General features: G+C 38.5%; 1 protein-coding gene across 14 annotated transcripts; it reads left to right on the top strand.

The window, feature by feature from the left end:
- The first annotated feature begins 6438 nt into the window (after positions 1 to 6438).
- Positions 6439 to 232341, top strand: RBMS1 (RNA binding motif single stranded interacting protein 1). 14 transcript variants are annotated; one of them, XM_058300786.2, is made up of 15 exons: positions 6439 to 7036; positions 133892 to 134067; positions 185223 to 185281; positions 190112 to 190203; positions 200369 to 200526; positions 201396 to 201475; positions 218818 to 218933; positions 219835 to 219884; positions 220013 to 220106; positions 222547 to 222594; positions 223478 to 223528; positions 226372 to 226482; positions 227548 to 227628; positions 228765 to 228849; positions 229691 to 230044. In XM_058300786.2, the coding sequence occupies exons 1-14, from the start codon at positions 6962 to 6964 to the stop codon at positions 228840 to 228842; spliced, it is 1269 nt and encodes a 422-aa protein (XP_058156769.1). In that variant the 5' UTR covers positions 6439 to 6961; the 3' UTR covers positions 228843 to 228849; positions 229691 to 230044. The 14 variants fall into 14 exon arrangements, with proteins under 14 accessions (XP_058156769.1, XP_058156772.1, XP_058156777.1 ...); XM_058300789.2 differs by having other exon boundaries at positions 6478 to 7036; positions 218818 to 218924; positions 229691 to 232341; XM_058300791.2 differs by having other exon boundaries at positions 6480 to 7036; positions 133895 to 134067; positions 218818 to 218924.
- The last annotated feature ends 10573 nt before the right edge of the window (positions 232342 to 242914 follow it).

Consider the following 242914-nt stretch of genomic DNA (forward strand, 5'->3'; position numbering starts at 1 on the left):
AGGTGAAGTGAAAGGAGATAAAATATGCTGTACACAGATGGATCATGGGAAGCCAGAGCTGGCTGGAGTTGTGTAACAATACGGTGATGGTCGGTAGAAGCAGGTTGGAGGAGGAAAGAACAACAAGTCAAAATGTAAAAATAGTGGAAGGAAATTAATCTGGAAAGAGGGGAAGTGGCCTGGTAACAAAGGGAGTTGTGAGCTGTGGCGAGAAATGTGAACTAAGCACTGCTTCTCAAACTCTGGGAGGGGGTACATTCTGAGAAATTTTTAATTTTGCATTTCATTTTGGTGAAAAAAATTTAAAGGCATATTACCAGTTACAAAGATAATTTTCCTTAGCATTGACATACAGAAATATTTTAGTTTCTGAATTCAGAGTTCTACAAAACCAGAGAAACATCAGACTTGAAGATTTATACATAAACTTTCCTGAAGATTATAGGAATCTTTCATGAATTCCCAATTCATGAAAAAAAAAGCTAATCATACAATATAACCACTCGTTTCCTTTTCATCTACGTTCTTATTTGTTTAACCCTCTAAGTACTCTATAAAATATATGTCATAGCAAAAACTCTGTTGGCTTTCTGTTTAAGTGTTCAGTAGTTCAGTAAGTGTCTTTTAGACAGCGTCTAGTTGCCTTGTATGGAAGCAGGGTGCTCACCAATCAGTAATTCTGCAGGTTCTGCAGGAAGTTATTCTCATGAATCTAAATCTATTTCCAGTTCACCAATGCCCAGGCACAGCAGTTTTCTGTGTCAAAATTTTATCCTTCCATTATTTCAATATTCCCAGACAGATGTACACAGGCATTAAACAACATTCATTTGTTTCATTCACTTCTGATTAACTTTAATTAAATATGTGTATCTTTGGTTATAAGAGAGTCAAATTAGAGATCTTGGGACAGGACAGCTCCTGCCTCAAGGTCTTTAATTTCCTACTTCCTCTGTAGGGACTCAACCTCACTGTGGCAGATTGATTTATATATCCCAGAAAAACATGTTCTTAACCTTAATCCTGTTCCTGTGGATGTGAATCCATTGTAAATAGAACCTTTTGAAGATGTTATTTTTAGTTAAGGTGTGGCCAACTAAATCAGGATGGGTCTTAAACCTATTACTGGAAGTATTACAAAAGAGTCATGGGGAAGAGCTGGCAGCTGGAAGTCAGTGGAACCTGGAAGAGAAAGGAGAGGCCATCACCATGTGATGGGAAAGCCAAGGAAGTCATAATGCTACCAACCCTGGGAGGAGGAAGCAAGCCTTTCAGCGTCTGAAACCGTGAGATAATATATTCCCAGTGTTTAAGCCAACCGATCATGGGCTATTTGTCAAAGCAGCTGGAAAACTAAGGCCTCAGCTTTCACCCCACACAATGTTCTTATGGCTGTCATGTTCTCATTCATTATGTCTCCTCCAAGAGTTTTCCCCTGATCACTCTATGTAAAATTCCTACCCCTAAGCCCCACAAGGTTACGCTCCTTCCATTATCTTGTTGCTTTCTTCACAAGACATTCTCACCCTTTATCATTGTTCTGTCTCTCTCGCACTAGATCATAAGCTTCATGGAGACAGACACCTTGTCTTCTGTGTCCCTGGTCCTGCACATGAAGGGTATTTCTTAAATGTTAGTGAAGGCATGAATGTAAAACCTCTCTTGGAGAGGTTTAATGCTCTCCTAAAGGCCAGTGGTTTATGCTCTCCCAAAGGCCATCTTGACATACATTTCATTTAGAATCTTTCATGAGTTCCTTCCCCAAAGCATGACAAATATGCAAAATGCCTTTTTAAGGATTTGTTATTATTTTTAAGTTAGTTTTTAAAGCACAAACTGACCTGGGGTTCTTAGAGAAATGACTGATACAGGTCTGGGTTTGAAATGTACAACAAGAGCCTGGGACATCTTATCATGCTAGAAAGCAAAGAAGCTATCAAAACACTACGGAGCGGGGCGAGGGGGTTGTGGATATAGCTCAGGTTGTTGAACACCTGCTTCCCATCCATGTCTGAGGTCCTGAGTTCATTTGCTGGTACCTAAAAAAAATTTTTTTAAGTATTGGAATCAGGAAAAAAAGACACAGGAGCCAACAAGAAAGGTTACCACTGGTCAAAGATGAGGCAATTTGAGCATCAACAAGAATACATAACTGCTATAAACTGAAACAGATAAAATAAATAAAAATCCGTGAGTTCAGATATTCCTTAAAGATTATTAGGTTTCCAGTTTTCTATGGTACCAATGCATTCTGGAAATTGGGAAATGGGGCACATTGTCATGCCTTTCCTATGCTAATGGTATATTAAAGGTTAAGCAAAGAGTTGAAGAGAAAAAGTTCTTCATTATGCATCTCTTGATGTGATGTGCATCTCCTCACATCCATGTATTTAGCACCACTTTGAAGTATTCTTTGCCCAAAAAAGTGAACCGGCATCTAAACTAGCCTCTAGAGGTTGCAATCAGCCATGTGGGGATCTATAGGATGAGTGGCTTGGTTTCTTTAACAAATAAATATCAATTTAAAAAGTGGGTTGGGGAACAGTTACATATTTTAAAATGGCTTAAAAAACTTATTAGCCAATTTCAGAGAATGGACACTGTTTCATCCTGATTCAAACAAACCAACTACAAAAAGCTACTTTGACACAATCATTGAAAAATGAACAAGAACTGGTTATTAGCTGATATTAACAAATTACTGTTAATTTTTTAGGTGTGATAATGGTATTGTGGTTATGTTTTTAAAAGGCTCTTATTTGTTAGAGATGCATACTAAAATAGTTATAGGTAAAATGATACTATTTTTGGGGTTTGATTTAAAATACTCCAGGAAAATAAAAAGTGCATGTGTGTGTGTGTGGTGTGTATGTGTATAACAAGAATGGCAAAATGATGATAAGTGTTGAAACAGAGGGGTCATTATTCTATTCTCACTGCTATTGTGTTAGAAAATTATCAAAACAAGTTTAAAAAGCTGGTTTTTGTTTAAACGTGTTTTATTGTAAAATAAACATACAAAAGAGTCTTTGATACACTTAAAGTATTGAAATATATTCCTGTGTATTAATAACCCAGAGCAAAACATATTAATAGAAATCTCTTGGGATCCCTCCCTGATCAATTCATCTTCTTCCTCAGAAATAATCACTACTCTGAATTTGTGTTATTATTCCTTTGTTTCCCTTTCCGGTGTTTACTCCTCATATACCTATTCTTTTTCTTCTTTTTAATTTGAGGAGTTGTGAGTTAACAAAACAATCATGCATACCGTACAAGATTTTCATACATCACCTCACCAGCAACACCTTACATTGTTGTGACACATTTGCTACAGATGATGAAAGAACATCATCATAATATTGGTTATCTATAGTCCATAGCTTTTATTTGGTGTATTTTCCCACAAACCATTCTATTATTAACACCATATATTAGTATTGTATATTTGTTATAGTTTATGAGAGGACGTTCTTATGGTTGTACTGTTAACCACAGTCCATCATTCACCAGGGGGTTCACTGTGCTATAGGGTCCCCTGCTTTTTACAATCCAGCCAAAGCATATACTCTGGCTTTCAGTTTCATCAGAGCTGTGCTGTCATCAGTTCAGTCCATTTCAGAACGTTTTCATTACTCCAAAGGAAAACTTCCATCCCCTCTTTTACCACCCCATTATTGACCCTTAGCATTGACATAGTACCTTCTTTGTCATTGCTGTAAAAGCAATACAATATTACTGTTAACTATAGTCTATATGTTACATTAGTTATATTTTACCTCCATGGGTCTCCCATATTCTTAATTATTCTTAATACCTTGTAATAGAAGAATGTTATTATATTTGTACTAAAATACTGCTTTTTTTTTTTTGGTTTTTGAATTCCATACAAATTGAATCATGTTTTATGTATTCTGTTGACTTGCTTCTTTTGTTCGACATCAGCATGGAACTGATTCAAGTTGATGCTCTTAACGATTGTTTATTCATTTCATTCCTGCAAAGTGTTCTATGGCATGCATATACCACAATTTTTTATCCATTCTACGGTTGATAGACATTTAGTTTCAGTGTATTATGAACAATGCTGCTATAAACATTCCTGTACATTTCTCTTAGTGCACTTACAGAAGAGTTTCTCTAGGGTATATACCTACAAGTTGAAGTACTGAGTCATAGTATACATTCAAATACAACTGGATAATGCCAAACTGTTTTCTTAAGTGGTGACTGTACCAATTTACTCTTCCTCCAGGAAGCAATGTTTTCAAGATTTCCCCCTCAGAGTTTCACCTACTCTTAATATTTTCAGAGTTCTTAATTTCTGCCAATCAGGTGAGTGTGAGCTGGTTTCTTATTATTTTAATTTTCATTTCTCTTATTACTCATGAGTATTAGCATCTTTTAATATGTGCTCAGGTATTTGTGCTTCTTCCTCTGTGAAATGCCCATTTGTTTCTTTCACTCATTTTCTAACAGTTTCTCTTTTTCTTAACGATTCCAAGGACTTTTTGATATATTCTCCATATTAATCTGTTGTGCAGTTATATGTATTATAGAAAACTATTTTGTGGCCTGTTTTTTCACTCTATATAATTCTTCAATGAATTAATTTTCTTAATTTTAATGTCAAAATTATCAATCTTGTACTTTAGATAATCTGATTTAAAAAATCTTCCCCTACTGTGAGGTCATAAAGATATTCCCCTATATTTTCTTCTAAAAGCTTATAGGTTTGTTTTTCACTTTAGGTCTTCAATTTGTATAAAATGTGTTTGTGTTTTTCCTTTTAGTATGATGTGAGTCAGTGTTCCAATTTTTTTAAAAAATGTGGATAGCCAATTGATCCATAATCATTTAAAGAACAGCTCAGTTTTTCTCCACTGCTTTGTACTACCAACTCAGTCATAAATCAAGTTTCTACATATGTGTAGGTCTGCTAATGGGCTCTCTAAAACAGTATGAATTTTCATCATCCAGAGAAACCAGTAAATAAAACAGTTTGTGGTAATTTCACTTCTCACCTAGAACTTCTGAGATAGTTCTCAATTTATTTTTCTTCCTTCAGTCCTCCAAACCATCATTCCTAGTCCTCCTCACTTCCTAAAACACAAGTTAATTCATGTCAGTTCTCTACTAAAAAACATTAAAGGTTCCCACAATATAAGGAACTGTTCTGTCTGTCATCCATCCGTCTGGCATGATTTGTCCCCTGGCACATCTAAAATGTTCTCATATGAACTTACTTTGTTTTGGCAAACATGAATGACCTAGATGTTTGTCTGAATCATATAAAGACAATATGGGTTTTGGTTCACTATTTCATTGTTTTAAAGTATCATACTAAACCTTTAAAAATGTAATCATGTAAAAACATAACTAACAAAATAAGGCATTTGATTTGTTTGATTTACCTTGTTCTAAGAAAACAGACTCAGAAAACCCATATGACAAAAGAAAGTAATCAGTGTCTGTTTAACAACAAATGAATGCTATCACATTTTATTAGATGTGCAAGGACCTCAATTTGGGGATGCTTTCTTACATATTCTATTTGTACATTTTGGTTTTATCTCCTTTTGAGTTAGAATATAAGTTTTCTGCAGGAAGCTTCAGGGACCAATTAATTCCATGAAATTATATCCAGTTATGTAGTGAACTGAAACACTGCTCGTCTGGGGCTGTCTAGATCTGCGACAATTAGGAGATGGAAAGAGGCAGAAAAAGAGAGATTGATTTTCTATGTCACTGAAGCACACTGCAACAATATGCCAGCATGACTTTCAAAATGGCCTTAAAATATTCCAAACTCAGGGAGTTTCCTTGCTCCTGAGTGGGAGTTGACAGACTGTCTGGCAGTATTAGAAAGAAGCAAAGAAAAGCTGATGTCTACATTGTGTCCTCTAATAATAACATTCTGCCTCTTTGCGGCATCTCCCCCTTAGAAAGATTCGTCTGTTTGTTGGGAATGTGTGTGCGCTTTGCTTCCCCTTACGCAGGGGCATGATTTCACCTCTCACATCTGGGAAAACCAAACCGAAGGACACTAACTAACCCTCCCAAGGTCACCTAGAAAATTAGTATTGGGGCCTGGGGGTTGAGGCGGCGGGGCGGAACCCAGGTGTCCTAACTACACAGCTTTGTGGTTGTGCACTAAATCATTTTCCTTTCCTTGCGAAAAAAAAATCCTTTGGGCAGGGGAAGTGAGAGATTAATCAGATTTCCTCCTCTTTCCGCTTACGGACAGAAAAACTCATGAAAGCAAAAGAGGTGTCCACTCTGCAGTTCTTAAGCTCGGTCCCAAAAAAGCGCACACTTCCCCCACCACCACCCCACCCTCGACACAAAGCGATCTGAGCTCCCAGGGCGGAAGCCTGTCCAACCGCGAGCCGGGGAGGTGAGGAGTGGTTAAAACTCAGCCTTCACCTCCAGCCGGTCCCGGGCTCGGCGGCGCCCAAGCCCCGCCCCGCCGCCCTTCCCCCAAGGCCTCAGCTCGCCAGCCCCTCTCCCCTCTCCCCTCGGGCTCACCCACCCCAGATGCCGCCTGGCACCGAGCGCAGCCGCCGCAGCAGCACTTTCCACTTGTATTGATCACCTCCCAGCCCCGCTCAGCCTGCTTGCCCGAGCGGAGGCGGCCAGCGCGCCAGCCCTTTGCAGCCCCGGAGCATTCGGGCCCCGGGAGGAAACTCCTTGGGAGCGCGCTGTCCGGGGTGCCCTCTGCATTCTGCAGTGTCTTTCTCTCTGCCTGGGAGGAGGAGGAGGAGGAGTGAGGAGGAGGAGGAGGAGGAGGAGGAGAAGGAGGAGGACGTCTGGTTCGGGTTGGGAGGTGGAGCAGCGGCAGCAGCAGCAGGCGCCGCCGCCGAGGCAGCCGCCGCCGCCGGAAAGGGAGAGGCAGGAGAGATCGAGACTTGGAAACCCCAAAGTGTCCGCGACCCTGCACGGCAGGCTCCCGTCCAGCTTCATGGGCAAAGTGTGGAAACAGCAGATGTACCCTCAGTACGCCACCTACTACTACCCCCAGTATCTTCAAGCGAAGGTAAAGGCGCTGGGAGGAGGGGGTGGGAAGCCGGATTGGGGGCGCGGGCGCAGCGAGCCCCGGAGCCTCGGCCAGGCGCCCTGCGCGCTGCGCTGCTGCCGCCACCCGCCGAGTCGGAGGGAGGTTGCTAAGTATAGCTCGGCCTGGGCAGAGTCCGGCTGCGCGCCGTGCGGCGGCTCCTCGCGGAGCGGAGTGCGGGGATCCGGTTACGGCGAGCCGCCCGGGGAGAGACTAGACAGGAAAGAGCCGCCAGCCCCTTCCTGGCCGGGGAGGCGGGGAGGGTCGCGGAGCCGAGCGGCGCCCTTCGCCGAGCGCTGGCTGGTGGGTCGCTGACTCCTGGCGCCCGCGGCAGGGTCGGCTGGCGGCGCGGATTTCCGACACTCCCCAGGGCCTAACCCAGCAAGCAGGAACTCCTGGTTTTCCTCTAAGTGGCGTGGAGCCTGCTGCCCCCGCCAGGGATGCCCCTCAACCCCTCGCGCGCGCGAAGGCTGGGGCACCAGAGGGGACGGGATGTTTTCCTCCCCGCCCCTGGCCCTGCGCGCCCGCCCCTCGCCTCTGATCTTTGTGCGGTGTGGCACTTAACCTGGTTACTGATTTCTACTTTTACGCTGGTGTTTTGGGTAGAAAAGTGGCCAAAGTTCACTCAGCGTTCATTGATGTCCCTTTAATGTTCTCTGTAGCTTTTGCAAAGGAGGGACAATGGACAGATTTCAGTGCAGAGAAGTGACTTTGTATTTACTTAAACACACACACATATACACAACACACCTTAAATGTTTACCACAGATCGATTTCCAATGGTGATTTCTCAAAAGTGGCCTTGTCACTCTCTTAGGTAGCATAACTGTAGCTGATGACATGTAGCTATACAAATTACTGCTGCCTTCTAGGGACCGTGGGTACTTTATTAGTGGACCTCTCTTATTTTTAAAATAAGAATTCGATGTCTCCTGAACTAAAAAAAAAAGATGAGTCTATAAAGAGTGGGGGTTTTACTGCTTTGGAAGCTTTGACACCTTGGGAGAGCAGAAGTTGGATGCACCAACCATCTCCAGCAGTTAGCATCTCCTTCCACAACTCCAGGGTGCCCTTCTAGATCACAAAAGGATTGTATGGATGGAGAGTCTGAACTTTTTTGGGGGAAGCTCATCATGCCTTGGTCTGGTACAAAGAATCTCTGGGTCAACCTCGATAAGCTTTTCTTCCTTAGAATGTGTCTGGCCCATATTGATATATACCTACGACATAGCTCTGTATTCATCTATGTAAAAAGGACAGTTGTCAGTATCCATCCAGATCAGAAATTTTCTGGCATTTGACGGCCTTATTTTCACACACACCTCTGTTCTCATTATACTTTGTGTGGCTCCAAAGCAGCAAGGTGGTAACAGCAAAGATCATTCTTCATTTCTGTGTAATTCTCACGTATTTGTTTTCGGGGAATTGAAGGACATGCTAGTTTTTGTGAGATACATTGTAAATATTTGTTGTTTAAAAATTTTTTTTGTGGTGTAATAAAGGTGTCATATATGTTTAATGCACTAGTTTAAATTATGCAACATGGCGTACCTAAGGGACAGCCCATTCAACACTTAACTATATGAATAATAAATATATACACTCAGGTGGAGAATTAAAAAATATTTCTACAGGCACATTTACCTTAGTGATTTTTATGTACCATTAGTAAGTTAGAAACCAACTACATAACATTTAATATAGCTAATGCAGTGCCACTTGGCTTTTTTTGCCCCGTAAATAATTGAAGAGAGAGACAAACAGCTAGAGCCTGCTGTAGTAATTAGGGTCGGATCCCGAAAGCTTTAGGGCCCATTTTCTGAAAGAGTGCTTCCTGCATAAAGTATTTAATATTGATTAGTGTTACAGTAAATGGCATTCTCAAAGCATATCTTGCTGTTCTACTGTGAAATCTGAAATACCATTACTCCGAATCCCTTTGTTTCAGGAGAAAGGTGCACCCACTCATTTGACCTACATAACATGGTGTTAAAGTTTGGTAATTAAATCTGAATTCCCTATTGTAAAAGTGTCTTGATTGGATCTCAGAGAGGGGCATCTCCTAAAAATGTAAAGTGACTAGATGCAGGTTTTTAGGTAAACACAGTTTGGACGGCAAACCGCCCCCTCCCCTTTTTTCTCCCTCAAGTACCTGTTGGTTTCATAGTAGTGGTGTGAGTCATTAAAAAAATAAAGACTTGGTTTGATTTGCAGTTAGTTTAAAAACTAGTGTTACCTACTCTGCGTAAAGAGTTAATCAACTCTCAGAATCTGTTGTGTACAGCAGTGACCCTCGCCTGTGCGTACGTGTGCCTGTGTGTGCGTCCGCACATGCGCCTGCACGCGTCTTTTAATCCTCCTGAAATATGGAATAGAAAACATCAATCTGTTTAAAGTACAGTGGTCTGTTTGCAAGTCAGGGTTGTTTTAAAACTTCTGTTTGGGAACTGTTAAAAACCGAGCAATGGCATAGTTGTTTTTAAAATGATGTTTAAATTAAACTTGTGATCAAGAGAGATGATGTGATTGTTTTAAAGTGAGAAGGATTAAATGGATATGATTTCTTTTCTTCAGAAGGAAGAGATGATACCAATTAAAATGGTACTTGAAAATGAGTTTTGCTACTATACTTTATAAAGTTAACTTGTCAGATTATTCTTCTTGTGTTAATGATCCAATCAGAGTCTCTTTTGGCAACTTTACTTTGCAATTTTCCCCTAAGAACATAGTTACTTCTGTATTTTATTAACAAACAGTAACATCTAAGAACTGTGACTATTCTGATGTGCATTGACAGAAAGAGAAAGTCATTAGAAAAAGCAGTAAATCTGCATTAAATGCTACGTAGATTTGAGGGTGTTATGGAAGGGCAGTACACCCATGGGTATGAAGGAGATGATGTAATTTTCATAATATCTGAAGTGTAGAGTAACATAAATTTCAAGTAACATGATTTTACAAGCCTCTTGGTTTTTCTGTATTTCTTGTTCAGGGTGGTCTTATCACAGCAGGTTCTCTTTATCATCTGACACATTCATTCTGAGATGTAGTTTGATGTAACTTTGTAATCATAAGCAAAGATTGTTCTGAAAAATTTTTGAATTTTTAAAATGAATCATGCTGTATTACGAAAAATTAAATTTGGTATCCACTTTTCAGCTACATAGAAATAATTCTGATAATTAAAATATTTTAATTAAATATTTGCATATACATATTTTCAGCCAATATCTGTATTAATATCACATATTGTAAAGGCAGCCCTTGAATTCATGTTCTGCTTATTTCAGAGATACTACAATATACACTACTGCCAATGCATATATGCAAATATTTATGTGGATTGAAATACTTATTCTATTTCTTTTGAAGAAAGGTAAATACAAAATTATTTACATGATGAGTTAGCTAGCTAGTTTGAGACATTTGTAATCCTTATTCACAAATTTATCAAGTATATTTTCTATGAAATATACCATATTGTAAGCTTGATTTTTAAATTTTTATGTGTACAGCAATATTGTTTTCTACATTGTTTTGTTTTAAAGCCATTTTTGTATACGTTTATGTTAAAGAACATAGCTGAATCTAGCTTCAACAGCTGAAAAATAATGAGTGATTATAATTCGAGATTCCATTAATAAAGGTTACTAAAACAAGATGGTTTCCCTGAATCGGATTTTGGCATGTAATAACATTTCGTTTAATTCCTTAACTCTAGTTTAGTGGTTGCTAAGTGAATATTGAGTCAAACAATCTGTTTCTCCAGGGATCAGGGGGCAAAAATTTGATATGTGAAACAACTGAGTATAATAATGTAGACTGGAATTACAAAGATGTACTATTAAGAAATGGTTGCTTTGTATCTTAAGAAGTAACTTCATTTATGAGGTGAATAAAGTTTTCTTATAAATAGTAATATAATATTGCAATATTTTACATTGATTAAAAAACCTTATTTTTTCAGGTAAGTGGGATATTGTGGCTATCTAGAAGTGTTGTTGGAAGACTCAAGGTCATGAAAATGTTAAAATTAAGATGCATTATAATGCAATATTGTAGCACCCTTCCTTTTGGATAGCTATTTCTTTTGAATTTCCCATCAAGTACTTTTTAAAAATTATTATTATATTAGGAGCCAAATCTCATGCAACTAGAGGGGAAGAGGAAAAGAAAACTGAAAAAGTAACTAGGTATGCCTTAAATGTATGGCAATTTTGGCTTTGAATATAAATTCAAATGTGGGCAATATCCATGTAATAGACTTTCAAGGAAAAATTTTAAAAACTTTACTGATAAATTTCTCTAACTTTATATTTTGCTTAATGGTTTATTGAAACTTTAAAATTACTCCAACTTAATGGATATTGAAATGTTAAATTATGGTTCTTTTTGTTAAAGGCAAAGGGATCTTTCCTTTTCTTTTCACTAAAGTAGGAGTTGCCAGAAAAGAAAATAGTTTTGTTTTGTTTTTTTCCTATATCTGCTTAACCAATAAAAAGCATGTGAGGAAGATCTAGAATGGAGGGATAAATACTTGGTGAAAAATGACATGAACACTTAAAAATCACTTAATCTGTTTAAGGGTGAGGAATTTCTTGTCTTGGTTTTCCTTGGATGTGGGGTTAACTAAAGTTTGTTTTTTTTCCAAGCATGGTATCCTTATCCCACTGAAAGTGTGTCTTCAAAGGATATCAGCACCTCCCTAGTTCATTGTTTGATTTTAAGAACAGTAGGTGCTAAATAAATGCTTGGTAGTGTACTATTGTTATTCAGAATAAATTCTTATAAAGGTTTTTTTTCAGACTGGAAATCCACAAATACAATAATGTAGCGTAATTTTCTAATGAGATCTCAATATGGTTTGATTTGTGTTTTGATTTATTTTGTTTCTAAAATGAAAACTTTCAAATATTTTATGAACTGAGAAGGATAAATCATGTATCAGTTGGTCAGTATGTCATTTATGGAATAAAAAGTGTCTTTTCTTGCAATGTTTTTTTTTTTTTAAATGATGGGTGCCAGAGAAAAATCTTATACTATTATATTGGGGGTAAAATGCCAACCTTGTTGAATTTGGTGACTCAGTCTGTCTTTGTCTCTTATCAGCTGCCCCCACCATCACAACCCAAACATTTCCCTGCTGAATTTTTGAGAAAATCACCTTTTCAGTGTATTTCAGACTTGGTAAAGACATTTATTCACTGAATGGATAGTAACTAAAATATAAACTAGGATTGGAGTGTTTAGGGTTATAGTTATCTCTTACTAACTTTTGCATAAGCCTAAATATGACATTTAACCATCTAGCCTTTAAATTGGGAGAATATAGTTATTTTCCCATTCACTGGGATATTGTAGGAATAATCAGGAATATATCAAGTGCTCTTAAGTGGAAGCACTTTATTCAATGTAAACTTGCCTATTGTAAAGAAAGTGCAGTAATGGTAGGTCAATGACTTAAATTCAGTACCATAATGTTGAGTATGAAATCAAGCCATACATTAAAAGTATGAACAGTGAACTTGAGGATTTTACATGGAATAAAATGAAATAATTCTGGTTTCTCTGCTGTATCATTTAAATCAATAAATAATAAGACCTGATGGAACTTGTCTGTGTCTTCATAAAACGCAACACTTGGATGACACAGACATTTATGATACTGAGCAAAATGTCTTCTTGGAACCATGTGTCAAGCACCCACACAAATTTGATAGTGGAAACTAAACATTTGATAATAGAAACTAAACATTTCTTAAGATGATACTTATAAAGGGAAAAGTGTAAAGGGGACGTTGACAGCTCAGCTAACAACAAACTGAACATGGATCTTCTATAATGTAATTCATTCTTTTCCTTAATTCCATCTAGTCTCCTTAACAAAAGTCTATGAATATTTTATTTTTTCAAACGAGTACTGACTAGAAAATAAACGTGTCCAAGATGATAAGGAAGACAAAAAGAAGAGGACAAGAAATTAACAACTAGACCTCCTAGGGGAGAAAAACTAATGTCTTTTAGCTCATTCTTAATTCTTAAATGGATATATTTTGTTATTTTTAGAGGATGGATAATACTCTTCTGAATGATGAATATGAAAAGCTAGATTGTAAAAGAGAGATTAGTTGCTGAAATGAAGAGTTAACTTGCTTATAAATCCAGGAGTGTAGTGGATGGTTTCCTACACTGACTGTAACATCTGTGCTCTGGAATTAGGTTAAGGTTTACGCTGATAGCTTGTTGGAAAAATGCTGAGGCTCATGAAGGGCTAAAACATTAGCCAATTGATCATATTTACAGAGTGACTGCAGTACACACTTGTCTGCACTTGACATTGGGAAAGCTTAGGAGGTGAAATATCTGGTCTCTGTTCTCTAGCACCTCACAAACTATCATGGAAGACAGAATAGACACAATGCAAGAAATAAACAAAGAATATTTACCCAACAGTAAAATCTGGAAGGCAGCAAAACAATCAAGAGTCCAAATGTCATAGAAAGCACTATGATAAATTTGGGATTAGAAACTTTGCTATGCATTTTGTGAGAAAAAGTGAAGAGCTTAAAAGCTATAATAAACATAGAAAGAAATTGATTTTTAGATAAGTCAGCAAAAATTTCTTGATTTGATAATCACCATTTGGGGGCATTTTTCCTGCTCTATAATCCTCATATGAGTACTTAACATTTTTTAAGAATAAAATTATTTTTTGTATTTTATGTTAACTCCCTCCCCTCAAATTGTCATATTGAATTACCTTTCTTTACAGTATTATTTTTCCAGTTATAGGCTATAAAATGTCATTAAGCTAACCTATTAGGATTATGACAGGCTGATAATATAATCCTTAAATGATGACGTAGTGGTTGTGCAGAAATGTTCCTTTTGTGGTTTTGAATCACTTGAAATGATGTTTATTTCTCCTAACTCATTTGCCTTGTTTACAGAAAAGGGGAAAATAAGTTTGGGGTTTTGTTAAACTGATAATTAGATCATTGTTTTCCTATAACCTACACATTGGAAATTTTTCTATTGTGAGCTGGCATTTCTTCAGAAAATAACAGATTTTATTATTTATTATTACTCTTATTAATTTATTATTCCTGATCCTTCATGGATAGAGCTACTTTTTCTTTTTATCTATTATGAACTTCTGCAAATGGAACCAAGTCCTTCAGGAGTCATAATTGTCCCCTTACTTGGCCTCAGGGTGGGACATGGAATCCATCCCCGTGGCTGCCCATTGAGCAACATGTGCTATGAATTTGGGCTGTTGGGTCCCAGATAAACAGTTATTTCAGGGAAAGGGTTTGGGCAGTGCACCTGGATCATTTCATAGATGTCATAAATAATTTTTACTGAGTTTGAAGAAAAAAACACATTATCTTCCCACCTCTCCTAGTGTGCAGGCTCGTTGCATATGAAATACTTGTTTCGGTTTTTTTCTAAGTTCAAAAATTTAATACACTGAATGAGCAGAATTGGTTAGATACATTGTGGAATACCATGCTCTTGAGTTTCTTGGAGGAAAAAAAATCAAAGTTGCCAAAAATGAATTTTAGATTATAAGCTTATATTTAGTCTATACTTGAGCTTCTCAGATGACACTATACTATTTCCCCTGTTTAACACTTTTTAAAATTGTGATTTTAAGAGTTGTAATTGGGAGTATATTTATACTGGAGAAATTCTAAACCCTTCCTTTCCTGTAGAATTACAACTAAATATTTTCATAGTTTATATAATGAAGTTGCAGATAAAATACTTAGTCATAAGGAAAACTAAACTTTTATTACAGAATTATAATACCATTCACTTTACCTTTGCCTTCTCAACAACAATTTGGATTCATCACAAAACAACCTTTTGACAAATGCAGACATTTATAAAAAGGAAAGTTTGCCAGTTCTTATTTTTAAGTTATTAACTAAAATACTCCCAAGGTGCTCTTTGCCTCTGATAAGTCACAGCTCTGATGAATTTCATTGTTTTTAAAGTGGAAGTCCAAAAAAAAGTTTCCTAAACTCAGTCCCTTCTTAGGTTTCATTCCATATGATCATTTGAATACTTTTATGGGGGGAAAAAAAAACATTGAAAGATTTAACTACTGGAGAAACTTTTATAGCAAAGATTCTATAACCTGGCAGATGATAGTTTTCTAGGGTTCTAGATGATTTGATTCATGACTGGGAATACCTTAACCTAAATGTGCATTGTAGTTTCTGTTCCAAAAAGTTCACTTGTCAGTTGGCTATTTAGAACTTGAAACTCATTTCATACGTAAATTGTTATCCTTAGTGATAGTGCCCCAGGCAAATTCATTTAAATCTGTACTAGTAGCCCATTCTATAAACCACAGATAGATGTTTCTTGTGAAAAGTACCGTAGAAAAAAATCCTGGTGCTGGAGCATGTTTCTCAGGGAAGGTGAGGGCATTTAGAGTTAAAATTTCAGGAATCCATCTCTTTCCTTTTTAAGGGTGTGGGAAGGTTCTCCTTCCTCACTTGAGGGGCCATGAGAAAATAGGGGAACCCTGCAGTCCTTCAACAGGACTTTAAGCCCCAAGAGAACTGGGGAAAGGATTTCAAGATGGGAGGCGCAGCCTGTGAAGGACTAGTGGGTGAGGCATTTGCAAAGTCCGGAGTTGGTGCTGGAGCTTCCCACTGGTGTAAGGCCCTGGGAGGCTGTCTCAGTTCTTGAAGAGCTCCCAATTCACCAGATTTCTTTTTCTCTGCTGGCCTCAGAGATAATATTGTGTTCTGTTTCCCCCTAAAAACAACAACAACAAAAATTGAAAGTAGTTAGAGGGTTTCTAGTACTGCTTCTCTAACCTTGGCTCACCACTGCCTAGATTGTTCCAGCCTCACAGCTTATCCTTGCTTCTCTCTAGACCTGAATCCAGCAAGTGGCTATTGAGGCTGGTAACAGGAAGAAAACAGAGAAAAAAACCAGGAGACTGCCCGGTTCCATCACCCTTGTCCTGATCCAACTATGGTTCTTAACTCTTAGGGGAACCCCACACCTTGTGAATCTGATGAAGGCATATACTCCCAAGGACTTCAAACTCTTGCCTGGAATTCAGCCTGTGAGGTACAGGTTGAGAATCCTACCCCAAAGGAAGACAAAGGCTAGAACCACTCTTTGTTTAAGAGGCCAGTTCAGACACAGGATCCCTAGGATTGTAGCTCAACAATCTTGGGGGAAGTGTTAGACAAGGCTCAAGGGTGGGGTAGAGTCCATGGCAGAGTAACCAGCGAAGGTTTGAACCATCTCAGGGTATGTTCCCCTTCTCCCTTTTGATCCCCCTCTTTCTCTTAGCTTTTCTTGCTGCATACTAAGAGTTGTGCCACTCTGGATTGACTTCTTACCAGCAACAGCTGTGTGTGCTACTGGTGGCTCCACTACTACATGTAAACTACTCCCACTGGACCTGCCCAAATCAGGGACCAAGTGTGTCTCATTTCATTTGGCTAAAAAATATTTACTACCTCTTAATGCTACAGATTATGATTAAGACTTTGCTAAAGTACAGTTAACCCTTTGAATCAGATTCTCTCATCTGATAACTTACCCAATTTTATATGGAAATTTTTAGGAGTATTTATAATACCTTGAATAAAATTGTATATAGTTAGCAGAAAAGAAAGTATTTTGATGAAAAATCTGTACTCCTAAGGATATTGAAACTTGAATAGGTCAATGGTAAGCTTTTTACCGTTTTTTTTCTTAACCCATACTATAGTTTAAAACCACATATAACCATTTCTTCTATTTCTTGAATCTTTTACTAAACATTTCTTTAAATAATAATCATACAATCACACAAGGGTTCTTTTTTAATTTGCAAAAGTCTAAAAAAGTTGTGTTTTTACTTGGTGATAGTTTCTCAGCTTTTACTTTTAATAGCTGAAGCCTCTTAATGTTAATTTTGATTGCTTTACAAAGATTAGATTATATCTTAACATACAGCCCAAATGGGATTTAACATGACAGTGGGTGATATCTGGTGTTCTTTACAACCTCTCTCTCTCTGTCACAAAATTCAAATTCGTGTTTCAGTGGTACAAGATGTTCTTCAGTGCACGTCCTCTGAGCCTTCAAAATTTGATTTGACTGTGTGGTCTGACGATAGCATGTTCAGATAAGGATGCTGTGATAGTAATCTGTGTGTCTGGTCCCTAATGAACATCTGCTTTCTAGGGCACCACAGCAGCACCTTTCTTTGTTTCCTTTTTCTTTGACTCTTTGATTTGAATCTTGTTGAACCCTGCAAATGGGGTCATTTTTGTTTGCTTTTCAATATGCAAATACTCAGGAGCTCCCTTTTTTGGGGAAAGCCAGAGTTTTACATATGAATGAACTGAGAATTTAAAAGCAGACTGTAGGAGGTGCACAGCTATAGTTCTTTTGACAATTCAGCCATCTCATACTAGGACAATCTAGTTAAGATGCTATAGATGGAACGACCTCATCAATTTAATTAAATTCAGCAGTTACTGAGCAGGCATGGTGTTGGGCCCTGGGAGATGCAAGTATGAATGAGACTTAATTCTTGCCCTCATGGAGCACAATGGGATGATTTTATTTATTTGTTTAGTTAAAAGAAAATATTGAGAAATATTGACATAGAACAGAACAACATACAGTATAGTGCAGCAGATCATACAGACACAGATTGATACATTAATGTAACAGCCACCCAGGTCAAGATAAAACATTTTCAGTACCTAGAAAGTGCCCTCATGTCTTTTTCCAGTTTGTATCCCTAAAGGTAAACTACTAGCCTAATGTCAGTCGGTTTTGTCTGTTCTTGTGAAGTGTCTTTCAAGTTTTCTTCTTTTAAAAAATGACAGCCTTATTGAGCTTTAGTTCACATTCCTTACAATTCACCCTTTTCCTCACCTTAAAATTGGGTTGTTGTCTTTTTTTATTCATTTGTAGGAGTTCTTCAATATATTCTCGACGTGAATCAGCTGGATAGATCTGTGAGAAATTATTCTCCCAATCTACAGTTTTCCCTTTCACTGTGCTGTTAGTGCCTGAATACATAGACGTTCTTAATTTTGAGTCCAATTTACAATCTTTATGATCATTGCTTTTTGTATCTGTTTAGGAAATCTTTGCTTACTTTATTTTCATGAAGCTATTTTTCCTATGTTTTCTTCTAGAAGCGTTATTGTTCTACCTTTCACATTTAGGTCTGCACTCCATGCCTAATTAATTTTTGTGTTTGATGTAGATGGGATCTAGATTAATTTTCCCCCCATATGGATATCTAATTGATCCAGCACCATTTATTGGAAAGACATTTTCTCCCTTTGAATTTCAGTGTTATCTTTGTTGTAAATCAGGTGACCGTATTTGCCTGGTTCTTTCTCTGAACTCTGCTCTGTTCCATGTGGATTCTAGGGGCCAGCACCACACTGTCTTAATTACTGTAGCAACGCAGCAAGTCTATATTCTTTTCAAGGTGTACGTAACTATTCTTCATCCTTAGTATTTCCTTATAAATTTTAGAATCAGGTTTTCCATTTCCACACATAAAAAAGAAATCTGCTAGGACTTTTATTGGACTGATGTTAAATCTACACATCAATTCAAGAAGAATGAGTCTTCCAAACTCTTATATCTGGTATATATATTATTTGTGAACTTACCATTTTTAAATAATTAATAATAAAGTAGAATGGAAAATTGTTATCAGTTAAGTGCTTGTTTCTTAAATACACACAATGTATTTAAGATCTGTAGTATGATATTTGGCATTGACCCTACACTAAGAAGATAGTTTTTTGAAGAAGGAGAGAAAGTATTTATTATAAGAGATCAAAGTTAATTTTGGAAGTAGCTTACCACTGAAACTTGCCATTTAACAATAGATTACACTCCTGATTTTTCATGAATTATCTCAAAATATAACCATGCTTCTCTTTTATACTCTTCATTTTCTTTTTGAGGTTTTGTTTATTGGATATAACTCCCATCACTGTCTTATAGATTTATAAATATGATACTAAATTGAAAATCTGTTTTATTTGGAGAGTTTTCTGACATCACATGAGATTTTTCGATACCTTCCCAAAATGGAATATTATGAAAACAAAACCGTGAATTGCTGCTTAGACACTAACTTCTAAGCAATAGAACATGCTGCTCTGTGGGCCTCGGCGCCTTCAAACTCTTTTCTTAGATGTTCTAAAAATCTTACCTGTTTTTTCATGCTGTATGTTTAAAGTTCAAGCTTGGATCATTGTCATATTTAGCCAACCAACCACAACTACATTGAACTTTCAAAGTTTATTAGTTCTGTGTAGGTTAGCCTAGGCTGAGTAGATGACTTCTGAAGGTTATTTTTAATTCTAAATTTTATGATTCTGTGAATTTATAATATCCAAGGATTGCAGCATGTTAGAACTGAAAGAAACTTTAGGATTATCTGGTCCAAGTCATTCATTTTACTGATAAGGACAGCTACCCAGAGAGAAGAGACAGACAGAGTCCCAGACAGGCAGAGGGAAGGGGGGGGGGAGGGGAAAGGGGCAGGGGGGGCTGGAGATGGTGAGGGCAGGGGCCTGACCTCTCTCGTCAGACCAGTGCCAGTGTCAGTGCCATCCATGGTCTGAAGAGGAAGAAAGGAGAAGGGAGGCCACACTAATACTTCAACTGCTTTCTAAGAAATTTACCACAGAGGTTGGACAGGGGTGAGTGGGGGCAGTGACAGCAGCTGGTGTCTGAACAGGAATCAGTAGGGGTCCCACTGTCCAAGATCATCTCTGCAGCCAGGGCCTCTGGGTGCCCCTCTGCCAGCATGGCCGCTTCTCCTGGATTACCAGATCAAGGCACCAAGCTTGACTCTGCTTTGATCTCATGTTTCTAACCCCTTGCAGATTAGGTGGATAGCCCCAGCTGGACCCTGCTCATTCTCCTTGGCTCTTGGCCTATGTATGACCTTGATTGGTTTCCAGATTCTTCATTTACCACATTTCTAAGGGTTCTTTGTTTTTATAGCCCTGAGACTGAGGCCAAAACCTATCACTCTTTCAGCATGCCAGGAGCTTTCCCACACTGGCAGGGTAGACGCCAGACTACTTCACTCTTGCTAATCTTTCTCTATCCTGCCATTGCTATTTACTTTGGTGTAGTACATCTAGTCACCAAGTAAGGTTCAGATTAAATGCCTACTTTATTTGCTGAAGCCAGTAATCTTGTTCACCATTCAGAGGGAATCCACTCCTTCCTAATGCCAAGCACACCAGACTGTTGGGTGATAGCGCTTTTTTCGTGAGATATTTAACACAGTTGGCAGCATTCAGCACTCATCACACAATTAGGCTTCAGGAGCTCTGTTTTGATCAATTATGGGGACAACCTTGGAAAACAAAATGCACAGTAGGTGTCATTAAGAAGCCCATTGTTCCATTTGGGCACAGCTTGTCCCTCATGCTGTTTGGATCATATACTCATTAAGTCCACCAGCTGAAAATGTTATCACTGGATTTTACCTTGTATTAGGGAAATCAAATACAGGAAAAGTTGGAATATCTTGAACAAATAAGAGGGAGTGAAGGTTCCACAGTTTACAAACACATTCACCAGTAAAGATGCCTCCTTAATTTATTTACATACACATTATTATAGGTCACTAACTCTTTGACAGAAGGTATAATTTAAAGTCATCAGGAACCATGGCCTATTCAAGACTAATTAGATACTAAGAAAAATGGTTTGTGAAATAATTTTTCTTATTTGGAAAAGATGAGTTTATTTTATTATGCTTGATTTATACCCAATTTCTCAGGAACGCATTATTGAATAAAGCAAGGTGCAAGTGTGGCTAGCTGTGCTTTTTGTTTTTTCCCTCACTATTGCAAGGATCCTAAAAACTGATTGGTTCAAATAATTTTTTTTCCTTCTATTAGTGTGTGTAACTGGTGAACCCTGGAAGCCTTGGGATACTCAGAAGAAATGTCACAAAGGCTGTGGGGAATTTAAAACTGTGTTGGGCCCTTCTATTATCTGTTAGAAAACCAAGTTGCTTGAGGACCATTAGCAGTCCACAAGTGTCATAGTCAAAGAAGTTTCCAGAGAAAGAATGAGGAGAGACATGTCTTTGTCGATAGTTTAGGGTGTCTTTTCCATAGAGCAACTGACTACTTGGGCTAGAAGGTTCTCTCGGATGGGATTGAAAGGGTCATCTTGGACATATTGAGCCAAAACATCTTGCCATTAATAATGGCCATGCCTAAATAAATTACTTCTAATCCCTTGTATTTAGATTTCCTTTGCTTATTTAATATTCAACAATGAAAGATGGGCATGCTTGACATCCTAAAAGTCATGTACAAATTTGTTTAAGCTAAAAATGTACATATTCACCCAGAGTGATTTAAAGTCTAAAAGGAAAGTTAGGATTCAGATAAACAGATGAGGAATTATTCCTAGAAATAGAGGGAATTTCCTTTCTGATGCAAGTTTACTTTCTAAACTAAATGTATGTGGTTTTAGAACTTTTAATCTAAGTTTCTCAATATATCATGGAGTTTTAGAACACAGTTTATTCATATATTTAAGAATATGCAGGCAAACTGAGGCAGATGTGTCTAATTCTGTGTGGTTGTGTACTCACCCTTGGGCAGCCTATAAAATCTAATTTATAGGACTTTTAAAAAAATGGAGACAGTAGAGTTTGCTAATTTGATTTTTCTTATTATTATGGTTTTAACTTTCACTAAGTGGCCTTTAATTTAGACTGTACTGTATAATAAATTTACATTAAATGTAAGGGGGGAAAGACTGAGAAAGTCAGAAAACATTAGGAAAGAAAAAGTATGATATGAAGTAATATGTGTATTTAGTAATAGTTTTGTATAGCATTTAGTTAACAGTAATTTATGTACATGTGGGTCTTCTTTACAAAAGTGTAAGATCCTTAAAGATAAGAAATACATCTTGCTCATTTTTGTGCCTATTAAAATGCTTTGCATTGTAGTAGGTACTTAAAACATGTTTATTAAATTGAACCCATTTCTTTTGTTTACTAACAGAAAGAGAAATATGTGACGCAGTCAGAATTCTTTAGGGATGAAATGCTTCTGCTTAAAATATATACATGATTAGGGTAAAAATGAGTTTCTAGTCTGAACTGTGCAAGCAGTTTTCTCAGTGTCTGGCTTTAACTATTAGACTTGATCATAGTCATAGTGTCTTATTTGTGCCAGAAAGGCAGATCACTACTCTGAAGCAGAGTTTACTATTTCACATAAGCACTTAGTATTAGTCAGGTTCTCCAGAGAAGCAGAACCGACAAGATATATATGTAAATATGAGGAGATTTGTTATAGGAATTGACTCATATAACCATGGGAATTGGTAAGTCTGAATTCCATAGTCCAGGCCTCAAGTTGGGAACTCCAATGAAGGTGACGAAATCCCTGGGAGAAACTGACTGGCAGAGGTAGAGAAATTCTTCATTTGGGCTGTTGAAGTCCTCAGTTCTCCCTTTAAGGCCTTCAACTGATTGGATGAGACTTCTCTGACTGCTGAAGGCTAACTCCTTCCTTGATTGTAGATGTATTCAGCCATAGATGCAATCAAGTGACTAATGATTTAAATCCAAGAAACACTGTCACAGTAACAATCAGGCCAGTGCTTGCTTGACCAAACAACTGGATGCCATACCTTGATATGAAAATTGACTTGACATATGAAATTACCATCACATACTTCATGAAGCAAGATACAAAATATGTGATGACTATCCTACTTTAATATGGCAAATATAATATGTATAGACACATTTTCATCAAAATAAAAATTTCTATTATAATTTTAAAAAGAACATACGGATGGGGCATTATTATTGAAACACAATTAAATTAAAACAAAACAAAATGAAATAAAAGGCTACATTTCTAGAAATGACATTTCTTAGAAATAGCTGGAGGTCTCCAAGGGCCTAGAACTGAGTCTGGCACGTAGTATGTAATCGTGTCACTCTGGGTGCAAACAGGACATACATGGCATGTTAACCCTGATATTTAAGGAGTGTTTAATAAACAGGAGTACTTACAAATGTGTGGATGAGAGTGAGGAAAACCATAAAGGGCTATTGCCATACTCTGAGACCAGCCAAAGGAGGGGCTCTTTACTATGCAGAGTCTAAGGGAAAACGGATGGTAGCTGTTACCAGAACCTGGAGGGGTAGCTGGGGGGAGAGGATGGCCTGACAGGAGCAGAGACCATCAGTTGAGGACTGAGGCCGACCCATGCTGACCAGACATCCCTTCAGTCTCCACCTGCTCTTCAGTCTCTTGCAAGTGCTTCCAATTAGAGCCAACAGGGAGCAGGAGAGAGGAGGAGCCCACCGATGCAGTGCATATGGGTCAACCTCCCAGGGAACAGGGTAAGGTGCTGAAGGTGGAGAAGCAAATGCAAGGACAGGAAATAAGTAAATACTTGTGCAGTCAGTGAATGGCTGCTCACTACTTTTCTTAGCCGGCGGGTTTTTTTCTCCTTTCAATGAATATTTCTGCTTATTGCCTTCTAAGAATCCATTATTATTACACAAATGAATGAGATAAGCATTGTTTAGTGAATGTCTACTAGGTGAAAAGCATTGTAACAGGTATGTTTCTATTAACAGTGGACAATTTTCTATGAAAATTTTCTGTTGGTGGAGTTGTACCTTGCTTTATATGGTAGGTAGATTCTAGAAGCAAACCAATGAAAGTACTGATGTTAAATACTTTGGGGTGAGATTATCAAGCAATCAAAAGCACTTCATTTCAAGTGAACTTGCAAAGCTTGCTTTTTAAAGCAATCCTGTAGTGCCATGCTGCCCAGTAGAAGTTCCTGTGATGATGGAACTGTTTTAAATCTGCACTGTGTGATCCTGTGATGACTGGCTCCATGAGGCTATTAAGCACTACAAATGAGGCTAGTGCAACTGAGGAGCTGAATTTTTTTTTCTTTATTTTCTTTTAAATGTTACATTCAAAAAATATGAGGTCCCCATATACCCCCCACCTCCCCACACCTCTCCTCCCACATCAACAACCTCTTCCATCATTGTGACACATTCACTGCACCTGATGTATACATTTTGGAGCACTGCTGCACCACATGGACAGTGGTCTACATTGTAGTCTACACTCTCCCCCAGTCCACCCAGTGGGCCATGGCAGGACACACCATGTCCAGCATCTGTCCCTGCAGCACCACCCAGGACAACTCCAAATCCTGAAAACGCCCCACACATCATATCTCTTCTTCCCTCTCCCAGCCATCAGCAGCTACTGAAGGAGCTGAATTTTTAACTTTCAGCCACTCAGGGCTAGTGGTTCTCATATTGGACATTGCAGAGATAGCAAATTAAGTAAATATTCACTCTCTGATTTAATTTTATATGAATCCATATTGAAGTAAGAAGTTAGATCTTATTTGTTCAGATTGCTGACTTTTATATATATATATATATATATATATGAATAGGAATAAGGAAATAGAAACTGAAGATACTGGGTCAAAAATTTATGTAAGGATATATAACTCTATAGAAACCCTGTAAGTTATTAGTGGCCAGCATTTCCAGGGAAGACAGATCAAAGGCAACTAAGGTAGAGCAAGGTTCTTAGGATTTGGCTAATAAAAACAAAGCAAAAAATACAACATACCTTTTATGCTATGTTTTATGATGGCCACTATGAATGTGGGTGTGCAGGTAACTGTTCAAGTCCTTGCTTTCAATTATTTTGGATATATACCTAGAAGTGAGATTGCCAGGTCATATGGTAATTCTATATTTAACTTTCTGAGGAACTGCCAAACTGTCTTCCACAGTGCCTGCACCATTTTACATTCCCACCAACAAGGAATGAGTGTTCTGTTTCTCCATATTCTTTCCAACACTTGTAATTTTCCATTTTTTAAAGTGTAGCCATTCTCATGAGTATGAAGTGGTATCTCATTGTGGTTGTGATTTGCATTTCCCTAGTGGCTAATGATAATGATGTTGAGCATCATTTCATGTGCTTTTTGACCATTTGTATATCTTCTTTAGAGAAATATCTATTCAGATCTTTTGCCCATTTTTAAATTGGATTGTTAGTGTTTTTGTTGTTGAGTTGTAGGAATTTATTATATGTTTTGAATAGTGAACCCTTATCAGATATGTGAGACTGTGCTTTTAAGTAGAAACAAGTTATAAGTTTCACTATGACAAATTTTTTAAATGATTCTTGCTGTTCATACTCAAGAATGCTTTTTAATCCTTATTATTGAGAAGTGATGTTTCCAGTTTTGTGCAGAATTTTTTTTCTTTTCCAAAAAGAGCAGCAACAACAACATTGGGAAATTTATAGACAAGGTTTTGTTGACTTTGGTGAGAAAACATGTTAAAACCTATCAAATGGCATTTTTAAAAAATTTCTCTCCCGTTCCCCCCATTGTCTGCTCTCTGTGTCCATTCACTCTGTGTTTTTCTGTGTCTGCTTGCATTCTTGTCAGTGGCACCAGGAATCAGGGTTTCTTTTTGTTGTGTCTTCTTGCTGTGTCACCTCTCTGTGTGTGCCGTGCCACTCCTGGGCAGGTTGCGCTTTTTTCACGCTGGGCGCACTCCTTAGGCCCCCTACCTGGGGGACACCTCTGCATGGCACGTTACTCCTTACACACATCAGCACTGTGTGTGGGCCAGCTCACCACATGGGTCAGGAGGCCCTCAGTTTGAACCCTGGACCTCCCATGTGGTAGGTGGATTCTCTATCAGTTGAGCCAAATCTGCTTCCCTCAAATGGCATTTTAACATGACGTTATGTTAGCAGAGCTGAGCAACATGCAAAAATAACTCGTTAAAAGTAACTTTTAACATGAAAATGCCACTTAAAATAGGAAGATAGTCATTTTTCTTCTTTCTTTTCACCTTTGGAGGGGTTTTCTCTGAAACCCAACTAACGCTAAAGACCCATGATACTGTAGTGAAAGACTGTGATTGTAATGTATGGACTATACCACATTTTCTGACTCATCTTCCTTTAGTATTTTTCAAGATTGTATTATAACATTCAGTTTTAAGCTTCTTTGCTTTTGTTCATTGGTGTTCTTGAGAAAATAAGACAATCAAGTTTTTAACTTACTTTTACCTGTGATAAAATATATAATTAACTCATAATGTTTATGAAAATATAAAAGATAAACCAGATTTCTCCCACAGTATGGGTGCTTCTTACTTACCCATTGCCATAGTAACCAGGTAAACACTACTGGAATCCAGGAGGCATCAGAAAAGTTTCTCACATAAATTGAGATGAAAATTCTCTGTGGAACCTTTAGAACATTATGCTAATTGAATAGGAGAAAGAAAGATTCAGGTAATGCAAGAGAAGGGGTCAAACTTCATTTCGATATGGAAAGAGTTGAGGGGGTAGAAAACTGTGTTGCTGAGAGAAAGAGTTTTCAGAGCAGACTGTTCTTGTATTTTATAACAATTATGTGCAGCTATAGCTTTGAATAAATTTTGCTGCCCTGCTGAGATTTCCTTTTTTACAAATCCTGGAGCAATTATAAGATGGAAGTCTGGAATGTATAAACAATGGCCTTTGAACAGTAAATGACCCTTATTCTTAGAAAACTCAAGGGTAGGAATGTACTACATTTTGTCCTACGGTTCTCTGCCTCTCCTTCCTTCTTAATCACTGCTCGAGAAATACTGTCTACTTCAATTTTACAAAAATATGGACTTTTGCATAAAAATACTCGAATTATAAATTCCATCAAATTTTGACAAAATCTCTGTTGCTAGAGCATAATAACCCTGTACTTAATAGCTTTTCAATATAGCTATTGATGATATATTTTATTATAATCTATTATATTTCTAACCTTAACACAGCAGTCGGTAATGAATACTTTTTTGTATAGGCCTGGAAACAAACCATTAAACCAAGTCGGTGTTCAAGGGGGAAAAAATGAAACCCTTAAAAGAACGTAGCGTTAGGCCGGGTTTCCAAATGTCAGCTTGTTTTATGTGACAAAGCAGTCTGTACTAATTATGGCAAACATTATATAAGATCTTAAAGAGAACTTAACTGTCACATGGAGTTAGCTGTAAAAAGCCTGAACTTCATTATTTTCCAGAACTTACAGACCTTATACAATATTTACAGTACGGTTTGGAGAGTTGCCTAGCATTGGAATATATACAATTAAACAACATAGTTGAACTGCCCTTTCATGTCAGCACTGCTAAAAGACCTCCATTATATTCACATGATAGTCATTCTTGGAACTCTTAACATAAACAGGAATAGAGATCATTCATTTGTAATTCTAAGTGCATGCGGATTTTATTTTTTTTCAAATCACTCTCATGGAAACTAAAGATAGCAATATTAAGGGATCACTGAATGAGAATTATTTCTTTGTCAAAGAATGTAATACTTTCATTTTGTTTGTAACTGAGTCTAAATACTCAGCTCTTTGGACTTTTATTTAAGCTTATGTAAATAAGGGAGTGTGTGTTTAAATTTATTACAAAGTGAATTTTATTTGTTTGAAAATAAGTTTACACTAGAATTTAATACAAAATACATATCCTGGTTCCTTCTTTCAGACATTTTCTAATGCAAAGAGGCAATAGATTATTATAGATTAAAACAAAATAAAAGTGGACAGGCTAAATTTTAAATTCACGTGATGTTTTGTTAAAGTTAGATTAGGCTAACTTAATAACCATAGGTAGACCAAAAGGTCCAATCCTTCAGCATTGATGGCAACAATAAGAGAGAAAGATACACAAGGGAAGCTTTTTTGTTTGAGAGAAATGGAAATATTTAAGAGACTGCTTTATACTTCTGTCCTTTAGAAATATAAAAAATATTTTTAAGTTCACTTATTTTTGTGTTGTTCCTGTAGTATTTCTTTCTTCTATCACTGCCCCAGGGATGTTTGTCTTCATAACTCTGAAAGTTACTTATTTGACACCCAAGGAAAGCATTGCTATATTGATAGAAAAAGGCATGGCTCAGTACTGGGAGGAAGATTTGAGCTCAATTTAGGTCACTGGAACCAGTAAGGCCAGCTGTTTTTATCTCCATTTTCTAGTCTGTTGTCTGAAATTGGGGAATTGGTTATGTATGTTTCTAGAAAACTTTGAACTACTTGGCAGAAAGTTGACCTGTAACATGACAAATAAATAAGTTAAAAATAAAAATAACTAGTTTGGCAATCTGATGTATGAAATATTTGCTGCTTGATATTTGAATGACTTAAGTGTTATAGTACCTCAAAAATTACAAAGTCATTTGAAATATAATTTTTCAATCAACTTGTGGTTGAGAGACCTCAATACAAGAAAACTATGTCCTTCTGTTCTTTACTTTTACTTAGGTTATAAATCCTTTTCTCTACTTTTCAAAATACCTAGTGGGCCTCCACTAACTAATATAAACAGAATATATGAAAGGTTATATTGAGTCAGACCAAAGCATTTCCCGATTTTGTCTCTTCTTTTGGAAATAGGGGAGGGACCTTTTAGAGGATTTACTAGTTGTTGGCTGCAAGAGGTCAACCAAGCACACGAAATACCCCACAACTAACTAGTGGATCAATAATTTGTGAGTGTGACTAAGTCATTGTTGGACCTGTTGAAGTGTTTAAGACACTGACAGCAATGAGATCTACAAACATTTGTGAAGTGGTATTGGCATTTTTTACCTTGAAAACACATATTTAAAATGTTTTTCTCTATTCTTAATTTTATAAATTTTAAAAATATCTCCTTTAAATTCTTATTTTTCAGTTTGAAGAATTTTAATTTTAAAATTTATACTTTCATGGAAATCTCTCCGTTCATTGAATCATTTTAGTAGTTCTCCACTTGACGTTTTTGAAGAGCCATTATGGAAACTTCATAGTATGATCAGTTTAGATGCAATTAAAATTGGTACACAGTGATATTATGTTTTTGGTCATATTTCCAAGAAATAAAATTTCTTTCCATTCCCAGAATTTATTGCTCTTTTGGATTATAGTTCATGTTGTTTTGCTACCTGTCCTAGTTTGCTAAAGGCTGTTAAGGCAATATACCAGAAATGGATTGGCTTTTGCAATGGGAAATTATTAACTTACAAGCTTACAGTTCTGAGGCTGAGAAAAATGTCCAAATCAAGGCATCATCAGGTGATGCTCTCTCCCTGAAGACCAGCTGTGGGTGATCCTGGACTCTTCTGTCACAGCCTGCTGCTCTCTGCCTTCTCCTCCCACTCCATTGCTTTCAGCTTTTGACTGCTCCAACTGTGGCTTTCTGTCTCAACTTTGTGTGTTCCTCTCTGAGCTCCTGTGACTTTTTCTCTCTTTGTGTATCTCCATATTCATCCAATTTCTAAAGGACTCTAGTAAGAGGGTTAAGACACCACCACCACCACCACCACCACCACCACCACCACCACCACCACCACCACCACCACCACCACCTGGGGGAAGCGGACTTGGCCCAATGGATAGGGCATCCGCCTACCACATGGGAGGTCCATGGTTCAAACCCCGGGCCTCCATGACCCATGTGGAGCTGGCCCATGCGCAGTGCTGATGCATGCAAGGAGGGCCCTGCCATGCAGGGGTGCCCCCCACGTAGGGAGCCCCACGAGCAAGGAGTGCGCCCGATAAGGAGAGACGCCCAAAGAGAAAGAAAGTGCAGCCTGCCCAGGAATGGTGCCGCACACACAGAGAGCTGATACAACAAGATGATGCAACAAAAAGAAACACAGATTCCCAGTGCTGCTGATAAGGATAGAAGCAGTCACAAAAGAACGCGTAGCAAATGGACACAGAGAGAAGACAACTGGGTGGGGGTTAGGGGAGAGAAATAAATAAAAAAAATAAATCTTTAAAAAAAAAGACCCCACCTGGGTCAAGCCTTACTGAAGTTATCAAAGGCCCTTAACTAAAGTAATTTAGTCCAAAGGACCCACATATAGTAGATTTACACCCACAGGAATATATTAGCTTTAAGGACATGATCTTTTCTGGGGTCCATGAAAGCCTCAAATTACCACTACCCAAATACTGTTCCACTTGTAACTGATAGTTTAGTGGGCTATGTTGGTCTTACCCTTGTGGATTTTGAAGATCTGCTACTTTTTTTACTTTCTTTCCCACAACTCATTCCCATCAAATCAGAATGTCAACATGAAAAAAGGACAGAGTGTTATATGCAGATTTGGAGATTTTATTATAAACTTCTTTCAAATCCTATATGAAAATATGAAATAAATCTAGGCATGGGTCCAGGAGAGGCCATTTTAGAATTTAAGCCCAAGAATGATGTCTTGATTCTTACATTGGTTTCCTGTTAAATTTCTTCCCATGATAGCATTTGTTACACCAATACCTCTTTAATACCTGCTCTTTAACTAGGCATATGGGAGATTCAAAGGTGAGAAGATGTAAGTCCACTCTCAGAGAGAGTGAACCTCAGTACCACCTACTAGGGAAATACCCCTGGATAGTAACACCCTCAGATAGGGACTTCACAGATGAGGCAACATGTATCCTTAGCCTTGAATTGGTTTAAAATGCATGATTGGCATTGGTGGGAAGGCAGGAGCAACATAGGCTTCCGGTGTTTGGAGTGGAGGAGAGAAGCAATGTGGATACAATCTGGCTTCTGTGTGGGAAGACTAGGCAAGTGGAAAGTTCCTGTTTATCCTGTGGACAATGGAGAGCCATTAAAAGTTTTAAGTTGGGGAATGACAATATTTCAGGGAGATTAACCAGGCAGATGCATGAAGAATGGGTAGGAGGCAAGGTAATCTCTAAGTATAATAATGCTTTGTATGTATTTTAAAAATTTATTGAGTACCTTTTCAAACATTTCTTGAAAACTTCCAGCTGAGGTACTGTCAATAATCTTTCAAATGAAATTAGTTCAACAAAACTCTTTGCACTAGTGATCACAAAATTACCTAAATATAAAAGGAAATGTGCCTGTGATGTCTATGAAAGCTATCTAGCCAAATTGAGTCTTCATTTTTTCATTAATTTGAATTTGTAATCCCACTTTGTAAGACTGAAGTACTATGTAAATCTTTTCTGCACAGCTGTGGGGATGTTTTTGGCAGGTATAGGCCATGATATAATTAGAATTCATTAATATTAAGATAAATTGTTATTAACAACAGTAACAACAATAATGATTACAGCTAACATTTATTAATAAATATTTACTAGGTGACAGGCACTGTTCCAAGGATTTTATATGTAGGCAAATCACTATTGTTAAATATGATAGTCAAGGATGAATTTATCTTATGTTAGAATAAATAATAGAAAAAAAGAAAGAAAATGATAAATTGATGTGGTTGATAAATAGAAGAAATCTTATATGCAAATATTGTCTCTTTTCATATGATCAGGAAAATACCTCTGTAATAGGCCCTGTGGTAAATGAATGTTACTGTTTTATGCTGACCATTGAAAAAGTCTATAATATATTAATAGTTAATTAACATATGCCAGAAAGTAAAAATAAATTGGGTTTACAGAATAATATCTGGGGAGTGTGATGTGGAGCTATTCCAAACTGAACACCAGCTTGACTTCGTTTTTCTTTTAGATGTACACCCGCACAACAGCCTCGTGTAATTAAAAATATATCTGCACTTTCATTGTCTTGACTCTGGAGCATCACACTAAATGAAAATCACAGGTGTCTGTGCTGGGCTCCAGTACTGCCAATATAGGCCTAGAATCTTTTATTAAGAATCTTTCTTACTCTTCCTTTCAGAAATGTATAGCCTACCTACTTTTCATTGCTTCATCTACTCACTATGCTATCTGCTTTTTTTCTCTTTAACTTTATTTTTAAAATCTGTTAAATTGCTTGTGGAGTTACATTGAAATCTGTTAATTAATACTAACAGAAATCTGTTATTTATTGAAATGTGTTAATTCCTTGTGGAGTTACATTCCAGAATGTATATCTCTCGTAATTATATTTGATGTTTTATGACCGCTCTCTCAGTGCTTCCCCAGAATAATTTGTGAACTGTGTTCAAGACTTGGTGACTTGTGTGAAGTTTAGTGTTAGGGTACCAATAAGGTCTTGAAGGAAGACAGAAGGCCAGATATAAATGCTGAGATTAGTGACTGAATAAAATGGTCTGCGGGAAAGAGGGTATGGAGGCAGAGAATCGCCAAGGTGGGCAATTAGAAACCTGTGGAGAGTGACTCTGGTGGACGCTTGTCCAACTGTGAAGAAGAGAACCTACTAGAGAAACGGTGAGTTATGGTCCTGCTGTCCTGAGGTGCCCACCGGGGGCCTAGGTGTTCAGAAAACTTGCTTGGAATCAAGGCCGTGGTGACAGCAAGAACCAAGGGGATGGGAAACAGTCCCAAGCAAGAAACTCTGCGTCCTTTGTGTTCAGCGAAGCAGTCAGAACAGACTCTGGTTTGAGTTACGGCTGAAACTGGGGGTGAACTTGGAAAAGAGACCGAACATACCATGAAAGAATGCTCTAATATGAAAATATGAGCCAAGCCACCTGGAATTTGATAGCGTGTACCTGTAATATGTCTAATCTGTGTGCAGTTTATTTCCCGAGATTGTCTTTGTGTTTGCTTGTAAACAGTTACCTAGTCAATCCTGTTGTATACTTGAAATGACTTTCTGAATATGTGGTGCTGAAGTACCAGGATGAGGATATTGCAGGAAAAGAACAAAGGCACAAACCAAGTGTTTGTATTCCTTCAGGTAATGGCAATAGAACATTTCCCCAGAAGTGGCCTCAGAGACCTTTTGTTTAGGGATCCTCTGGGCTTGAGATTTGCCATATGCATATGAATAATCCTCACACAGGTAACTCTACCATGATTAAGGTCAGAACCTATGCTAACAACTATATTTTTAATTAGAGAAATTGTAAGTTTACAGAAAAATCATGCATAAAATACAAGGTAATAGATCTTTTTTTTTTTTCATTGAGCTAGTATTAAGCAACCTCTTTTCTTGTAAGGGTTCAAATCTGTCCTGACCAAAAAATTAGATGTTCACTTTTCAAAGCTGAATTAATGAATAAAAGTTGCTTTATTGATGCCTTACATTATAACTTTATTTTCAAAGCCATATGATCAAAATTACATGCTATATATAAAAGTTATTTTGAAGAAAAGCTAATCAAAGTAATCAGACAGGTGGCTTTTATGGTTTTTGCTGAAACTGAAGGAATGAAAATAAGTTTATTTCCTTAAAGCTCACTTTTTATTGGCAAAGGCCCAGAAGAAGAGAGAAGAAAAAAAATATATCACCTGAGAATTTTATGGTATCACCTTATTCATCTGAGAGAGCAGCTACTGCATTTCTTTAATTTTGATTCACTTGCATTTTCACACTTCAACAAACCTGAAATCAGGGTGAATCTTATGGCTGATGGCTTGTGTAAGGGTACCTCCAGCTTGGATGGAAGTCAAGCTCTTCCTGAGGGGTACAGAGATTTGTGTTTACTTGTGCCAGCTACCTGAGGGCACTACTAATCTGAGGCTACTTCAAATCAAATTCTCAGTTTGAGATGTTTTGGACCACATGAGTTCTGTGGAGACAGTACCAGCCTGTAGTTCAAATTCTCAGGGGAGAGATTTTTTTTCCTTCTCTTTACCCAATCAGAAAGCTGAAACACTCTTGCTGTCAGGATGTTGGATTTATTTTCCATAGGCCCTTCTCCAGAGAATATGACCTTTGGAATCTCTGCTTTCTATAGAATTCCTCATTTCAGAGCATTTTTTATTTCTTAGTTGTGACAGTTTGAAGCCTTTGTGGACCCCAGAAAATCTCACCCTTAGGGTTAATCCATTCCTGTGCATGTAAACTTATAGTGGGTGGGAACTTTTGTTTAAATTAATTCATTTAAGGGCCTTTGATTAGATGGCATGACCCAGGGTGGGTCTTAATCCTCTAACTGGCATCCCTTTTAAACTGAGGAATAAAAAGCTGCAGAAGTAGAAAAAGGCTGCAGAGACAGAGAAGCTGAGAGAGATGGCCCCAGGAGCCAGAAGCTGAAATCAATGGGACACAGAAGATGATAGGAAGCCACTTCAGCTAGAAGGGGAGGGGAGAGATAAGCAGATGCTGCCATGTGCCTGATCATCCGCAGCTGCAGCGCAGGGAGAAAGGAACTCCTGATGATGCAGTCTCAGAACTGTAAGCATTCAACCTAATAAATCCCCACTGTAAAAGCCAACCTATTTCTGGGATATTGGTCCCAGCAGCTTTTAGCAAATTAATAATAGTGTATCTTACTATTGGTAGCATTTAGATTTAATGAAATACAGTACATGTTAGGGTTGCAGTTATCCAGCTGATCCATGATTATAAAAGCCTGGACAGAGGGTCTGCTGGTTAGTTGCCAGTAAGCAGAAGGTTCATTTTGTGTAGAAGATGGTCCTGGTTGCACTCATGGATTCAAGGTTACAAGTTGTCTGGATGACAAAGTCTAAGCCGGTGTTATATCCAATAACCCTATTTGTGGTTTGGGAGGCAAAGTGACACTGTATTTACTGTCATCACAATTCCTTACACTGCCTTGCCTGAGGTTCACTTTGAAATGGCACTCTAGTGATGAGATCAAGAATCAAGTGGTATTTAATCAAAAGCCCTGAATCATCTCAATGACTCTCACCACTCTTTCTTTGCCTTTATGTCTAGGCTTCTACTTTGCAAGCTAACTGGCTCACTGAATCTCTTTTCTTTCCTTCACAGCAACTATTCCTCTCCCGTCCTTTAGATATTGCAAGTACAGGTTAGAATGCCCTCCCAATTTATACTCTACTCATTAAAAAGCAGTGTGACTCTCTTTCATGAGTGCTGTCCACATTTTCTTAAAACTTCTGTCCCTGGACGAATTTTATCTTCTTTTGGAAGAGAGATAGGAGGTAGAGAATGAACATTTATTACCTACTATTGTCAGGCACTTTATTAAATTGTTTAATTTAATCCTCACACCAAACTTAGCAGATACTTATTGTTATCCCCATTTCACTTACGTGGAGACTGGGTTTGCTGAAGTAAAGCCCACCTGCTGGCTTACACAGCTGGTGAGGGGCGGAACAGGATTTGGAACGGCCTCTAGCCGACTTCAAACATTAAGCTGGTGAATTCTACCTCCCTGTTCACCTGAGGGCAGAGCTTTGCCTAGATTTGGTTTATTTGCTTGCTTGTTTTATTTTTTCAGTTTCTTTTAGGCTATCCTAAGTGATTTATTTAAAAATAGGTAGAACTCTTGATTAAAAGCCTATGCTGCATCTGACTACATTGTAGGTTATGGGCTTCTGGAACTTCATATCTGGCCTATACTTTTGTTTTGTTTTGGGTATGTGTGTGTTGTATACATGTTAACTTTTGGTTACGATGTTAATAATTGAGAAATTAGTATTTTTATATCTGACAAAAACAAAAGCTGAGGCTCTCACTATTCAAATTCTCAAATTTGAAATTCTTAAAATTAGGCTAGTTTGGTGTCTCATTTTCACATGGATGTCTATAATTAGAGTTTTTCTGCTTTAACTAGAATTTGGCAAAGCATCAGTTGAAAACAAACAATTTTTTTTTTTAGTTACATCTAATTATATTCTGACATTTTGTTATATTCTGAGGAATCACTAGAATATATCACTCCTTTATAACTTGAGAAAATTTAATGTTTTAAAAGAAAATGGTTTTAGAAGCTTTTGTTTGTATACTTATGAGTGACAGATATTATAATGTTACTCTCTTGGGTTGCTAATAAAATGCTATAAAATAAAATAAAATGTTATGAAAGTATAATACATACACACACACCATAGGATAATATATAAATTCATTTTAAGCTAACAAAATCTTTTCTACTAAGTGTTAGAAATAGATAGGGAGCTTTTGTGAAAGTTTAATATCATTTTTAATTCCTGAAGATTGAAATTCTTGTACACATACCTGTAGCCTTATCAAACCCTTATTTGTTTACCTGGCCTCTTATTCCCATTTGCTTGATCAGACCAAGTCTAGGCTTGGGCTATTGAAGGAACCTTTTAATCTGATGGGCTCTACTGGAGTCTTGATGGTTGATGACTACTCTGAAGAGAAAGTGTTACAGAGAAGAAAGAATTCAGCCCCAGAGTCTTCAGTCTTGGCTCCTCAGCCAAGCTTGCTTTGATGTTTCCACATTGGGATTTTTCATTCCTCATGAGGTCACAATCTGGTTTGTCTCTGATTTTTTCCCTCATCCTTAGACCTGGTCCCTTTTTGAAAGTAAGTGCTAACCAGGGTAGCCTGACTGCATCCTGAAGGCTAACAGGTGGTGACTGAAAAAGTGGCACGTTTCATCTTGATCAAATTAAAAAACTGAATGAAAAAAGTGGGATTGATTTGGGCAGGAGCAATGATGTTGGACTTAGCCAACCAAAGTCTTAATTGGGGCCTGATTTACTCGGTCTAGTTGGCAATGTGTAATTATTGGGCAAAGACTGAATATAGTGGCCTTAGAGAAAAACAGGACTGACTTTTAGTCTTGCATTTCTACATAATTGAGTCATAAGATGTTAGAAGTGCTGTTGTAGAGAGTATGCCAAATTCAAGTTTCACCATATCACATACTGTTGTCATTTGTAGTGACAGGTTGACCAATTAATTTGTCTCTTTGGAAAACCTTCAAAGAAAGATCAGCTTATTTGATTTTTTGTCATTATGATTGTTTGTTTGATAATAACTCACTCTGGAAGCTTTTCAGAACTCACATGCTTAGATGCCCTTTTAAAAACTCTTGGCATGAAGATAGTTAAAGGTAAATATTGACAATTATATTTTTGGAACTATAATAGCATGCTATTCCATAAATAAGCATGTTGCAGTTACTCTTGGGCAATTTCAAACCTCACGGAAATTATTCCTTACGATACACAAAACCCACATTGCTGAATATGACAGGATTCCCTGATAGGAGTTAATCTTTTTTGTGTGGATCTCTCAAGGCAAGGATCTTTTCTTTATATTTCATATCTTAGAATTAATGGCACACTCAACAAATATTTGTTGAATGCATGAGGAAATGGACAATTGAATGAATTTAAGAAAATGCGTGACCTTTAAATGAAAAGGATTCAAAACTGCACTATTTTTTAAATAAGCTTAACATTCAGAAAGCTACAGAGAATAATATAGAAGAAACCCATATATCCACTTTAAAACATCATCAGATATCATGTCTGCCACATATGCTTTGCCTCCTTTTTACTTTTAAATAAAAGAAATAAAATATTACCTAACCTCCTTCCTCAGAGGGACCTCTCCACATGTATTTTGAGGGTTCTCTTTATGTCCATCTTTTTTACTTTTCCTACATTAATGTATATCTGTAAAACAATATGTAGTACTGTATTATTTTGTGTTTTAAAATTTACATTTATATTATACTCTATCTTTGTACAATTTTGTCCAAAAGTATGTTTTTGAGAAATGTGCTGATTATGGATTTATTTAATTTGTATTTTACTTAATCACTTTATGGTTTATAAATATACCATAGTCTGTTTATCATTTTCCTTTTTGATGTGTATTAGGTTGTTGCAGGTTTTTACACTGCCACAAAAGTGTTGCCAATAATACCCCTTTACAGGCCTCTTTGTGAGCCCATGTGGGTGCTTCTCTGAGGGCTGGGTATGGAATTAGAGTAGGTGGTAGTGGATGTATTTCCCCAGCATGCAGGAGAGTATCTTTCCTCCATATTCCTTCAAAGGAATATTGCTGGTAAAATAGAGCGGTTTTTAAAAAATTCTTGGTAGATGGCTGTATTAGCCAAAGGGATGCTGATGCAAAATACCAGAAATTGGTTGGTTTTTATAAAGGGTATTTATTTGGGGTAGGGGCTTATGGATACCAGGCCATAAAGCATAAGTTACTTTCCTCACTAAAGTCTATTTCCACATGTTGGAGCAAGATGGCTGCTGACGTCTGCGAGGGTTCAGGCTTCTTGTGTTCCTCTGGGCTCAGCTCCTGTTTTCTCCACAAGGTCAGCTGTAGACTCTGAGGTTCTCTAGGTTTTGCCTGTCTCCACAAGGTCAGCTATAGACTATCAGGCATACAGCTCTGTCTCTTTCCCTGGGGCTCCAGCTTCAGTCTTCTGTATCAAACTCCAACATCAAAACTCCAACATTAAAAGCCCTTCAACTCTGTCCTTTGCCATGCCTTTTATCTGTGAGTCCCCACCCACCAAAGGGTGAGGACTCACTGCCCTACTGGCACAAGAGGTTTACATAATTACTTAATCAAGTAAACCTATGAATCCAAAAGTCTGATATGCCCAGAGGAAAGATCAGTTTACAAACATCATCCAATATTTCCTTTTGGAATTCATCAATAATATCAAACTGCTACAATGGCTTAACGGCTATTTAAGTTTTACACAATTCAAATTCCTTTCATAACCTTGGAGAAGAAAGGAAGGCAAAATAAGTAAGACACATGTGAATGCCAAAAAAAGAGAGAAATAGCTGTGTAATAAAATATGAAGGATTAAATTAAAAACCATTTGTTACCCTCCATTGAGGTGGCAAGTTAGGGGAATCATGGGTGGTTGCTGTTGAATTACAGAGGAGAGCTCATTATGAAAGGGGTGGTGGCTGAACCTCCTGTTACGGATTGAATCATGGCCCCAAAAATGACATGTCTGAGGCTCAACCCCTGGTCCTGTGGATGTAAACTTATTTGTAAATAAGATGAGGCCAAACTAAATTAGGTAGGGCACACCTTAATGTGATATACCTGGAGCCCTTATAAACACAGGAAATTTGGATGCAATCAGTAGGGACAGGTCACTGTGTGGTACAGGCAGAAAATGAATTATGGATTGCCAGTAAGCCACCACCAGTGTGTTGTAGACTTCAGAGAAAGTGAAGTGTGCTGATACTTTGATTTGGATTTCTAGCCTCCAAATTGTTAGACAATAAATTCCTGTTAAAGCCTACCGCAGACTGTGGTATTTGTTATATCATACTTGGTAAACCAAGACACCTCCCTATCACAATCCCAATAGAAAAGACTACGTATAATCATTTTTTCAGCTTTAAATACTTAATCTGTATTGGCCTGAACTGATGCTTTTTGAGAGGTATATTATGTAATGAAAGGAGATAACTGTTAAAGGGTCTGGATTAAATAGTTTAAGTGAATAAAAATCAGCTTTACAATTATTGGATTAACCATACTGACCTCTCTGGACCTCTTTTTCTTTCTGGAACAGATTTATCATCTCTTTTATTTGGAAAAAACTGTTAGCAGAAATGAAACCCTATTTTTTTCAGGGAGGAAAAAAAAGTATTATCACTCATTTTATGAATTTATTTTTTCCTCTTCTCCTGACCCTGGTTTCCATTTTCTTCTCAGTTCTGTAGGAAGAGTCCATTTTCTTCATTCTTTTCCTTTAATGTATAAACAGCAAGTCTTGATCAGCCTTTTTAACTTCAGATCTCTTCCATTTATCTTGGGTTTTCATTCTTTAACTGAAATGACCATCTAAATCTAGCAAATGGCCATGGCTCATATACTGTTCCTTATCTTTTGCCCAAATTCTCTATTCCTCTTGCCAAATATTATTATTGAGGAGAGTATCATTTCTATTTATCATATTAGAATCTCAAAACTCCTATAGTTTCAGAGTTTTCTTCCATTTTTCTTCTCATAAAAAAAATTCATTAGCCCCTTCCTTTCCTCTCCTAATCTGACCAGTGTGATATGTTAAGTTATCAAAATCTCTCTGAAGGTTGGAAGTTCTCATCAGGTTGCTGTGTAAAATCTCTGGGTCAAAGTCATATGTAGGAACTGAACGCAGGGATCATGTCCTTGTTATTTCACTCTAGTACTTAGTGTATTTGTAAACTCAGTAAATATTTTTAAGCACAACTCTTGAGTGCTTACTTGTCAGTTATCTGTGATAAATGGCTCAAAGCAGGTTGGTTTTCCTCACAACAATATACTTTCAGGCCACTTGCATACCCTCCCCAAATGAATCAGATTCACACCCAAGTTTGGGTCCCACTAGGCTAAGTAGAAGAGCTTGGAAAGTAAATTGGTGGGGGGGAGAGCATATACTACAACCCCTAGCTAAAAACAATCATAATAACACTTGTTTTATCAGCTTTTTCTGGATCATCTGCTCCACCATTTGCTTTCCATTGTTATAGAAAACTGAATGTTGATTGAAATTATGTAATAAAAAAGATGATAATGATGATTCCCTTCAGTTGCCTATGAGAAAAATGAATTCTTTTACATCTACACAAATGGTCTCATAGCTAATGCCTAAAAGAAAATAAGCAGCAGATTGTGTGGGAAATGTACCGCTCACTCCTTTCTCCAGTCCTCTTTCTGTTATATTCCACTGGAAATTTGTATTTGTGAAGAATTCCTGAATCATCTGCTATAGTCAAATACTTGTGTGAGCCTCATGGAGTGTGAGGTAGTAGACACAGAGGTTCCAACCCGGGGAGGAAGGCGGTGAGGGTAGTGAGGGCTACGGCCAGGGGTGAGTCTTCACAGCCTCCGGAGCTCTGAGCACACACGGCAGCCCCACAGCCGCCATGAAGCCGCATCCGCCATGGCTGCTCTTCCAGAAGTGATGAAGGTGCAGGCCCTGGCCTTCCTATGCCCACTGTGCTGACTTTACCAAAAAAGCAGCAGCAGCAGCAGCGGACAGGAAGTCATGCCCTGCCCCTCGGCTTAGCTGGAGTGAGTACGTTCTCTAGCCGCCAACAAGGCCATAGCCAGCCTGCCTTGTTCTGAAGTTTGCAATGCTACCATTTGTACTTTATTCTTTTCATCGAAGCTTTACCCCTGGTTAAAATCACCCTTTCTAATATTAAGCTTCGTTGCTTATTTAACTTATTGTAATAGGCTGGATAAGGAGCAGAGAGAAGAGGGTGCAGAATGCCTTTAGGGGAGCCCCAGCAAGGTCCTGGGAAGGAGGGGCGAGGTGGACTAACTCCACAGGAGGCCCAGGGATTCGGGAGAAAGTACGCCTCCTCCCTCTGCAGCTCACATATCCACTCATTGTGGTTTTTATACTAGTGAAGTCAGAATAAATTGAGTCAAGGGCAACATTGAAGGGGAACAGAACAGCCAAAGTAGAAAACGTCCTTTAAAAACCCACAGGCTCTCTGATGGGCATGTGGTGGAAGAAGGGAGGGGGCACTGTTTGCAGCAGCAGCTCCAGAGTCTGTCCCCTATAACTGCTGTCAGCCCCGACTGTAGCTACACCCCAGCAGTCCCATGCCTGTCTTGTAGAGCTGTTGCCAGGATTAAACATATTCAGGTTTGCATTGGCCCTGGTTCCAGGTACACATGTGGCCACTGCTGATTCCTTTAGCCACCATGACATGCTGAGCGACGAAGGCTCTCAGATCTGGCCACCACCACCTTTCCTTCTGCTGTTCTGACTCGGCGCCTTGCAGGGTCATTGAGATGCCTCCCCAAATTTATGACCAGACACAGGCCCTTCGCTTGGTTGCCTTGCTGCAGGGAAGGATGGAAAGGGTGGAGAAAGGGGGTCCATCACCTGCTGCGGGGAGAGATGACCTTCTCTGGGCCCAGAAATTCGTTTTAACTAATCTACAAGGTAAATGGATTTAACTGTGTGTTAGATTGTAATTAAGAATTCTCTCCCAATTTATGATGCTGGTGTCGGTAGAGGCATAAATTCTCCCATGGCTCAGCAAGCTTAGGCTTGAAGTAAAGTGGTGTTTAGAGGAAGTTCCTCTCTCCGAATATATGCTTTTGTGGACGTTGGCTTCAATCAATATTGACAAGCTGACTCTTAGAAAGAAGATACGTGCATTAGACCTTAGCTCATCTGCCCAGTAAGTTTGTTGCTATGTTTGGAGTGTTAATGTCGTGCACTATTCTGAAACTTTACTTTCCAAATAATGAGTAAGTAAAATAAATTATTTCTTAGGAAGTTTGGTCATAAAATGCCCTTTGATCACCTCAGGTAAGGGGATTAACTATATGACATGTAAACTAATATATGATTTTGATCAACAGTTAATGAAGATAAATAACTGAAAGAAAGAGAATATTTCTCAATGTGTTTAAAATACATTCGAAAACATTTTAAATATGGAAATGTAATGCTTATGTTCATTTGTACTTCTGTTTGAAAATTTTAAAGATCTGCATATGCATCACTTTCCATTATTTGAAATAGGTCATTAAGAATTGTGGATTTAAAGTTACCCCAAAATATATTTAATCTTTTAAGAATTTATCTGTTAAAAAGATCACAGAAGATCAAGTGAAAGCATTTTTGATATGTCTTGCAAGCAGAATACAGTACTTTGTGTTGTGTTCTCTTTATTTTTCTAAGATGAAATGCCATGTACTTGAAAATCTTACCAGTGTCTTTTCTAAGGGAGACAAAACTTTGTAACTCTCTCTCATGGGAGGGCAATAAGAAAGAGCAGATGCTAATGGGAGATGGGCAGAAACATGCCAATGTTACAAAGGAGACAAAGAAAGCTTGAATCTACAAGAATGGAAACCATCTAAAGTACCATAGGCACTCAGTTAACAAGATTGTTTATAATATACATGCAGACAAATCCAGGCCAACAATCTCCAAATGTAATTACATCATAAAAATGATTAGACCACAAGATAGGTATTAAGTCTTATCTCCAAAATAATATTTTGATCTTATAAGGAGGTATTTTACCTGATGCAGTTAGCATTTGCTTGGGTGCTTCTGATTTGTGGGGGGAAAAAAAAAGTCCTAGCAGCACATAAAAGTTTTGTGAGTCTAACAGAAATGCAAACCGAGGTCTGCCACATCCAGTGAGCCATTTCTCTACAACTCTGTGCACTTAGTTTGCATTATTATTGGCTTTGTTTAAAGACATCTCTGGAGATTTCTTTCAGTCTGTGTGTTTTGAGACCCAAGAGCCCAAAATGTGACCAAAAGTTCCCAGGCTAAAGAATTTTTAAGGACGGGAAGCGGACATGGCCCAGTGGATAGGGCATCCGCCTACCATATGGGAGGTCCGTGGTTCAAACCCTGGGCCTCCTTGACCCATGTGGAGCTGGCCCATGCGCAGTGCTGATGTGTGCAAGGAGTGCCGTGCCACTCGGGTGTCGCCCGCGTAGGGGAGCACCATGCGCAAAGAGTATGCCCCGTAAGGAGAGCTGCCCAGCGCGAAAGAAAGTGCAGCCTGCCCAAGAATGGCACCGTACACACGGAGAGCTGACACAACAAGATGACGCAACAAAAAGAAACACAGATTCCCATGCCGCTGATAAGGATAGAAGTGGTCACAGAACAACACACAGCGAATGGACACAGAGAGCCCACAACTGGGAGTGGGGAGGGGGAGAGAAATAAAAATAATAATAATAATAAATCTTTAAAAAAAAGAATTTTTAAGGATGTGGTTGCCAAATGAAGACCTTGCCTCTCTGGGTAAAGACTTCAGTAACAATTTAATATGAGGATATTGGAAGAACTTGGTTCATAATGTAATTTCACTTTTGAAACAACTTCTATGGAAAATGTCTTGGTCCTCTTTTTAAAATACCAACAATTCTAATGATCATTGTAAATAAATGAAAGTACGTGTTCATTACTAAACCTAAGTAAATAACGGTACTAAATTGTATGCTATAAAAAGAGTCACTTCTATCCCTGCCATCTAGGATAATATATAGCACAGATTATCCGTAGTACAGAGTTTCTACTTAATAAATACTGGTTAAATAAATAGATGAATTTGGATAACCAGGCTGAAATAGAATTAAGTCTAAATAAGAGAGACAAATGGGTGTCTGAATAAGGTGATCAGAGTAAAGATTGAGTGTAATGATATGTAAAAATTGATGTTAGCAATATTTTTATTCTAAAAGATATTTAATTTTATGTCAGAAAAACCTGTATTCCCTTGCATAGTTTTTGTACTCTTATGCAATAATCTGCCTCTAAAGTGATGAGCTGTGCTCAAGAGTGCCAGGAAGTCACTGAGGAAATCACATGGTTTGTAAAAGTGTGACATCTATGCTGGCACCGATTCAGGCAGCTGATCAGTATGTTGTGTGCTGCCTGTTTAACACATTCTGTCTTCAATATGGATTCATGATATTGTTTAATACTTGACATAAATTAAAACCATGAAGCAAATTGTAGCTATTTCTTGTGGCCATTAGTACTGCAAGAAAAAATTTTTTTTACACATTTGTGGCAATGAAGTTTAGGAATCAGAAATACACGCCTTCAAATCTCAGTGCTGCTATTACTAACTATGAGATAATATGCTAATATTTCTAAAATCACTTTACCCATTTATAAATGAGGACACTACTACTAACTACAGGATTGTCAGTCTTCTCAACCTCCGTTAAGTTACACATGGTCCCATGGATCTGGCAAGCTGAGTTTTGCTGGAAAGGAAGTCTAAGTATGTTGGGGCTTGGCACAATATCGCTACTATTAATGTTGATGAAATAGCCCGACAGAGAACAAATACAGGTCAGAGTAGACCTTATAACAATGTGTTGAATTAAACTGATTGTAATTCAGGAGGCAGTGGATGGGGCAAGAGGAGGTTGGCAAAGCAGCCAAAGGGAGGGGAAGGAGGGATGACTGCTAGAGCACAGTGTCCTGACAGGGACAAGGAGAGGGCTGATAGCCTGGCAGTGAGGGAATAGACAGTCAAAATATACATTTTTTAAAAAAATTTAAAAACAGGAACAACTCAAAGTGCCTTCAGCTTCCATTTTGGTGTAGAAACAATTTGTCCCATGTAGCTAGTAGCTCTTGAGTTTGCTACTAAGGCAGAACATGATAGCTAATGTTTAAATTATGCTCAATATATTGTGAATTATGAAGAGATATTTAAATTATGTTCAGGATATTTGTTTAATTAAAGAAGGAAAATCTAAAATGTGTCTTAGTAAACTTTCCATTCAAAGATTGAAAAAAAATTTCTCCTGTATTTTATTTAAGCATCAGTTATTCAGATACAAAAACCCAATAAAATATTTACTGTAATTCATTTGCAAAAGCTTCAGTCAGACAGAGCTGGCCTCATCTTCACATTCTAGTTTTGATAATATTGGATTTAGAAGTAGTTTCCTCATTTTGCAATTGGAGATACTACTACTACTACTCATAGAGTTGTTAACAGCTTTAAATCAGATAATGCATGAAAAGCCTTCAGCAAAGTCTGAAGCACATAGTGTGTGCTCAATAAATGTTAGCTTTTATTATTTGTGTAAATACTATCAGTGTTATGATGACTATTTTACCTTATTAAGATTTCTTTCTGAAACTACCAAACTCCCCTCCTTTTTTTTTTACATTACCTATAGGTTTTTGTTCTCAGTATCTGGTTTTTTATATTCGTTAAAAAGCTTCCAAAAGTGATGAACACACAACTATGTGATTATACCAAATACCATGTATTGTATACTTTGGATGAATTGCATGCTTTTTTAGTATGTATCAATAAAGTTGCTTTGTTTTTTAAAGAGAGCTTCCAAAAGTACCCTATTACATTGTGTATGATGATTATAATTTTTTTCTGCTCTTGCCCTTCTCTTACCTTGGCTGGATGTTGCTATTTCCTTGGTGTTCTCTCCCTGCATGTTCATAGTTCTCCTTCCTGAGCTCTTAGTAGCATCCATGCAACGTTGCTGCTTGGCAGCTACAGACCATGGGGTGCGTGCAGTGTGCAAGTGTGTTTCTGTTAGTCTTTTTTCAGCGTGCCACTATATTTCTCTTCCTTCTTTCCTTTTGCCCTTTCTGGTTGTAACATTTCTTTTGGTTTAACAAAGTGTCACAAGAACATTCTAAAAATGATACTGTGCTTTATCTCCTATTTGTGACATAATTGTACCTTGAGTGAATTTGTTCTTAACAGAGAGGATTGTGACATTTCTAAACAAACAAAAATAACGCTCCTTACAATTTTTTATATGCTGTCTGTAAAGCATCATCTTAGGTAGAAAAGGCCAAGTTTTCAACTAAAGTTAAAATGAGAAATTTGCATTTCAGTCAAGATCAGATGTTAGCTTTTACCTTGAGCATAGCTTTAAACACTGTGGAATGATATCGCTGACTAAACATTTGATGGTACGTAAAATGTGGCATTATGTGAACCAGGAACTATGTTGTAATTTTGTATACCTGAAGTATATTATTCAGAGAAATGAGAGCTACAAGCAGGTTTTGATTTAACTTTTGAATATGAACAGAGACAAATATTTGAATGATGAATATAATATTTGACTGATGGATGTTTAAATAACTATTGTCCTTAATGTACTGAAAAGCCAAATAAGCAGAGAATATTTCCATCTTATTAGTAATTCTACCTGAAAGGAATTTTAATTCCTCATTTCAGAGTGGTATTTTAAAAACGTAAATCTACCCCTGTCCAACGCCAACCCCCTGCCCTCTACTATAACCTGACACCTTCAGTGGCTCACAGGTGCCCTTAGGAGAAAGTGCCATCTTGCTCACAGAATCTGCCCACCTCAGGTTCCAGGCACACTGGCTATTCTTCATTTTTATCAAACCCTCCATGCTCCCTCCTGCCTCAGGGCCTTCTGGAGTATTTCCCCTCTTTTGGAGTGCTCTTTCTTCCATTCTTTACATGATTAATTTTTCCTCAACTTTCCCTTCTTATTGACAATTCTACTTCCTTAGTGAGGCCTTCCCTGGCCCCCCAATTTAAATTGGGAACTCAAAGTTGCTGTCTTTCATGCTCTTCTTTTCTTTCCCCTGTGGCACTTACCACAATTTGTAGTTATACTTATTTGTATGTTTCTTTAGCGGCTTTATCATCTATCTCACAAGTAGAGTGTAAGCCCCATGAAGACAAGAGCTCTGCTGTTTGTTTGTTTTTTTCACCATTGCCAACCTAGTGCCAAGCACAGTGCCTGGCAAGTAGAGAGCTCTCAATAACTGTCTGTTTAATTAATAGAGACTCATGTAAATTGCAAGAGAAGAATAAATAATGAGAATGGTGTGCATGCATTGTCTTTACATATTTTTTATGTCTAGTTTGCTTTAAACATTCCACCTCTTGTGAGGTTTCCTTAAGAAACCATTATGGGATTAGTTTAATTTAAGTAGCAACAATACATTTATTGAGATATGAGCTGGATACTGTGCCATGCCAACTTTAATTAGATATAGCTTCTGCTTTGATGGAACTCATAATGTAAGCAGAGAGAGAAACATTTATCTAACTGTGGAGGGGAGTGTGATGAGTACTATACAAAATGTGAGCTCTAAGGAGTTTCCAGAGAGGTGGATAGGATCAGAGAAACTGTCATAGAGGAGATGACGTTGCAAATCAGTGAATTTGAAAGGAGGAGTATATTTTTTCTATATGGAGAAGGTTGGAAGACTGTTCTTGGCAGAAAAAATAAAATAGGGAAGGTGAAAAGGAGCATCAAAGTATATGCTACAAAGAAAAAGTATATGGAAATTCATGAGAAGTTCTATGTGGCTGGAATAGGGTGTGGAGAAAGGTAAGTAATGGAGGGGAGTGCCAGGACCCTGGAAAGATAGGCAGGGTTGAGGCCCTAGAGCAGTTGAGGGATTGAGTATTGTTTTGAAGGCTCTGGGAGGCCATGAAATGTTTGAAGCAGGTGACTGAGAGCAGATCTGTGTTTTAGAAACATAATCCTGAGGTTCTCTATGTGGTCCCTTTAGAGAGAGCTGTTTCAGTGGAGTGGTGGCTGTGAGTTCCTGAGCAAATGAAACATAAGTGGATAAAACAAAAATCAGAACTTTTGGAATAAAAACCAAACTGAGAAGAAGTTACGTTGTTATGGGAAGGGAAGTAAAGAAGGGACTTCTTTTAAAAATCTCTTTTTTTTTTTTTTAAGTTATGAAAATAATACATGCTTAATAGTAAGAATTTTAAAAATACAGACTTTCATAAAAGAGAAAATAAGGGTTACAACATGGTAACTGGAAGGGAAAGCCAGAGTCAAGAGAAGATGTTCTAAGGCTGGTTGCGATGAGAATGAGACCTTTTGGAAAGAATTCAGAAGATCTTTCCTATGGCAATCCCTTAGTATAGTTGTTGTTATTTTTTTTTCCAGACTAATTCTATCCATTTAAAGGGGTTACAGTCTTTTGGGTCAGGTCATTTTCCTTTGCCTGGAATAGTTCCTCGTGCTGCTCCTCCTTCCTTCCTTTTCCCTACTAACTTTTATTCCTTATTCAGATCAGTAAAATAGTAATAATAAATATCATAATTATAACAATAATTGTGGAAACATTATCACTTATCATAGGCTATTCACTGTGGTTAGTGCTTTTATTTGTATGTAATTGTAATCCTCTCAAGAGTCTTAGATGGTAAGGTACTGTTATAACCCATTCTACAAATGAAGGCACTAAGGCATTGCAAGGTTGAATATCTTGAGCAAGTGTAAATGTCACTGCTTCTGACTTCCTCAGTTCCGGAAGCCTCTCCTGACTGCCCTACACCCCTGATTAAGTCAGGCACCCCTGCAGTATGATCTCATAGATCCTAATTTCTCCTGGGAGACTTCTAAAAAATCACTTTAGTATTTATTTGATTAAAGTCAATCTTCCCTACTAGAATATAAGCCCCTTGAGGACAGTTTCTGTGCATTTCTTGTTCCCTCCTGTCCCTTTAATGCTTAGCTTTGTGATTATGCGGCACATAGTAGGGTGCTCAATTTACCAACCATATTGACACGCATGCTTCCCACTGTTAGAGGAAAGGTCTGTGTAAGCCTGTTGTGCACTGACTGATAAAAGCACCCACACTGCAAGGGAATTCTTAGTAGCTGGGATCCATGACAGCCCTAAGGCTTGAGATGAAGACTCAGGATTTCCTGGAGTTTGGAAGGCTTCAGATCAAATCTTACCTCTCTCTTCTTCGTTTCCTCTCAGTTCTTTTAATTTCATGGAGATTTTTCATAACTATTCTGATTGTCTGGGCCTTTTAACTGGATCACATTCCCGTGCTACTCTAGGTAGCAGGTAATTCAGGCCTGCCATGGTTGATATTCATATTTTCTACACTGTTTTAAGAGGTTCAAGTTCACTTTTATTTAGGCTCTATCCATCTGATTTTCATTGAATTTATAAGTGTTTATAATTTGAAACAAAATTAAATGATTTTTCAGGGTAATGCTATAGTAAAAGTTTCATTTTTATATTTTGTCCAATGGATTGAATTTAAGTGGATTTGAAAGTTACTAATAAATAACACTGAGGTTACTTTACCACAAAATAAAAGATAAATCACTGAGATAGTTAAAAGTGGAGGTTGCACTGTACATTCTAAAGCAAATGCTGTTTGGGATTAGTTTTAGACCCAAAGCCGCTTGTTCTGTTGATCAAAGAAGATGTAAACTGTGAAGGCACTGAAAGGTGATCACTCTCATTATAGTACTAATCGTGGGAATTTTAGGGCACAAGAACAAATATCTGAAGAGTAAATATTTAATTTTGCTTAATGGAAACAAAAAGATTTAAGAATCTTGATAAAAAATGTCAAAGAAGAAGCATATTATGAATTTGTTTTCTAGTTTTAGACATTTAACAGTTTTTAAAAAAACAATAATAAAGCATCACTGCAGGTCAACATGAATTTCAAGGCACTATTTTAGGAAATACTTCAGTCTTTATCTTTGTCCTCTTGTATATTTATAGGCCAGAAGAGGAAGACAACCTTCTTGCCTTTTCCACTTTTTAGTGATTATACCTCAATTTGTACTGAATTAACCCAAAGGAAGAAGGCATTCTTTCTGCATCTGCAGAAGAAACCACTACTGTTAAAAGCCAAGTTAATGGTAATCAATTGCAAGTGGCTAAGTGATTTCCATTTTACTTATTTAAAATTTAATACAACTTAAAAAACAATTCTTAGCCCTAAACATTATTATTATTATTTTTTAGAAGTTACCAGGGCTTGAACCTGGGACCTCATACATGTGGAGCAGGCACTCAACCATTGAATTATACCCATTCCATGACCCTAAACATTATTAAAGCTACTATTATAAAAAGCATATAAGAATAGACAGTATTTTTAAATGATATGAAGGTAATTGTAAACCATAGTAAAATGAACACATTGTGAGCATTTCTTGGCTGGTCCTTTTATCAAATATTGCTACATTTGGCATGAAATTAAAGTTAATATAGGCTGTGACCTGATTAAAGTAATTACAAAACACTTTCTGGTGTTTTACATGAATTCATTCAACAGACACTTTCTTAGAATGGTGATGTGCTAGGACCATACCTAGTGCTAAGGATTCAGAAATGGTTAAGACCTAGTCCCTGCATTTGGAGAGCTCATTGTCCACAGTCCAGGGGGAAAGGGTGTGGCTTAATCGTCTCTAAATTGTCAAGGACATCATCCAATCCATTATAAGCCACTGTTGCCTCTCTTAATCCCTATTGCTCAAAGGAGTCATGTTCCAGTAAAATATCTTGATCTTCGGGTCCTCAAGTGCCATTTCACCAAACTAGTTAAGAATAGATGGAGGGGCAAAACCAGAGTCATTCATTAAGCTGTTCATGCACAAGAATAAACTGATATTTGTGCTGGCGATAAAAAGATGCAAGCAGCATTGCTGTCCTCACGGAGCTTACAGATCAATTTGTAGAACAGTAAGTCGACATATGTAATTTCATCGTCTAGTGCAGCGAGCACAATGAGGTTGGTAAGCCTAAAGTTTCATGGAGAACAAAGGAGAGTCATCCAGGGACAGTGCAGTGAGTTCAACAGCTCTGCTTCATTTTCTTCCTGGAGCTACATTTCCAAGCTCTTTTACAGTAAGACCGGAGTTCTGTGACTGAGTTTTGGCCAGTGGAATGTGGGCAGAAGTGATGCAGAACACATCTTGGCCTGACCATAAAATTCCCTGCACACTATTTCACGCTTTCTCTTCCCTTTGTGAGGTGACATTGGAGGCCAGCCATAGAAGATGGTTGCATTATCCGACAGAAGGAACTTGAGTCCTTGAAGGATTGTGTGCAGCATCTATAAATACTGCCTCCTTGCCCCCTCCAACAAGACTAGACTGTAATGTCAATGAGAAATAAATTTTCCTTCTGTTAGGCCCCTAAGATTTGGAGGTTATTTCTTATAGCAGTTAGTCTTTACTAAGTAAGATGCTCTTCTATGCACTCTCGTGATGCCTACTCTGAGTAGTATTAGCGCAAGAAGGGTGTAACAGTGTTCTAGGAAGAGAGCAGCATATTATGGGAGGGAGAGAGCTTGGAACTTTCAGGAAACAAGGAGTAGTGTGGTATGGCCAAGGTACAGCAGGGGTGGTGGGCGGTATTTAGAGATGGGACTTGAGAAAAAAAGCTAATGCCAGGACATGGAATATTTTATGGGCCAAGTAAGGGAGGAAAACCATGTAGTTCTGTGGGGAAAGCTGTCCAAAGGATGGAATATTGAACGTTGGTGTTCCAGCAATAAACACTAGGAGGTAACTTGGTTCTGGGAAGTGGTCTAACAGTAGAAACACTTGCTCATAATAGAGATAATTTTTAATAGTGGGCATGGCCAATGGGTTTTCTCACATACATGTTTTGTAATTGTAGACCCCTCCATTAAGGCTAATTCTTAAAGCGTGAGAAAAGTGGCAGAGCTGGTAATATTAGCCTAAAGAAGAAATTTTACCTTCAAGTATCAGAAGGGATATCAGTGGGTAGAAGAGGGGTTTTACTTGACCAGGTGGTCCCAAAGGGTAAGTTGAGACAAAGAACTAAAAGGGTAGGGAGATTTGGGCTCAACATAATGAAGAACTTTCTGTCATGATTGTCTAAAAAACAATTGGTCTGTTCTGGAGGCATCAGCAGTGAATTACATGAACAGAAAGGGTCAGGTAGACTGATTTCTCGACTTGGAGGTATTGTCCTGAAGGTGGTTCAAGTATTGGATTTAGAGCTGGGACTTGATAAATTTGGGGATCTTTATTAACAGACTCATGTTCTTTTGTACTTATCTGAAATTTAAAAGGTTATGAAGGCTAACTTTCCTTAAATCCACCCTAGTTTCAAGGTCAGGGAAATGTGAAAGATAGAAGAACTTCCAAAAAGTGAAGACAATGCTTGCAAAAATGTCTTTACCCAGAGGTAACCATTTGACATTTAACACATTTTGTTGATGCATTTAGTCCAGTTTACGTGGCTAAATGACCTTGCAGTGATACAAGTGAATGGCATCTCCAAGAGATATAAAACCCAACAACAAGCAGTGGGGTGAATGAAAAAGGCAGATTCTATAGTCCTCTGAGATATTGGGGAAGGAAATTTTACCTTAGTTCCCTTGCTTATCAAAACCAGATAGCTTGGCAGCAGACTTGGCCCAGTGGTTAGGGCGTCCGTCTACTACATGGGAGGTCCGGTGAACCCCGGACCTCCTCGACCCGTGTGGAGCTGGCCCATGCGCGGTGCTGATGCGCGCAAGGAGTGCCTTGCTACCCAGGGGTGTCCCCGGCGTAGGGGAGCCCCACGCGCAAGCAGTACGCCTGTGAGGAGAGCTGCTCAGCGCGAAAGAGAGTGCAGACTGCCCAGGAATGGCGCCGCCCACACTTCCCATGCGTTGACAACAACAGAAGCGGACAAAGAAACAAGATGCAGCAAAATAGACACAGAGAACAGACAACCGGGGGAGGGGGGGAATTAAATAAATAAATAAATATTAAAAAAAAAAAAGCCAGATAGCTCATCTGTTCCCCTGAAACTGACGAGTTTTTCTCATCACTGCCTCTGAACTGATGGGTGGGGATTGGTGTTGCTTACTAAATGTGCATTGTAGCAAGACCCAACATTATTTAGAATACCATTAAGATCCAAACACATTATGACTACTAAAAAGGACTTCTCTTACACATGAATTATTCAAATAGCTTCTTAATAACTGCATTGATTTCCACAGTTAAAAGCAGATCAGATTGTGGAGTCTGCTCAATACCACTTAAATGTTTATAGATGTTAGAGTTGACAAAGACCTTTTAGACACTGATAATTCCTTTCACTAGATTGGAATGCTAGAGATTTAGCATTGCTAGTATTGCTCGGTGATTAGTTTTAATAAATCAGAAGCACTATAACAGCAACCATTTAAGGTCTTCATTCCTATTCCATTTTACTACCAGAGTCTTTGCCTGAAAATCTAGTTATGCTAAAAAATCTGACCAGAAACTTTTACATTTATATTGATCAGAAGCTTTTATGTTTTTTTTTCAAAGATCAATGCAGTAAGCATGCCTTAACCTGCATGTATTGATGCATGTATTTTAACATATCTATGAATATTTATGATGATAAAATCCAATGAGATTTCAGTTTCTCAGTTGCTTCTAGTACTCTATGGGGGATGGAGCAAGTTTAATAGTCTGAAAAGAAATTATAGATGAAACAAATTATATTTTTTTGTTCTTTTTCATTTTCCCCTTATTTAGAATTTTCTGGGGAAAAGTGATCTCTGTAGATAGTTCAGTATAATGGTTAAAAGCATGGGCCCTGGAATCAGATTGCCTGAGTTTGAATGTGACCAGCAGCAAGTTAAGTACTCTCAGCTTCTCAGTTTTCTGTAAACTAGGGACAAAGTCATTATTTGATTGCTTTATTGTGGTGATGAAATGAATTAAGACACGCTGAGTACTGAGAACAGTGTATGGCATTTACTAAGCCTCAATAAATGTGATTTATTATTATTAAATATTTAACTAGATATTTATGCCTTTAACCAACACGTCTGTAACTTTAAATCTGTGGTCTCCAAGTATATCATATGTACATAGGAAATGATTACTGGCAGCAGAAATTAACAGTATACTTTGAAGGTCCCACCCACCTCCCAAATGTGATACATGCTTAAATTTGAGAATAGAGTGCATTTTATTTTATAAAATTGTTATAAAGCAGTTGCCTCCATCAGCATTGATCTGGTCACATCTTACTCCCAAACAGTCTCCAAACTGGAGGACTCAGGACCCCCTTCTGTCTATCACCTAAAGATTTCTGGATGACATTGTACACAGTCTACCAAACAGTGAGGGCAGAGTAACTTTCCTAACAATGGAAAAAGGAATTCTCCACTTTTTCCACTTACCCCTTATACACACACACAAACAAACACATACACATGTACAGTTGCCCTTATACACACACACAAACACACACATACACGTGTACATGTTTCCTACATGTACAGTTAAAAAAAATAGAACACATGGTTGCATACCTTATTGCTGTAGAAATCAAGGTACTTCATCCGTAATAAAAATTCAGTAATCTTTGGTCTCTATCCATAGGGAGCGCAGGGTCCAAGATATCCCCGTTTAGTTAGTGACTTGGAAAGCTAAATAGAAAGCAGATGGTAACTTACCCGTGGCTTTTTAGGTAGAGCACACTAGCCTAAATCATCAGCCAATGTTCTATTTCCTGTGTTAAACTGAGCACTCAATAGAAGTTGAATTGAATTAAAAGGATGAGGAAAATGTATTTAATTGATTCTCAAATAATAAATTATTTTTCATGATCTGTGATACATACCATTGGGCTGCCTTTAGTCCTTCCTGCCTCTTTCTAAGTCTAGAGAAAGAGCTATATTTTCTTTCAGTGTAAATCAAGATCATTTCTATTTGACCAACCAAAAAAAGAGAAGCAAAAAAAGAACTGCCCACAAATTCTCTTAATCCCATTCCTAGCAAGCAGTTGTCCTTTCCTGCCTTCTGAATTTACACTGTATTATTTAGATCCATTGCTTGCCTCCCTATTCCATTTTGAATACATGAACAAGTCATGGATATCTTATACGTACAAACAACTCATTCTAAATAGTTGTACTTATGAGTCAAATTATATGACTTTCACTGAAATTAGAACGCTAAGAGTCTTTTTATATGTGTTTCTGCTTTAAAAAATATTAAAGTGAAATATTTATGTAGCCCAAAGTCTCTAGTTTTTCTAGGATAGACAGTTTAAGTGCTCTGTTTTTGCAGTCAATACTTCTCAGTGTAGCATTGATGTGGAGAAGGTGGCCACGGTAGTTGCTGAGGGCAGGGAGAGGGAAGAAGAGATGTGATGTGGGGGCATTTTCAGGACTTGGAGTTGTCCTAAATGATATTGCAGGGACAGATGCTGGATGTTATATATTCTGCCATAACCCACAGAAAGTACTGGGGGAGAGTGTAAACTACAATGTAAACTATAATCGGTACAGTGCAGCAGTGCTCCAAAATGTATTCACCAAATACAATGAATGTGCCACAATGATGAAAGAAGTTGTTGATGAGGGAGGAGTGGGGGGGGAGGGGAGATGTGGGGTATATGGGAACCTCTTTTTTTTTATTGTAACAGTTTTTGTAATCTATGTATCTTCAAAAAAAAAAAACAATTAAAAAAAGAAAAACTTCTCAGTGTCAGGGTGGCCACTTCTACTACTAACCTGAATGCAGTAGAAAGTAAAACAAGTCATGGTGTGGGCATGTATAGTTTACATGTAAACAATTTTGTTTTTTAAACTATATTTCAAATATTCTGGGATTCTACTACTTCTCAAACTATGGGCAAATATAGTTTCAAGAAATGGTTTCCCTGGGAAAATACCACCATGGTAAAAAAAATAGTTTGAACTGGATCATATATCCAAATGTAACTCAGTACCATGAATTTTCCAGAGGAAAACATAGAAGGATGCCTTTATGACCTCAGAGTAGACAAAGATTTCTTGGACATGACACAAAAGCACAAGGCATAAACTAAAATAATTGATAAATAGGACATCAAAATTAAACATTTCTGCTCACCAAAAGATAACTTTAATAAGATGAGTAGACAAGTACCACCTGGGAAAATACTTATAACATGTATATCTGACAGAGAATTCAAATCCAGAATACATAAAGGGTACCTGCAAATCTATGATAAAAAAGATGAACAAACCAACAAAGATTGGTACGTCATTAAAGACAATATATGAATAACCAGTAAGGTCAAAAAGGGTGTTCAACATCATTAGACTTCAGGGAAATGCAAATTAAAGCCACAACAAGATGCCATTTCACATCCAGTAGAATAGCTAAAATAAAAAAGACTGCCAGCACCCAAAATAGGAAGAATGGGAAGCACCTGAAATTCTTAACCATTGCTGGGAAGGTAAAATGACCTAGCCACATTGGAGAACTGTCAGCAGTTTCTTATAAACTTAAACATACATTTATCATATGACCCATTAGTTCCACTCTTAGGTAATTACCAACAAGAAATGAAAACGTAGTTCTACTAAAAGACTTGTGTAAGAATGTTTACAGCAGCCTTATTCATAAAAGCCAAAAACCTTAAACATTCCAAATGCCCATTAGTAAGAGAATCAATAAAGAAATCCACTTATAATGGTAGAATAGTACTCAGCAGTAAAAAGGAACAAACTGCTGATTCATGCAACAACATTGGTGAATCTCAATGAAAGAAACCCGTGGCAAAAAAAGGTCCATAATGTATCAATCCATCTATTTTATATCAAATAGAGGCAAAACTAATTTATGGTGATAGAAGACAGTACAGGAAAGGGGCATGAGGAAACTTTCTTAGGGATGGTAATATTCTGTGTCTTGTTTTGAATAATTCTTACACAATTGTATACAATCAAACTCATGAACTGAAATTTAAGTCTGTGTATTTTGGGCTATGTTAACTATATCTCAAGTTTTAAATAAAAGATAAAAATAAACTGTTCTCTGTACCTACCCCTAAACTGATTGCAGACTGTTGAATAATACATCTGGGAGCCTAGAGGATGTGAGAAAATGTTACATGTGATATTTCTTGGAACAAGCTGATGACACCTATAATAGGCACAAATATGTTTGTGCTATGAGAACCCCTTACCAGACTCTTGGAGAGGAGGACCTGCAGTCAACACCCTTGTAAGAAAATAGAGGGAAGCGGACTTGGCCCAATGGATAGGGCATCCGCCTACCACATGGGAGGTCTGCAGTTCAAACCCCGGGCCTCCTGGACCCATGTGCAACTGGCCCATGTGCAGTGCTGATGCACGCAGGGAGTGCCATGCCATGCAGGGGTGTATCTCGCGTAGGGGAGCCCCACACGTAGGGGAGGGTGTGTGCCCCTTTCATGCAGGGGTGTATCCCGCATAGGGGAGCCCCACGCGTAGGGGAGGGTGTGTGCCCCTTAAAAGAAGAGCCACCCAGCGTGAAAGAAAGTGCAGCCTGCCCAAGAATGGCGTCGCACACATGGAGAGCTGACGCAACAAGATGACACAACAGAAGGAAACACAGATTCCCAGTGCCGCTGATAAGGATAGAAGCAGTCACAGAAGAACAAACAGTGAATGGACACAGAGAGCAGACAACTGGAGGGGGAAGGGGAGAGAAATAAATAAATAAATAAATCTTTTTAAAAAAGGGAAATGGAAAGAGGAAGCTTGGTTTCTGTACCAGAAGATTTAGGGACATCACTGAAGAGGCCATTTGGAGAAGGCAAAATATGGAGATACTTCTGGGAATACTTCTGGTGTTCCTCAGCTTGCAAGATGCCTGCCTGGAAGGTCAGTAAGTGGCCACATGTTGGAGATACAGCTGAGGCAGAGTTTGGAAGCTAGTGACCCTAGGTTGGTTGGATGGAAGTGTCAGAATTGTTTGGACCTGCTTTCTTGAGGTCAGGGTTGATGGATATTATCTCTGGCACGGGGTGGAGAATGTGGTCAGGCTTCCTGGTGGAGAGAATCCTTTACATTCACAGTTATCTGAAAGCACTGCTCTAAAGATTGCCTTTCCCCTGCGTAAACAATGGACTTTATAGATAATAGCTTGATTGCCCTATGGAGTCTCTTTTAATGATCTCAGAGGGCATTCTTGAAGTCCAAATATTTTCAGTGCTGCTGAATATCAGAAGGAACATAATGGAGAGTGAGAGGGGCGTTAACATCAAAATGACTTCCAGCAGTGGTAGGAACAGCAGGAGCCTAAGGCACTTCTTACTTCTTGTAAAGTCCTGTCAAAAATCTCAGCCAACATACATGAACACGGAAGTAAAAGTGGTATGAACAGGGTGATTCTCCTGCATTTTTGGAGTCAGGCTCTTATAAACTGTGCCAGAAAATGTTACATGTATATCCTTAATGCCTAAAATGGGGAGGATCGAAAATGGCTATACTTGGAACTTGGTTTTAAAAAAACTGACATTTACACTTCAGTCCTTTTTAATAATCAGTAATTGGACTTAGAGGGGATCTCTTTTCACAAGACTTGCATGCTACTTTATTGGAATTGTAGTCGGTGCTGGGTTTAAGATATATGTAGGGGATTCGAATCTCTGGACTGATAATATGACACCCAGGCCCAGAGCCTCAACAGACTTCAGCTCCTACACTTTGATTTATTGGACTTACTCCACTCAGCTAACATGGAGTTGAAGAAGGTCAACCACCACAACATGGAGCCTAGAGTGTCTACAACTGGAAGCGGGAGGAGTGCATCCAGTACCCATATGGAATCTAAGCCCTCACTTGACATAGATGTGCAATGGACACAACCAATCCAATGTCCACAGAGAAAATGTGGAATGGGTGTGGGAACGGTAGCCATGGTGGCTGCTGGGTGTGGGGAACAGGAGGAAGAGATGAGATGTGGAGGCGTTTTCGGGACGTGGAGTTGTCCTGGATAGTGCTTCACGGACAATTACAGGACATTATAGATCCCTCCAGGGCCCACTGGATGGAACGTGAGAGAGTCTGGGCTATGATGTGGACCATTGACTATGGGGTGCAGTGATGCTCAGAGATGAACTTACCAGGTGCAATGGATGTGTCATGATGATGGGAGAGAGTGTTGCTGTGGGGGGAGTGGGGGGCGGGGGCGGTGGGGTTGAATGGGACCTCATATTTTTCATAATGTAATTTAAATAAATAAATAAATAAATAATTAAAAAAAAAATAATCAGTGCCTCTGATTTTTCCTGAATGACAGCAATGTGCATTGCATATGATATGGGCCATTCCTTTGTACCTGTATCCTTCACAGTTTGGGTATTTCCCATGTCACACGTTCTAAAGATGTAAAATTTTTTGTACAGTTTCCATGAAACCCTTAGGAAGCAATGGGAAGTTGACTTAGAAAGAATCATCATATTCGTAGACTGCCTTTGTTCATTTTGTTATAGACATTACAAGATTCATTTGTCAGCCACAAAAATGGTCATATTTCAACATCTGATACTCCTGCACATACTGATGGAAAGATGAAGATTCTGTGTAGTGAATACCTGATTGGAGTGCTGGTATTTCTGACAGAACTGATAATTCTTCAGATTGAGTGAGGCATTCGGTAGATTCTGCTTAATGGATAATATATCACTTTCTTGTGGATTATGTACCATCCTTGCTAATTGTGCTAAACTGAGAGACACTGCAGGAAAAATGACAATGTCTATGCTTTGCACCTCTCCCTCCCCCAGAGAACCTTTGGGAGGACTCAGGTGAGAGTCACAAATGTATAGATAAAAAACTGAGATGATGGTGGTGGAGATAAGAGATGTCGCTAAGGGTAACCATCAAGCTCTGGGTTGATGGCCTTTAGAACATATTAGTAGTTGTCATTTTGCTATCCTATTTTTATATAAGATTTTTTCCCTTTAATGTCACTCTTTCAGGGTTCAATATAAATGTACCGGGACCTCTAAAATAGGTTTTAACTTGAGAGTATCCCCTTTTAAAATTTTGGACTTGTCTAACTACTCATTTTGTTTTTTTTTTTCCCCATAGTATTCTTATTTATATTATCTAATAAAGATTTTTTTCCCCCACAATCATTTTGCTGCAGGAAAATTAAACAGTCTCCTCCCCAGGCCAACAAAATTAATGTGTAAACTTAGCACTTATCTGCTTCTTTTTTATAATGATTTAAAATTCTTATGCCATCAGGAATTAAGTATTCATGGCCAAAAAGAAAAGAAAAGAGAAGAACTAGAGATAAATGTGGGTATAAGGGGCTCGGGAGCGGTGGTAATGAGATTCTAAGATATACTCCAGAGACGAACAGCCAGGCTGCTTCTTTCAGTTTTATAGGTCTATCTGGTTATTTTTCTCCATTTTCCTTCAAATTTCAGGTTAAAGGTTTTAGCTGATGAGTTTCTTGCTAAACACACTCTTTCTAAACAATGCAGAATATATGCTATTCTTTTCCAGTACCTCATTACTCTGTTAGCTCCCTTTTTATTTCATTTTATTTTCAGTCGGTGGTGGCAATACGAGTGAGACCAGCGTGGTAGGGGACCTCAAGGGTGAGCTTTCAGTGTGGGTGTGCCTTTTCCATGGCAGTAATACCCTCAGATCTATTTGTGTTCAGCCATATTTGAGCTTGAGTGAAAATGGACAACCGAAACTTCCAAGTTCCTTCTTTTATTCAGTACAAAAATTACAAGTAGCAAATTGGGCAGTAGAGTTTTGGAATAGATAACGTAGATCATCCCCAAACGTCATGGCTTAAAACAATAATAATTTATTATTTCCCATGGTTTTGGGGCTCAGAAATTTGGAGGGGTTTGGTTGCTGCACATGTTGTCACCTGGGTGGGTCATTCAACTGTATTCATCTGGGTTTGCTCACTTAGCTGCATTCAGTTGGCAGCTTGGATGAGCTGGAAAACTATAAAGGCTTTGCTGCCATAGCTAAGAGAAGCTAAGTAGCTTCTCTCCATGTGGGTAACTTGGGCTTTCTCAAAGGACAGTCGTCTCAGGATGGTGGCCGGCTTCTAAGAGGGAAGGTGGAAGCTGGCAGGCATAGCATCAGTCAACATTTTCTTTTTCAGGTACCGGGGCCGAAGATTGAACCTGGGACCTTGTATGTGGAAAGCTGGCGCTCAGCCCACTGAGCCACACAGCTCCCCTGAATTGGTCTTCTCATTTGTTTGCTTGCTGTTTGTTTTTTGTTGTTGTTGTTTTTAGGAGGCACCAGGGACCAAACCTGGGACCTCCATGTGGGAAGCAGGCACTCAACTGCTTCAGCCCCATATCCTCTCCCTGCCACCACATTTTTTAAAAATTGAAGTATATCATTCATGCATGAACACACAAACAATAAGTATATAGTAAAGATTGCAGACTTATAAAGTAAACATACATAACATCACACAGGGGTCTCATACATCATCCCTCCACCAACTCTTTGCAATGGTGTGAAACATTTGGTACAAACTATGCAAGAGCATTGTGAAAATATTTCTACCATCTATAGTCCTTATCTTACATTTGGTGTATTTTTCCCCCAACCCATACTATTTTTTAAAATATATTTTTGTTACAGATTTTGTGAACTTGCAAAACAATCATACAGATGTGTAGATTTCCCATACAACTCCACACCCTGGTGGAACATTTGTTACAGATTTATGAGATAATATAATCAGACTAGTACCACCAATCATGGTCCAGAGCATACATTTTGCACACTTTTTCCATACACCTCCGTTATCAACTCAGTATAGCTTGGCATTAATGCAAGAATATTATAGTATTGCTGTTAACCACAGTCTATAGATCACACCAGTTGTAGTTTTCCCATGTTTCTCCGTATTCCTATCACCCTGCAATAGTGATGTACATCTACTCTAGCTCACAGAAGAACTCTCTTGTGTTTGTACCCTTAACCACAATTCTCAACTGCCTCTGGGTTCACTGTGTTATTCAGTCCCTAGATTATTCTTTAGCTTTCTTTCTATTGACATTTACTTCCCCAGACTACCTTTTTCAGTCACAATCCCATTTATAAACCCATTGTTACTCACTATAATGTGTTACTATCAATTCTATCCATCTCCACACTTTCACAGTCAAGTTCATTAAAACATCTATGTACATTAAGCATCCATAGTTCTTCTCAAACTTCCTCTTATCTCCTTATTACCTGTACTCTAGGTTCTAATTCCATTCCATGTGTTTATTATTTGTATTTAGTTGATATTAATGAGACCATGCAATATTTGTCCTTTTGTGTCTGGCTTACTCACTTAGTATGTCTTCAAGACTCATCCATGTTATCACATATGTCCCAATTTCATTTCTTCTTATTGCAGCATAGTATTCCATTGTACTTATATACCACATTTTGTTTATCCATTCATTGGTGGATGGATACTTGGGTTGTTTGCATCTTTTGACAATTGTGAACAATGCCGCTGTGAACATTGGTATGCAGATGTCTGTTCGTGTCATAGTTTTTAGTTCTTCTGGATATATTCCTAGTAGAGGAATTGCTAGATTATATGGCAGTTCTATATTTAGCTTCCTGAGGAACTGCCAAACTGTCTTCCACAGAGGCTGCACCATTTTACATTCCCACCAACAGTGAAAGAGTGTTCCTATTTCTCCACATCTTCTCCAGCACTTATTGTTGTCTGTTTTTTAAGTAATGGCCATTCTATGTGGTGTTAGAGGATATCTCATTGTTGTTTTAATTTGCATTTCCTTAATAGCTAGTTATATGGAACATTTTTTCATGTGCTTTTTGGCCATTTGTATTTCCTCTTTGGAGAAATGTCTATTTAAATCTTTTGCCCATTTTAAAATTGGATTGCTTGCTCTTTTATTGCTGAGTTGTATGATTTCTTTATATAGAATGGAAATCAAACCCTTATTGGATAAGTGGTTTCCAAATACTTTCTCCCATTGACTGGGCTGCCTTTTCACCTTCTTGAGGAAGTCCTTTGAATCACAGAAATGTTAAAGCTTGAGAAAGTCCCATTTATCCATGTTTTCTTTTGTTGCTCATGCTTTTGGTGTAAGGTTTAAGAATCCATCACCTACCACCAGGTCTTGAAGATGTTTCCCTACATTTTCTTCTAAGAGCTTTATTGTACTTCCTTTTATATTTAGGTCTTTGATCCATTTTGAGTTAATTTTTGTATAAGGTGTGAGGTAGGGGTTTTCTTTCTTTCTTTTGGCTATGGATATCCAGTTCTTCCAACACCATTTGTTGAATAAACTGTTCTGCCCCAACTGAGAGGGCTTGACAGGCTTGTCAAAAATCACTTGGCAGTAGATGTGAGGGTCTGTTTCTGAACCATCAATTCGGTTCCATTGGTCTATGTTTCTATCTTTATGCCAATAACATGCTGTTTTTACCACTGCAACTAGATAATATGATTTAAAGTCTGAAAGTGAGAGTCCTCGAACTTCACTTTTCATTTTTAAGATGTTTCTGGCTATTTGGGGCCTCTTACACTTCCAGATAAATTTGATAATTGTGTTTTCCATTTGCTTAAAAAATGCTGGTGGAATTTTTATTGTGATTGCATTGAATCTGTACATCAATTTGGGTAGAATTGACATCTTAATGATATTTAGTCTTCCAATCCATGAGCATAGAATGTTTTCCCAATTATTTAGGTCTTTTTTTATTTCTTTAGCAGTGCATTATGCTTTTCTGAGTACAAGTGCTTTGCATCCCTGGTTAAGTTTATTCCTAAGTATTTGATTCTTTTAGTTGCTATTGTAAATGAATTTTTTTCCCTGACTTCCTCCTCAGATTGTGCATTATTAGTGTATAGAAACACCACTGATTTTTGTGTATTGATCTTGTATCCTGACACTCTATTGAAATAATTTATTACCTCTAGCAGCTTTGTTGTAGATTTTTTGGGATTTTCTAGATATACAATCATATCATCTGCAAATAGTGAAAGTTTTAATTCTTCCTTTCCAATTTGGATGCCTTTTATTTCTTTTTCTTGCCTGATGGCTCTAGCTATAACCTCTAGCACTATATTAAACAACTGTGGTGACAGTGGGCATCCTTGTCTTGTCCCTGATCTCAATGGGAAAGCTTTTGGTTTTTCACCATTGAGTACAATTTTAGCTATGGGTTTTTCATACATGGCCTTTATCATGTTGAGAAAATTTCCTTCAATTCCTATTTTTTGTAGTATTTTTATCAAGAAAGGATGCTGTATTTTGTCAAATGCCTTTTCTGTGTCAAGTGATAAGATCATGTGATTTTTATTTTTTGATTTATTAATGTGGTGTATTATGCTGATTGATTTTCTTGTGTTGAACCAGCCTTGCATGCCTGGTATAAAGCCCACTTGATCATGATGGATAATTCTTTTAATGTGTTCTTCAATCCGATTAGCAAGTGTTCTATTGAGGGTTTTTGCATCTGTATTCATTCGATAAATGGGTCTGTAATTTTCCTTTTTTTGTAATATCTTTGTCTGGCTTTGGTATTAGGGTGATATTGCCTTCATAGAATGTGTTTGGTAGCGTTCCTTCTTGTTGAATTTTTTGGAAGAGCTTGACTAAGACTGGTATTAAATCTTCTTTGAATGCTTGGTAGAACTCACCTGTGAAACTGTCTGGTCCTGGGTTTTTCATTTTGGGGAGCTGTTTGATAACTGTTTCAATTTCTTTACTTGTGATTGATTTGTTGAGGTTTTCTATTTCTTCTAGTGTCAGTGTAGGTTGTTTGTACATTCCTAGGAATTTTTCCATTTCCTCTACATTGTGTATTATTTTAGCATAAAGTTGTTCTTAGGATCCTCTTAGGATCTTCCTTATTTCTGTGGGGTCAGTAGTAAGGTTCCCTTTTTCATTTTTTATTTCATTTATTTGCATCTTCTCCCTTTTTTTCTTAGTCAGTCTAGCTAAGGGTTTGTTGATTTTGTTAACTAACTTTTGGTTTTGTTAATTTTCTCTATTGCTTTTCGTTCTCAATTTCATTTATTTCTGCTCTGATCTTTGTTATTTAATTCCTTCTACTTGCTTTAGGATTAGCTTGCTGTTCTTTTTCTAGTTCCTCCAGCTGTGTAGTTAAGTCATTGATTTTAGCTCTTTCCTCCTTTTAATGTAAGCATTTAGTGCCATAAATTTTCCTCTCAACACTGCCTTCGCAGCCTCCCTTAGGTTCTGATATGTTGTATTCTCATTGCCATTCATCTCAAGATATTTATTGATTTCTCTTGAAATTTCTTCTTTGATCCACTGATTATTTAAGTGTGTAGTTTAATCTCCATATATATGTGTGTGTGAATTTTCCCTTTATTTGCCAGTTGTTGATTTCCAGCTTTACTCCATTATGATCAGAGAAAGTGCTTTGTATAATTTTATTTTGTTGAATTTATTGAGATCTGTTTTGTGTCCCAACATATGGTCTATCCTGGAAAGATCCATGAGCACTTGAAAAGAATGTATATCCTGCTGTTTTGGGGTGCAGTGTTCTGTATATGTCTATTAGGTTTAGTCCATTTATCGTATTATTCAAGTTCTCTGTTTCTTTATTGATTTTCTGCCCAGATGTTCTAGCCAATGCTGAGAGTGGTGTATTTAAGTCTCCAACTATTACTGTAGAGATGTCTATTTCTCCCTTCAGTTTTACCAGTGTTTGTCTCATGTATCTTGGGGCAACCTGGTTAGGTGCATATATATTTATGATTGTAATTTCTTCCTGGTGAATCATCCCTTTTATTAATATGTAATGTCCTTCCTTGTCTCCAGTAAAAGTTTTGCTTTTAAAGTCTGTATCCTCTGATATAACTACCCCAGCTTTTTTTTTTTTGCATGCTTGGAATATCTTTTTCCAACCTTTCATTTTCAATTCATTGGTATTCTTGAGTCTAAGGCGAGTCTCTTGCAGACAACATATAGATGGCTTATATTTTCTTATCCATTCTGCCAGTCTGTGTCTTTTGATTGGGGAGTTTAATCCATTAACGTTCAGTGTTATTACTGTAAAGGCAGTTCATATTTCATCCATTTTGATCTTTGCATTTTGTCTGTCATTTTATATTTGACACTTTCAGTTACTGTTACTGATACAGTTGTCATTTCTAGACTCTCTTCCAGGCCTCTTTCTCCTGTCTTTTCTTTTCAGGTTGTAACACTTCCTTTAGTATTTCTTGCAAAGCTGGTCTTTTTGTTATAAATTCTCTCAGTTTCTGTTTATCTGTAACTATTCTAATTTCACCCTCATTTTTAAAAGATAATCTTGCTGGGTATAAAATCCTTGGCTGGCAGTTTTTCTCCTGCAGTATCTTAAATATATCTTACCACTACCTTCTTGCCTCCGTGGTTTCTGATGAGAAATCAGCATTTAATCTTATTGGGTATCCCTTATATGTTATGCATTGCTTTTCTCTTGCTGCTCTCAGAATTCTCTCTGACATTTGACATTCTGATTAGTATGTGTCTCAAAGTTGGTCTGTTTGGATTTATTTGGATGGGAGTGTGTTATGCTTCTTGGACGGGGATATCTATGTCCTTCACTAGGGTTGGGAAATTTTCCGTTATTTCTTCAAATATTCTTTCTGCCCCTTTTCCCTCTCTTCTCTTTCTGGGACACCCATGACACATGTTTGCGTGTCTCTTGCTGTCATTTATTTCCCTGAGACCCTGTTCAATTTTTTCCATTCTTTTCTTCATCTGTTCTTTTGTTTGTTCACTTTCGGAGGCCATGTCTCAAGCTCACCAATCCATTCTTCTTCCTCAAATCTGCTGTTACATGCCTGCAGTGTATTTTTAATTTTATTTATTACACCTTTTATTCCCATTATGTCTGCTATTTTTCTATGTATGCTTTCAAAATCTTCTTTTGTGCTCATCCAGTGCCTTCTTAATATCCTTAATCTCTTTAGCCATCTCATTGAATTTATTAAGGAGATTTGTTTGAACATCTAAGATTAGTTGTCTCATCTCCTTTATGTCATCTGCAGGCTTATCTTGTTCCTTTAATTGGGCCATCTCTTCCTGTTTCTTCGCATGGATTGTAATTTTTTGTTGGTGTTTCCGCATCTGGCTTGTTAGATGTATTTATTCTGGATGCAGTTTCTCCCTTTAGTTTAGGGATTTCTTATCTTTTCTCCCTTGCTGGTTATGTAGTAGGAGCCAAGGATGTAGTTGGTGTGGTCAGGTATGGAGGCTGAAGCTGCCCACGTTGCCCAGGAATTGATGAAGTTTTCTCCAACCTTTCTCCTCTGTCAAGGGTAGGGACAGAGCTGTGGCCATGTATAATAATCCCAGTTGGACACAAGACTGTCTGTACTCACCCGGAGACACTGATGAAGCTTCACACCCCTTCCTCCCCTACCTTAGGCAGGGATGGAGCTATAGTTTTGGTCAGCAATCTATGCTGCATGGGTCCAAAATGACCACAGTTGCTTAGGTAAACTGATGTATCACTAGACCCTCTCCCTACCTGGAGTGGGAAAGGACCCCCTGGAGTGCCCAGCAATCTAATCTCTGTGGGCCAGATATGCCTGCAGTTGCCCTGAGAGGCTTAGGGAGTACTGTCCCTTCTGCCCTTTAGGGGGTAGGAACAGAACCACAAATGCTCAATAGTTAGTCCTGTAGGCCAAAAGTACCCACTGTTGCCCAGAGAGGCTAAGGAAGCACCAGCTCCCTCCTATCCTATTGAGTGGTAGCGGTGGTTCTACGGGTGCTCAACAGTCCAGTCCCTTTAGGCCAAGAATACCTGCCATTGCCTGGAGAGGTTGAGGAAACGCCAGCCCCCTTCTGTCCTCTTAAGGCATGGGATTAGATCCACAGGCACCCGACAGTTCAGTCCCTGTTGGCTGAAAGTACCCACTATTGTCCAAAGAGGCTGTGGAGACACCAAAACCCTCCTATCCTATTGGGGATGGGGGTGGATTCATAGGCATCCAATCGTCCATTCCATGCAGGCTGAAGGTCTGCTGTTGCCCAAAAAGGCTGTGGAAGGATCAGCCCCCTTCTTTCCTACTGGAGGGTGAAGGTGCATCCAGAAGTACCCACCAGACCAGGCTGTGTGGGCCAAAAGCACCTGCAGTTACCCAAAGAGGCTGGGAAAACACAGTCAATCTCTTGTCCTATTGGGGATGGAGGTGGAGCCACAGGTGCCCAACAGTCAGACTTGTCCAGCCCAAAACTGTTGCCCAGAGAGGTTGAGGCAACACCAGCCCCCTCCTATCCTGTGGGGGGAAAGAGGTGGAGATGGGCTCAAAGGCAATCAACAAATCTGTGTGGGCCGAAAACTCCTGCCATTGCCCAGAAAGGCCGAGGATACCCAGCTCCTCTTCTATTCTCTTGGGATGTGAGGAAGCAGCCCCAGGTGTCTGACTATTCAGCCTCTGCCAGCAGAGAGCACTTGTACTTCCCTGGAGAACCTGGTGCAGGTCCGCCAGCTTCCTCTCTGCTGGAGGTGGGGCTGGAGCCTAGGCTAGGGCTGCAGTCTGATCTTGGTGGAAAGAAGCCCGTCCCTAACTTCACTGGATTTCAGTCAGTCCAGATCTCCCTCATGCTCAGAGGGTGGGGTCAAAATATCAGCTACCGGACTCTTTCCCTCTTGGAGAGGCTCAGACCCTAGCTGGCTCTAGGATTATACTTTAGCCAGCTGAGTCCACTAATCAGTAGCTGAGGTCACTGGACATCTGTTTCTTCCTTCATCATTTATGGGAAATAAGCTTCCAGCTCCAGCCACAGAATAGCTCCTGAGGCGGCTTGTGCCCCTAGAGTAGGATGGGCACCAGCCTCTGTGGCATGGCTTACAGCCTCTCAGAGAAGTGGTACAGGTTCCCCCAGCTTCCTCCCTGCTGGAGGTGGGACTGGGGTTTAGGCTAGACCTGCAATCCAACCTGGGTGGAAAGAAGCCGGTCCTGACAAGCACTGTGATTTTCAGTCAGTGCCACCTCCCCTCCTGCCCAGGGCAGAGTCAGAAAGGCGGCCACCAGCTTCCCTCTGACCTGGACAGAATTCTAGTTGTTCCTAGGATTCTACTTCAGCCCGCTGAATCCACTAATCATTACCTGAAGTTGGTGCCACACCGTGTTTTCCTCCCGTTTTTATTGGGGAAGATGGAACTTCAGCTCCAACCACAGAATAGCTCCCAAGGCAGCTTGCATGCCACAAGCACTGACCTCCACAGCGTGGAGTGCTCTACTCACAATTCCTCTGTGCAGATGGGCAGTCTCCTCCTTCCACACTGTCAAGGATGTTGCAGGATACTCTTCTAGTCTCCTGGGTCTTCCAAAAGGTGCTTTAGGTAGCTCTGGGTGACCACCAACCACCCTGTTTCAGGAGCTGACTTCAGGAGCTCCTTACTCGGATGCCATCTTGGCTCCACACCCCCTCTACCACATTTTAATGGTCAGAGCAAATTACCATGCCAACCCAGATTCAAGATGAGAGGGGATATATTACATGACTACTGTAAATAAAAGGAATAATTTGTATGTAGCCTATCTCAGAAAATGGGATACTTCAGTGAATTAAAGTATTCAGGTCCACACGTAAGATATGATTATTGGGTGATAAAAGAAGTGTTGAGATGCCAAAAAAGTGAGATATAATCTAATTAAATATAAATTTGTATATATATAGGTGTATATAGAAAGAGGTATATCAATATAGACATGTGTTTATACATATATGTCTATATCCCATTCCAAGGGGCTCACTACCTCATTACAAGGTATTTTCAGTAATGTGTTTAATTTAGCAATGGTGATCATTTAAAACAAATTCACCCATTTCCAGAGGAAGTTAGCAAGACCTAACTCATTTCAGTTGGTTCTGCTGGTTCTGTAGCACGTTTGGGTCAGCTGAACTGCCCTGGTGTAAGTGTCAATCTCTTTAAAATGTTTAATTCCCTGGAGAAAGTGGGTAGCTTGAAATAGTAACCACAATACTCAGGATTGGGCTTGTCCTTTCTGACCTGGCATTCTAGCATTTCTTGCCTCCTTGACAGTATTTTTAGTTAATTGTTATCAAAGCTCCTGTACATGACCTTTTTAACAAAATTTTTAGAAGATCATCTGATAACCTAGCAGTTTCTAGACTCCTGGTGACCATAAATAATTGCCACATTTAACTTATCGTGTACAGTTTTCTTCTTCATTTATAAGAGATTCTGTTAATTATGGGCCTGCACTGTCTAATATGGTACCACAAGCTACAGGTAGCTATTTAAATTTGTTTGAATTAATTAAAATAAAAAATGCAGTTCCTTAGTCATGCTAGCCACATTTCAAGTGCTCAGTAGTCACATATGGCCAGTAGCCACCATAGTGGACCATGCAGATATAGAACATTCTCATCATACAGAAATCCAAGGAGCAATACTATTGTAAACTATTTTCTAACTGCATGTTACTCTTTTCTCTCCTGCTATCTCCCTCAAAGTCTCCTTTTTTTTTCATGCTTGTTTGTTTTGGATGAGCAGGGAAAAAAGGAAGTCAAACTCATATTCTATATGCCTATTTTTCAGTAGTGTCGATGAACAAGGTGGTAATGGAATGGATGGAAACTTCTGGCTAGAGTAAGATTTTTAAAATATCTTTCAATTTAATTTATAACTATTGCCAAAAGCAGTGGTTGGAGAGGTGGGGGTTTTTTTTGTTTGTTTTGGTCTGTTTTGTTTGAGGTACCCATGACTGGGGATTGAACCTGGGACCTCCTGTGTGGGAAGCCGGCACTCAACCACTGAGTCACATCAGCTTTCCTGATATGGTTTTATCATTTGTTTTTGTTTGTGGTTTGTTTTCTTATTTTTTTCAGGAGGCACTGGGAAGTGAACCTGGGGCCTCCTATGCGGGTGCCACATCCGCTCCCATGAGGTAGTTTTTAAATGGACACTTCTTACAAACTTATGACTATACTTTCCTATTGTTATTTCATTATTTCTAAGAATTTCATTTTATGAAAAGCTCTACTGCTACAAAGAAAAATTAGGGCACAATAAATATATCTAAAAAAGTCATTTGAAGTAATACGTGTTCTTTTCTTAGTTTAAGTAAAGTTTCTGATCAAAGATATGCTAAGATCTTGATATATGCCAATTAAAATATTGACTTTAAACAAAGCGGTCATAAAAAATGTGAGATTAAAATGACTGGGAGCTGAGTCCCTATCACATAACCCTAAGTAAAGGAGGGTTGCACAATGCCGTACTTAAGAAGTCCAGTGCGGTTGCACAGACATGTTCCTGGATATTCTAAACTGCTTTTACATTAAAGTGCTTTGTGTTGAGAGATTGGTATTTAAATATACTTGGGAATTAACATTCACTTTTTTTTTTAAAGGTTTATTTATTTATTTATTTAATCCCCCCCTCCCCTGGTTGTCTGTTCTCTGTGTCTATTTGCTGCATCTTGTTTCTTTGTCCGCTTCTGTCATCGGCATGGGAAGTGTGGGCGGTGCCATTCCTGGGCAGGCTGCACTTTCTTTCGCGCTGGGCGGCTCTCCTTACTTTTGATGAATAGTTGCTAAAAAGCCTTAAGATAGCACCATGGAAATACAGCATAAAAAAGAATAGTTCCAAAGCCAAATCAAATTTCTTCAGATCGTATCAGAAAAAAATTTGTGTAAACTGCAGGGCTTACCAAACATGTCTTCTATAATGGAAGCCTACTTTTCACCTGAACATTGAAATAATTTGTGCAAGCTCAGGAAACAAAATTGCACCTTAATGTTACTTGATGTTTGCTACACGGATTCAATTTCAGTAATTTTAATTGTGAAACTAAAACTGAAGTTTTGTTGCTGAAAACTTGAACTTTGCAAAAAGACTTGTGTTAAGCATATTTTCATATCAAAACCAGTGTGAGTAATTGCTCACTTAGTATCTGCCTAGTTATCAAGGAGCCACAAACCTCAGAAGGGAAGAGTAGCTATAGCTCATCTCATTGGATTTCCTACATGATAAGAATTGCATGAGGATTAGGCAACAAGGGTGATTTCCCAAGTTTAGTTCTGCTTTGTTCTGGATGGTTGGCCAGCCTACTTAGCATTCTGTCCAGGATTCCAAACCATTAAATGAAACATTTGTCATCAGTATTTCCCAGTCACCATATCATGACACATCAGTGTGTCACAAACATCTCCCTGAACTGTTGCAGCAAGCCTAGCATTTCCTGAAGTTCTGGCTTCTTCCCTGACACCTTGCCACCAGTTACTCCTGCCTGCATGGTCTATACTCTCTCTACCCCAAGCAATTTACATTCTTGATATCTGGATTTGACTAAAGACTTTTCTTGGACAGGTTTGGTTTGCAGTTCCTAAATGAGTTCCTCCATAGCTGCTATTGCTGCAAAGAGGCAAGTCAGTCTTTTACAAATAGGCCTAACAATACATCATTAAAGTGCCATTTCTTTGAGTTAAATATTGCCAGTGCACTGTTCAATCACTGTTTTTTCTATTTCCTGGAGGTTGGAAGGCATTTGGGACATCAGGTGGAAAGGAAGAGTAAAGAGAAAAGTGTGTATAGGGATGACAAATGCTTGTGAACTTTACTCTTTCTAGTGGGCCAGCAAAATGTACCTGTCTAACTCTTGCCTATTCTTACAAGTGCTTTAAGATCCTCCTGTACATGGCTTTCCTAGAGTCACCATTTGGAATCAATCTCCTTCTTCCTGTTCTCCCACTGTATATTATCTAGATCTCTGTCATAGAACTGATCAGAGTCTGCCTTGCCACTTTGCCATTTCTTGTTGAAACTGTCAGATTCTTCTTTGTATCCCCCGAAGGACCTAAAATATAAATAAATAGACAAAAACATATTTACAAGATGAATATGATAGATGCATATCCAATAAATAGCACTGACCATCTACCTTATTCTAATATTAGGCACTGGGGATGAAATAATGAATAAAATAAATACAACCTGTTATGGATTGAATCATGTCCCTGACAAAGACATCTTTAAGGCCTAATCCTTGATCCTGTGGTTGTGAATCCAGTTGTAAAGAGGATATTTGAGGGTGTTATTAAGATGTAGTTAAGGGAAGTGGACTTGGCCCAATGGATAGAGCGTCCGCCTACCACAAGGGAGGTCCGCAGTTCAAACCCGGGCCTCCTTGACCCTGTTGGAGCTGGCCCACACGCAGTGCTGATGTGCACAAGGAGTGCCGTGCCACACAGGGGTGTCCCCCGCGTAGGGGAGCCCCATGATTAAGGAGTGCGCCCCGTTAGGAGAGCTGCCCAACGCAAAAGAAAGTGCAGCCTGCCCAAGAATGGCACCGCTCACACAGAGAGCTGACACAACAAGATGACACACCAAAAAGAAACACAGATTCCAGGTGCCACTGATAAGGATAGAAGCGGTCACAGAAGAACACACAGCAAATGGACACAGAGAGCAGACAACTGGGGCAGGGGGTTGGGAAGGGAAGAGAGAAAAAAAAAGATGTAGTTAAGGGTGGGCCTTAATCCAATGACTGGAGTTCTTATGAGTGCAGGAAATTGGGACAAGTAGTGGTAGGAGACAGAGGGGGAGAGACAGCCAGGTGACAGAGGCAGAGGTTGTATTACGGATTGCTGGTGGCCACCACTGGAACACGCTATACCCCAGAGAATGCATGGTCTTGATTTTGTACTTCTAGCCTCCAAAACTGAGAAAATTTAGATTTAAGTCTAAATTTAAGTTTAAATTGCACCAGTCTGCACAGTTTGTTAAAGCAGCCGTGGTAATCTAAGAAACAACCCCTTCTCTCAAGGAGCATTCATAATGAAACAGAGAGGATAGATATTAAATAATCTAAATTATAGAAACAGAGATATTCAGTATGCTGTAAATAAGACAATGTAACAGGAGGACCTAGCCTCCTCCGCAGAGGAAGGGGGAAGTTTTTCTGGTAGAAGTGGTTTAAATGAAGGCTTGACCGATTAGTTAAGTGTTACTCCACAAAGAAGTAGAAGAAAAGCCTTCTATGCAGAGGGAATAGCATGTGTGAAGCATGTTGCTGGATTGGTTGGTTGCCTGGGGAGTATAAAGAGCCGAAAAACCAGATTCCCTGGAGCTTAGTGGGTTGAGGAAGAGAAGGGTGCAAGGTGGTGCTGGAGAAGCAGGTAGAGTGAAATCTTGTCAGATGGTGTGGGCCGTGTGAAGGATTTGGGTCTTTAGCCTACAAGCAAGAAGCAGCCATTAAAAGACGTGAAGTAGAAGATGCTTCATCTACATCCATTCCATTAAATGCTAACAGTCTTCCAGTAGAAGTCAGGCTTCCACCTGCAATTTACATTTGCACTCATTGTTTTCATTGCACTGCAACTGTTGGAGGAAGATGTGGCAAGTTTTATACAGGTAGTCAAAGCCTATTTTCCAAAGGATTGTGAGATACACCTCCTCAGAAGAGAAACTGACTAACAGGTTGAAGGACTACCAGATCCAGGAATTTTACATTTTGAATTCTATTCTGTCTTATACTAGGACCACTCAGTCCATTCTGCAAACCTTGCTAATTTATTTTTGGACTGTTGCCTAGGTGAACACCAGTCCACTAGAATTTTAAAACCATCCTCCTTGCCACACACACACACACACACACACACACACACACAATACTCCCCAAGACCCCTTACTTCTCAATAGAAAGAAAAAAGAGGAAGCTGATGGCTGCCTCTTGCTGGAGATGTGTGTCCATATCAATCCTATGCAATCTCACAGGTAAAACTGGGAGGGTGAAAGAGAGGATGGAGACCAAAAGGCAAAGAACCTGTTGTTAGGCACCCAATCATTATTTTATTAAACTGGAACTGAAAAAAAACTGAGAGTTGTAAAATTTGTGAATAGGTGAGAACAAGCAAGGCAATAGTTTTTAAGGGTCTTTTTCAAATTTAAAAATCTAGTTTATAATGTTGCTTAAAGATGTCAAGGCTTTGTGCATAGATCTTTTTTTTTTTTAAGATTTATTTTATTTATTTCCTCTCCCCCCCCCGCCCCCAATTATGCTCTCTTGTGTCCATTTGCTGTGTGTTCTTCTGTGTCCGCTTGCATTCTTGGAGGCACCGGGAGTCTGTGTCTCTTTTTGTTGTGTCATCTTGCTGCTTCAGCTCTCTGTTTGCATGGCACCATTCCTGGGTAGGCTGCACTTTTTTCACATGGGGCAGCTCTCTTTGTGGGGTGCACTCCCTGCATGTGGGGCTCCTTACATGGGGGACACCCCTGGGTGGCAAGGCACTCCTTGTGCACAGCAGCACTGCACATGGGCCAGGAGGTCCCTGGGTTTGAACCCTGGACCTCCTATATGGTAGGCAGATGCTCTATCAGTTGAGCTACATCCACTTCCCTAGATCTTTTAAGTGATTAATGTTATTTTATACATCAAAACAAAATTGGAGGTGTGCAGAAGTAAAGAGGTATAGGACCGAAAGTTATTTTTGCATTTTGAAACCTAGGAATAGTGGAAATGCATGTAATAATTTAGACTAACCAGTTCTTACTAAAGAAGAGCACTTACAAAAAATTTAGTCAGTACTTGATTATTTGGTAATCACTACTATATAAGATACAAAATAGAAAAAATAGGAGATACCTTATTTACTAGTGAGAAACTCTAAGTGTAAACTTTGTATTTGCTTTCAGGCACTCTCTGATCTTGGACAAGGTATTTAGCTTCTGACCCAGCTTCCCACTGCCTAATATGCTACCTGGAGATGGTGGATTTGAAAGAGCTTTTCAAAACTATGAAGCACTCATAAAAATGTATTTACTAGTATTATTTTTTCATTTATCAATTGCTGAGTAACAAACCACCTGAAAGATTAAAACAATGACTGAAAATTACTTCTCCTAATTCTGTCGGTTGGCTGGGATCAGCTGGGTGGATCTTCTGCTGCATGCAGCTTTGGCCTGCTCACTCATGCAGGAGCACGCAGTTGGGAGCTTGGCTGGGCAGGGCATGTCCGAGATGGCCTCGCTCAGATGCCTCACAGTAGTCTGGCTGTTGCCTGTGGTGCCTCTGTTCCCCTCCATATGGCTTCTCAGCCCGGTGCCTCGTAAAGAAGATGAGCGGACAGGTAGATACAATGAGCAGAGATGAGCAGACACAGCGAGCAGACAACCGAGGGAACTGTGGGTAGGGGGGAAGATTCCATCCCAATGAATAAGCATTTCGAACCTAACTCTCACCGATACTGCTTACAGAAATTAAAATATTTTAAACTGTTTTAAATGCAAATGTACTGTACATAATGACTACGAAGTATATTCACAGTATTTATTCTAATTAAAGGGCAAAATGTATCCTTAAAAAACAAATTCCTATTTTGGTTTAATTGTTTGGTAAAAGGGAAGCGTACCACAATCCTACTTTTGTTGTTGTTTCAGAAGTTAAATTCATTCTACATGTTTATTGATACAAAAGGAATTTTGAACTCCCTCTAGTGGTAAAAGGTTTCTTTCTTTAACTAGCTAGCTTGATATAAGATGGCTGACTTAAGTATAACAGAAAACAGTTTCAAAAATGACTGGTTCTTGGTACAGTGTCCACTTTCTCTTGTGTAAGTTACAATGGGCTCTTTCATCTTATATGAGAATTGTTCACCTTCTTAAGAAACAGTGATCATATTCTATGGGGGAAAAATGAAAGGAGACTTTAGGATAACTTAAAAATTAGAGCTGTCCCCTTCAATCAAGGCCTAAAATCAAAATGATCTAATACTTTGACAATTAAAATATCTTGGTCACTGACTAATAAGTAAATTGAACTGATAATAGAAAAACTGCTATTATACACTTTGTAAATTAAGTATTCCTATCCCCACCCTGTTGCCAAAGAGAGTTAATAATGTTCATTTCTTACTGTTAAATATCTATTTACAGACAAATTTATTCTGATTCTTTTTAAAAGGACAATTTTTTGGCAATGTTATGTCTGAAAAAAAATTATTCTTACAAAATATTGTTTTCCCAACTATTTACCAACGCTTATCCAAGTTACTTGTATATTCTAGTTGATTGACACCCTCACCAGTCTCTGCTCTTAACCCCAAAGGTAGGAAAATGGCCAGGTATGGTAAAAATCCATAGATTCTTTCCTTTTAAGTCTCTAGAAAGAAAGTGGATATACTGATTATCAAAATAATTCCTAGAGATTTCATTTTTGTTTGGGAGTAAACCAGTAAGATCTCACTAAAACTATTAGACCATCCAATTAACAGACTTTCTTTCTTTCCAATACCTCTTTTTTGTTCGACATTTATAACTGAGGATGTCTCTCTTGTGGTCTCGATTACATCCGGTGTTTTCAGCTGGCAGCATTTCCTCTCATGAGGCCCAGTATTATTTGCCAGGGTACGTTTCTATTAAAGAGAGAAAATCAAGGTGTATTAGAGATTGAAATTTTAAAAATAATTGCATGTGAGTACAACTTTCATTTTTGAAACTAAAAGCAGGGTCCTAATTTGTTATAAAACATACTGGTGATGTGGCTATTAAAACTATATATATATATATATATGCTACAAGAGTGCATGGAAAGTCTTATAGCCATCCTGGATGTTTTTTCTTGAACATTTATAAAAACTGAATTTAACTAATAAACTGAGAGCAAAGGTTCCTTTCCGGCTTCAGTTGCACCGTTTCTGAATAATGAAAGTAAATTTGCAATTCTTAAGATGGAGTTTTCTTCCAGTGTTTTTGGAACAGTGGTCTGTAGTAACAGCTGTATTCAATCTTGAGTAAAAAGTCACTTCCTGAAGAGAATGAAATTCAGCTTCACATGCAAACTTGCCTGGAACCTAATCCTGTGGGGCGAGTCTAATATGTGATTATGAAACTACACACAGGCATCCTGCTGAGGTGATTTCTTGTAAATAGTACACAATAGAAACTGTTAATATCCGTGCTTTTTAACTGATGGTTTAATATTCTAAAAGCGTTACTTATTTATACACATAACTGTCTTAATTTTCAAATATTGTCTTCTTTGGTATTTTAAAAATATAATTTTCCTTATGGATCACACTTTTTCACCAAACAAAACAGTGAATGAGTATTTCATTTTGTTTTCCATTATAGGTTATCAAACTGAAGAAGATTAAAAGTCTAACACATTGAACCAGAATTAACAAACATACACAAGAAAAAATTCCAACCTTTTTAATCTGTAGGATTCGAAACCATTTCCAGCTTTACTTCGGGAACAAAGAAGGAGCTGGGTTTTTTTTTTTTCATTCCTTGACCAAATCACTAAGTTGCCTTGAAAATCTTTGTTTATAATGTCTTCTTGCATTCTTTTCCTCTTGACATGCTCCCCTCCCTCCAGCAGTGAGATACTAATTAAAGAGAGGCCGCTGTGACCCTCGGTTGTTTAGAAGTCAGGGGAATAAGGTGGCGGCAAAAATCTGGACAGGAAGTGCTCATTCCTAAAATATAGCAGTCCTTAAGATTGTCTTATCAAAAATCTGTTGGCTTCTAATAGCAACAAAAGTGCCTTCTTTGATTTAAAACATAGACACTCAATACCAACATAAAATCTCTAAGACTTGCTTCAACAACATGTCCTATAAACACTTTTAATAAGAATTTGCAATAAATAACATCAAATCTTATATGTCGAGTCATAGTTTATTTTAGAGACATTGATTTATTTCCACATTAAAGACATTTTCAGTTTGATGAAGGATAGTTTAAATGGTATGGTTTGATGGGGCATATATCTTGCCATTCATTTTAAAGTATTTTAGACAACTAAGATGGTCTCTGAGGGGTGGTTTGTTTTTTTCTTTGGTGTTTTTTTTTTTTTTGCTTGGGTTTTGTTTGTTTTGTGTTTGGCTAGAAGCAACACTTTAATTTGAATGATAAGTTATTGATGCGCCTGCTGATCAGGTAGATGCAAATACTGTAATTTTTAAAAGTAATAAATAATTTGAAAGAAATGAAAGTAATTGAATACTTTGCTGTAAATAAACAGGTGGTGCTGGCTGACAGCAAATTTCCCTCTTGAAATGACTTGCAATTAATTGGTACTAAGTCCAAAGAAGCAGTTTCTTACAACTTTTGTTAGTATCTGTTTTATTTTTTTAAAAAGATATATTTTATTTATTTCTCCCTCAACCCCCCACTCATTTGTGCTTGCTGTCTGCTCTCTGTGTTCGCTGTGTGCTATGTGGGCTCATCTTCTTTTTTTAGGAGGCACCAGGAACCAATCCCAGGACCTCCCATGTGGGAGGGAGGTGCCCAGTCTGAGCCACATCTGCTCTAGCCACATCCACTGTCTGCTTGTTGTGTCTCTCATTGTGTCTCCTTGTTGCATCATCGTGGTGTGTCAACTTGCTGTCTTGCTTGTCTTCTTTAGTAGACAGAAACTGACCCTGTGACCTCCTATGTGGTAAGTGGGCACCCAACTGCTTGAGCCACATTTGTTTTCCAAGTTTTTGTTTTAGAAAGATGCTCTTGATTGCAGCAAATAGCAACTTATTACTGTTTCCATTAAGTAATGGAGGTGGGATATTTAGAATATATAACGAAATAAGAATGTCAGTCGTGAAACCCGACGTCATTGGACCAGGCCACAGGATTGCCTGGAACCACAGTGGACAGGGCGGGCATAGTGAACAACAGGATGGTTGTTCTCAGTCCAAGGCACAAATTCAAGAGCAGGACTTTTTAAAATTTTCTCTCTAGAACTTCCTCCATTTCTGTAACTTGCTCTTTGTTAGGCTGGTTTTGAGTCTGGCTGCTTTGCTTTTTGTCACCTTCTGGTCTCTCCTTCCTCTACTCCTGTCTCAATGCTGTTGAAAATCACTGCCCCATGAGTCATTATTCCAAGTAGGAATCCTCTGTCTCATTATTTGTTTTCTCCTATTTTTGCTTCTTCATATCCCCTCAGCTACCTCATGGCTTCCCTCTCCATGCACAGGACCCAGTGGTTAGATTATAGGCAGCTCTCTGTAAATATTGATGAATGAATAGATACAGAACATTGTTAGGGATTAAAAAAGTGTTTTACCTTCACTTTTAATCAACCATTAAAGGAGCTAATAAGATGATAACTAAAAGGTAGCAAGAAGAGAAAAGATATTATGAAAATTTAAAACCTAATTATCTCTGTTAAAAAATAATTGACTATTAAAGTAGCAGGAAATTTGTTTGCAGAGGTACTGTAAAGTGTATACCTTTAAGCTTGAAACTCCATTCTTTAAGAGATAGTGCTTTTATAACATTCTCACTTTATGCTGTCTCATGTAAGCGGCTATACTCTCGGGTAGAGATGATGCTTTAACTTCAGAGTCTAAAAAGTGAAGCAGGCATTCTGTGGGCCATACTCTACTTGGGAGGCTTTTGGTCTCTAGCAATGGTCTGAAGACTTCTTTTCTTTGTCCTTCAGATCTTAATCTTAATTGCTCGCCTGTGAATAGGTGATCAATTCCTGTTTATCTTAAAGGCAACCATTCTTTTTATCCTGTTTTATTCTTCCTTGTTGCTGCTCATCTTTTAGATTTTGGCTGCTCAAAGAAAAATAGAGATTCTCACCAGGAAAAAGTTCCCAATCCCAATTCTTCATTGTCCTTTGCAGGCTTTTTTTCTTAAATATAATGAACTCTGAAGTTCATTCTCTAAAATCTTACTAATTTCTGCCTTTTGTATAGTAACTTATGTGTGAATAGTTCATAGACATGATAAAAACCTAATGTGTAATTTTTCTATTCATTCATATGTTTTCAACTAAAACTTAAGTTGAAGAAGAGACTGAAAAGCAGTTTAAAATTCAGTTGTCAGCTTCCTCTCTTAGAGCCCAAATGCCCAAAAGTTGCCAGTTAATGAGGCTTTTATTCTCCCTGCACTTTGGAAATGATCAGCATTCCCAGATGCATTGGAGAGTATTATTACTCATTAGAGCAAAAGTGCTCCTTGGATTCTGAAGGCTTTATGGGTGAAAACAAAACAAAACAAAACATATAATAAATGCACTTATGAGGATGAAGAAAATTTTCTGTTTAATTTTAAGAATGTGTACCTTTTTCCTTGGACTTATAAGTCCATAAATTTAAAATTAAAACTGCTTTTGTTTATAGAGTAGTTGCAACTGTGCGGAAGACACTGAGCTAGGTCCCTTGCCCTTGACAAGCTTACGCCCCAATGAAATGAACAGATAGCCATGATACAATCCTAGTGGCTCTAGTGGGGTGCCTAAGATACCAGTGGTGACATCAGAGAGAGAACAGTGAATCCTGACCCAGCGGAAACAGGGGCTCAAAAAAACTGAACCCCAGGTAAAAAGCCAGGACTGGCGCTACAGGCCTGGGACTCCTTTGTTCAACTGTGATTACTAACGCACTGCCAGTGAGTCAGGTTATAATTGGAAAAGAATCTAGAGCCAAAGGGGAAAAGAGAGCAAAAGAGGGCAACCAAATGAATAGACTTCCAGGAATTTCATGACAGTGAGTGGCTGAAGTTGTTACAGAATTAAATCATTTTGGATGGGACTGAGAGGCAGTTGTGGGCCAGTAGTGGAGGCAGAAGCCAGATTACAATGGTCCGTGGCTAGGATGGGAAGTGAAGGAGGACAAAGTTCCACTGATGAATGGTTGTTTAAGAACCCTGGCAGTGAAGGAGAGAAGAATAAAATAGGGAAGTAACTTAAGGAGCAAGGAAATCATTTCTCTTTTTTAGGACACAGAAGACTTGAGCAAGTTGGTTTACTGGGGGAAAAGGCCATTGCATCTGCTATTCCTATTCCTAAAAGGAAAATATATTAATATATTACTTTTATAATAGGAAAAAAAAACATTATTAAAAACAAAGAAAAACCAAGAAAGGAAGGAGGGAAGGAGGGTGGAAGGAAGGAGGGAACGAGGGACGGAGGGAGGAAGGGGGAACCAATATGGATGTTGAAATTTCCCATGTTGAATGGGTTGGGCAAGGCAGGGAGTAATAGGGAAATCCATTTGAAATGAAGGATACAAATGGAAACGTATGTGACGCAAAGAACTAGGAACATCTCTACTAGGAAAGAGAAGGAGACCAAGAAGATACGTGACAATATAGATAGACACTGGAGAAAGAATGATGGGAAGTTCTTATAAATTATGTCAAATCATCTCTACCTATCATTTGGCAGTGAAGATAGAATTGAGAATTTGAGGGGGAAAAATAAAAGGTTTTGAACTAATTTTGTGTGGAATGGGATATGAAGTCACTTGGAAATAATTAAAATGAATGTTGGACAGCATTGAAGGGCTAACTATAGTAGAGTGAGTTTTTGTGAATCCAGTGATTTGCCCAGGCAATTTTCAGCAATTCAAGAACAGGAATAGAAAAATCTAATGGTCAAAAATGCTCAAGAATGGGAAGTTAAAAGACAGGATTGAAAGGATATAAATACTGGGTACTAAAAATAACAGACATGGGTTGACTGTTGTTGAGATTTAGATTTATTGGGAGTAAGTGAATGTGTATGTGGCAGTGGAATGGGGGCATGATAGAAAGACCTGATATGCCAGGGGACTGGGAGCCTAAAGAGAATGAAGGGGAAGCTTTGATTTCCTTATGTGAAAATGAGAACAATAGTGGTGGTATGAGGATTAATGAAATAATGCCTGTAACAATACTTGTAACAGTGTCTGGCACATATACATGATCAAAAATTATTACCTAATACTATTATTTTTATTAAAGGAGATAGAAGAATGGGAATTTCAGGACCTGCTGACATGGTTATGATATCAGTTATTGAAGTAAATTGGATGTATAAGTTTCTTAAAGTGGAGTTCAAGAACCTTTAAGACTGGGGCTTCAGATGAAATGATAATATCGCCCATCTAAAGCTTTTAGCTATGTGCTCGATTTATCTGAAGAAGTTGGGCATGTGCTGAAGACAAGTAATGATGATAATCATCATTACAGTTCAGCAATCTGAAGTGTCTTATTTGTTACTCTCAAAACTCTATAAGGAAGGTATTGCTGGCTTTTCCTTTTTCATAGTTAGAGAGTAGATGTAAGTGAAGATTGCTGAGCTAGAAGGTGATGGAATTGCCTTTCTAACATGGTTGTTTTTATTGAAAGTCCATGCTTTGTACACTACTCCATGTTGTAAATGGCGCTGGCAATCTGTAGGTGATAGAACCAGATGGAGTGGATTTCAAAGTCTGTGTTGTTTTGCATTAAAGAGGAACAAGGAAGAGGCAGATGCCTTTCCTGATCTTGGTGTGGGATGACAGCAGAATCAACCACTGGAGTTTCAAGGAAAGCTGTTTCATTAGGGGAAAGTAATTCTCAGTTGCTATAAACATTGGTACCAGGTTGAATTTTAATTAATATGTGATCACCTGAGAAAACATTTAATCATTTCCAAACCTTCATGTACCAGACATACATACACATATACATAAATACATATACATATACACCATATATATACTGTGTGTGTGGGTGTGTACACCATATATACACTGTGTGTGTGTGTGTGTGTGTGTGTATAAAGAGAGCGTACAGAAGTGCTGAAGTTCATGCTATTGAATAAATAACCTTTTCTGGGTGTATTAGTTTGTGAGGCGGCTATGACAAATTCCACAAAGTGGGTTAGCTTAAATGACAAGCATTTATTGGCTTACAGTTTTGAGGTTGGAAGAAGTCTGAAATCAAGATATTAGCAAAGCTTGCTTTCTCCCGAAGTCTTTAGCATTCCAGAGCCCTTAGTATTCTGGTGCTGGCTGCCCACATCCTTGAGATTCCTTAGTTTGTATCTCTGCCTCCCATCACATGGCAATGTCCTCTCCTTTCCTCTATTCTTCAGGTTTCTGCTGACTTCCAGCTTCTTCCAGCATGGTCATCTCCAACTTTCAGCTTCCAGCTTCTAGTTTCTTCTATTTATAAGGCCTCCCTCATTCAATTAGGCCACATCTTAACTAAAAATAGCATCCTTAAGAGGTCCTATTTACAATGGGTTTACACCCATAGGAATGTGGATTAAGATTAAGATTATGTCTATGTTGAAGTACATAATTCAGTCTACCATACTGGGTTCATCTAGTAACTTACAGGTTTGTTCCTTATGATAATATAAAATCATTGTTTCATAAGGTAAGATATGTATGTGTGTGTTATCATCTCTGGCTAAGAATCGTGTGGAAGTGAGCCACAGTACGCAGTAACCATCACATATGCTGGAGCAGAAAATAGGCTGCTAACTACTGATTTATAGTGAAGCCAGATCGAGAAGTACTTGCCGAGCTCTCACAGGATGCCTTTCCATATTGTAAATAATGGAAAGGACATGGTAAATCTTGGCCATGGTTTCATCAGTAGAGGAATTTATAATGTAAAGACACTAAGTTGGCCTATTTTAGACATTAATACAGTCTTTAGATAATATAACAAGAGGTCCTGGAAAATAGATGAGTAGGAAAACTCCTAGGAGGAGGGCCATAAGCTATGATTTCAACAGAGTAAACAGGGAGAGATGGATGTGGTTTGGCTGATGGAAAAACAGGCTGTTTCTGGCAAAACTCAGAGCCAGAAATGAGTGAGTTCATGAGCGGCTAAGATTTAAGTAGTAGCTGAAATAGAAGTAAAAGGGGTAAGGAAATTAGAAAGCGGAGTGTTTACAAATGATCTTCAAAAATTTGCATGTGATGTGGAAGTTCTAGGAAGTAGAATGATTCGGTCAAAGAGGTAATAAAAATTTATTTTGGAAGCAAGGGAACACAAAAATTTGGAATAAATAAGGAACAGTCAGAAGGGGAAACAGAGGTTCCAGCAGTTCTGGCTTGAGGAAATTAATGGATAAAAGGTAAGGAGAAAACAGTCGGTAAAAACCATAGAGATGTTGCTAAGTTAGAAATAGTGCATTTTCGCTGTCAAGTTTTGAAATTGCTTGAATCCCATCTGTTTAAATCATTTGGATTTATAGCATTTTCTGATGGATTCACTATTGTTTGTACTAACAAGACTGTGGTCTCATATCTGGACTTTTTAAACAGGATTTTTCTCTCTCTTTTTTCTTTTCTTAGGAGAGGTTCATGGAAAAAAGGATTCAATGGGTAAATAGAGATGTTCTTTCTTTTTTTTTTTTTTAAAGATTTACTTTATTTTTTATTTCTCCCCACCCTCTCATTATTTGCATCTGCTGTGTCCATTCGTTGTGGGAATAGAGATGTTCTTTAAAAGAAAGTTATGATCAGCTCTGCAGTTACTTTCTAGGTGTTGTAACAGCAAGAAGCATTTTGCCTTAGCTGTCTAGAATCCTCTGCGAGTCAACTTCACAAGGCTTTTAGTATACTGATCTGATTAGAAAATACATTAATGATGGAAACTTTCAAAATACACTACAGTAGAAAGAAAAACTTCAATTATCAACAACTTGACATTCTTGTTTGCTGATAAAAATTTTAAGTGTTATGTGATTAAGTGAAACAAACCAAATGAGTTTCGATTATGAGACTTTGCATACCTACTTTTAAAATTTTGCTAATCATCAAAAATTTAAATTATTATTTTTTAAGTATAGGATGCAGAAAGACATAGAAATTGGGGGGGGGGGGGTGGCGGTTAGGGAGACAGTGGACCTGTGATTTGTAATATTTCCAAGCCCTATATACATAATGATGCTCATGGTAAATAGCTTAATGGAATTCTAAGACTTCTTAAAAGACCCTCTAAAATAGAAAATATTTTCAAATCTCTGAAGATATCATGGATTACAGAACCTTGAATGACATTCCACAACAGTGAGGAAGTTTGGCAAATTAAGTGGAATTCATAATTTTCCATTGAGTAATCAGATGTCTCCAAATACCAGGCTCATTTTAGATTTATTGAATAATAACATCTGCTTAAGATTTTCACAGATTTTGGAGATATCATGTATTCATTCACTCATACATTCATCAGACCAATATTTGAGTGCCTACTGTGTGCCAGGCCCTAAGTTGGGGGCTTGGGCTGTATCAGGGGTTTACATGTTAATAATTCCTTTGTGACAATTTTAAATATAAGGTCAATTATAATTATCTCATAATAAGGTAAACATTATAAATAAATGAAATCATAGATAATCCCCAAACTTTACTTTTACCAGCTGTCTTAATTTCCTAGGGCTGCCATTACAAATTGCCACAAACTTGGTGGCTTAAAACAACAGAAATTAATTCTCCACTCTTCTGGTGGTTAGAAGTCTGAAATCTCAACTGATTTTAGGAAAGAATCCTTCCTATCTCTTCCTAGCTTCTGGTGGTGGCTGGCAAGCCTTGGTCTTCGATGGCTCGTAACTGCAGTCCTCCAGGCTCTGATTGGTCTTCACATGGTCTTTTCCCCATTGGTCATGTTGAATTAAGGGCCCATCCTCCTCCAGTATGACCTCATCTTAACTTCACAATTACATGTGGAATGACCCTGTTTTGAAATAAGGTCACATTCTGAGGTACTGGGGGTTAAAACTTGAAGATATCTTTATGGTGGACACAATTCAACCCATAATTCCAACCTATAGTCTGTAAATAAATTGACTGATTTGTTTCATTTTTTAAATTTTTGAACTTTTAATTTGTGACTTGTAAATACTTCCAAACATACAGAGCAGTTAAAAAAATAACACACACGCCATACAGAGAATTCCAACTACAGAGAATTCCCCTACCACAAACACTCAGATCTTCTCAGATTTTTTCCTTATCATTCTATCTATTTATTTACCCAACTCTCTGTTTATCAATCTATTTTCTGAACACATTTGAATGAAAGTTATATACATCATGTTCCTTGAACTTTTAATATTGCCATGTACATTTCCTAAAAATAAGATATTCACTTACATTACCCCTCAAGTGCAATAATCAAGTTCAAGAAATTTACATTGATATAAAGCTTCAAGTCTATTTCCAATTGTTTTCATATGTTCCAATAATATTGCTTTGAGCCTTTCTTTCCTAGATCCTATTCATGACCATGCTTCTCATTTCATTGCCATTGTCTCTTCAGTTTCTTGCTCTTTTTTTTTTTTAATTGTATGAACATATATACATATATACAACTTAAACATTCCCTTTTTAACCACTCCCATTGTGGCAGATTGAACTGTGTACCCCAGTTTGGACATGTTCTTGGTCTTGGTTCACAACCTGGTGATTGTGGATCCATTATAAATGAGATCTCTTCAAGTCGTTTTCTCACTTACGGTGTGGCCAAACTGAATCAGGTTGGGCTTTAATCTGGATTAATGTTTTCAAATTATGTTACTACTAGCAAATTTCAAGCACTAATTGCAAGAAGCATGCATGGAAAACCACAGACTTAGGTTCATCTCCATTTAACCTGTTTTATTATGTCTATCTACTGAATGCATAAAGCAGTACAGGTATAATATGGTGATTGTGGCAAGGGGGCTGAGGAGGGTGCAAGCAGCTCAGCTCTGTTCCTTCATGATGGATTCCTTTGGGAGACGGGAGTAAAGTTTCTCATTCTGACCTCTGAAGACCATGCCCACTAGTTTTAAGACCCACTGTCAGATCTCCTCAGAAAAAACTGAGTATGTGAGTCATTTACTTGTAACCCCTTAGTAGCTCTGTGTTCTTAGGAAGGTTAAAAATGAGTGTTTCAAAAAATATATTTCTACGGCCTAGGCTCCAAATAAAAGGAACGTGTGCATGAATTTGCATGCAGTGTGTTCATGCACCCATATGCCTTATTTTATAGATTCTAAGATGTATCTTTTTCACATTTCAACATCTCTGAAATTAGGATGCATCTTATGATTGATGATATCTTTATGATAATAATTATTATCTTTTTTTTTTCAAGTGCTGACATCTCAGGAATTGTCAAGCATCTTACAATCACTGGCTTCTTAGATGACATCAAAAACAGTTTACATCCAAATATCAGTGATCTCAGAGAGATGAATAGAATGCTTCTTTTTCACCCAAAAATCAAAGCAAGATTTATTCTGACAATAACAGTTAAGACCAAGAAAAACCATTTGGTCATAAATTCCCATTTTCTTAACTGGTCCTATACAGCCCACAGAGGCATAATGCAGTATTTATTACTACCTTTCTCATGATCCCAACCTATTTAAAGATTATCATGAAAATTCACTATGTTTAGTATAATCTGTAAAGCATATTAATTAACATTAAAAACATTTTTAATATGGTAACATAGAATACAAAAGTTCCCATTTTAATAATTTTTAAGCATGTAATTCAATCATATTAAGTACATCCACAATGTTGTGTCACCTTCACCACTACCCATTACAAAATGCTTTTATCACCCCAAATAGAAACTCTGTATCCATTAAGCAATAACTTTCCACTAACTGCCCCACCTCACCGGTAACTTCTAATCTATTTACTCTCTCTATGAATTTGCTTTTTCTATGTATAAGTGGAATCATACAATATTTGTCCTTTTGTGTCTGGCTTATTTCACTTGACATAATGATTTCAAGGTTTATACATATTGCAGCATGTATCATTCTTTTAAGATTTGATCACTATAGTTAATTTTTTCTTTATTTTTAAAGGAGCTTTAGATTACATAAATGTTATTGAAAATATAGGCGATTCCCATTTATTCTACCCTTCCCCCTCCCACACTTTCCCCCATTAACAACATCTTTCATTAGTGTGATACATTTCTTAAAATTATGAACACATACTAAAGCACTGCTACTAAGTGTGGTCTATAGTTTACATTTTGTTTTACACTTTGCACTACGAATTTTTATTGGTTTTGACAAAATGTGTAATGGCCTGTATCTGTCATTGGAGTGACGTGCAGGACAATTCAAATGTCCCCAAAGTATCCCATGTTACACTTATTCATCCCTCTCTCTCCCCTCAGGACCTCTGGTGGCCACTGCCTTTATATCAGTGTTAACAAGATCTCCCATTGCTAGAATAATCATAAATCTACTTAAGTCCATAGTTGCATTCCCCCTTATATTTTTTCATTTCTCTATCTTGAAGCTTTCGGATGGTGATTTCCAATGTGCTTCTGATTGAGAGGGGGCTTAGATCCCATGAGGCAGATGGTTGGAATTGTCTTCCTTATTATGGGTAACACTCTATTTCTTGGGATGGATGTTGTCCATCCTTTTGTTACTTGTCCTAGTTGAGTCCAATGAACTGGAGAGTAGGTGTTGGCTGCAACTCTGCTGAGATTCAGGGCTCACCCGGCATATGAAGAGCTGGAAGATTTAAGTCTCTAGGATATATATTTAATGGGTATAATGTTAATTATAGGTTCAAATAAAATGGACAGAGGAACCATGTGTAGAAAAATTGTAAATGAGTGTATTTCTGAAACATTGGGGGAGATGGGTTACCATATACTCCAAGGTAAGGTCCACTGATGGGGTGCCAATTTCCTGGGGTTGTCTGCCCTCTCTATAGTGTCTGGATATCCCTAGAACTGTGAGGAGCAACTCTACTTAAGGCACTGTTTATTGTAGCAGTCAGTGAGATCCTCCTGAAATGTACATAAGCATAACCTCCGGAATGACCTCCCGACTCACTCTGATGTCTTTTAGCCATAAAAACTCATTTGCATGTAATATTTCCCCCTTTTGGTCTAGGTCGTTCTTCAAATGCTTCATTAGTTGGTGCTTGGCATTAATCCCTCAGTGTCATGGAGGCTCTCCCCGGGAGTCATGTCCCATGTCAAAGGGAAGACAGTGAATTTATATGCTGAGTTTGGCTTAGAAAGTGGCCACACTTGAGCAACAATAAGGCCCTCAGGATGCAATATATATTATCAGGCCAAGATTTGATTTCACAAGGACAAGGTTCATAAGTCCAAGCATCAATAATCAAGGGCTTGGTGCATTGATCTGCCCTCCTCTGTTAGGAACTGCCCATGTACTACAGAGATTCTCGCCACTCTATGAGAGAATGTAACAGGACTCCTCAGGATGGGACCTGAGCATTCCTTTGGTTATTCTTTGGGTCACCACCCACTGAGACAATACCCCATGACCACATGAACACACTCAATTTCGTAGAGGCATGCCCCAGGTGCATCCCCCCACACACATTCTGCCCTGCCCCCCCCAATCACTCCGGAACAGTGACCCTCCCCTACCACAGCTGCAACCTCTCTGCAACCCAAAGCCAACCAACCAAATAATGATATAATGCCAACAAAAATAAACAATAATATAATGAAATAATATTGTGACTTTCATTACCATAAGATCTGTTATCTTTTATGTATATTGATAATTTCTTCTGTAAGTTCCCTCAGTGTCTTATTATTTTCACTTTATTTTCCAAGAATCTTTAGGTTACAGAAAAATCACATAGAAAATACAGGGGATTGCCCCTCTCCCCCCACATCCTTTCCTACCAATAAAATCCTACATGAGTACGATTCTTTTATCGAAGCATTGCTGCTAACCATGGTCCATGGTTTACATTATGGTTTACCTTTTGCATTGTATAATTTTACAGGTTCTGACAAAATGAATAATTGCCTCTGTCCATCATTGCAAGATCATGCAGAACCACTCAAATGCCCAAAGGTGCCCTATATTCCACCCATTACTCCCTTCCCCTTCCCCTCAGAACCTATGTTTCAGTTTTTGAAGGATAAGATTCATAATTACATGGACTAATATTGAGGGCTTGGCATACTGGTCTGTTGTTTTTTTTTTTTATTAGGTGCTGCCTGTGTACTCAAGATGTTCTTGCCCCTCTATTTGAGCACATAGCAGGACTCCCCAGGATGGGAATTTAATATTTTCTTGTATATTGCATGGGTCTCCACCCACTGAGATAATACCCTATGCCAAGATGAACACGTTTATATTCCATAGAAGCATGTCCCAGGTGCATCCTTCCCCACATATCCCCCAACCAGCAATGCCCTGCACCATTGACCCTCCCTGCCATATTTGCCAAAAAAAAGAAGCATTCCCACCATTGTAGTTTCAACTAGGCCTACAAATCTCCAGAGTTCACCTGTTCCTTCCTCCAGTCCTACCCTCAGTTCCATGAATAGTCCATCCCAACCCCCCATTCCTGCTCACCCTCACATTCCTATGCTGTTGACCCCATTCATCACCACCCTCTACTGCCAAACCACCCTCTTTTACCTTATCACAGGTTTTGCCTGTATTGAACATTGACTCATCCCACACCACTCCCTTTCTGTCACCTGATAATCTATCCTCTAGACTCTAGGTCTGTGAGTCTGCTCAATAGGCTTACATTATATCAGTGAGAAGATCATGCAATATTTGTCCTTTAGTGAATGGCTTACTATATTTCTTACACTTAGCTCTTTTTAACTTTATTCATGTTATTTGACAAGAGTGTGAAAATCATTATTTCTCCCATTTGTGTTAAGAAATCTAGCTACCTCATCCACTCATGCCTCCAGTAAAATCTACTATGTGCAGGACATTGGGTTAAGTAAATCAGCAATTTACAGACTGTTTAGGCAATTCTTATTGTTAAGTCTCAAGAAAAGATGACTTAGCCCTACTTAAGAAAAAAGGAGATATTTTCGTTTCCTAGGTAGCTCAAAGCAGATACCATGAAATGGGCTGGCTTTAAACAAATGGAATTTATTAGCTTAGAGTTTGACACTGTGAGAATGTCCAAATAAAGGCATAATCAAGGTAATGCTTTCTTCCCAAAGACCAACTAGTGATCCATGGCTCCTCTGTAAGGCACATGGTGGCATCTGCTGGTCTCTCCCTTCTTTTCTTTTCTTTTCCTTTTTTTTCAAAGATTTATTTATTCTATTTTCCAACCCCCCACCCCCACCCTGGTTGCCTGCTCTCTGTGTCCATTCATTGTGTGTTCTTCTGTGACCGCTTCTATCCTTGTCAGCGGCACAGTAATCTGTGTTTCTTTTTGTTGCATCATCTTGTTGTGTCAGCTCTCTGTGTGTGCGGCGCCATTCCTGGGCAGGCTGCACTTTCTTTCACACTGTGCGACTCTCCTTACAGGGCACACTTCTTGCACATACGGGGGACACCCCTGTGTGGCAGGGCACTCCTTGCGTACATCAGCACTGCGCATGGGCCAGCTGCACATGGGTCAAGGAGGTCTGGAGTTTGAACCGGGGACCTCCCATGTGGTAGGCGGATGCCCTATCCAGGACGCCCTATCCATTGGGCCAAGTCTGCTTCCCTCCCTTCTTTTCTAAATTCTGTTGATTTCAGCTTCTTGATCCCCTGGTACCCGCCCTCTCTATCTCCCTTTGCTCCCCACCCCCCACCCTGCCTTCATTCTGTTTATAAAGGACTCAAGTAAGAGGATTAAGACCCACCCTCAATGAGGTGGGTCAGACCTTAACTGAAGTAGCCTTGTCAAAAGATCCTACTTAAAATAGGTCCACACCCACAGGAATGGATTAAATTTAAAAACATGTCTTTCTGGGGGTACATACAGCTTCAAACCATTACGTTAGGGCAGTATAAATAGAAGCAAAAGCTCTATTCAATATACAGACGACATAGATTCTACACCTGGGGTAGAACTGTGACGGATAGGTTCAGATTTGATGATTAGAATGAATTTATTATTGGTCAAAGTGTCCAAAGAGAGGCAGTGGCATTCATTCGATTGTTGAAATATGTATTGAGTGATTGTTATGTCAGGAACAGACACCTTTAATGATTCTTTACTACCCTGAAAGTCTGTATTTCCAGGCTCAAGTTACCTCAGCCTATCTCACCAGTTTAAAAAAAAGAAAAGAAAAAGAAAAGCAGGGGTGGGATGGAGCTGGCCCTGTTCCATCTCTGAGACTATAATGAGAAAATAGAGTAAAGCATTCTGTCTTTTTCTGAAAATTTTTACAAACACTTCCCCTTCCCCCATAACCTCTCATCTGCTTTCTTTCTCTGTGAGTCTGCTATTTATAGTTATCCCTTATAAGTGATATCATACAACTTTTGTCTTTGTGGATCTTGTTTATTTCACTGAGCATAATGTATTCAAGGTTTTTCCATACTGTAGCATGCCTCATAACTTCATTTTTTCTTATGACTGAATAATATTCCATTGTTTATGTACCACATTTCTTTATTCATTCGTTGATGGAAATTTGAGTTGTTTCCAACTTTTGAATATAGTGAATAATGCTGCTATAAACATCTGTTTGTGACCTTGTTTTCACTTTCTTTGGTGTATACCTAGAGATGGGATTGCCAGGTCAAATGGTAATTCTATATTTAACTTTTGAGGAGCCACCATAGTGCTTTCCGTAGTACCTGCACAATTTTACATTCCCACCAAGTGTAAAGGTTTCTTTATATATTCATTATGTCTGTGTGTATGAACACAAATATGTATTTCATCTGTCGGTAATATATCCTCAGAAGCTATCTACACTGTAGTTCTTCCCTCTGGCACTTTCCCCAATGTAATCATCCTTTGGCTGAAACGTCATATCTGCCACTAGAGAAAATATTAGATTGGGAGGTGAAAGGAGGGTGGTTCTGGGAGTATCTGTTTAATATGGTGTTAGCCCTGAGAGTGTTCTTTATAGTTTGGAATTAGGAATTGCTGATGTCATGGTCAGTCATATTGTCATGACAACTTCAGAATTTCTTGATTTGCCTTCTCTTCGCTTGGGGAGTATCAATTTGCCACAGGTCTGTCGTCAGTTCTCCCCATGTGTTAAGTGTATAAGATAACCTAGAACTAGTCATTCTTAAAGACATTTAGGGTGGGGAAATTTCCATAAGCTCCTTATGTAGCCCTTTCCAGTATTTTTAACTATATATTGTAATGTTGGAAAGTTTGCCCTCATATTCAACTGAATGAAATTCAGGTGTAATTCTGTATCTTTAACTGAACTTTTATATTTATAATCCAGTGGAGAATGAAAAAATTTTCAGCATCCTCATTAAATATCCCATCCTCCTCTTCTTCAGGTGAAATAGACCTAATTTAATGGCAATCGTAAGAGATGAAGGGAGTAGAAACAATTTTACTGTTTTTCTTCTGTGTTTTGAATTGCTTTGAAACTCAACTTGGGCTGTGGTACAGAGACACTGGTTGTGCCCCAGACATTTAGGAATGTCTCACAATGACCTTACAGGAGGGGTTTGTATGTCCCAGTTACAGTTTGCTGTGTACCATCAAAGTTGTCGTTCCTGCAATTGCTGGTCCTCACAGAAAGGAGATGGTCAGCCCAGGTTCTAATTTTGTTTTACATGATTTAAAGATTTTTTTTTTCTCTTTACTTTCTACAAGTACTGTAGATACCCTTTCTGTACTTTCTGTCTCTTCTCAGGTCATAAAACATGATGTGGATATGATTAGTTATTTTCATAATGCAACTCCTTCCTCACCTATTCAGCTCTTATTCCTTTACCCATAATTGTTCATTCAGATACAGTAGATTATTATGTTGACTCCCCTCTTTAGATAAGCTGTAATTTCAAAGATTACTTGGTATTAACTTCCTTTCATAATGTTAAAGTTTTGCTATAATTCATGGGAAATACTTTTTAGTGTTGAGAATTTTCTTGATTTATTCTAAAAATAAACACATTTTCTTACAGGCTTGTCATAGGCATGGAGAGTAACAGCTCCAATACTAGATTTCCTCACTCAAATGATATAGCGGATTGAGGCATCCATCCAGGTAATTCAGGAAAACAGCAACCCACAACAAATGAAAAATGGAGCTCTCCTTTATTTTGTTATGGATTTTGATCCCTGGATCCAAATTCATTGTCATACAGAACAAAACAATCTTGAATTTTTAATTTATATGGTCTATTTTCTCCCCATATTTTGTGTACTGGATAAAATAAGGACCCATTTACCTAATTTTTTGTTATAGAAAACTTAGGAAAATAAATTTAACTTATAGAGAACCCTTATCCCAAACATTCGTAGTGAGCTTTGAATTTTATTAACTATTTAGCAAGCGCAGGGCAATAACTAATTTATCAACAGATTATATCACAAAGCTTTTTTGTGCATAAATTATGTTTGAAATTTGGAGGATATTTCCCCATAGAAGGAAATGTCCTGAATAGTGATTAGGACTTAGTGACCCACAGGTATCTGTGAATCCCTTAATGAAGCCAATCTCTAACATGTCTGCTGCTTTTTAATGGAAAATATGTTCTCAGTTCCAGTTTAGGATTTTGGGAATACCTTTCCCCTAATCACCATACCAGCTCCCAAAAGATAATTCTCTCTGCCTCTCTTCCAGCTTTATCCCATCAACTGTCAGGGGAAATAAAACTCGTTACAGGAGAGAAGGTGCACCTTAGCAGCCATCAGTTAAATGAGATTTAGGAGTTAGTTTGGGGCCAGAATATATGTCTGAGCCCTTACTTTCATGGCAGGCATAGTGCTTTACATGTTTTGTCATATTTAGTCTCACATAAGCTCCTTAAATATCTCATTCCAATATTCTTAGCTATATATTCTAATTTTGGAAAGTTTACCTTTATGTTTACTAGAACAGAAATTCGGTGTATTTTCATATCCCTTTATACACGTGCAAACTGAGGTTTTAAGAGAAGGTTGAGTGACTTGCTCAGTGTTGCTCAGGAGTAAAGGGTGAGGCCGATGGGCAGACCCAGGAACTCTGATGCCCAAGCTTGGGCTCTTATTTACCAGGCAGATTTCTCCTTGTGGGTTTGGATTTGATCCTTAGCTAATAGTCATAACAACCTTGGTATTACTGGAGGTGGAGGACTTTGGAGTCAGAGAGATCTGAGTTCAAATCCTACCTCCAGTATGTATTAGACCTATGACCTTGGGCAAGTTACTTAAACCTTTGGGCCTTGGTTTGTTTTTCAGTAAAATAGGGATAATCATTAGAGACTCACAGGGTTTTTTGTGAGGAATGTACTTAGAAAATGCCTGGCATATAGTAGTTACTCAATACATGACAGCTATTATTATTTATTAGTCCATGCAGAGAAGCAGCAATAGAGCAAAACCTATTTTTTTTTTCTTTTCACCAGGATAGCTATAAGAATCATCAGAATATAGCTTCTGATAACAGTCATCAGAATATGGCTGTTTATGTGGTTCTATATACCATCTAGGATTATAGCTATAGTTTTATTTTATTATACTGGTTTCATTTTTATATACACGCAATTTTATATGTGTCTAGGGAGCCTTTAAAGTCTAGAATAAAAATTGCAGATTTTTAAAAAAACAAAATAGTAAATAATAAAAAGCATTTCTGCTACTTTAGACATAGGGTACTTTATCAACTCTTATTTTATATCAGAAAGAACAGAAATTTAAAGAATCTGCTGATCCATCTTTTTTCTTCTTTTTTTTCCAGTTTTGCCAGGAGCCAAAGGTTTTGTGAGCATTTAAACAGACTCTCAAATATAATGGTTTTTCAGTGTGAACTGCTTACACTAACGAATACTGTATGGTTATATTTTATTCACTATAAGTTGTCATTTGAAATGACATTGACTGAATTTTTACTCTTAATTCCTTTCTCTTTTTAATTTGAGAGAAAACAAAATGGTGCTTGAAATGTTTTAGAAGTGATGCAGGGGTAGAACCTGCTATCAGTCTATTCTTTCCTTGATACAGGAATTCTACTCTTATCTCACTGTGGACATCTTCTCTGCCTCCATTTCTTTCTTTTTTTTTTTTAAAAGATTTATTTATTTTCCCCCCTTCCCCTCCTCCCGCCCTGCTGTTTTTGTTGTCTATGTTGTCCTCTCTTCTCATTTTCTCTCCTCTAGGATTCACCAGGATTCGATCCTGGAGATCTCTGATGGGGAGAGTGTTTCCCTGTCAATTGTACCACCTCAGTTCCTGGTTTCTGCTGCACTTCACCTTGACTCTCCTCTTATCTCTCTTTTGATGCATCATCATCTTGCTGCATGACTCACCTGCACGGGCACTGGCTCACCATGGAGACACACTTTCTCTTCTTTTTCACCATGAGACCCCAGGGATCGGACCCAGGTCCTCCCATATGGTAGGCTATCACTTGAGCCACATCTACTTCCCCATTTCTTTCTTTCAAAGCTTAGCTTATCTCCATGCTTTCTTTTAGTAATTCATCCAAAGACTCTCTCTCTTCTGTGCTCAGTAAGTGTGTGCATTGGCTAGGGCTCCCCCAGGCTCTTGATCCCATCTCATTTGCTCCCTTCAGGGAGTTTCCTCAATTAGCCTGTGATGGTTTCAGCAGTGATTACCCTTTCTTGAACAATGTCCATCTCTAGTTTTGTTTTTCTGGTCTTCTGCACAATGCTTCTTTCTGAATGTCCCTCAAACAAAACATTTATACAGCTGAGCATGCCACACCCATGTTATATCCTGTATGGAGCTTTCCCTCCCCTGGATTCCCAAGGCACATAATTGTCTAGACCACTTGCCTGGCACTTATCACTTAATACTTGCCTTATTAGTGTCCAGCAACTCAGGTACTGTCTGGGTGACAATATACCCAGAAATTGGAACATAATTTGTAAGATTTCTTGAGATGCAGAATTATAGAGTTGAAGGAACTCAAGACCAAATCTTTTAACACTAGATAGTTCTAGGTTTTTACCCTAGCTTGCTAATTACTAACTCCTGGGGAGGTCAGCCAGCCCTACTTAAATCTTTTTGCTCTCATCTGTGAGTTGAATCTAATAACTCTTCCCACCTCATGGGCTTGTGAAACGAAATGAGATGTGAAAGATATAAAAATGAACATCTCCTTCTGAAATTGTTTCTATGGGGCAAATGTCTCCTAAATTCATATTTTCATTTTTGAAATTCAGCTATACAACTTTTATCATTTGCCGATGGTACCCTTATGTATAAACCTTATCTCACCTACTACATTGCACACTTCTGGAACGTACTGATGGTTACATCCTTATTATTCTTATTCATATACTCCCATTGACTTACAGAATGTGATCTCCTGTATTGCTCATAGTCTTTCCATTCATTCAGAAATGGCCTTGGTCCAAGACATAACTTCTTTAAAGGAAACTGGACAAAAATGTGGGAGACAAATGTCACTGCACCTAGGCTACTGAAACAGACCTTTTACCAGACTTTTTTTTAACCTCTTAAAACCTAGTCCATGGTGTAAACAACTGTAGATAGAATATTCATTTAACCATTCGACTAACAATCATTGAAAAGTGACCTTTTTACCTAAATTTGCTCTTTTTGCTTGTCTTTGATTCCCACTACACCCTTGCTACTGTTCTTTGATGGTCAGACAAACTTACTGAGTTTAAATCCACAAATCGCCACTATAAAGCCTTGAAAAATAACAGCAGCTGCCATTTATTAAGTTTGGCACTTTTGTTGGTGTACCGTACATATACTTAAAACAATCTTGTCAGGAGTTTGGGACCCAGAGAGGTTAAGTAACTTGCCCAAAGCCATGTGGCTAATAAGTGGGAAGCTGAAATTTGGAGCTAGATCTGTTTGATTCTAATTTTTTCTAATGTTCTTTGAATTGCAAATTCAAGATTCACTTACACTGTCTGATGAAGAGGCAGGGGTTCTCTTACTTATACACATGGAGGGGCTGTTGTAAGTCTTCACAACCAAAGCAGCTCTAGGACCTGCTACTCGCTCCGTCATCTCATGGGCTAAGTGCTCACCCATTCCTGGCATGTGCTCTGCTCTCTTCTTGCTGCCAGGCAGCTTCCTGTTTACTCATCGTTTCTGCTTCCTCATAACCTTGGCTTGCATATGGTTTTGGCTTGCTGTGGCCTCAATGCTACCCCCTGATACTCTTTTTCAGTGTCTGTCCGTTTCCTAACTAGTTCAACTTCTTTGAGTATTCTGAATCAGATTCCCAGGGATCAGAATCTGATTGACCCTGCTCATTTCTACAGTCTGTCATGCCATAGGTCATTGGCCCTTCTGTGGATTGGCTGTTCTTGGGTCCGGTTCTCACAGCTTTACCCACTAGTTGAGGTGATGAAAGAGGATGTTGTAGGGTAGTCCATACAGCAAGGACTCTGTTTCCCCTTTGGAGAGGATGGCAAACCTTAAGATAGGTTCCAAAGTTCTTATTCTTACCATGATAAATTGAAGTTTCTCTGGAATGTTTCTTTACTTTCTCAATCTTAAAATATATATATTTCAACGGTCAATAAACTTTTCCAGATGAATCATACCAGGAGCCATCCCTGTTATCACTCTTAAAATTACTAAGCATTTGTGAGTATCTGTAATTGATTATATATATTACATGTTTTCATTTCTGTTTTTCTTATATTGAGATCATTTGGGATTTAGTGACTTATAGTATGTCTTATATTCTTTGACGGTAGAAGGTCTTTGTTCTTCTTTCTTTACAATGCTTTATTTAGTTAAGAATTACTTAGCACCTACCTAAGTGTGGAACTTTTGAACACAGGGTGGTGGGCATTGTTTTAAAAAATATGTGCCTTGTGTTCTCTCATATTATGTAATACACCATTATACACTGTCACCTACATTTTGATTTTTAGATACCCTTTTTAGCCTTAAAATGGAATGCCCATTTCTTTTTAAATTCTAATTTAATTTTTATCACTTAAAAAAAACAACACTTTTCTTGCCCCTATGAAACTATTGCAGAATATCTAATCATGCCTTGGCATCCTGGAATAGCACAAAATCTGAAGTATCATGACCTCAGAATAGAGCCATAGAAAAATGAATCTATACTGTTCTTTTGTGGTTTAGATTGTGGTTTCCTAAGAGACCAGTCATGACAACTGAGGTTGTACATGGAATTTTTCTGATAGATGACAGGTCTGAACTGCTGGGGTCTTGGGCAGAAAGATCTCAGGAAAAAGGACTCATGACTTGAACAGTTCTAACTAAAACCTTATATTTTAATGCCAATGCTTGATAACTGGCAGTAGAGGATCCTGTTGAGTGGAGACAGCAAAGGGGCAGCCAAATTAATGGGTGTGTATAGTAGGAAATGGTTCAAACATATATATTAAAATACAACTGAGTATTAGTAGTAAGGTGTTTGATATTAAGTCACCTTGAAAGACAGGTATTTTACTGTGACTTTTACCTAGCAAGTTCTTACTTGCTGATTGTGGGCCTAGTACTATGCCTAGAATAAGTTTTGTTTTTTTTTTTACGATAGGAATTTGGAAATATGTGTACTTTGTTTATATAGTAGTTTTTAATGGGTGAGACTTGCTAATTCTCATCACTTTTACTGGAGCATGTTGGGAGCACCTTGGAGAATGGAGGCAGCTTAAGTCACCAGAAGGCTGTTTAAGATGGATATTTTTTAGTTTGTTGCTGCTGGAAAAGCCCTTAAGTGCCCATAGCTTTGCCAGATGACTCGATTTCCATAGAGGACACTTCGTTTTCCTTATGGTAGCCAGTTATTCAGTGCATTCACTTAGACAAGTTGGGAATTTTCATTATCATGGTTGATGGCCCTTTCCAGGAAGATGTCCGAGTGAAGAGTGCAAGGGAGAACTTTGTAATTTTTGCCGTGGTGATACTATTCTGTAATACTCACTGTGGAACCGGCTAACTTGAAAGACGGGTAGCCTGGCCCGGAGCTTATCCAGGGCTGGCTGGCTTCTCTCTGTCGCGCTTGCTGTAGAGGCCTCTGCACTGCACAGGGGCTGGGCTTTCCGGGCTAGATAGGTCAAAGGGAAGGAGATTCAAAAAAGGGTCAGTCTGATGACTGGTATTAGATCATTTCATGCCGGAAAACAAAGGATATTACCTCTCCTTTGTCCCTTCTTTGTCGCATTTTGTGTCCCTTGAATAAAACACATACATATGGTAGCATAACACTATTACACATTTCAGGAAGGAAAGAAGGCTGACCAAACCGATGGCTTTCAATGATTTTCACTGTCCAACTGATATTGTCATCTTGAGGGAAAGCTAAGCTCTAACATATGAATGAAGCGCAAAACTTTACCATTCGTATTTGGGGTGTGGGAGTGGAGACCTGATTTTCTCTGCGTTTTAGCATGTGAAGAGGGGAAACAGCTTTGACGGCGGGCTGGTTTGTTCGTTGAAGTAGGAGTGATTGCCCGCACCTTTACTGGGAGAGGGCAGGGATGGAGAGGGGCTGGGAAGAAAGAAAGGGAAGGGAAGAGAGAACCTGGGGGTCAGTTCACGCCCTACCCTGGTGCCAGAGTGATCTTCGAGAAACAATGCTTTTAAAAGCGACTTGGAGCAGGGGTGCTTAGGAAAGAGTCGAGGGGAAAAAAAGAAAAGAAGGGGGGTGGCGACTCTAAGGAATGTGCGGCATGCGGGGAGCCAGACCCAACCATTGCACCAGAGCAGGGGCGCCGGCGGCTCCCCCGGCCCCGCGGCCCCAGCCCGGGCCCGGAGCCCGGGAGCGAGCGCGCGGGGGCCGGGCCGGGCCGGCGGGGCTGCGGGCGCGGCGCCCGGCCCGCGGGCGGGGAGGCGCGGGTGGGCCTGGGCGCGGCGCGAGGCGGTGCGCCGCCGCCTCCCCGCCCCCGGCCGGCGCGCTCTCGGGGCGGTGGTTGAGGCCGCGGTAGGTGGGGACGCGGCGGCGCTGCTCGTCCGCTGCCGCCCGGAGAGTCAGCGGCGCCGCCAGCTCCGCGCGCGAACTCTCGTCCATGGCACGCAGGGCGGCGGCCGTCCGAGCTCCCCGAGTCTCGCCCGCCGCCGGAGCGGGGGCGCCGCGCGCCGCGCCGCACTTTTAGGCGAGTCCGGAGGTCGAGAGCGGACGAGTCAGCCCGGAGCTGCAGCCCCCGCCGGCCGCCGCCGCGCGGCGAGAGGGAGTTCCCAGAGCGGCCGCGGCCCCAGCCGGCCCCCTCCCTGCACCCTCCCCCGCGCGCCCAGGCTGCCCCGAGCCCGCGTCCGCCGCCCGCGCCCGCGCCCGCCGCGATGATCTTCCCCAGCAGCAGCGGCAACCCCGGGGGCAGCGGCAACTGCAGGACGCCCTATCGCAAGCAGGTGAGGCGGCGGCGAGGCCGCGGGGAGGCCGGGCTCGGCCGGCGAGCCCCGCTGGACCAAGGGCGGCCGCGCTCGGCCGGGCACCGCGCTCCTGCTCGGGGACCGGCCTGGGCGTTGACCTTGTTTCCGAAGGAGGCGGCCGGCGGGGACGGCTCGGGCCGGTGACCTTTGCGGAGGAGATGCCTTCGCGCCCGCCGGCGGCCGGGCCGGGTGGGACGTGGAGGAAGAGGAAGGGGAAGGGGCGGAGAGGCAGCGCGAGCTGAAGCGCGCGGGGCCGGGGGCTTCGCCCAGCCCTGCAACAAGTTTTTTTGTTTGTTTGTTTGTTTTTTGTTTGTTTGTTTCGTAAACCTTTGTGTGCGGAAGCATACGCTAAGAAGTCGTAACATTCGTTTGCAGCCTTTATTTGGAACGTCCAAAAACCTGCCTGATTCATAAGAAACCCGGAAGACCAATTAGTTTTTGTGTGTGCGCGCATTCCCCCCCCCAACACACACTTATTTTTTTAAAAAACCAAAAACAAAACAGGAACTTCTGTCACTTTCTCAAGGTTTTCAGTTTTCAGAAGCGCAGGGAAATCCTGTGACATCCTAGTTGCAGATGTACTTGGATAAGCCTGAGTCATACACATGCCTTTTCCTATTTTAATACCGTTTCATACTTTTTTTTTTTTTTTTTAAAGATTGAACTCCAAAGGCACTTTAGTGGTTGGATCAAAATCCCCTGACTGGAAAAGGAGTGGAGCTGTGATCTTATAGTTAACGGCCTTTTGTTTTTCAGCTTTGTTTGTAAAAGAAGGTTACTGAAGCCATGTTGTGATAAATCTCACCGGTCCTTTCAGCAGCAGCAATAACAAAACCTAGCCTTAAATTATGTAAAAAATGTGCAAGTCTGTTGAGAAAAGGTTAAACTGATTTAGAGGTCAGTGGCAAGATGCTTGTTGAGAAAACAAAAACACTATTGCAGGTATTTTTCCTCCATAATAAATCTCTTGTCTTACATACTTAGCTACTGAGACAAATCAATTAAGTTATTATCCCAATACTGAGGCAAGACAACTGTATCTATCCTTCCAAGGAGACAGGGGTTCTGGTAAAATCATGAGGGATGACAGTGATGCGTGGTGGCTTTCCTATAGGCGTTCACAGGATTATTGATTATGTTTAGTCCTTTTTGTTCTCAAAGTCATTGTTTTTGGATGTTCTAGTATAACGATATCTAAAAGTAGGGTAAATTTTGTCAAACAGTGGCATTGTCAAAAGTATGGTTTTCTAAAGCTGGTATTTGGTTCTTTTACATATTAATTTCCCCTTTGAAAGGTATTATTAAAAGAATCCTCTTCTGTGTGCCCTTCTGCAGGCAAAAATTTGATGGAGAAGTCAGTGAAACTTTTCCTGGGTTAAGAAAAGCCCCTTCCTCTAATAAAAAAAGCAAACAAAGTCTCCATTTGTGACTTGGCTGAACAATATGCTTCTGAATCAAGATTCGGAAGGAGGCATCTTCAAACCTGCTTCACGTAGTTTCATTTTAAATAAATGCCCTCGAATCCTGCACACTTATCAACTTCATAAATGAAGCCAATTTACAATAAATGTTCCTCTCCCATTCCCTCCTCCCTCACCCACTTCACTCTACCTGAAAAGATGGCTAATTATGTAAGGGCCTTGTGTATTCATTTATTTGTTGTCAGAACCCTGCGGGGTGTTAGCTTTTAAATGGGGAGAAAGCTCTGAGGGCGAGGCCTTTAGCTGTGAGGGACTGGAGGTTTTGTATATGGAGGGGGGACAGCCTGCTGGTCTGGAGCACGCTGATAAGATGCTCTTCTTTTCACTGGGCTCTCCTTAGATTCAAAGACTAAAAAGGCTGACTGAATCAGAAAAACAAACAGACTTTCTTTTTTTCTATGGGCAAAGAAAGAAATGAATGTGTAGGCATTATACAGACACAAGACCCCGGGTACCAGTGGTATTTGAGTCAAAGGTTTCTTTTGTTAGTATTAGCCATTCACTAGGAAAGCACACTTACAGCGCGGGGACCTGGTTACCAGGAGTGACTTTGTGATCTCATCCTGGCTTAGCCTAAACGGGAAGTCTAATTAATGCTTTTTAGAAGATATTATGATGTTTCGCTTGCACAGTTCATATTAGTTGGTACATTTCAATGAAAGAAAATGCTCGTTTAAGGTGCATAATGCAGTTGGATTTAAATCTAGAAATACTTAATTTGTACAGTTGTTAACACTATTTTGAATAATTTTACCTTGAGTTAAAAAATTGAATGTAAGGAATACTTGACAGTCACCTATGGGAAGAAAAAATAGTAGGGGTCAGAATCACACTTATACACATTTATATTATACACATTGAGCACTTTCTTATCTGCTGGTTGCTGTTCTGTGGACTACAGGTGGATTAAATAATTTAACATCTTGACAGCCCCATGACATAGGTAAATTAAAATCTCCATTTTACAGTTAGGAAAACTGAGATGAGGCCCAGATAGATTAATTTGCCCAAAGTCTGTAAAACTAGTGTGCAGAGGCAGGTTTTGAACCCAGGAAATCTCATTCTTGAAACCACCACCCTAACAGCCTTGCTTACCTGCACACCTAAATAGAAACGCATCTAGAGCCTTCTGGTGTGAAAGTCCAGCTTAGGGATTCCTCCCACCTTTTTTGTGGGGGGTGTGGGGGATTGTGAGATAGAAGGTGGAGGCTGAGGTAAATGGATTATATGGATGGTGGATTTGTCATATTTGAAAGCAGCAATGCTGTGAAAAAGTATTGCTTTACTGAGAATAATTGTACAGTTTCTTAAAACTTTATACCTGTTACTTATAAGGAGTCAGCTGGTTTCAGGTAAAGCCAAGGTGGGCAGTGGTCCTCTTCCTTCTGCCCCCATGCAGGGTAGAGAGGGCATCAGAGAGCAACAATCTCTGTGTCAGGTCTGGGATAAACAGGATTTTCCTGCATCACAGGCCTGGGAGTGCATTAGAAACACACCTGCTTGGCCCAGGTCAAAGTGAGGCACTCCTAAGTGGAATGGTAACCCAGTGGGCGGCATCTAGATAGAGAAAGAGTGTTAGTTCAAGGTTCAGTGAGAAATGTGTACATCCTAGGACTGTTGACTGTGACTTTGAAATACATGGTATTTGTTATGCACATTAAGTCTGATTATATGAAAACTATATCCCTTAAACCAAAGTGAAAGCCGTTTATCAGGATTTTTGTAGTAGTTAAAATATTTGTGTGTCTTAGGAAAAAAAGTGCCTTCTACTGAAAAGCTGTTAAGGGTAGACAATTTAAAATTTCTGTTTTCCCTTTGTGTTACATTTCTTGGATTCTTTTATTCGCTACTTCTCTCTTAATGTTACTTCCATTTTGGAACTACATTCTTGAGGTGGTTGAAGCATTTATTCCGTATACTTTGATTTTTACAGATTGTGGCGTGTGGCAAGCCATTTTGCTAAGTAAAATGTTGTCCTGATTTAGAATGAGATGTGGAGTAGGGGAGTGTAAGAATTACTGTTTGCCTGTGTTTGTGTGTATGTATGGTGTGTATGTCTAATGTACACACACATATCTATGTATCTATTTTTTTCTTTACAAATGTTCTTGCCATATAATAACTAGCTGTACTTGTTAAATGTTAACTTTTGATGAATGAAGTACTTATCTCCCCAGTTTAAGTAGATTTATATAGTTTGCTGCTTTCTTGAAGATTAACTGGGTGTAGCTGCACGTGAGGAATTCACTAGTGATTCAGTGTTTGGCTTTGTTTAGAGGATGACATACAAGGCTGTTGATTAATCCTCTTCAGGAAGTTTCTGTTCATAGCAATTTATGTGCAGTAGATTGGGTTTTTAAAGTTTGAACATTAAAGTTGTGCATGTAAGATATGTAAATGAACACAATCTGTGACAGTCACAATTTGATGACTTCTAAAAGAAGGTAAACATTTTCAGGCCACTAAGATACGAGGTTTAGGTGAAAGTAGCGAAAAATTAGATTTGTATGTATGAGTAAGACCTTGTCTGCTTCTTTATTATGCTAGCTCTGTGTATTTGTGATGATGCCATAGTATTTATGAGTCAAGGTGACTGTGTTTAAGTGTCTATCCATAGCCGTTTGAAAACTACAGAACTCTCCATCAGTGGTCACTCACTTTTCTGCCAGGTGCCCCTTTTCGCTTCTCACTGCAGTTTCCCTAGTTCGTTTCAGGTTCTTAGCACATTCCTAAGTTGTTGCCCCTCTCCCACCCTTTTAGAGGCTCCAGTCAATTGGGCTCACCAGGTACTCGTAATACTTTTATTTTCAAACCCTTTCGTCATGGTGGAGTGAGTGAGTCTGTACTGTTCAAATTTCTGAGACTGAATTTCCAAGCCATTCTGCCAATAAAGAAATACTTAAGGATATATTTGATCTTTCCCTCCAAACCCCCCTCAATTATATTCTTCACAGTATCCTATAAAGACAAGGGTCTGGAATTTTGAGACGGTGAAATTAATTGGGCTTGTTGTTGAAACGTAGGTCTCTGGAGTCAAGGGCTGTATCTGCTATTAGGCAAAGGAGAAGGAAGGAAGCTTGGTCAAGAACGGCTGTAACCTCACTGCCCTTCCCTTTTACTTGACCTCCCAAAGACATAAGGCACACAGAGGGTCCCAGATTTCAGCTTTGGAAATCGTAGCTCTGTAGTTTATTAGTGATTTTTGTTTGTTTCAACAAGGCCTTTACTTTGGGGTTGTCAGAGCACATATAGTATGCCAAGTTAAATTTAATTTCAGATCAACAATGTATGATTTTTTAGTGTAAGTATGTCCCAAATATTACATGGTGGTATATACTTTTATTTTTTTATCCAAGGGGAACCCAGTGCATTTTTTAACACTGATTTTTAAAAATCCTAATTATAGAACAGATTATTCCTACTTTTGCCACTTATAATTTTGCTTGCATATTCCTTGATCCCTGATAATAATTACAGATTTCACATCTTACCTTCTTAAACCAGTCAGTCCTGCTTTCTCCTGCACTCAACCTAAATTCAGAGACCCTAGCTTAAGTCCTGACTCTACCACTTGAAAGGTTTTTCCTTGAACCCCTCTAAGCCTCAGTTTCTGTAAAGATAATAATAATGCCTGCTTCACAGGGTTGTGGTTAATCCTCCTAAGGTGTTATTATTATTAATGTCCCCACAGAGCAAGCTACAGCAGATGGTCCTGGGGGACACTCTGTGGTCCTGGAAGACCTTGACAGTCTCCCAAGACTGGGCGGTGTTTACAACCCTAAGAATGGACTATGTTTAGAAAGTGTGTGAGGGGGAAGGGTAGCCTCAAAAAACACATGAAGGTGGATAATGAGATTCTTAGTCACATTAGAAGGAAGAAGTAGAAAAGCACATCTTACCATATTTTAAAACAATTGTTTCTGTATTATGTTCTTGGTAGAAGAGTTTGCCTTCTTTTGGGGGAAAGAAAAGCCTTTCAAACCTCTAGTCTTTATTTTATGCAAATAAATGATTGGGAAAGGGGGAAAAAGCACTTATCTATCACTCCTATTGATGAAGTTATTTGCTTGAAAACTGATTTGTTTATGTGCATGATTAGTTCCTGAATTCTTTCCTTTGTCTTATTTTTATTTTTGTTTCTCAAAGATTCAGTCTTTGCATTACTCAGAAAGTAGACACCCCCTCCCTTTTTTTTTTTTTTTTGACTGCTGTACGTTTTCTGGGAGTGTTGTTTTTAAATTTGCATCTGTACAGAATGCTCTGCTTAACACATTTCCAGAATCTTGGTAAACTTTAAAATAGTGAGGAAGGAAGAAGGCTTTTCCTGGAGGTAGGGCAAGGCAAAAAAAAATTGAGCAGAGTAAAAGTCTAGATTAAAAGAATGAATCAGTGTATAGTTATTGTTATTTAACAGTTATTAAGTGACAACAACAACAAAATTTGGAGTTACACAGTGTGGTACCCTAGTAAATAGAAATCTGTGTTGGCTCCACTCTATCCATTTGAACTTATGGATTTTCAGAATAATGTAATGCAAACTAGGGAAGATTGTATTTGTATTTCTTAATTGTGCACACAATATGGTCTCAAAATTGGTTAAAAAGGACAAGAAACAATGCCAAAATATTATTTTAATAAGTAGGGTTTTCTCTGTTGGTAGGTAGAATCATTAGTAACTTTGTGTGTGTGTGTGTGATTATATACATTTTTTTCTATGTTCCAGTCTCCTTTTTCTCCTTTGGAAATCAAGAAAATATAGAAAAATTACATTTTTAATGTCTAAAATTGTTGTGAACGTCCAAAGAATTCATGTTGTTGAGAATTTTTTAAAGTAGCATGTAGTACTACTTGTTTTTATGCCTGAGCTTTGAGGCTTGGTCCTCTCCTATTCTTTATGAATTCCTATTCCAATTTTTACTTACAAATTTGATTTTTAATAATTTAATACTTTCCTAGTTTATAAATACTTTAAATAGGCCTTCTGCTCTTTTTAAAAACATTTTTATGGGCGTAATTTATCTGTATGAATAAGTAAGAGAAAAGTAGTTATAGGTATGAAATTTCATATTCTAGATTCTTTTTCAGGAGAGTAGTAGCTATTCTAAATATTGAAAAGTTACCACTCTTGTCTCTGTTTTCATTTGACTTATTAGCTGCATCTAAATATAACCATTTTGTGGACTTTTAATTTCCTGTTAAATGTGAAAATCCAAGACTGTTTTGCTACCTATGTCAAAATGCCTTGGATCTATTTTATTATGAATACTCATGATTTTCTTCATCACATACTTCCTTTTTAGTTTGCAGCTTTTGAAAGGGCAGTTAAATGGACGGTGTGGCTTCCTTCTCAGTTCTTTAATTTATTAATGGAACAGTGAGAGTTTCTGTAGGAAGTATACAGTACAGGTAATGTAAGCGTTTTAGGAGGCGTTGTTAGTATCTAACCCATGAGGGTTTTCAGGGTATCAGGGGAGTTTTAGTTGTACACAGTGGAGGCTGCAAGGCTTTCAGAGTAAGGGAGGAGAGGAGCTGAAGGAGGAAGGAAGAGAACTGAAGGCCAGTGAGAGTCAGAGAAGGAAAGCAGCATTACCATGTTAGGTTCTTACTCTACCTGTTGATGCATCACTTTACACACTCATTAAAGGCTTATTGATTTGGTACTGTGTAGATTGGGTAACAAGTATATATATATATATATATATATATATATATATATATATATATGTGAGGGAAAGTATGGGAGCAGTTACCTAGCTGTTAAAATAGCTGAGAGGTGGTGAGGACCCAAAATAAGGCCATTAAAATATGGACAGCAGGAGTGATTTGAATACATGAACCCCCAAAATTGCGCGCAAACTGTTGATGTGTTGGCTGTTTCCTTGAGAGTGGTTCATAGCTTTTATCCATTTGTCAGAGGAGTCTGTGTCCTCCAAAAGATTTTGTGACTGTATGTGGAAGAAGAGAGGAAGAAGGAGGAGTTGAAGATGATGCCAAAAATTCTAACTTGGGAGGCAGTTGCATCAGGGAAGATGACATTTCAGGCTTAGGGAAAGCTACAGAAAAGATTTGAAGGTAGAAAAGTATGGTCTTTATTAGGGAAATAGTAAGTAATTCAGGTTAGCTGGACCACAGAGTAGAGGTTGCAGGGCAGAGGGAGATAGGATCAGATGTTTGATAACATGGGTGAGAGGAGAGTCTGAATTTAGAAGGTATTTTTGCAGGTGAAATAAAGATGTAAAATGGGGTCATGGCAGTGTGACTGTATTAAATGGAATGGATTCAAGATATTTTGCAGAAAGAATTGACAGGATTTGGCTGGTGACTGACCGGGTGTGGGAGAGAAGTCCTTGGGAAGGTGAAGTCTTCAGTGAAGGGGAAGTGAAAAGCTGCTGCAGCCTTGCTTGCTCCGGGCTCAGTGATGGCAAAGAACCTAGCCTTTCTCTTACATGAGTTTTCAGGCAGAAGTTAGTACTTGCCATTTTTTTGGATCTTAAAATATCAAGAGGGAGGCTAAGTTCTACTGACATTTTTATCTGTACACCAGGAAGCCAAGTGTCCTGCAGTGCTCAGGAAAGTCTCTCATATGGGAGCACTGTCCATCCTAAGGCTAGAAGCACCCCCAGTGAGAGACACAGTAATAACTCTGATTCCAGGAGATGGTTGGATGTTTCTTTATTGTTCCCTTCAGGTTGCCTTTTGGTCAGTATAGCACTTGCCATACAAGGGTGCATGGAATTTCATATTTTTCCAAGATCTTCATATTCTTTTGAATGGATTGCATATATGACAGATCTCTTATATCATCTATAATAGTATTACTAAGTAGATTTATTATGTAAAAAATTTCCTACCACAACAGGAATATGAAAGATGGACAGAGAGGCTGGTGATGTGGTAAGCGTATTTAACTCTACCCCAATTAGTGAGTTTCTGGGGAAAGGTGGTGAGTTTGGTTTTGTCATTTTAATTTGCCCACAACGATCTGTCTTCCCTTATTACAGGTGAAAATTTTTAGCAAACAGAAGTATAGAACCACAGCTCTAGGGAAGACGCTCAGAACTTCCTCAGACACTAAATAAGGGAAGCACTGGTACTAGATTAAAGCACTCCAGGGAGAGAATGTGTCAATAAAAGAGAACTGACCGAAATTTGGGAGGACAGATTCTGTGCTGGAAAGGAGGATGAGCTTTTGACAAAGAAGGGGAAAGAAATGACCAAAGGTTGGGATAATCCAGAGAATGTCACAGAAGCCAAGGAATAACAGTGTTTCAAGAAGAGAGGTGCTTAGCTGTGTTCAGTGTTGCCAAGAGGTCAAAGAAGACAAAGGTGGAGGAAAGGCTATGGCAGATACCTATTAGGTCTCTGAGAACCTTTGTAAGAGAAGGCTCAATAGAGTAAAGTGTGTAATGGGGAAGGGCGTGTGGGTTGAGGCTGGTGGAAAACACATTGCAAAGGTTTTAAAGAGTGAATAAGTGAAGAGGATGTGGCATTAGGAAAATCAGATGCCAAGAGGAAGGAGACTTCCTTCAGAAATTTGAGAGAGTAACAGCCTTTGAGGCGAGATTATTTTAGTATCTGACTCTGGTTGTAGGTAGATTGTAGGTCGAGTAAGGTGATAGAAAAAAGGGAATAGCAGGAAATGTCTCTCTTTTTTTTCCCAATGAAAGTAAAGCAGGATTAGCTTTACAGGAAAGGGATCTCCTCAGACAGTTTCCTGTCAGTGAGATTAAAGGAGAAGATGGGTTATGCTAGAGATAGTGAAGAATAAGTGGGAAAACCAGGAAAGCTCAGCCTTTTGAAAGTTTATATTTCAATAAAGAGGCAAGGTCATCTGTTAGGATTTAAAAGAAAAAAAAAAGAAGGGAACCTAGGGAGTGTGACAAAAGATGTGGAAAAATTGTTTTTGGGAATTTGAAGAGCATTCAAATAAGATGAGTAAAAGGATGACCAAGCCCAGGGGAATTCCAGTGGTCTGAGCCAGCAAGAGTTTTGGCCCTTCTGTAGGAATAAATGGGGGAAACAATCTAGATAATGGGTTTATATAGGGCAACTTGGCATTGGTAAAGTCAGTATGGGGTGAAGTTCAGAGAAAACAATTCTAGGCTTCATTGAAAGCATTGCTAGGAAGGTTAACCAGAAAAATAATGAGCATTGAGGAGAGGCAAGGGCAAAAGTCCTCAGTAGAGAAAAGGCTCCAGGTAAGCTGTAAAACAGACTGTGGTCAGGGAGGAAATTCAGAGGTCTTAATCTTGGAGGTGGAGGAGTTTAAGGAGGCCTGGGTTATACTACTTACCTCATAGGATGGTTGGGGAGATGAAATGAGATAATGTATATGTGTCTGGCACACAGTAAGTGTGCAGGTGTTTATAATTAAGATGTGGTTCTTGTAATATATACCTTCCTTCATGTAATAGATAACTGCTATATTATTTGTGTAAATCAAGTCATATTTCAAATAGACTTCAACCATCCTTGAATCACAAACCAAAAAGATATATATATTATATATATATATTTTTTTCTGAACCACAAGCCAAACTTAAGTTAAAAAAAAAAACTCTCAAACTGTTTCAAAACATGACAGGTTACTTGAAAAAAAAAAAGTGTATTGTAACTCCATCACTTGTTAGTTCTGTAACTGAAAATATTTATTAAACTCTTAGAATCTTACTTTGCTTAGCATAGGGATAATAGTTCATGTTATTGGGATGATTTGATGAAGTCATATCTGCGACAGCACTTGAGACAGTACCTCTGCTTTCCTCCTTTACTTGGAGGTGTCACCTAACAAGTCCCTTTGCACAAAGGAGGATATTGCAAGATGGGTCAAGGGGAGCCTGCAACTGTAATGGTAGAAGATTGTGATCATTCCATTCATTAGCAGAAAATATATTGTGATGAGAAAGAGCTACAAGAGAAAATCTTATAGAGTCAGTTTGCAAATGATTTTAATATCCATCCTTGACATCCAAGTCAAATGAGTTAATGTAAGATAAAGTACTTTTTGACATTTAAACCCTATAAAGATGTTATTACCATTTCTGAAATGGATGCCCTAAAATGTTATGTGAACATTTTGCTTCTTTCTGTATCTGATTTTAAATTCATGAGGTTTATTGTTTAAAGCTGCTTTTCCCAAATTGTGTTTCATAAGATCCTTGGGTTCTGTTAAATGTTGAACGTGTTCCAGGAATGAAAACATTCAGTGTTCAAAAAAATTTGGGAAACACTACCAACTATATAGTATTGTCTTGAAGAATAACTGTGTATATTAGCCTAAAAAAGTCTGAGAAGTCATGCAGAAAAGACATTTGTCCAACTTTATGTATTTCATTGTTGCCTAGAACTTTTTGGTCATGGAACCACTTAGTCCTAGAATATTTTGTATATCCATTGATAGGGCTCCAGAATTTTCCTGTGAGTTTTGTTATTTTTAACCATTCTTTGAACAGAGTAGACCCTTAGAATGCTACGTTGCATATTATTCTCAGACAAAATGAATATCATTTCTTTTGTTTTCAATTCCTCTTAAAGTTTATTTTCTTATCTAGTCTATTGCTTCTTAAAGCATTTATGAAATCAACATAACTGACTCGAAATCAATCTGTTTTAAAATATCAGTGACCTAGAAAACCCACATGTTCCAATTATTTAATGACTATTCTTTTGCTTTCACATTTGTTTTGTCTTATTCATGCAATTGGCTGTGGGTAGATGAATTTACATATTTCTTAGTTCTTTCATGCCTGACTTATTTGCAGCATGCAAGATCTACTGGTTTCTAGGTGTAAGTTCCTGTATAGAAGAAACCACAGTTAAGACTTTACAAACTCTTATGTGAAGGCTTCTCTGCAACACACTGCTTTGTAATCTTAAAAATCTGAGTGGAAATTTTATTGCCCTTTGTTGTAAGTAAGATATTTTAGACATCAATTGCTCACTGCCATTTCTCTATTTATTTTAAGGTTTTTAGTTGCCTATTCTAAATAATAATGGATTCATTTCTATAGTTATAGTTGTGGTAGACAGAACTGGTGTCTACAGCGTGAAAATTTACCCTGAATGAATCCTATGATTTGACATTTGTGTTTTAGATGAAGTGATTTGAAGGAATGTCCATTGTATGATTTATTATCTAAAAAAAAAAGAAAAAAAAAAGAGCTTAGAATATTAATGCCAATAGGACCTTAGAGCAGCTTTTCCAAGTACTCATTTTAGTGATGAGGATGTTTCAACATCACGCAGCTTATTTGTAACAAAGCCAGGACTGGAACCAATGTAGATCCTTACTGCCAATGCAGTTTGGACCTTTTCACACAATTAAGTTTGGATTATCATTTGTTCAATCAATGTTTTCAGAGTCCATTATGGATCCAGCACTATTTTAGGCCCTGAAAGTGAATAACAAATCAATAATGGTAATCTTAACCATGCAGTCTAACAGGGGTGATGGAGCAGGTATATAAATAACTATAAAGTGTAGAAATTAATGAATGCCCTAAGAGATGCAGCTAAATGTGTATATAAGAAGTGCATAGTAAGAACATATCTTACCTGTAGGTATCATTCTCTGATTGACCTGAATTTAAACTGTTTTATTTCCAGATAGCAATCAGATTCTCAATTGGCTACCCAATTTCAGCATTGTGTTGTTTTTCACTGTAGTTACCCTTTAATTGCCTGTATTAAGCTGCTTATTAGAGTACTAAAGCAGAATCTAGAAAAGAAAGTATGTCTTCCACATTCTTGGCATGAATTCATTGCTAAATTTGCTTTTAGTTTTTTAAAAGGGATGCAGAAAAACTAGAGAGTATCAAGACAAATTCAAAATAAAAAGATACTCTTTCAGTTTTTAGGAGGCTCTTCTTCATTTCTTTGTTCTCTAGTCAAATGTGTGAAGTAGAATTAGAATTGAGAATTTGTTGCGATTGTTGATAATCAAGGGAAACAATCAATATAGGGATTACATAGGATTTGCTCATACATTTCATTTCTTGTGAAGGTCCAAATTGTAAATATTTTAGGCTTTGCAGGTTATAAGATGTCTCACAGTTTTTCAGCACTGTCTCTGTGAAAGCTATCATAAAGGAATGGCATGGCTGTGTTCCAATAAAACTTTATTTACAAAAACAAGGGGCAGGCAGGATTTGGCCTGTGGTCAACAGATTGCAGATCTCTGATCTATAGACCCCTTCTTTGTCTGTTGGCTCTTTCATGAAAAGTTGCACAGAAGGAATGAAAGAAAATGAAGCTCAAATCAGATAATAATGGTACTTATTAGCACCATCAGCATAGGGTAGGTACAGTATCAAACTAAGTAAATGGAGGTCTGATTTATAGCTTTGGTCAAGATGATTATTTTGATTCTATTTAGGGAGGCAAACTTTAAGTATCCATGTCATCAATACTATCTTCATTGTCTTTTACATTGAATTTCTGAGACTTGGTCATAATTCTAAGGTGGTGAGGCAGAGAAACATGTGAAGTAGTAATAGCTTCCTGAGAGCAAAATATTAATTTTTTTTCTTAAAAAATAATTTTTGGCTAAAGTTGTATTCTACCAGTTATTTATCACAAAACCTAGTCCAAGCAAGCTTTTGATGCACCTGGTACCAGGCATATTCATTTCAGGCAAAACTCATCAACTGGGCATCTTTGTGCACCTAAAATAAAACCAAGTTTCATGACTCACTAGTGGTCACATAAAAGAAGTGTCACACGGGTGGCCCTGTTGTGCATAATGTATAAGGAAATGTGTTTCCTTGCCATTGTTTTCAACTTGTAGGATAAAGGATATTTCTTCCCTGAAATAGTTTAAAAGTATGAATGGCTATGTGAGTGGTCACTTTGGACCTTCAAGGCTGCTCCTTCCCCTGTTGTCATTCCAGCCAGATGTTCTTTCCTTACTTCCTAATGTCTGTTTTCCCTTCCTTTCTTCCAGACATTTATTAGGTTATCACAAGTGGTCATAGAACTTTATTCCACCATCTTCAAGCTCACATTCCTCTTTAAGTCAAAGTTCAAGATCTCTCTTTTTCTGGAAGATGATCTCTGATTTCCCTTTTTCTTCTGTTCCTACTATTACATTATAACAATTCTGATGTGGTGGTTTCTCTCTTACCTCTGTAGGGGTGTGTGTGGGTGGAGTGGAGAAGCAGTAACGCCCTTTGGATTCAGAAGGTGATGCCTTGCACCATGGCCCATCAAGGCATCAGATTATCTCTGGAGAGTGAGTTTGTGTAGTTATTAGGTAAGCAGTTCATAACCTGGAGGTTCTTGTAAGAATGTGAAGTATTAAAGCTTAAGTATCTTGAGTCTTATGCAAGAATTTAAAAGATGTGTAGTTTTTTTAGGGATCCCTTACTTTTGTTATTATCAGCCTACTTTTTTTTTCAACTTTTCCCCCTTGTTTGAGGAATACTCAAAAAAAGATGAGGACACATCTCAGATGGCACAGATTTTTTTAAAAAACATGAAAGCTAAATTGGGCATTTCTCTTTATAAAAGGAGTCTTCATTATATATAATTTTTGCTTAATTGCTAAGTTCTTTAGCCTTTTGTTTGGATGTGAGTGTTTCTTATTACCACCTAGATTGTTTAATATCTTTGAGCACTAGAACTTACGTTTCTTTGTAGCATAGTATTTATGCATTACGTGTATATTTAGGGCACAGTATTTGCTATTCTCCCAGATTTTCTTTACAATCTTATTTCCTTACTGCATTTAAAACATGGACTTGATCATGCATTAATAGAATGTTTCAAAAAACATCTAGTCTGTGAAGTTAGGCATGCTTATCAGTCATTATTTCAGCAAGAATTTATCAGTGACTATCAGGTACTGTGTCAGGCAATACATTTAAAGGCACGGTACCCTTTCTGCCCAAAATGAGGGTGTTAGGTTTACAAAAGCAGCCACTTCCTGAATTTTTTTTGCCACTAACAGTCATATAAATTAAATCTGTGATTGGGACGGTTTATAAAATGTACATATATGGAATTAACTCCATCATTAAATACAAGTTGAAAGAACTTGTCTTGTAACTCCATAGGAGGGGTACTTTGGAAGACCTCTCTCTGGGAGAATCATCCAAGCATTCAAGTTTATATTTGTACCCAGGGACGTTCATAGCGTTATTAACTTAGAGCTGGACGTTGAACTCCATGTCACTTAGTGGGAAACTGCAAGAGGCTCTCGCTTCTGAGGGGAGGATTGGTTAGAAGCATCAGATCAGCCTAGAAATTGCTTGGATCAGCTGATGCCAAAGAGGATCTGGAGGGTGTGGTCCTTAAAACCTGCAGCTTAGAGGTCTTTTCCTGCTGGCAAGTAAAAGGATCTGCTGTGCTTTGGAAGAGTTGAAAGATAGCCCCTCTGGGGAGCAAGGGGGAGACAGTGTTGGCGTCGCGTGGCACAGACCCCAGAGCATTGTGGTGTAAGTGGGTGAGGGGCCCCAAGTGCTGGAAAGACGCACCTCAGCAGTATAAACCATGCAGTAGACTTTCCAGGGTCTCTGGATTTCTACCCTTTATATTAGCATTTCCTAAAGTGTGACCATCTGCTCCAGACTCTCCTGGGGTGCTTATAAAATTGTAAATGATCAGGCCCCACCTCCACAGACATACTTAAACTCCACCGGGTGAGGCCCTGGAATATGCATTTTAAGGTGATTGAGGTGATTGAGAAGCACACTACAGTTACCAGCTGTTGGATGAAGTATTCCTGCAACAGTGGTTGCCCTTCCTGTGTGAAGATAAGAATGAACTGTCTTGTAAAGCAGTGATCTTTTAAGTCCAGGAGTGATGCAGGCTGCGAATGTAAATAGGTGCCAAGTAAAGAATGACAAATTTATAAGTAACTGAGTCAAAACTAAGCTGCCAGTAAACCTCAGGGCTCAGGTGGAATTTTTTGAAACCCAGTTTCAGGAAAAGCCTTTTCTTTTCTTTTTCTTTTTCAATAGTTTCTCCCTTGTGTTTTGTTTTTTTTTTTAAGTTAGTGCCTGGGATGTTTGGGGGTTGGGGGATGGAGATCCTTGGCTAGCTCTTTGCCTTTCTGTTGGGAGGACTTGGCAAGGAAGGGAGATTCCTGAGCGTCTCAGGGCACAAATGCGGTGAGTATGTGAGTGAATGCCCATTTTCTTTTCTTCATTTGCCCCCTTTCCTCCCCTTGCCTGCTGTTTATACGGGGTGGACCAGCTTGCTGTTGGCTGCAGAGAAAGGCTCCATTGCTATTGCAGAGAACCTCAGGGTCCAGGAGGCAGGCGAAGACGGTGGTGCTGCGCCTCTCCCGCTTTCCCACACTCTGCCTCTGCTTGCTTAGCCGCATTCTGCCACAATAACGTTCACTGTTAATTTTCAGAAACAACATTCATGATTAAAAGCTTTTGCTAAAATTTAGAGATTTACCCCATTCTTAATCATTTCTTCTAAGGAGGAGTACAAAAAGAAGCATTGATAAGACAAAGAGAATACTCAGCCTTTCCCCCATCATTACGTAACCCCCAGCCCTACCTAGTGCAGCTAATGATGATACTTTAAAATTTTTAGCCTCTCTCTACTAACACCATATATAGATCTAATGGATAGCTATAGGGGAAAAAGAGCAGGGAAAATTAAGGGGCAGGGGCAGTCTTAGAATTCAGTAAATCAGATAGTGAATGTTCTTTGATAAAATTTGCTCAAAACAGGAACTTGTACACCATGCCTCTTAATTCTTCAGATGATACTTAGCTGGGAGGAATGGTGATTAACTTTCAAAAAGATACTGGCATGCTGGAAAACAGGCCCAAGTTAACAGTAAAACTATGTGTAATAGGGGTAAATAATCATAAAATCTTGCAGTTAAGTGAAAAATAATGTGAGAAATCTAATATGACTAGGTGTATGAAAAGACCTGGGTGGCTGATTTCACCATAAATGGCTGTTAGCTAACAAAATAATTTGCTTAGCTGCTTAGACCATTAGTATAGTGTTATCTCCATTAATGAAATTATAATATCTAGGTTGCTAAATGAAGTCATCCTACTGCATGGATAAAAGTGCATCTCTAAATTGAAACTTTTGAAATCAGAACACATTTCTCACAGAAATATTGTATTTGGCATTTTGGTTCCCAGGTTTTCCTATTGAAATGTTTTTAATGGTGGTTAGATTCCCAGGTTAGCACAGAAACCCATAGTTGTCTTTTTCTTTTTTTTTTAATTTTTAATTAACTTTATTTCAAATTCACAAAAATAAAAGAACAGAAAAAGGCAGCTCAACAAGTTATGGGAACATTACTCCTAAAAAGTTCTTTTTCAGGCACTTTTATCTTATAATAGTTTTCTAATGGAATTTTAGAACTGAATTGTGCCAGCTTGGGTTCTGAGTTCCCTTGTGCATTTGGTACATTAGATAGAGGAAGAGAATACCTTTCCCACTTCTAATAATCATACTGAAAAGTATAAATTGGATGTCATTTGTTGCTTTCTCCTCTCTCTCCATAACGCTCTCCTGAGTTGTCATTTATATCAGGCTGCCCAGAGATCCCAGTTGTGACAGTACTTTGTCCTTCCTCCCCCTCCCATTACATTCTCAGCCTTTCTTTCCAGTAAATACAAGTCCACATCCCCTTCCTGCTGCTCATGTCAGCTATGCTAGGTGATGACAATTTCACCACATCATGGTCTGCAAGTTTGGGGATTTTAAAAATGGGTCCCAACCCAAACACATCTCTAATTGGAATTTCAAGAGGTAAAACTAACCCAAGTGAAAAAGTCTGGAGACTATGAGATGTTTAAACTGGCCAGACTTTCCAAGGAACCTTGCCTGGAAAATTGGACCCACTAGGTTTATTTGCCTTTTGCATTTTTGAACCCACAATTTTTTTTTCTAGTTGCATGCAAACTAGCCTCAAAGTAGAAGAAGGGATATTGGGAAGCTACTTATATGTATAGGTCAGTTTTAAGATTAGAGCTGGTGTTGCCTGTACTAGGTGCACCAGATTTAGAGGGTGACCTTGAGGAAGTGTAGCTAATGGTAGTTGAGCACTTCTTCCAAGGTTAGCATTTTACTGAGGGCTCTACCATGATAAGCTTGTGTAATATTCACAACTCTATGAGCTAGACTAGATGGTATCATCCTTCTCATTTTGCAGATGAGGAAATGAGGTTTGACATGATTAAATAACCCCAGGCATAGTGGTAGCATCTAAACTCAAGCTGTCCAACTTCTAAATATATTCTTTTAACTCTAATTTCCATACTGCCTCCCTTCAGCCAAAAAAGTTGTTTATTGTTTTGTTTGTTTTGAGGTTTGGAGGAGTATAGTTATTAAATATCTAAATTTGTGTAAAAGAAGGGAAAACTAAATTCATTATATGTTGTAGCAATTACAAATATTTTAGAAATAAATTGGGGCATCTGCTGTCTTATAATGATGCCTTGCTTATGCCCAATCTCTGTGCTATAGAGAGCATTCTTTCTTTGGATACAAAACTGGAGAAGAGGACCCTTAATTTTCTTTCTGGATCTAAAGATGATTAAAGAATGAACTGGTATAACTAGCTTAGTGCAGGGGTTTTTAACGTTTTTTGTTCCACAGATCCCTTTGCCTGTCAGGTGAAAACCATGGACCCCTTACTAAGTCCACACTATACTGTGTATTATTTAAAATATATTTCACACCTGCACCAACATGTCCCCACAAGAGTAATGCTTTTTCGATTTTCAGTTCAAGCTTACAGACCTCTTGTTACCAAACCCTGACTTAGTGGATGATTATGTAAAATCATTTTCTATACATAAGTATGGTTAGGAGGGTCAAAATCTGCCTTTACAGAAAGCCACTTTCTACTTTCTCTCCATTTTTATTTCATCTTTAACTTTGATACACCTTACTGTACCCATTCAGTGTGGCAGTTACTAAAGAGATGAGGCCCATCTCAAGGAGTCATGTTTTTAAAAGTCATGCTGAGCTCAGGGAGGGGTTGTGATTCTCTGTAAAGAATTTTATCAAACTACTCAGGTGACTACATTAAGAAGTTAGTCCTACAGATAACTCTATCTTACACTTCTCTAAGGTTAAAAATCAATTAAAAGAATTAGAGTGAAGGTATCATTTTTCAATTGAAAGTCTAATAAAGCGAATCCTGGCAGAAATTGAGTAACAACTGCCTGACCAGATGTGGCCATTACCAAAGATGGGCCATCCCAAAGTGATTATGTCTTCTTGAAAGTTTATAGTAATTCTGATTAATCTGTTTTGAAAAGACAGATATTCACATAACCTGTGTATTCAAAGGCAATAAGATTAAGATTATTAGGATGCATTTTTTTTCTAAATTATCATTCTCACTATCAATCATAATGTGCCTAGTGTCCCTGGGGTTTGGAAGTCTAAACTAGGAATTTTAAAAGTCCACCTGTCATAGAGTTGGTAGATTGTTCCCCAAGATGCTTCAGTCTGGAGAGGAAAGATACTAAATTTCCAGTGAAAGGATAGGTCCAGTATCAGGTAGGAAAATGATAGGATTAGTGCATCCCCCCCCCCCATCAAACTCTCTTCTAAGAAACTTCATCAGCACCACCACCTAACAATTGCCAGCGCAGCTTAGCTCCTTATACCCTGGAGCTGTTTGGCATAGGACGTTTTATTAATCATCACAACAGTTACATGGCTTCTCACATATGTCAGTCTATGTTCTGTCACCAGAAACCTAAAGCTTTCTGTCCACTCTTTCTGCTGTAGGATGGAATTATTAGGCAAGATACGGCCCCATGTCTTCAAGGGGCTTATGGTCCATTGGGGGAGACTTGTTATTTAATTCACATGTGGATATATCATATTACAAACTGTTAAACTTTTGTGGAGATTAAAATATATATTGAGAAGATGTGCAGGAAAGAGATTTGCCAGAAATGGTTACTAGCAATATTTTTTTTCATAGTAAAAGCTGTGCTGTTGGTTGTTGGAGTAAGGAATGACCTGTCATTTAGTTTCACTGTTTTGCATCCAGTTTCATGAGTCAGATTTTTTGGATATGTTTTGTTGATGGGAGTTAGGAATATTCTCAGTAACTATGACATAGGTATACTGTTGGTAGCAAAGGCCAGTTTTTCTTTAAGTCTTAGAGCAATTGTGTATCAAGTCATGTTCCCAGTACAGTGAAACTTAATGACATTCTCCTCCTCCCTTATACCCATTTTCTCTTTCACTTAGTTCTTGAAGACCTTTTTTCATGTCCATACTGCCACCTCCTCAGCGATCTTAGAAAAATCACTTATCTTCTGTTTTCTTCTCTGTAAAATTGTGATAGTCAGACCTACCTTATTGTGATTAAATGAAATAATGTTTGCAAAACACTTTAGCATGGAGCCAAAAACATAACAAATAATAATGTTCGCTTTTTAGTATTATGAACAACACTCAATTCTCTAGAAAAAAATGTTTTCAATTAAGTTTTCAAGGGTTAAAATGGGTTTCCCCCTTGCTATTTGCTTATTTTTAAAGGCTGCTAGATTGCTTTCCATGTAAGGAAAAAATGAACTATTATAAGATCCAACTAAAATGGGTAAACAGCTCCTCCATTAAGGTAAAACCATTGTTCCTGGCCAGCTGCTATTTCTGGGACGATAGCTGCTTGCAAGGATTTGCACATCAGCTATTATTACAAGGTAAGATGAATTTTGCAGTAAAGGAGAATGGAGATGCATTTCTGGGGAGAGCAGAATGAGATGGCCTGTCCAAGATTTCATGGATATATTCTGGCCCCAGTTTTTACAGTTTACATATTGCCTTTTAAAAATGTATCCAGGCAGGATTAAACTGTCCTTTAGATTTGTATCTTCTCAATTTGTTTGGTGATGGATGTTCTTCGAAAAGTAGGATGGTGATTGAATTTGAGCAACTCTTGTGGAACTGGGAGCAGCTCCTGGATTATAGGGAAGAGCAGAATGGCTATTAGAATCTTCTCTGTCATGAGGATAGAGATGGACTTCTCCAACATCCTATCCTCAGTGTAGAAAAGGAAGCCTGTTTGCTCCTTCCTGGAGTGGACACTTTTGTGCCTGGTTCTGATCTTTAAAAAAGAAACACCACCATTCTTCTTAGTTCATTCTTTTACACTGTGTTTTGATTTTCAAACTGGGCAGAGTACTTTTTTGAGATTAAATCTGTTCCAGGATGTAGAGGAAGTGTTGTCCAAGACTTGAATTTTAGAAATTTGTGATTTTGCCTGTATGAAGAAATAGAAATGTAAAAGCTGCTTGTGATCCTTTCCCCCAACTTTTCTTTTTTAGCAGAGTGATTTGATAATTTTAGGGAGGTGTTGAGGTTTCTCTGAGGTGGCTTTCTCATAACTTAATTCTGAGATCCTGGTGCAGTTGCCTGGCTTCACCTAACCCGACACTCCTGTCTGCTCTGTCCAGCAGGGGTCTACTGTGGTGTTTGGGCTCTGGCCCCCTTTCCTGTGCTGGAAATGCTCACTGGCTGCTTTGGATGAGGTGGGGGTGGACGCAGAGAATTGGTCCACCTTCAAGGTCGTTGAAAGTGGTGTTTCCTGAAACCAGTGTCTTAAGCTGCTTAGGTTTGTTTTTCTTCATAAATATGTTATATTGTGGTAAGTGGAGAGGCATGGTGTTATTTTCTTGTTGGGTACATTTTAGAAGGGCAAAGTTACATGAAACCCACTTTAGGTACTAGTCACTAATACATTAGGTTTACCTAGGATAGTAATTGACAGTGAAAAGATCATATACTTGATTGGATACAACAAGGGTAAATGATAGTTTATTCTTTGATATTGTAATGACACTAAATATAATGAGAGCAAAGGAGGATGAGGAAAATTCCAGTGTAATAGCTAAGCATTTTTCTAGCCCACTGACCCTGCACCCACTCCCCCAAACACACAGAGGTTCTAGGTCTCCATTCTAGAGAGCCGTGACTTTATATTCTGGGTTCCTTGGAAAAGAAGCTCCCTTTAATAAAAGTAGTACTCTGCATGTTTAGAAGATGAAACTGATCCTTTGTGATTAACGTTAGCAACAGAAAATAAAAAGGTATTCGGTAAGATTAATATCTTCACTTTTTTTCTTGTTAAGTAATGACTCCCGGCTTTAAAGAAAGAGAATTATAAGATTACAAGGGGGAAAAAAATTGCACCTGGTTTCCATGGATATTAAAGCCTTTTCCCTGTTAACTGCTTACCACTGAGTGAAGTACTTCTTCAACTTATCTATTTCAGAAAAGGTGAAAAGGGAAATGAACCTTGCCAGCATTTAGTTTGGTTAGCTTCCAATGTGTCTAGGTGTTCCAGGGTTGACATAGTCACTACTAGGAGTGACTGGACAGTAGTGCAAGAGCTGGCTCCACAAAAGGGAGGAAAATATCAGGACTATTTTAGCGGCATATATTCAGTCTAAATATGCAGTGTCGATAAGAGGAAATCTGGCATGTAAGAAAGTTTGTCCCCATAACAATATACTCATGAGCTGCTGGGAGCAGGGTTCACATTAACTTTGTTTCTGAAGGAAAACCTTATCTCAGAAAATTAATAGGAGTGTGTCCATTGCAAAGCTTTAAGATAAAAGCAAACACTAGCGTGTGTGAAAGGAAAAGTCTTACAGTTCTCTCCATTTCATCTGTAAGGACCCTGAGAGGTGGAAGTCACTTGTTTTAAGTGTGAATTTGTGACACATACAGGGAGACCTGACCATGGGCCAGCAATTTCTAGTGATTCGCCTTAGTCAGGGTTTGTAATTTAAACCTATGTAATTGCCAGTTGACCCTGAATGTACTTCTCTGACAGAAAGGCAACAAATTATGATTAATCCATTTGATTTTATATCTTCATAGATAGTACAAATAATGATAATGTGTGCTATTCACAGATTTTTAATGTGGAAATGGATAGCATTCACAAACTTTTTTTTTTTTTTCAGAGTTTTGAATTGTAATTTAATAGGTTGTATGCATTTCTCTTATTTTTTTAAGCAAGAAATCGGATTTCTAGCATATTGGAGTTTTTGGTGTTTTTTTAAAAGTTTTTATTGTAGTAACAAATATATGATTAAAAATTTCCCATTTTAACCCCTGAACAATTCGTTGCTATTAATTAACTTTCACAATCTTGTGCTACCATCACCAATATCCCTTACCCTGTCTTTTTCATCACCTCAAACAGAAACTACACCCATTAAGCAATAACTCTCCCCTGACCCTCACAGCCCCTTCCCCCATGGTTTTTTCATGGCCATCATGTAAGCCATGATGATAGTGGATGAAATACGAGTTGGGCAAAATATGTAGGTTTTATATGATGCCTTAACAGCTGTTAGACTTGCTTATCAATTTTTGTCATTTTAAAAGCATATTAAGAGGGGAGCGGATGTAGCTCAAGTGGTTGAGTGCCTCTTTTCCCTGTATGAGGTCCTGGATTTAATCTCTGGTAACTTTTGAAAATAAAAAGCATATTAAGAAAACTTGGCATATACTTTCTTTACATCTTTGTATGCTGTAAGAAAACAGTGATGGGAATGAGAGCTACTTCTGCCCCTAGTTAGCTGTGTGACTCTGGAGATATATATGGTTTAACCTCTCTGGGCCTCAGGTTTCCTACAAAGTGAGGGATTGGGTTATATCAGCGTTTCCCAACATTTTAAAAGCCAGGCTCCTTTGTTAAAAATAAAAACATGGCCACCACCTCCATTCCTCACTCTGCAGGCTCTCAAGAGTCTGTGATACTTCTGGTTTAGAATGGCTGGATTGTATGATCTTTGATGTCCCTCCCAGTGCTAACATTTTATAAAATTGGAAGTCAGAAGAATAAAAGGTTTTTTTGTTTCATTTTGTAAGTAGATGCACCTTCCTCCCTCTTAAAGCTGGCAGGAGGTCCTCTTAAATTCATCCTCTCAAACCAACCTAGAGTCCTGCATTGAGTCCTGACTTGTGCCAGGACATCATCTAGAAGCTAGTTAGCAATGCACAATCTTAAGACCCAACCCCTCAGGCTGAGTCAGGATCTGCATTTTAACAGTGCCAGTTATTTACAAAGTTAAAGGAAAAAATAGTCGCTGCCCATGGCAATAACTCAGAGACAACCATTCACTCCACTGCTTAAGCCCTTGGAGTGATTCTTTTCTCTCTCTCTCTCTCACACACACAGTTTACATACAGGAACATGTGCAGAGATACATAGTAAGAGAGCTTTTCTACACTATAGCACTCTATTTAATTATGGTGTATTCGATGTAATATGCTAGATCTTACCATGTGAAACAAACAGATGTAACCATAAAGTTTTGAGTTGTATTAACTCAAAAGTTTTTCCTGTTTATATTTTATTTTGACTGTATACAAATCACAACACTATTGGATAAGATGGTCTCATTTTAAAAATATATATTTTAGGGAGATTTCAAATCCTTTTTTTGGTTTCCTGAAAATACACATAATACTATTGTTCTCTGGGGGCCAATTTATGAAATCCATAATCTACAGACCCATTTGCATGTCCCTCTACCTCTGAAGAAAAATTAAATAAATCAGTTGGGGTTTTTTGGGTAAGCTTACTTAATTTTTTTCAATGTAATGTTTAGTTGCCTTTATAATGTTTTCAGTAAATATTTAACGGGCTGAAAGCATACTTTAAAATACTGAGGACTTTGCAATCTCAGCAATAATTCTTCACTTAAAAGATGTACTAGAGGATACAAAGAGTACTGGACATAGACTTTAAAAAAGCAGCTGGAAGGAAGTTCTGGCCCTGGAATCTTAACTCCATTGGGGGTGTGGCAGGAAATTCAGAGCATTACAGAGGTGTTATGAACTGTCATGATAAAAGTAATGTTTCACTTCCCTTAGGAAGTTTTCTTTTTTCAATGTATTATGAGCAAAAAGGAAAAGAAGAGTTTGTCCTTGTCCAATTGACAAACTTCCATGTTGAGGAAGACAACTGGTCTTGCTCTGAATATTCCCCATGAAGGGCTCAGAAGAAGAAAAGCTCCCTCTGTACACCTCCATTCAGAATCCAGAAGAGTAATTAATTGCACACCTGAAGCTGGGCAGAGGTTTATGTTTACTCTGTTCTGATAGCTCATTGTTTGGGGCTGTAATTTGAGTTTTCTTTAAGGTAGTTTTGAAACTATTACATGGTCCCTTTATATATAAGAGATTGGATAGAATGCAAGATGCAACTTTTTGTATTTATTTCGGGTTGAAACAAAGATGCCAGGCTACTTAGCTAACATGAAATCCTAGGTCTAAGTTAATAAGGCAATTTCAGCGATAATATTTTCACTTTAAGGACAGTCTGGTTTGGAAGAACTCAGAATAATGTCATTTTTTAGGCTTAGTTGTACTTTTAGTATAGCTTTATTTATTTCTAATATTTTTCATGATCATCTGTTACCAAATAGGAAATCAGTGCATGGCCTAAGTGGTATAGGAATATAGATAACATTGTATGTGATTTCTGCAAACAAACTTAAAAATCCTCTAGTCTCATCTGCTCGTTTCACCCATGAGAAACTGAGCTTCCTGGAGATGATGTTCCAGTTACTGGCCAAGGCCGGACACGAATGCAGATATTCTGATTTTTCCATCCAGTGATACTTCTTTTACTTCATACCTTCTTTTCATGGGAGGCAGGGGTGAAAGGGGGAAATTTCCCTAGTTTTACTTTCCCCACAAGCCATTTCTCTCATTTCTTACTGGCTTTAAATTGTCCTTTCTCCCTGTGATTCTCTTGCTGTGCAGGTAAGGCATCACATCCACATTCTACTCACTTTTAGGGTCTTATTATCTTTCTAGTTTTCCCCAACCTCAACAAATATGCCCAAGCCAACCAGATGGTCATTTCACTGGCTTTCAAGAATGAACAGTTCCTATCTCGGTTGATTCTTTTCTTTTTCTCTCTCTTTTCCCAGGATTTCCATGCCTTTTATTGTTTTAAGACTTTCCATGAATATTAAGCTCACTTGGCCATCCCACCTCTGGGAAGCCTTCCTCGGCCTCTCTTCTTTGTACTTCATCATCTCCCCTCCCTGATCCTCTATTTTTAGAGACCTTACCACAGGATTCTAAGTAATACAATGAAGAGTAGACACGGCTAGGAGCCCACTGTTAAAAGCTTTTCCTTCCTAATAAATGTGTTCTCTGGGAAGGAAGTTTTGAAACCATTGCCTTAGACCTTTCACTTTCTTGACCTTCCAGTTTTGTGACGAATAACTTACCAATATAAAACCTCCCTTCTGGTACTTCATGTTGGATTTTAACTCTTTCCGCCCCATGTAAATGCTCTTACAAACACTAGAAAGAACAATAGCACAAGAACCCTGGTGTGTTTCCTGTCCTAGAGTGAGTTAGTGGGCAGCTTGGGCCTCCCTGAGGTCCTTAGAAGAACCTTTGGAGAGAACAGAAAAGTGCAGGAGCACAGAGCCAGACCCGGGAAAGGTATTTGGATGTAAGGAGTCTTAGTTTCTTGATGGACCTTGAAGGAATAATTTGACCTGAGAGAGTACATATTGAATCTTAGGTTATTTTCTACCATGGATTATCAACACTGCTTGCCCTCCATTCTTACATCTTCACTACCACTACCACTAAAAAGCTTGTCCAAGCTGTTTAAATTTATGAGGACTTTTCTCCTTAGTTGCTTTTCACTTCTGCAGCATGATCGCCAAGGGTTCTTTCAGTTATGTTGTACTCAACAAATATTTATCATCTCAATTCAAGTCTTGACTTAATTGTATTTATTTATCTGAAGTCTAAAAAGCGATGTTTTATTCATGACTTAGGTAAAGCAATTTCATTATGAAGGTTGCAGTTTTACATGCAAGAATCAACTTTGATAAATATCTTGGAGAATTGGGCTAATTGTGAAGTCTATTCGGAATTTTTATTTTTAGATTTTATTTGATGAGCAACTATAAATGGATCTCTCTCTTTTGGCAGGCTTAATCCAACAAAAAATATTGGATAATCTACTGCTTACTTTCACACTCTTAGAGGCTGCAAAGTTTGTTTCTGAACAAGAAACAGTGAAGATGTGAGAACCATTTTTACCAACTAATTAGCTCTGTGATTGGAAGCTTTGATATCCTTGCATCAAATGGAGTTAATTGACACTTGCCCTCATTCATGCAGTATGGATAAGTGAAAATCTGTATGGGAGAAAGGGTACTATTTTTCTTCATTTAATAGGTGTTTTTATTCTGTAACATGCTGGCCAAAGGCATTTCTTTCTGGCCAGTTTCACGCTTACCAATTTCTTCTTCACTTCTCTCACCTTCAACTTCTCAGCTTCGTGTGCTTTCCTAGCTCCCTGCCCCACAGCTTCTCTTTCCCAGCCACCTTTCCCAACCTTCTCTTCAGCCACTCGGATGGCTAAAAGGAAACAAAACATCTTCACAGTGGTATGATTGGCCTGTGTAGGTGTTTTCCCCCCTCCTGTTTGACCATTCATTTTAAATTGTTAAATTCCTTTCACATCTAGAAGGCTTAGGAGGAGGACCAAATATAGTATACAATGTCTTTATATAGTACTCAGTTCATGCCAGCTTTGAATTATACGATTTCCAGGTGGAAATAATGTTCCCTCACTTCTCTGTGCTTTCAGGAAATAGTTGATGTGTTAAACCTCCCTTCTCTTGGGGGGTGGTAGTGTGTGTTTGTGTGTGCATGCCTGGGTGTGTGTGTAACCTTCTTAAGCTACAAGGATGATAGCCTTAAAGAAGACTTGAGGGAAATAAAAATAGAGCAGGTCCAAGGTTTCCTTTCCCTTTATAATTATTAGAATTCTTAGGGAAGTTGCTGAGTAAATGGAGGGGAGAAGAGGGGACAGCTTTAGCTGTAAAAGATTGGTCAGAACATGATTTAGTCTGTTGGAACTAGGAAGGAAATGAGGGACTAGAATTTATAACAATAGGTCTTTTTAAAATTGTCTTTGCAGAATAGCAATTCTACAGCAAGGTACATGATTACTAATACATTTGCTTCTTTTGTAAAGGACCCTTAGTCCTTGCATTTAGACTTGCATTTATCTAGAAGAGACTCCTTGGTGTGGAGGTGGAAGGTGAAGCGATGGGATTGGAAAATAGAATTAGCCTGTGTGCCATGCTGGGTGGTTATTGTTTATCTTGCTTTTTAATGTAAGAGGCCCGGTACCCCGAGTGCTGGTGAGCATCTTCCTGCTTGGTGCATACAGAAGTCTGGTAATACAACCACCCAAGTGTTCACCACTGATGTTCTCCGTTTTGGCATGCAAATTAAACCCAGCTAAATGTTATGGAAGCTAATTAGGTTATTTTCTCAGCCCTTGGATATATAGAATGTAGCTTCTTTACCTGACCTAAAGCCTGAAATTAGATCAGAGAAGGCCAAGACAGACCTTGCTGTTGAGGGAGTGGGCGGACCCCTAACTGCTGTCATTTGCCACTGTTTCCTGATTAGATTGGATGTAAAATAGCCATGAGTTTCACCTGTGTGTATATGGGGACAGCTGTCTTTTCAGATTTCAAGGCAGTTTAGGGATTTTGAGAGGCAAAATACAAAAGGCCAACCAAAGATGAAAATGTAGTTTGGTAAAATAATGTTCCTTTGTAAGCTTTTAAAATTTGTGTTTTCTTTTTTGTGCTCTTGCAGCACATAGTCTAACTACAAAGTGTAGTTGTTTTGAATTTATCGGGGTTCTGAAGTTACACTTAAAAACTTGTCATTTGCATTTCTTCTTAAGAGTAAGGGTTTAATTCTTTTGTTTTAAATCATGCCTACCTAAAATGCTGACTCTAATGGTTAAACCATAATATGCTGTAGTATTCAAAAGTTGTATGTAGAATTCATTCTTTAGTGAGATAAAGTAGAATTTAAAAACCAACATTGTGTGTGTGTTTTAACAAGTAGAAGCTATGTGCCTATTAAATTAACTTTGTTGCCTTTATTTTCTTCAAAAACAAGCATATCCACCAATAGTATTAAGTATCACATTTCAGAGAGGCTTGATTTCAATAATTAAGTTGCAAAAAGATGGGGACAGAAAAAATGAAAAACTCAAATAGGTTATTTAGGGGTGTTTCGGAGTGCCATTTAAAATATTGCCAAGGGCCCTCCCTGGCTGTGTTGTCCAGCAGACCTGGGTTCAAATTTTAACACTACCACCTTCCAAATGGGTGACATTGCACATTACGTAGCTTCTCTTGAGAACAATAATGTACCTGCCTAGTTGAAATTAAGAAAAATAATGCATATAAAACATTCGGCCTGGGGTGGGGTACATAGTAAACAAGTGATATGTGATAGCGATTATGCCTCTTACTATTAAAATTATTATTAACCCATTACAAATACTTAGGAGTAAAAATATTTATTGTATTTGAATTTTCTTTTCTGAATATGTGTTAAGTCTTCATTAGGTTTAGTTTCAGTGAGTTTTAAAAACTTAGCCTTTAAGATTTTCTGCCGCAGAAAATAAAAAATTGACAACCTAGAAGATTTCAGTGCTTAAGGTACTTTTCTCGGTCTTCAACTAGTTCTGAGAAATAGTTGCTCTTGAATAAAATTGGATTTGCACCTTGTCCTGTTTGGTTCACCAGAGGCCAGTAGCCCTCCTAAGGTATATTCAGGAACCTCCTTCTCCCACCTGAAATTGTAACTCTAGGCGATTCCCTCCCCCATAAGCAGATAGAGGTGAATGGTGGATGGGCAGGGCTGTATCTCCTCCGCACTGACTTACCAGAGGGAGGAATGAGACTAATAGATGTGGAAGACTGTCAAACATATTAAATCAGCTGTGTGATTTCTGGAATGTACATCATAGTTCTACTTCTGTCAAAAATAAATATATAAAAACCTGATTTCACTTCCAAATACTGTCTAGATTAACCACACCTTCAAATGTTTCTTTTAATTATACCGGTCCACACCCTGCACACCCCTTTCTGCCTCAGGCAAAAGCAGAATTAGATCTGATCCAGACCGGGAATGCAGCGGTTAAAGTGTCTGCTGGTTCCCTCGCCTCCTATCTGTGTAATCCCACCGAGAGCTAGGGAGGACCACAGCTCCTTCCAGACGTCCTTAGGCTCCAGGTCTTAACCCAGGTGACCAGGTTTCATCCCCAACAGCTGCACTGAACCTACTGGCTCCTGCTGTGAGTAATGGTGTGGCTTGTATTAGATGCGGTTTCTTGGCCATTAATCAAAAGCAATTTAAGAGAAAATTCAGTCTCTTCTCTAGAGCAGGGATTCTTAACTTTTTTGCTCCACGAACCCCTTTGCCAGTCAGGTGAAAATCACAGACCCCTTACTAAGTCCTCACTATACTGTGTATTATTTAATAAATATATCACACCCGCACCTACACGTCCCCACAAGAATGTCATTGTTTTTTTTTTAATTTAAATTCAAGCTCATTTACCTCTTATTAACAACCTCTTTTTACAGCTAAGAGTTCCCTGTGTAAATCAAAGACTTGGGACAGGAGGCAAGTGAGTGTGCTAAGGCTTTGTTCTTAACTGATGTGAGAAATAGAAGAGGGCTGGGTAATTGCGGTAGCCACAGGCAGTTGAATCGAGGGACTTTTGGAGAAGTAACAAGAGCCTTGTGTGGCGTAGCTGGGGGTCTATGGCGCCACCTGTGGCAGAGAAGGGGCATGGCTTAGTCTGAGTTTTACCTGTGGAAAGTGGAATCTTGAGCCCTTAGGAAAAAACCGTGAATGTGGAAGAAACAATAGGAGTTCAACTGCTCATTAAGGGCATAAATCAAGTAGGTTAATATATACTGTGATTGCACACAGGTTTTATTCTTAGGTTAAACAGTACCGATGTTCCCCTTTCAAGGTTAGCCTTCGGCAAATAACACCTATACCTTAATAGTTGTTAATCCTTCTTGCTTCTCTCCCTGTAAAAGTGAATCTGTCCAGATGAAGCTGAATTTAGACTTGGACGATATCTTAGTGAGGACCCTGGACAGTGGGAACAAGAATGTGTAACGTATAGGACCGGAGGAAATGACTGTACATGTAGATTAATAAGGATCCCAGAGAGTTGGGAGACTGTGTACTTAGGATGCTTACGGCAGAAACTTGTTGCAGAGCCAGGAATTCATAGTGGATGGTTGGCAAGGCAAACAGGGCTATATTTATTGTAAGGGGTCTGCTTTTTGTAACTCCCCAAAGTGGAATTTAATTGCCCTACATATGCCTAATTTCTTGTGTTTGGTAGTAAAAGTCAAACTATAAGATTTCAAATTTTTGTTGAGTGTAGTGAATAATTTTATATTTCAAACAAAGTTTCTCAATATAAGTGATGCCCTTGGGTTAATGTATCTATTATTTAGTAGTATTTAGGCAGCGAAAAAATGTCTGTGGCTAGTGTGAAATTGCTGACCTTTTTTTGCTTTGAGGATACATAGAGTTTGGTTCACTGTCATCTCAAGCTGAACCGTTTAACTTCCTCAGAAGTCATGTGTGTGGCATAGGGTCAGAGAACTGTGGTTTCTTTTGGTTGGCTAACAGAATTCTCTGGTATGAGTACAATTTCAGACTGTCTTCCTAGGTGGCTGCTGACTGTAAAACCACACTAAGTCCTCCACTGCAAGCTTTATGAAAGTTGTGTTGGTTGCTGTGAGGCCCGGGACAGTATCCAACTACTACACCATTCTCACGGGGGTTAAATTTCACAGGGTTAGCCAGAGCGAAAGGCAGTTTGCCTCTGAATCTGATCCAGATGTCCCAGTGAAGCTGTGTGCCTGTCATAGAACTAGGTGGAGTCTTCCCTTGTTTGAGGATCTTGACTGAACTCTTAACTTTCATATACTTGAAGAGTAATCTTTTTTTTTGAAGAGTCATCTGAAAAAATTCTTAGCAACTTTAACTCAATGTTTTTAGAATTTGAAAGCCTTTCGAAAAGTCTAGTGATTTCTAAATTATTTTAAAATGATGTTATATAACTTCATACAAGTTAATTTTGAGTCTTAGTACATGTGTCCCTCTAAAACTTTAGTCATATTTAAGGTTGCATATAGATATTTTCTACTGAGTAAAATGCTATCATTTTATATTTCAAATCAATTTTATTGATACATATGAATAAAACATATAGTCCATCCAAAGTATATGATCAATGGTATTTGGTATAGTCAAATAGTTGTACATTCATCACTTCAATCATCATTATTAGAGCATTTTCATTATCCCAATAATCAAAAAACAACAAACAAAAAAGCTTACCCTTTAATAATCACCTCTTAATCTCTCTGTGCTTCCCCTGATATACATAGCTGCTATTCTGTTTCTGTCTTTCTAATTTATTTGTATTTATGTTTAGTATAGGTGGAGTCAAACAATATGACAATATGTAGTCCTTTTTGTCTTTCATTTAGTATATTTCCTTTTTTTTTTTATCCTTAATGGAAAATTACTAATATATCACTATACACTATTATCCATATTTTCCTTTGGTTGTATTTTTGCCTCATATTAACATCTTGTAAACATTTTAAAGGAAGGGTTTTTAAAAATTAATTTATTTTTATTAGAGAAATTGAAGGTTGACAAAAAAGTGATGCATGAAATACATAAACTACAGTGTTCCCATGTAAAAGGATGAGTCAGATCTTTTTTAGGGTATAAGTTTAAATTTGTGAATCAGAGTGGCTTCGGTTAAGATGGTCTCTCTCTGAATCCCGGGCACTCGTGCTTGGGAGACCAGTCGGCCAGTGCCTGGTGCCGGCTGCCTGTGTGGGCTCTGACGCCGGGTCTTTGCCTTCCAGCAGCCCCTGGTCCCGGCGCACCCCATGGCCCCTCCCAGCCCCAGCACCACCAGCAGCAACAACAACAGCAGCAGCAGCAGCAACTCAGGGTGGGACCAGCTGAGTAAAACGAACCTCTACATCCGAGGCCTGCCCCCCAACACCACGGACCAGGACCTGGTGAAGCTGTGCCAGCCGTGAGTACCCACTCTCGCTTTTTGCTGTTGAAATTTCTTTGATCGTATTATGGAGTGCCATAAGTTTTGTAATACGAGTGGTTCAGGACAAGACACCCTTCACTATTCCAATAACAGTATTGATGTCAGCTGAATGCCTACATAAAATAGAGTGTCTTCTCTAGACAGTTTATTGGTGGATGAGAAGTGAAAAGTGAATTTTTAAAAACTTATGTCTCTGTCTACCTTTCTGCCTTCTCCATTACAACTCCTGGAGGGCAGAAATGATGTCTTACTTACCTTGGCATCTTTTTGGGACTCGGCAGACTTCCTTCCTATAATAAGGGCTTAATAAAGAGTTAATCTTGAGTAAGTGAATCTATTAAAAAAAAAAAACAACTTATGCTTAGATCTTTTTCAGGAGTGCTCATTTTCTGTGGAAGCACCTCATTTGGCCCACTACCCCTACCAAAAGACATTTTAGCTGTCATTCATCAGAAAGGTGAACTTCTAACCCTATCTTACAAGCACGTGAAACTCTTAGTTCTAGCTGGGACTTACCAGTTTGTTTAAATCAACTCCTGTAGTTTTATGGTCCAACTTGTTCAGCCTTGTTCTTCTGGGAGTAGGAACTCACTTGTACATTTTCTGATTCTTGTGAGACAAATGTGTAAATGTGCATAGGGTTCCCAAATAAATTTGTATTATATGATAATGTCATGAATAGAGTATAAATATGCTGCTTTCTACCATTACATTAACTTACTAAGAAGGCACTAATATAAACTAAAGAGCCAGAAGCTCTGTACAGTGCAAAGATCATTGTGTAAAAAAAGACAAAAGCATCTAATTACAATGAGCCTTAAAAGCCTACAAATACATAGCAGTTTTTATTTCTCCTAAGCCAATAATAGTCCCTTACAAAAGGAATTTTACGTAACTATAGAAAACTTCTCAAGAATTCTTCCCGTTCCATGAAAAATATTCCCATTTCAGAACATCTGAGTGATAGCATCTCGTTTCTCTTGTCCTAGGTAGATTTCAGATTCATTACTTCTTGTTTAAGAAATTTTTTTTTTTTTTCAAAACTAACCTGGGCAATATTTCCATACTGGAATTTAAGTAACGTCTGACCTTCCGTAAGGAGGAGGTGGTGGTGGTGGTTTGCTTTTTTTATTTTCAGAGACAAGAGTGGAATGGTAGGTGATGGCTTTAACCCAGCAGGACCTCGTACATGGGAAGCAGGTACTCAACAACTGAGCTGCATCCACTCCCCTGGGGCATCGTTTTTGCTCACCCTTCTTGGACTTCAACTTCAGTCCTTGGCTTCCAGGGCAGTGAGATAATGTTCTGCCTCTGGATTGCATGAGACCAAGTCCAGCTCTTGGGGTTTGTCACCCTGACTGGAGGCAGAGGGAACTTTGCCAAGGGTGCCCTGCCCTATTGCAACTGCTATCTTGTCTGCTGCTGGCCTTCACTGGCATCTTCTTATGCTTTTGCAGCGTAATTACAGGTAGATAGAGCGCCACAAAGTCTAAGGTGCTAAAGATAGAACTTTGTAGAAAACAAAAGAATGAAGCTAACCTTCAAATTCTTGAGGTATATGAGAAGGCTTGAGGATTTCAAAAGACAAATTACTTCTCAGCTGGTTTTGGAGTATATAAGGTGGGTTTTAACATCAAGAAGACAGTGAGATAACCATAAAAGAAGAGTAATACCGTATTATGGATATATACAGTAAATATGTACTTGAAAATTGAGCCAAAAAATTTTTTTTATTGAGTCAAATCATATTCCAAATGGAGTAGAAAAACCTTTTATCATTTCATCTAGAAACTCATCTCTTCCTTGTTGTCTGTTTGATGTATGTGATCTTCTTAACGCATGTAAACATCATTCTCTTTGCTATTATCAATGGCAGCAATAACTGTTTGCAACCCACACTCTCTCCTGTCATTTGCAAAAAAGACTCTTGCAAAATTCCAGGTTTGATATTTAACTTTGATGATAGTTTTCTTGATGTATGTTATACAGAGGCAAGGCATAACAGTAATAGAGATCTCTATCTTGACATCTGTTAGAAGCTTTATTCTGTTTAACATAGAGCATCTAATAAATACCAGATTTGACTTGCTGAATTTTGTGTCTTAGAATGTAGAAAGAGCAAAAAAGGACATTTTTCTTCTGGACTTATTTCCAATGAAAAGTAACTCGTTGAAAGTAACAAGAACTCCTCCTAGAGTTGAAAAATCCAGTGGATATAATCAGAGATTTTAGAATAGTGTAGGTATCAGAAACTTCTCAAGGAAGATAGATGAAAATCCATAGCTCTTGTAAAGAAGAAAAGTTTTAGAAATAAAAATTTAACATTTTAATTACAAATTTACCTGATGAGGACTAATTGGGGGAGGGGACAACAATTAAAACAAATAATTTGGCTTTCTTGGGGGCTTGAATATTTTAGCAGGTCATCTAACCCAAAGATGAGAAAAGATATCCAAGAATGTTTATAATAGTAGCCCAGTGCTGTGCAAACAATGCATGAAATCCAAAGGCAAGAATGACGTGAAGATTGTGAAAACTGGAGAAGAAAACAAAAAATACTTTTAAAGCTATTTGTAGAATAGAATAAACAGATGCTATAATGTTAAGAAATGACAATAGAACTGTAAGCAAGATAACCCTATCAATATGCCCCTATGGAATCATAGCCCACTTTTAATTAGAGGTGGAGTGGGCATCACCATTCTGGAATCCTCAGGATGGGGAATGAATGATGGACTAGAGTAGGCATACTGTGGTTCTCGTATAGACTATTGTGATTCTAGCAATGGAAGAACTTTTAACATTGATATGGTTCTGAGGGCAGGGAGAGGGAAAAACAGGTGTAATATGGGGACATTTTCAGGACTTGGGAATTGTTCTGAATGACATTGCAGTGAGAGATACAAGTCATTATATATCTTGTCATAACTTAAAAAATTGTGTGGGAGAGAATGTAAACTGCAATGTAAACTAGAAACCATGCTTAGTGGCGATGCTCCAAAATGTGTTACATTAATTGTAACAAATGTACCGCACTAATGAAGGATGTTGTTAATGTGGGAAAATGTGGGAAGAGGAGGGAGCAGGGCTTATAGGAATCCCCCATATTTTTAATGTAACATGTATGTAATCTAAGTATCTTTTAAAAAAAAAAAAAAAGTATATGTATTTTTAAAAAGCCACAGTCCCCCCACCATGAGTTTCTTAAAGTTTATAATCTTCTTGAATTATATGTACTATATTGTAACAATTTATAAAACTCTAATTACAGAAATCATAATTTTAAATAAATTTATTTGCATATTTTTTAAAAAGCAGATGTTATGTTGAAAAAGAGATGATGGTGACAGAGCAGCCCCACCCACTCATGGCACTGGCAAGGCGAAATCAAGCATGGTTAAGAGGAAAGGGGGCAGGTGCCGTAAGAGGTTCAGAGAGCAGCCAGTTCAGGTTACTGAGAGACACCAGTGAAAAGGACCAGGCCAGAGTGGTGACAGTGGTAATGGTGAGGTGGTGTGGCTTGAAAGTAGATACGTTTTCTAGAAGCATTTAATGAAAGAAGTTGACCAGCTCTAGGTAATTTCTAAATTGTGAAAGGTGTATGGGAAATCTTCTCTGGACATCACAACTACTCCAGGCTACTGCAGCTTTGTTCCCTGTTTTTAAAAGGTTATCTGTTCAATGAGTACATCAGTGCAATTAAAAAGCAGGTTTAGGTAATAAAATGATCTGGGTAATAGAATGATTCATCTTTTACCCCTTGTATTAGTCAGCCAAAGGGGTGCTGACACAAAATACCAGAAATTGGTTGGTTTTTATAAAGGGTGTTTATTTACCAGGCCATATGGCATAAGCTACTTCCCTCACCAAAGTCTATTTCCACATGTTGGAGCAGGATGGCTGCCACCATCTGCGAGGGTTCAGGCTTCATGGGTTCCTCTGGGCTCAGCTACTCTGTTCTCTTCACAAGGTCAGCTGTAGACTATCCAGTGAACGGCTCTCTCCCCCCCTCCCTGGGGCTCCGCTTCAGCATCAAACTCCAACATCAAAACTCCCAACAGTAAAAGCCCTCAACTCTGTCCTTTGCCATCCCTTTTGTTATTTCTTTAACACCCTACTGGCCCAAGAGGTTTACATGATTACTTAATCAAGCAAACCTCTGAATCCAATATAATATAATATGCCCAGAGGAAAAGATCCATTTACAAACATAATCCAATATTTCTTTTTGGAATTCATCAATAAGATCAAACTGCTACACCCCTTGACTTTCACACATTCTTAATTCTTTCCCTTCCCTAAACTCAAGTCCAACAGATAATTCATTTTGACTGAACTACCATCTTATTTTTCTCTTTCGTACTTCTCAGGCAAACCTCTAGAGAAATGAGTTGAAGGCGCTCATTGCTTCTGTTTTCTTGCCACCATACCCTTTGCATCTTGCCTTCAAGTTCTCACCTGAAACTGCACTGGCATCTTCCGGCTCACTTGTTTTCTGTAGCTCCCTACCCCGGCCCCTGCTGTTGTCCATGCTTCCTCCTCAACTCTTGGCCTTTTTGGTTTTGTTTTCTTGGCAAGTTCCTCTGTAGCCTTGTCCCTCTTCAAAATAACACTTTTCCAACATTTCCTCTCCTAAACTTGAAGCTTTGGAGCAATCTTTGACTATGCCTTCCCCCTAGTTACAATGTCCTGTAAATTCTTTGGCCCTTTCTCTTCTTTCTCACTGCCAGAGGAATTAGGTGGTTCTTCCTTCCTCCCCACAATGTAACAAATGAGAACTGTTTGCTCATGCTGCTGCCTCACCTCAGATGCCCCCACCTCCCCTCCTTTATTCTGCTGGGCCAAGTTCTCCCTCCTTCATGCCTGGAGCCTACTAATAAATCTAATTTCTTTTTAAATGCCTCACTTCCTCACAGTTAGCATCTTATTTCCATTACAGTTCTGTTCTCTCAGTGTCTACTATACTATAACGCTGAGAGCATATCTTTACAGATATGTCACCTAGATGATAAAATACTGTGTTCAGGACTGCTAGCTTTTGGTACCCCAGCTTAGCTATCAGATTGCAAGGCAGGTATCAAAATGTCAATTAAATGTCTTTAAATTGGATCAAATAATGCTTATATCTTAGGATTATTGTCAGAATTAAATCAAAGAATTTAAAGTACTGTCCACTGTTTGGAAATGCCATTGTCACTGAACAGATATTAATCTTTTCTATTCCTTTTATTTCTCAATATCCTAACTACTAGAATAAGTTTAAATTGTATCTACTCCTACCTTTAAAAATAAGGAGAAAAACACCAGATTCTGATCTTGAAAGTTGGGAAAGGCAGGAACGTGGCGTATGTTAATATAAAAACCTCCAACTTCCTCTCATTGAGGCATTTTATTTTCTTTTTAGTTCTTGCAGAAGATTATTTTCAGCCTTATCCGATTCACCACTAATTATTCCCTGTCATAATAATTGCTGCATGTAAAATCTTCCATTGTGTCAATTTTTTTTTTTAAGATTTGAAAACAGCATTTATGTGCAACTTTTTACTCTAAGGTCGTCTTCCTGGTCTTTGTGGGAGCAAATGTGTGAGTTTCTGTTGGGCAATGTCAGGCAGGTAGCTTAGAGGTTACTGTGGAACTGACATCATATGAAAATGTCCAGATAAGTCAAATATATCAACAACTTATTTAAAGGAAAACACAGTCTATTGATTTTGAAACAAAATGAGATATTTCTACTAACTATCCTGCCTTCTACAACCCTTCTCAGTCCTAAATCAGTCCTTGCCAAAGCAGCATTTTTCCTTTCATTCAATCAATTTCTAAATGGTTTCAAAGCATGTGGGTAAACATGATTTTAATATAAATGTGTAATTAAATTTAGCTTACAATATTGTAACCTGTTACTAATTAAAGGAAATATTTTTGAAAGATAATTGGTTTCCCTGGTTGTAATACCCAATATATTTTCATTTCCTGCCCCTTTGTTTTCTGTTCTCTGCAAATTTTCCTTATGTTCTTGCATACAATACAAATCTTAGAAATTTGAAACAAAAACAAGATAGGTCAATAGAGGTAAACCTAAACGTAATTTTAGGCAGAATACCGTAAATGTTATATAATCAGTGCGGTGTTCTGGGAGAGGTCAGAGGAAGATGTCCTGAACCCTGATGTGAGGGGATTGGGGTAGGTTTCAGGAAGGAGAGAAGATCTCAGCCTTAAAGGACAAGGACGAGTTCATGGGGGAGGGAAATTATATTGTCCCGCAGGCCTCTTCAAGAGCCCAGGAAGTACTAGAGTGCTTGGGTTTTGAAGGACAGTTGGGGCTTAGCTGGCATTCAGCAGTTGTTAGCCAGAGCTGCTGGTGGCCAGAGTAGAGGAAAATGAGGCTGGAAGTGCAGGTTGGGGGCATATAGGATCTTGAATAATAAGTTAAAAAATTAAGAGTTTCTACTTAACGGTAAAGAATTCGGCCCTTTGGGATGGAAGAGTGGCATATTTCTGTCATTTTGTTTGTTTGTTTTACCTCTGAGTTGGTAATTCTGAAAAGGCTAGGAAGGTTGGCTTGGACCCAGGGCAGTGGTAGGAAATATGAAGGAGAGAGGCTGCAGGACTCTAGGATGTCTCTGAGATAGAGAGGATTTAGAGTATAATTAGACTCAGGATAAAAGAAACTAAAAAATGACTAAGATTTTAGCTCTAACTAAAGGGAAAACTTGAGTTTAGTTAACTGAGATAGGGAGCACAGAAGAGGTGCCAGCCCTCTGTATAGTTCTGTAGACTCTAAACTCTAGCCTTTCCTTCTGTTCCCCAAGGGAGGCCCTGCTTTCATTCAAGTCATCTACATCTAAGACAATGAACTGAATGTTTTTCTGAAACCACTGGTTTATTTGTTGAACATTGATTTTAAAAGAATATTTTAAATTCTGATTTTCAAAAAAATGAGGGCCAGCTATCATGAAAATGGACACATTAAAACAACTATATTGTCACTATATACATCTCCTTTCTTCTTTGTCATTCCAAATTTCACAAGCAGTCTATCTCTATCCAGGAATAATGGATCTTTTTTATTCAGAAGGATTAGGCTATTTTTAGGGAAGAATGAAATGCAAAGGTATTCTCGTAAAATGAATGTTGTTTTTAATGCTTAGTCAACTTTACCCTCATATGACATTACCTGAAATTTACTCTAAGAGTAACAATGGGCCTGCCAGACCCAGTGTTCTGAAATCCCTAGGTAAATATAATAATCCTTTGGAATTTATAGAAACTACATGAAATGGGAGGGACCTTAAATACAAAATAGAACGATGGTTCTGTGATGAAGTCAGAAAATCATTCCATCCGTAAGGAACCCGGTCTGATTTTTAAATTGAAGAGGTTTGGAACCAAGTGACAAAAGATCATTCATATATATACTCAGTTTTATACAGATGTCCAAATCCAAGAATCCTGAATGCACCATTAGTATTTCCATTTATTTTAGAGAAGTTTCACATATGTTCCATGCAGGAATATTCAGATAGCTATACTAAACAGGCATAAAAGACATAGACCAAAGGTTTGATTGCCTGTATTCAGCATCATTCTAAAGTGAGGCGCCCGAGTCTTATAAACCCAAAGCTTTTGATGTAGGGTTAAATTAGAAGCTAATGTAAGGAGATGGTCTTGCTTTCAGGCAGGGGTTCTTAACCAGGCATCTGTCAGCTTGAATTGAAATTCAAAAATCATTCTTGTGGGGATGTGTTGGTGCAAGTGTGATATGTTTATTAAATAATACACAGTATAGTGTGGACTTAGTAAGGGGTCCATGGTTTTCACTTGACCGGCAAAGGGGTCCATGGAACAAAAAGGTTAAGAACCCCTGCTTTAAGGTATAATTTACTCCTCAAATGTTGTCTTTCAGACAAATTGTTAAGACTTTTGTTGGTGGTGATGGGCATAGTAATGGTAATTGTGGCATTAGTTTAACTCACAGGCACCAGTGAGGAAAGTTTGACATTGTTTTTCTCTTTGGTATCCGATATATTGCAAATAATGTAGAATTGAGCGTGTTGAGTTGTATTGTATTCCAAGTTTTTTAAATTATATTTTATAAGGGTACTGAAAACTACACAGTGAATTTTTATTTCTCGTATTTCCTAGAACAACGTGGGAAATAAACATAGACAGAAAGGTACAAATGTGGTAGAAAATTTGTTTTCTCATTAAGTGTCTGCCTTTAAAAAAAATAGTCTACTAAATGCTGTGGTTTTAAAAATCTTCACATGAAGTTAAGATGATGAGTTTTTAATATCAAGTTAATCATAGAAAATGCATGCCATTTTTGTTTCTAATACTTTACATAGCTTTTAACCCATTTCCATGCTTTATTTATGTTATAAAAAATTGAATTCCTTGTAAGTTCCAAGTGTGTCAGTCTATAAAGTAGCTAATTTTTACCCGCTTAAGAATCCTTATTGATTGCTCCAGAAGATTCACAATACCTAAAATACTAATAGTAGTATTTCCTGGGACTAGGCTTGCTCCTGTTAATTGCTAGGAAAGAACCAAATTAGAGCTCCATTAAATAAATAACACACTGAGGGCTTAGCTCAAGGAACATGGGCTTTTTGCTGAAGAGTGTTATCTACAACATGAAGTTTTCAGACTCTCTCATCCTTTATAAAAGGCATGCCAATCTACTAAGTCAACATATTGAGTCACTAACTAATTTCCTAACTCTCTTCATGGACAATATTCCTGTAAGAGTCCATAAAGTTAAAGGGTTTAACACATGATGAATTGGAGTCTGAGTAAATGTAAAATCATTGTGATTATTTTTTTCTGAAGGTAGAAGTCAGAGCAGATTTGAGAGTTTAGTTGCAATAGTGTGTTTAACTGAACTATTTACCCCATTCACGTCCTAGATTAGCCATATAGAGTAATTTTTTTGCTCATTTCAGCTGCTTCATTTCCCTTAGTATAAAAGAATTCTAGCACTTCAGGAAATAATTCGGACACAATAGATATTTGACATACCTAAGTATAGTCTGAAGACTTTTGGAAATTCCAAAATTCACAAAGAATATTTTTAGCATAAAAAGTAAATCCCCCATGAAATACCTACTTACAACAGAAAACCATCTCTTTTTGGACCTTTCTTTAATTTCTCTGCAATTTTGTCATTAGAGCTTTCAGGATTTTTGGGTTGGTTTTTTGTTGTTGTTGTTGAAAGGGATGACAGTTTCCTTAAACTAACAAACTAAGGCAATATTTAATCTCTTCTTAAACTTGCTGCATGCCCAGTCAGAGCAAAACCTTAGTGAGCTGTGGACCTGGATGACTGGCTGTGCTCCTGCACTGGCTACAGGGCCTTGCCTAAGCATGGCACAACTCATATACATGCCTCAGATAAATAAACAATTTTACACCAAGGTTAAATTAGAAAATGTGGCTATACAGGTCATAGACTTTCAGTATTGTTTCTGAGTAATTGAAACTTCAAATGTTAAGTTTATTATTGTAAGTACCTAACCATCTACATGCATTTGACTCTTTCCATATTTAGGCAGAAAATCTCAGTTATATCCATTTTCTAATTTATCCTTGTTTAAAAATTGCTAGTAAGCATGAATTTTTAGAGACTTAGAGACTTCGCCTACCCTCATCAAGTGGCTTTTTCTTTAGGATTTCTTTTTGTTATCTCTAGGCACACTGAAAAGCCATTCTCCATATTGCCCAAGCTATTGGCAGACCAAGTTTGATTTTAGCCTTAGAAGAAGTTAATTGGGAAGCCAGCACTGAAAATCATAAGCATGACCACAATTTAAAAAAAAATCATCCTGTCCTTCTCTGTGAATGCTGATGGAAATGACTTTATGTCCATTTAGTGTTCCTTTATATGAACCTTGCATTTCTATAGCAGCAGCCTTTTAGGGGGCAGTGGGGAGGGATTATAAACGGTTACATAACTGTGAAGGTAATGCCATCAGGAATAAAAGCCTCTAATCTTTATTTTGCAATTGGCTTTATTTAGAATTTCTTTATTGGGTTACCATAAATCTTAGAAATTTACAAGCTCTTCCTTTGCATTTTCCCATCTTGATTTCATAATAAATGTGAAAAAAATCCTGTGTTAAATGTAAAGCACCTAAGTATTACTAGTAGCAGCTGACGTTTGTCAAATGCTCACTAAGTGCCAGTGACTGTGCCAAGTTATGTAATCCTTAGAACAACTTTATGAGCAGTACTATTATCCCCATTTTAAAGATGATGTTGAGATAGGTTTCTTTTTCTCATTGCTGAAGAATGATACAGGTAGTCTTGGTGGAGCAGGGCCTTGAGCGCTGACAGTCCAGGCTCTGAATCATTGTACTTTACTTCCTCCCCTCCCCAAATGTACACTACCAGTTCAAGAGCCTTGTCCTCTCCTCACCAGCACCCATGTTCCTCAGTTCGCTGCAAGCTACAAAAAGACCAGATATTTAGTCGTGAAAGGTTTAACAAGATTTTGTGATGAACTCTTCCCTTAAATCCACTAGAATATCTACCAGAATAAAAAACTCAGAAGAAAAGAGGAGAAACTCATCTTTCCTGATATCTAACAAAGTAATCCCTTTTAATGTAGCTGATTACATGAAACTCAGCTCCTGGTTACCTGCTTGACATACAACACCACAGAGAAAGTATGTAATTTGTAATTTGCTTGATGCCTGAGAAGGTTAATGCACATACAAAAATAAACTTACTTTTAGGGATTGCTGCCTAACAATTCCTAAAACATCACTTTAGAAAATAATGGGCATATAGTAGCACTGTAATTTTATTATGAGTATAAATCTAATTAAAAGTGGTAAGCCACTTTAGGGGAGAAATGAAACAAGTGAAAGTGAGTGGTGAGTCCTTTCTTTAACTAATTTAACAAATATTTATCAAGCACCATGCTAGTGAATAGGGTAGATACTCTGCTAAGATATATTTCCTGCCCTTAAGGTGGTTCTTGTCTTGAAAAGACAAGAAAATGAACTTCACAGTGATACAGACCAGAATGAACCTCTTTCCTGTGAGAAGTATAAAGCGCTACAGAGATTAAAAAAGAGGGAGTGAGCACATATGACTAGGGCATTAGGAAAAGCTTGGCACTGAATGAGTGTCCAGGGTGGGGTGAACAGCCCAAGCCCAGCACTGAAGAACTAGCTTGGCAGCCTGCTTTGTCTGTTACTTGTTGGGCATACTGCAGAGCCTCTTGAAAGCCAGAGGACGGGGTGTGATTTACTGGGAAGGCAGGGGATAGAGATTGCCTCAGGATTTGTTCTTGATGGAATGTGAAGTAAGGCATGGGTCCAAGGAGAAATATGATTCAAGGATGAGTGTAACATTTTAAGTCTAGAAACTGGAAGTTTGGTGGTATCGTTAACAGAAATGTGAATCAGAAGGAAGAGCTTATTTTTTCCCTTGTCTGGGAATTCTCATCCACTCTCAGGGGAAACTTTTCATATTGAGTATATGTTTGCTTTATGAGTTTGTATGCTTTTGGTGTGGCTATTAAATGGAAAGAAGTACCGCATCAATTCCAGACTGGTAAATTTTAAATGCAGTAGAAAACTCATGATTAAACGTATTTATTTGTCCGTTGAAATAGATCTATTCATTTGTTATTCGTGGACCATTAGAAACTTTGTCTTTATGGCTGACAGTGATAAGATCTATATATTCCTACGATGCTTAATTATTTTCTTACATTTTTGTAATTCACTTTGGGAAGTTTAAACTTGGAAAAAAGCTGCTCTTGGTTTACTAAACAAAGAAAGGTCTGCACCCTGCAATTCCTTGATTAGGATCATTTGGCTTCAGACTGGAGACTTTTGAGAAGGGATGCCTGAAAGAGCCATAGGACTCAGTGGGAGAACGGGACGATGAGTTTCCCTTAATGTGGGACATCTAGAGTTAGTGAGGGAGTAGATGCACAACATCCTGACCAAGTTCATGTCTCTGCTGTGGAGCGTGGCCTCCGTCTCTGCCTGGCTTTCCATGCACTTGCTCACTGGCCATGCCTGGGTCCAAGTTTGAACTTGTCTAAATTATGTGGCCAAGACTTCTTGTCTTCCTCATTTATTCTTAATGCCATAGCATCTTACTAAGTACTGAACTTAGTAACTTTTTTTGAGCATCAACTTTTACATGCATAATTTTTTATTTCCAGCTTTACAAAGGCCACTTTTCTATAACATAAGGACTGTTAATTTAAAGATAAAACAAAGGAGGCAGTCCTGTGTGATCCTAGAAACAGATTGGGCCTACCAGCCTTTTTGGACAGAAGAACATCCTTCCAATCATTTTTCCAAAACAATTCCTCTTCATCCCAAAAACCAGACCATAAATTATGAAAATATTATTACTGCCTTTTAGTATAAGGCATAGCTTTCTCTCCAATTCTTAATCTCCTGAAATGGTCCTATGTATTCTACCTAGCTGTGGCAAGGTAATATTTTGCTTCTTAGACTTTTTGTATCATCCCTTTATTCATTGTCCTTCATTGTTTAAGTTTGATACCATTCAGTTTTCTGTTAAAATCCATACCCATTTTATTTGTCTAAGTTTTTTGAAGTGAAAGAATGAGGGCATTTATTTAATTTAAAACTTTATACTGTTTACATCTCTGTCTGAATCATAGACCTTTTTATCTCTTCTAGTCCAGTGGTTCTTAACCAGGAGTGCTCACCAGAATTAAAATTTGCATGCTCAAGGCCCTTCTTCAGCAGATTCTGTGCCAGAATATTCAGAGGAGATACATGGAGAGAGGTGGACAGTGTAACACACAATTATATTGCAGAGTACAGGCTCTGGAGCCTTCCAACTGGCTCTGCCACTTGCTTGGTCAAATTTCTCAATCACTCTATGCCCCAGTTTCCTCACCTTCAAAATCAGGATAATAGTACCTGTAACATAGGGTTTTTGTGGGAACTAAATGAGTTTATACCTGTAAAGTGCTCAGAACACACTTTGGCACATATTAATGTTAGCTTCTATCATTATGTTCTTTAAAATCTCCTTTACCCAGGAGATTGTGACATTGGGTCCCAGTTAAGAGCTTCTGATTTAGTTCTTTCATGTTACAATTAAGAGAGTTAAGTGATTTTCTCTGAGTCTCATGGAACAAGGATGTAGCAGGCCTGGGGTTGCAACCCATGTCTCTTGACTTTGAATCTAGAACTCAAATGCCACATTGCTTCCTCCCTCAATTAAAAATAACTAGTTCTCGCCATTATCATATTCCATTTTTCTGGATTCCATTGGAAAGAGGAATTTCTGGGGCAGTTCTTTGTTAATAATTCTGTCTCTCTCCACTTCTGCTCCCTCTCTGGGCCTCCTCTGTCTCAATGGTAAGGCAGCCATCTATTGAAGTACGCACCTGTCTTTATTTGCCTCTTAACTTTTCATAAGAGGATATAAGTCTGCCCTCAGCTCTGTTCTTAATATGGGTAGGAAATATCTTGCCAAAGAACTTAACTTTGTCCTTTGTACCAGCTCTTGTCAACTGTTGTAAAAAATCAGATTTATGAAGAATTGCTTAGAGGATTTGCAGCTCTATTGTTCATCCCAGAGCTTCCCAATGTTGTCATGGCACACAGAGAAAAGGATGATACTTGTACAGCATCTTGGGTAAGTAGATGAGGATGCTTATTGCTGGAAGTGAAAGGCCCCACCCAGTTTTGCAGGGCTAAGGGGATTGTTACCTCCTCAAAGCTCTAACAGAACTGCCCCCAGCAAGGAGTTTTTCAAAGTTTTTTAGTCGAAAAGACTAAATGAATATATTAAATGAAATATTAAACAGAACTACATATGCAGTAGATTAAGAGTATATTTTTTAAATATATATTTTATATGTACAAATATACAACATTTATAAAACTTATCAGGAAAAATAGTGAGGCATTTTTGATGAACTCAGACGTTTGAGACTAGGGATTCTGGACAAGAGTTGCAGAACAATATCAGTGACCTAATGTATCTCATTTATTTTTGTGTTTCATTTTGGTTGTACATTACTAAGAAAATCCTTATTCATACCCATAAATGATTGAAAAAGGTAACAATTCTCTAACAGCTCATTTTTTCTTAGGGTCCTTTTGAGATAAATCGATCTAGAAACTGGAAAAAACAGGGTTCTTTTTGTTTCAAGGTTGAATCCCTAATAATGCAGTTGTTCCCGTTCTTCCTAATAGCTGTAAAAGTCAGACCAGTAGCACCTAAAAACCCAGTCAGTTTCAATCTTATGAGGCCACTTTGTCTTGATTCAACATGGTAGGCAGTTATTTATTACTGTACAACTGACTACCAGATTATGGGGAGGGTATATACTGACTAGTCGTAGCCACTCTTGGCTGGGCATTTGTTTGAACATGGTACCTATGTGGGTCTTTGTCCGATTTTATGTGAATGGGCATGTATAGACTTGAATTTCTAAAAGAATACCAAGGCAGAACTATAACTTTCCTTATCAATGACTCATTTATAAGAAGTTCAGATGTGCATAACAAGCTGGCAGGAGACACAGTCCAGGGTCTGCACTTGAAGTGAATTAATCTGGAGGTGGTCATCTGTGTGTTAAAATTGGAAGTGCCATCTATTTGCCTGCACTTACTCTTTATTATTAGTTTTTGCACTTAAAACCTAAGAAATAAATTCATATGGAAAATTGGCGGGATCCCTGAATCACCACATCAGAGCCCAATTTCAAAACCACTGTTCAGGGATGGAGCAAAGACATCAGTGAGCCTTGGTCTTGAACTATATTGCTTTTTGCCCTTGTAGAATTCCAAACCTACACCTAGGTCCTTGGGCACTAGATAGTCAGCCTGGTATTGCACACAGGGTTGGGATGTGATCCTCACAAGGACCCACAGGAAAATGCTCCCTCTACCCTTAAAGGCAGGAAAACCAGAACTTCTCCTGAACCCTGAACTTGCCTTACCCTAATGAGTGCTCAATTCCAGAACTGTTGTATTTTCTTATTTTTACCACTAAGAAATTCTGAGTCAAATTTGCATCGAACATTGGTGGCTCCACAGGACCTCACTTTCTGGTTCCCTTATCTTTGTAATAACTCTATTCCTGGGTTCTCTTTCTCACTCTATCCTTATTTCCCTTCACCTTGAACTCCATATCTATTTCTGTGTTGTGGTGGTGTGTGTATTTTTGCCAGCAGCCTCAAACTTTTTTTGTGAAGAGGTATAAATAAATGTTTCTCATGTTCTCTATTTGACTACCCCTTTTAAAGCCACAGTAGAAGGAAAATTGCTTGGTTATCTTCTCTTGCCAGTTTGTAGAGCAGTCATATTCTTGTCAAAGTGGTTCACTTGGAATGCTTATAATTTTGGATATCTAATGGCATTTCATAGGAAAGGGAAATCTGTCCCTTCTCTTAGTGGCCCTATAAAGAAATAAGGGGATGCACAACAGTTCACTGAACGGTCATACATTAAAATCAGCAAATATTCAATAATCAAGATTTCTGGCATCTTTTAACATGATTGGATATAAGATCATTCTCACTTAAAATTCACTTTGGCCTTGAATTCACTTTCCTGCTTTTTAATGTTTGCAGACAGGACACATTTTAGTAACTTTCCTGGATATGTGTTCAGGCTACAGAAGTTTGTTCTGCTCAAGTTTTGGTTGCTCAGTAGATCACAGTTTAAAATTACCGGTTTCTGGTTTATAAACTCTTGTGAGCTATACCTGCTTTATTTTCTACTATGAGTTCCTTTGATAAATTCTCAGACTTGAACATGAAGGAACATTCTTCCAGAGACAGTTCATCATTCCATAGTCATTAGTTTCCTTCCCTTTTCTTCCCTACTTGCCTTTCTTTTTGGGTGTCTGTTCTGACAGCACCCACCTTTACTGGGCTTGCATAGACAGCAGTGATATTGGCTGTGAATTTCAGTCTTGGGGAGATAGTTTTTAGTTGTTTATATGGTTAGTCTCTACCTCTTAATACATAGATTTAATGGAGTTTTTTGGTTTGTGTGTTTTTTACGCTGATCCTGGTGGACCGAGGGCTCTTTCATGGATCCCACCTACTAACAAATGTCAGGAGCAGAAGAATTTTACTACTGTACTAAAAGGAAATGAGGAGCTGAGACCTCCTAAATGATCTCAGACTGTGGCAAATTAGGCAGCACTTCATTCTTCACTTATATGGCTGTTATTTCATAAACCTCTCCACAGCATGATCTTAGGAGAGCTCCTGACACACTGAGGTAGTTTCAGGGCGTGTCACAATCCAAGCATGTCTTTTCATGTTATGGGCAAATATGAGCCATAGAGATAAGCATCTTTGGGTACATGCCTAAAGTCTCTGTACTCTGCTGCTTCCCAGATCTGCACAAAATGTTCAGTAGACCCAGTTTCTACAAGACGGGTAAACTCAAGTGGACTGGCTTACGGACCCAAAATGGCTTTTTCCCTCTATGAACCACTCATAAGCCTTAAGATGCCTCTAAGACCCCCTTTTCCAATTATTTTTTTGCCCTTACCTCCCCTTACTCTTCTCCACCACTTCACTCCAGCCATAGTGGACTCCTTGTTATTTCTCAAAACCACCAAACTTGCATCTGCCTTCTAGCCCCTGTTTTGGCTTTACTCCTCTGCCTACAAATTCTCCCTACTCATTCCCTCTGCTCCCTCAAGATTTTGCCCACATGTCACCGTTTCAATGAGCTTACCTTGGCCACACTTTAAAACATTGTAATGCCTCCTCTTTAACTTGGCATTCCCAATTTCCCTATTTTTGTGCTATGTAATTGCCATAATGCGCACAACCCTCTAACATAGTATGCTATTTTTTTAGGAGGTACCAGGAACCTTATACACGGGAAGCGCACGCTCAACCACTGAGCTATATCTGCTCCACTATAATTTTATTTATTATAGATAAATACCACTAAATATTTTTGAATGAATTAGTAAAAATGCCTCTTTATATGACATAAAAGGAAGGTAGAGGTATGACCCCAAATCCCTAATAATAGAGGCATTTTTCCTTGATGGCCAAACTCCAGGCCTATTCCTGAGATACATGCTTGTCATCACCTCTCACTCACTCTCACACTTGCACTTGCACACACTTGCTGAGATGAGCAAATAAAATATCAGTGAATTTGGATTGTTCAGTGCTGGAAATAGCCATAGTGAAAATGAAAGCTTTAGAGTTTGTCGTAAGGACTAATCTTACTTTATGGTGCTTTTTTCCTCTTTCTTCCCCCTTTATCCTGCTTTTCACATCTATTTTATCTTATGTGTATTTTTGTAACACATCAAATAATTTTTGTAATAAGGCATGCTGCAAATAAATCTATGAAGTCCCCAGCTCCTCATTGACAACATCAGAAATTAGACCAGAGATCAGGAATAAACAAGTAAGTGTCTTTGCACTGCTTCATTTCCTCTCCTTTGGCAGAATTGCCAATAAATATATGCGAGCGCTCTTTCCTGCTGGACCTGGCTGAGCCTCAGAGTCCTTCCCTACACAACACAGCCCCTACTACCAGCTCATCAGAGTCGACAAGTGAGAGGAAAGCTATTTGGAACCCTTGGTGGGTTCCTTCCAGCTATGTGGTCCAAGGAAGGTCTTTCTAGGGACCTGGAACCTTATATGCTTCAGAATTTTGGGTATTAAATATTCCTGCTTAAAATCTATTAATATACCAGGGCTTGTATCTCTTAAGTAATCAGCAAGTGGGTTATCTCCCAGTGTAGTGGAAGTATAGATAAGAGTCTTACCTTACATATATTATATGAATTTTCAGTTTTTGAAGCAATAGGAAACAATGGAAATACATTTTCCTGTCATGATTCATGATACACTTAAAACTTGCCACATCTCAGAGTCATCGTTAATACCAGTTGCACTGAACTAAGCCTGTGCTTAAGAGCTGCCTGTGCTTTCTTGTCGATCAGGTACTTGATCTCCAGGTCATTTCCTCTGTTTGATCAGTGCTGGTTGATAGTCGTTAGGCAGGCTCTTCAGGCTCAACCACCAATGAGAAGTCAGGCACTTGAAACAATTTACTTTCGTCATTTGTCAGTAAGCCATTTCTTTCCTGCTTCATTTTCCTTTATCCTGCCTTCTTTATCATTGATCTTTACCTTTATCTTGTAGGATATGCATTTTTATCAGGTACCCTATATCCTTTCTGGAACTGGGTAGTCTATATATATATGCATATACACACTCACACATATATCCACATACACATGCTTATATGTTTGAATGTATAGATAAATAAATGTCATTTAATCTTGTAAGAAAAATACTGAAAAAATTGGAACTCTTTTTTATTCTTCCAGTGAAGAGCATATTTTGAATGAAAGAGATTTTGAAATGACTTGTGGGGAACATTTGGATTGTCAAATGCATAAACCTGTTTTAAAAAACATACCCAATATTGGTTTTGTGTAGATGTATATAATGGTTCCCTTTCTCAATACACTTTAAAAAATTTATTTTGAAATAATTTGCAACCAACAGGACAGCTGAAAAAATAATACAAACCCTATAAAGAGAACTTCAACACCACCACCCCCAACTCCCAAGACACTCAGATCCACCAAACTCAACACCCTGCCGTCCTTGCTGTACCATTCCATCCATCCATCCCTCTCTCCTTCTCTCCTCCCTCTGAACATTCAAGAGCAGACTGCACACATCATAATCCCTGAACATACAGTGCTTCCATGTACATTTCCCATGAAGAACACTCACTTATGCAATCACCCTAAGTGCAGCCACCAGGTTCGTGAAATTCAACACCAATCTGGTCTACATTTTACATTCCGTTCTCTTCCTATGTCCCACTAACGTACTTTTGAGTCCCCTCTTCCCTATCCCTAGATCCGATCCATTATCATTATATATTGCATTCAATTGCCATTCTCTCTCTAGTTTATCCCTTTCCCTCTTCTTTCAGCTGTAAAAACATATATACAACGTAAATATTCCCATCCCAAACTTTCCTCTCTTCGCAAACACGCTCCACACTCATCCTGCATTGACTCCGCATTGCTGCCTAACCCCACCCCTGGCAACCATAACGTCATTCTCTGTCTCCACAAACCTGCATTTTCTCCAGCATTTTCCCCATGGCTACCATCTTATTAACCTTGATACCAACCCATCCTCAATAGCACACACACTGTGTTCCTATACCCTTCCCTCGTGCCACCTCTGTACAGTCCCGTCACCAACTACATACCCATACATCATGAGTCCAAAACCATTCACTTAACATCACATTCTATGCACTTGCCTTCCATATCTTGTGGGAAGTAGAAAGTAGGGTTACAAATGAAAAATACAGGGAGGCAGTTGTAGCTCAGTGGTTGAGTGCCTGCTTCCCATGTATGAGGTCCCAGGTTCAATCCCCGGTACTTCCTAAAAATATAAAATAATTATAAATAAAAACTGCAAAATACAATAGCACTGGCATTCCTATTTAGCCATGTTATTATCTTTACCAAAGATCTTTATTTCCCCGTATGTCAATTGTTCAGAGTCCTTTCCTTTTAACCTACAGAGTCCCCCAGTCCTTGTTCATCTTGGAATGTCCCAATCCCTCTCTCACTTTTGAAAGACAATTTTGCTAGATATAGAATTTTTGGTTGATGGTTTTTGGCCCCCAGCACTTTAAATATATCCTCCCACTGCCTTCTTGCCTCCATCATTTCCAGTGCTAAATTGGTGCTCAGTGAGGCACCCTTGCAAGGGCTTCTCTCTTACAGCCTCAGAACTTTCTCTTCATCCCTGGCACTCAGCAGCTTGATTATAACGTGGTGCAGTGTGGCTCTGTCTAGGTCCATATGGCTGGAATTCGCTGAGCATCTTGAATGTGCATATGCATGCCTTCTGTTAAATTTAGGAATTTTTTCAGCCATATTTCTTTGAATATTCTCTCTGCCCCCTTTTTTCCCTCCTGGTATTCCTCCAATGTGTATATTGGTTTATTTGATGATATCCCACAGGTTCCAAAGGCCCTGTTTACTTTTCTTCATCCTTTGCTCTTTCTGCTCCTTAGGCTGGATACATTAAATCATGTTATCTTCAAGTTCACTTATTCTTTCTTCTGTTGGTGCCAATCACAGGTGAACCCCTCTAGGGAATTTTAATTTTCTTTTAGCATGGTCTCCAGCTCTGTTTGGTTTCTTTTCATAATTTCCATCTTTGTTGGTATTGTCTTTATGTTCATCTATCATTTTCCTGATTTCCTTTTTTAGTTCTTTATTTTCCTTGAATTCCTTGGGCATGTTTAGAACCATTTTTTAAAAAAGATTTTGTCTGGAATGTCCCATTGATGACCCTCATGGGTTGTTTACTCATGCTTAAATCTTCTCCTTTGCCTGGGCCATCACTTCCTATTCCTTTGTATGTTTTTTTAACATTTTGGAATCTGAGCATTTTGGTATTTTACAGTGTTATCGCTGGAATTTAGACCCTGAAGTATCTGTTCCTAAAGCTTGTATCCAGCTAGTGTTATGACAGAGCTTTCCTTAAGTGCCAGGAACTAACTGAAAAAACAAGAAAAAAAGAAAATACCTTTCCCACCTTTGCAGATTGGCCTGTGCATATGCTCTCCTTCAGGGCTTATCCATACAGTGAGTTTAGAGAATAGCTCCAGGCTAATACGCAGGGTCATCCCTAGTCCTTTCTGGGCATGCATCTTGTTTTAGGCATGTGTGAGTGGCCTTGGGAATCTCCCCATTTACACAGTTCTGAATATTCCCTCTTCCCTAGGATACAGTTTCCTCAGTCCCCAGCACTGCACTGTATGTTCTACAGCCAGCAATTCCTTGCCCCAGGCATCCACTTGTCTGCTGTCCCACAGCATTCTGTAGGAGTACTCTGAGCTGTGAAACAAGTCCCTCAGGCCATCACAGTTTGGGCCAGGCATACCAAGCTCCCAGTATGTGCTGAGGGTTACTCTGCTCCCTCTGGAGCCAGGACCAGGGATCCACCACACTGGGATTTAGACCGCCGCCGTGCCAAGCTGGTGAGGGGTGGGCGATGGACCAGCCAGGGCACCATGAGATCTTACCACTTTTAAGTAGCCTTTTTCTTGATTTGGCTCTTACCTATGACTGCAGTCAATTAACTGTTCTTCTGAAGCTTTAAGAAAGACATTCTGGCAGTTCTTGCTGGTTGTTCAAAGCTTCTGGGTAGGGTTTGGAACCTTGAAGCATCTCACTCCACCATCTTGGGGGCAGTTCTCTCACTGCTTTTTAAGTGCATTAGATAGCATTTTTCAGTGGGGTCACAGTTAGGAAAGTTCCTTTAAGGTTATTACCTTAGAGATAATGACTGTGCAGGCTACTATTCTCTTTCATAATCATTAAAGCTCAGAAATACTACCCTGACCCATTCTCTACACTGGAACAGTATCTTAACTGGTTACTGTTTATTTTGGCCTTCTTTCTCAATAATGAAGTCTAAATTAGGATTGAGATTGTAAATGTGAAATAATCCTTGTATATTAGAGATAATAATTCTTTGTTTTTGTATTTTGCAATTAATTATTTTCTGATCTTCTATTTAGTTCCATTGTCCTAGCTATCTGTTCTCTTAGCACCTTAGTATATTGTATCTTTCTTAGTATCATGTTTATTGTTTTATTGATCTTTTTTTTTTTTAAAGATTTATTTATTTAATTCCCCCCCCTCCCCCCACCGTTGTCTGTTCTCTATGTCTATTTGCTGCGTCTTGTTTCTTTGTCCCCTTCTGTTGTCGTCAGCGGCACGGGAAGTGTGGACGGCGCCATTCCTGGGCAGGCTGCACTTTCTTTCATGCTGGGCGGCTCTCCTTACGGGTGCACTCCTTGCACGTGGGGCTCCCCTACGCGGGGGACACCCCTGCGTGGCAGGGCACTCCTTGTGGGCATCAGCACTGCGCATGGGCCAGCTCCACATGGGTCAAGGAGGCCCGGGGTTTGAACCGCGGACCTCCCATGTGGTAGACGGACGCCCTAACCACTGGGTCAAGTCCGTTTCCCGTGTTTTATTGATCTTGATATCCAATAGTTTAGTATCTTTTTAAGTAGAAATTAGTAAAATAAAAATTTCAGAGGAGCACATCCCTAGTTTATCTCTTGTATAGGAAAGGCTGCACGTATAATAGGAGTCTGCAGTATGCAGGAGAGATTAGGTTTTAGAATCTGAGCGTTTTAATCCCTGTGTTACTGCTTACAAGTTTACTTTACTGACTGTTGTGAGGATTATGTGAAGTAATTAGGAATTTTGTAATTAGAATATCAGAAATTGGTTAATTTTATTGATTTCATCATGAGTTTTTAGAATGGTAACATTCAGGTTTATAAACTGAAAATGGTGATTACAATGGTAATAATTGTTTCCTTAATTCCAAGTTGCTCAGATTCCTAATTAATTATTTTTACATCTTTAATCTGGTACCAATAAAATATAATAAACAACATCTTTAAAAATGTGCATGGCATTTGGCCAACAAAGGATAGGGTAGGATAGGAGGATATATATATAGTTTTAAAATATACTGGACATTGGCAAGTCATACAATATTGGTTTAAATGTCAGTCTAGTTTTAGTCAGTATTCAGTTTTTAAGTTCAGTTTTTTATAGGTCATGTTCTTGAACTTTGAAAAATGCATTATATAAAGAATTTGCTGAAGTAATAGTATATCTGAAAATTGAAATAGTAATACTGTGGTCTCATCTTTTGGATGAATTATTTTTAGGTTTTAGAAAGGGGTTTCTGTGTAATTGTTCTCCTAATGGCAAAGCAACTACTGTAGAGTCTTAATTTTACTACCACAGACGCCTCACAGAAAGCCATCTTATATCATCCTTACTTGAATTTTTCTGGTCGATAATTAAATTTTATTCCAGGTGACTCACAGCAGAGGTCAGAACTTCCTATAATGGCAATAATGCACATTAATGACTGTGTGGTAGGTAGTAACATGATCCCTAATTAGAACTAGTAATCCGATAGGTTTAATAATGAAACAAGGAGAGCCTGTTCAACTCGTTCCATTTCCATATGCAGACCCGGGCATAGCCACTGCTATGATTTAGCTATAGTAAGATGACAAAAAGCGACCTAATGCTACAATACTAAGTAAAGTCAGTCAGTCACTTTAATGTGGATTTAATGTTTTAAAATTTTTTTTTTCATGTATGCTGGAAAAGAATTTCTGAAATGCTGAACTGCCATTTTTGAAGGTACAAATAAACACTGATTTTGCTTTTAGGAATGTTCCTTAGCAATCTAGTTGTGTTTAGCCTAAAGTTCTGGGAAGATAAGAATTCCTAACCTATGAGAACTGGCACCTTGTCGCTGGTTGGCTCTGAAGTGGGCAGTTTTATCCCAGCTGGCAGTAGCTGTCTTCCTACCTGGTCTTAATGCGCTCCTGCCGGGGAACATAGTTTGAGTGAGTCATGAAGCCTCCAGGACTTCCTCTGTGCTACGGAAGCTTCTCAGTCTTACTCCACTTCTTGGTGTAATTACTTTTTCATATATCAGTTGAAGGTCCTAGTTTGGGTGGGGGATTGTGATGGCAATGTGAAATTTTTTTAAAAGAAGGGGGTGTTGATTTTCCCTTCTGTAGTGATACCTTGATTTATTAGTTGAATGCCTCTTAACCCTTAAAGTTTCTGATATGAGCAAATCATGTGGATGCTGTTTCAGGGTGGAATGAGTTGTCCTCTTAAAAATATGTTCTGTTTCTGCTGTAATGCTGATTTAAAAATATTAAGAGGAGACTATACCATGTGAACATTTAATTAAGCAGCTGGCACTAGTAACACAATGGCTTTTGAAAAACCATATCTTGGGTTGGGTTTTCTTACTTTTACATCTTTCAGTTAACATAAGGGACATTGGTGATCTCTATTTAGATGTTTAAAACGCATATTCCATAGGAGCAGATCTCTCAGAAGATAATCCTATGCCAAGCTTAATAGAAGCAATTTTCTTCTAGAAGAAAGGATCAGATACTGAAGATAAAGTTCTGTAAATGATGATAATTGATAATAAAACAGCTGCTCAAAACTCAGGGCATCTTATTTAGCCATTTGAAAAACAAGTCATTGTCACTTGATTTCACAGGCCATTTTACCAGCTTTTAAGATCAAACTTAAAGATTGTGAAATGAAATTTATTTGTCATTGCCAGATAAAACAAATGGCCTAAGAAAGGTCTCACTAGGTTTACTGAACTATTTTTTTGAACACTATGTTTTTTACTGAGTTTGCTCAGTATTATAAGTGGGCTATATTATGGGTTTTAATTAAGTTGTAATTGTTTGAAAACATATAGCTATATTGAAGGTAAAAGTTCAACTTTAAATCTTGCTCTCATTTATCTATTCAAATATTTATTGCATAATTTGGAATGGAAGGTAAATTGAGATATGGGATAAAATTATTTGGATATTTCCATGTAACTTGCTGGTTCCATTTAAAACAAAACAGATGGCAGCACAAATCAACAGCCCTCTCCCTACCCTATTTTGTGATACTCATTTTACATATCCTGAGGAACAGGGAAAATGTTCTCAGGTATTGTCTAATTGGCTTGCCTTTTCTTGACATAGTGTAACTAGATTTATGGTTCTCCCCCCCAGTTCTGATTTTTTTCTGGAGCTTTATTTAACTCTTCCCACCTCACAGTGAAGATGGGGTTCCCCTGCCCCCCTTTTTTGTTCTCACTGAAGAAGAGAGGCTATCAAGAGGAAGACTTTTTGTTATTGACAGTTTTCATAGAATCAGCCTGAGTATCAGGATTCAAGAGCTGGGACTTGGGACTCCTTTTCCTACTGAGCAGGAGTGAGCCAGGCAGAGGGGATGAAGATGTTAGTGAAAGGATGTTTAGCACCATATAATTTGTAGTATCATAAAATGGGAAACAACTTCAGTGTTCAGAAATGGTTAATGAATTTATAGTTGTCCATTAAGATATCTCAATTATTATACATAATATTTTTGAAGAATATCTGTTGGTATGAAAAAATTATCAATACAAATATGCAAATAATTTTTCCAGTTTTCATAGGAGCACCTGCTAATTTTATAATGAGGAAAAATGAATGTTTCCCAAACAGCAAGAAATGATATGAAAGACTGAAAATACACATTGGGGATCATCATTCAAGGCCTGATTGTTTGTGTATGGTTTGGTGGGGAAGATTGATTCTAAAAATTTCATTAAATCTGGCTTAGATCTTTTTGGGGGAGGGAGGATGGTGATAATGGCTTACCTGTCTTTTGTAACTTGTGCATCATAAAGTTTTGATTATCTGCATATCTTCATTGATTTGCACCTGCTCTAGGTCATTCCCAAGTGTTGTTGACTCCTCACACTCTCAAGCCTCCTGTAATTTCTTTCATTGTTCCTTCGAGGTCTTTCTTTGCTCCTTTTCCCCAGTATACCCTAGGCTCAGCCTGGTATGCTTCTGCTATTACTAGATTACTCTTTGGGGAACCGAAAGCCAGTGTTGGGCCTCCTGGGTGTATGTTTTGAGAATTTCTTCCTTCTTATGTATTTACCTTAAGAGCATAAGCCCATAGATGTCTCTTTTTAATTAGAGACGTTTTCAGGTAATCTTCTCATCTGCTATATTAAATACTTTGACTAATAGTCCTTAGAATTTATTTGGTATTGATTTCAATAATATGTTGCAGCAAAGGAAGCAGTATGTTTTAATGTTTTCTCTCAGGAGTAATATATTCTTATGAAAATATATATGTACAAAAATATAAAGAAGCTAAAAATAAAAAATAAGCCCTTTGCTAAAGGGCCCCTCTCAACAGTATATTAGATGACACTTGAACTGTATATTTAGCTAAAATGGTTCATTAAGGTTTAAACAACCAGTTTCCATGTGTGTATCTAGGAGAGAGACAGAGAAAGTCGGGAAGGGGAGGATGAGTTCAGATGCTAAGTAGTACAGGCTTTTTAGGATAGGAACGTGAGTTAACCCAGCACTCTGAATTGTGGGAGTATTGGGAACATTTGATGAGCACCAGTGATGGTCCAGACATCACCCATGCAAGGATAAAATAAATGCCTTCAAAATGTATTTCTGTGCAATAAGGAAAAAACCTTGTAAACTAAGAACTAGTCTTTTATTAACTGTACCTTATTATAGTGTACTTGAGTCACAAAGGATACTTCTTTATATATATATATATATTTTAAATTGCATCATGCATGCCCATATGTGTAAAGATGTATGCATATACCAGGCACAGACATATATTCATTTTGGACACTTTACTAAGATCCTTATTTTAGGGCAGTCCACAATGTATAATAAATACACTGTTGTATTTCAGTTCCTGGCACTGTTGCAAAAATTAACTTAAAAATGCTGTTCGCAGAACTTTGAGATCACCACAAATAATTTTAGAGTGGCAACATAGTTTTGACACCTGTTTGTTTCCAGCTACATCTGAAACACAGGAAAAATGAGTAAGAAACTATTGTTGCCATAAATTTCAAAGGAATAAGATTACAAAATATTTGTTTTCCTGGAATTATTATATTGAATATCATTAAAAAATAATTTGGTCATGACTTTCGAATTTATGCTGAGATTTTGATGTTATTCATAATGAAACTTGTTTCAGTAGAACAGATGAGCTGTTCCATGTGAAGAAAATGGAAATTATAACTATCTACTTTGGATAACATAGCCCAGAATTTTCCTCTAGAGTCTGTACAGCTGGTATCTTGGCTTTTTCTGTAACAGCTCCTCCCCCTAGAGTTGAGGGGAAAGGGCTTTGATTTGGTGCAGGCATGCCTGGTTCAAATCCTAGTTCTTGTAATAGCCAAATGGTCATGGGCAAGTTGCTTTTCCTTTCTTGCCTCAGTGATCTCAGTCATAAAGTGGAGATTATAATGCCTGTTATGAGGATTAACTGAAATTGCATGTGGAACATTCCTAGGACAGCGTCTGGCATACAGTAGGGCATGGAACAAATACTGCTTCCTTCCTTCCTTTCCCTCGCCTTCCCTCCTCAAGCTATCCAGTGGTTTTCAGAATTCCGCTGTGCTCATGCTGTTGTCTCAGCCTTCTGGCCACTGTCTTTTCTATTCTTTTCACAGTTTAATTCTTTTTAAATTAAAAATTGATTCAGTCAGCATTTATTGAACACCTTTATGTGAAAGGCATTATGATAGATAGCATAGAGCATAAAAATGAATAAGGCATGCTTCATATCCTTAACAAGATTAGAATATATATGAGGGTATATGTGTGCATGTGTTTTTATTATATATATATCTGGTTTGGTTGGGAGATGAGTTGGGCTTGAAGGCACTGTGCATTTTCATTTAGAACCTAATTAGATAGACAGTGGAATGTACCATAACTTTTTTTACAGAACACATTTAAAATTAAATTGAGTGTTCGATTGTATATTCTGTTGTAGTCAAGTTAGTACACCAAAAGAAGAATGAAAACATATGTGATCAACAACCTCCAGCTTTCACAAGTTATATCATTGGATGAAGTCTCATGCATTTTAAATTTACCTTATAAAGATTTGTGGGAAATATTTTCTCTATTAAATTCCACATGCATTTATTCAAATACTAAGAATTTCCTTAGGTTTTGAAATTTTAATTGCCAGCTTACATGATAATAGCACTTTTACTTTTTAAAAATCTGGATTTCTGTTAGTTCCTCTTTACTTTTCCATAAGGAGAGCTGTCACTGTTTTGTGTTATAAGAATGGCATTCTTGGTACTGATAATGCCTGCAAGGAAATCTGTAATCTACATATTAAGCTCATTGCTGTCTTCAGGCTTGCTTACCATGTCTGCTACTGCATGCCAGCCAGGAAATTTTCCCAGGACCCGCATCTATAGTTGGGAAAATTGTCACCTGCACAAAAATACCTGACCAGGGGATGAGTGGGGCTGAAATCCATCTTACACCAGGTCACCAAGTCCTCTGCCAGAGGGGTTGCCTCCTCCCATAGCGGGTACCAGCTATTGAACACTTGAAATGTGGCTGGTCCAAACTTGAGATGTGCTGAAAATGTAAAAGACACACTACATTTTAAATTTTTAGTGCAAATAATGTAAAAGAACTCATTATTTTTGCATTGATTACTTGTTGAAATAATATTTTGAATATATTTACAAAATATTACTGAGATTAATTTCATCTATTTCCTTTTAGTTTTTAATGCGGTTGCTAGAAAATGTTAAATTACATATGTGGCTAACGTTTGTGGCTTGCATTCTATTTCTGTTGGACAGTGCTGGTCTAGATAGTTCAAGAGAAAAGAAAGGGGAAAGTGTGTATATGTCTTCACAACCTGTATTTCCCAAGATGCAGTATCTTGTTCCCTCTTTCATGGAGGCATGCCTTGTCTCTCGACTGAAACTAAGCTACTCAAGGACATAACAATGTCATCGATTACATGACTTTGCTATCCTGTGGCTGTGCCACAGTTTGCTGCTCAGTATTTAAATTGTTTACAACTTTTCTAAATAGTCTTGGAAGCACAGTCTTTGTTCACATTCTTAATAATTTCCTTAGGAGAGATGACTTTTGCGCTTTTGCTTCAAATCACCAAATTGCCTTCCAGGTGTGACCAGTTTGCTCATACCAGAGTTGTATGAGATTGCCTGCTTTGCCATTTTCTCTGCAGCCCCAGGGATTTTCATATTTTTGTTGTTCTCATCTCTGCCAATTTGATGCATAGTTTGTGGTATCTCTATTAGAAAGGGGAAAATAACTAAATTTTATACACTGACATGAGCTGCTCAGTGTAAAATTACAGGAAGGAATGATGTAGGACAGCTTCTCCTGACCCACTTTGGATTAGAGGTTTGAATTAATTTGTAGTCAATGCAGAAATACATCAGGCTCAGTGGCCATTCCAAATTGCATTTTTAATGAATGTCTGATCCTCTTTGCCACTATAAAGACCACAAGAAATACATAATTAACAATGCATGGAAAATCTGGCAGGGTGAATCTTGTGGAAACCAATCCATAGATGTGCCCTAGAAACAAAAGGGAACCCAGAACAGGTAACATTGCATGTAGTTTTACGGGTACATAATGAAGATCCTGGGGAAAAGAGTCCTTCTCGACTGGGAAGTGTTTAATTGGCATGGCTACCTGGAATACAGTTACATCAGGATTGCGAGTCCAATTAGCAGAGAGTTGATGAAAATCTGTTCTGTGCTTTCTGAACTTGAGAGAAACAAATGAAAAGAAACCCTTGAACACACTTAAGCATTCCTTCTTTTTATTTAGAAAGAGTAGGGGCTGGTTTATGTCAAAAAATTGATTGCCACTGTTGTCTCCTGCAACGTTAACATTTTTCACGCGCACAATTTGAACAGTTCTTGGGAGGTTGCTCTCCTGTAATTGTCATGCCTCAGGTTTGCTCTGTGGTTGTAACAATAAGAGAGGATCAGCCATTTGATGAATTGGCTGCTCTTAGATATTGTTTTACCACTTCTCCATCCCCCTTTTGCTCATGTTCTGAGTAGAACTTCATGGTATTGCACATCAAGTTATACCTTTGTGGTTTTTTTCCACCTGGCTCATTAGTTTGGTGCTAAAATAAATAATTTTTAAAAATTGCCTTCCCTAGATGATGTCTTATTCTCTCTTCCCCCTTTCAGGTGATGGATAGGCCATATGCCATTTCTCTCTCCAGAAACCATTTATCTCTTTGCTAAACTTAAGTGTGCTATCCATATTCTTTAGGTTCTAGACATTTCTTCCTCTTTCTCTCTTCTGCAAGCTGGGGTGGAATAGATTTTAGTCCTTATTACTTTGCTTTTGTTATGTGATTAGCTGACAGACTTTGGCCCTTTTCTCTAGATATCTTTTTTTCCCCCTTTTAAGGGTAAAGTCTACACATTAGTTTAGTGTTTGGCTCAAAGATTATAGTTTTGGGGGGCTTTTTTCCCCCCAAATTGTCTTGTCTTTACTTATATTAGTATGAATTTAAAACCTGTGTTCTAAACTTAGCCTAAAGGGGTACATTTTGGGTTTCAGTGTTTTAGTTTAATTTCCCCAAAGGAGGTTGTGTTGCGTTTTCCTTGGCTTTACGCACTCTTCCTGGCCCAAGGCCGAACTTGGCTCCAGTAATGATCTCTTTATTTTTAAGCAATTTCCTAATACACATTGTCACAGAACATGGCTACCCAATGCCTTCAGGAGGAACCTGGCTCAGAATCATTCTTTTTACTGAGGAACTACCAGATAACCTGGTTTTCTTTTCTGCTTTTCCCCTACTGCATTTCAGTAGAAAGATAAGTCATTCACCTCTCAGCCTTAATTTCTTCTTTGTCGAGTAGGACTACTATACTTCTTTCTCATGTTGTCATGAGGCCTTCAGGGAGATCCCTGTGTGTGAAACCCCTTATAAAATGTCAAATATGTCACTAGTTTTAAAAATTTATCATAGAGTTCAAGTACTTCTCATAACTTGTTTCCTGGTTCTTACCCTAACTACTCAACAGTCACCATTAACCTACTAGAAAAACAGACTCTCCATTTGTTAGATCATCCACTCATTTGAAATTATTTTGAGGCCTGATAGTGCTTAGACACTGTGCTGGGCAATTTCATCTGCTCTGGGGTGGTGGCCCGGGGTGGGCATGAGAGCTAGTGACAAGGGCCTGGGCACAGGAAGGCAGCTCCCAGAGTTAGGGGCACTGCAATGTATGTCACTTTTACTTTCATTCTTCTGCTCTTGCAATATCAGGTCTTCCAACCCTTCCTACGTAATGCCCTGTCACAAAAATGGAAAACTTTAGGTACTGTAGACTAAAGCTTTATGGGTAGTAATGAAGGATTCCTCATTGACTAGGATGCAAATCTGTAAAGAATTCAGTTCCTCAAGTAATCATTGTCAGAAAGCATGTACAGTATGGGCATCTCCTTACACATAGCAAAATAGGTGTTATAACCCTCAAGTTGTTAACTGTTTAAAATGAATGCATTTTATACCTTTGGTTTTTTTTTTTTTAACTTTATTTTTTAGAGAAGCTTTAGGTTTACATTAACAGAAAAATTACACTGAAAGTATAGGGAATGCCTGTATAACCGCCCTTCCCTCTCCTCTGTTTCTTTAAGGTTTGTCATTCGGGGTTCATACTCCAGCGATACATGGTTTCAATTCTGAAGTATTTGTCAGTTTTAGAGAGATTGGTTTATTACTATCTCTTGAAGTTCCCTTGCAGCTTCTCTGTGATTCTCCATGATTGTCTCTTGTTACTGTTTTTTGTTTGTTTGTTTTACCCAGGAATGAGAAGGAGATTTAATTTTTCATATACTGGACCTGAACGTGCTTGTTTCTGCCCACCACCCATGCTCTCCTTCACTGGCAGGCGGTTCCTGTCTTGTTGGCGTGCTCAGTGAGGTGCGCACTTTGGGAAGGGCTTGGAGTCCTCTGGGTCTAGGAAGGGAACTGCCGCTTAAGGCCCTTCCCTGCTGTCCCTTCTGAGTTAGGGTGTTTGTGAGAGGAAAGAAGCAGGGGCTTGGAGCAATTAGTGCACCCGGTGTAAACCTGGGTGTTAAGGGGGCAATTATCACCTTCCACCGGAGTGTGGTTTGGAGCAAGCACTGACCTGCGGAAAGGTCCCAAGCCTGCTTGGTGGGGGCCATCCCAGGTCAAAGAAAAACAAATATTTAGATAAGCTGAGCTCTGAGCAGTTAAGTAGTGGGTTACTTAATTTTTATTTAGGACTTTATTTTTTATTTTGCCTGTGTTGTAAATCAGATAACCATATGCCTTACCAAGAATAGGAATTAGTGTTGGTACAGTCGTATTCTAGATTATATGCAATAAGTGTTTTCACATAAGCATAGGAGAGAGAATCCTGTCATATTCCTGCTTTTCAGTCCCATTTCAACCCCCACCCCCAAAAAACAAATAGAAGCCCACCAATCCCTTCCTCCTCTCTCCCCCTCCCCGTCATCACCAAGCAGTGCCTGAGATGGAGTCTGAGAAGAGTGAATTCACCTCCACCTCAGTTACCTAGACCTTGAACACCGCTTTTAGCCAGAGATGCTGCACTTACCTGAAAAGAGCTGTGTTAGTTCTGCATTAGGTAATGAAACTTTCTGGTTACTCTCTTTGACAGCTTACAGTCAGTGATTTTCCAGTATCACTAGGATCCTCTCCTTGCAGGTTCTAAGGGGTCCTTCAAAGTATCTATAAAATACTGCATGTACATATAGGACCCATTTTGCCCCAACTGTTTAAGCATTCAAGATGAAGTAAGCCCCGCACAAAGCAGGAAAGGAAGCAAAGCAGGAAGTCAGGGATCCTGCTAATTCAGCAGGCCAGTTAAACAGGAAGTAAGGAGGCATCATTGACGATAACCATTTCCACTTGAGCTAAATCTTGGCATGAACTAGAGGGAGTAAAACTAACCATAACCCACCCCCTTGTTGTCTGATTATTATGTGGATTTTTGTTCGGGAAATGGTGAATCCATTTACAATTTTACAGAATTTTAGTGGGCTATTTTTGTTTCAGTGTGCAACTTGAAATTCAAATAAATTGAATGCTTTGAAATATGGTTTTTTAAAAGATGCCTTTGTCATTATTCTTTTAATCATTCTGTATTATAATCATAATTCTTGACAATCTTACTGATTGAGTTTAGTCCCCTTTTCAAAGCAGGGATACCAAAACACCCCCATCCACCAACCCATTATATATTGGTGGTTACTGAGATTTTTTTTTAATTACTATTTTATGGACCAGTAACTCTAAGCACACATAATTAGGATTAGGGGTCCAGTATAAGAGTTATTGTCTTTCAGCAAAAAGGTCACTATTGAAACAACCACCATCTTTCACCACTGTTTCATAAAAAGAAGGCCATTTTAAATCAGAAAATGTAGGAGATACCTAATCTTAGAATAAATTTTGTTGTTTTTTTTTTTTTCTTTTGACCAACTCACTGTGCTTATTTTTCTGTTTACCAGCATCTACCTGGTGATCTCCTCCCAGATTAGTTTTTGTGCAACTTGCTCTGCAGCAGCAGCCCTGACCCAGGCAGCTGCCTTGCCTCTGCCTGCACACGCCTAGTGGTGATAGACCCTCCACTTCAGTCAATAGAAGGGCCTCCTTTATAGTCTTCTCTTTGCCGGGTAAGCATCCAAGGGGGCCCTCAGCTGTTCCTTCACAGGAAGCAATTTCTAGACCTTTGTCTCTGGTGCCCTCTGTCTCTTCTGAGAGAGGTCAAAAGACTAACAGGAGTGTACTATCTCTGTTAGAGGAGAGGCTGAGGACAGATGCCCTCTTGTCATAAGCACTACAGGAAAGCAGTCTGTCATTGTTCCTTTATTCTCCTCCTCCTTCTTCTGAATTTTGAATATTAATTTTTTGCCAGCCACTCTGTTGCGGTCTACTATGCAAAGAGGAAAACAAACAGTTCCAGGGCTCATGTCTAATGGGGAGGGCAGCATGCAGTATTGCAGCAGTGTGATGACTGCGGCTCAGAGGGTACTGCGTGGGCTGCTTGCAGAGGCAGCACTTAGCTTGGCTGGGGAAGGTCAAGAGAGGCGTGCTGCTGGAGAGCGCCATTAACCTGAGTGTTGCAGGGTGACTGAATTTCCCACATGAAATAACATCTTAAAGGGCAGGAAATGAAGGTGGAGCAGGACAGGCACAGGGGCTTACATAGGGATATAAACAGAAGCTGGATCCCGAGTGGCTGTGGGGGAATGGTGAGCAAAGAAACCCATAGCCTCAAGTAGAATTTTTTTCTATGATCAGGGTCATATATTTTTCTCAAGGAAGCCCAAGTTTGTTTAAACATTCAGGAAACTTAAACTTGTACCTGATTTTTAAAAAAACAAGTATTTTCATGTGCATAAGCCAAAGCTTTCCTTGCCTTTGTGCAGTTGCATTTACCCCCCTTGGAATCTAAATACATGACTTATTTTTCCCTAAGTATTGTTGTGTTGACTCTGGTCAAGTATTCATTCTAATCTGCTGAAATAATTTTGAATTATTTAGTTCTGACATCTTATATTAACTGTCCCTCCTAGCTTTGGGACATTGACATATCATGCCATCACTGACTGATTTATGTCATTATTTAGAACATTGCTTTGGGGGGTTGTTGTGGTTGTTGTTCTTTTAAAGCTGGGCAAGAACAAAGCCCTGTATGGCGCATCGCTAGAGACTTCCCTCCATGTTGACTGTGACAGTTGGCACTTTTTCAACACATCCAAACAAAATTTCATATTCCCAGATTTCTTCATCTAGTCCAAAGAAGATAATGGTTTTTACTTAGCTCAAATCAAAATATACTACATATCACTCCTAAGCGACCCATCTTCCCACCCCCACCCATCAAGAGAGAATGAATGTTTAATAGTGCTTGACTTGCTTTTTTTTAAGATTTATTTATTTTATTTAATTCCCCTCCCCTCCCCCGGTTGTCTGTTTTCTGTGTCTTTTTGCTGCATCTTGTTTCTTTGTCCGCTTCTGTTGTCGTCAGCGGCACGGGAAGTGTGGGCGGCGCCATTCCTCGGCAGGCTGCTCCCTCCTTCGCCCTTGGCGGCTCGCCTTATGGGTGCACTCCTTGCGCGTGGGGCTCCCCTACGCGGGGGACACCCCTGTGTGGCACGGCACTCCTTGCGCGCATCAGCACTACGCATGGGCCAGCTCCACGCAGGTCAAGGAGGCCCGGGGCTTGAACCGCGGACCTCCCATGTGGTAGACGGACGCCCTAACCACTGGGCCAAAGTCCGTTTCCCTTGACTTGCTTTTAAGGGCTTTAGGTCACTCTTGTTTTCTCAAGTCTCTCTAACCTTCTCCAGTCTGTAATTTTACTTCTTATCAGCATTAGCCTTACCTGTCTTTAGTTTTTAGAATATAGTTTTGTTTTCTTTTGTTTCTTTTAAGAAATCGGAAAGGCACTTTGCTAGCCCATTAGCATATATCCTTATAGAGGATTTCTCACAACAACTGGGATTGGAAAATGCATACTGACTAGGTCATGGAAATAAGAAGCCCTTTAACCTTCAGCACTGTACACAGACAGCCTCACTTGCAAAGGAGAATCAGTAGAACATCTTTTGGAAAATACACTATATTTAAGCTATACTGGGAGTGAGGTATATTAATTTTGTTTGGGATATGGTAATTGTGTGAAACTGGTGGTAATTTACAGTATTCTCATTAGTTAACATTCTTTTGTTATTAAAGATAACCCCTCTGATTTTCTTAAATTTTAGGATTCCAAATTTTGGGAGCCCTTGGAATGATTCCTCATCTTTATCTATAATATATAAGGACAGTCTTGTTCAGAGGCAAAGCAGTAAAGACATCCATGTAGGAGCCTTATTTATCCTTTTCCATCAGAGTTGCAACCATTGTCACGAGTGACGTTTGAGCTAAATATCTAAGTTTAGAAATGTCAAATGTGCTGACAGGCTGCATTAGCATTTCCTTGCTTATACTTTTGCAGTCCATGTGTTTTTGCTAGTGATACTTTTATATAATGTCCCCAGATTTCTTAGAGCTGAAGTGAGTAAGATAGATAGCATTTTCTTTTTGTTTGTTCTTCAGACTGGTTTTTCAAGGTCAGGAGGGCGGTCAGGGTCTATTACTTAAGAACAGAATGGGTTGCATTTGGAAATTAGTGTGGTTGTACATGTTTAGTATCAGAGCCAGCATAGGGTTCAAAGAAATGTCCAGTATGACTCCTACCCTTTTACCTTATGTCAGAACCAAGAGAAATGTCTAAGTAATTTTGCTCACTCTCTTTAATAATTTCAGATAACTTTTTGTTTTGCTTCAAAGAGCAAGTTTACTTTCCTTCTTTTGTCAGTGTTCTTGTTTTGAATGAAGCCATCATTTCTGGCTTTCAGTGGTAGCGTTTAATGCATTCAGTTTCTACAGACTGTGACACAGTTGTTTGGTATATTGTATGTGTGTGATTTCCAGTTGTGATGCGCGAAAAGAGGCAAAAAATGTAGATACTTGAAAAGCAATATGTAAACAAAATCCTCCTGGATTTTTGTTATTTCTCCCCCACGCTTTTAGAGTTTTCTTTTTGGTACTAATTTCTAATTCTATATTAAATTCCTGAATTGGCTTGCTTTCCTCATATACCTTTATAAACTAAATTGGGATAAGATACAAGGCTGTGTCCGTTTTCCAAGGTTAAATGTCATATTTCCCTTCACCCTGCCACTGTCAATCTGCCCTAACTCCTACACCAAACCCTTTAAGGGGAAATTTTTTAACAATCTGTGTGTTGATATTTTACTCATTCAATTAATATATTGTTAAGTGCTTACAACATGCAATGAACTGTGCAGAAAAGTAACCATAAAAATGATATGTCTATGATTTCTCAACATTTTACAACATTCATATTGCTCCGTTCATTCATTGCGTTTTGCAACTTCATTGATGTTAAGTGAGGAGGTTATCTATCTTAGAGCTTGTGAGTGATAAGAACTAGCAGTACCCTATTTGGAGAGGGATGGGAGAAAAAGATAACCTTTGTCACTGAAGGCCTGTTATGTGTCCAGCACTGTGCCAACCTCTTCCCAACGATCCTGTGAAGATGTTACCATACCAACTTTAAGGTGAGGAGACTAAGTTGTAGAGCTAGTCATGGGTACGACTGACACTTAAAGACAAGTCTTCCTGGTTGCACTTTCTATGTCCTTTCCATTATCATATTATCTTTCTTAGGATACAGAAAAGTAAAGTGCTATATCAATATGAAAGTGAGATTATCAAAGCAAAGGAAATACATTACAGGTTTTGGTAGTGGGGGAGGAAAATTTAAGAAATAATCAGTCATTGGCACTTCATAAATTCCATTCGGAAACCTAAGGGCACTTGCTATCATCAGATTGCCTTTGTTTTAAATGGTAGATATCAATCAGTGTTTGAGACTTTTAGGGATTCAGTTTTATGACAGTCTACATTTTATTTGGAAAATTCTGGATTGCATTTTCAGAATGCATTATTTTCCATTGATGTGTTAGTACTTGTGAGCATTAGTTTGGATATGGCCCCCTCTGACTACCTCCCTGAATGCTGCAGTGCAGTGACTTGTGGCAAAAATACCATCATAAGAGAATGTAGATGACCTGTTGTATACTATGTGCTCTTAAAAGTCCATGAAATATTATAAAACTACTTTACTTTGCTTGTAGATCATAATGGACTTTATACTACACTATAATAGCATATCTGTGTAATAAATCAGTGCTTTATAATGTGCTTTTTATTTAGAAGAGAAGTTTTTCATAGAATATGGCAAAAATATATCTCAGCTATTTTTAATGAGACAGTTTTAATGTTCCTACTATATGAATTATTTAGTTCAAGCTGTACATGCAATTAACAGACAGCATCAATTGTTACTCGTATTTAGTGTTTAGAATAGAAAAGCCAGTTTCACCCAGGAATACTGTAAAGGCAAATAGCAGGAATGTTTATAAATTTAGCAAGAAAAGGTGATCAGTCCCAAAATCTGGGTGCAAACTACCACTTTCACATGTATTCTCAAAGGGTTAGAATTTCAATGCTGTGAGCATTCAGGTGTGTAGATACATGTGCTTTTTCTTGAAAAAAGTGCTGCTTTGTCCCCAAACTTCTGTAATTTATTCTCATCAGCCCATATACTAGAAAAGGGTTAGACCACTTGAAGATGTTACAAGTGTCTGCTAAATCATCTTTAATCTGCAAGCTCTCAGTCTAAGACTGGAATTGGAACTCATTCTCCTCTTCTGGACGTTCGACGAAAGTTTAACTGATGCTTCATTTTCTCCATCTTTGAATTCACAGAGAGAAAAGCCAGTGCCATTCCCATAATACAGATACCGTTTCTTTCTCCTAGATGTCACATTGAGCATGTAAGGCTAGTTCATAGTCTTTTGTCTTACATCTCTCTTGCCTTTTAGAACCTTTCCATCTGTCTGCTAACACTCCTCATCCCCTTGTTTTAATTTGTTGAGCACGACTGTTAATGCTTGAGTATAAAGTGCAAAAATAATGTGTGGCATCGCCTGTGCTACTTCTGGGTATAAGACTTTCATTATCTTATTAAAATGTTGCTTTCCTTCGTTTTGCAAAACCTTGAGCCACATTCTGATCCTGAACTTTTTTCCCTGAAACTGTAGGCCCTCTAGGCCTATGTGGACATAGCTTTCATTACACCATGCATTTGTAGTAGACAGACTGCAGAGCCCACCAGAATTTTTGCTTTCCTGGAAGTCTTCCTCGCTAACTTGGCCTTCCTTCTAGTTGATGCCCCTTTTTCTTAGCATTCATCATACAAAGTGTCCTTCATTTTTAGTAATTTTTTATTCTTAAAAATTCCTTATATCCCCTAACAGATTGTCCCTTTGATGGTGGCAGTAATAAACATCTTAAAATTTTTTATTGACCTTGTTTGGTGAAGGACATACGATAGACATGGTGTGCATAAAATAAGAGCATCTGAGCTCTTATTTCTTGACTGTATTAATCTTTCCTGTGATCCATTCACTTTCAGGACATACTGTAAAAATGCTGTGCATATTTGTGGGTTGATTTCTTCAACTGATCTCTTATTTTTGACTGTTGTAATTTTTCCTGTGATCCATTCACTTTCAGCACCAGATTTTAGTTGTTGCTGAACTTTAGATCTGCAGTAGTTCTCCCTCCCAAGCATTCTCCTCCTTCAAAATGACTAAACCCAACTGCATAAGATGTAGCTTCCAGTTCTACCCTGTGTACCTGGAATCATGTATTCTCAGAGGCATGCTCAGCCATACAACAGAAGTGGAAGAGTTAAAAACAAATGGAATGAAATATTGAATATTTTCTATACTTTCAATATTTTTACATCTTTTTCTTTTTTTTTTTTTACAGATTTGGAATCACTTTTATTTATTTATTTTTATTTAATTCATGTTTAAAAAAAAATATTACATTCAAAAAATATGATGTCCCATTCAACCCCACCGCCCCCACGCCCCACTCCCCCCACAGCAACACTCTCTCCCATTATCATGACACATCCATTGCACCTGGTAAGTACATCTCTGGGCATTGCTGCACCCCATAGTCAATGGTCCACATCATAGCCCACACTCTCCCACGTTGCATCCATTGAAAATCTGCAGGGCCAAAAAGCTAAAGTCTTGCAAAATCTTTTTGATATTAACTGCTTGGGTTTTTTTATTTCTTAATTTTTTCTTATTGGAGAAGTTGTAGGTTTACATAAACATCATGCAGAAAATATAGAATTCCCGTATACTACCCATCATTATGAATACTTTGCATAAGTATGGTACCTGTGTTACAGTTGATGAAAGAGTATTGTTTTAATTGTACTATTAGCTAGAGTCCATAGTTTGCACTAGGGTTTGCTGTTTGTAGTACACTTTCTCTCTCCTTCCCATTATAATATTCTTTCTTAAGATACAGAAATGTGAAGTGCTGTAAAGACATGAAAGTGAGACATGTAAAGTCCTATGTTGTTCTTATTTGTTTGCTTTTAATTTTATTCTGTTATATATACAACCTAAAATTTCACCTTTTAACCACATTCAAATATATAATTTGGTGCTGTTAATTACATTCACAGTGTTGTGCTGCCATCAACACCATGCATTACCAAAATTTCCCCATAACCCCAAAGAGAAAGTTTGTAGCAATTAAGCATTCCCCTATCCCAGCCACTGGTACAAATTTTCTTATTTGAATTATTTCATAACAGGGAGATGATAAAAGATTTAGCCTTCCATGTCTGATTTATTTCACTCAACATCATGTCTTCAGGATTTAGGCACATTGCCATTTCTTTCAGAAATTCATTTCTTTTCATGGGTGAATAATATTCCTTTGTATATATATACCACAGTTTCTTAATCCATTCATCTGTTGATGGAAACTTGGGATTCTTCTATCTTTTGGCAATTATGAATAATGCCTCTATGAACATTGATGTTCTAGTATGTTTGAGTCCCTACTTTCAGTTCTTTTGGGAATATGCCTAGAAGTGGGATTGCTAGGTTATATGGTAATTCTGTACTTAACTTTTTCAGAAACTACCAAACTGTTTTCCACAACAGCTGTACCATTTTACATTTCCACTGATAATGAACAAGCGTTCCTGTTTCTCTACATCATCTCCAACACTTGATATTTTCCATTCTTTTTAATAATAGGCATTCTAGTGGGTGTGACATTGGGATCTCATTGTGGTTTTGATTTGCGTTTTCCTAATGGCTAATGATGTTGACTATCTTTTCCAAGTGCTTTTTGGCCATTTGTGTATCTTTTTTGCAAAAATGTCTATTCAAGTATCTTGCCATTTATTAATTGGGTTATTTGTCATCTTGTTGTTGAGTTGTAGGAGTTCTTTATGTATTGTGGATATTAAACCCTTATCAGACATATGGTTTCCAAGTATTTTCTCTCATTCTGTAGGTTTTCTTTTTATTTTCATGATGAAATCTTTAAATGGACAAGTTTTTCATTTAAATGAAGTGCTGTTTATGTTTTTGTTTTGTTGCTCATGCTTTCAATGTAAAGTCTAAGAAACTATTGCCTAATCCTAGGTTCTGAAGAATGCTTTCCTATGTTTTCTTCCAGGAGTTTAATAGTGTTGGATCTTATATTTAGGTCTTTGACCCATTTTGAGTTAATATTTTGCCTATGGTGTGAGGGATGTCCATCAATTTATTTAGGTCTTCTTTGATTTCTTTTACCATTTTGTGGTTTTTCTATGTATAAGTCCTTTATATCCTTGGTTAAATTTGCTCCTCAGTATTTTATTATTTTACTTGCATTGTAAGTGGAATTTTTTTCTTTGATATTTTCTTTAGATTGTTAATTAGTAGTGTATAGAAACTCTACTTTGGTATTGTCTTGTGCCCCATTACTTTGCTGAATTGGTATATTAGCTATAGGAGCTGTGTTGTGGATTTTTCAGGATTTTCTAAAGTGATCTGCAATAGGGAAAATTTTGCTTCTTCCTTTCTAATTAGATGTCTTTTATTTCTTTTTCATGTCTGATTGCTCTTGTTAGCACTTCTAGTACAGTGTTAAATGATAGTGGTTGGTGACAATTGGCATCCTTGTCTTGTTCACATCTTAAAGGGAAAGCCTACAGGCTTCTGCCATTGAGTATATTACCTCTGGATTTTTCATGTATGCCCTTTGTCATTATAAGGATGGTTTCTACTGCTGCTAGTTTTCTAAGTGTTTATGTTAAGAAGTGTTGCTGAATTTTGTCAAATGCCTTTTCTGTATCAATTGAGGTCATTATGGGTTTTTTTTCCTCCTATTAAAGTGGTGTATTATATTAAATGATTTTCTTATGTTGAGTCACCCTTGCATAACAAACAAATGCCACTTGATCATGGCATATATTTCTTTCAGTGTGCTGTTGGATTCAGTTTGCTTAATTTTGTTGAGGATTTTTGCATCTTTGTTCATAAGAGATATTGGCATGCAATTTTCTTTTCTTGTGGTAACTTTCTCTAGCTTTAGTATTAGGGAAATGATGGCCTTATAGAATATTTAAGGAAGTATTGCCTCCTTTTCAATTTTTTTTCCAGAAGAGTTTGAGCAGAGTTCATAATAATTCATCTTGGAATGATTGATAAAATTCACCTGTGATGCCATCTGTTCCTGAACTTTGCTTTGTTGGAAGGTGTATTAGTTTACCTAGGGGCTGCCAATGCAAAGTACCAGAAATATGTTGGCTCTTATAATGGGTCTTTATTTGGGGTAAAAGCTTACAGCTTTGAAAAGTTCAGTGCAAGTCACCATGAGTGGTGCTTTCTCACCAAAGTCAGCTACCACGTGTTGAAGCAAGATGGCAGGCTGTTTCTGCCTAGTTTCTACACCCCTCCCCCCACTTCTACTCTCAGGCCCAGCTGCTCTAGTTCCTTCCCAGTTTTAGCTGCAAACTGGCATACAGCTTGTCTCTCAGGGCTTCCCATATCAGTCTTGGCTATACCACTTTCTTCCCAAATTCAGCTGTAAGGTATCAGACAAATAACGCCTCTCTCCCTAGGGCCTCAGCTGTTTGAGCCTTCTCCTTTCTGTCACATGGCAGGATAAAAAATGATAGAACTCTCCCTCTTCCTATATATCTGTCTATGTGAGTGTCTGTTTATATCAGACCTAGCAAGGGGCAAGGACTCATCCTGAGTCATGGCCACTGATGTGGTTGAATAAAAAGGCCTAAATCAACCTCAAAAGATAATCTAATCAGAGGCTTCTCAGCTGAATTTAATGCAATCATACACAGAGGAATAGGTTTACAAACATGCTACTTCTTTTCTTGGGATTCATAAAATAATCTTAAACTGCCACAGAAGGTTTTTAATTACTGATTCAGTCTCTTCACTAGATGTTGATATGTTGAGAACTTGTATTTCTTCTTGAGTCAGTGTAGGTAGTCTAATTTATTGGCATATAGCTGTTCCAAGTATCCTATAATAATCCTTTTTATTTCTATAGGCTCAGTAATAATGTCTCTCTTTCATTTCTGATTTTACTTATTTGCATCCTTTCTCTTTTTTGTGTTTGTCACTCTAGCTAAAGATTTGTTGATTTTTATTATTCTTTTCAAGGACCCAACTTCTGGTTTTGTTGATTCGCTCTATAACTTTATTATTCTTTAGTTCACTCATCACCTCTCTAATCTTTGTTATTTTCTTCCTTCTGCTCACTTTCCATTCAGTTTTCTCTTCTTCCAGATTCTCTAGTAGTGAAGTTAGGTGTCTGATTTGAGATCATTCTTCTTTTTTATATAAATATTTAGAGCTATGAATTTCCCTCTCAGTACTGCCTTTACTGCTTCCCATAAGATTTGCTATGTTGTGTTTTCATTTTCATTTGCCTCAAGATATTTGCTAATTTTCTTGTGATTTCTTCTTTGACCTAGTGTACCTTTAAAAGTACATTGTTTAATTTCCAGTTCTCCCTTTGTTTTTTATTTCTAGCTTTATTCCATTGTGGTAGGAGAAGATGCATTCTGTAATTTCAATATTTTTAAAAATTTATTGACACTTGTTTTGTGACCTAACTTATGGTATATCCTGCAGAATGATCTGTATGTACTAGAGAAGATTGTGTATTCCGCTGCTTTTTGGATGAAGTGTTCTATATGTGTCTGTTAGGTCTAGATGGTTTATAGTATTCAAGTCTTCTATTTCTGTATTGATCTTTTGTCTAGATGTTCTGTTATTGAAAGTAGTTTATTGAAGTCTCGTATCATTAATATAGAACCATCTCTTCTTTCAAATCTGTCAATATTTACTTCCCATATTTTGGGGCTCTTGCCATTAGGTAAATATTTTTTATAATCATTGTTGTGCTATTGAATTGACTCATTTATCAGTATATAGTGAACTTCATTGTCACTTTGAACAGTTTTTGTCAACATGTACTTTATGTGGTATGTATATTTGGTTACTATTTGCAGAGTTTATTTATTTTCATCCCTTCATGTTCAGCTGACTTGTGCCTTTAAATTTAAGGCAAGTTGCTTATAAATTGCATATACTTGGATAATGCTTTTCATATCCATTCTGTCCATCTCTTACTTTTGACTGGAGAATTTAATCCATTTACATTTAAAGTAATTACTGATAATTCAGGAACTTATTTTTCTGTCTTGCTTTTTGTCGTTTGTAGGTCTTGTACTTTTTGTGTCTCTCAGTTCTTTCATTAATGCTTATTTTCATGTTTTAAATTTTTTTGTATTGTACCATTTTGAGTCTTTTTTTTTCATTATCAGTAGGCTTACATATAATATTCTGAATCTATACAATATTGTTACATTTCATACCACCTTAACTTAATTAGCATATACAAACACTGTTGTTATACCTATGTCCCCTCGCCTTTTATTGTACTTGTTACAAATTATATCTTTATACATTGTATGTGCTATACCATAGATATCATCACTTTTTATGCATTGTAATTTAGAACCTATAAAAAGTAAAAGTAGAGTTCCATACCAAAAAATACAGTACAACAGTACTGGCATTTATAATTACCCATATGTTGCACCTTACTGGAGGTCTTTATTTCTATATGTTTTTCCGGTCCTCTAATGCCCTTTCCTGTCAGTCTGTAGAAGTCCTTTTTGATTGCTTTTAGACAGGTCTACTGATGAATTTAGTTTTTATTTATCTGGGAAGGCTTAATTTCACCCTCGTTTTTTAAAAGACATTTTCCCCAGTTATGAAATTCTTAGTTTCTGATTGTTTTCTTTCAGCACTTTATTTCATCCCACTGCTTTTTTTCCTCTTTGGTCTCTAATGAGAAATTAGCACTTATTCTTACTGAAACTCCCTGTACATAACTCATTGCTTTTCTCTTGAAGCTTTCAAAACTCTCCCCTTGTCCGTGGCATTCAACAGTTTTGATTACCAGGTGTCTGTGTGTGGTTCTCTTGAGTTTATCCTGTTTGGTATTCTTTGGAATTCTTGAATATGCATATTCATGTCCTTTGTTAAATTTGGGGGGGGGTTTGCCATATTTCTTTGATATTCCTTTGGCCCCTTTCTCTCTCTCTTCTCCTTTTGTGACTCCCATAATGCCTATATTCATATTTTTGGTGGTATCCCACAAGACTCTTAAGCTCTGTTCACTTTGTTAAATTCTTGTTTCTTTCTCCTCCTCAGCCTGAACGCTTTATTTGTCGTGTCTTCTTGTTCCCTGCTTCTTTCTTCTGCCAGCTCTAATCTGCTGTTGAAACCCTCTAGGGAATTTTTCAATTCAGTTATTATGGTCTTTAACTCCAGTGTCTCTGTTCAGTTCCTTTTAAATTTCTCCTTATTGAAACTCTCAAATTGTTCGTTCATCATTTTCCTTATAGCCTTTAGTTATTTCTCTTTGTTTTCCTTTATTTCTTCGAGCATATTAAAGATCAATTTTTTAAAATATTCTTGTGCTGTATGTCCAAATCAGGTCTTCTTTGTTGCTATCTGGATTTTTATCCTATTCCTTCAGATGGACCAGCATTTCCTTAATCTTTGTCTTGAAGTTGTTTTTTTTTTCACTCTGTATGTTTTCATATTCTAAAGTATTAATTCTTGGATTTAGCTGTATGTTCCTTAAGTTTGTGATCAGCCAGTGATATGACAGAGATTTTGTTGCCAGGAGGTAGCAAAAACAAACCCATGCAGAAAACAAAAGCAACAACAACAAAAAAACAGTTTTGCAAGTTGACTTTGTTGGCTGGAGCTCTCCTCAAGAGTTCAGCTCTCCTGTCTAGAGGATCAGCCTGAGGTGAATGTGAAGTATATGAAGTTTTCTAGATATTTTCTGATCCTTCGTCTTGTTCTGGGATGGTGCTTGCTCCTGGATTTTGACATTCTGTTTACAGTAATTTAAATGGCCCTTCTACTTCCCGTGAAATAGAATTTCGCCTCCTCCTGGATGCTCATTTGGCCATTTTAAAGCAAGTAATCCTTTTCCCCCTGTTATTCTATATGTTATCTGCATCTGTTTCAGAGACGTCTTTGACAGTTAAAGACACTGTCCTTATCCCCTCACTCTTTTAGAGTTATGTAGATTCAGGGCAGGTATTGCTTTGAACCTATGAAACAATCTGTGGCTCCTGACCAAAGTTTCTGCAACTGTCAACATCCTTGGCCTTTAAACTCCAAAGCAAACTTCTGCCTTCCAACTCTGCTTCTTATTAGCTGTGTACCCTGAGCAGGTCCCTAACCCACTCTGTTCCTCAGTTTCACATCTACAAAGTGGAAATCATATTCTCCCTACTCAAAAGATTGTTGTGAAGATTAAAATAATTTACCTAATGCACTTAGAATAGTGCTCAGCATGTGATAAGTACTATATAAATATAAGCTATTGCTTTTATTATTCCCCTATGCTAATGCACTAGGTTGATGCTGATACTGTAGCCACTTCCTATTTTGTTCCTTTTCTTTCTTTTTCTTCTGATTTTCAACCCCATGTCTTTCCTTTCTGCTGGTTATTGTCATTTGCACTGGTGTAGTGTCATCTCTCACAAAATGCATGAGCCCCTCTCTGTCCTTCAGAAGCAGTTCAGCTATTAAAACAAGTCATTGTCCCTTTCTCAAACTTTTTAAATTATCTTAAATTATAAGTACTTTTTATTAGTATTTTCAACACACTCATTGCTTTTCCAAGTTTAGTATTTTTCATAAACTATCCCAACATTGGAAATGATGCCAAGGTGCCTTACATGAATTTACAACTAGAATGGTCTATATTAAAATAACTTATCAACCATTATCGCCATCTGTTGGTGGTGGTTGGAGTGGACTCCACTTTACAGAGGCTTTTTGCTTATAACACTAACTGGGAAGATTACTAAGTTCCCTGTTGGAAGAAAGTGTGTGTGTTTGTACATGTGCACATTGGACCAAGTCTGTAAAGACAGGTTCATATCTAGCACTTCAGGTGATTTTAATTGTTTTCAACTTACTTTTCTGTATCGTCTAATTACAATAAGCCTGTATTTCTCTTGTAATTGAAATTAACTATACAGCAAGTTAGGATTTAGGAGGAATTAAGTATGGAGGCCAGGAGGAAATAATTAGGCTTTATATATTAAATGTAAACTGAGGTATACTTGGATTTTATCTTATAGAAAATGAAGGAAAAGATATAAATGGAAATGGAAAAGAAGTGGATAAAACTGTGGAACAAAAAAGTTTTAGCAGATTCTACACAAAAAGCTTATGGAAACAACTGCTTTTATTAACCAAGTTTGCTTGGATCAGTAGTTTTAAATATGAGGTTTTGCTTGTTATTGCCTTTCTAATTTAATTTTTCTGTAGCCATATCTCTTAATTACTCCTCATCCTCTTATTGTCAGAGCTTCCTGTGGAGTAGATGATCTCCTTTTAACAAAGAATGTTATGTTCTGAGTAGCCGCTAGGGCTGTGGGCTGAGCATTGTTATTTTGAAGCTGGATAAAATCCAAAGCTTCTTCATATTAACTTTTTTTTTCCCTCCTAAAAAATGCTAAGGCTTGCTTTCTTAGATCCACTTTGTGTTCTTAGAATGTAAGTTTTCCTGGGCAGCAGATTTGTTTCTACCAGTACATTTTATGTCCCTGTTTCTTAATGTTGATTTTAGAAAAACGAAACAACCTTCAGATAGGAACAAGGGAGTGGTGGTAGAAATCTGGTTGCTTTATGACTGTTTTACAAAGATATCTGCTGTTCTTACATGCATTGAGAATCTACACTAGAATTGAACTAAATTTTAATGATCTGACGTTGCTTCTCTTTGCCCATAGTCCCACATTATGAACTCTTACTGCAAGTAAAGCTATAGAATAGGGAGATCTGGACTGCATGGGACATGGTCTGCCCCTTTCCCACTCCTGAAATACCACTTAGACAGATGGCTCTTGCCCATGATCTGGTCTTGGCGCTTTAGTGGCCCTTTTCTCATGTCCTCAGAACTAGTGTGATCTGTATACCACTCCCACAATCTGGTGGCTGAGAGGCTAACTTAGCTGCAATGACTTCCATCTTCAGTTCAGGAGTCTAGTTCAGTAGGAAGCTCTTGTGCTGTGAGCAGTGTAACTGAGTGAACAGCACCAAAAAAAGATACTTTGTGGGGGGGGGCCTTAGCACCCCTCAGGGAACACCACCATAGCAGCTTCCTGAGCATCCATTTCCTGCAGGAGGTCAATATGGGATAGCCACCCTACAGAGCAAAAGGTGTTTTCTGACTTTCTGTGAATGCATGTTCTTTCAGCCTTAACCTGCAGATCACGACGAAAGCCACAGTAGAAAGTAAAAGTGATCAATTTCAGAAATACCTCTTCGCTTCCCTTCTTCCTCCTGTCTCTTTCCATTTTTCAACCACAACCCACATTTGTTTCTTGTAGTTATATCAAACAACAACAACAAAACTCCTTTGGCCTGGAGAATCTATTCTAATACCTTAGCAGAAGAGATCTTCCGTTTTGTCCCCCTCCTTTCATACTCTGAGTATATAAAGGAAAGTTTTTCATATAATTTATAGTGATAACTGAAACATTATCACTTTTGAGCTTTAGGATTTTAGGCAAAATCTTAGGCTCAAAACTTGTATGAGCTTTTGTTATCCTACTTGGCAAAAACCCTAGGAATAACAGCACCTTCCTGATAGGATCATTGGGAAGTGGAATCGAATAAGAATCACACATGCAGCATGTCTGCCACAGTACCTAAAACTTGAGTAGGAATGCAATAAATGTAATCCCCTTTCTCATTTCTTAAAAATTTACCAGCTGTATGGTTGAAGAGGTTACTACGAGGGGAATTAGGTTTCATGGAAAAGATGTTTGAACAGGTCCTTTAAGCATGAGTACAACAGGGTTATGGATAGATGGGAGAGACATGTTTAATGTGACAGAGGTGGGGGGCAGGAAGATCTGCTGTGCGCTTTCTCTGTCAATCCAGGCACAGTCAAGGGTAGATAGAGTGACTGTCTATCAAAGACAAAATTCAAAAGAGTTACGACTGACTGGATTCAAGAATAGCTCAGTTAATAATGTCTCAAACCCCCCCCCCCCCCCCCACTGAGCTTGCTGGAAGTTTGGGGGGAATGACAGTGCTGTTGAATGGAAAGAGATGGAGAGGAGACAGGGCACAATGTGTTCAGGGTGCTACTGAAGATATGATGTAGAAAATGGTGGGTGTAAGATGACGGTAAAATACTTAAGTAGAAAGAGGAAGAGACAAACTAAAGTTTCGATGGGATTAAGGGGAAAAAAAACAGGAAGGAGAATTGGGCATTGTCAGCAGAGATGTGTTAATTAAAACCATGGCCTCGGACAAATTTCCTAAGAAAAAGGAAGGCTCGGGGATCACATATGAAGCTCAACAAAAGTACTCAGTTAAGGAGGGGGAGGAAAGGCTCATTGGGCAAAGAACCACAGACTGGGTGCTGAGAAAGATGAGATGAGATCCCAAAGCACAGGGCCCCAGCAACCAAGAGAGGGGTGCACTGCATGTGATGTAGAAGTGCCGAGAATGTCGAATGTAGCAAAAAGATCAAAGACAACCTAAAAGAAGAGGGTATGGAGTGGATTGAGTATCCCTGCTGCCAAGAGGCTTTTCTTTTTCCCTACTTCCCACATCCCTTTTTCTCATCATCTCTGCCTGATATCTTTCCCACCATTAAGCTAGAGCAGAAACAGAAGGGTAGAAGGCTAGAGCTTTACCTTCTCCCAGATGTCCTTCTGTTTGTTTTACTGAAGGCCCTGAACCTCTGGCACCTCAGAGAGTCTGTGACTCTCAGTCCCTTATCCTAAAAATGAGTCATACCAACGTACTTCCCAACTTTTGGAAAGATACAAGGCAGGAATGCAATCTAAAAATGCTTTCATCTAAGAGACGAGTAAACGAGAACATGAGTAAACACCAAGCATGTAACACAGGTGGATAAATGGTTGCAAAAAGGTAGTCTTTCAACCGCTTGTTTTTTTCTGGTTTATGGATTTTTTAAAAATTATTTTTTGCTAGGTTTACTAACCTGTATTAATGCTATAAATACTCAGAATCTGCATGGAATTGAAAGTGTTTATGTAGCATTATGCTTCTTCGATATTGTTGTCATTTGAAACTCTAAATTATCTTTACTCTCATGTCTAGTTAGTAATCATTTGATTACATGGTTATACAGAGTGAAGATACGAAAAATTTAACTAGGGGAGAAAGGGGATTTAAGTCAGTTGTATCTTCTAGGTAAATATAATTTCATCTTTTTTTACAATCATAAAAATTGAAATCTACAGTGTAGAAAATTGTTTAAACTGCTACGCAGATACTTGTTTCCTAAAACTTTTATGACTTTTTTTTTGTCTTCAAAATCAATTATGAAGAAGTTATATTAGAGAAAATATGAAACTTTTTAAGTTAATATATAGGAAAGTAGAAATTTACCATGTATAAGGAAACTTGAGTCTCCAATACACAGAGTAAGTTTTTTGCATTCTCCAAAGTTTGGCTTTGATTTTTAAGGAAATAAAATGTTTTCAAAGGTTTTCTCTCAAATTTTAGAAGATAAGTGTAGATAAATAAGAGTGCTTTTCATCGTGCATCTGGTCCTATGGGAAGGTGTAGGCTTAGGACATACGTACAAATTAGACTCTCACTTGATTTTCAGTATTGTGCTCAATTCTTAATGTTCTGAATTTTCATCCTTCTCTCCCTAATTTCTTTCACACATTAAGGAACTTGAACGTATTCCTCATGCAAATACTTGTATAATCCCTGATTCACTGTGTTATCTTCTTCATTGTCCATTTCTTGTACACGTGTTGATGCACACACATTGGTATATGAGAGTAATCTGTTCGTACTAATGAGTTTAGAAGAGTTGTTAATAAATGCATTTATAAACTGTTATCAAAACCTTTGGTAAAAATTACCTGCTTTAAACATACCATTAGATGTGTAAAACATGCATAATATGCATGTGTGTCCTTCTGTGTTGGTCTAGAGCAGGGGTTCTTAACCTTTTTTGTTCCACAGACCTCTTTGTCAGTCAGGTGAAAGCCATGGACCCCTTACTAAGTCCTCACTGTACTGTGTATTCTTTAATAAATATATTATACCTGCACCAACATGTCCCCATGAGAATGTTGCTTTTTTGAATTTCAGTTCAAGCTCACGGACCCCTTGTTAAGAACCCCAGGTCTTGAGCCACGAGTACCGTCCACAGAACAAAAATGAAAGAACAGAATGCAGGCTGCTTTTCTCCCTTTATTATTTCGTAAAGGCAGGTTAGATCATCTCACTTTCCTTTTTAATAATGTGGAGACTTGCATTTGGCTTTGTCATATGACCACAGAAGAAAATAATTTTTAAAGGGTTCATATACCATTTGTTTATCTCAAGGTTGTCAGGTAAGTACCTCAGTCTTCAAAATTAAACATCAAACTGTTATCTGAAGATTTGAGTGGGAGGCCTGGCCATTCCCCTTTCTCTAGCTTAGTTTTGAGTTTAGATTCCCATTTCCTGTACCTTAGAAAGTAACACTTTGTACTTTAAAATTAATTAAAAGGTATGTGTGTTCTTTGGACTTTGACCTTAATAGAAGTTGATTATAACTCTTCTGTTTCTTTCTTAAAAATTTTTTAGATATGGAAAAATAGTCTCCACAAAGGCAATTTTGGATAAGACAACGAACAAATGCAAAGGTATGTTTTCTTGGCAGATTATTTGTTCAATCATAGCTTTTAAAATACGGTGGAATTTTAAACTTGATCTTTGGTTTCAAAACTACCTCCATTTTATTAAAAAAACAAATCTTATATGTCACCCAGTGTCTAATTTCTATCTTGCAATGTCAGCATGTTGGTTACATTGTCTCTCGCAGAGTGTTGGCTGGAAACCCAGCACTAGTGAGCACTTTGCCAGAATTCCAGATTTGACGCCAGTGGAGTAAACATGCAAAGCACTAGTTGGCATTCAGCCCCTGCTTTTAAAAGAAGAGTAAAGTTAGAAAATCGCTTTTCTTTCCTCAGCCTGAAGAGATTAGAGCTGCTTACTGAAGACCATTGGACTGTACTTAAGAACTGAAAAGATTACATATTGTGCAAATTGGCTCTATTAATTAGAATAGAGTAGTTTTAAGCAGTACTTAATTACATGTTTCAATACTCCCAATTGTTCTCTGCTGAATGTCTGTTGACAGTATTGGCAGTGGGGAGGAGAGAACCATTTTCACTGACCAAATTGTAATAGGGAGGGGAGGTCATAAGCCCCTTTGAAATATACTGCTGCATTAATTTAATGCACTGACCTTCAGTTTTCTGTGTAATTAGGATGAGCTCATCCAGCTCTGTGCGCTGGAAGAGGAGGCGTCTACAGGCCGCATTGAGGCTCTGTGGTTCTGACTTTTAATGATCCAACATCTTAACAATAGGCATGTGATTTCTAGGAAAAGGGAAGAATGGAGTCAGCTGACTTTGAGTCTTAACCACTGACCCCATGAATTGAAATAAGGTTGCCGGGAATAGGCAGAGAAGGCAAATCTTCACTAATTAGACCCCAGTTTTGCAAGCAGTGAAGGCAGTGGCTTAGCACAATCTGAAAAAGGCAAAGAACATAAATGAACTCTATAGTACGCCCTCTTCTCAGAAGCTAGACATTTCCTTTAATCTAGAATTGAAGTGGTTCACTGCATATCTGTCTGTTCTTCAAAGTGCCTAAATTTAAAGGAGCTATTGTGACAGAAATTTAAGCCCATGTTTAATCAACATGGCATCCTGCAGCAGTTTTGCTGTGGGACGGTGAATAGAGGAGTCCTTTATGTAGAGTGGTAGTACTCAGTAAATACTCTAAATGAATTAAACTAGAAAGACTTAAAATGAAGACTGAAATGCATGTACTTATTGCCAAGATTGGTCTTATATAGCTTAGTTGTAAATAATTCGGGGAGAGCAGGAAATGAAAAATCTTTTGGTTTTATAAAGGAAAATGGACCCTTCCAAGGCATAGCACAGGAAGTTGAATTCAAACGTCAGTTTCAAATCAGGGGAATCACAGTAGACAGTAGTCTCAACTGTATCCTCCTCCCGCATCTTACATGGCAACTCAGTGTTTAAGAAAAGCAGATGTGCCCTAGATACATGAGGAAGAGAATGACCTGGTTGAATTCTCTACCACACCCTTAAACAGAAGACCACTACTGTGTCCTCTTCTCAGAGGAGAACCTCCTTCCTAGAAGCCAAAATTCCACATGGTCAGCATGAACAAGAAAAGGTATGGGTAAAAATGGACAAATGCCAAATCTAATGTAGCGTTATAATGTCAACACATGGAAAAGGGCTGTAGGTAGGAAGAGGAATAATTCAGAACTGATTGCAGATATGACCCATGTCCTGGAGACCTCCCTTATTAGGTCCCATAAGACACTACCTTTGGGTGAGGAGGCAATGATAGAAATTTTTCAGGGCTCTCTTGCCTGGCACAGACTTTTCAGCAATAGGTGTTAAGGAAACGGTAAGCAAAGTATAGCTACAAACATCCTGGAAGCAAGAATGAGAGGGCTAATTAAAGAAGTAACTTTAGGACAAATGAGTAGAAATAACACTTAACTTAGTTCATAATAAAGTCAGATAACATGGTACCCATGTTATAGCTAGCTTGAGATTAGGTAGATTGATCGATGGATTCAAGGCGAATGTGCATTAATGGATAAGAGATTAATTACAGAGCATTAGTATGAATGAACATTGTGTTCTGTACTCAGTTTTTTGAGATAGAACAGATCAAATAATTTTATATCTACAATGAGATCTTAGAGGTCACAAAACATATTTTGGAGCCCCTATCTAAGAGAAAATGAAGCTGAAGAAAATATGGTCTGAATAAGCATGTACCTTAGTTATTAAATTTAAAATTCACACATCAGTTGCTCTTCTGCATTTCAAGTTTTGTCTGCATTTAGCCAACAAAAGGTATTTAAATGCTTATCAACACTGGTGTGTGTGTGTGTGTGTGTGTGTAATCAGTTTAGGACAAAAACTCAGAATTGTTTAAGAAACTGATTGTTTTTGCTTACAAAGTAGCATATAAGACCAGAACACACATACATGTGTAAAAATAGATGCGTATAATTCAGATCGTGGGAAAATAAGAGTAAGAGCAGGAAACTTCAGTTACTACAAAAAATGCCTTCCCTGAGATCCTATTTACCCCTGCCAGCGGTGGGCCAAAAATATGGCTCTGCATTTTTTACTGGCCAAAGCAGAAACAGCAAACATAGTTGATCCCATGACTCAGGCATCACTACATGAGGGGAAAATCTAGGGTGCAGGTGAAACGTAGCTATTCCGGTACCAAAACCTAAGCAGAATTCTCCTGGGATCCTTAATGAGAGGGCACTGTATTATTTAGCGCATCCATCTTCCACAACATCTTTATGTATTTTTATGTAGTGAACTTCAAATGATTGATATAACCCAAATTTTATATAATCTTCTGTTCATTTGGAAAGTAATATAGAAAGAAAAATAACACAAACGTTACCTCTTAATTATTATATTTGTTTTCAGCAAATATTTATGAAACAGCTATAATGTGGTAGGAAAAGGCCAGAAAGGGATATAAACATTTGTTACAACCATTATGGATTTATCTTTATAAGAAAACAACAGCTAAAATCATACTGACAGTACCTTGTATGAATAGTGTCTTCAGATATGATGACATCAAAATTGAGACCATCCCGTTTATTGTAATTTATTGGGGGGAGAGGGGCGCTTAGATATTCTTTAGTCAGATTGTGGCTAAATTTATTATGATACAGCATTTCATAATAAATACTGGATGTAGCTGGATGTTCGTTTATGACCTAAAATTCTTTCTGGTACTAAAATATGTATGGGAGTGAGAGAATAAGCATCTGTGTATGCCTATGTGTCTCTCCAAAGTGTGGTAGCATTAGCATTCACAGAAGATTTCTAAGTAACACCCAAAATATGTTTAACCTGATTTCTAACCTGGCAGCTGAGTAGCATTTGCTGCTTTAACCTGGATCAGTCCTCTTCTTTTTCTCTTCAACCTGCCTATTTTCCTTCATTGTCCTTAAGCTCAATTCAGTCCAATTTCAAGTAATACAAGGAAACTGCTTCTTGTTCCGGCTTTAACATTCATCACTTCTAAAACATCTATTTCTTTAATTGATAATTTTCTCTTTTTGAGTATAACTTTCTTTGCCACCAGGCAACATTTTGGGTGCAACTATTGCAAAATTGACCTTTGGTCTATTTCTGAGGTTTCTGTTTGGTTTCATTGAGATATATAGCAGATATCTGTTTTGACACTAGTACCAAAATGTCCAAATTACTATTTTAAAAAAATATCTGCAAGTAAGTGATAGGACTAGACCCTCCTCTACACAACCTCCAAACAGTGCTTTTCTTTTCAGAATATTCTTACCCATTTAAAACTAATTTTATAATAATTGGTTTGAGTTCCAAGAAAAATTTTGTTGGTATTTTACATGGTACCTTGATATTTAAAGCAGTATACTAAATATAAAGTAAGTATTTCTCAATAACTTGTTATCACAGTGAAAACTCCATGATGGTTCCATACAATGATGGCCACAGGATTTGTTGAGATTCTTTACTTTTATGCTGTTCTTTGTCTAGTTTTTCCCTTTCATTGCTTATTATTAAGTTTTCACTTAGCCATACCATCCATATGCTTATTTTGTAGCAGTTCTACCCTCCCCCATACGCCTTTTTTCCTAATTTCCTGCTTTTGATTTGTTGTGGCCTGAGAAAACTGATGACCAGCTAAACTACTGGCAAAACTATGAGTAAATAGGCTTTGAATCAAGATCTCCCTTAGGAGGTTTCTTTCTCCTTTTCCTTTTCCTTTCTTTTTTTCTTCTTCTTTCTGTTTCTTTTCCTCCTTCCCCTTCTGTTTACACCTTAAGACGTGAACTGATGGCACAGCTCTTTCGGGTATCTGGAGGCATTTTTCCCCCTTTCTTCTTTACTTTGAAGGGAGTAATCAGCTATGTTTTGGGTAAATGTCATGAGTATCTAATGGTTATGGTTATTTTAATTATCTTATTTGAAAATAAGGGGTAGCCTGCAGAATAAAGGTAATATTTTGCTGCTTGTTTCTGTCATCAGTAAGCTCAATAGGATTGATCTCTTTCTTACTGAATTATTTAAAATACTATTTCCTTGAGTTGGATTTTTTGTTTTTGTTTCTATTTTGTTAACTTAGACCTCATTTTGGAGTAACTACATGACAGCTGAATAGGGAGAAGGTGGCTCTCTTTTATTTCTCTTTGAAGGGAGGCTTCTCTTACTGGTGATAGGCAAGGAGAAGAGACTTGAGATGCTGCAGGACAGCTGCTGTTAAAAGCTTGGGGAGTGTTAGGACGGTAGGGTTTCCATTTCTGTTCCCCACATCAGAGACATGATGTGTGTCTGGAATATTCTTGTAGTCTTTACACAGTCATAAAAGAGCAGCTTAACATCTAAGTGTGTTTTGCATTTCAGGTTATGGTTTTGTCGACTTTGACAGTCCAGCAGCAGCTCAGAAAGCCGTGTCTGCCCTGAAGGCTAGTGGAGTTCAAGCTCAAATGGCAAAGGTGAGTTGAGAACCAGTAATCACTTCTCTCCGCCACGGCTTTGGTTTTAAGCCTGGCATGTCTGCTTTTCTGGCCATGTTTACATGAGGACACTTTGTTCACATCCTCACCGGAAGCTGTTGTGCTTCAGGCTATTCTGCGTAATTTCATGTGTGAGGAAGGATTTTTAAACATAGCCATAGTAAGTCATGTAATTCCATAAGTAAATCAAGAAGTAACATCTGATTTTCTCAGAACATCATGTATTTGTGGGTCTTTCAATCTACTGTTTTTTTCTTAAAACAGTTTTATCAGTGCTCATAGTTTAGATACATTTCAAAAGATAATTGTGGGTAGAATGTCCTTTTTTAAAAGAACAACAAAATACTTTATGTAATAAGCATATACATATGCTTTATACAAATGTAATGTGCTAGCAGTTTTTAAAGCAAATGTAAGCTACAGATTCTATTGCTTTTGCACAATAGGCAGACATTTTCAGACATTGGTTATTAGTAAGATCTAAACCTTCTATGCTTTGTTAGTTGTCCAGTTACTTTATTCAGCCTTGTTTCTGATGAGTTTTTAGCCTTCTAGATGAGGAGTATTGGAGAATCTGCCAGATAAAGAATATTCCAGAATGTTCTAGGATTATAAAATGGAGCCCATATGTTTTATGCTTATTGCATATATTAGTACACCACACATGAGTATTAAGTACTATAAGAAGTAATGTTTTCCTTTACTACATATGTCTTTATGCTAGTTTTTCCTCTTAATATATTTACCTATAATATAATTTATGAAAGTATGTCAAGTTAACCAACTAGTCATTCCTTGTCTCTTTTTATGTTAGGTTTTCCATCATCAAAATTAGACATTTTAAGATGCCTAGTTCCTATTTTGAAGAGTAATGATGCCTTAGAATAGACTTGATGAACTTAAAGAAATTGGTCTCATGTGATCCAAGTCACTAGATCATATTGAATCATAATTCTGAAAGCTGAAAGGACCCCACATTGTCTGGTCCCATCTCCCTGCTGTCAAATAGGCACAGTCTTTTTATTAAGAAAAATTTAAGACTCAAGAGAGAAGAGTAACCCTCGAAAAGGCAGGCACTTGTAAGTGGATGTTCTCATTACCCAGTAAATCCACAACTGATTGATTGGCCCAGGAGTCATGACTGATTAAATTGATATTTATCTCCCTTTCTTTATTGTCCAGATCTAAACTTGGGTTATATCAAAATATAGTACCTACAGTGCTGTTATTAAAATAGCAATGTAATCATAAAGAATTTTTCTCATCTTTGAACCTGCAATTGCTATGGAAAATAGTTTCATGCCTGAAAACCAACAATTTTATATTTTTGAATATTCTTTCCAAAAGATAATAATTTTATACTATTTGGCTTCTTGCCGTACAGGAAAAAGTTAATTTCATGCTGTCCTCTGCTATATCTGAATAGTGGCACAGGATAAGCGTTCACATTTCCTTTGGAAACAATGTTTAAGAAGTTATAGGGCTCTGGGGTAAAGAGATCTGTTACCTGCTCAGTCCTTAAGGACAGGTATGCTGCTACTAGGATAACGATTGACCTTGAATAAAAGAATCAACATAAAGATTTCAGAAATTAGTGCAAGGAATTGCCTTTCTCAAGTAGCCCTTGCCTTTTAATATTTTTAACAGTTTGGATTGAGTTAAGAGTTATTTTAGATTTTCTTAAACTTCAAAGTAACAAGTTTTAAATAAACAGAAATTTTGAGTATTAAACACGATGAATTTTACGATTATTTGTCCAGTATAGAGTAATCCCTTGTGGAATTGTTGAAAGACAGCAATTCTTGAAGTTTTAAATATATCTATTGTGACAATGCAATAGCACTTTGCCTAGTGATTTTACAGACTATTCAATCTGTATGGCCATGTATATATTCTATAAGCAGGACTGTTGGGATGCAATCAGAGAACAACTATTTTTCTTCCCATCTGTCTCTCCTAACTTAATTCATAAAAAGCTCCTGCTTCCTCCTGTCTTGGACAGAATCAGAGCAGGTCCCATGACTTTTTTGGCCACTCTGAGATAAAAAAGTCCTTCACTTTGCTTATTTCAAGTCTTATTGGTTGATGGTTTTTTGATAGAACATCCCTTGATTTTTCAAATCCAAACTTCATGAAGTATACATATCTCTCAGTACATGTTCAGCCATTTCTACATAGGAAAAATTTGCATTATATTTACATTATCCAAACTCAATACAGTATTTTAAGCAAAATGTTGTAAGGGAAAAGTCTCAAGTTAAATTCCAAATACAGTTTGCAGAATGTCAGAATCACGTATGGAGGTTTTAAAAACTGTACTGAGAGTCAACAAAAGGGATTGATATCTCAGATGTTGCTAGTCCTAAAAGGTACATCACAGCCCACCAAGCAACTGTTTAACACCATATTGATTATTTGATGATTAGAAAACAGTGTTTTAAAAGTTTCCATCCCAGTTTGTGTGTGTGTATCCACATACACACACATATGCAACTAATATATTTAGTTACATTTTAGGAAATTATAGAAAGATAAGAAAATAATTAGAATTAAGGAAATAGATTGAAGGTTGTGATGAATGTATAATACATTATAGGGGAGTGGATGTATCAAGTGGTTGAACACCTGCTTCCCATGTACAAGGTCTTGGGTTCAATCCCAGTACCTCCTAAAAAGAAATGTATGGGAAACGGACTTTGGCCCAGTGGTTAGGGCGTCCGTCTACCATATGGGAGGTCCGCGGTTCAAACCCCGGACCTCCTTGACCCATGTGGAGCTGGCAAGGAGTGCCGTGCCACACAAGGGTGTCCCCTGCGTGGGGGAGCCCCATGCACAAGGAGTGCGCCCGTGAGGAAAGCCGCCCAGCGTGAAAAGAAAGAGCAGCCTGCCCAGGAATGGCGCCGTCCACACTTCCCGTGCCGCTGACGACAACAGAAGCGGACAAAGAAACAAGACCCAGCAAATAGACACCAAGAACAGACAACCAGGGGAGGGGGGGAAATTAAATAAATAAATAAAATCTTTAAAAAAAAAAAAAAAGAAATGTATGTATTACATTATAATTTTTCCTGTGTCAAATAAAGCAGACTTGGGTTATGGTTAAACATTTTTAATACCAGATATCTCTGATTTTCAAGAATAGATGACTAATAGTAAAAATGTGATGCCTGTAATTTAAATGTCTGGTCCTGTTTACTTGAGAAAATTTTGAGCATGATGTAAATAGTGAAGATTTCCCCTTGCCTGAGCTTGGATCTGCTCCAAAGAGCAAGCCTACCATGGTATGGGAGAATGATTAGTTTCTTTCCTATTTCCCAAACTTGTGTTTTTCCCACTCCATCAGCTTACCAGCTATGATTTCTAATGCCTCCAGGGTCATGGAACCAAGGTTGAAGGATGGGAAATTCCTCCTTGACCTGGCACTGATAGAATCTATTGCTGATTTCTCTGCCCTGGCAGAAAGCTTACCCTATCTCATGAGTTGCTTTGTGAGTTTTTTGGAGAGCTCTACCGCCTCTCCTATATAGATGGGTGATCTTTCTAGAGTTCTTTGAAGCTAGAGAATGCATATCCTCTGCCTGATATTCTCAGCTCCTGATAATCTGTCTTCACCTCCTTCCATGAGATCATCTGGCCCCTCAAGTCTGCCTTCTTGGGAGGATTTAACCGAATCCTGGATTTGACTCTACCCTGGATGGCCCACATCTTATTTACCTGTGGGAGAGTAGGTAATTCCAAACTTTATTCAGAGGCCACTTCAGTCTTTTGCCTGTTAGATTCCTTGGGTTTAATTAAAACACTAATCCACTGTATCCCCCAAGCTCCATGGGACACAGATCAAGCTTCCTGATGGTCTTCTGAAGCTCCTCTTGCTTGATTGGCATTGATAGGGAAGCAGTTCACCTGGTGAGACTCAGGGCACAACAGTATTTCTCTCCCACAAATGTTTATTCTCAGCTCCTCCATTCTCTTAGAGAGGAAGTAGGTGGTCAGCTGAGGATCTCAAACCAGTCCTCAGCCAGCTAGGCTTTTTGAGGCGGTCCGGGCATCTTATGTTGGAATGTGGGAGTGCTTGGCCCCAATTGTCTTGTGTCCACTGCTGAAAGTTAGAAAGAGGCCTATTTTAACATTCTATTTCAGATGTAGGGGCCTGTTAGAGTGTACAGTCAGCATTCACCCAGATATCATTTCCAATGCCTGTGATACTAAGCAGCATAGTATACTAAATATGTGCTGTTTTGAATAAGTTTTTACAATGCATTTAGTCAGAACTGGGTTGAGTATAGATTGGCAGTACATTTCATGTCAACAGTGCACTTTGAATACCAGCTTTCCCATGGGTTGATAATGAGCACAGTTCAAAGACCTCCTTAGGAGCCTCGAAACTGTGAATCGGAAAAAACTATCCCTTCCCACATCATCTGTAGGGCAGGAATGGTATGCAGGGTCAGAGACTCTGGCAGTGTGCCAGTATTTTGCACATTATGAATTTCTTTAGGTCCCTGTAGTGTGACTGAACTTCCTGGACCTGGTTTCTTTTTCATTCCATCATTAAAATCTCCTGAAGGTGTCGTAAATGCCAGAGGCTCTGTTGTTCTATACCCAGACTCCATGGAACCATGAGTCCTGTTTAAGGGCACCTGTCACATACCTTTGGGGAAACAATTATTAAAGGAAGTTTAAGTCTGATTTCCGTGGTTGGGTATTAAGAGACCCAGCACCCTCTACTTTCCTTTGTGAATTATTCAGGACACCGTAAGGTTTTAAAAATTCACAATACCACACGTTCAAGGCTTGCTTTCTTATATAATCAGAAAAATTTAAAGAGCAATCAGGGAAGTTCTGGGTGGAAAATATACTGTTTGGTACATTTGATAACCTGGGCAGATGAAGAATTCCACAACATTCAAAACAAAATTGCAAAACTGCAAATCAAGAGCTTTGGAGAGTAGTGTTTTTTGAAATTCAAGTTTTAATTTTCAGTGCCTAGTACCTGGCACTGGTAGGTATTGAATGCTTGCCTTGTTGATGGCCAAAGAAGCCAATTAAATGTGACAGAAACTTTCATCCATGCTTTGGCAGATACTGAGAATCAAGAAAGGGGCATTTAAAAATATTTATTGTCTTCTGCCCATTGAGTAGTAGATGAAATTTATCAAATGGGTTTTCCAAAAGACCCAAGGTCATTCCTTTTTATGTGGAACATGGCAGATGTTTCAAAAGAGTCCACATTTAAAATAAAAGACTCAGAATCTGTGAAGAGACAAGAAAGAAACAGATGACAACTGAAAAGACATAAAAACTTTGATCGCCATCGCTGCTACCTGTTAATGGAATGGTTTTTTTGCAGCCTTTCGTTACCTCCTAAGGCCTGCAGCGGGGGGTCAGCAGATCATCGTATGTTAATTGGCTGGTGGTAGGCTTGCACAGTTTTTTCAACAAACAGGCAGACAAGCGAGCAGGGATGTGATCTCCATCCACACACACAGGCCACCACGCTCTGTGCAGTTTGCAGTCACATGCTTGGAAGCAGCACTCTGCTGGTTGGTGAACCTATTCAGTACAAGAGAAAACAGATGTCTGGTCCTCCTGCCAAGTCCCTTTCTTGCATTTTAGGAACCATTCCACACGCACAGGGAGGTTTTTGTTAATTTCTTTCAGATGATGGCCGAGTGCAGTGCACCAGGCAGGACCTCTGAGCCCAAGTTTTCTACACAAGTGAACATTAGTAGCCGTTTATACCTCTGTCGGCCAATGCGGGACCTCATTTTCTACTTGTTTGAGAAGCTGGGAACCATTTCCATGCTTTAGGAACATAAAGAAGCCGGTTGGCCCTCTTTTTTATGTCTGGCCACCCATAATTTACAGAATAATCGTTTTCCCAGACATGGCATTGTTTGTAAGAAAACCAGAGTCAAGGCTGTCACTGATCATTTTAAAACACTAAATTAGACTCGAGAGCTACCTCCTTCTCCCATTACTGCAAGTATTATATCCATTCATTAAATAGACACCCTGAGGACTAGATATTTTTGTGGTCAGTGCTGCAAACTTGGAGTTTCTTGTTGTTTTTCTATTTTTTAAATTATTGTAACTTTGTAGGCTGTATTTGTAGAATAGCTTGGCCATGTGGAAAAAAAGGATAAATAAGATTAGCTCTAAAGGCCAGAATTGACTAAGGTTGTTGCTATTGAAAGCAAATGCATTAAATCATAGGAAATACTTGCTTGTATGTCATATATTCTATCTCACTGTAACAAAGAATGGTTTAAGAACTCAGTTTCTTTCTGGATTCTGTTTTAGAACTTTTTAATATTTTTTTTCTTCATTGGAAAACTTTCAAATTGAATCGAGACTTTAAAGAATCCCTAATATTTGTCTGAATATTTTAGTAAAAGAAGCAACTGAAACACAGATTTAGAAAGTACCTATTCCTATATACTCAATCCCATTTAAAATGGTATACATATGAGCATTCTTAAAATATTAGTCATTTGCCTTTTTCATTATAATTTTAAAGAAAGCACACAATATTTACAGTATTTATGATAAATATTTCCTTTTTTTATTTTTCTAAAGATGTATTTATTTATTTCTCCTCCCTCACATTGTTTGCGCTCGCTGTCTGATCTCTGTGTTTGTTCGTTGAGTGCTCTGTGTGTCTCCTCATTGTCTTTTTAGAGGCACAGGGACCTCCCACGTGGGAGGGAGGCACCCAATCGCTTGAGCCACATACGCTCCCTCCTTGTTGGATCTCTTGTTGTGTCAGCTAACCATGCCAGCCGGTCACGTCAGCTCTCTGTCTTGCTTGTCTTCTTTCGGAGGCACGGGCAACTGAACCTGGGACCTCCCATGTGGTAGGCAGGTGTCCAACTGTTTGAGCCATATCTGCTTCCCTATTTATGCTAAACGTTTCTTAGGTAATTGATTTTTAATGCAATACCTTTGTCTAAAGAGTTTTTAATTAGGGAGTTCCCAGCTCTACTCTGACTCTGACTAAGCATGATTCAGAAGCATCTCTAATAAGATGGGTTTGATTCTATCACTCCCTGCTTACGTGCCCCTTAACAAGGGGTCCGTGAGCTTGAACTGAAATTGAGAAAAACATTCTTGTGGGGGCATGTTGGTGCAGGTGTGATATATTTATTATATAATATACCTGTAGTGTAGACTTAGTAAAGGGTCTGTGGTTTTCACCTGATTGGCAAAGGTGTCCATTGAACAAAAAATGTTAAGAACCCCTGCTCTAGAAGGTCTCTGTTTTTCAGGACCTCAGTTCCTCCTTCTCTCGCAAATTGCATGAAATCACAATTGGCTTATCTTCTGCAGTAGCAATTTTACTGGAAGGTATAAAGAAACATTGTTTCTATATTAGAACAAACAGGGAGTAGATTGTAAAATTTACATGACTTTTTAAAGGTAAAGCACAAGACTTCAAGGAAATTTTGCATCTCTGGCAAGTCTGTTTTTGGCCTTTAGCCTGCAGGCTCTTCAGGACACAGATCCATTCCCCTTACTGTTATCAGTACTTAAATGGAAGAGTTTAAGAAGCAGTGACTGACAAAATACAGACTCCTTAGCCTAGTTTCAGCCTTATGACTTGTGCTTGTGCCTCAAGTCCCAACTCAGTGTCAGGTCCTCGGAAAAGTCTTCCTGAATCTCCCTAAGACAAGCTCCCAGGTCTGTCTTTCCATTGTGATTTGTACACATTTCTGTTGTAGCATTCATTACTTGTGTTTCTGTCTCCTCTGCTTAACGAGAAGCCACTGGAAGGCAGGCACAATTATTTTCCATAAAGACAGTCTGGGGTGCACCATATATGTCAGCTGAATATTTTAGGCCACAGGGAGCCTCAGGGCCCACCCTGTCTGTGTTGGCCAGTTGAGGGCCAGACTTCCAAAGTAACGTGTACCATCTTGAACCCCAGGAAAGCTTCAGGTCCCTGGGATATGAGGGCCTAAATGAGATGACTAATCAAGGAGCTTTGTGATTAATTGGATGAGGTTGGTGGAGGGGGTATGTAAAGTGGAAATAAGGAGAAAATAAGGCTTTACCTCTCGCCCCACCTCCAAAGAATTTGAAAACTTTAAATACCTAAGACCATTTTTATTACTTTTCCTCCCTGTATTTTGAAATATTTTCTTTATTATTATTCTATGTTTGTTAAACAAATCACTTTCCTATATTTGTACATTAAGAAAATATCTTATATAATTGCCAAAAGAAGGTTTTGCTCAGCATCAGTGGTAACACCCTGAATTTATGTCAGCGCTAATGGCATTTTGTTTAGCTTGTGAAAGATTAATAAGGGTAATTATTCAGCTTGCTGTTGGGTATTTGCAAATTTTAAATTTTCTCTTGGACACACCCGTCAGAGCCTAAGGCCCTCAGGCTGGGACCCACTACTGCAGACCTTTGGGATTGGCAGGGTCACAGGCTGCCTTCCTGCTTCAAAACCAGGGAAACACTGGGACTGTACTTCCTAGCCCAGAGCCTCTCTTGCTAACTTCAGTTTTTAATTCTTGGTATCCTTTAGGATACTAGATTCTTAACTCTTACCAGATAGGATGAAAGGGTAGGATTTGTTTTTACATACTGACTATTGAAAAAGGAAAAGTCTCACTTCAGGCTTAATGAATACTAGGATACATTTGAATGTAGAGGCTTTATACAAATTCAAGCATGCATGTGCTTCACATACAATTTTTTTTTTTTTTAGGAGGTACTGGGGAATGGACCCAGTGGGACCTCATGCAGGGACGCAGGCGCTCAACCACTTGAGCTACATCCTCTCCACATGTGTAGTTTTTTAAAGTACCGTGTACTTGAGAAAGCTAGAATGTTACAAGGAGTGTGCTATTTTGTTGCCCACAGCTAAAAAACATCAGTTGATAGCGTTTATTTTTTTTAAAAGATCATGTACGGCATTTCTATTTGGGTCAGTGGAAACAATTTTGGTAAGAGATGGTAACAATGGCAGCACATTATGAATGTAATTAGCAGCACTGGATTATAAAGGGGTTAAAAGGGGGAAATTTTAGATTGTAAATATGGTACTAGAATTTTAAAAAAAATTTAAGTCCGTGGAACTGTACAACACACACACACATTATCATAAGCTTGTTTAATTCAGTAAGTGAAAATACAGTTGGTTAACAAGATCTAAGGAAAGGCTGATTTTAAATTTATTAAGGCCATCTTAATCTCAGAATTGCAGACTTGGTGAGAAAATATTCCAGTTGTCATGTAAACTTTGATAATTTGAACTCTGTTACTCTAGGAGATATATTTGGTTTCATCTGCTTCTACCTCAGTGAAGGAAGGGTGCGTAGGAAATGATTTAAGGTAGACTACTTCTTTCCTATGCCGATGACTTACCCTGGATCTTGTTAAACTGCAGATTCTGATTCTGTAGGTCTGGGGAGGCGCCTGGGATTCTGCATTTCTAATAAGCTCCTAGGTAATTCCATCACTGCTGGTCCCTGGATCACTCTTTGAGTAGCAAGAATTTAGCCACTCCCTTTACCCTAGCTACCTTTGAGTTTAGTTTTGCCCATATTCTAAAATTTGCTCTCTTTATTGTTTTACACATTCTCATTTTGCTTAATTAAGAAGCTCTCCTCTTCCCTTTGGTGAGCGCAACTCAGGAGTGGTAAGAACATCACCAGAGAGGGGAGGGGAACTTGGGACAAGCCCCTTCTGGACTCTAGATGACTTGGTCCAGTATCCTCCTTCATCTGTTTCTAAATTGGATTATTGGCAGTGATAGCTTCCTGCCTCATAGTGTACTTTAAGTGGATTCCTAAAAATAGCATTGGAGGAGAGGTTGGTTATTCTCGGGAACACAGCAGCAGCTGAGAGTTGTGGCTCCATGAGGGCGTCCACTGAAGCTCCAGCAGGGACTGCCAGCAGTTCCACGTCCAAATCTGCTAAGAATGGCTCCGAGAGTGCAGGTCTGACCTGCACAGATTGTCCAAGGTGATTTGGGTGTTCTTTAGTTCCCATGCCCTTACTAGGTAGTGCCTGAAAGGGACTGCAACAGAAAGTGAGTTTTAAAAAAAATAGGTGTATTAATATAAACATTACTCCTATTTATAAATATTTTCTATTGAAAATTAATGGGCAGTTCTCTGTTCTGTTTCAGCAACAGGAACAAGATCCTACCAACCTGTATATTTCTAATTTGCCACTGTCCATGGATGAGCAAGAACTTGAAAATATGCTCAAACCATTTGGACAAGTTATTTCTACAAGGATACTACGTGATTCCAGTGGTACAAGTCGTGGTGTTGGCTTTGCTAGGTAAGCATGCAACCCTGTTTTTATTACATTATCAACAAACACTCTGCTAGTTATACTGAAAAATGAAAAAAAAAAATAAGAGAATTTAATCTAGATTATGGTAGTGAATTGCACCATGAACTTTAATTATGTGTAAATATCAGATTGCATTTTCCCAAATCTTTCAGAAGTTCATTGAGGATTCTTGAACTTGAGCAAGGATATAAATATTTGATAGCTCATAGCAAAGAAATATAACATCCGAAGATGTATGTCTTTAAAATTTTGCTTAATTAGATCAGGATACTTATGATTTCTTAAAAACAATAAGCAGTCTCCTCAATTTCATAGATAAGTTGGTATATTTTCCCCCATTAGATGAGAATTTGATTCACTATCAATAAAGCTAATAATTGGATTTTTAAATGAAACATTTCAAACATTTAGAAAAGATAACATGATACCTGTCTACCACCCCCTGTACAAATTTAACAAATACTAACATTTTATAATTTTTGCTTCAGATTTTTCTTGTACAAAACAAAATATTATAGACACAGCTAAAGCACCCTCATTCCTGTCACCCTATTTTTTCCCTCCCTCTGCAGGAAGGATACTTCAGTGTAGTGGTTAATTAGTGGCTTCTAAAGAAAACAGTCTTTGGTTTTTGGCAAAGCTCTGATCCAGAAAGCCATCTAAAAAAGCCAGTGTTACATGATTCATTATTTAGGCGCCTGTTTATACTGTGCAATAACAGATAATGTCTAATGTTTTCAAGTATTGACTTTGAATTTGGAGGAAAATTGCTGACATTCTAAAATTGCTGACATTCTGTTTGCATCTATATGATCCCATTTGATGATAGTTATTCTGTTTTTATTTCTAAATAGGATGGAATCAACAGAAAAATGCGAAGCTGTTATTAGTCATTTTAATGGAAAATTCATTAAGACACCACCGGGAGTTTCTGGTATGTTGTTTATCTAAAATTATGCGGTAGCATATAATGTGTATAGCCTATGATGGCTCTTACATCAAAATCAAAAACCACTGATTTAGTTCTTAATTTTTTTTCCTTTGGTTCTACAAATAAGACTTAAAAATTCACCTTTCCAGGAGTGTTGTAGCTCAAGTGGTTGAGCACCTGCCTCCCACATGGAAGGTCACAGGTTCCGTTCTGATGCCCCCCGAAAAAACAAAGACAACAAACAAAACAAATGAAAAAAACCAATGCAGGGAAGCAGACGTGGCTCACTGGTTGAGTGCTGGATTCCCACATGCGAGGTCCTGGGCTCAATTCCTGGCCCCCACTACCACCAAAAAAAAAAAAAATTCACCTTTCCAGGCACTGGGCATTTAAATATTAGTGGAAGCAGGCCTTAGTGGTAAGGAACTGTCGAGCTTTAAAAGCATTGCAGAAGTCTCTCCCCCTTTAATGCATAAGCCTTCCCATCCTCAGTAAATCTCGTCATATAGTGACATCCATTAGCTGTGGTGCCTTTCCACCCCAGCTCTTGACTTTGTTCTGAAAGATTTCAACATATCTATTACCCACCCTCCAAAATACTCAAAGGACCGCGATCCAGCATCTATGGCCTTTGTGTCCACCTTGAGCTACGGCTTAGGGCGACTGCTCTAGTTTGTGTTCTCATACCGAAAACACCGCACCACAGGAGCCTGTCATTGCAACATCACACTCACGCTAACTTCCGCTGAATCTGATCTGAAATACAGAGGGATCCTTCCATTTTCAGTTCATTGGTCCTTCCTTACCTCTTTCCATCCTTATGAAATTTGGTCTGCACTTTTGAGCACCAAAACTGTTTCCTTTGCAGTGTCCTCAGTATTCTCATACCCCATGCCTTGGTCACTCCTGCCAGCCGTCACTCGGAACCTGGATTAATCCGTCGGCAGTCCACTTTCTTCCTTCTGTCACACCCTGGCAGTAACGGTTGATGCCACCACACGTCTCCAGCCTGAGCATGCCCTCCGCACCGCGCTGGTCCTCATCAGCTTCCTTGCACGTCCCTCAAAGCAGCTTTCGGTTCTTACTCTAAACCCCACTCTCCTAAGTCATAAGAAGACGACCTCAGTTCCTACTTGAATGGAGAACACCAGGTGGGAAGGCAGTCACCTTCCTGCTTCCTCCCAACAAGGAGACTAACACCCACACTCATTCTTCCCTCCCTCGTTCCCTGACGAGTCCACGACATTGAGTTCAGAGCATGGCCTTGATCCCATACCATCAGGAACTCATCCTGCCACTTATCATAACCCTTCCCCTTCTTCTATAATTTCAGTCTCTATCTTTTGCTTTAACCCTTTTTATTCCCCAACAAAGCCAAAAATTTTAATTTTCAGTTAATTAAATAGCAGATCTTCAGCAAGGCTGACCTGTAGAGGAAGAGAAAATGCTCAAACGGTGTTAGGAACAAAAACTGTAAGCATGACTACAATAGATGTTTTTAAAAATCACAGAATACAAACAAAACGTCACTATGTGTCAATGCGTGTGAAATTTTAAATAATTTTCTAGAAAAATAGATCATTTGTTTTTTAGATCAAGTATCTAAATGAAGCTTAATTAAATTTCCTTAAAACTAAATTAAGCTACGCTCTCTGTCCCTCTCTAGCTCCTTTTCATGCAATCTTTTTTGAAAGTGTGGTCTCCACTTCCTCACTTTCCATTCACACCTCAGATCTCTCCAATCTGACTTCTCCTAGTGTACAACTGAAATTCGTCTTCATTAAGTTTCCTGCAGGTTATAAACCCAGAGGCTTTCCCGCCTGTGTCATGCAATGTCTGTCTGCTTGGCTGGTGCTGCCGGCCCCTCCCTCCTCCTTGGCCTCTGTTACTCTCCTCTCCCTCCGTTCTCTCCCCATCTCCATATTAATTCCTTCTCCTTTGTGGGATCATTTCTTCAAACTACCCCTTAATTGCTGGTGTTCTCTCAATTCCATTTTTGGCTCACAGTGCTGATAGAGTTCATCCGCTCTTAAGGTTCAACCGCTGTGTACGTTCAGGGGACTCTCAGACATTCTGTTCTCATCTTGGTTTATCCCCCTGAGTTTCAGGCTGCTTGGCCTCAATCCCTTTCTGTCCCTCCTCTGCAAAACTAAACTCCTCACTAGTCACTCTTCCCATCCAGTTCTGCTCCTCTTCCTGTTTCCCTTATCTCAGTTAAGTGAAACCAGTATCCACCCAGGCACCCAAGCCAGAAACACCGGGCTTGAGTCATCCTCCTGCCTTCCCCCCCCCCCACCCCCGCCAGACCTCCTCTCCACATACAAATAATCGTCAGCTTTTTACCATTCTTCTTCCTAATTATTTCTAGAATCTACCTCTGCTCTCTGTCCCCTAGTTGGTTGCCCTCTGTTCGCAAAGCAGCACTCTGAGGACAGACACCTGGACCACAGCATTTCACATGCTTATTTGACACGCCTCTAAGGCAGAAACTTTTCTCATCTTATTATTTCCATGCCCTGCACGGGGCTTGAACAACAAACATTTGCTGGTGTTGAATAAATTTCACTACACTGTAACAACAAAACAATGCTACCTCTTAACTAGCCAGCATGTGGAAAAAGGAACTGAAATATTTTTTGGTTTGTAGTCAGCCTCTAGCCTGCTGCTTGCATGTTTCAGGGGTTAAAAATGACCTCAGCTTGCTTTTGGGGTGAGGTGGGGCGAGGGTACAAAAATGGTTAAAATGGATAAAAGCAACATACACTCTCCTCTGTCCTTTCTCACCTGTAATTCTAGGTGGCATGATCTGCCCAGTTCTGCTTCTCTGTCTGTCTCCCAAATCAGCAAGTCTTTAGAATTCCTTAGTTTCCTGTCAGCTAGTAGGTCCTCTTTCCTGCCTCTACTCAAGCGTCCCCTAGGGTTCAAGTTGACATTCCTCTGAGTATGGGTTTGGAGAGGAAGCCTTTAACTGCTGCTCCCCTGGCCACTTGCTTGTCGGACTATCTTAAACAGATTAACCGTTTCAAAAGGATTGGGCCAAAGCAACCCAGTATTCCACATATGCAGGATTCTAAATGAGGGAGGAATAGCTGACATAATCAGTTGGAACCCAGAAGAATCTGATTGCCCCAGTTGACAAAACAGATTTCCCCCTGTTGTGTAACCAGGTCCATCACCTCATTTGTATGCAAAAATATTTAACACTGGATAAATCCCTTCAGCGCGTTGAGCCTTAGTAAATAACTTAAAAAACAGGCCTGACCCAACCTCTAGAAAGCTAGCACAGAGACTGTATCCCAGTTTTACACAAGACAAAGCAAGGAAGCATGGAGGTCTTTTGAAGTCAGTTTAATTCCAGTCAGAAGTCATTGAAAAGAGCAATTTCTCCAGGACTGCCTACATGTTAACTAGAGTTTGCTGTTTATCCTGATATAGCTCCAAAGTTCCATATTCAACTGGCTGGCTGGTGATTATGATTAGGGATTCACTTTAATTGTGTTCAGTGGTATTTCTTTGTAAGCATGTATAATACCATTGACTATACTTGATTTTTCACCCCTAAAAACCTGACAGCTGCCACAGCACAGTTTGTATGGCTGTGTGTGAGGTTGAATTGCCTGCGGGCAAGAGTTTGGAGCTAGACCTGAAAGTACACTGTTCCAAGAAACAGTCTTGTAATGACTTCCTTTTTGTTTTGTTTTTCAAGTTAGTTTTAATTGTTCTCCCATCACCAACACTTGAGTTAAAATGAAAGGAAAAGAAAGGAGCATTTTTAATGTCCATCCAAGTAAAGACCAGGGAGAGATTTCATACCCAGGAGCCTTCTGTAAACCCTACTCTAGCAGTCCTTGTGGGTGTTTCTAACACCTAGCACAGCTGACCCCTGATGTTTTCTTCCTTCCTCTGCCTAGTCATGTCCAGTTCTTCCCATAGTCTCTTGGAGGGGGCTACTCATTTACCTATTTGTGACCTCTTTATTTCCTCGCTGTTATCTACAGTTTTCTCACTGTATAACTCACTTTTCTATAGCATGCAACAAGTTTGAGAAGGAAAAAAATCCCAGGACACGTTTGTTTTGATGATGTATCAGTCTCAGATAAGATCTGCCAGTTCCCTAAATGGAATAGATCTCATGCAATCACGGATGGAAGTTGGACAGTTTCCTTTTTTCTCCAAAGGACTTTGTGGTTTTGTTGTTTCATTGTTTTCTTTGAAGTAGGTTCACAGACTGTCAAACCAATTCAAGGGGAAAAAAAACCTTGATTTCCAAACCGCATGTAAATGATTGTAGGATTCTCTGCATTAGGAAAGAAACATTTCTCCCAAGTTATGCCTAGAAACTGGCAGATTCCTTCCACACAGAGCATCTCTGCCTTGGGTACAATTTTGCAGTTGAACCATTCTCTCTGCTCTGAATCAGTGTTTAATTTTATGCCATTTTGTAATGTGTAGCGATCCTTCCTGTGTATTCATTTGGATGGGTTCCCACCTAGATGGCAAGATGTTTGGAGACAGAAACTGTGTTTTATTTTTAATTTTGTGCTATGCACAAAAAGCCTGTGCCTCACCCCTTGCCAGTGGAAATTACCAACTGATTTCCAAGAGCTTTGTTCATGTAGAGCACATCACAATCATCATGGCCATTTTTGAGGGTTTTTGTTTTTGTTTTTTTGTTTTTTATTTCTCTTTGCCAAATACCTTTTGGCATGAGTTTGAAATGTACGATGGAAGCTCACTGTTCTAGTGAACTCAGCTGCTCCTAAAACAAGTCCTTGGTGAGCTTGAGAAGTCACAAGAAGTTATCTTCTGGATTTTTTTTTCCTTTTTTTTTATACACATATTATGAGAAATAAATTTGACCACCAGGTTGTTAATAAATACTGTTTTCTCACCTTCAGTTACCTGAATGGCTAGTCCATAACATCCGTTTCTCTGTGACAGGCATATGATTATTTCCAGCAGAACTAGATAAAAAAAACTGTTGCCAGGCAAGGGTAAATTGAATGAGCCTCCATTTAAATGTTTAAATAATGTAGGCCCCACTGCTAGGCAGACATAACATTTCATAAATACAGTCAGAGGATGGTTTATGTAATGTTGCAAGTTGTTTAGCTGGTATAAGCAGAATTATCTGGGATGGTTTTTGTCTGTCAGGGTCCTTGGATTCTTACACAGCTGGCAGTTTGCATTGTGACATTGGTGCCAAGTACAGGAAAGAAAACCATGTTAGATAGTCTCCAAAGGACACTTTCTAGAAAGTAACAGACTGAATAGTGAACCAGTCATAACTGTGACACTCTTAAGGGAGCCTACAGAGGGCTGAGTAGAAGGACGACAGCTATGCACGGAAGTTGTCGCTGCGTCCACACCGCCCTTCCTCCTGCCAGCACGCTCGCTCTTGATACGAGCTGGAAGCAGCTAGATTCCCCCGTGCCGGCCGAAGCCCATCCTGGCCTGGGCCGGGGTGGAAAGTGTAGAGCGGTGATGGTTCTGTAAAAATCTAATGCGTCACATAGAAATGCCATCTGTTTCCTGAAATTACTTTTTAAGAACCCCTGTGCTTTTGTGCCTGATACTATCATTTCTTAAAAGAGGCTTTATCTTCTTTATAGCATAAGGCCTTCTGTCCGTCTCCACCCATTCCCCCATTACTCAGCCCTCTAAATGATGACGCATTCTTCTTTATTTAGATTCACCTTGCCTTTGAGTGCTGGCTGGTTTGCAAGAAGTTAGATTTGCTTGAAGGGCCCCAGCCAGGCTAAAAGTTATCATTGACTTCTTTGGAGACAATGTAGGGGAATTATAAAGAGGTTTCTCAGTAACTCCTTAATTATGTTGCTTCATAAAAATTCCATCACAGGGAAATAGTATGGCGGCCATTTCCTACACAGTGAATGTTAGAAACAAGGGATGGGAAATTTTAGTTATGTAGAACTTATGTCCAAATGAGGAGACTTCTAGAAGGCAAAAACACTAACACATGGTCAGGATTCAGGGGCTTGTCTAAAAATGTTCTTCCAGTACCTCCCTGGTGGGGAGTAGAGTCTCTGAGAAGACTTGTGCATGTTGCATGTTAGCTGGAATGCTCCTTAGCTGGAATGCTCCTTAGCTGAAAACAACTCTGGCACCTTGTTTGCCGGGCTCATACCGTCTCGCTTCTGTGGGAAACACCCCCAGGTAGACCAAGGCTGACAGCGTGCGTTCAGTGCTACAGGAGACGCCGTGATCACCCATCTCTCTGGACCTCTCCATGACATTAATGAAGTCTGAATAAGTCCCTAAGTGCTAAGGGCAGAGTGTTTTAAAAACTTGTCCAGTCACTAGGTGTGAGACCCACTTAGATTCCCAGTACCAAGTTGGCGTCATCCCGCTGCATCCCCAGAGCTTTAGCTTTGTCACTGAGGACCTGCAGTGAAGTGCATACCCGACTGCTGGCAGACTCCGTCTGAAGACTCCAGCTTGTTTTACATCTGGTTTCTGTTTTACTCTGACTTTTCAGGTTGGGTATGTGCCCAGCCAGGCTTGGAAACCACTCTCACCCACATTTAATAACTCTCTGTGTACAGGTGATATTATTAGGGCATTGTGTTATGCCAGAAGGCACAAAATACAATGTGTAAAGGGAAAGTTATGACTCTAGTAAAAGACCTGGAGATTTTTCAGAGGTTTTTATTGCCCATTTTGTTCCCTTAATGTTTGTCTTAAGCATCGTGGCTCTGTAAAAACAGATTATTTTGGCAGCTCAAGAACAAATGAAGTACTCAAAGACTGGTACGATGCTCCCAGTACCTTGAGGACAGTGCAGTCATAACTTCGGGAGTGTAGTCTGCTCACGGCTCCCTCACCCGGTGTGTACAATAGAAGGGTCTGACTGTGTGGTTTAGATGCACCCTCCAAGGGCCCTACTCTCCAGGAATCACTGCCATGAAAACGAAAGTGCCCTGACAGTCTTAAGTGACTGTGGAGCGAGGGCTGTTTTGCATATCCAGAATTCTATGTGATTCTTCACCAAGGAGGGAAAGTCTAGTTTGTTAAAAAGGAACAAAGGATCACAATGGAAGTTGTCACTATTTTAGCCCCAAATGCTTTAAGTGCCATGCCAGGCTTGTGTTGGAGCTGCCTTTAGGCCACGGAATCACCATCGAGCACACCCAGCCTACAGCCGCTCCCACCCCCAAATCAAGGTTTTACTCTCTCTCACTACCAGTTCTTCCAGGGAGGAGCAATAAATAGTGGAGTAAGATTTTATTAAAAGGATTTCGGATGGAAGATGTGGGTATTGCTGTGAAATAGTTTTCTAAAAGGCATTTGCCAGTAATTTCATCCTTAACTATATCTTGAACATTTCTCCATGCTACTTAAAACCAAGGCAGGAACCCGGGCCAGCTCATTAAATCTCTCATAAGCAAATCCAGTGGAAAAGAAGGCTAGTCCCTAAAAATGTTTATAACTCCTGAACCAAACGTCCTTCCCCTGAGAATTTAGCGTAAGGAAATAATTCAAAAGTGAGAAAAGGAACCAAAATTTTAAAATTTACACTTCTGATATAATAATAGTAATAATAGCTAATATTTGCAGGACTGTTCTAAGTACTTTATATGTTAATAGTAACATTCCTTTGAAGTAGGTGCTGTTATTATCCCTGTTTCACAGATGATGTAGCCTGAGACACAGAATAGCTTATCTGGAATCAGTAGCTAGTAAATGGCAGAGCTGAATTTCCAAGCCAGAGAGAGTGATCTAGAACCCATGTTCTAACCACTATTCTCTGTGGCCACCAATGAAGCTGAGCCCACTGCAATTAAGTATAAGTAAACCACACACAGAAATGTCGGTACAGTGTTCATTATAATAATATAAAAAGAAACTATTCATGACCCCTTTTTCCAGTAGAACATTATATAACCATTCAAATTAATTTTTAAAAGAAGATTCTGTAGCAACATAGAGGAAGGTCCACATTGCAAAGGGCAGAAGAAAGCAAAACTGCCTGTCATAACAAATGTGAAAAGTTAATGTATATACATAGATTTGGAGAAGGAGTAAATATAGAATATTAAAATATTTATGTTGGGGTTTTGTTTTCTATTTAACATGACTTTAATATTTTTGTTAAATCATTATTTTACTGGTACTTAACTCTTTGGTGGGTTGGGAAGTGAAGTGAGGGAGACTTCAGTAAGAATAAAAACCAAACCAAGCAGAAACCAAGCTAACACATGAATACATCACAAATATTACAGGCGCTGGAAACACAGCGTAAGGGTAAGGGAGGCAGGAAAGACCAAAATGCAACAAAACGTGTGGAGAAAGAGCTTCTGTGTAGTGAAGATGATGCATAGGACAGCAGAAAATGGTTAGAAACAAAGAGGGGATTAGGCAGAGAGGGATGGAATACACACACACTAAAGACAATACATTTTGATCCTTAGGTTGATATTTTTCAAAGACCCCCAGATACATCTTTGCTATAGAATACATAGCGTGTTATTAGTTGAGGAATTTCGAAAGTAGCCAACATTACCAGAAAGAAAGCTAATTACAGTTGCTGAGTGGACTAGTTTTCCATGACTGATGGAAAAGCTTCTATCAAGGGCAGTTTACATTTTACTGTATGTTGATTAGGATAAATATGGCATAAGTAGAAAACTGGGAGTTTGGAAGTAACAGTTTTTCCAGCTGTTATTGTTGTCACTCTCTGACTGGAAAAAACCTGGAGAAGACCTTATTTCGAACCCAGCCAGGGAAAGGTCCATTGAGAAACTGGATTAGATTATCAAGGAGGGTTTCCAGGAGATCGAATCGGGAGGGCTACAGTGGTTAGTCTAAGCAGGCATTTCAGAGGTTATTTTTAGTATGAATACCAAGGAAAGACATTTGAGCCTAAGTTGCTGTAGAATTTGAACTTCAGAAGACGGGTAAGGAAAACACTCGGTAGGGACGTGCAGTAAGCATCAAGGGCATCACCAGATAGCTGATAGTCTCTTAGGAGGGATTGTCAGTGGTGCCAGAAAATTGGGCATTTGTAAAAGATCACACCATTCTCAGAGCCCCATTAAGGACACTTTGGAGAATCTAGTAATGTAATTACCTTAGATGACTCTTAAGAGGTTCCAAAATATATTAGATCAGTGTTTGCATTTGTGCTTTTGCCCAGAACTTTTAACAAATGCTCAAGGTCAGCCAGACCTTTGGAGGAGACACGTTTTCTTGTTGGTTCCAATTAAGAAGAAAATACCTTTTCTGTCTTGAGTAATAAGGAAGAGAATCTGACCTGAGACATTTCACAAGACATCTGGGGTGTGCCTTTACAAACCCTAAGATTCGTGATTAATTAAGGGAAGATTTAGTCTACAGTGCTCTGCATATTTAGCAAAATCAGTTGATTATGTGTAATTTCATACTATTTTTACCTAACTTTTTAGTACAGGAATATATCTTAAATCACAAAGAACTCTTTGCAGTTGTTTTGCACAAGAAGCTAGGAGTTGCTAATCTAGAAAAGTGACCATGTAGAAGCTATGGGTTGACTGTTACACTCTAGTCTTTTTAAGTTAATATATCCAAATTTACCTATTGCTCATAGTCATACTACTAGTATGCAGGACACTTCTTTTCTACACGCCAGTCCTCCTCAATCTCTCCCTTTTATAAAACAGTTTACAGAGGCCATTTGAAGTGGCCAATCTCTAGAACAAGCTAACATCACATAGACTCCTGATTCTTCAACCTGGAGCCCCAAAAGCAAATGAGGGATTCCCCGCTGGTTTGGCATAAAATATGGGAGATGCCAATCACATGAGGATCTCTCGTTTTGTAACAGGCTCAGCCACACTGAAAAATTAAGCGCCACAACACAGATCTGGGTGTTTTGTTTGTTTTTCTCTCCAAAAATCATTTCAGCATCATGAAAAGGTCACATACGCGTCTGTTACAGTAAACGAGGTCCTTTGTCACCTGAAATACCTAGAAAGTTCTTAAAAATACCTTTATATAATTTTCTTTCCTGGAGTACCTGGTATGTTGTCTTGTAGTAGATATCAGGAACTTAAAGGAATAGCAGATTGTCTTAAGGTTACCCAAGTACAGGGAGCAGCAGTTGTAAAACGAAATACAGCTCTTTCTGCATCAGAAGTATTTTTCTTTCTGGGTGGCATTTTTATTAAAAACAAGCATCTCTTAAAACACTGTTCCATCCCACAATGGGTTTTCAGAAGATCGGGTACACTCTCATCCCCATTTGATTGCCAATCCCATGATGGCAAGGACCTATTTTATCTATCACTGTATCCCAACGTCTTTACACTGTACCTGGCACATGGCAGGCACTCATTAAATTTTTTTGACTTATAAATAGGCCAAAGAGATTTTATAATAGACAAAAGAAACTGTTTAAATTTTATGTTGTGTACTGAAAAAGAAAAACGAAATTGGAGGAATCACACTACCTGACTTCAAAACATACTATAAAGCTACGGTGGTGAAAACAGCATGGTATTGGCATAAGGAGAGACATATAGACCAATGGAATCGAATTGAAAGCTCTGATATAGAACCTCACATATACAACCACATAATATTCGATAAAGCCACCAAACCCTCTCAACTGGGAGAGAGTGGCCTATTCAACAAATGGTGTCTGGAGAACTGGATAGCCATATGTAGAAGAATGAAAGAGGATTACCATCTCACACCTTATACAAAGATTAACTCAAGATGGATCAAAGACCTAAATATAAGAGCCAAGACCATAAAAACCTTAGAAAGCAGTGTAGGGAAACATCTACAGGACCTTGTAATAGGTAATGGATTTATGAATTTCTCACCAAAAGCACGAGCAGCAAAAGAACTAATAGATAAATGGGACTTCCTCAAAATTAAAGCCTTCTGCACCTCAAAGGAGTTTGTCAAGAAAATAAAAAGGGAGCCCACACAGTGGGAGAAAATATTTGGCAATCATATAACTGATAAGAAACTTATAACTTGCATATATAAAGAACTCCTATATCTTGAAAATAAAAAGATAAACAACCCATTTAAAAAATGGGAAAAAGACTTAAACAGACACTTCTCCGAAGAAGAAATACAAATGGCAAGAAAGCACATGAAAAAATGTTCCAAATCTCTAGCTATCAGGGAAATGCAAATCAAAACCACAATGAGATACCATCTTACACCCATAAGATTGGCAGCTATGAAAAAAACAGAAGAATACAAGTGCTGGAGAGGATGTGAAGGAAGGGGAACACTCATCCACTGCTGGTGGGAATGCAGAAGGATCCAACCATTCTGGAGAACAGTATGGCGGTTTCTCAAAAAACTAGCCATAGATTTGCCATATGACCCAGCAATACCACTGCTGGGAATATACCCAGCAGAACTGAAAACAAGAACACAAACCAATATATGTACACCAATGTTCATAGCAGCATTGTTCACTATTGCCAAAAGTTGGAATCAACCCAAATGCCCATCAACAGATGAGTGGATCAATAAAATGTGGTATATACACACAATGGAATACTACTCGGCTGTAAGAACAAACACACTACAAACACATGTGATAACATGGATGAATCTTGAGAACCTTATGTTGAGTGAAGCAACCCAGACATTGAAGGACAAATACTACATGACCTCAATGATATGAAATAAACAAGCTGCCCTAGATAGCAAGAGACTGAACGATAGGCTTGCAGGAAATCGGAGGGTGGAGGAAGGATATGAGCCGATGTCTGCAGGGGTGGAATTTAAGACGAGATGGTGGTAAGTATGAACACAAAGAAGAGATAAAAGGGGGGCAAGGGGTTGCCTTTGCTTGGGGCTTTGCGGGTTTGAGGGTGGCTGGGGAGGGACGGATGGGTAACGTTGCCCAAAAGTGGGGGGAGGGAGGGGTAGCATACGAACCAGGAGAGGGTCAGGTGTTGGTGGAGAGTAAAATGCCGAGAAAATCATATCAAAATATAATAAAGAGGGTTACCTGTTTAGAATGCTCGGAGGGGAGGGTCTGATGCAGGACGGGCTCCTGGGGAATGTCTAAATGCTCATTCTGCCAGAGTGGGTGACACCATGGGGTAGAAACCCAAGTAGTGAGAGTGGGGGTGGACCCACATCCTGGGGAGGACTAATGCCATCCAATAGAGGGAACTGTATCCCTCGAGAGAAAGGGTGGCTCCCAGGGCATTGGGGCAGTTGAGCAAGTTAGGCCCTGAACACTATTCCATCTATCTCTGGAAGTGGCTCCTCAGGAAACGGAGGTTGGCTATCACTGAGGGCACCAAGGTGGAAGGGAAAATGGACGTTAAATGTGTGGAACCAAAGTAAATGGGGGGTAAGAGAGGAGTTTCTTGAGAGTACACAAAGATGGATATAAAACATGTAATATTACACCGTAACATATAGGAAATGACAGACTGATAATGTAAACCATAATGTAAAACATGGGATAACTAAAAATGTAAAGAACTGTGTATCCTAAAGTATGCACCATAATGTAAGCACAGATATCACCTTGTTAGAAAGCTAATGTCTCAGACTCTGTACATCACTTTAAGTAAATATGATATGAATAGGGCGTAAGAGTATCACTGTGGAAGGGAAAAGGTTTTCTGGTGGATGTGTGGGAGTGCTGTATATTATATATATACATTGCTGTGGTCTAGGACTCCTGTGAAGAAAAGCTGAATAATTGGGGGGGGGGGGGAAGAAAAAAATAGGATGTGGAATTTTTTCAAGTCAACATTCTTTATCTAAGTTCTTTATCTATCCTTTAAACTCATCGCTATATGCCATTCCCTAGTAAGGGACCATGACATTATATTGGGCTTCAAATTTCGGGGAGTTCTGGATCACAGAGTGTTTCAACAATGGCAATGGAGGGATACTGGTATGGGATACCAATGACAGGTGATATATGACTGACAGGGAGCTGTACAGAACATATGTCCAGGGTGCATGGTAATGTTTGGATATACTCATAGTGGCAACAATTAAAAACCACAGTAGGGGGGGTACTGGGTTCCTGGCCAGTGGTGCTCTGTCGTGGTCCCTAGGGGAGCAGCGACAGTCTCCCAGGTACAGTGGTGGGGACCGGGAGGGAGTGAGGGTTCAACAGTGAGCCCCAGATGCTAATGACTATGCTTGTGAGCTGATAAACCCAAAATAAGAACAAGGCCTAGAGCAACTTTGTGCCTGGGAATTTCCTTCTGTCAGCCTTCATGTTACTCAAATGTGGCCAGTCTCGAAGCCAGACTCAGCATGTAAATGCAATGCCTTCCCCCCAGCGCGGGACATGACACCCGGGGATGAGCCTCCCTGGCAACGAGGGACCACTATCAACTACCAACTGAAGATGCAACTGGAAAATGACCTTATACGGAAGGTTCAATGCGGATCAGCAGAATATCCATGTCTACATAAAATACCATGACTTTAAAATGCTGTTTGACCTAAAGTAAGGGGGAAATGGAAAGGAGAAATGAGTTTATATGGCTACGAGTTTCTAAAAAAGAGTCTGGAGGCTGGCAGAAGGTTTGCCCTCATGCACAACTGAGCAGAGTCAGAGAGACAGATAAAGCAGATACAACCCCCAGATATTGGTTCCTTTGAGGGCTAAAGAGACCCATGGGAGTTATGGTCATGGCCGATGGGGTTAACTACCAGGGCAGATGGCCCCTCTTTGGAAATGGTGTTTATGTGTGATGAATCTGGACTCAGATGGGATCTCCCTTCATAAGACTTTCATGCTAATGTGCTGGAGGTGCAGTTAATGTTGGGGTTTAAGATATATTTAGGGGATTTGAATCTCTGGACTGACAATGTGATAGCCAGATCCTGAGCCTCAACAGACTCCAGCACCTACAATCTGATTTATTGGACTTACCACACTCAGCTAAGATGGAGTTGAAGAAGGACAACCACCACACCATGGAGCCTAGAGTGATTACAACTGAAAATGGGAGGATTGCATCCAGCATCCAGGTGGAATCTGACCCTCCTCTTGACATAGAGGTGCAATGGACACAACCAATCCAATGTCCACATAGAAGAGGTGGCATTGGATTGGGAAAAGTGGACATAATGGACAAAGGGTATGGGGAAAGGCAGGAAGAGATGAGAGGTGGAGGCGTCTTCGGGACATGGAGCTGCCCTGGATGGTGCTTCAGAGGTAATCACCGGACATTGTAAATCCTCACAGGGCCCACTTGATGGAATAGAGGAGAGTATGGGCCATGATGTGAACCAATGTATATGAGGTGCAGAGGTGCCCAAAGATGTACTTACCAAATCCAATGGATGTGTCATGATGATGGGAACGAGTGTTGTTGGGGGGGGGAGAAGGGGGGGGTGGGGTTGAATGGGACCTCACATATATATTTTTAATGTAATATTATTACAAAGTCAATAAAAAATAAAAAAATTTAAAAAAAAAAATTTTATGTTGTGACACATGGAACACTAGGGCACTTAACTCCTTTGAAACGAGTAACCTGCAACTACCTAAAAATGTACCATTTTCTCCTGGCTACAATTCTTTAAAATAAGAAACTTCCTAAGATACATGGGACACCTGCCAGTATACAGACTTTTAACTACTTACTGTTTTTGCTTTTAAAAGGGAAGAATCATGCGTTAAGTATAATTAGTTTTTGAAAAATTAAGCTACATCCTGTGCCATTTGTTCCTTTTCAAATGATAAATTTACAAACATGTCATTGCTCGCTTGCTCTTTACCTCATCATTATACGTTTTTGGCAGTCTCTGTCATCACCTGGGATTTCTTTTTCTTTGACAGGGCAAGGAATAGATGAATGAAAATGTGTTGGAATCCCCTTATCCACAGATAGGGACAGTTGGCCTCTTGGCAAATGTTGGGCTTCTTCCACTTGCCAGGGTCTTGCTGCTTAACCATTTTCATTCCATACTTGTGTTTGGGCAATCTTTAGAGAACTTCCCAAATGAGTCCAGCCTGGAGATGACGCTTAATGGGGGAAAATGGTTTGTGTCATGTGCTGAGCCAAGTAAGCGCTCTTTAAGAAGATTAAATTCCAGTCCAGGAGCTAATCTTTATAAATCCTTTAGATAAAAATTGTCTCCTTGCAGTGAAGACCTACATGGTGCTAGTGCTAAGAGTTTATACCCACTCTCACCCTACAGGTTTATGTAGAGGCAAAGCCCTATTAACCTCAAATATCTTTGGAGAAAGACATTTCTAGGTCTGTGGAGAGTGAGATCTTGCTTCTCTGGGTTCTTCATCTGCCCTCAGAAGTCAAGCTGAGGCCCCACTGCCCCAGTAGACAGAACCCACAGCCCCTCCCAGACGTGCACACATGTATGCTTACGGACAGCGCCAGGAAATGAGTTTCAGTTGGAAGTTTAAGCAGCATTTATTTTGGTTGCCTGTGAAGGCAAGGGTGACTAGTAACTTGGGGAAATTCCAAGTGTAAAATAAGTTCTTATTCCAATGGGAGAGGCTGGCCTTTATCCCTTTCTTCTACTTGGATGCTGTATTCTCTGGGCTGTAGGCCCAAGTGTCCATCTGCCCTTAAATGACCCAGTTGAAGAATTAAAAGCTTCATCAGTCATGAGAAATCTCTCTTGCTTCACTATGTCCCTTTTCTCTTGCTTTATATTGCATCTGTGATTGTTGGTAAAGGTAGACATTTTTAAGTCACTACCTTTGTTTGAAAAGACAAAGATTATGTAATTCACCTAGTCTAGGACTCCACCCCAGGCCATCTTCCACCACCCATTTTGCTTCAAATGGTAGTTTTTTTTGTCCAGGAAAAGCAAGGGGGTGTCAGAGTCACAAGGTTAACAGAGGCCTCTTTGTGCACAATAGGACTGTGCCTCGTGGATATTCTCAGCGGACACCTAACATTTTGGCTCTTGCCTCCTTGTACCCCATAGTACAGTTGCCATTTGGAAGAGTTCACATTCCAACCCATCTCTCCAGAGTGGTTCACACCAGGGCGAGGAGAGAGGAGTGCCAAATAACCGCCTAGACTGCTCACTGAGAAGGAATTGCAGTTGGGTTTTTTGTTCTGTTTTGGCTTTTTGGCAGAGAAGTGTTGAGAGGCACTATTGCTACAAACCTGTCATTAGTGGGTGGGTAATAGTGATATAAAATAAGAGATGAATTAGGATAATAAGAGGCAAAGGATGAAGGAGTAAATTTTCCACAAGTAATATTTTTCTTTTCATGGTTATTTAACTTTGAAACAGAACTTGAAAGTAGTAATCATGGTTCTCTAGTAGACAAAGGACAGAATGTAGGAACCAGACAGGAAGGTGTGATTGCCTTTATTACATTAACTAGAAACATTCAGAAAAATGTACAATATTAAGGAATACACTGCTATTTCCATTATAGTAAAAAAAAAGTGTCATGGATGGGTGGCTTATGCCATCTTTTTTTAAAAATGTGTGGTGGATATATATATGTACATGTAATATATATAATATACATATAGTTTTGTTTTTCTGTGTTGTTTCTTGGGCTCTTTGGATCATTTTGTAGAGTAGATATTTAGTAAAGCAGCACCAAGTATGATGATTAGATGTGCAGAAAAAAACTATAAGTAGGGTGGGCAGGTATTTTTTTAGCTTTTATCACAATAGCTCAATTTAACACTGTATCCCAAACATAAATAATTTAGACCTATTTACATTCACCCATTGGTTCAACCGTGATGTAATAAGTACCTCCAACTTGCCAGACACTTAGGCACTGGGTGTACGGTGGTGTAGGAAACAAACATCGTCACTGCCACCGTGCGGCTTACACTCTAGTGGACAAAACAGACACCAACAGATAATCACACTTGCAAGTCATTGTAAATGCTCTGAATAAGATGCAAGGTGGTATGAAAGGCATAAGCAGGGACTTTCTTTCTGTCGGAGGGATGGGGATGTGGGTATGGTGAAGGCTTCCCAGACAAAGTATAATGGGAAGCTACAGGAGCATTTTTTAAGTGAGGGAGGTGGGATGGTTCAGTCCTATTTACATTGGCTGCTGTATAGTAGTAGAATCAGAAAGGGCCCAGAATGAACAGTGAGATATCTATACTTTAAACAGAACAAAAATGAATCAAAGATTCCTTTCCTTCCTCAGAATAGCTCTCTAAATGTTTTTATTGCACTCTGTTTTGGAAATAATAGCTACTATTTTGTATTGTATTTTTCAGTGAATAATTTTATAAATGTCTAAGTTATCTTTCACCTTAAAGCATTTGTCAATTCCCTTATAGCACTAGCACTGCTATTAGAAAAGAAATTCAATTATATTTTTGTCACCTGCATGACATATAATTTTGGTTTCATTTTATTTTTCCCTGTTTATTCAGCACCTACAGAACCTTTGTTGTGTAAGTTTGCAGACGGAGGACAGAAGAAGAGACAGAACCCAAATAAATACATCCCTAATGGAAGACCATGGCATAGAGAAGGAGAGGTGAGACTTGTAAGTCCTTTCTTGAACCTTTAGCGTGGGTGTCTAATCATGAAAGCTTATATGAATGGTTACACAGAAGGGTTCTTGGCTTGGCTGCCATACTTCTGAAAGTGGTGCCAGGATTAAACCTTCCAGCTGGCACTTTATAATCCAAGTGATGTCAAATTAAACTCTTTCCAATATATATGTTGCTAAAGGAGTATTGATTCTCCAGATAGACAGGTACATGGTGGAAACAACTGTGTTGACTAGATAGCTACATGGAAAGTTTTAAAAAAGCATTTTAAATCACTAAAAGAAATACACAAGCACAGTGTTTTGTTATCTTTTTTATGCCATGGTTTCTTAGAAGGATCAACATTCACAATTAGAAAATCTTATAAATAATGTTATTAAACTAATAAACAATATATTGCCTTTGAGGTTTTTCCTTAATTCTTTTGAATAGTTTCTTTCAAAATAACCCTCAATTCCTTAATAAAAAATGTTGTACCTCCATACCCTATATTTATTTTCAATGCATTGTTATTTTTAAAAATAATATATAAGTTGAGAATGCCTAGAGAAGCACTATCCAGTAGAAATGTTCTAGAATCTGTACTGTCAAAAATAGTCACCAGTCCCATGTGACTATCGATCAATTGAAATGTACGCTACTATGCTGGAAGGTCTGAATTTTAAATTTAAATTTAAATAGCTACTTGTGGCTAATGGCTACCGTATAGGACAGTGCAGATCTAGAGCTTAATTCTAATATTGAGTTTATAATTAGGTTTGACTAGCATAAAATCCCAATTTTATAAAATGCTATTAAATTATCACTGCTTTATGTTGCCATGACTCTAAGAAGTGGAATTTTTAAATTGTTCTTTTCTAAATGAATGTTTATATTTCTTTCTCTTTCTTACAGGCTGGAATGACACTTACTTATGACCCAACTACAGCTGCTATTCAGAATGGGTATGTCATTAAGATAAATCCATAATGGCTTGAGGGAAAATGTGCAGGTGGAAAATATCAGACTTTTTTTTCCAGGAATTATTCTATTTTAAAGGGTTTTTTAATAAAGCCTTTTGTGTTTGTTCTAGATTTTATCCTTCACCATACAGTATTGCTACAAATCGAATGATCACTCAAACTTCTATTACACCCTATATTGCATCTCCTGTATCTGCCTACCAGGTTTGTACCCTCAGGATTCACCAACAGTATGGCATCTTGCAGACTATGAATCTCTGCTACATTTTTATGCCTTAAAATTTTGTACATTTATAATGAAATGTGAGTCAAATACCATGCAACTTGGATACCCAATTTAGAATACGCTGCAGTTGTATTTGACATGGTGATTTACTTTTATGTATAGCAGAATATAAAGCAAGGAAAGTGATTTTCAATTATCAGCCCTTGGAATCACAGCATTTTGGAAATAGGATGAACCAACTCCTTTCTCTCCAGTGGGCCCTTCTTTTGGACATGTGTCCCAGAAATTGAATACTTACAGTTGCCATTAGAAAACATATGGAGTAGGGGAGGGGGGCACACTCTTGACTTTGTTCATTGGTCAGGAGGAACTGACAAAGAGCACATAAACATGCTAATAAACAAAGATGTATGTCTACTAGATAATTTTAAATAATGCAGTGAAACTTTGAAGCCAATAGAAGAGGTCACTCCCTGTTTAGGTTATTTTATGAGGCGGCTTTACCTTAAAATAAATCCCAACTTGGAAACAAAATCCCAGTAAGCCCCTTGTCATAAGACTGATTTGGGTTTATTGCAGGGTTAGCTCCTCTCTCCTCACACCCAGCGGTATATATACATTCCTCCTCTTGTGTTTGAGAGTGCCTCTAATGGGGATATTGCCTTGGCCCAGACATGAACTTTCTAATGGGGTTCAATTACAGACATAGGGAAGTATAGTTCTCTTTTGTTGACTGTTGTGATCCTGTGTGACTAACGTATTCTTTGAATTAGATGTTGTAGTCCTGGATTTCTGGGGGTTAGGGGACTACATGTCTAATCCAATAGCTGTGTTATTTAACTTGGTAAGCCTCAGTTTCCTCATCTGTAAAATGGGGATAATAATAGTCTCTATCTCATAAGCTTGTTACAAAAATTAAACGAGATTATCTATATAAAGACCTTAGCACAGTACCTGGCACATCATTAGCAATCAGTAAATGCTAGCCATGATTATATCATCATTAATATGCAGGATTAGCTGACTGATAATAAAAGTATATTTCATTATAGTTTTTATAATCAGTTGGGCAACGTAAGCTATATAAAGTTGGTTCTGTCTAAAGATATATAAGCGACTTTAAATAATGAAAGAAGTGATTAAATGCATAATTTAGATTCTTGAAATCCACTCCACAAGGGAACAAATTTTCTATCCTCTGATTTCAGAGACTAATCTAAAAATTATAACTGAAGTCTTAAAGTAGTATTCACAGCCTCCCTCAGCTTTTAGGTTCTTTTTTCCTCTTTTCCCTAATTTGTTACTAGTTATTCTTTTCTTTTTTACTGTCTGCATTATATTAGCTGTCCTGGTGCTTGAATCTGTTGGGCATAGAATTGACACATCTAATGCCTCTTTAACAGTGTACTTAAGAATTAGTTCTTCCTTTTCCTTACTTTCATAAGACTCATGGGATCTCCTCCAGTGCATTTTTCCCTAATAAACATTTCCTGTGTCAGATATTGAAACAGTAGTCTTCTTTCATATACTATCTGTCATTTGTGTCTATCCCTAAAAATAGGAACAAGTAAGCATATTCTTAGGCAAATTGAAACATCTCCCTCTTTCTGTAAAAGCAGTATACGTTTCGGCTACAGCATCATTTCATAGAATCAGAAATTAGGAGGTCAGTGTCAGTAATATATTTGACATGACTTAACTGGAAACAACATACCAGGTCCCCTCATTTCCTCTCCTTGGCATTCTGTACTTCCCTAAGGTAATGTGGAAGTTCATTCCATTTGCCTGACACTCAGTACCATAGCCTCTGAGATTTTGATTCTTAACCCTATAAATCCAGTGGCCTCATAGGGTCACTAGTGGTCTTTAAGTGGTTTGTGATCTCGTTAAATTATTTCCAAAATGTTGCTTGTATGTGCACAGTTATTTAGGAAAAGAAAGTCTTTCATCAGGTTTTCAAAGGGAGCCATAACCCAAAAGATGTTCCTTACCAATGGCAAGGAATTTATAGGACATAGATTATTATTCCCATTTTATAACTAGGGAAAATTGAGGAATAGAAATTGACAGCAGCTGATTTGCTGCTTAAGAAGGAAACTTGGATTAGCTGTCATAGCTCCCTAACCCTGTGATGCTATAAACTGTTATTAAGGCCACTGACGCATACAAAAAGCGTGGGGGCATCCAGCCCACATCAGGCTCTGCAAGGAGCTGCTCACCTCCCTGTGATTTCTCCAGTGAGGGCCCTGCACTCCTGGTGGAGTAGGCCTCTCTCCACTAAACCACCATATGCTTATGCAGTTGGATTTGAGAAATTGACATCTGCAAGAAACCACTAATACCCCAATGGGGAAAGGCTGCAGTCCAGATAACTGAAATGTTAACAAGGCAGAAGCACTTAACTTTGGTCTGCCTTAGGTGGCAAAGGAAACCAGAGAAAACAAGTATCGGGGCTCTGCTATCAAGGTAAATCACAATACATTCTTCCCCCATGACTCTTCCCCATATCCTCTCTATAGAACCTCTGAATTTAACAATAGGGAATAAGATATTAGAGGGTTTTAATGATAAGAATTAGAAACTGAAATGTATATTAAAATATTATAACCTCTGGAAACCTCTGGGCATCTGGACTAAGTTTTTCTCTTGAGTGGCAGACTGCACGTGCTCTCTGTGCTGCCACAGAACCGGACTCTTGCATCTTACTTTCTCAATCCAGAGTCTACTGAGTGGATGCCCTTTTGACCATAGATGTCAAGATCTAGTTACTGAACTTTAATTTCCTAAATCTGAATTTTGGATTTTTATTTTCCACACTAACTATGTATAAATTGTCGACAATCAGACAAGATTTCTCAAACTTCTTATCCTGGGTATCAAAAAAGGGATTGAATTTGGTTATTCTTAATAAATTAGCACATATTTTAAGGATTCATTTCTAATAAGATGTGCTGGAATCAATCCTCATACATCTGTAGTTCTAAAGCATCCAGTTCACACCTTGATTGTAACACTTTTCACTCTTTGAGTTATGTGTTTATCTCCCTTGTTTAAAGTAAATTACTTGAGGATGGGGCCCATGTCTTATTCATCTTTTTTCTCTTTAGTTGCCTAATATTTGGTTAATATTTCTTGAGTGGGCAAATGGAAATTGGTTCTAAATAATCATTTCATCCCATTCAGTGTGACCAGTTCGCCAAACACTCTGCCTTAATCTTTTTAATCATTGGTAGTATTGTTTCCTTATTTTCCTTCTGTAGATCTTTAACATGATTAAAAAGAATTCTAGAGAAATAGGTAAGCATTTCAATGGAAATCAATATTTCTTTCAAACGCCTCCTTTTTCTAGGTGCAAAGTCCTTCCTGGATGCAACCTCAGCCGTATATTCTACAGCACCCCGTAAGTCTCTCACCTTTCTGGCTTTATGGTTTTGCAAGTAGGCTGTTTATGTGTATCTTCTGGGTTAAAACCATTTGCCAAAGATGGTATATAGGATTTGAGAAATTTTAAGCATGGAATATGAGAATGTAAAGTTCATTGTAAAACTTCCACTCACCCTTGTCATAAAGCAAATTGGTAGATATTAAGCAAAATTTGTAATCTGTAAGAATTTAACTAGAACATAATTGAGGCAGGGTACCATTTTCTTACCCACACCAGTTCTGTAGGAAATCATTCAATTGAGTGACTAAATCTTTAACAGTACTAGGGATAAAATGACTCTCCCTTTTTTTTTTTATTATGCTTAATGCCAACATAAAATGTTTAAAATAGAGCTAAAGAATTTCCATCCCTGTTACTTACTCTTTCCAGGGAAATTATAAATTCTTAAGTAGTAACATCTTCTTTGGTGATCAACAGATGTGCTCTCTTCAGTCACAGGAGCATTTGTTGTGCTTATGGTTACATTTTTTTTAAATTGAGTGATTTAAGTTTTATTCAGCTTAATATATCATGTATTTAATGTGTCTTTTCAAAGATGCATGAAATCTAGTTTGTTGTATTAATCTAAAAAGGGGTTTAGAAAGTTGAAAATTTGAGGGTTGAGAACAAAGTCACAAACAGGCCTGCGTGCTTGAGGGCTGTGCATTTGGCCCTACGTTTTCTAGTAACCAGTGCAAAATGGGAATCCAGAGAAGCAGCACAGTTCACAGTATTTATAAGATAAAAACAGATCAGTTGATTAGGGAAAAATACACTGTTCTTTGCATTAAGATGAGATAGGAGTTTTTCACAGGATGCCCAAAGAGAACACCACCGTGTGCTGTAAGACTGTGTATATGGAAACAGGAGCAGCAAGTTCTGAACAGGAAGTTGCCGAGATGACTTTTAAGAAGTAGATAAAGCATGCTTAAGTGATAGCACAGTAGAAAAACACTGGGAAGATGTGTATGAATGTGTAAGTATATTTGTATGTAGGAGTATGTGTCTGTGTGTATATATACATACACCCACATGCACACGTCCACAACACTACATGTCTGTTTTTATACATCTGCTAATTCACACATACCAGCCCCTGGTATTTTATGCTCCCCTCTTTTGGCATGCTGGATATCAGCCTATTTCTTATTTGGGGATTTCCTAATAATTTTAAATACTACAAATGGTACAGAGGAATGAAAAAAACAAGGAGGAAACTCTTTGAGCATTCTGGGCATTTGAGTCATTTCCACATTACCATATGCTTTTTGATTATGCACATTAAAAAGAAAAAAGATGCTTTTATGAAATGTATTGACAGGAAATATCTCTGGCACACATATATATCTTTCGTCTTTCTTTTTCTTCTTTTTTTTTTTCCTAGAAAGACTGCAATATCTCAGTTTAAAATCTTTGCAGAACCATTAGGAATGTGTTCAGAAGGTTTTGATTTGAGGATTCACTTTCCTTTCCGCACACCTGCAGCTCGAAATAAAGCATTTGTACACCTACCTCTGTCCTTGACTTTGTATCTAAATATCAATAAATGATAGCCTATTTAAGGGATAGATCAGGTACAGTGATAACCAAAAATATACTTTAGTATTTGTAGGATGTTTTGAAATAATTGCCATTCTCAGGTGATTGGGCAAAGTCAGAGGAATGGTATAGTCCATAAGAATATTATGTGGAAAAAAAATTAGGGACAATTCAAAAGTCTAGAAATAGAAAAAGAGTTAATTAAATTTTGGTTTATTAAAAATAATTTTTTAAAAAAATGATTATTATGAAGGTTATGTGGTAAGTTAGGTAAATGTTTCTAATAGAACCTTAAGTTCAAAGCAAAACCCCAGGATCTGTAATTGTTTATATACTCATGCAACTATATAAAACTAGGCAGATGATAAAATCTAGGCATTGGTATCCTCAGTTAGTACATCTCTAATACAGCCACTGTTACGTAAAGTGAAGGTAAAAGGAGAGATGTTTATTACAGGGATATCTGTGAGGTGAGTGCCAAGAAATAATTTTCCCTAACGCTTTTATGAAAGTCTCAGGAAAAGCAATCTACAGGTGGTCGTATTAGAGGGCTAGGCTATAGGGTGATTATTTTTTCCCCTCTTTTCATTTTCTTAACTATATTTCATTTGATTTTTAATGACTAAGAATTTTTCAAATAAAATTTAAAATTCTGAAATTGAATTATTAATCCTATCTGAATCAGAGCCTCCTCTGGCACCAAAATGCACCTTAACATTCTAAAAAAACACTGGTGGATTGCTGAAGAATGTCATCTTGATCCTAACGGCCTAATCTTGAACAGCTGATTATCTCAACAGAATGTTTTTAAACAAAACACTAGATTTATAATATTCAGTATAGTATATTTTTCTGGTTATATTAGATCCCAGCTATTTGCTTTGTTTAAATTTTTAATAAAGCATTTGTAGAATCCATTTTATAAGCCAACCAAAAATTTTAGTTTGGGTTTCTGATTGTAGCCCCTCCTGTTGGCCCAGCTTCCTTTGCAGTCAAGTAAAGTGAAGGTAGAGGGAGAGATAGTTTAATACAGGAATTTCTGTGAGGTGAGTGCCAAGATATAATTTCCCCTAATCCTCTTCCAAAAGTCTCAGGAAAAGCAATCTAGAAGAAGATACTTAGGAAATTGTTTATGCTGCCATTTGGGAGTTTGAGAGCATGGTTGTTTTTGTTTCACATTCCTCAACAAACTAAAATATTTCTTTTACAAAAGCTAATTACAGAATCTGAACTCTCTCCTTCAGTTTGTCTGACGTTGCTCTTGTGTCCGACCCCTCCAGGGTGCCGTGTTAACTCCCTCGATGGAGCACACCATGTCACTACAGCCCACATCTATGATCAGCCCTCTGGCCCAACAGATGAGTCATCTGTCACTAGGCAGCACCGGAACAGTAGGTGGCAAATACCATGTGTCTAGGCGAACAGAGAAGAGTAAATTAATACAGCTGTATTTTCCTTATCAAATTTCAGGCCCTATGATGATAAAGAGTATGCCTGAGCTCCTCTTACCTCCACATTGCGTTCCACATAGTAAATACTCAGATATTTCTTGATTGGTGCATTGAAAATCTTTCTTCTTGGTACCTGTCCTTTACCAAACTATTGCAGCCTCACCACACATGACCACATCAGGCCCTTAGAACCAGTGTCATTCATGACACTCTGGCAGACCTACCCTGTGTTAAAGGCAGGGAATTCTTCTTCACCTACTTATTTCTTCTTTTATGGAATTTGGGAGCACAGAATCACAATCTTATTGGCTCATTTCCCCAAAGTCAAGGATTCTTGGTTGTGTATTGCAATTAGCTGGTAACAGACAAGCATCCAGCACTGATTTGCCTAGCACTTAAATGGTCAAAATATTTTAATTCAGCCCATGTGTATGGTGGCTTGACAGAGTTAGTGGATTTTCTCCTCTTATGCTCAAAACCAGGAGCAGCTTCTTTTAAATGCTAAGCAACACATGACCAATGAGATTGCCTAGAAAGCTCTCCTGCCTTTGAGAAAGAATGACTGTCAGCATCAGGAAAGCAAGGCTCCATTTCCTATTCTGCAGTGATCTGTTAAAGACCCAATAAGTCATTTACTCTCAGGTCTCCCATTTCTAGAAGCAATACTATAGCCAGATACAAACTCTAATAAGGAGAGATCTTCTAAAATAACACATTAGTAGTACCAAATTATTGAGGATAAAAAACCCTAATAATCTTCTTAATGTGCTTTTTTGTTGGGAAATTCAGCAAAAAGTGGAATTTTTAGTTTGACACATTGAAAAAATAGAAAACATTCACTTTGCCTTCCATATAGCATAGTTAGGTACACTAAGTTTTGAGGTCACCTGTTTAAATTTCTTCTTTGAGATTTCCAGATACTTCATAGCCCATCTCAAAATTCCCCAAGTACACAGGATTTGGCATGCCTTGTCATTACCAGTCTGACCTCATTCTTCTTTTCAGTACATGCCTGCAACGTCAGCTATGCAAGGAGCCTATTTGCCACAGTACACGCATGTGCAAACAACGGCGGTTCCTGTTGAGGTTGGTACAGACCATCCAGTGGTCATTTTGGCAATTAGTAATGTTGGAAATGAGTAAATCAAATAAAGCTCAAAACCCAAACAGAAGTCACTTGGATAAAGAAATAAGTGGAGAATATATCTAAAATATTATTTTCAACTATGACACATAATTATTCTCTGCCTGTGTATTATGGCCATACCCCCAAGACTCACAGAAGTATCTTCCAAGCTTAGAGCACATTTCATACCTCTTCAAGGCTCTAGCTTTAGCTTATCTCCTGTAAAATGGTTCGTACAGGCAAATTTAGAAAATCTGAAATTTTCAATCTTTGTACTGAATACTGTATCAATAATTACAAAAATTAATTCAAATTAAAATAATGGGGATGAAGAACAAACCGTATCTATTTTTATAGAGGCTGTTAGAATAGCTAAAAAACTTTCTTGTTATGAATGATGAGTTTGATGTATGGACAGAAAGCAGAGCATTTTTCCTACAGAGTAACCATTAAAGACCAAGTAAATTCGTCAGCCCTGTCCCAGTTCCAGGAAGGGCCATAGGACTATAATTGTTGTTCTGTATTTCTTTCTGGTTTTGTATTGGCTTCTGATTGATTTAAATTTGTGCAGTTGTTTGACAACCACAGATGCCAGAATCCTCAATCCCTTATCTGCAATTTTGAAATCCAAAAAATTCTGAAAATAAAAATTCTCTTTGTAACTCCTTTAGTGAAAAACCTGGCCTAACAATGTAAAACAAAATCCCATTCACTGTGAATATTCAGGCCTTTCAATTTGAAACAATTAATGTGCTTATGAGATGCTGCCACAGACCCCAGTATGATAGTATATGATATGCAGCATATGCATAACATATTTCAGATTCTGATGGTGGGAAGTTCTGAATTCCAAGTCTCATCTGGCCTCAAGGGTTTAGGATAGGAGGTTTGTTTGATAAATTTCGCCTAATAAGGATAGACAAGTTATGAAAGTTAGGATGGGAAGGTTTTGGGGTCTTCCACACATTTCAACTGCTTAGGGAATTGACTTTCAAGAGTCCTTGTTTTAAGGTAGATGCTGTTGTGCCCAGTCAGACCTAGGTAGCCAAGTTGGACTTCATTGCTAATATGACTCATCTGTTCTACTTTGTTGTAGGAGGCAAGTGGTCAGCAGCAGGTGGCTGTAGAGACATCTAATGATCATTCTCCATATACCTTTCAACCCAATAAGTAACTGTGAGGTATGTGGGAAAGGTCTCCATACTACTTGATTTAAATCAAGGAAATTCTATGGTCCTTTTACAAAAATGGTATAGAGTAACTCAGATTTGTTACCCAAACTGGCTTTGTCACCCTGCTTTAATCATGGCCAAGGAAATCAATGATATTAAAATATTAAAATCAGTGATTTTTGTGGCTTTTCAGGTTAATAATTGTCTCAAGAAAGCCTTATATTGAAGTCAAATATATATTTACTCTTGACCCCCCAAAATCTGTACCACATCAAAAAATATCAGGTACCAAAATTGTTCTATTGGATATATACTATATTATATTGCTTTAATAACTTACAAACTGAAGAAAGTATAGTATACAATGTTGCTTAATCTATCATTATAAGATTAGCAATATCTTGCCTCTGAGTTTGTTAGTACCCTTAGATTAAGAGGTTGTTCTTTCAGCTCTCCCTTCATCCACAAGTCTCAGAACTTTTTATTTTACCAGACAGATTGCTGTAAAATAACCATTTGGGGCTTAAGATATCCTAGGTTCTGGGTTGCCCTGGCCACAATATATACTGTTGATTTCATAAGGTTACCCTTAATCTTCAGAGACTTACATGCAGTTGGCTCTGGTTAACTTTGAGAAGAAAGTACTTAACAGGTCTAGATTGGAAAAGCAGACTTGAGCATAGAAAATGACCCTCATTTCTAGAATTTGCTTGTATTAGTCTACAAGTATTCCCACCGGTATTGAGCATGGCCTTTTCAAACACATATCTTTAAAATAAAAGGTTGAACAGCTCCGTGGTATATTATACAAGCTCTACAAAATCAATTGTCTTTTCTCTTCTTCTTCCAGATGTACAGAAAGGTGTTCTTACATGAAGAAGGGTGTGAAGGCTGAACAATCATGGATTTTTCTGATCAATTGTGCTTTAGGAAATTATTGACAGTTTTGCACAGGTTCTTGAAAACGTTATTTATAATGAAATCAACTAAAACTATTTTTGCTATAAGTTCTATAAGGTGCATAAAACCCTTAAATTCATCTAGTAGCTGTTCCCCCGAACAGGTTTATTTTAGTAAAAAAAAAACAAAAACAAAAAAAACAAAAAAAAACACAAAAACAAAACAAAAGATTTTTATCAAATGTTATGATGCAAAAAAAAAAAGAGAGAAAAAAGAAAACTTCAATTTTCTGGGTATGCACAAAGACCATGAAGACTTACCCAAGTGCATGACCAGATTTTTGTGGTTTCTTTCATTTTGTGTTTTAATTTGTGTTTTTTTAAGCTGTATGAGATGGGCTTACTGAAGTTGAACTAGTCTGACTTCACCCACGGTGTTCTGTGCTTGCAGTGCGAGTGTTGCTGTATTCAGTGTTGCTGTCAGTGTCTCTTTCCTTAGCTCTCCGTTTCCTTTCAATGTAGTATAAAGTGTCTTATCCTTTTCTATGAATTCCAATTTGCCTTAAATCTTTTGATGCTGTAGCTGTTTCAGTAAAAGTTAGTTCAAACTAATGATGTAGAATGCTTTGACCAAATGAGCTGGTCTATTATGCCTTGTAAAACAGCAGCATAGGGCTTTTAAAAGGTAGTCAATAAAAGTTGCTGAAATTTTGGCTTTTTAAAATATGTAGTAGGTGTTTTTAATGATTTTTCACATAATGTGTAAGGTAGTGAAATGCAAGAAGGGAAAAATGTTTTGTGTGAAACACATTTTCTGACTGGGGAACTTTTAATAGGGTAAATTGTTTGTAAGGCTGTATGCCAACAGTTTCCTCTGATAGTTTGACTGATTTAGGATATCTGCTGTATGATGCAATGTAAAGTCTTTTTTGCCTTTTTTCAGGAAAAAAAAACCTAACTTGATGTTCTAGATTTAGTGTAGGTAGCATTGGGAATGGGGGTGGGGGCGGGGGAGGGGAGTCACTGAATGTTTTGTCCTTCCTTTATACTAATGATAGTGCTTTAGAGTGAGAATTATGCCTGAGATCTGGCAAACCGAATTTTTTTTTAATGTTGCTATTGCAACTAAATGGCAAAAGCTGAAAGTAAGGATTTATCTTCAAACATAAGCTGAGATGTGAATAGAAGCAAAATGATTGGCTACTAGCTCTCTTTCTCTCTCTCTCTCTTCCTTTCTCTCTCTCTCTCTCTATTAGGTAAATTTTAAAAAATAAAAATGACTTGGCACTTTTAAAGGTAACTTCACCAAAGACCGAAGAGCCAGTAACCAGTAGCTCCAACTTGTCTCAGCATCACATCTTCTGTGCTCTTTATTTTTGCCGGACCAGTTTGCGGTTAGGAGAATGTGCCTTTTTTGTACCTTTGCATTTAGGTTTTATAATTTTAATTGATGTATGGACACACACAAACAAAAAAGCATGAAGGAAGATTTGGATCCAAGCAGTGCCACACTTTACATCATCACTACAAGTGTTAAGTGTAAAGAAAAACCAATTTTGAAACTATGAAATTCCTGATTCATAAATACACAGTTATTTCTACTTTTAGTACATATAAGATAATCCACTGTTATTAAAGCTCTTTTATTAAGACAATTGCATACGTTTTAAAAGCAATGGTAAATTAAGTTGTCTTCCAAAACTGTGTACTTGTCTGGTCAACTGTGTATGATCAGTTATCTACCTCAGAGTCTATTTTCTTTTGTGCTGGGACAGGTTGCTGGCCCTCCCTGTTTCCACAGACCAAATCCTCCTAGCTCAGGAGCTAGGGCTAAGCAGTTACTTCTTTCGAGTATTTTTTAGTTCTTAAATTTTATGCTTGTATTTGATTATAGATGTCAGTGACATTTCATAGTTTCAAAAGTCCTTGCTGCTCTGAGAAGTGTAGATCTAGTGAAAATTACATAGTCATAAGAGAAATGTGTTTTTGTTTTTGTTTTTGTTTCCTTTTTTAAAGTTGTGGTATTATTGGTTCTATGCTCCCTGGAATATTACTGCTTTGTCAAAGTCCAGACTGAACGCAGCACCCTCCCTGTACCTAGTACATTTATAAACCTGGGTTGCTCACTACTTGATATTTTTGCATTAGTTAAGACAGAAATTTGATAGCTCAGTTAGAGGGGAGGGAAAATCTGCTGCTAGAAATGTCTGAACTAAGTGCCATACTCGTCTGGGTAAGATTTGGGAAACATAACCTCTGTACATAAAAAAGAAACCAGTTAAACATCACATAGTAGACAGCCATTAAATTATAAAAAATTAATTTATGAAGAAAGACCTTTTGTACAGATTGAAAAAAAAAGATTTTCATAGAGATATCTATATGATCAAGAGAGTTAATTTTTTATTTTTGTTTTACTAGTGCCACAAACTTGCCAGTGGTAACTTATTTGTCCGGTTCAAGATAACTCTGTAGTTTTGTTTCCTAGGACTTGTTGTTAAACGCCAAAAGACATTTTTGAACTGTACATTTGATCAGATTGTTAGCTTTTTCTGTTTTATTTCTTTTGAGAACCTTTGAATAAAAAACATCTGAAATTTTACGTTTCCTGTCAAATTTTTTTAAATAGATTAAATGTATACCAGAATTTTATTTTTTGTCTTTCTTCAGCTCAATTGATTGGTCTGAAAGTAAGTTGACAATGATGTCAGATTCAATATGTACTCAAAATACATTTTCTTAAAATGAATTAGAAGAAGCCTTTCCACCCCTTATCACTGGTTATTTAAATCCATGTACACTGACCAAGGACATCAACTACCGGTTCACCACATTTCATCTCAGCAAAAGTCCAGCAAAAATTGGTCTATTCTTATGGACCAATGAACCAGACCCCTTTCCTTCCTCCTTCCTACTGCTATGATTTTGATTGTTCCATTGCTTGTCAAGGCTGTCACCTGAACAGAAGGGTCCCCTATCCCTGGTATGCACATGGGTAGGAAGGTCAAGATGATCTTAACAGTGGCCTTGTTTAGCTGTTCCCAATAAGGAACTTCTGTCCAGCAGTCATGGAGAACTACTCTATCTCGTTGACCTGCTTCATTGGAGGGAAGCATTTGGTACAGGAAGTGGACTCCTTTTACCCGAAGTGGATTAAGGGTTTTAGTGCAATTGTACAGTATTTTTTTGCTTCCCAGTGGCTGTCATTGGTGGTGTAAGGAGTAAGCAAGAAAAATATTCACTATGCTCCATTCCTGTTTGCCTCATATGACAGAGACCAAAGACAGTAAAGAGACACTGTTCTGCCTGCTAGGCACTTCAGGATTAGTTAATCTTGTTCTCTTATTTAAGAAAGCTTATGTTGCTAGAGTCCTGGGTTACCAACCTGGCCACATTATATAAAACTATTTTCTGTACTATTCTATTGAAAGACTTCCTCAGGAGCTCCTCTTCTATATGAAAAAACTGATTCACCTGTTCTTTTCAGAGAAAGCTTGTAGCTCACATGTTAATAAGGAATTGTGGCTCCCTTGGGAATAAATCCCACCCTGCTAAAAGGCTGTGGCTGCTCAGATCATCTGGAGTTAAGATTTCCTTCCTATCTGAGCTGTGCTGAGACCCACCAACCAAGGCAGAACTGAGTTGGAGAGGGGAGAAGGTATGGCAGTCGCTCCCTGCTGTGCATGCCTCACCTGCGTTGGCCAGGATGAGGTAGACCAGGGAGCGTCCTGGGAGCCGCGTTCCCACTGCACGTCGCTGTCGCTGTTGTCCATGGCCTCCTAGATCATGGTGCTAGATGTGCCCACTGGACCTGAGTTCCGCAAATTCTGGTTAAAAATTCACTGGTGGAGGCAACCGCCTCCCAGCCTGAGTGGGGTCTCATTCAGTGTTAAGATCTGACTGATGATATCTTCGGTCCACTAGGGTAGCCAAAAAGGAAAGGAAAAGATCCAGTAACACTGAGGAAAAGGTGGACCAGTCCCAAACCTGCCCCGAGCCTCTTCCACACAGCCTTCGAAGATGTAAAGTAGGGAAGAAAGGGAGAAGTTGGATGGAGCTCCGGGTTTCAGAAAAGCCAGGCTGTTTCTTCCCCTGAAATACCGAAGTGATGAAACAACCACCCATCAATCAATACGGAAAACCGCGGTCGCGGCGCGCGGGCCCCGCGGGAGGCGGTCAAGTGCGGCTCCGGGCTGACGGGGGCGCTCGCGAGCCCCAGCAGGCGGCTCTTGGCGCGGCCGAGGGGCGCGCTGCGGGCGCCTGTTGGTGGTGGGAGGAATTCCACGAGGCGATGGAATTTCAGTCCTGTGAGATGGCTCCAGAGCGTCCCCGGTGTGTACGCTCTCGATCTTTGCAGAGAAAGAGAATGTTCTAGCTTGCACCACTAGAGGGAGGATTTTTTTATTCTTCAACCTTCAACCATGAGCTCCAAAGCAGGAGACACAAACAAGTACCTTGGAGGCGGGACTGTTTGTGGATACTACATTTCAAGGCACGGACCGCCGGAGATAACACGGTTAGGAGTTCTTGAATTTGGGTTTAACCCCAATCACCGTCGTGAGCATCACGGCTCAGACGGGGGAGCGACTTAAATGTGATTTTTAAGGCTCAAGGAAGGGGCGGTGAGGGGAGGGAACCGAAAGCTTTGTCAGACCACGTGACTCCGAGGCATAAGAAAGCTGGCAGGTCTCTGGGCTGCTCAAAATTGAAAACAGGTGGCTTTGGATTAAAAACAAACTTTAATGCTATGATTCATCTTTAAAAAAAAAAAAAAAGTGACTTCGGGAGACGAGATTGGATCTAGGTTTTTCCATTGTTCACTCACACAAGATACAGACCTGAAACTCGGTATCCCCTAACAATGACATCCCTGAAGCCAGCTCCCCCGCTCCGGCACGACCATGAAGGGGCTCCCCAACTCACCAGGCCGCCTGCATCATTTGGAACAGCTCTTGAACTTGTTTAAGGAATCAAAGCTGCATATCTGTAATTTCCACCTACCAGCCTTAGTTCCGCCACCTGGAATGCCCCAGGTGGCAGTCAGGCAGTCAGTCCTCACATTTAGAAAACTGCCTTCTTACTACGCGGGTCCTCTCTCTTTAGGTTGAGCAGATCCTTTAACTTTAACTCTATGCCTCATCAGATCTGGTTTTTTCTCTCCCTGCCATCAGCTCATCCTCCTCCAAATGCAAACGCAGAACCAGAGAAACAACCCATCCCTCCTGCCCAGCCCCCTAGCCTCTGGTTCCCTTTCTGACAAAGCACGATTCTTAGAATTTGTAGCCAATTAAAATCCCTAAGTTTTACTTTTTTAATCACAGTAATTGAGTATGATGAAGATATGCAATGGAATATTATATAGTCGTTGTTAAATGATGACATTTTTATGACATGAAAAATATTAAGAATATAAGGTTAATGAAAAGCATTGGGTACAAAGATGGAGCTATAATGTGGTCATAATTATGAAGCAATATTTAATTATAAAAAATGGGAAATACTTCAACATGCTTAGCTCTGGGTGGGACGATAATGGAAAGTTTGTATTTCCTCATACTCTTCTGGGGTTTTCTACTTTTCTACTATGAAAACGTAATCATAAAAGAATTGTTTTAACAAAAACTGTTATCACATGATCCTGAAATTAGGCAAGTCATTATGTTCATCATATTCCAGTTCAGCAAATGTTTGATTAATTTTTTGTTTGTTTGTTTGTTTAAAAGATATTGTACAGGATGGGAAGCAGATGTGGCTCAAGCAATTGGGCTCCTATCTACCATATGGGAGGTTCAGGGTTCGATTCCCGAGGCCTGCTATTGAAGGCAAGCTGGCCTGTGTAGGAGCTGGCTTGCACGGAGTGCTGGCCTACGCAGACAGCTGGCGCAGCAAGATAATGCAGCAAAAAGAGACACAGAGGAGAGACAATAAGAGACTCAGCAGACCTGGGAGCTGAGGTGGTGCAAAAGATTGAGTGCCTCTTTCCCACTCCGGAAGGTCCCAGGATTGGTTCCTGGTGCCACCTAAAGAGGAGAAGTAGACACAGAAGAACACATAGCTAATGGATACAGCAGACAGTGGGTACAAAAAAAGAAGAGGGGGAGAAATAAATCTTAAAAAAAAAAAAAATACTATACCAGACACTGAAAGATGCACAAAAATTTCCTCAAGGAACTTAACAATTGCAAGGAAAACAAAAGTAAAATCTAAATAAAGAGCTTTGGGAGTTCTGTGAAGGGGCCACGATGGCATAAACACTGTCTCCTAAGATTCTTGTCATTTCCACATTACCCACCAATTTCTTTTCTACTGGTCGGGATTCACTCCAGAGTACCAGTTTTGCTGCTTCCTCTACCCTTTGAGAAATGGAATTGTCAGCCAGACAAATGAAGGCTTTGGTAGCTCTGCTCTTGCTGGAAGAGACTTAGAGCAGATGTCCAGAGGTTGACTTTCTCTTGTCCTGCTCTGACAGTATTGGAATGCACCACAAGAAAGCACCATCTTGCAAGCCACAAGTTCTCCTGCCACTTACTGAGCACATCAAGTGACACCTAAAACACTGGCCAGTTTCTTCCACTCCACATGAAGTAGCAGCGAGGGGCTGACTGGGTTTGGACTGGCTCCTTTGTGGCCACCACCCCTGAGTCAGGAAGTGGGATAATGACCTAACACCGCAGCTTTCCGAGGTCTCTCACAAGTAACAATGTTTACCTATTTTTCCATCAGAGAACCTCTGAAAGCTGAGGAGAGGTTAGAGAGTCCCCGGGATGCAGAGGCATAACTATGTGGCCTACTCTAAACACAAAATTTCTGTGAATTCTCATGCTTTCTTCTAATTGATGGGTATTCTATGTGTATCTTATAACACATCTTTCTCATTTTCCCCCAAAGTGGTTGGGACTTTTTCTTAATTATTTTTAAAAATTTTTTAAATTAATTTATTGAAATATATCACCCACACACAAACATACATAAACCATAAGTGTATAGTAATGGTTGTGACCTTACAAAACAAACATATATAACATCATACAGGACTCTCATAACTTACCCTACTGCCAATAACTTGCATTGTTGTTAAACCTCTTTAATGATTAAAGAGCATTGTCAAAATACTACTACTAACCAAAGTATTTTCCCCCAACCCTCCCTATTATTATTATCTTTACATCATTTATATATGAACATACATAAACAATTGTGTAGTAAAAGTTATGAACTTACAAAGCAAACATGCATAACATTATACAGGGGTCCCATACATCAACTCTTCACCAACACCTTGCATTCTGAGACGTTTGTTACAAATTATGAAAAAATATTGTCAAAATCTTACTACTAATTATAATCCTTACCTTCATTTGATGTGTTTTCCCCCCCCAACACACCTATTACTTTTTAAATATATTTTTTGTGACAGAAATTGTAAACTTACAAAACAATCATGCACATGTGCAGAATTCCCAAACAACACCCATCTATCAACACACCACACCATGGTGGAACATTTGTTACAGATAAAATAATATCATCTGATTGTTACCACCTCCATAGTTTACATTTTGCTCACATTTTCCATACTGCCTCATTATCAACACAGTACATCTTTGGTACAGATGCAAAAATATTATATTATTACTGCTAACCACAGTCTATAGGTGACTTCAGTTGTATTTTTCCCATGCATTCCCAACACCCTGCAGTAGTGATGTACATTTGCTCTAGGTCACAAAGGACACTCTTGCATCTGTACCATCGACCACAATTCTCATCCACCTCTTGGTTTACTGTGTTATTCAGTTCCTAGATTATTCTCTAACAGTCTGTCAATTGCCATTTACATACCTAGACTACCATTTACAGCTATATCCCCATTTATAAACTGGCTGTTACTATTTGTTACTATCCACTCTATATATTTCCACACTTTTACAGTAAAGCTAGTTAAAACTTCTACATTCATTAAACATCAGTAGTCCATCTCAGTCCTTCTCTTACCTCCTTTAAGAATCCACCACCTACCACCAGGTTTTGAAGTTATTTTCTTACAATTTCTTCTAGAAGTTTTATGGTCCTTGCTTTTATTTTTAGATTTTTGATCCATTTTGAGTTAATTTTTGGATAAGGTGTGATATAGGGGTCCTCTTTCCTTCTTTTGGCTATGGAAATCCAGTTCTTTCAGCACCATTTGTTGAATGGACTGTTCTGCCCACACTGTGTGGTTTTGACAGGCTAGTCAAAAATCACTTGACCATACATGTGAGGGTCTATTTCTGAACTATAAATTCGGTTCGATTGGTGTATGTATCTGTCCTTATGCCAGTACCATGCTGTTTTTACCACTATAGCTAGGTAATATGATTTGAAGTCCAGAGATGAGAGTTTGCTTTTCCTTTTTATGATGTTTCTGGCTATTCAAGACCACTTACCCTTCCAAATAAATTTGATAATTGTGTTTTCAAATTTTTTTTAATGCTGATGGAATTTTTATTGGGATTGCTTTGAATCTGCATATGAATTTGAGTAGAACTGACATCTTAACGATATTTAGTCTTCCAATCCATGAACATGGAATGCTCTTCCAGTTATTTAGGGCTTTTATTTATTTTTTTAACATTGAGTTGCAGTTTTCTGAATACAAGTGATTTACATTGTTGGTTAAGTTTATTCCTGACTGTTGAGTTTTATCTGTCATATTTTATTGTCACCACACTTTTGACACTTTTAGGTACTTTTTTTTATATATATAATCTTCATTTCTAGACTCTCTTCCAGGTCTCTCTCTCCTGTCTTTTCTTTTCAGGTTCTAACACACCCTTTAGTATTTCCTGAAAATCTGGTCTCTTGCTTAAAAATTCTCTCAGTTTCTGTTTATCTGTGAATACTCTAATTTCGCCCTCATTTTTGAAAGACAATCTTGCTGGATATAAGATTCTTGGCTGGAAGTTTTTCTCTTGTAGTATCTTAAATGTATCAGACCACTGTTTTCTTGCCTCCATGGTTTCTGATAAGAATACAGCACTTAATCTTATTGGGTATCCCTTATAGGTTATGCATTGCTTTTCTCCTGCTGTTCTTAGAATTCTCTCTTTGTCTTTAGCATTTGACATTCTGTGTTTCGGAATTGGTCTATTCAGATTTTTTCGGATGGAAGTAAGTTGTGCTTCTTGGACATGGATAGCTATGTCCTTCAATATGATTGGGAAATTTTCTACCATTATTTCTTCAAATATTCCATCTGCCCCTTTTCCCTTCTCTTCTCCTTCTGGGACACCCATGACTTATATGTTTGCATGCCTTTTGTTGTCATTTAGTTCCCTGAGACCTTGTTCAATTTTTTCCATTCTTCTCTCCATCTGTTCTTTTGTATATCACTTTCAGAGGCCATTTCTTCAAGCTCACCAATCCTTTCCTCTGCCTCCTCAAATCTGCTTTTATATGATTCCACTGTTTTTTTTATTTCATTTATTGCACCTTTCATTCTCATAAGATCTGCTATTTTTCTATGTATGCTTTCAAATTCTTTTTTGTGCTCATCCAGTGTCTTCTTAATATCCTTATCTCTTTTACCATCTCATCGAATTTATTAAGGAGATTTGTTTGAACATTTATGATTGGTTATCTCAACCCCTTTATGCCATCTGGAGGCTTATCTTGTTCCTTTAACCAGGCCATACCTTCCTGTTTCTTAGTGTGGATTGTAATTTTTTGTCAGTGTCTTGACATCTGGCTTACTAGAGTATTTATTCTGGTGCAGTTTTTCTCTTTAGTTTAGGGCTTCCTGCCCTTTCTCCCTTGCTGGCTGTGCAGTAGGAGCCAAGGATGTAATTGGTGCTATAAGCTGTGGAGGCTCAAGCTCCCCTCATTGCCCCAGGAACGGATGAAGCTTCTTTCAACTTTCGCCTTTGCCAGGGGTAGCAGCAGAGTCACATCTGTGTCGAATAATCCAAGTCGTGTAGGCCTAGACTGTAGTAGCCCAAATCGACTGATGAAGCTGCACGCCTCTTTCTCCCCTGCCTGGGGCGGGGATGGAGCTGTAGGCGTGGGCAGCAATCTATGCAGTGCAGGTCCAAGACAGCTGCAGTTACCCGGATAGACTTCTGATTATTCAGTTTGCACTAGCCAAAGATATCTGCAGTTACCTGGATAGGTTGGTGCAGGGTCTGCCAACCTCCTCCCTGCCCGAGGCAGAGCTGAAGGCTAGGCTAGGGCTGCAGTCCGATCTGGGTGAAAGATACCCGTTCCTACTGTCACTGTGATTTTCAGTCCTGGTTTCCCCTCAAGCTAGGGGTGTAGGCAAAATGCCAGCCACAGGCCTCTTTCTGACTTGGGCTGATTCACACCTTGGCTATTCCCAGGGTTATATCCTAGCCATTTGAGTCTACCGATCAGTAGCCAAAATCGGCAGCCAACCGTCTCCTCCTCCCGTTTCTGGGAAACAGAGTTTCCAATTCCAGCCACAGAATAGCTCCTGGGGTAACTTGTGGCACCAAAACAGGATAGTCACTGGCCTCTACCGCTTGGCTGGTAATTTCCCAGAAAGGCTGGCGCAGGTCCCTGCAGCTTCCTCCCTGCTGGAGGTGGCACTGGGGCCTAGGCTAGAGCTGCAATCTGACCTGATGGAAAGAAGCTGGTCCCCACCAGCACTGGGATTCTCAATCTGCCCTGCTTCCCCTATGCCAGGCATGGAGTTAAGATGGCAGCTTTCAGCCTCTTTCTGACTCAGACGGGCTCAAACTTTAGCTGTTCTTAGGATTATACTTTAGCCCACTGAATTTCCTCATCAGTAGCTGAAGTTGGTGCCCAACCATCTCTTCCTCCCCTGTTTTGGGGAAGTGGAGCTTTCAATTCCAGCTGCAGAACAGCTCTTGAGGTGGCTTGTGCCTCCAGTGGAGGATGGGCACTGGCCTCTGGGGCATGGAGCACTCTACTCATGAATCTTCTCTGCAGATGGGCAATCTCCTCCTTCCACGCCTTCAGGGATGTTGCAGGATGCCCTTCTGGCCTCCTGAAGCCCCCAAACAGGTGCTTCAGCTAGCTCCAGAGAGCTCTGGGTGTTTACTAAGTGCCCTGTAGCAGGAGCTGACTCTAGGAGCTTACTCTGCTGCCATGTTGCTGGCTGACCTATTTTTTTTGTTTTTGAAACACAAAAGTTGCAAACACAGTACAAAGATTTTTTTTTTTTTTTTTTTTGAGGTTCCAGGGCCAGGTATTGAAACTGGGACCTTGTATATGGGAAGCCAGTGCTCAACCCCTGAGCCACATTGGCTCCCCAGTACAAAGAACTTTTATCCTGATTTATTTGAGAGTAAAAGGCTGGCACAATGCCCCGTTACCCCTAAATACTTTAGCATGTCTTTCCAGCAAACAAGAACATTCTCCTACATGATCACAATCTGACATTTAATATCAGGAGAGTAACAATGACACATTACTACCATCTCCTCTTCAGACCCCAGGCAAGTTTCACCCCTTGTTCCAGTCACATCCTTTATAGCAAAAAGACCAAGTTCAAATCAGGCATTGCATTTTGTTACCATGGCTCTTCAATTTCTCTCAGTCTGAAATAGTTTATCAGTCTTTCTTTGACTTTCATGATTTGAAATAATTGCAGATCATAGGTCAGTTATTTTGCAGAGTGTCCTCAGACTGGTTTTTTTGAAGTTACTACATGGTCCTGCATCTTGGCAAGAATGTCACCAAAGGAAGCTGCTGTCTCCTTGCTGCATCCCATTGGGAGATATATGATTTCAATTTGTCCCATGACTGATGATGTACCCTCTGCACAATTAAAGTGGTGTCTGCCAGGCATCTCCACTGTAAAATTTACTCTTTCCCACTTTGCAATTAATAAGTAAATTGTGGAGAGGTGCTTTGAGAGCACATGAATAATTTGAACATCCTCAAATGTTTAATTTATTCATTTACTTATTTAGATCACCATTGACTCAAGATTTCCTGTTTTCCCAATGAGTAATAACCTATTATATCATTTGTTATGATGGTCAAATTACCCCCATTCGTTCAGTGGAAGCCCCTATAAGCCAGCCTCTGAGTTTTTAAGACATGTTTCTCTTATTCTTTAAGCACTTCCTTGCTTTCTGGCACCACAATGTGCCCCTGCCTGAGACCTGGAGTCAACCATTTCTCCACAGAGCCCTGATTCCTTTTAGTGGAGAATGGTATTTAGAAGCCAAGATATAGGCACTAGGTGTACTCTTTGCTTTTGAAGTGTCACTCTTCCCAAACCCTGTCAGTGGACAGGGTTAGGGGGAGTGTGTGTATATACACATGCGCATATTTACATCTATATTTTCTGTATGTATAAATACTGAAAACTGGGGTTTGTACCTCCAATTCCATCCCAGTACCACAGGGTTCATTTTCCTTCTCCATAGTTTTCATTCCTTTTTCCAATCATAAGAAACCTGCCTGCCGAAATCCTTGATACATTTACTTATTGAATCAGTCCCCCTTTCTGTAGCCCATCTCCCATCTCTGATGCCAGGTGGATGCTTTAGCCTTGCTCACCCTGCTCGGGCTTTGATGCTATGCTCTGTGAGGGGTTTGGGGTGGTGAGTTAGTTTTCCTCCTACTTCCTCAGGAAACAGGGTTGATTCTGCCATAAGAGAGTAAAAGATCTCCAAAGAAAGGGGGCCCTTTGCGGTGTCATAAACTGCGCCATGAAATCTGCTTGCCTCTCACTGCCATATGAGACATGGTGAATAGTTGGAAATAGAGAATTAAAGAGTAGTAACAGTGTGGAAAAGGAAGAGTCAATAGAAAGAGAAATGAGAGGAAGGCATAGAGAGACAAAGAGAGGAAGTAGAAAAGAGAATGAGAAGGGGCGCTAGGTAGGAAAATGAATATAAGCAAAAAAGTTGGTAGGAGGGAGAGTGGATAAAATGTACCCTGTTGACTGTCATCACCCTCCAAAAGCTGTCCTGAGACTCTGGTAAATCCAAGACTCTGGTATATCTGCTGGTCTCTTACAAGCTGTCAGTCACCAACTTCAGTCTAGTAAGTTAAAGAAACAGAGCCTTCTAAGTTGTCAGCTGTGAGTTGCCATCTCTGAGGCCACCAATCCAACGTCCTGCAGAAACTCAAGTGCAGCAGCCTTTGCTCTTCTCAGGTGTTTTTTCATATGCCTCTCGAGAAGCTAGAACAACTTTTCAGAG

The sequence above is a fragment of the Dasypus novemcinctus genome, chromosome 7 (assembly GCF_030445035.2).
Source record: "Dasypus novemcinctus isolate mDasNov1 chromosome 7, mDasNov1.1.hap2, whole genome shotgun sequence".
NCBI lineage: Eukaryota > Metazoa > Chordata > Mammalia > Cingulata > Dasypodidae > Dasypus > Dasypus novemcinctus.

Coding starts and splice junctions, on each gene's coding strand:
- RBMS1 (XM_058300786.2), top strand. CDS start 6,962: ATGGGCAAAGTGTGGAAACAGCAGATGTACCCTCAGTACGCCACCTAC. Junction 134,068..185,222: donor CTGGTGAAGCTGTGCCAGCC/GTGAGTACCCAC, acceptor AAAATTTTTTAG/ATATGGAAAAATAGTCTCCA. Junction 200,527..201,395: donor CGTGGTGTTGGCTTTGCTAG/GTAAGCATGCAA, acceptor ATTTCTAAATAG/GATGGAATCAACAGAAAAAT.